This window comes from Onychostruthus taczanowskii, unplaced genomic scaffold (genome assembly GCF_017590055.1).
Source record: "Onychostruthus taczanowskii isolate IOZ18803 unplaced genomic scaffold, ASM1759005v1 scaffold3, whole genome shotgun sequence".
NCBI lineage: Eukaryota > Metazoa > Chordata > Aves > Passeriformes > Passeridae > Onychostruthus > Onychostruthus taczanowskii.
This window is the reverse complement of record NW_024500349.1, coordinates 22,067,658-22,343,285: the sequence shown is the minus strand read 5'-3', so window position 1 is coordinate 22,343,285 and position 275,628 is coordinate 22,067,658. Positions and strand designations below refer to the sequence as shown.

Below are 275,628 nucleotides of genomic sequence, written 5' to 3'. Positions count from 1 at the left end.
CCTTTTGGATGCTGCCAGCTGCCTTTGCTGCCAGGATACATCATCCTTATACATGCTAAGACCTCCATGTCCTTTCCCACAGACTATTCCCAGTCACCACCATTTCCTTCATGCAGAAATCTGTACTGGGAGGACTCATTTCATCATTTCCCCACAAACTGAAGGGAAGCTGAGCAGTTTGTGTGTCCTTGGGTAGAAGTTTTGGCCTCTTTTTGAAGCAGCTGAAACATTTATCCTTCATCAGTGGCTGAGGACCTCCCTGGATGCCCACAACTGTTCAAAGATCGTGGACAGCAGCCTTGCCATGACCCCAGTTGTGGGTGTGAGAGAAGCAGCACTTCTCTGAGCCCTTAAAAGCTTCTACAAACATGTCCTGGCTTTTCTGACACCATCTCCACGTGCCTTGGCAGCGTTTCTAAATTCCTCTGTTGCACCCTGCAATCTGTCACAGAGCTCCAGTCATTCAGGCCCCTTGTGTTGATGTTCTCATGGTGTTCCTTGACCCATGTGAGGGAGCATCAAGTACCCAAGGGCTGGGTGAGCTTGGCAGCTTCTCCTCTGCATCCCTGATCCAAGGCCAGGGGAAGCAGCAATTCTCCCTGGACAGGGAGGTGTTCTTTGTCCTCTGGCTCTGGTTCCAGACCCTAAGGCAGGAGCTCTGAAATGATTTACACCACTAATGTGGGCAGGTAAGTGGTTTGATTCCTGGCCAGCTTCTGAAATGTCTTTGGAAAGGGGATGAAACTGCCCTTTGAGGCCTCATGAGAGAAGCTGGAACAGATTGCTCAGACAGCCCAGACAGAAATGGATGCCCCATCCCTGGAAACATTCAAGATCAACCTGATCTGGTTGAAGATGTCCCTGACCATGACAAGAGGGTTGGACTAAATGAGTTGTAAAGGTCCCTTCTAACCCAAACCATTCCATGATTCTATGAAGCCTATGTTCCCTGGCATTGGGACTGACCTTCCTTTGTCTCATTGTCACAGAGGTGGGTTCTCCTGTGGAATTTGGAAGTGTCTGTGTCCTTGTGTGTGTTCTTTGTGTGTGTTCGGGGTCATTTGAGGTCTTTGGAAGGAAGCATTGGGAGCTGACTCCCGTAGTCTTTGTGGATCCCTTCCAACTCAGGGGATTTGCTGGGGTCTCTGAGGTCAAGATGACCCCACGGCGTTAGAAAGTCTTTTTCTCCCAGCACCTAGACTGAAGAAGAAGCCAAGACTCTTCTGTTCTCATTCTCAAGGTTGTTTATTTTCTCTTATCTATTACATTCTTTCCCTGACCTGCAGAGCTCTGTCTGGCAGGTCAGTTCGTGACACACTGCCTGCCCTTAGGGTGGTGTTAACTTTTTATACTAAAACCTGCGTGTACTTTATTTACAATGATTTACCAATACCTATCACCTATGTTAGACAGTCTGTCTCTACTCTAAACCAACAGCAGAAGATGGAGGACAAGAAAGAAGGATAAAGACAGGACACACCCAGATTCCTCCATCTTGCCTCTTGAACCCCCATTCTAAACCCCCAAAATTACACTTTTTCACCCTGTGACAAATTCACTATCATTCTGCTTAAACTCTTGTGGCTTGTAAATCATCACACAGAGCTGGTATTTTTTTCCATGGGCTAAAATCGAAGGCACAGGTGTTTTTGACTCTGTGCCAAGGTCTCTGAGCCCCCTACCAGGGTCTCAAGTCCTCCAGGGCAGTCAGAGGAATGTCCTGGGTTTCGACAGGGATTCTGTGGTTCTCAGTGTATTGACAGAAAAGATGCACCCGAGTGGATTTACAGAGGTTTTCTGGATGGCTTGGTAGCGCCTTGACTGATTGGACCAGAATCTATGGTGAACCACATTCTTTGCTGCTTAAAAAAAATAAATAAATTACTGTATGTAACTATAGTTTCACCCTCAATTTAAATTTCCTTCGTGTCACCTCATATAAAGGATTGATCTTTGCATGTCTGCATTTTATAGATACAATTTTCCCTCCTCTGTGATTCATGTTCTTTATTCACATGAAGAATTTTCTCCCTGTTCTTTATTATTTAATGCAACAGTACTTGAAATGCTCCATTTCAAGCCTCAAATTAACCTTGGATGTGAGACATAGATTGGCAATATTGTACTAGGGAAGGATCTCTGTTAAATAAATGACAGAGTCTTTGAAAGTGGTGCTTAAGCTCCTGAAGGCTGTGACACCCCCTTCAATTTACAGAATTTGGGTTTGAGCAAAATGATGCATTTAGCTTGAACTCAGCTCATTAGTGCAGGTATTGATTGGAAAAAATTCCATTTCAGTTTTGCAATTGTACATTTTATTTAAAAATGTACAATAGTTTGTGCTGACTGTGAACAGGAATACAGGAAATTACTGCTGATACACTGAAAAAAAAAAGAATTAAAAGAGGGAAGGTGTTTTTGGGTGGGTGACCTGCCCTTGCCAGCAGCTTGACAGGTTCACATTGCAGAGAATGAGAATCAGTTCTGGGGCTTTATTGACAGCTTTGGTTTGCTCCAATATTTTTAATTCACTACAAAGTATGTCAGAGATGTGGGAATCTCCCCAAGGTCTGTGTCACAAGAGCCCAGTACCACTGAGTGTTTTTGCTGCATTTTCTCCATCAAATATTCCTGGTGATTCCTTAGCTGGCCTCCTGCTTTAATGCTTTTCAAGAACTTCTTACCGTGCAGTTGAGTGTCCACTGTAAGGGGCTGTTCAAATTAATTTCCATCCTCTTCATTTCTTGTTTAGCTTTGATCTGACTGTTTCATGCTTTTCTGCTCTCTGCATGTGGGCAAGTTTTCAACTTCTTTAAAATTCTGACCTTTTTCCTTCAGCCTCTTGAACTCCCTGTTGAGCCAAGCAAAAATTAATTGGATTTTCTTTCTTCTTTTTTTCCCTTTGGTCCATGTTTTATCTGGCCTTCTAACACAATATTCTGTGTAGTCTTTAGCAGGTTTGTAGGTGTGACAGTTCCTGCTTCAGGAGCTGTTCTTCTCATCATTTTCTTGTCTAATTGCCTTGTTTCTGCATTGTTACATTTCTTCACGTTTTTTTTATCTTGTGCTTTTTTTCATCTCTTTTCTACAGCAACCCAGTTTTGTTGTGAGCACCACTAGAAAACAGCTTTTCCAGTGAATTCCACTTGAACTGTTTTCCAAGCACCACTTGAGTCTAAATCCAAAGCAGCATCTTTCCTGTGGATTCCTGTATAGGTTCTTTGAGAAGTGTTGGGTTTGCATCTCATCCTGAGCAGCTGATGACCCATTTTGGGTGTAGGTGATTTGACTGCTCTCAGTCCAAAATTTTCCCTTTCTGTACTCAGCATTTCCTGGTCACTGTCATTGCCCTGGTGGGAATCCAGTTCCAGTGTTAAACTGGGATTAGATTATGGGATTCCTTGTCACAACGGTTCTTCCATGCTTTTCTTTTCTTGTAAAATTTTCATGCTGTTACACTGCAAACATATATAATTCTCCAGGGATTCAAGCAGAGCACAATTTTCCTGTTTGAGGCTGCTGCAGCCCCAGCCCTGGGAGCTTGCTCTGGCACCTCCCTCCAGAGAATCTGCCATTTCATTTCCAAGATTTTCCAAGCATCATCTTGTTGCCTGTGTTTATCAGAGGCAACAAGATGATATCATTTAACTGTTGGAAATCAAAGGTAGAAATTACTGGAAGGGTAAAACAAATATGGCAGGAAATTTCATAAAGCTTTTCAAGGATGAGATGTTAAGCTGATGCTTGAAAGCTGTTAACACTGCTTTCTTGCTCAGGAATGCAGCTGTGAATCAGTGCTGCAAAAATTAACCTGTCACAATGAGATGTGAAGAGTGCACTCTTAAGGAAAAAAAAAATACTAAAATACCTGCCACTCTCTTAACACTTCAGTATCAAGGTAATTTTCTGCTGCTGTGCTGAGTGAAACCAGCAGGATCTGCCTGGGCCACACGTGGATTCAGTTTATCTTGTTGTGTATAGTTTAGTCAGTGTTGAATCATAGAGCCACGCAATGGGTGGGGTTGGAAGGGACCTTAAAGCCCATCCAGGGCCATCAGGGCCATGGCAGGGACACCTTCCACTGTCCAGCCTGGCCTTGGACACTTCCAGGGATCCAGGGTCAGTCCCAGCTAAGCAGGACCCCTGGTGAAGGCTCACTGTCTGAGTGGCTGGAATTCCATTGCCCTGCTCTTCAGGCACTCCCCTGCTGATTGTAATCCCTCTGCAGACACTGAGCATCTTCTGTTGGATGTGAGGAATGGGATGGATTGAGGTTCCCCTCTCCCAGCAACTTTAGTTTAAAGCCATTATTATTATTGTTATTATAGCCTCTGTTAATAGACCCTATTATTAAAACAAATCAAAAGACCTGATAAGTGTCATGTTTGATAAGTGTCATGTTGGTTTGGATTCCTCCAGTCTTCTTTGATTAATATTTCCTTAAGAACTATTTTGATGAAAAACCTGATTCATTCTCTAAAAAAGAAAGGCATGGCACCAGCCTTTTTTTTCCCCCCACCATTCTTCCTTCCCCGTCAGTTTAGGAGGATTGGGAACAAAGGACAGGCCTTCAAAAACCCTTCATTTTTACACTGCCTGGTGGTAGCCATGGCTGCATCTTTATGCAGTTCTGAGTATTTCAAAATAACAAACAGCAAGGAAGTAATCGCAGAAGTGCCAGCCACAGTTTGAAATACAGCATCACCATCCTTTGTATAACTCATAAACTGTGAGCTGTGGCATTGTTTCAATCTGGAGTTTCATCCATCTTTTTGTCTCGCTCCTCTGGTGAAGGAGGACTGGTTTAATGGGAATCTCAGCTTTCTATTATGGAAAAGTTATGGAACACAGGTAAAAAATTAAATTTCTTAGAAGAAATGAAAGCCAACAATATGTACTTGACCACCACTGTGTTTTATAATTGCATCCAAGCCCTTGAGAGGAAGGAGCTGTGTAATTTATAATATTGTTGTAGTATTTCAGGTAGGAATATGATGGATGTCTTGTTCTTCCTGAGCCCTGTTGTTAAGGAACTGCTGGAATCCTAAATCACTGTTAACTATAGCCTGTGTGTAATGACATGTGTGTCTTTTGGGTACAAGCTGTTATTATTTCCTAATATCAGGTTGTCTTATCCCTGGGAACATTGAATTTTAAATAGTTAAAACCTAATTTAGTCAAAATCTCTAGGATTTTGGATTTCAATTTGCTAATGCAAGGTGTTGGGGAGCAGGAGGCAGAGACCATTGACTCACCTTAATGCTTGGAAAATAGTTTTGGACAAATGTTGGCCATGATCCTGTTGGAAATATGGAATCAATGCAGCTGCACAGCGGGGCTGTGCTTGGAGCATCCCCACAGCATCTGCTAGCAGCAGGATTTGCTGCTCTTTCTTTGTGCAGCCTTTCCATGGTAGCTGACAGCCTGCTTCTCTTGTATTTTCCCTGTTTTTATTCCATCCTCTCTTATGGGTGACTGTCCTTGTGTCTGCTGAGGCTCTCAGGGAAATCCAGCCATCCCTCACCATGCTATTTCTCTACTTTTCCACTGTTATTTTTATTCAGCAGTTTATAATGTTGTATCCAATAATTTTTCATGGTCTGTTCATCTGACTAAACGTCATCCCAGTGCCCCAACTTCTTACAGACCTCAGCAGAAGCACTCTGAGTTTGGTGGCTCAAATGATTTTCTTTTCTTATAACCTTCTGCCCCTCAAAGCCCCACAGAAACTTTGTGGGGAGTTTTCACTGCTCCTGAATTATCTCCACTACCAGCCAATGTGTCTGTGTGGAAAATCAAGAATGTATGTTGGTATTTAAATAGGAGCTGGTGCTCTTGTCAGGAAAATAATTAACTCCAATCCAGCAGTGAACAATAACATCTTTTGGCACATAGATTGAGAAATAAACAAAATGCAGAATAAATTAGAGGGACAGAACACCCGCTCTGGCTGTCAAATCAGATTTCAAATGTCCTTTTTCTCTTTTAAGGTTTTTTCCCTCAAGATACAAGCTATGTCTAATACAAGAATGTGAATCAGAAGAATACAGGAGATGTTTTCTTTTTCTGTGCATATCACTGTCAGCAGAATAAGATGTTTCCATGTCCCCATCATGCTTTTGCTGGCTTGGATGGGATCTGTCAGGCCCCCACTGTGGACTAGCCTTGCTCTTATATCTCTTCTGTAAATCTTTATTCTTCTTACAGGCCCAGTTGTTCTGACTGAGATAGAAATAAGAGATTTTGTTCTGGCATTTAGATTTGATTGTTTTTTCCTTTCTGAAGGGTTTTTAAGAAGGAATTAAGATGGAGCAACCACCTACCTTAGTCACAGGTTATGCATTAATTGAGACTTTCTTATAAATCCCACATGAAATGCTTCAGACTTTCAGCTGTTGCTTTTCTTCCCCTTTCTTTCTTCTCTCTTGTGTCTTAAACTACAGCATAAAATCCTCATTAAAATTTTGCTAAGGATTGTCCATGATAAATGCTGCTGTCCTTGGAGCCTGCAAAATAAACTGTAATTTACTGATTTGATGTTAATTAATTGACACCAAAATGTGCATCAAAACACTATTAAGAATGAACCAAAGGCCTTTACTTCCCAAAGTTTTGGCCCTCAAATTTCTGAGCCCATCTCAAGCTTTTCCACCTCCTGTGGGTTTTGAAGTCAGGGATGAATTTTTATCACCTTATGCCAAGTTGTTGTTGTTCAGTTTGGTTTATACACAGTAACACTGAGGCACTGGCACACTGAGGGTTTTTCTTCCTGGTGCCATCCTCTTGTCCCTTTTTTAAGGGAAAGAACAAATTTCCTGTATCTTTGGAGCAGTTTTGTTTCACGTAAATGCTAATGTTCCCCCACCATCTCTGCAGGGTGGCTGTTCAGTGCTCTGCGTGCTGCAAGAATTCTTTTCTTCCCCTAAAATAGTCCAACCACTTTCTGACTATTAAGGAATTCAACTCCTGTGGTGAATTGCCTGCTTTTTTTTTTTTTTCTCAGCAGAAGATTTTACATCTGTCCCTAAAATGTTGTAGTTTTTAAATGCTTGACTTTCCATCTTTTCCTTTTCTCTCAAAATTTGCAGCCCAGTGGACACTTCTCTTGGAATTGAAGCGTTTGCTGTCCTACTCCTGCTGGTACTTTCTGTCTTCTTCCTGAAGAAGGTCACTTTGCCAATTTACAGGGGACAGGCTGCGTAAAAATCATGGCTTTTTTTTTTTTTTCCTGTAGGCTGGTCTGTGTGATCATGGAATCCCAGAATGACAGAATGGGTTGGTTTGGGTTGGCTTGGCTTGGCTTGGGTTGGCTTGGGATTGGTTGGATTGGAGTGGATTCAGTTGGGTTGGGTTGGGTTGGATTGGGTTGGGTTGGATTGGGATGAGTTTGGTTGCGTTTGATTGGGTTTGGTTTGGTTTGGTTGAGTGGGGTTGGGTAGGGTTGGATTGGGTTGGTTGGGTTGGGTTGGATTAGATTGGATTGAGTTGGGTTGGGTTGGGTTGGATTGCGTTGGTTGGGTAGGGTTCGGTTGAGTTGAGTTGTGCTGTGTTGGGGTGGGTTTGGTTTGGCTTGGGTTGGTTTGGTTTGGTTTGGTTGGATTGGGTTGGATTGCGTTGGTTGGGTAGGGTTCGGTTGAGTTGAGTTGTGCTGTGTTGGGTTGGGTTTGGTTTGGCTTGGTTTGGTTTGGTTTGGTTGGGTTGCATTGAGTTAGGCTGGGTTGGATTGGATTGGATTGAATTGGGTTGGATTGCGTTGATTGGGTTGGGATGAGTTGGCTTGGCTTGGCTTGGCAAAACTTTAAAGAGCATCCAGTGCCACCCCTGCCATGAGTTGGGACACCTCCCACTATCCCAGGCTGCTCCAAGCCCTGTCCAAGCTGGCCTTGGGCACTTCCAAGGATCCAGGGGCATTCCCAGCTTCTCTGTCCATCCTCTGCCAGGGCCTCGGTGCTCTCACAGGGAAGAATTTCTCCCTAATATCCTATCTGACCCTGCCCTCTTTCAGCTTACATTCATTCCTCCTTTTTTAGTCCCTACATGCCCTGGCATTGACCTGTCTGCCTAAAATATGTTATTTTATTGGGAATTAAAATTTAAAAGGCACAAAGAGGAAGAAAAATTAGAAAGACAGCTGCATGTAGACTGTATTTATGTAAATGGACTCATTTCTAAAAACCAGGTCATGAATTAATTGAGAATTTTGTATAAATTCCACATGAAATGCTTCAGATTTTTAGCTGTTGCTTTTCCCTCTCTCCTTTCTTCAGTTTTCTGTCTTAGAGTAAAATCCTCACGATTTGCTAAGTATTGCCCATGGTAAATTCTGCTGTCCTTGGAGCCTGCAAAATAAACTGTAATTTACTGATTTGATGTTAATTAATTGACACCAAAATGTGCATCAAAACACTGGAGTATGTCCATTTTGTTCTAAAATGGGACAGCCAGATGAGGAAGCTTTTGTTAAATACTAATGGAAAGAAATCAGAGCTTAGGCAAGGAAATTTTTGGCTTTTATACAGACAAGGTGCACAGCTAAAATGATTTATGAAAACACCAAGTAAAATATGAAGGATTTTTTTAGCTCCTCACTGCAGTCTGATATTGAAACACTAGGGAGAGCTCCTGATTCATGGTTTCGTTTTTCCAGAGGCTTTTTTGAAGAGCTGAGCTTCCTCATGTTCTCCTAACTATAAATAAAAGAGAAACTTACAACAGAATTTTGCTTTTTACTCCATATCACAGCAAATTTGTGGCTAGTTAAAGTTTAATTGCAATTTAATACAAGAATTAGACCATTTTCTCAGTAGTGAATTAACAAAATGCTGATTTTACAGATCTTCATCTACTGCTTATCCAATTATTTTTTTCTTTCCATTAACAGTTGCAGGTGTTGGGAACCCACTTAACACAACTTTTATTTTATTTATTCCACTCTGAGAATGGCACAGTGTTTTTCTGCAATATTACAATTTTGATCATGCATTTTTGGAATATCTTCCCTGTCACAGTGGTCCCAACTATTCTAAATTTCCTTTGTGGCATTTGGGAACATTTGGGTAAATGAACCACAAGCAGTAGCAGCATTTCCGTTCCTTGATTGGATGAGCAGCTCTGGCATGAATTACATTCTTGTGTGTGTACAGATCCTCTCTGGAGCCTCAAATATGCACCCCTGAGAACTCCAAACTAATTTCTTATGAGTACTTCTGCTAAAAAAAGGAATGCCTGGATGTTTGCTGAGAGCCAAAGTCTGTCTGTCCCAGGCTCCTGCAGGAATCTCAGCCTGTTGTTACACAGTAACTTGAATGATTTCCAGCCCAGCAGCTTACAAACAAATTTACAACAAGTTTGCAAACTCGTTTGGGTTTGGTACCCAGGCTGTGTAAAAAAGTCAGTTTATTGAGAGCTGCAGAACTACAAAATAATTGACAATGGTTAATGTTTGGATTGAAAAATAAGGCTGAAGTCAGACATAAATGTGCAGGCCTTGTGTATGTGATCACTTGTATGTAGATGTTTTTAAGAAAAAACATGTTGTGGTTGCTGTCCTGGCCACTTTTTCAGCCCTCAGCATTGCTGCCATCAAAAGCAAGGCAATTTTACTCTGCATTTGCACTACAAACCTGGAGAATGGCAAGTTCCCACATGATCTTCTAAAATATGTTTGACTTAGAATTAGATTAACTGACCCAGACCTTATTGTAGGTTTGAAGTTCAGCTTTTGGACTTAAATCCATGTTTTGGAGTACCAAGAGGATAAAATCTTGGGGTTTAGACCAGATCTACCCATGTCTGGTAAAGTGGAAGGTATTCCTGCCCTTGACAGTGGAATTGGAACCAGGTAATTTTAATGTCCCTTCCAACCCAAACCATTCTGTGATTCTATGTTTCTATGGTACTGGATATTTCAAAAGAAGGAGCAAGAAAATCTGCAGTGCCCAGGCCTGGCTAAACCTTGCTTTTCTTCTCAAATATTAATGACACCCAGCAGACCTCATTTCCATTGTATTCTCTATTCTTAACAACAGTTCTGGTGGTGAGGACCTCCATCCGTGCCTTAAAAACAAAGATTCAGAGAATTTGAGTAAGGAGTGAGTTTAATGAGACCCGTGAAGGGCACATTATTTGAGCTGGAGTAAAATTTTATAGCTCATCCCCATCTCTCCTGCACCAGCCTGGGTCAGGCACGTTTTGCTGCACAGGTGAGCCTCAAGAAGAGGTGCCTGGTTTGGATGTTGCCATGTCACCTGTCACTTTCCCCACGTTTTAAGTGGGACAAATCCTCATGGAGCTGAAGCTCCCAGTGACAGAGGCTCCCAGGAGCAGGCTGCAAGCACAGAGCTGGAGAACAACGCTGCTCACGTGCTTCCAAAGAGGTGCCTGTGGCCTCTTTGTCTTCTCCTATTGTTTGTGGGTGTTGTCAAAGTTTAATCCTTTATTTATTGAGGCACGTTTCCCTCCTAATGTTTATGCATGAGCAAATCTCTATTTACTCCAGCATGACTGGAAGGTCACAGTTGTTGCTAACATGAGTGTCACTTCTTTTGATTGCTCTGTTTCCCGGGGTGTTTATTCCCCTCTAACAATGCTCTTCCTTTTTTTGAACAACTGCTCTCATTAGTGTGATGTTGTTTAATGATAATGTCTAATTGTTAGAGCCTCTGCTTCCCCCTTCCAGATGTGTGGGGAGGTTTTGTTTGTGGTACAGGATTGTTCAGTGAAAACATTCACAGGAGTGGTTTTGGATTGGGAAATGGAGCAGGGATTGATTGCAACAGGAACATTCAGCTGAAATTAGGTACAGTGAAATTGCAAGGGAAAGTAAAAATTGTTTTTAATGGAGATTCTGGAGAAGAAGCAAGGCCAAATGTTTCCCCTGCAGTTAACCTATAATTAAAATGTTAATTGGCTGATAAGAGCATTCATCCTCTATGATATCAAACTTGTGTTGTCTCCAATGTCAGTTTTGTTCTTCCTTTCTGTAACAGACTGTCCCTGGACCTTGAATCTCTTTCAAAATTCAGATGTATTTAAAATTTGGATTTAAAATGTGTTGTGCCTGAAGGCTGTTCCTACTTCACATGTTCATCTCATTTGAATGAAGACCTTAAGGTCTGCCCAGCCATCAAAGGTATTGGAATTTGCCCTTCTGGAGAAACATTAAAAATTTTTCACTGGGGGGAATGGAAAGGTAAAATTCCAATGGAAATTGTGTCCTGTCTTTCCAGCAGCCCTAGCAAGCATATCTCATCCTGTTTCCCTTCCTACTGAAGGCATGCTTTCCATATTAGAAGCCTGTATTAAATTACAAACGTCCAGAAGAAAGCTTTGAAACATTTGTGGCTCTACAATATTCCTGTGCTGTCTTTAGGATCATCACTCAAGCTTTATCAAAAATATCTACGGTCTTATGTTCATGTTTTTTTGAGGGAAGATAATTATAGATACTAAATCTAACTGAAGTGGAGGAGGTTGGGGGTTTTTTTTCCCCCTTTTTTTTTCTTTCTTTTTTTTTCTTTTTGGTGGAGGCACCAAGCCAAGCTCCTCATACAAGGCTGCACAGTTTGTTGCCTGTGTAGGCCCGGGGAGCAGATGGAGGGAGGTATAGGGACTCTCTCAAGTAGAGCTGGCTGGGAATCTGTGCATCTGCTTTGTGAAAAATAGGGATGCTTTGGAGTACGTGTGGCTGCCAGTGTGGAGCTGTAGGGCTGGTGCTGCCCTGATGGATGGGGAGAAGGCAGCTTCCTGCAGCAGCAGCATCTTCGCTGTCAAAGACAAGCTCTCAATGATGTCAGATGCTGGTTTTGCAGCAAGATTTGAGCCCAGGAGTTGTTGACTGAACACCCCACAGAGGGGGGAATAAGGTGAAGGGTGTCTGAGTGTGCACCTTGCTCTAAAATGTTTGTAGTTATTTTTTCCTCTTTTTTTTTTCCCAATTATTTGAAAGCATGGTAGTAAAGCCTAAAATTTCATAGGGGCATGTAGGGACAGGACAAGGAGGAATGGCTTTAAGCTGAAGGAGTGAAGGGTTAGATGAGGATATTATGAAGAAATATTAGAAAGATATTAGGAGGAACTATTAGGAAGAAATTGTTCCCTGTCAGGGTGGGGAGGCCCTGGCACAGGTGGCCCAGAGAAGCTGTGGCTGCCCCTGGATCCCTGGACATGTCCAAGACCAGGTTGGAGCACCTGGGATGGTGGGATGTGTCCCTGCTCATGGCAGGGGGTGGAACAAGATGATCTTTCAGGCCCCTTCCAACCCAAACCATTCTGTGATTCTCTGCAAATGTCACTGAAGACCTGCTCTACCCATGGCCTTGATAAATTCTGGTTCAATGTCAACTTCAGATGCTGAAGGAGTTCCACAGCCCCAGCAGGAGAGATCCTGTTCCTGGGGTTTCAGCTTGACACGGTGAAGGGTCTTGCTTGGATCACAAGGCTGTATGTATAGAATTACAGAATTAATGACAGAATTACAGAGCTGTGTCTCTGCTTGTTAGAATGACAAAGCCATTTAGGTTGGAAGGGATCTTTGGAGCTCCCTGGTCCAACCTTGGTTTCCAGCAGGATACACTTCCCAGTCAGATCAGTTGGCCTGAGGATTTTATTAGCTGAGTGCTGAAAATCCTCAAAGACAGGGATTCCACAGACATTCCAGGCACCTGTCCCAGTGCTGCACCAGCCTCACATTGAGAAAAGCTTTTGCTTATTCCTCCCCAAATTCCCCTTGGTGCAGTTAATGTCCATTGCCTCTTGTCCTTTCAGTCTGGTTTTGTCTTCCCCATAACCTTTGTCTAGACAGCTGAAGGCAGGAATTTGATTCCTTGCAATAATCTTTCTAATTTGGTGCAATTGGGACAGGAAAGGAGGGTGACTGCAGCCAAAGGATCACTCATTTCAAGTTGGCCATATATTCATGGATATTTCCCTGCTGACCCAAGTCACCCCATGGAACAGATTTCATCAGCACGTCCCTGTCTCCCAGGTTAATTCCTCTAAGCAGCACATCCCAGAGAGCAGAATTTTCCTGCCTTTTTTATTTTAACTGCTCTAAATTAGATAATTACTTAGAGCCCTGACAGATTTACAAGAGTAATTGCCTGATTTTATGATGCAACACTACCAAAAACAAAGATTTCTTGATTTAATCAGGTCTTGAAAAGGAAAGTCTCGCTGGAAGTGTTTGAATAATGTCTGAAAAATACAGTTCAGCTGGACTAGAGTTCCCTGAAGTTCAGCTGGGCACTGGGGAAGAATCAGTTTAGATTCTGGCCCAGCCAGCTCCAGGGAAGCAGCACAGGGAACTGGAGATGCTTGGAACATAAAACCACTCAGTACACAGAGAAGTGTAGGACAAGTGGAAGGACACAAGTAAGGAGATCCACAATAGTGATTTAATGACCTCGATGAGTCCTTTATCAGCAAACTGAGTTGAATTTCCAACCAACTTCTCGGGGTTTTTTCTATTTTTCTTTCCACTTCTAGTCATTCAAAACAGCTACTTGTTCCAGCAGTATCGACCCTGCATTGAATTTGATCCACTCTGTCCTCTTTCATTTTGACTGGCAGCATTTTTGGACTCTAAACAGTAGGATACTCTAGAATAAGTGCATTTATTGGAAAACAAAATTGTAAAATACAAAATTATAGGAAATTTGTCTCTTGCCATTGTTACATTTTGCTCAAGCATTTTTCTGACTCTCCTCACAACTGTAAAATGTCAAAATGGCTGTTGTAAATCAACCAGCAGGGTTTTGGCTTCTCTGTCCCTTCCTGATGTGCAGGTGAGGGGTCCCAGTTACTCCCTACACGTGGCATTTTGTTCCCCTTGCAATAAAATCAGCCCCCAGCTAAATTTCTTACTGTTTTTAGTACTGCTTTGAACTCATCAAAAGGGATCCTGGAGCCCAGGTGGGTTTAACAGTGTCATAATTTTATTGTGTTCAATCACTTCAGAATCCCTTTTCCATGGGCATGCTGGGAGAACTAATAATGGGCTTTTCTGCATGTCCATGAGATCTGTACCAAAACCAGATCAAGAGGGCTTTTATTCCAAGAGACCCTGAAGATCTAAGAACTGTGCAGGTGCTGCATTCTCCCTGCAAAGTGAGTCCAGTAGGTTGAGGAGACCTCAAATTCCTCAGGTGACTTTGGGAGCTGGGTGGGTTTCTTCCTGCAATAGGAATCATCTGGCTTGGAACAAGGTGCTGAATTTCTGGGTGGCTGAGCTAGGTTTGCCTTGCCAGTGCAGGAGGATGGTGGGATCTGGTGAGGGATTTGTGCCATCTCTTCCAGGGTAGGACCTCAAAAATTTGGGATGAAGCACCTCCTGGAGGTGCCAGTGTCCCCATTTCCTGGAAATGGAAGCCTGGAAGAATAGTTGGGATCCAATGAGATGGACTGTGCTAACTGAGCAGCTGAAGCTTACTGTCCAGCTTAAGAGGAGTGAAAATCAATGAAACTGAACCTTCTTGGCTCACATTTGAGTTTTCTTACCCATCTTTAGTCAGACCAAGCAATTAAACAACTAAACAGGATATTCCACTGAAAGCTAAAGGGATGATTTGGGTTGGAAGGACCATGAAGAGCATATCCTTCCTCCCCTGCCACACCTTTCACTAGACCACACCTGGATGGATGGATCTAGTCTAAAAAAAATCAGTATTTTTTTTCCTCTTGGCACTCCAAATCATGGATGTACCTCCAAAAGTTGAACTCCAAATGGCTTTTTCTGCTTTTTGAGCATAAAGGCCCAGATGCAAATATTTCCACAGCAAGTTAAATAAATTATAGAATCCTGGAATGGTTTCAGTTGCAAGGGACTGGAAAGATCATAATTCCAACCCCATGCCATGGGCAGGGACACCTTCCACTGTCTCAGGTTGCTCCAAGCCCTGTCCAGCCTGATCTTGCACACTTCCAGGGATTAGGCAGTCACAGTTTCTTTGGAGAACCTAATGGAAGACCCTGAGCTTGTTGCAGAAGTAAGAATCACAGAATGACAGAATCAGCTGAGTTGGGATCCATCAGGATCACCGAGCCCAGCTCCTGTCCCTGCACAGACACCCCAACAATCCCAGCCTGTGCGTGAGAGCATTTTCCAAACACTCCTTGACCTCCGTCAGGCTGTGACCACTTTGATACAAGGTGCTGCTATGTTTTTACTTTTAGATACTGACATTGCAGCTCTTTTATTGCTATTTCCTATGGTGGCTCCTCTGCTGAGCCAGTGTTTTTTTCAGTAGCAGCCATCCCACTGCAAATTGCTATGGCAATGGAAATCAAGCACAAAAACAGTCCTGCCCAAACATGTAAAGATTTATTTACCCACATTATTGGACTGCATACTTTCTCAGGAATATTTTTGGGGTATCAGACTCAGAACAGAACAAACTGAAAAATTGTGTTTAGTATGAAATATATGGACGGCAAAATGACAGGTCCTAGATGCCCAGTTATCCCAGGAGGACTGACTTGCAGAAAATAGGTATTGTACATATTTCAAAAAACAAGAATCCTTCCTGTTACAACAGGGCCACTCAGTCAGTCCCTGATGGTCTTATTTACTTTTGTGGGAAAAATCACTCCAGAGTCTGCCATACTAATGAGGGGCACGTCTGCCCTGTTAACCAGCTTGGCTCCCTGCTTTCTCTGATCTGTTATTGACCATGCTGGTTAATTCCCAGGCCCTCCAGCAGAGGCAAAAATTAGCTCCTTTGGGAGTGAAGGCTGGGTTTGGTTCATTCCAGGATTTCTGTGATCAGTAGGCACAGGTCCCTGTATCATGTGTCCTCCAATTTACATCTCAAACTGATTCCAGGAGAAAAGCTACTCTGGCCATATGTGCCAAGGGCTGTCAAGTGCTTGAGAGAATTATGATTCTTTTAGTGGAAAAGTAACAATTTCTTGTGGAAAGCTGTGCCAGGGGAGGCTTAGATGGAACGGGAGGAAGCATTTCTCTACTGAGAGGGTTTTCAGCTGCCCATTCACCAGGGGCTTCTCTGGGAGCCTGGGGCTGCTCCCTGGTGTGCCTGCATTTAGCACAGAATGAGGATTAGAATTAAAGGGAAAAATCCAATAAAAACCCACCAAAAATGCCTCTTGGTGTTTGCAGACTTCCTAAAGCCCAAATGTTTGAACAGAAGAGTTGCCTTTTGGAAATTCTGTGTCTTTGCTAAAGTGAGAATCCTTCAGAACAGGCTGCTGTATTTTAGATGTGCTTCCCCAGCCCCACTTTAAATCCCGTAAATCACCCCATATTGTCTGAATGCCACTACTGAGCCACAGACTGAGACTTCTCCTTCCTTAAATCATACCAGAGTTAGCCTTAAAATGCTTTCAGTGCATACATTTGTGTGAAAATAAATAGAGCTGAATTAAGTGTGGCAGAGCGCTTTCTTTCCAATTAAATCAGCCATGTAATTTATCACTGAATTTTATTCACAAACTCATATTTCAACAAGTGATTTTTCATATCATCTTTTAATTAAAGTTGATTTACGTCCCTGTGGAGGCTCTTAAAATGAACTTCCATTATCATAAGTCCATAATCAATCACTTGTAGAGTGTTAACAGACCAGTAACTGCAGATATTTTTTCCCCCAACTATTTATTAAGAAACGTTTGTTAAATTTCCTTATTTACAAGCATCTCTCTGTTTTGGCAATCAATCTCAGAATCAAACCGAGTCTAAACATTTGTGGTTTACATCAGTGATGGTGCCCTCTGTGTTTACTGGGAAGTGAATTTATACCATACTGAAGCACACTTTGGAACCAAGAGTGGAATAATTTTGTGATTCAATTTTCTGCTGTGAATATATCTTCTGGGAGGAGCAGAGGAAGCTTTCCATGAAGACTTAAGAGGATGTGGAAAGTGGGAGAAGCAGCTGGTTTTGGTGTAAAATATAAAATGAGAGGGCCTGCACTCACCTGGTTGAATATGTAAAGAGAGGAAAAGGTGGAACTGCTGAACAACCAAAATGGTGGAGAGGTGTAAAAACTATTACAGAAAGTGTGGGCTCTTTTAAAATTCTTGTTTCCTAGATCACAAATTAGGTGTCAGCTGGGGTTGCTCCCCAAAACATGAAAATATGTAATTTTGATATTTTTGGTATTTGTAATATCACCAAGCTGGTGAAAGGTTCAGCCATAGAATCCTAATGTGTTGCCAAATTCTGGTTGTATCTCCTCTAACTTCACCACTGCCAGGGCTCTTGGTAAGATTATTGTATCTTCTTTGTAGGCAAGATGCAGCCAGGTGCCACCTTCTCCTTCACTGTGCTCCCGTGAAACTAAAATATCTCTGTCTCAGACTGTTTTTGGATGCTTTATGTATCGCACTGGCATCGACTGAATTTCTTTCCATTGCCTTTTTTTTATCACCACAATAAATTGACAGCAAAGTGAAGATGGAGGAATGAGTGATTCCAGGAGAAAAGCTGATCTGGCCTTATGTGCCAGGGACTGTCAAGTGCTTGAGAGAATTATGAATCCTTTAGTGAAAAAGTAACAATTTCACATGGAAAGCTGTGCCAGGGGAGACTTAGATGGAACAGGAGGAAGAATTTCTTTACTGGGAGGGTTGTCAAACAGTGGAACAGACTTCCTAGAGAGGTGGTTGGTGCTCCAAGACTGTCAGGGTTTAAGAGGCATTTGGACAATGACCTTAATATGTGTTTTGGTCAGCTCTGGATTGGTCAGGCAGTTGGATTAGATGATCATTGTAAATCACCTTCAGCTGAAATTATTCTATTCTATTCTATTCTATTCTATTCTATTCCATTCCATTCTATTCTACAATTTATACAACAATATTTTAATATAATTTGGGAAAGGTAATGTTTTCTTAATCACAGAATGATTTGGGTTGGAAGAGACCTCAAATTCACCCAGTCCACTCCCCTGCCATGGGCAGGGACACCTTCTGCTATCCCAGAGTGCTCCAAGCCCTGTCCAGCCTGGCCTTGGACACTTCCAGGGACTGGGCAGCCACAACTTCTCTGTGCCAGGGCCTGCCCACCCTGACAAGGAAGAATTTCTTCCCAAAATCTAAACCTGCCCACTTCAGTTTAAAGCCATTTTCCCATGCCCTTGTTAAAAGTCCTTCTTCATCTGTCTTGTTAGTGTTTTTTGTGGGGTTGCTTTTTTTTTTTTTTTCCATTTCCTATCTGTTAATCATTAATATCCTTTTTAGGATTGATGATTTAGAAGATGATGCAGGAAAGAGACCTGAAATCTTTAGCATTCCTCCAAGTTATGTGAAAATCTGTGAGAAGTGCTGTCCCCAGTGTGGGTGCAGAAGACCAACTCCACTTCCAGCCTCAGGAGATCCTGTGGGGGAGTGGAACCCCACAGAGCTCCTGACAGCAGAGCTCTGCCAGAGCTGAGAGAGGCTCGAAACTGAGCCTTGCTTGGAGCAGGACAACATGGATGGAAGATGTAAAAATCACAATTTATTTATTTTTTAAATAACCTTGCAAACTACTTCTGTTTCTGCTTTGGGATGAAGTCAGCACAGCATGTTGAGAGTGGGCAGGAACCTCTTCTTCCCATCTCAAAACACCAAGAAAAACACCCCATAGAAATGAAGAAAGCATCTCCCCAGGGAATGATACTTGCATTTTCTCAGCTGTAGCAGAAGCATGCCAAAAAGATGCTGTGTAGCCTAATTGAGGTCAATTCATTTAAAATGAGTAAAGAGTCCTGCCCCTCCAGTCAGCTGGGTGTACTTGGAAACTAGAAACCATAGCCTGTGTTTGCAGCTTTCCTTGGCTGCTTTCATCATTTAATGAATGAAATAATGCACTCAGAGGCTGTGATTGTGAGCTGCTGAGTGATGCCTTGCCAAGCATACTGTAATAGTGATTAGGACACAAAAGGTGGTAAAAATGTGTATAATTACATCATGTGCAACATGGCGTAATTGTTCTCTGCAAGAGCCAGAGGAAATTCCCCCTGTGAAGTGTTATTTCCTTGGACTGGAGATCCACTCTGGTTGCCTTCTTGGTAGCCTATTCTGATCCCTTCAAGAAAAGATGTCAGAGAACAGTGACACATCCTGGGAAAATCAGATTATCGAGATGCACTTCTGTGCCCTGATACACCCAGAAAACAATCAGTGGGATCTCTCCTGAAACCCGTGGGATGAAACATCCATTTTCCAATATTTTAATAAGGTCAGTCATTAGCGAGTCTTGCTTGGCTTGAGGGTGAAAATACCACAATATTGTTTTCCCTCCTGAACTGTGTCCTTCCGTGATTTATTTCCTGTCACTGCCGTTCTGCCTTTTGTTGATCTTGGCAGCTTTGTTTTGCTGCTGCAAGTCCTGTAGTTGCTCTTGTCACTAAAAGACAGTGAGTAGCTGGTTTATTACCCACATAACACAATAAAAGAATTGCTAATAGAGACTCCCAGGAGTTAAGAACTTATGGCCATGGGCAGGAAGCAGAGGAAGGTGCTTTCTGACTTCTAGCTGCTTCCTGAGCTGCTGTGCAGAACATGGATATCTGATTCCTGGGTGAGATCTGATCCTGTGGATTCTTTTTTTTCTTTTTTGTTAAGGTTGGGATTAAATGTGTGAGATGGTTTTTCTTGTTTGGATTTAGATGCTTATTAGTTTTTGTTTATACTACAGTCTCACAAACTGTGAGTTCCACTCTAATAAATTGAAAAAGGAGTTGTATTTCTTTCTTTACAAAGCTTTTTAAGGATAAACTGTTTAATTAAGAAATTACACCTAAATTATTTTTACTTTTAACTCAATAATCAACTACTTGTGGCTCGTAATGTGTTTTTTTTTTTTTTTTATTTAATTACACAATACTACTTAAACTCATGGAGAAGAAGGTGAAGAAGAAGGACTAGCTTCTGCTCTGAAACTTTTAACTTGTTTTTTATATATTACTCTATTTTAAAACTTCAGGATTTCTACTATGAGATATTACACACTTCCATTCAAACTACAGACTCAATTTCAGTTCTATCATTCCATTTTGGAAGCTTCTCCACACCCCCAGGTCAAATGCAGTGTTCTCTTGGGGGTCAGTGCCTGTCAGCACAGAAAGTCTGAAATTCTCAGCAGCCAGGGCTCCAGCATGATCCTACTGAATGCAGGGAAGAGGAATTGTTGGCTTTTGAAGCCCTTTGCAGAGCAGCGCTCGTTTACAGATGGGATGATGCGATTCGTGTGAAGCTGTGTGCGAAATGCAGCAGCAGTTTCTGGAGTGCTGCTTCTCCCAGGCAATCTGACCTCAGCTGGGGGCACAGGGGGAGCAAAAGGATGCTCAGGATTGTAATTCCATCTTTCTTTGCTCCAGCCCATGTGCCAGCAGGCTGCCAGCTCAGGGTGCTCTGGTTTAACCCTGGCTGCATCAGGAGCAGACCTTGCCGTTTCCCTCGGAGTGTTTGATTTGATGGTCGCTGTTACAGCAGGATTTAACTGGAACTTGGAACCACAAGTGATCAACTCAGATGAGAGAATTGTTTTTAATTAGCTGTAATTGAATTTGGGAAGGATTACATCAGTGGTCTGAGATGATGAATCACTCAGAGCAGCTAATTTTTCTGCTCTCCTGGCTCCCTTATCAGAATTTGCCTTCTCTCCACTACTTTTTTATAATAATTGAGACTGGGACAATGGAGAATTTCCAATCTGTGCCCTGGTGAGAAGCTGCAGGAGCTGCCTGACACAAAAAACAGTGTGAGCCTCAGGAACTGTGTTCTCATTCTTGATGTGTGGTTATTTGGTGTGAAAACTGCCCAGACTGGGATTGCCTGCCCCATGCAGCTGGCAGATGAGCACAGAGAGCACAAGGGGAGCTGGATGAGGTGGAAAGTGAGTCAATTGAAAAGATAAAAATAAGGATAAACCAGTGTCAGATGCACTAACTGAAACAAAAAATCTCTCTCCTTGAGATCTGCACTTCTTTATCACCCTCTCAAACTGTGGCATGGCACAGTGAACTAGAAATTGTGAGATTGGGGTTCCCTGGTGGAACAGTTCTCAAGGCTGCATGAGAACACCATTCTGTGGACAACCCTCCCTTACCCTTGTGATAACTTCTCAGTGAGAACAAAGAGAGAAAGGCAGATGCAGAAAGAGAAATCTATTAAATTAAGTTTCTGCAGCTTGCTGGAGCAGAATGGAATGGACACTGCACCCTTTCATTCCCTGGAGCTTGGGCAGGATGCAGGAAGATCAGCCCTGCTGAGGAGCTGCAGGGATCACAGGCTACCACAGCACAGCCTGTTGGCCTCTTTCTCCCTCTGTTTGCTATCCTGCCCTAGCATGGGGATTTTTTGACCTCTTCCACCCTGCTCTGCTCTCAGCCAGGCACCACCTGGGAAAGGAAATGTGGGTTTCTCCATTTCCCAAACCCATCAGTTTTTGCACTCTCCTGTGCTTGTTTCTGGGTCCCCAGGATGAAGGAGGAAAATTATGAATCCAACTCCATGTTCCTAGAAGGCTAATTTATTATTTTATGATATTATATTAAAGAATACTATACTAAACTATACTAAAGAATAGAGAAAGGATACAGACAGAAGGCTACAAAGAATGATTATGAAAACTCAGACCCTCTCTTCCAGCATCCTGACACAGCTGGATGTGATTGGTCATTAAGTTAAAACAATTCACAGCAGAAACCAATGAAATAACCACCTGTGGGTAAACAATCTCCAAACACATTCCAAATCAGCAAAGCAGGAGAAGCAATCAGATAATTATTGTTTTCATTTTTCTCTGAGGCTTCTCAGCTTCCCAGGAGAAGAAATCCTGGTGAAAGGGTTTTTCAGAAAACATGACAGTGACACTCTCCAGTCTCTAGGAGCCTGGGCAGGCTGCACAAAAGAGGCGTTCCCCTCCAGTGGAAGCACGAGGTTGTTTTCCACACTAAGAGGAGTGTGAATGCACCTATGTGCAAGTGTGGGAGAAGAAGCAGCCACCTGAGCTGGCCTCTGTGTGCTTAAAATAATCCATTACCATGCTGCCCTTGTCACTGGTGGCCATGGGGTCTGGAGCATTTGTCCCTCTGGGTTATGCCCTTTGGGATGTGCCTGCCAGGAGGGAATTCTTGGGTGGCTGTGACATGCTGAACATGGTGCCAAGACTGAGCTGCAGCCTTGGGGAGGGCGGGAGGGCTCTGGGGTGGGTGGCTGTGCCCCACAGTGCCCTGGCAGAGGAGTTTGGGGGGCTGTGATGCCTTGGGGTGGCTACCTGAAACAGAGGCCAGACAAGATTAGGAGAATAAAAGCAGGTATTTATTGAAAGCCTTCAATAGGTTCACCTTGGGCAGTCCCAACAGGGGCTTCACCCAGGATAGATGATGGTCACAAATCTTTCACACAATTATAAGTTTGGTCCCTTTACATACCAGGGGTTAATCCTCCAATTACAGCTTCAGGTAATGAAGTAATTTACTGTTGGAATCCCAAATGCAGGGAACTCTCAGAACGTTGGGCCTGTAAGCCAAATCTTAGAATTAAACCCAGGATTTGATCTGAGACCTTGGAAAAGGCTTCCAAACTGAGGTGCTAGAAGGGATAATGTGGATTTAGAGTTTAAGCCAGAGACATGTTAAGCAAAGTAAAGGAACCTTTAGAGTTTTAGAGTTTAAGATATAAAAATAAAACTAGTTGCAAAGGTAAACAAGAAGTTTAGAATGCAATACTCTAAGTTTTTGTGTCATCAGATGATTGGCTAAGAAAGCTTACACTGTAGCAGAAGTCCATAAGGCAAAATATTTAAGGATTGGGTCAATAACACAAATATCCTTGTTGGCAGTGTTTTATTGGTGAATAAATCCTTAAAAGGTCTTGTAATTGAGTCTTGTGCCCTTCTGAAACATGGGGTAAAGATGTGAGCTGAATTCACCCTTCCTGCCCATGTAGAAGAGAAAAATAAACTGCATCATCAAAGAGAATTCAGAGATCCCATCTCTAACTCACTCAAAACTCCTTCAAAAATCCCCATAATTTACTCCAAGTTTTCTCCCCCCAGTTTCACTGCTGTTTACATCTCTCAGGGCCTGAGATAGTCCTTGAGTTTCAGTCCCAGAGAGGAAGTTTTTGTCTGAATAAAATGGGAGAACAACAGCTGACAGGCTATGGAGTTTTAGAGCTATATCCTAAAGCAGTACAGGATCTGAAAAATAAAAAAAAAAAAAAAATTCCTAAGTCATCAGCTGTAGTGCCCTCCTGCTTTTCCCCCTGCAAAAAACCCAAAAAACCCATTGTGCATCCCAGCCTCCCAGCAAAGAGAACAGCAGCACCTCAACCCACGCACAGGGAAAGGGCCTGGCAGTGGGAATGCTGCTGTGGAGTGTGGAAAGCCTCACTCAGAATGTCATGTTTTCATTCCATTATTGGCACTGGAGTTTTTAACAGCAAGCAGCCACTTGGATGCTCTTCCATCACCGTGTAATAATTCTGCTGCTTTGTCTCGTTTTGTTTTCAAGCACTACACTGAAAGCCGCCACTTGGAGTGGAACCATTTCATCCTCTCAATTATTTCTTTTGTGTGAGGCATGACTGCCATCAGTTTTGTCATAAATGTGAAAAGCTTGTACCTGGGAACTTAGGAATTAGGGAAATCATGTTTTTTTCATGTTTTGAAACATCAGGCTTCATCACCCTTGCTGCAATTTTCTTTGGCTGTAATGTTTTTCTTTCAATGCTATTTATGCACAACGTTGTTTTGAGAGGGAGGAATGAGTTTTTTTAAAAAATTGAGCATTTATTGGGGTTAGCCTCTGTGAAAAATGCATATTATATGATTGGCTCTTGGCAAGTATTAAAATGAATACTATATGTGTTATTTTAGAAAGTTATGCTGTATTAATCTCTTTTAAGTAGTGCGGTAAATATAGTTTTTAGGCTATAGCCTAATATTAAAATAGAAATTATGTGATATAAGATACTTTTTGTAACTAGCTCAAGGAATGGATAAGAAAATCAAGAAATTCTTCACATAGAGATAACAGCAACAAAACACCAAGATCCCAAGAGAATTATTGCCTCCTTATTGGGAAAACCCAGACTTTGTGAGGACCAAGGCGATTGATTTAAAAGATGAGGGGGGAAAGTTGACAAGAAACAGAAAAATCCCTGGTTTGAAAGGAATGTTTGCATCTTGCATGAGATATATGAATACGCAACAGGCTGTTGCTTTTAAGGGTTAATCCTTTGTTAGCAAAATGTGTTTCTGTGTAATTCTTTGCTTTTTATTGTCCTTTATTGTCCTAACTCTGATTGTCCAAATTCTTATTGCTCTAATTTTTATTCCTTTTTTAATAACTACTTTATTACTATTAAACTTTTAAAAATTTAAAACAAGTGATTGGTGTTTTTCACAGGCTCCTTAACGTGTCTCATTTCTTCAATTCCTTCAACTGTTTCGTCCCCAAGTCTGACATTTCTGTTTGAGAAATGTGTGTGAATATTTTATATCTCGGTTTGAGTGTTATCATGCCCACATAATAAATAGGAACTACTTGTGGTATCACTTTCAAACAATCCTGTTTGTGGTGGGATGTGGTCAAGTGAGATGTTAATTTGGCCAAACAGACTTTTCTTGGTGCCACAAGAGCCCTCATTCTGCTCTAGGGCTGCTGTGTCACTTTTGAGTAGATGCAGAAAATGAGTGCCTGGGTTTGCATTGAGGGACACATTAGGTATTTTTCTGAATATAGTTGCTCAAACCATTCTGGTGAAGGAGAAATAATCAAATTTTTAGTACAGTTCTGAGGAAATTGGTTGTTATAACTCACATTTCAGTCCAATTTTGCTGCTGTGAGGTGAGATAGCTCTCAGGTTTCATTAAAAGAAAAAAAAAAAGGAGGAGGGGGGAACACAGTAGTTTTTGCATGTATGAATTGGTGGCCAATTTCTGATTGAATTTGGAAGGTCAAATTCCAGGCTGCGTGGAGAACAATGGCTACAAAGAAGAGAGGAAATCGCCAGCACTAATTCAATTGAAGCTCACATTTAAGGGTGGGATTAGCACCAAATCGGCTACAAACCCTTCCTCTGCTCTTCCAGACCTCTTAAAAGCCCAGAGGGTCACAGGGTGGGTGCAAAGCTGATTTTTCCTGCAGAGGCCTTTGAGATGAGGCTGTGGCTGGTGTGTGAAGCAGCACTGGGGTGATGATGGGGAGCAGTCTGTGTGTTGTGGCTGCTGTCAGACACTTCCACCTATTATATGGAGGCTTCAGGCTGTAAAAGAGGGAATTTTCTGTCTGACTTGAGCAAAAATAGAGTAAAAAAAGCTTTGCCAGATTGGTACCAAGGACAAACAGCCTGTAGCTGTGCTCTGAAGAGACCAAAGTCGTCTGGACTCTGTTCTCAGCCTGAAAGATTTTTTTGTGATCCTTTGCAGAAGCCTTTTAATCATTTTGCCCCTTGAGTCTCCCAGTATAAAACAAGAATAACTGTCCCTGTCTCACTCTCATTCACTCTTTTCTTTTGGTACCACCTCCAAAGGATGCTACAGCAACCTGAGCAACAAAGCCCCATCTCAGCAGGACCCCTGATGCTGACATAATTAAGAGAATTATTGGATATTTTCATCCTTCCCTGGAAGTGTTTAATTTTGCACCACACTTTGGAAGGGAGCTTCAGCCAGCATTGTTTGGCTTGTTTTTTTGGGGTTTTTTTTGTATCTTTTTAATTATATCAGTTGTTACCAACTTTTTTGCTTCAAAAGAGGTTTTGTCAAGTAACTCAGGGCGCCAGTGCATTACCAACTTTTTTGCTTCAAAAGAGGTTTTGCCAGGTAACTCAGGGCACCCAGTGCTGGGTGTAGAACTGACCAGCATGGGTGGAAAACCTTCAGGTTGAATGAGCATGGAAATGATGAGGCTGTTGCTTTCAGGGAAAATGTGCTATTTATTGCACAGAAATTTCTAAGTAGCTCTAAGAGCAGCTGTTGAAGCACTTATTGAAGGCCTGGTGTTACCTCAGTGCTCTTGGTGCTGAAAAATCAGTCCCACCACAAACTGTACTGGACAGACACAGAAATGATGCAAATTCCAGGTATCATCCTCACAGCAAGGAGGGTTAAATAGCTGCTAAATACCTAGAAAATGGAAAAAGAATCAATGCAGTGGCTTGGTCTTCAGCAGATGTGTATAATTCTGCCTTACTGTCAAGATACTTGTGATAATGAGCTTCTCTGAATTTAATTTCTATTCTCTCCTAAGTAGCTACCTAAATATGTCTTTTTAAAATTGCTTATTCTTGGGGAGTGAGTGCATTGAGGGCTCTAACAACGTGTGGAGTCAGTATAATTTCTTGTCCTTGTTTTAAAAGAACTCTGAAAAAATGGAATATTAGCCCCACCTTTCTACAAGGACAGGCTGAGAGAGTTGGAGTGGTTCAGCCTGAGAAACAGAAGGCTCCAGGGAGACCTTGGAGCTCTTTTCAGTTCCTAAAGGGGTTCCAGAAGAGCCGGAGAGGAACTTGGGACAAGGACATGGAGTGATGGGACAAGAGGGAATGGCTTCAAACTGAAAGAGGAGAGGTTTAGATGAGGCATTGGGAGGAAATTCCTAAGTGTGAGGGGGATAAGGCCCTGGCACAGGGTGCCCAGGGAAGTTGTGGCTGCCCCTGGATCTGTGGCAGTGTCCAAGGCCAGGTTGGGAAGGGCTTGGAGCAGCCTGGGACAGTGCAAGGTGTCCCTGCCATGACAGAGGGTGGAACAAGTGAGTCTTTAACCTTCCAACCCAGGGAAGTTGGGTTGTTCTTCAACAACTAACTTGGAGTTAGTTCAAGTTAGTGTGAACTAACTTCAAGTTCAGTGTTTCCAGGGAAATGCCCTGGTACTGACACAAACAAGACAGCTGTGGGCCACCTGGGCCACTCCTCCAAGAGCAGCTGGCAGCAGGGACAAAAATAAGAGCTTTTAAGTAGCAGTTAAGCTTTTTCACGGTTAAGACTCACCATAATCTTTCCCATCAATCCCATTTTACAGTGGTTTTGGGTCATGGTGAGTCCGAATCCAGATGTTCACCCAGCCTTACCCTGGTTCCGTGCACAAATTTAAGGTTGTGCTCCCCTCCAGGTGGTTCCTCACAGTGGGACGCACGTCAGATGCAGGACCCCAGCTGTCTGCTCTGCATTATTCTTTTACTTTGCACATGTTTCTCATCCATTTCTGGTTTTTAAAAAATAATAATATGCACTTATGGCTGAAAGGCACATGGGAAGTTGGAGTTCATGAACTTGAGCTGATAGAAAAAGTAGGATGGAAAGTTGAGATTCAAGGTGATGATGGGGAAGTTGCTGGAGTGAAATTTGGGAAACTGAGCTAATTCTTGATCTGTTGCTGCCAGGAATGAGTGTAGAGGAACCCCCTAACTCTGCATTCTGTGGTTTTTCATAGCAATAAAAACAGCCTTATTTTATTTTAGCTGGAGTCTGTCTTATCTAATGGATTTTTGAATTCATAAAGCTGGAGCCTTGACACATCTGTGGTCATCATTTGGAAAATTATGAAACTCTTTGGGTTGGAAGTGACCCTTAGAGTGTATGTTCCCAAAATCTTGCCCAGAGCAGTGCTGGCTTCTGTCCCAGACCAGGCTGCTCAAGGTTTTAGTGCAGTTCTGAAAATCTCCAGTAATGGACTGTCGGTTGAACATTGTGGTTGAACATTGGAACACATTGGCTCAAGAGGTTGTGAAGCCTCTGTCTTTGGAAATATTCAAAACCCGTCTGGACATGGTCCTGGGCAACCTTTTGTCACTGCTTTGAAAAAAAAAAAAAAGGGGTTGGGCTAGAAGGTCTTGAGAAATCCCTGCTAATCCAAATCAGTCCATGATTCTGTGGGGTTTCACAGCCTCTCAGTGGCTCTGTTCCCATGCTCCACCACTGTCATGGCAAAACCAGTTTTCATTTTTCAGCTGGGAGTTTGCCTCCCTTCACCCTGTAGCTGCTGTTTCGTGTCCATCTGCTGTGCCCTGCTCTGCAGTCTGGCTCCTCATCTCTATTTTCCCCAACTTGAGAGTTAAAGGAATTCATTTAGGCCCCCCTTGGCCTTCTCCAGGCTGAAAAAACTCTTCCAGGCTCTCCTCAGGCATCACATCCCCCAGGCTGGTAGACTCCAAACCACCTTCATGTCCCTCACTCAAATTTCTCAACATCTTCCTTGTGCAGGACACACACAACATTCCAGAAGTTGTGTGCCACGTGGAAAGGAATAATAACTTTGCACAGCCTTCCCAAACCAGGCAGCATTTTACCTGAGCATCATTTGCTGTCACTGTGCCTGCCAAATCCTGAGCTGTGAGTTCAAAGGTGGCTGAAGCGAGGTGAAATCAATCTCCAGCTCCATCTCCAAAGGAATAACTGATGCTGGGCTGGGTCCAGTTTCTCCTCCATCACTCTGACATCTCTCTGGGCATGCAGGGTTTACCTAACACACATGTGCAGCCCAAGGCAAAATCCTGATGCTGTCCTGTGACAGCTGGTAGAAAATCCAATATATCCGGAAAATCTGGATGCAATGTTGGCATGAGGAATCAGAGATAGAGGGAAATTGCTTCCAGCTACAGGCAAGCTCGTTTGTAAAACATCTGCAGGAGAAGGAAGAGTAATTTATTGAGTTATTTCATTATTGTTATTATTTATCATTTGTTATTATTATTTGTTATTATTATTATTGTTGTTGTTTATTTGGCTGTATCACAATGCTCATTTCTACTGTGCACACCTGAACCACTCATCATTTTTTACCTACACCTCCCAGTTGCTCCCACAGCCCACTTTGCCTGGGGTGAATCTGCTTTCTGGGTTAAGCTTTCTTGTCCTGTGAGAGAGAGGGAAGACCTGCAGAAGGGAAATGGATAGATTTGAGAAAGCCAAGCTTGCCCAGCAAAGTAAACGTTTTCTATTGCTTCTGGTATTGCAGGAAGGAAAACGTTTGGAAACAATTCAGATTTTTCCAGCTGGAAACAATATCTGCTGAGCTCATGGAAGAGTGGGTTGATAAGCACAGGCTTCCTCTGCCCAGTGCCTTGACTGAACATGGAATTTGTGGAGTGATCAAATCAACCTGGAGGATAAATCAGGATGCTAAAACCCAGTGGATCATGGTACCCTTTCATTAGTCAGGGTGGATCTGGTTCCAACCCCCATATCATGGGCTTTAATGCCATTAATCATAAATCAAAGCACTGAGGAGAAGACTGACAATTTCAAAATTCATTGAATTTGTTGAATTTTGAAATGTGAATAATTCCTGCAATATTGCATAATTTGCTACGTGCAGGGGAAATGGGGACCTCATGAAAATCACATTTTTAAGCCTATTTTCTGCCTGTGTCCCCTCAGGACCGTGCTTCCTTCAGGGTGTCCACATAGGAGAAGTTAGGTCAGCCCTCTGGGCCAATATACCAGAATAAAATTGCAAAAATAACACAGAAAACACCCCCCTGAATTATGGACAGTCTGCAGCTGTGGGCAAGCAGGTTCTGACAGGGCTGCCTGTGTGGTTCAGGCTCTTGGGGTCACACAAGGATTTTCTGACACCTAAGGACCTGCTGGGGTCAGTGGCTCTTTTCCAACATTAATGTGGAGCCCAGGATTAACAAGGTATCTGAGGGACTGAAGATCATTTATTCTCCCCCCACATCTCCACAGCATACTGACACAAGTCCCTGCCATCTGTCCCAGGCTCTGCCGCTTCCACACCAGAGTTTAAGACCTAGAACTTGTGGGGGAAAGATCATAAAGATACCTGCTGGAAGGTAGGCCTTAACTCCCAAGTGACTTCAATATTCTGGACTTTTCACCTCTTTCTTCTTCTTATGAGTTAAAAAAAAAAAACCCAAAAAAAAAAAACCCCCAAAAAAAAAAAAAAAAAACACACCCCCACCCCATATTCCAGTGGGATTTCATTCCTGCTGAATGCTGAGATGAAAACAGGCTGCCATGGATTTGGCTGGAGCTGGGTTTGTCTGTCATTAAGTCTAAATCTGCCCAGAGGCATCTGTGGCACTTAGATGGCAGAGCTCACTCCTGTCACAGTCTCCTTATTCAGAGATTGGCCCTCAAAGTAAAGCTAACTGATTAGGAACAGCTTTAAATACTTATCCATTAGAAAGAGGAATTAAAACTGAGTGTTTTGGTGTTCTCAGATGTCTGAGAAATTATACAAAGCCAGAAAATTCTTCAGTCCTTGACGCAGAAATAATAAAAGATTAAGAAACACTTAGAACAGACATGGTGAATTGCAGGGATACATTAACATGAAATATAGAGGAGCTGATCTTCATCTGGCAAACCTAGATATGGCTCCACTGGGTTTTGGGGAGCTGCTTCCATCAGCTAAGATCCAGATCAGGTTTGATAGAGGCTGGGGTACAGGTTTTGTAGCAGGAGGTGTCTGAGGGGCCACATTGGGTGATGGTTAAAGCAATAAATTCAACCCCACGGTCACCCTTTGTGTTTGTGGCTCTTCCAGGAGCAAGTGGGAGATGCTGCACAAATCAATGGTGCTGCAGTTTCTGATCTGTGTAAATCAAAAGACAGTGCCCTTTGCTTGAGGGCTGTCTTTGAGGTCTCCTGATAAAAAGACAGCTTATAAAAATTAAATGACATTATTATTTCTTTCTCATATTTTGTGAACACCTACAAAACTTCAACATGTGACTGTTGCATGTGTACTTTAAATACTTGCTGTGTTTCTAAAATTTATACAAGAGACAGGAAAACACTGATCAACTCTGGGGACTAGAACTCTTGGAATTAAAAAACTCCAAATGATTTAAAATCCCTGACTATGTCAGACTCTCTTCTTACATCAGACTTGTGTATTTTGTGCAGTACTCTACTTCCAGTGAAAATGTGAGATGACATTGAAGAGATCAGATTGTTTCATTGTTGTCCGGGGTTTTTTTAACTCTTTAAGGAGCCCATAGTTGCTCTGACCATAATCAAAACCCACCACGACATTTCTAAATGCACTTCAGCAAAATAATCCTGAAAACAATATGTTTCTGGTGCTGATTAAAGCCAAGCTCAGGTAATCCCAATTAACCCCACTAGCAGAACCTGCAGAGCACTGCCTTGTGGCAACCAGGTCCCATTTTTTAGTTTCCAGCAACCTCAGTAAAGCTGCCAGGAGTAACCTCAGTTCCCATCTATCAGAGGTGAAACAACAGCCCTCTGCCCTTGGCTTTTTGGCTCCTCAGCTGAGCGTGGCATCGAGCCAAACCTAACAAAGGGAAAGATTTGAGCCAGGAAATAAACACAAAATAGACCCTGCTGTTGCTACAGGGGGAAGAGATGCTCAGCCATCCCAGCCACGTGTGACACAGTGGCACTGCTGGGGACAGTCCCCGAGCTGGTTTGGACAGGGGTGGTGTCTGCCTGCAGGAGCAGGTTTGGGGGAGTGGACAGTTGTGGAAACCCAGGGCACTGGGAATATTTCTGTGTCTGCTCTGGGGTGCCCTGACCCCCAGGGGACCACTGACTCTGACCCTCATTCATGGAGAAAGTTTCCTGGATTTCAAGATAGACCAGAATCCACAAAAGTGTGAAATAGATTATGGAGAGCAGTGTAGGTGTGTCACTTGGTGAGAAATTTAGGCTTTGGGTTTTTAGTATGTTGTGGATGGAAGCAAGATGGAGGGCACAAGGTGTTGTCCTGGGTTTCTTCTTCATGCTTCTTCTTCCTTCTTCTGCATGGGTTTGGGTGGCATTTTGTACTTGGGCAGAAAAGTCCACATTGGGGGCTCTTTGGGATCAGTTTTTGGGTTAACAGGGAAAATAATCTAGGTGTCAGTTCTTAATTGGATAGTTTAGTCTTAAAAGACCTTGGAACAAGAGGTTGTTGGCGATTTTTGCTTTTCCAGTGCGCTGAGCCTGGGGTGGACAGCGTGCAAAACTTTAGATAAGATAATAATGAACAAGAACCTGAAGTCTGAAAAAATCCAGTGCATCTCTCTTTCCTGACACGCTCCAGGAGGATCTTCCCTGACAGGGCAGCCCCAGAGAGGGCCCAGCCTGAGACCCAGAAGTCGAGGAATCAGCAACAGGTACCTGACAGACAGTGGCTGTCAGCTTTGAAGAACATCCACCAAGTGCCTCCTGTGCCAAGCTGCTCACATCACCATCAAATGTGTTATTTTGGGATGGAGAGCTGCTCTGATGGAACCACCTGTCCCGAAGGAGCCAGAGGGGACATCAGCCTGTGGCAGGTGGCAGTGGGAATGACCACTGGCAGAGGAAGCTGGCAGTCTCTGGGTGGAAAACTCTTGTACTTGCAGGGTTCCCAGACGAAGGAAGGAATGATGCATCTGACTTCATGTTCTCAGAAGGCTAATTTATTATTTTATGATCTATATAGTATTAAAGAACACAGAAAGGATACAGACAGAAGGCTAAAAAGATAATAATAATAAAAATAGAAAATACAATAAAAATAAAAAAGATAATCATAATAAAAACTTGTGGCTCTCTCCAGAGCCTCGACACAGCTTGACCCTGACTGGCCATTAAGTCAAAACAACTCACATGAAACCAATTAAATAATCAGCTGTTGGATAAACAATCTCCAACCACATTCCAAAGCAGCAAAACACAGGAGAAGCAAATGACATAAAATTGTTTTCCTTTTTCTCTGAGGCTTCTCAGCTTCCCAGGAGAAAAACCCTGGGCAAGGGGATTTTTCCAGAGAATATGACTGCCACAGAAAACAGCGTTAGGAGGAGGGTGTCAGTGCTGGCATGGAAATGTGCCCGCAGTGAAATCAGCTCTCACTCAGCTGGGCCACAGCCAGGGGGGCAGGTGGCTCTGTCCATGGTGGTGCTACATGGAACTAATTAAGCAGAAGGGTTTGGCTGTTATAGACAGAAACACTGACAGGAAAAGTGCCCTGCTGATGGGAATGAGCAAGTCAGAAGCCAGGAGATGCCCTTTGGTGTTTGTTCTACAAAGTGGTTGTTAATGCTGACACATGTCAGCAGTCGGACTTGTGCCAGGGCCTCAGCTGGTCCCCTCCCCAGAGCAGCTCTGACCTCCTGTCCTCACCTTATCCCTCTGCTTTCTGTGCATATCTCATCTGGAACTCTTCTTGCAAGCCCTCTTCTCTAATAGCCATATTTTTAATCCTTCATTCCCTAAACTTCTCTTATTTTCCCATTATTTCCCTTTGTAGTGTAGAACAGTTGTAACAACAAAGGATTATAAATGTTGTTGAGGGAAAAATATGCTGGAAAAAATGGGGTCACAATACGGCAGGTGTAGAACTCTCTTTCCAAGCTGAGGAATAAAGACCTGAAGTAACTTTCCTGAGCAAATGATGGCACATGGTGGTGGATGTCTCATTTTGGCCATAGTTACAGTGCTCAGAACTCTAAGCCATGTTTACAGTTGTTCAAAACCTAAAAAACAATGTTAGGGTCACATTTTCAGTTGGGGGGTTGGAATGAGATCACCTTTAAGGTCATCCCCAACCCAAACCATCCTGTGATTCTATGAACCAAGCTTTAAGCCAGCTGTCAATCTGGATTTCTGAACTGCACAAAGATCTGCCCTTTTCCAAGACCTGCTGTTTCCTGGACCACAACTGAGAGGAGGTCACTGGCCTGGGCTGGGTTGGAGAACCAGCAGTTTGCCCAAAAATCAAAATCCAGACCAGGGCACAGCGTGTTCTTACCCACAGGGACTGGCACAAAGGGTAAGATTACAACTTCTGAAGGCCACTTCTTTCAGTTTAATATTTCACTGCACTCAATACAGCTAATACAAATTATTTAAAGTGTCTGTTCTGAGGGCTTTTGTGCCTTCTTCCTGCTCTGTACAATTTTGCAGTCATGCAGCCTGACATGTATTTAAACGACTGCTAGCTGTAGAGGTACAGAAAGCAGGACCAAAGGCTATGTACAGTGAGCTCTGGAGCAAGGGCATGGTGTCTGCAGGGCATGGCTCAGAGCTTGCCTAATCCTCACAGCTTTGGCACACAGTGTGTGAGGCCCTTTATCCAGATTTTACAGACTTCAGAGACTGAAATTCTACCACGAAATACCTTGGCTGAGAAGTCTTGGTGCAGTGTTTGGGCTTAGCTGAGGATTTGTCTTCTCCTCCTGGTGGATGTGGCTGTGCCAGCTCTGTCTAGACTGGGGAGAGATGAGAGGATGGCTTTCAGTTCTGCCTCTTTATGCAGGATCAAATGCATTTCTTAATGTTTGATAGAGTGTAGGGCCCAAATGAGCCTTCCCACCCGGGTTGTGACCCCAGCAATGTGTGTGCTGTCTGCCTCCCTTTAGAGTCACTGAAAGGTTATCTGCTGATTTTTGCACTCTCCTCTTAAATTAGCCAGAGGCCACATTAAAAACTGCAGTTTGAATTAAGAGGTTTAGAAATAATATGTTCAAAATTTTTTTTCCCTCTTTCCTTTTTCCTGAGCCTTGACTTTTAGCCGCTCTTGGTTTTCATCTGGGTTTTGGGGGGTAGTGGCTTCTGAGGAGGCTCAGTCCTTGTGATGCTCTCAGAGCTGGAGCACTGAGAGGCTCAGAGAGTTGAGGTGGTTCTGCCTGGAGAAGAGAAGGATCCTGGGAGAGATTATTGTAGCCTTCCAGTACCTAAAAAGGGCTCATAAAAAAGCAGAAGAGCAGCTTTTTACAGAGGCAGATAATGATGGGATGAGGGGGAACAGTTTTAAACTAAAAGTGGAGAGATTTATGTTGGACTTTAGGAAGAAGAAATTCTTTGCCCAGAGGATGGTGATGCCCTGGACAGGTTTCCCAAAGAAGCTGTGGCTGCCCCTGGATCCCTGGAAATGTCCAAGGTCAGGTTGGACAGGGCTTGGAGCCACCTGGGATAGTGAACCAACCCCTACAGAAGAAAGGGTTTTGGAACTGGATGATTTTTCAGGTCCTTTTCAACCCAAATTATTCTGTGACAATCTTGGCAATAATGGCCATGAAATAGCAGAGTCCAGGACCCTAATACATTAGAAAGCCTGGATTTAAGGATAGTGGAATTCAATCATAGTAGAATTAGTCTTTTTTTGTACTGTCTCTAGCTCTGGACTTTATCTGCAGAGATGAAATTTCTCTGTTAAAAAAAAAAAAAAACACACACACACACAAAAAAAAAAAAGAAAACCCACCAAAAACCAATCAAGAAAGGAGGTCACAAACACTTTTAATTTCCCACGACGTGTTTCTGCTCTCATGAGAGGGAGTGTGTAAATCCTGGTCTGTGAGCAGAGCTCCCTAAAGCTGTGAGACAAAACTGTTCACAGTGAGAGAAGCGGGCTAACTCATCCATAAATTCAAGTGGTAAGCATCAGATATTTCCTGAAACCTCTTCTGTGGCTGTGAGTTCACACATTTGTGCTTCCTTGAGCTTGCAGTGTTAGTGTGAGGTGAGTGGCCGTGGGGATTAATGCAAAGCTAAGCAGGGACATTTCTAGAGGAAAGATTCCTTCCAAATGCAGTTACCTGTGGTATTCTGAGGGTATCCTCTTCTGGTTGCCATGGTGATGAGCAGAATATAGAATTATATAGGTAGATAAACAAAGTTAGGTTTGTGTTAAGGTGTTTAAGTGGCTGAGGAGCTGGGAACATCTTTTATTCAATTATTCATTATTTATTCCATCCCAGCAGCTCCACTGCAACTCAGTTGGACAGAGCCCCTGTGTCAGAGCATCTCTGAGAGTGGATTAAGCCCAAACAATTGGAAATGTCACATTTTTGGGGGATTCAATGGGATGTGTCACAGGATTTTTTTGAGAACTCAGCAAGGACCTAATTTTAGAAGTTTAAGTATCAAATAATCTGGTTAACTACACACCAGTTTATTGGATTTCCAGCCCTGGGCAGAATTATGGAAAAGCTGATACAGGATTTGATTAATGAAGGCACAATGCAATTATCCCATGTGCCAGCATGGCTTTATTGAACATGGGTCTGTTGGACACTTGATCAAGGGAAATTGGAAAGATTTGTGTCTAAATACTCCAAAGCATCTTTCAAATGCTTTTAATTAATATTGAGCAATATTTTGGGCAATAATGAGCAATAGATCATGTGAATAGATATTCTTATCCATAGAAACACTTTCAAATGATTAAGAACGAGGGCAACAGCATTCCTGTAGCTAATGAAATTACTTTTTTGAGATACTTTACTGGCACTTTACAAGATTGGCTCTGAGCCCAGCACTATCAACAGGGTCATTAATGATCCCAAAGTAAATATGCAATCACAGTCTATAAAATTTCTGGGTGTCAAAATGATGAAGCACCTATAAATAATAATGAAGACAAGACATTTAGAGAGGGGCAATTCTGCCTGCTTGTCAGGGAGGCTTGTGCAAATGGTCTTTTTATTGCAGACAAATGCAATCTGCTGCCTCTAAGAATGCAGGTAATTCTTGGAGAATAGAAAGTGTTTTGAAAACAATGACTCTGAAGACAATCTTTTGGGTATAAATCCGAGCAGCTCAGTCTGCCCTGGTAGTCACAGGCTGGGAGTTGTTTGTGTGCTTTGGAGGGGGGTGTCTGATTGATTTTTTAGGTGTTTGGGGAGAGGAGCAGTTGGGTAAAAAAAGCCCTTAACTGGGAGCACTGGTCAGACCCACATGATATCTTTTGGTGTCAGCATATTGATAAACTAATCAGGGAAGAGAAGCAATACACAGGATTGTTAGAGGCTGGGGAAAGCACTTTTGGTAAGTGATTTAATGAGCTCAATCTCTTCAGTTTGTCAGAAAGATGATTGAGAGGTGACCTGATTGCAACCCAGAACGACAAGTCCCAAAAGAAAGAGCAAAGTCTTTAAGAGGTTATTTAAACTAACACAAAATAGCAAGATCAAGTGTTGGATGGAAGAGAAAAACTCAGGCAGCAAGGCCCCTGGTTTTTTACCTCAGAACAAAAAAAAAAAATCATCATTGCAGCCAAGGAGCTGAGGGGTTGACCTCCTGAAGTCTCAAAACAAACTCCAGACACTCTGTGTGAGAGATGCTGCTCCCAGGAGCTGCTGGGCTGTGACCCAGGGCAGCAGTGAAGTGACAGATGCTCGGCAGTGACGGGTGATGGCTGATGGGTGACAAGCCCTGTCTGCTGTTCACACTTCCAGAGCCTCTGCACTTGAAGCCCTGGCCCAGGATCCTAGAGAAAATGAATGGTTTTGGGCAATGTCACCAGTGCTGGAGCTGGGTCTTGTACAAAGAGTTTCCACAGGTCATTAAATTGCTGAGAGGAGTGCAGTAGACAGTTACAGGGTCACAGTTCATCCTGAAACATCTTCCAGACCCACACAGGGGGAAAGCCACGTGTGAAGCACCTGCCCCCAAAGAGCAAGCCAGACCTGGGACCCCTCTTGGCCAGATAAACCCCCAAGGAGCCTGAGTGCACCCTCTGCAGGGCTGTTTTGGGGCACAGCACTGCAGCCCTGGCCTCTGGACATCTTTCTTCTGCACATGTCCAATCCAGGTGCTCCCTCCCCAGCTTGGTGCTCGTGTGCTGCTGCTTCATCTTCTCTCCAAAAGCAGAGAGGCTTTCAGATGCTATTTCATTTTATATATCTGTGTAAAAGGCTTCTTTTTATAGCCGAAGCTGCTCAGCTTCACAGCAGTGCCAAGCTCCATCCTCCTATGTCATTGCTCCTTCCCCGGAGCCTGGATGTAAAAGCTGCCTGTGAGCTGCTTTTAATGTAGTCACAGTCTGTTGCACTGTGTTAACTTGTGAATGCATTGTCTGGCAGGCTCGTTTTTATCCTGAAAGAAGAGAGGAAGGTGTGGGGAAAGGAGGATAGGAAATAGTGTTAATGGAAGCAGCAAGATGGGAATGGCAGAAATCAGCATAAGCCAACTTTATTTGCTGCACAACTCTGGCTTTTGGCAAAACTCCCCCCAGCTGTGGTTCAGGTCAGACTTTCCAGTGGCTCTGGTGACCTTTGGATGAGACTGTGCTGAGGCTGAGTCCTACATTCCTGCAGGTTAATCAGGTATTTGAAGCATCCACTCAAGTGCACCTCTGCTCCCCTGAAGGCCACTGGGAACAGCTCCACCAGCAAACATAACCTGCTCCAGGTCATGGAGGGTGAAGGCTGTGCTCTTTTGTGCTGGAGATAGCACAGAATCGTGGAATCCTGAGCTGGAAGGGGGCCAGAAGGTCAAGCCCAGCTCCTGGCCCTGCCCAGGACACTCCAATAATCCTGCCATGTGCATCCCTTGGGAGTGCTGTCCAAACGCTCCTGGAGCTCTGGCAGCCTTGGGGCTGGGACCACTCCCTGGGGAGCCTGTTCAGTGCCCTCTGGAGGAAGAGCCTTTTCCTGAAATCCAGCCCAAAACTCCCCTGACACAGCTCCAGTCCATTGCCTTGGGTCCTGTCATTGTCACCAGAAAGAAGAGATCAGTGCCTGCCCCTCCTCCTCCTCCTCCTCAGGAGGAAATGACAGACAGGGCTGAGTCAAGGTCTTAAACATGGGTTTGGAGAGAATTGCAAGAGGACAGTGAGCAGGACATCCTTGATGGTGTCTGCTGCTCCTCACAGGCATCCAGGGAGCAAGTTGATGCCATCCTGTCATCACCTCCATCCTCCTCATCTGCTCTCCTCCTCTTGGTGCTTAGAGGACGAATTTGCCAGGGTTGGGAAGAAGTCAGTGAGGCAATATCACAGCTCTGGGTGGAGAGGGGAGGGAAGCAGCAGCGCCAGGATCAGAAGTTCAGGGAGAAGCCAGGGAGAAGAACCACAACTGGGAACATCCAAGGTTTTAGCCTGGAGCAGAAACAACCTTAGCCAGCAGCTGAACCCTCTGTCACAGGCACCTCCAAGTGTGGAGGTGAGAGGACAGTAACAGTTCAGAAGGGATCAAACCCTTCCCTCCAACCCCCAGGGAGACACTGGGCCATGTGTTTACAGCTTAAAAAAGAGGATGGAGGAAATGGAAAAAGCCCTGAGTGATTTCAGTGGATCAGTCCCAGAGACAGTTTTAGAGACACATCATCTGCAAAGACTTCAAAGAGTGGCGTTCAGGAGGAGCTCACTGCACACAGCTTTGGCCCCAAGCTCTCTGCAGGCTGACCCAGCAGCTTTATTGCCCCTACAGCTCACAGGCAAGGCTGGGGCATTGTCACAACCCAGCCCAGGGTGGACTTTTATATGCACCTCGTTGGGAAGGGGCCAGTTCTCCCAGCACAGCTCCAAAACAACGAGTCCCCCGGCAAAAATTTGGCTCTTACCACTCTGTTATTTTTATTAGTTTCCTAAAATACTGAGCACTTCAGAGGAGAAACAGATGGGCAAAGATACCCGGCGCTACCAGCTCTCATTTTAATGTTAAATATAATGCATATTTTGGAGAATGAGCAGAAAAGACAGCTTGGAGGGTGCAAAGGACAGTCTTTGCAGGAACATAACAACATCTGTGTGCCGTTGCTGCTCTGTCATTTTATCCACTTAACTACCTGCTTTGTGTTTTTCTAATTCACTTTAGGCCAAAAACTACAGGATTTTACATTGAAGGCTTAAGGTCAGAGAGCTACTAACAGACAGAGCTAATTTATACCCTCTAAATATGACCTTAACGTGGGAGCTCTGAGACAGGATATAGTTTAGCCTTTAGGCACTTAATTTTCCCCAGAAATCTTTCTAAAGCTGGGATGGTTATAAAGGTATTACCAAGGTTCGTGACCTTTCCTGAGAAAGCTGCATGCAATTTGAAGCACACCTGGGCTGTTCAACAGGTTTGCAAGAAACTGGAGTTCAACAGAAATTTCATGATTCTTATTAACATTACTTTTTGGAAACCTATCTCTAAAGGAAATCCTAGTAAATTTTTTTTGTTCTAAAAATCAAAGAAAGTGGTAACACCAAAGCAGGTGAGAGTAACTACAACTTACATAGTCCAGACTTCCTGCTTTTAACTTTGGGATCCAAAGCTTTTAGTGGTTTGACTATTTCATAATATTATTTATGAATCCACTACAGTAACATGTGTTTAACTGTTCAAGGAAATTATATTCTGGGCAATACAGAGGGCTGACAACTATTTCCATATGGTTCAAGGCACCAGAGGTGGCATTTCCTTTGTTGGGATAGAGGGCACACAGAGATGAAGTGAAGCCTCCCAGGGTCTCAGACAAAAATCTGTGTCAGGTCTGGGAGTTAATTCTGAGTCTGGTGTGTTAAATCCTCTGGGTTGGTGTCAGCTGGAGTGTTTGTGGCAGGCCAACATGTAATGTGGGAAGTCTGACATTTTCAGGAGGGATTTGGTTTAATTCTCACCTGTTGTAGACAGAGCCAACATTTCTGGTTGCACTCAGCATCAACAAATCCTCAGCTGGGACAAAGCCTCACATTCCATTCGGCCAAAAAGCCCAGGAAGAAACTCAGGGCATCTCCAGTGAAACCTGGGCTTGATCAGGGCCCCATCAAACCCTGAGGGTCCTTGTTTGCTAAAGAAAGATGTTGCAGGGGGTCACTGGTGGGCAATAACAGCTACATCCAGCATCTCATCTGTGTTCCCTGCTGCTCCTCCTGCCACTGCCAGTGGATGCTGCAATTCAGAGTACTTGAAGCTATCAGAGCACTCAGTGCTGAGGTACTTCAAGGACTGATCAGCTGGGACTCTTCTCTTTAATTGGTTTTGTGCTGTGTTTTTAAACAGCTCTTTGCCAGGCCCTGGCTGTTCTCCCTCCGAGGTGGAAGCTCAGCTCTCAGAGACAAAGACAGCAGCCTTGTCCTCTCGCTCACAGCCCTCTCTCCTTGTCTCCAGGCAGTGCTGGAGACTGGCAGGCAGAAAAGTGCTGGGCTTGACCTCACACCAGCAATCCAGCAGCCTCTGGAGGTTTTGCTCTGTCCCTGGCCCTTCCAGGAGTGCTGCAGGGGGATCTCAGCAGCCTCAAGGCTGCAATAGAGCCTTTTTCCATCACAGCAACTCCAGGTTCAGCACAAGCCCCACGGTCCATACTAACTCTGGGAAGGATGTCAGAGAATCAGAGGACTGTGGAATGTTTCGGGTCAGAAAGTACCTTAAAGATCATCCAGTTCCACCCCACCCACCATGGTTTGGCAGTTCAGCTGATCAGATTTAAAGATCTGGTTTGGGGTGAGCTGAACAGGGCTGCAGGTTCAGTGAGATCAATTCCATTACAGTCAGCACAATCCGAGCTCAAACACAAGTTAGGGCAACCTGAGTGGCACTGAAAAATCTTTAGGAGTGGAAATAAAGAGGAAATGGATCAAACACCTCTCTCTAATCTACATGCCTGATGCCTTTTAATCCTGAAGAAAACCTCTCTAAGGGATTTCAGAGGACTGCATAAGGACTACTTGAGGGTCAGGGATGCCTTTTAGCAGTCCAACACATCCCTTTTAGCAGGTCAACACCTGCTAAATTCAAGTCTGGACTCACTGGTGCCTCTGGTCCAGCTCTCATACAGGTGTCCATTTGCATGGCACCACCTTCCACTCGTGGGGATAAGGGAGGATGAGGATGAGGCAGCTCTGTACTTATCCAAGTGACAACTGAAAGATCTGAGCAGTGACAGGGAGCTGAACTGCTGAACTGCCTCGATTCTTGCACTGGTTTTTCCTCCTCTCAGTACTGCCACTCCTAAATTCCCTGAGCTCTCACTGCACACAGAGACTCTGCCCTTCCTTACCTGCTGTGTGCCAAAACTCTGGGGGAAAGCACTGGCTGTGGAAGGGAGCTGAGCAGTGCCCTGTAACACCCTTCAGGAAGGATGTTGCGATGCTTGAGTGCACCCAGAGGAGGCAACGAGGCTGGAGAGGGGCTGGAACACAAACCCTGAGAGGAACCCCTGAGGGAGCTGGGGGTGCTCCCCTGGAGAAAAGGAGACTCAGGGGTGCCCTCCTCACTCTGCACAGCTCCTGAAAGGTGCCTGTGCTCAGCTGGGGCTGGGCTCTTTCTCCAGCAGCACTGACACAACCAGAGCACACAGCCTCCAGCTGCACCAAGGGAATACAGGTTGGATAGCAGGAAAAAGTTTTTCCCAGAAAGAGTGATAAAGTTGTGGAATGGCTGCCCGGGGAGGTGGTGCAGTCACCATCCCTGGGTGTGTTTAACAAAGCCTGGATGTGGCACTGGGGGCCAGGGTTCAGTTGAGCTGTTGGGGCTGGCTTGGACTCCATGGTCTTGAAGGTCTCTTCCAACCTGGTCATTCTGGGAATTCTGTGAATTCACAGTGCTGTTTTATGGTCACCTGTCCTAATGCTGGGTTTGCCTCTTTGATGTGGCCGTGATGGGGCTGGGCAGTGTTTTGTTTGTGCTTTAAAAGCTGTTCCTCTCCCAGATTCTCTTTCTTTTGCACTGTTGAGTTGGTTTCTTGTTATTCCAGCAGCAATAATTATGTGGCAGATATTAAGGAATCTCAGGATAACACATCTTTGGGACAGGAAGGAATAAGAAAACACAACTCAAGCTGGAGCAGTGGTACCTCCACAAGAACCACTCCTTTTTAATGGGGTTAACTAATTAACTAATTAACTCTTCATTTTCACAAGAGATTTCTGATGCTGGCATGTCTTGACAAGAAAAGAAAATTCCAGAAGAACTTCAGCTGTGGCTCTTGATGATAAATCTATGAGTACAAATGTTATTTTCCTGCAGGACACACTTGGGAGGAAAAAGGCAGGTTATTTTCAGGGAGCCGATGGTAAGTGAATTTCCCATCTGGGTAAGTACAATGTAACTGTGTGATGGATGCCAGAGAAGGAAGGGCTTTTTATTTAAAATTAAAGGTGTTGTCTTGAGGGGTTAGAGCACCCAAACACTCTGATCCTCCCACTGTGGCTTTCTGAAATTAACACCCAAAGGGACGAATGGTGACTTGATCCTGTTTGCTGTTTTTCTTATTATTATTCCACTGACTTGACCAAGAGATAATTTAGTCCAACACCCATTATGCCTGAAATCTGTGCTCTGTAGAGGCATAAAAAGATGCCATATGGGTCCTTTCTCACTTTCTGACCTCTCTGAAGTTCTGTGCTTTGCACATGCATCTTCCAGTCAATTTATTACAGTCAGATTTTATAGATGTGAAACCCAGCACAAGACCAAAGAGCTTGAACAAAATGGCTTGTGATGATTCTCATAAAAACTCCACAAATGTGGGTAACTTCCACCTCAAAGTGCTTGCAATGAGCAAATCACTCAACAAATGCATAATGATGGAGCTTCGATAGAATTGTAAAGTCTATCAAAACTGAAATTGCTATTGTTAATATTAGAGTTGGGATATATTTGCAAATATGAGTGAAGCTGACTCCCCTTCTCCCCGTCTAGAATATCACCTGGCTGAGGAACAAATTGATTCTTTTGCCACTTTTCTCTGCCAGGGTCAGGATTAAATGTGTGAGATGGTATTTCTTGTTGGGACTCAGATGTTTATCAGTTCTTATCTCTGTCACAGTCTCACAAACCCTGAGTTCTGCAGCACTGCACTCTGACAAACGAAAACTGGATCCCCATCTCTCTCTACAAGGCCTTTTAAGGATCAACTGTCCAATTAAGAAATGACACCTAAATTATTTTTACTTTTAACCCAATAACCAACCACTCATGGCTGCAATGAGGACTTTTTTTATCCAATTACACAAAACCGCTCAAACCCATGGAGAAGAAGGTAAAGAAGAAGGACCAGCCTCCACCCCAAAACCTCCATCTTGCTTTATCTATATTACTCTATTCTAACCCCTTAAACTCTGAGTTCCCCAGCCTGTGATATCACACACTTCTATTCAAACTCCACACCCACAATCCCAGTTCTGTCATTCCATTTTGGAAGCTTCTCCACGGCCTCAGGTCAGTGCAGTGTTCTCTTGGGGGGTCAGTGCCTGGCAGCACAGAAAGTCTGGAATTCTCAGCAGCCAGGGTTCCAACAGGAACACAAATGTCTTTAGAGTCGGAAAGAAGGGAAAGAAATCAAAATCTGTTTCTCTTGGAATTATGTATTGACCCTGGATACTGATAAAAACTCCAAAATTCTGAGTTCTTTGGACATCCTGTTGTGCTTGTCACAGAGGCCTTGCATGGCCTGTGCTGGCAGTGCTCCGAGGTGCTCCAGGGCTGACTCAAACCAAACCAGGGGAGGTCAAGGCAATCTCCACATTTTGCTGTGTCCATGGATCCAAACAGCTTCATCCACCTGCACAAGAGGAAGGTGGTGATGGGCAGACAACTCCTGGAGCCCAACTTCTGATGATGAGCATCACTCTGTTAAGAGCCATTGTGTCTATTTCATGTGGCACTGGTTGTTTGTCCAACAGAATCTGGCCCTGGCACAGGAGATCTCTGCACCCTGTCACCTGCACCCTTCTGTGGCCTTTCCAGAGATGTTCAGCCTCTCTCTAATAAGGTTTTTATAAGGGAGACCCCCTGGTTTGTCCTAAAGGAGGTATGAACCCACACTGCATGTGGGCCCATCCCAGTGCCATGCTGTGCATATTTGGTTTTGGCTCCCCTTAGAAAAAAAAATCAGAATTTCACCTATCTCAGGTAGAAATGTTTACTGCCAGGACCAAATGTGGATGCAAGGTAAAGTGACAACAAAGAAAATGCCTGCTGTAATTTAAATCCCCATTTTAAATGCACCCCAACTGTTTGCAAGCCCACAGTTAATGGGCTGATGTCAAGAGGTGATGATGAGTGTGCCCAGTCTGCTGAAGATGCCTTGTTATTCATAATTTGTGTGTTTTAAACCTGAGACAATATCAGTTAAGTTAAACATGTTGCTGGTAGCCAGCAGAAATGTATCTCTTGGATGAAGCACTCAAAAAATAAATTAACAGCTTTTCTTTGACACTGACATTTCCTGCTGGCTAATAGCAAAATCCAAACAATAACATTGGGTTTTGTCAGAGTGAAATAGCTGGCACCAGTGCAACCTGAGAAGGAATTTAAAAATGTTTTCCTTAGGATGAAAAATCCTAATTTTCAGCGACCTCATTCATGCCTTTTAATGATAACTTGAATGAAAATTAGAATGCTGCAACAAGCCCTACATACAAGATCTCTATTTACCTGGTGAATATGAATGTCATGATGGAATAATCTGATTTTATTAGTCACTCTGGGGAGAGTATGACAAATGCTGAAGTCTAGCCAAGTTCTGTAAGTGCTGATAGGCTTATCTGGGCTTAGTCTGATCAGTGTCTTAAATGTGCCAGAGAGAAGCAGAGAATTCAAGGCTCTGACCTAATTTGGTCTATTCCACCTGGACTGCACTTGGATGTGTTTGAGCTCAGGGAAAGATTTAACAATTTATCAGTGTGCCAATTAGAGATAGCTTTGCAATGCCTGTTTCCATCACTTTGGACCAAAATGTTGTGAGATTTGCACAACTCTCAGCCTCGACTCAGCTCGGAGTGAAAATTCACAATCTGCTCCAGGGCCCAGATGCTTCCCTCTGCCTTTGGCACCGAGAATTCCTTCTCCTGCTTAAAATACTTCCCATGTTCCCACAGACTCTTGCAACTTGCTAAAAGTTTGTTGAGATCTGGGTGTCCCAGAATGCTCAGGCAGTCCTTAAATAATCCCCATTTAACTGAAGGAGCTGATTTCCATGAGCTCCAGGGCTGGACTCAGTTGCCTGAATGGAGAAATCTGGTGGCACATCAGGGACCTGTGGGTGGCCACCAGAGAGGTGACAGGATTTAGGAGCAGCACAGAGGCTCCTGAGGCTGGGCAGGACTCACCCCCAGTGCCTGAGATTACAGTAGGTGCTGAACTGGGAGCTGCACATTCCCACATCTTCCTATTAAAACCTTTCTGAAAAGGTTTTTTTCCCTCCCATCTCATCTTTTCTCTTTATTTGCTCTTGAAGAGCTCGTGCAGCCAAATTTTCCTTTCTTCATCCCCTAACAGTGAGATTTATTTTCAGAGCCTGTAACTGGATCTGGCTGGGAACAAAGATGTTTGGGAGCATATTTTAAATATCTCCAGTTTACACTGGAGAGTTTTTTCCAGGTTTGTTTTTGGGTCTGTCTTTTTAAAGATATCAGTAGGATCAAATCAAACCCCAGAATGAGGATATTTCATGGTTAAAACTTGACCAAATCTGGTTTTCACTCATAACTCTGTGTCTCATCTGTAATTCTCTGGAAGTGAAGAACAAGTGAGGTGGCAGCTCTGCCACCTGTTCTACCCAGCTTGTTTGTCTTGTTTCTTTTATTTGTTGTGAGTGTTAATTAGAGGCAGAGAGACTCTTCCAGTGGGTGATTAATTCTTCTCCCTCCCATTTTAGCATCAACTGAACCTCTGCTTGGAGAAAGCTGGCTCTTCCCATTGCCTGGGAAACTCCTTTAGGCCAAAGTCTAAACTTAGGGTAGATAAATATCTTCTAAGTGACTTGACCAAGGTTTTCCAGGGAGGCAGTGGCAGGGGAAGGAGTGAAACTCTTGCCTCCTGCAATCCAGTGCACTTTATTTCTGCTTGAAAATCAGAAATATACTTCTAAGTATATTATATATAAAATCAGAAAGATACTTCTAAGAGTTTTGATCATACTTGTACACAGACTCTTGCCTCCTGCAATCCAGTGCACTTTATTTCTGCTTGAAAATCAGCCTAACTTGTACACAGAGTGTGATCAAAACTCTTAGAAGTATCTTGGCCATGGCAATTTTAGTCTGGAGAGTGAAAATTAGAGAGTAGGTTGGGGGGTTTATTTCTCTATTAATGTATTGATTAAATTATTTATGTATTTTTTTAACATGCCAGGATCATGTAATGGAAACAAGTCAGTGGCAAAACAAAGGGGAAATTCCATTCAGGAATGGAGTCTGATTCTGTGTGGTATCAGCACCTGGGTAAAAGACAACTGATGGAATAGCAGCCAATTTCCGTTCATTAATAATGTATGTGCACTCTCCAAAACACACTGCCACGGGAAAATTAGCAAATATGTCAACAAACTCATCAGGAGTGCTGCTGTAATTGAGTAAAGGATCCATCTGAAACACAAAACTAATTCAGAGAGAAACGCCACAGCCAGGCACTGAGGATGGTGTGATTAGCACATTTCAATGTGCACTCAGACTCATTTCTGGGCTGACTCTTTCAATTTAAACACTCTCAGTTATCCCCTCATTCCTCAAAGGTGACATTCACACCTTCTTAATCGTGTCTGGTTAAGCAAGAGTCAATGTTAAGGTGATTTATCAAAGCTGTAAGGCAGGAAAATTATCAATTTTATTCCTTGCTGCAGTTCTCCCAGGCTGGCCCTGCAGCCAAGCTCAGCTCTAAGGGACATTGTCAGGCGCTGGATATTGTCACATGTTGGATACTGGGATACCAGAGTTGTCTCTTTTCACTTGCAGAATTCATGACTTAATTTTCAAAGTAAAATATTTACTTTAGAATGATAGAATCCCAGAATGATTTGGGTTGGAAAAGACCTTAAAGATCATTCAGTTCCACTCCCTGCCATGAGCAGGGACATCTTCCACTATCCCAGGTTGTTCCAAGCCCTGTCCAGCCTGGTCTTGGATTTCCAGGGATCCAGGGGCAGCCACAGCTTCCTTGGGCACCCTGTGCCAGGTTCCCATCCTCACAGGGAACAATTCCTTCCCAATATCTAAAGTAAACCTGTCCTTCCTCAGACCCATCACTCCACAGGAGTAAATTAAATTTCCCCAGACATGGCTCTGCAGTGGGACACCAGCCTCTAATACCCAGTGGGTTTTCCACTGATCAGCTCATTGCTCTTCGTTCCTCAGTGACCAGATTTGGGAATGGTACCTTGAGGTGAGCCAGTGTAAGAGCTACCCTGGAGGAAGAAGGGCTCTGCTTCGTGCTTAAATTACTAATTAAATTCCTGCTACTAGTTCAGGCTTAAGTATCTAGGCTCATAGGATAGAATCATAGAACCATAGGCTCATTAATTTTGGCAAAGGCCTCTGAGATCATCAAGTCCTTCCTTTTGGGATAAACTTCTCCCCAGTCCTGTGGAGAAAGTTGCAGCACTCTAAGAAGGCTGTGAGCTACTCTTGAAGTTGTTGCCCTGAACTTTTATTGATGCCTGGTGGGATTTTTGCAAACTGTCTTTGAAGCTCTGCAGAGGCTTTGCACAATCAGTAAGAAAGATTTCATCACGTCCAGTCCAAATTCTCACCACTTCTAAGCAAAAAAGACCTAATTGCAGCTCCTGGCCATCATGCAAAGAGTCCTGTCCACATGAGAAACAGCAAACAGTCCTAAAAATGCCTTGCTAAGGTCAACCCTTTGGCTGCTGGAAATTAGCACAGCTTGATTATTACTTACATGCTTGGAGTGTCAAACACCAGCTGAGACCCTGTAGCTGGAAGCTGCTTGTCCTTTTGGCTTTTTCTGGGCTGTTAGAAATGTGAGTGTCAAGCTGAGCAGAGCCAGCTAATGAAGGCATCTCTCTCTAGAGGGGGTGAGGCCTTTCTGGTGAAAGAAATCTGTTCCTGTGCTCAGAGAGAACCATCCTCATTGCTTCCTGATGTCAGGGTGAAATGGGTTCACCTGCCCCAGGGCTGGAGCTTCCCGAGCCACTCATTTGCATTTGCAAATGCTTCAGGTGGAGGGACAGCAATAAAATGCAGCCAGAAAGCTCAGGGTGAAGGAAATGAGCTGCCACCACCCCTGTGTGCTCTTCATGAAGGGGGACACCTGCACAGATCTGTGTCCCTCCGAGGGGATTTACAATCCAGCTACTGCTTCCCCTGGGAATTAATTTTTGGGGTTATTTTTGATGCCTCGTGAAGGCTGACTTAAAACAGAGACTAGATGGAGTTAAAGAATAAAGTAGGGATTTATTAAGAGGCTTTAACAGATTTATCTTGGGTAGTATAACTTAAAATGGTCCCAAAATGCAGGAGCGCTCACGGGTCTCTCCCTGGGATCAGCTCTGCTCCATGTGCACATTGCAGTTCATTGTCCAATTCCAGCTCAGCCCCTGCACTCCCATCCTGCTTGTTTTTCTCTCTCCAGCCCATGGGGTTTGTGCTCTTGGGCTGAGATTTGGATCATTTGTCCTTGGTGCCCAGCTGGAGCAGGAATTGTTTTGTCTCCCTGCTCTGTGCACAGAGCTCACCATCCCCTGATGTGAAGCCAGACCCACACACTAAAGCAGCACAGAACCTGAAAAATAGAAAAGCTGAAACCTGAGGCATCATTTTATGCTGGAATACACTGAATCAGAAATAACAGGGTTTTTTCCCACCCACAGCCTTTGACTTTGTGTTATCTTCCCATTAACCTTATTTTTTCATGATTCCGAATCATCCTGTGGAGAAAGACCCAGAATGTTCCCACTGCCAGTAACTGCAGCTCCAAACTGCTTCACCTCCTGCACACAGCAAATCTGAGCCCCTGGCTGCATCACCCATTGAATCTGAAATATGACTCAGTCTTCATTTTCCAGTTCATCTTATTGATTACATCTTAATTAATTAGACCAATAAATCATCCCATTGGATGCAAAAATGCCAACACATGCAACTGTGGTGGTTTTTCAGTATTTATCCACAGGGGCAGCTAAAACCCCCAAATAACAGCTCTGTGCACCTGGAATTGCCTCTCCCATCTTGCAACGACCTCTGTTCTCCTTCCCCCTGCTCTGGGCTGGCATGGTGCACAGTTTGTCACCTGCCCTTGCAGTGTATTTGGGAAGAAATCAAATGTTTCATGGCAAAGAACAATCTTGTAACCATATTTCCTATAGATTGGGAAATGCTGGAGTAATGTTCAATGGAAGGTGTCAGAAAGGAGTGTCCTGCTGGTGACCATCACAACTAATGCACCACTGGGACCACAGCAGTTGGGAGGTCCCATGAGACAACAGAGCTCTGTGACCCAAATGGCTTCTGCTTGAATCCCACAACTGCTCCCATTGTCACTTGAATGGAGTGGCTCAGAGAATTAGGAAGGGGCTTTTTAATTATCCCTTCATCTCTCTCATCCCTACTCCCTCTGCTTGTCATGCAAATTCAAAGTGGGCCAGAAGAAAATTACTGGAGCTCTAATTTTTTATTGGTTTATTTCACTTATTCCCACGGCTTAGCATCCAAGGCTCTTGCTGTATCATAGAAACATGATCCAGACTACTTTTTTGTCCAAGGATTGATTATTTTTTGTTGCATAGGACTGCTCTTCTGTGGGCCTTTGCCATCTTTGGTTTGTGATTAGATTTGTGATCCAATATTGCAGGTAACGAACCCCAGTGACACCATGGCTTGGCAGTGGCTGCAGTTTTGTTAAAAAGTCTTCAAATCCCTCTCAGTTTTCCTGAGATTACTTCCATCTTGGAAATCACTTCTTGTTTTCATGTCTTCCTTCTGGAAAAAGAAAGGACCAGGGCAAGCATAGAGCTGCCCACTCCAGTTTTCCAACCCCCTCCAGAGAAGTGCTTAGTTCCTTTTCACATATATTTTTATTATCCCGTGTTTTACATCTGGCTTGCAGTTTTGAGCTGCCCCACTGACAGGAACAAAGCCTAAAGAGAAGTGATCTGTTATTTGTGTTTGCACGATTTTTTTCTGGCTATTTTTTGACCTTGACTGTCTCCTGTAGCACTGCCTGATAATCAGCATCAGTGCTCAAACATCCCCAAGGCTCAGCTCTTGAGCCTGCAGAATTGCTGTTCAATTGCCTTAAAACAGTTGTGAAATGGGTTTTTGGTCTTTACAGCCTCAAAGAACCCTTTGGTCACCTGACAGAGCAGGTACATGAACAGCTTCCATTGGGTTTTTTCACTGTAAGGGGCTGCACACAGCAGGCTCCCCTTCACCCTGGAGTTTTTTGGGCTGCACAGGGGAAAAACTCAGGGAATTTGACTGGCTAAGGCATCTTTAAAATTTATAACTCATCAGTTACTTTATTTTCCATGATTTCTGCTAATCTTGAGCTCGCAGAGGCCACAGAGAGGCTCTGCTGGCCCCATCCTCTCATGGTCTTTGTGGTGCATTTTTATTTCAAAGCCTGGGGGGGAATAACAGCAGTAGGTCTGTGAGGAAGCTGTGAAAACTTCCCTCAGCTCAGCAGCTTCCCCAAAATTCTGCTTTCCAGCAGACATCTCCAATGAAGCAAGATTATTGTTGGTGACTCACTGTGAAGAGGCTCTCAAGAAGTCCCAGGAAATGGTCTTTGAAGGGCTGGGAGCATCCAACAGCTGCAAGGCAAAATGAGCACATTTAGCTCTGACGTGTTTTGATGCAGGACCAGTAATTTCATTTTTTTGGGCATTATTATGGAAGCAAAACATGTATTAACAGGGCGTAATTTATTTTTAAAAGGAGAGCAAGAATGTTTACTCTCTTCCTGGTAATGCAATTGGGCTGTCCCATGATCATCTATCAGGCATGACAGCATCTCCTAATTTTATTCAGATTTGTTATTTAAGCAAATTTTCTGTAGGTGAGGAACAGGAGGGGGTGTTCTTTCTTTTAGTGTACACCTATAATTTATTTAAATCAGAGCTCTCCTGTGGGGAAGTAAAAATAAAATCTTTTGTTTGTGCTGCGTGACAGGAGCAGAATTCGCAGAGACAGTCTCATTTTTTGTCTCCTGAGAGGCAGCATTGGCAGGGTGGGACCTCCTGTGCCCCTCTGAAATTGCCACACACTGAGGCTTTGATCAGTAGAGCTATAACCAGGGTTTGGAGGCTTTTTTCTCTGAACTTAAATATTAACAAAGCCTGTTGCACTTTCTGACATTCCTTTCTCTTGGGAGGGATGGTGAGGAGCAGGCACAGGCCTTGGGGACACTTTAGAATCACAGAGGCATGGAATCATTAGGGGTGGAAAAAACCTCCAAGATCCTCCAACCTTTAAACCAGCACCGCTGTGCTCGCCCCTAAACCCTGTCCCCAGGTGCCAAATCCATGTTTTTGAACACTTCCAGGGATAAAGACCCCACCACCCCCCTGGGCAGCCTGTGGCAATGCCAGCCCAGCCTTTCAGTGGAGAAATTCCTCCCTGTTTAAGAGCTGTCCTCACACCCTGCTCACTCAGGCTCAGTTACCAAGCTAAATTCCTATAAAGCCCAACAAAGACTTCACTAATTTTCTCTCCCTCTTTTCCCTTTCCCTGCATCTCTGCACAAATCCATGGAGTAAAATCCTTGTGCAATTAGTGGCAAAATTCCCATTGACTTCAGCAGGGCCAGGATTTCATCTTAGACCTAAAATCGCCTGTAAATTCCCTTCTAATTAAATTAGTGGGCTGAACTGTTTTCAGTGGTGCATTGAGAAAGAAAAGTTCTTTCCACTGCAGGAAATGGCAAGTTCAGTCCTACGTCCTGCACTATTTATAGGGGACCCACATCCTCCATCCAGCCTTTAATGCTGGTGAACTTCCATAACTTCTTACCGATGGGAATCTCTTTCCACCTCAAGCTGCTGGAAAGGATTAAATTTCTTCAGTGAAAGGCCATCTTCAGCATATAAAAAATCTGCCTTTTTAAGAACTGATCATTTCTCTCCTTGGTTACAGTGAACTATAGACACTAAATCAGAATAATTACACAGTGATATACATACTTCCAATTTTTTTTGCCAACACGGAGTGAATTAAAAGGTTTAATTTTATTTTGTGGCACCCAGTCTGGCTAATTGATGCTATCTGGGAAACTTGCCCAGAGGTAACATGTCAGACATTCTATTTCTGTCACACAAGAAATACCTACAAACAAACTCATCCCCCTCTGCTCTCTGTGTCTGAACTCACAAAGAGAACGGGGTCACAGTGAGTATCAGAAATCTGATGAAGAGCACCAAAAGCCTGGGCCTTAACCATCCCAAACAGGGGAATTCCACAGATTTCTTCCTACCTTTTTTTCCCCTCCAGCAGATGAAATATTTATTGCTCAGCAGAAAGAGAAAGTGTTTTGCATGTTTTACATCCCTAACATCTATTTCCCTTGGCAGAGACGACGAGGGCAGCAGAATTACCAGGCAGTTCTAACGAGCCAAGAGGTCATAATTTATCAATCTGCCTTAGAGACACAGGCCTTGCCATCTGTGCTGCACTTTGCTGGGTGTGAAACTCAGCCCAGGAAATGTGATTTCACACTGCTTCAAGGTAAGCAATCTCCTTCTGCTGCCTCGTGGCACCAAGTCAGCCTGGTTCTTCCCCTGCTGCTCCTGGGTGCTGCCCTCAGTGCACACCTGGAGGCTGCAGGTACAGAAACACCTCTTTAGTCTCTGGGATATTATGGGAATTTTCCATGTTCACTTGGCAGAATCCATTCTGTTCAACCTGGATGTGGTGAGAGACATAGAAAATCACAGACGCACAGGATATCCTGAGTTGGAAGGGACCCACAAGGATCATTGAGTCCAGCTCATGGCCCTGCACAGGACACCCCAACAATCTCATCCTGATAGCATTACCCAAACACTTGCTGAACTCTGGACACTGAGAGAAATTGCCCTGAGCTCACCTGAAAATGGAGTCAGCCTTGCTGCTTTCTGAGGAAAAAAAAAAAAAAAAAAAAAGGAAGGGGCAGCAAGAAAATGTTGCATTTTAGAAGGTTTAATTATGTCTTGGATATTGGTGGATAAAACACCTCTGCAGTGTCAGGGAGTCCAGGGTCTGTCCATGCCATCCATTGAAACTTTGCTCAGCAGAGATGTCATCCCAGCACCTGGGGTCAGAAGTCTCACAGCAAATTTTTCACAGATTTCGCAGATTTTTCAGAGTTGGAAGGATCCCAAAGGATCATCAAGTCCAACTCTTCATAGAATGGCCCATGTGGGGATGGAATCTGTGACCTTGGTGGCATCAGCACCATGTTCTGACCAACTGACTCTGCTGATATCACTGCAATTTATCTGTGTGACAGTGTGCTCCTGAGGTCCCAGCTGGGCTGGATCCGTGCCCCCAAAATCTCAGAATCATAAGAGTTGTTAGGGTTGGAGAAGACTCTAAAAATCATCCAGTCCAAGCATTACCCAAACACCACCATGTTCACCACTAAATCCTGTTCACAAGTGCCACAACCACACAGCTTTTGAGCATCTCCAGGGATGGTGACTCCACACTGCCCTGGGCAGCCTCTTTCAATGCCAGACCACCCTTTCAGGGAAGAGACTTTTCCTAAAATCCAACCTAAATCTCTCTCTTTTCAGGGAAGAAATTTCCCTAATATCCAACCTAAATCAACCTTTCCTAATATCCAAGCACAACTTGAGGCTACCTCCTCTCACCCTGTCACTTGTCCTCTCACCCTGTCACTTGTTATCTGGGAGTAGAGACCAATCCCCACCTGGCTATGCTTTGTAATCACTTTCCAAGGAAAATAACTGTTCTAATTCCCTCCTTAAGGAATATTAATACCACATCCAGCTTCTTCAGGGCTGTGGCCTTTGCTTATGGTGAATGTTTGAAGAGACAGTGGGATCCAATTCACCAAAGGGTGGAACAGGTTCCCAATGGAATTGCCAGCAGAAACACAACTGTGCCAAGAAATGAGCCCTCCAGGCTTCTGCTCTCTGGGGACTCCAGGGTATTTGTGCACTGGGAGACTTGCTGGTATCTGATCCTGCTGGGAAAAAAGCATGGAAAAAACAACAACCTCCATCCCAGGAGCTGTGTCCAGCCATACCATAACAAAAGTCCTTACTCTGAGGTAAGGATTCACTTTCCAGCAGGTGAATTGGTAGCTCTGAAAAGCCCAGATTGCTCTGGCTCAGCCATTCCCAGGCAGTCCATGGGCAGGTTTCCATGCCATAGGATGGAATCTGTCTTTTCCATTCCCACACATTGTCTGTGTGCAAGGGAAGGTTCTGCTGGGGTCATGGAAGTGATTTTTTCATCATTTATCCTGCAGCAATCACAGAGCAGAAACCCACAGTGTGCCATTCTGTGTTATCCCAATTAAAAGGTGGATGTTTGTTTGGGTTTTTTTTTCCCCAAAAGGAAATTCAAACCTCAAGCTGTGCTCTCTCTTTCTTTTAGCATTGGAGGGAGATTATGATTTATAACCAATCTGTTCATTTAAAAAAAAAAAAAAAAAAGTTTTCCATGGGCTCTGTGGGTTACTTGGCATGTTTTCTGTATTCTGTATTTATTTTTCACTCCTGCCTGCAGCTCCAGTTGGAGATAATTGTTCTTTCTTTGTCATCATACAAGGTGAGCTAGCTCCCCAGTGTGCTTGAGGATCTTCAAATGCTTTTCAGATAGTCCAGGAGCAAGACAGAATGCATTGTAAAATAGCTGCATTCTCCCCTCAGCAGAATTTGAGTACAGGAAATACAAGACGACAGATTATTCAACGCCTAGGTAGGCCAATTAAAGGGGAAAAAACCCCAGCTCAGCAGCAAAGGCCCTGCTGTTGTAGCTGGGAAAGGATTGCTTGCGAAAAGAGACTTCAGTGTCATCTAATTTTTGGAAATTGGTAGTTGCACTGGGACTGGCTTAGAACAATGCCCTTTTTTTTTAAAGGAAACTTTGGTGTCCCTAAAATTCCATGTTATGTACGAGTCTTGGTTTGAAAAGACAAGCAACTGCTAAGGAAGGCAGGAGCACCCCGTAAAAATGGAAAATGTAAATCCCTCCAAATTATTATAATTTTGAAATTAAAAGGCTCTCAGGCAAAGCTATGGAAATAGGAATAACAGTTCTAGGAAAATTAAACATACAAATGCAATAGTATAAACAAAAAAAAAAACCCCAAAACAAACCACTGCCAGAGTGAGAGCAGGAGCTGAGCCCTGTGTGTCAGGGTGGTGGCACAGTCCCATCCCATGGGGGCTCAGCCCTCCTGCAGTGCCAGCTGTGCTTCTGCTGGAGCAGGGATCCTGCACAAGGCTGGAGTTTTCCTCTGCAGCTCCAGGGCTGCTGGAGATGGGCCTGCTCTTCCTCTGGGAATGCAGGGCAGGAGAAAGCTGCTCCTCTGGGAATGCAGTGGGCAAAGGCTGCTGTGCTGTTCCAGGCTCAGATTGTATCCAGGTAGGAATGCTTGGCTCCTGCCCTGGGCGGAGCATCTCCCCATGGGATGCTGGAATTTGATCAGCCCTGCAGGGACACTCAGTGGCCATGGACAGCAGAGATCTCCTGGAGGGAGGATTGGCTGTGGGAGAGATAAAGAAAACTGCCCCATGAACAGAGGAGAACTGCCCCACCTCTGACAGATGGGAAATAGAACACACACAGATCTTACAACCCATGTGGATAAATGTGCCCCAGTAATGGGCTGAGTTAATTGGATTTTGGAAGCAGAGCCAAAATGCTGGTTTGAGAAGTTCGTGACCCAGGTGATGAAAGATGTGAGTAGGAACAGGAGCTGAAGCTCCTGGTTTGCCATCAGAGAGGTGAATATTGTACTGTCCCTTCACTGAAGGAGAGGTTAAGCTTTGGAGCAGGCTCTCCAGGGAAGTGGGGCAGTCACCATCTCTGGAAGCGTTGAAAAAACAAGTGGATGTGTCACTTTGTGGTTTGGATTATTGGGGACTGAGGAATTCAATGGAAGGTTGGACTTGATCATCTTGGAGGTGTTTCCCAACCTTAGTGTTCTGTGAGTGGCTCAGCCATTGCTCTGTGAGCTGCTTTGCAAACCTGAGCAGTAAAATGGGCCCTTATTTCCCATCTGAGAAGTGAAGTGCAGAGGTCAGTGATATGCTGACAGTTCTGCATATCCTGAAAAAGAGAAGGATTCCTCCAGGGGCTGGGGCTGCTCTGCATGGAGGGGCACAGCTGGGGCCCATCCCTGCACAAACACCACACCAGCAGTAGCAGGGGGCGTGCTGCTGTGCTCAATAAAGAATCCATCACTGCATTCCAGGCAGAGCATCCAATAAATGATAAAAACATTCTGCACCCATAAAACCCAGTGATAACTAAAACACAAAGCCACTGACGCTGCAGCAGCTCTACTCCAGCCCCATAAAATGAGGAATCACACAGAGATTTGGAAAAAGCTGGTTTTTCCCCAGCTTGGCAAGTTCTGTCTCAAGCAGTAAATCCCAAAGCCAGGAAGCCTGGGGGTGCTGCCTTGGGAGCTGTAAGTTTGACTGTGATAACACAGAAAAGGGCAAGGCTCTGGGTTAAAACAGCCAGGCTCCTGCATTACACACTGCCTCAGACAGTCAGGGGGCAGAGCTTCCAATCACATTTGCATTTGTCTTGCCACTCACCAGAGGTGTCAGTGCTCCAGCTGCTGACCTGATCCTTCCAGTGCCCATTGCATCACTGCCCTCTGGCTCCCAGCTGCTCCATAGAAAAGTCATTACGGGACTGCAGGGATACTCTGGCTTTTCCTTTTTAGGCAAAAACAAACAAACAAATAAAATATTCAGCTTTTCCTGCGTGGTCTCTGTGGTTTTGAAGAGGAAGGGGAGTGGCGGGGATTTTTTTTCCAGTCCCTGCCATGAAGTGTTTTACTCTCTTTTCCCAAAGTGCTTGTGATCTGAGGCAAGAGAAAAAAAAAAACAACAAACCCTATTAAAAAGTGCTAATCTTTCAGCCAGTCTATCTGATAAACACATGAAAGAGGGACATGTCTTTATTTGTAATTCAGCAGGGCCAAAATTGCAATCCCTAGTGTAGAATTTATCTGTTTTGCAAGTACTGGCAGTACAACAGAGAAACTTTTTAAAGCCTGTGGCTCAGTTTATAAGAATAAATGCAAAACATATAAGAAAGGTATGAAAAGAGATCTAGATTTTTTCCTGCTGTTTTCCAGAGAAAGGTCACAGCAGTGTTCTTGTGGTCTGACTCTGTTTTTGCCTCAGGGCTTTACAGCAAGGCCTTGGAGTGTCCCACATCTTGAACTTCCATGTTAATTCTTTTCAGAAATAACGCAAAGAATCCTCCAACCATATTCTTTAATGGATACTAGGGTTCTCAATGAAGACCTGAAATGCACCAGGTATTTGAGACCTCTGGAACAGCCCAGAGAAGCCCCTGGATCCCTGGAAGTGTCCAAGGCCAGGCTGGATGGGGCTTGGAGCAACCTGGGATAGTGGAAAGTGTCCCTGCCATGGCAGTGGAGGTGGAACTGGATGATCTTTAAGGTCCCTTCCAACCCAAACCATTCTAGGGTTTTATGATTCAAACAAGAATGGGAGGCCTTAAACTACCAGAGCTTTTCACATCTGCCCTAATTAAAGTCTCAATTTCGCCAGTATCTCCACTGAGGAGCATGAAAAATTACCTTGGTGAAGTCACCTGATGTCAACACATCCTCTTGACAGTCTGGCACTGCAGATGCAGCAACTTTGTCAAACTCTTGAGGAATTCCACCCACTAGCTTGGTTATTATGCACTATGGGACTTATTGACTCACATTAGCAGGAGCAACTTGTGGTTTTAAAATCCAAATTTTGCCCTCTAAGCAAGGAAAAGATGTTGAGGTTCCATCATGGGAGACATGGATCACAGAGGTGAATTCTCTAGTCCTTCCCAATTCACACAACTGCACCTCTAGACTCTCAAGCTGACCATAAATATTTGAAATAATTAACTTGTCTCCTCAAATGAGTCATGGTGTACATTTCTCACCTACATTTTTTTTAGAAGATGTGATTTAATTTAATCAAGCAGGCAAAAGAGAAACAATGGTGAAACAAGAGGGGATGCAGCAAAGTTTGCTGAGAAAGTTTTCTCAGTGTAAATTGCCACAGCACAGAAATTAGTCTGGCCCACAGTACACATCAACTATTTGTGAAATGTTTTAAAATCATTCCCACCAAATCAGTATGATAAATGCATTCAAACCTTGAATAAATAATTGTGAGGAATAGCAAGCATCTTGGTTTTAATTATGACACCGTCCCTTGGGAGCCTGAAGGCTCCCATGCAAATGCTCTTCCCCATCACCTGCTCCACACCTGTCTGAGAGCTTGTCTTTGCCTCCCAGGAGACACTGATAGCAAACAGGACGTGGTTTGAATTTCTCCTTTCCTGAGGGATAAACTGCCTTCTCTTTACCCCCCAGTGCTGTGCTCAGGGACATAAACACCCGGGCAGGGCAGGCAGTGTGCAGGATCTTGCTGCTGGGTGAAATCCTTGGAATATCAGTTAGTGCAGGACCCAGATCTTCAAAGGGACTCGACTCCTACTGATTGAATTAGATTTTGGGGACCAGGGACATTGTTGTAAATTGATGTTCCACTCCCACGCTCGTAAGCTGCAAGTGAAAATTTGATTTAAGGTCTTATAGCACGTAAGTCTTTTGAAAATGTAACAACTCAGAAACATGACTTATCTCGGTTAAACAGCCTTTAAAAATTATCACAGTCTGGCTCCATGCCTGGGACCAAAATGAAAGGCAATCTCTTGGCCTGGGAAGGACCAGACAAGCCTTGCAACGTTAATTTTCAGCCATTTTCATCTGCTGTGCAAAGAGAAGATAAGGGAAACACAAGAATCAGGACTAATAACAACCTGTACTTTCTTGAAGCTTCTAATCTCCCTGTTAAGTAAATTAATTTTTATATAGGGGGATTTATAAGGAAAGCATTAATGTTTAATTACACTTAGTGCTTTGCTGCTGAGGGTAAGTCAAAGCAGATGATTTCATTGATGTCTGTGGTTTTAATTGCATACATCTCAGACAGGAATATCTGAGGGATACACGCGAGAAAGAACAGCCCTGCTTTTAGAAAAAGGAGAAGAACTGGATTTCTGGGAGCACATCTGCAGTGCTTGACATCACCTGAGTTTGCTTGGACAGTGCTTTAGGAGCACCTGGAGCATTCGGGGTGTGACCTGCCCATGTGGTAGCAAATCCCAGTTAATTTTATTTTTATTTCGCCCATTCTGCAGCTGGCAGAGATGCCCAGTTATTCTGAGTGGTTAGACCTGAGTACTCCACTGCCAAAAATGGGTGAGAAGAAGCAGTGTGGACAGTGTTTTTTTCTGTTGCTGGGACTGGAAACCAAGGGAAGAGTGTTCCTGGAACAGCACCTACCTGACAGGAGAACTACAGTAAATAAAGAGTAATTTTGAGGGAGGAACTGGATAAAAAGGCATTAATGGATGGATTAGTCTGGGAAAGAGAGGCTGAAGGAGTTGGGGGGGCTCATCCTGGAGGAAAGGATGCTCAGGGGTGACCTTGTCATTCTCTACAAATCCCTGACAGGAGGATGCAGCCAGGTGAGGGTTGTCTCTTCTCCCAGGTTACCAGAGACAGGACAAGAGGACACAGTCTTAAACTGTGCCAGGGGAAGTTTAGGTTGGATGTCAGGAAGAGTTTCTTCACAGAAGGGGCCATTAGATATTGGAATGAGCTTCCTAGGGATGTGGTGGAGTCACCATCACTGGTGTGTTTAAGGAAAGACTGAATGTGGCACTCAGTGCCATGGTCTGGTTGACAAGGTGGGTTTAGGTCACAGGTTGGACTCAGCGATCCCAAAACCCTTTTCCAGTCTAGCTGGTTCTGTGATTCTATCTGCAGCAAGGCTGAGCAGGGCTTTGCAGGGCTTTGGGGCTCCTCCCCTTACCTGCAATTCCCAGATAAAGGCTGCTCATTCTGGGTTTATCCCACCACAGCTCTTGAGTAGGGAAAGGTTTTCTCAGGGGCAGGAGAGCAACACCAGAGAGCACAGTCACATCACTGGCATGTCTGGATTGGGACAGGAGTCCAGGGGAGCCCTTGTTTATCCTTCTTGGGCCAGGCCAGGAGCTGCCTCACTGAGGGACACCTGGGAATATTCCAGATCAGAGGCAACCAGAGTCCCTGGACACAGAGATCCATGAGCAGCCCCAAAACTCTGCTGTTTGGGGAGGCAGGAGGACAAACTCAGAGGCACCACTCCCTGAGAGATGCCTGTGTTCAGTCAGATGAATTCCTGTTTCAGAGCAGAGAGTTTTCACCAGCTGAGCTGGAAGCAAAGCAGATGCTCAGCCCAGCCAGGAGACCATTACTCTGTGATTATTATTTCCATGTGCTTCATTTCCAGCTCTCTGGTGCCTGTCAGTGATGGATGCTGTGGCAAAAAAGTCCTCAATCCTGCAGATAACTGAAAGCACACAGGGACATAATCCTCTCCCTTTATTCTAGTAAATCTCTATTGTTCAGGTAAACCATCTGGTCATTATCCCCTATCCACACTTAGGCCCTGGAGGAATAAGTCCAAGTCAGGATAATCCACTGCTGAGCTGACAATGAGGGTGACACGTGGTAAAATTAATTATTTTTTATAGTTAGGAGCATTAAAAAGCCATTCAGCAAAATGAAGTTGTTGTTATCACAAATAAATTACAGTTCAGCAGGAAAGAATTACATTGAAAACTGATTGGCTGTAAAATTAATAATGTTTTGGGCAATGTGCCTGCTCTTGGCACTTCCCTGAAGTGTCAGCCTGTGGCAGTGCTCACTCCAGCCCCAGATATCCACACCTCACCTTCTAGGAATGAAGTGCTAAGTCTTGCTGCAGGGTATCTGACACAAATTCCCAAATATTGTGGAAGAAATGTGGGATCTGGGCAGAGCTCCACAGGGGACATTTGCCCGTGTGGATGGCTGGTAAAACACCCACGTGCCTCTTCCACCCTCAAAGGAGGGAGAAGCAGACCTTGTGAAAGATATTTCCATGTCAGCTCTCTCAGTTTTGGTGCGTGGTCACACTGACAGGAGGAGAGGAGGGTTTTGTTTACCCAAAGGTGAATTTTAGTTTGAGAGTCTGGAGTGTCAGTGGAAGTGTATTGTATTTGGGTGGTGCCCCACGGCAGGGAGGAATGATGAATCTGACTCCATGTTCTCAGAAGGCTAATTTATTATTTTATGATCTATATTATATTAAAGAATACCATACTAAATAATACAGATACTATATCTGTATTACATACTGTATTATCTGTTTTATGATCTATACTATACTAAAGAATACAGAAAGGACACTTACAGAAGGCTAAAAAGATAATAATGAAAACTCGTGACTCTCTCCAGAGTCCCAACACAGCTTGGCACTGACTGGCCAAAGAGTCAAAACAATTCACATGAAGCCAATGAAACAATCACCTGTGGGTAAACAATCTCCAAACACATTCCAAAGCAGCAAAACACAGGAGAAGCAAATCAGATAATTATTGTTTTCCTTTTTCTCTGAGGCTTCTCAGCTTCCCAGGAAAAAAATCCTGGGCAAAGGGATTTTTCAGAGAATGTGAATGCCACAGAAGTGTTGTCTCTGAGGCAGCTGCCAGTAACTTGAGGAATAGTGGCCACATCTCCCAAGTGCCCTTATATAAACAATTCCAGCAGCAAAGAAGAGCCAGGACAACCTCCTTCACATGAAGAGCTGGAGGAAGCTATCTCAGAATCTTTCTGTTGGTACAGGATGTGTCTTCATGCAAGGAAAACCCAGATTTCTTATACAGACCCTGGAATCCTTGAGCTTCCGTGAGATGATCCAAGTGTGTTGTGTGTACTCAGGGTTTTTTCCTCTCCTGTTCCATCAGAATGTGCCCATTTAGGATAATATGAGGATGATTTTTGCATGAGGATTTATTTTAATGATGAATTCTCCTGTCTCAGCACTGGGAGGGTGGCTCTGGGGTCAGGACAGGATGGACACAACCAATATCCTGCCCCAGCTCCTACATCAGTAACTCCTCTCAAAAGTTTGGTTGCTTCCAGTCTCCCTCTCTGTCTCTGTCAGCTTTATCCTCCTGCCCATCACATCAAGCAGGACTGATTTCCACCAAAAACTCCCCAGAGGGGTCTTGCTGATGTCAGAAAATCCAGTTCCTGATCCAGATTGCATGGACACAGCAGTGAAATACCACAGTTATGGTGTCATTAAAATTGTGCAGGGAAGGGAATGTGTCCTAAAGAGGCTCTTTGGAATACATGTAACTGTGTCAGTTGACTCTCTTTCAGCAAATACCAAGCCATAAAAATGTCACTGAAGGTTTTATATATATATATATATATATATATATATATTCAAGGAAGAAACAGTAAGAATCATCTGAGTTCACAAATCCTCTGCTCCACAATAAAAGTCTCATCTGTAGTAATCATTCATTTCTAAAGTTGTTCAAATCTAAAATTGACTTAAAGTTATTTCTTGTTTCTTAGTTTCAGAACCAACTGCAAGAGATTTACCTACTTCCAAATTGTCTTTGCAAACTGTCAGTACCAAAAGGCAATTAAGCTGGAGCTTAGTGAGGTATGATGAAATAAAAATTAATTAGAAAAGGCACGTTCCAAAGAAAAAAAAAGTAGTTTTCTGGCAAAAATACATCTGTCTTTAAATTCAGACGTGCTGCAGGGATAGAGCTGAGCTGTTTGACTCCACTTGTGATATTCTCATCAAGCCCATGACACCACATGAGACAAAGCCAAGTCTGCAATTCTTATTTCAGTATTCCAGAGTATCCTGAAATTCCAGGGTATCCTGTAAGTTCAGGTCATAGCTCAGACTTGCAGCAACATCTGGAGCTGATGTGCATCCTCTCAGCTTCTAAAAGGCCACAGCCTCCTGTGGCTCCAGTTGTGTACAAGAAATCCAAAGCTGAGCACATTTTCCCAATGCTTTTTAAATAAATCTCCATCTCCTCGAGCTGCCATGGTGTGTGGTGGCTGCACGTGCTGCATGTGACTACACACACATTTTTAGCTGTTGCTGCCATTGCATAAATCCCAATCCAGACTATTTTAGGTGCTGACAACATGGGAAACGTGTTTTTCCCCTCAGCCTGACGATTTTGGTTCCAGTCTTTCCAGCTCTTGTCTCGAAAAGGTGAACAATGTGAAATTATGAGAGCACACACACAGGGCTGAGAGGGAAGGCAGCATGGTGCACAATTTTGCATGGGTTAGACTGGGTTCTATTCCTGAGGACACTGGTGTTTTCTCTGTGCCATTTGAGGCTCACCATAACTGCAGATCCAGGCAGCTCTGGAGGAGGCTGGAGCAAGGATCTGCCTTTGGATGTGTGTGCAATGGAAAATGACCTCAGCAAAATGAGTTGTCACAGAGCAGTGGGGTGCTGCTGTCAAACTGGAGCCAGCTGCTGTCCCAGCTCCCCCGTGCTCACCTCCCTCCTGGTGTTTTCCTTCTCCCTGTTCCAGTGCCAAGGCAGAGGGAGGAATCTTTCCAGCACATCCTTAGGGCTGCAGAGGGACCTGGAGTGACACACTCTGCTGATGCAGATGGAAAAGTGGCTGTCAGGGCTGACATCACACTCTGTTCTTGCATTGTTCCCAACAAACACAGCTCATTCATGTGAAACCCCCAGTGCTGATCTTCCCAAGAGGCTGCTGCTCCCGTGGGACTGGAGGGATTCATGCAAGGACAAATCCCTTGGGAACACTCAACAGCAGAGTGGTGAAAATGGCACTGGCTGCTCTCTCTGTCCCAGGGCTGACACAGCTAATTTTCCATGTGTTACCTGGTCCCCTGAGTTCTGCACATTCAGAGCCAGAGGCAAGGCAGGCTGTTGGCAGGGACAGGGACTGGAATTCCAGGGAGTGCTGGGCTTTCAGCAGAGTGCTTGGATTGCTCATTTGTAAAGGCTGGTGCTAATGCCAGGCAGCTCTGGGGCTATTTGTGTCCTTCCCTGAAGTGAGCAGCTGCTGTGGCATCCCTCACTCAACCCCTCATTCTGCACGAATCCCAGACAGACCCCACGTCCCAGTCAATCCTGTCTGCTCTGCTCACACTTTCTGGAGCTCCTGGCTCCTTTCCTTCTTGGATTTATTGACTCTGTGGTCTCTGAGATCTAAAACCCATGACCACTGTCTTGTGCTTCCCTCCAGACTCACATTTGCCTTTCAGTTTCTGTGTCCTCTGTGTGCTCCCATCCACACTCAGTGAATTTTGGGTTGTTTTTTTTTCTACTTTATCCTTTATATAAAAATCATTAGTGATTAATGCACCTCAACTCCAGCCCATAAAGAGATCAGACTGCTGGCTCTGAGTTTCTATTGGTTCAATTCCCCTTGAATGAAAATTTTTGGCATCTTTGTGAGAGGGATTGATCTGTGGATCTGCCTATATATATATTGTATATAAAGTGTATATTGTTCACCACACAGGAGCTGCTATGAGGGGAGAACAGGGAGGCTCCAGAGCTGCTGGATTATCGTGGACACAGTTGCTGGGACCCACACTCAAGTCCTCTAAAAACAGCAGAATTGAACAAAAATACTGAACTGCCCCGTTTATTCCCATATCCAGAAGTATGTTTATAGGGGAAAGGATCAAACAGCAGCAGCTACAGCCAGATGTGCCATCCCAGTTCCCTGATCTGTGCATGGCACACCTTGGGTTCAGTTGTCCTTGGTCTCCTCTGTCTCTGCAGACTGGCTGAAAGTCCTAAAGTGGGCAAGGAGTGCAGAATATTTGCTGTGACCAAAAGCAAAGCACATGGCAAGAGGAAACTGATAAAATTCTGCCCAGTGTTACAACCTGGATGGACACAACCATGATAAATGGATCCTGTCTGAGAACCCTATCAAATGGGTCTCTGTGCTGGAAATTTAGATAAAAAATCTATCAGTCCCTGCCTTAGACCTGTGCATCCTGTTGCTCTTGCATCTAAACTGCATCAACACAGGTCCCAGGTTATCATTGCTGGAAGTGCTTTATGTGAGCTGGGCCATTTTTCTTGGCATTCCATTAATCACAGAATCATGGAATCATTAAGGCTGGAAAAGACCTCTCAGATCACTGAGTCCAAATGTTAACCCAGCACTGCAAGTCCACCACTAAGCCACGTCCCCAAGAGCCACACAGCTTTGAACCCTCCTATGGATGGCAATTCCACCATTTTCCCAGGAAAAGTTCCAATGCCTGACTCCCCATTCAGTGAAGAATCTATTCCTTATATTCTAAACCTCCTCTGGTGCAGCTTGAGGCCATTTCCTCCTGTTGTGCCCTCTTATTTTTGTTGACTCTATAAAACCTGTTCCCTTCTCCCAGGGAATGTATATCAGATTATTTGTGTTCAGGATGCTGTCCTCGGGCTGGAGAGGCTTTGTGGAAACACTCCCTTCAGAGCAGGAATGCTGCAGAGCCTTTTCCATCTGTGCTGTGTTTGCTGAGCTCATATGGTACCCTGATTGAAAAGCAAGAGCCTCCCTGTAGCTGCAGCATCTCTGTCTCACTGCCACGGAGCAGGTGAGAGGCAAACACCCTGTGGGCAGCCTGTGGTCTGACAGAGACCATCTGTGGGACTGCTGACACAGAATTTAAGCACTTTTTGCACCATTCCCAAGTTTTGTTGCAGGAAGGAACGTGCAGGAGATGCTGAGGAGCTCTAATGCAGCACACTCAGGGGGTCTCTGCCAGCAGGGATTTGCTGCTCCTGTGCTGAGGGTTTGATATAAAAGTTACCTTTGTGGTTTCCTGGAATGCCCTGTGCCCTCCATGGACCAGATATTTTTAATGAACTGTCGGTATTTGGCACAGCAGGCCAATGAAGGATTAGTAAATCCTGGTGCACGAGCTGGTTTGCAGAACTCTGCTAGAGATCAAACACCAGGAATGGGCAATATGGAATAAATTCACTCCCAGGGTGGGCTGCTTTCAAGCACAAAGGCAAGCATGAAACACTGAGCTGTCTGCAGGTTCTGTGTTTGTTTAGAATCCAGCTTTTAAAACCTTTCTACTCAGAGGACATTTCCCCTCTGATGTCCCTCCTGGGATAAGGGATACATCAGATTCTTGAAACTCGGTGGCAGATGGAGCAGTGGAGGTGTTCCTGACACCCTTACAACCAACAGGTGCCTGCAGAATATATCCCAGCAGTACCTCCTGCCTCCTGTGCTCTTCTCCTTCCCTTTCCATGGAAGCAAGGGGAGGGCACAGTCCTGTTGCATAAGCAGAGCCTCTCCCTAGAGGACCAGGACATTTAAGGTCTCAAATTTAAGGACATTATATTTAAGGTCTCCATCCTGCAAGCTGCTCAGAGCCCTGCCAGCACGAGGAGTGAGAGGGGTTTGGCCCTGTTGTTTGTTTAGGACAGGCAGGAGGCTGGTGACAGATCAGGTGTCTCTACAGATTTTTCTTTGCTTTTCAGGCCCGTGTCAAGGAGATTCTCCCACCACCCCTGAGGAGTTCAGTGTGACATTGTAGTATCCAGATAAATGCCAAATATTCCCGTCCACCTTTCCAGAGCAATCACAGCCTTACTGCATGTCTTGGTTGGAAAAGACAGGTGTCTGCTGAGAAAGGCAGGAACACACCGTAAAATGGAAAATGTAAACCTCTTCCCTCTGAATTATTGCAATTTTGAAATTGAGGGACACTAAGGCAAAGATATTGGAGTAGGAATAACGGTTTTTATCAGGAAAATTTAAAAATACAAATGCAATAGTACAAAAAAAAAAAAAAAAACACTGCCAGAGTCAGAACATGCCCAGACCCCTGTGTGTCAGGGTGGTGGCACAGTCCCGTCCCATGGGGGCTCAGCCCTCCTGCAGTGCCAGCTGTGCTTCTGCTGGAGCAGGGATCCTGCACAAGGCTGGAGTTTTCCTCTGCAGCTCCAGGGCTGCTGGAGATGGGCCTGCTCTTCCTCTGGGAATGCAGGGCAGGAGAAAGCTGCTCCTCTGGGAATGCAGTGGGCAAAGGCTGCTGTGCTGTTCCAGGCTCAGATTGTATCCAGGTAGGAATGCTTGGCTCCTGCCCTGGGCGGAGCATCTCCCCATGGGATGCTGGAATTTGATCAGGCCTGCAGGGACACTCAGTGGCCATGGACAGCAGAGATCTCCTGGAGGGAGGATTGGCTGGGGGAGAGATAAAGAAAACTGCCCCGTGGACAGAGGAGAACTGCTCCACCTCTGACAGATGGCAAATAGAATCCCCCCAAACCATGTCTTACAAGCCAGGACACCCCAGCACCTCTCTAGGGATTAATACCTGTCTGATTTGCAAGACAGCAGAAAAATCCATGAGTTACTGATGGGACTCACACAAGGTTGCAGAAAGAGACTTCAGAACAAGGGAGGCAGCTCTGTCCCCACTGTGTCCAAAGCCAAGCCTAGCAGACATCCCAGCTGTGCAGCACATGTGGGGCAAGTGGCAGCACCTCTTCCAGGCTGAATTTGCCACCTCAAGCAGAAAGAACTTCCCTGGCTTAGGGTCCAGCTGTACCACCCAAGAGAGCTCAGCACATCAAGAGGTTAGCCAAAAACCGACCTGATTTTACACAACTCAGGATGTGGCAGCACCTACATCCCGCCATCAGCAGACGCCCAAGCAGGCTCTGTGTCCTTAGGAAAATTTGGTGACATGAACAAATAAAACCTTCTCAATTCTCCCATTCATCACAGCACAGCAAAAGCTGAGGTGGCAAAGAAAAGGTTGTGCATTCTGACACCTTTATGGATGTGCATTGCATCCATCTTTAGTAGGAATGGGGATAAAGTTCCTGTTCCCTGTTGTGAAAATTGCTGATCAGGACACTTTTCCATCAGTGTCTCAGAAGGGGAGGAGGTCCTAAGAAAAGACAAAGAAGCAGCTTTCAATTTTGGGAACATCTGGTACCAGTGTGATTTTATGGTCATAACAAGGCCAGGTTGGACAGGGCTTGGAGCAGCCTGGGATAGTGGAAGGTGTCCCTACCATGGCAGGGTTGGAACTGGATGAGCTTTAGGGGCCCTTCCAACACAAACCATCGTGGGAGTCTATGATAACAGTTCTTTAGTTGTACTTACATCAAGGTGACAGCAACAGGGTAAACTGGGATCCAGGGAGCAGCTCCTGGATAGACTTTGTGTCTGAGCACTGCCACTGGAGGAATTCACGTTTTGTGTGTGTGTTCTACTAACAAAACAAATCCATGAATATATATATATAGAGAGAGATATGTATATATAAATAAATATATATATATACACACACTTGTCTATTTTTATGTATATATTTCTGTTTGAACACATTATACAAACAGACTGCCATCCTGATTAGAATCACAGAATCATGGAATCACAGAGTATTCTGACTGGGAAGGGACACATAAGGATCACCCAGTCCAACTCCTGTCCCTGCACAGACACCCCAAGAATCCCACCCTGTGCATCCCTGGGAATGTTGTCCAAACACTCCTGGAGCTCTGGCAGCCTTGAGTGGGGCTGTGACCATTCCCTGAGAGCCTGGGCAAGAAGAAGTGATCTTCACCTGGTCTCCAGCCTGACTCTCCCCTGGAGCAGAGTTTGGTGAGAGGAGCACCAAGGTGAGCCCAAGCTGCTCTCAGTGAGTGAGGGCTGTGCTCTCTGTGTCCCCGTGTGAATTCCTGTGACATCCCTGTGTCTGGGTGTGCTCCCATGGGGAATGAGGCTCAGCCTCACTGCAGGCAGGATCTGCAGCTTTGGCAGCCTCACCTCTGCCAGGTGACTGGATTTGGTGTTTCATCACCCACATATGATCTGGTCTCTGCAGAATGGGTTTTTGTTTGTTTATGATATTTTCATTCATTTTGCTCTTCTCTTTCCTGCTTTCTTCCTGTGGTGTTTGCTTGGCAGTGTCGCTCTGTGCACAAGTGGTGGTGAGACACAGTTCCCTTCCTGCTCCCACAGACAAATCCCACTGGGCTGTTGTGCAGGAAAACTCAATTCACAGTTTTCTCCCCCATAGTATTTCAACAGTATTTCCATCCTACCAGAGTCAGAGGCAACAAAGTTCTCCCTGACAGCCACTATTTTGATATAAAGGCCCTCACTTGCACATGCTACTTAAACCAAACTGCATAAACTCAGCCCCAAAGTGACTTACAAGTTATGATGACAGCTTAACCATGAGAACAAATTGTGACTTTAAAACCCTGTAATTTAAATTGTCTGTAAGTAGGATTTGAATCTAACAGTCTACCATTTGAGGCTCAACAGTGCAGTAATTGCAGCTGTACACAGAATACAATCAAAGCACCGGGGGGGAAAAAAAAAAAGAAAGTAAATCCGTGACAACAACGCCAGAAAAATTAATTACCACATCAGCTCAGGCACTCTGAGGTGTTGGGCGCTTCTGCAGCAACATGAGCTGTTCCCAGCTGGGTGTGCTTAACAGAGGTAAAACAGGGAAGAACAAAATCCAAGCCAATGCAGGAATAAGAAGCACAAAACCCTTTGATCCCAGAGAAGTTGTGGGCTCCCCTTCCCTGGAAGTGTCCAAGGCCAGGTTGGAGGGGCTTGGGATAGTGGAATGTGTCCCTGCACATGCAGGAGTTAGAAATGGGTGATCTTTAGGGCCCTTCAAGACCAAACCTTACTAGGATTGTTTTTTGGTCACATTACAGTCATTTTAATTACACTCGAGATTTTATGTTACCAGAAACAACCCCTTGCTCAGGGCATAAGCTTAAACATGGCTTTCCACAGAACTAATGTCAAAAAATGTTTGAGACTTTTGCTTGAAAATGTTGAAGCTCCTGGTTTCCTTGATTGCTAGTAAAGATGGGTCATACAGGCTGATCTGCTCAATTCATGCTGTGTGTCCTCTAAGCCCAGCACCAAGGGTCAAACTGAACCTTTTAACTCTCCAGGAGATGTTACTTGTGCAGGATGTGGCAGGAGGGAAGCCTCCAGTGCAGCAGGTCTGAAAAGGAGAGTTTGAGTGGGTGCAGCAGAAGGGAAGGCTGAGATATCTTTTGATCATGCATGGAGAAAAACCCAATAAAAGAGATCTCTGTCTTATGGGGAAGAGCAGTGGATGTTCCCAGCACCAGGGTGCAGCAGAAGAGAGCATTAACGGATTAAGGATATGCAGCTGAGAAGCATGGAAATGAGGACAGGACATGGTTTTGATATCCAAGGATGGCTCAGATTCAACAGAGAAAAGAGGGAAGAGCTGATACAAACACAGGAGTGTGGAAAGGGAAACTGAGCAGCTCCATCTGAAACGTGGAGCTGGTGAAATGTGGGTGGCAGTGACCACCCTGTCCTGTGACCCCAGCCCTGCACACTGAGCTGGACCAAACTCACAGGAGCATTCCTGACATGTTTGCCCAGCTGTGAAAGGCCTCCCTTTCTCCTCAGTGCCATTTACCCTTGAAAGCTTTTATTTGAGTCCAATTTAAATGTTCACATGGCATTTTCCTTCCTTTTTCTTTTTTTTGGTTCAGTGGATTTGCCTTCCCTTCTGCTGCAGCCAAGTTTTCCAAACTGGCACATGGGTCAGGTAAAGGCCAAATTCCAAAGCCAAAATGGTTTTGAGACTGTTCAGTTTCAGGCAGACTTGTTCAAATGTGCTGCAATTTCAGACTTTGTCATCATCTAAATTCAACAGATTTTGGGTGAACAAAGAGAAAATGCTATTTCAGCTGAGTCATTAAGAAAACTCAGCTTCTTAAGGTTCTGTGTCCTCCTGTTCACTTCCATCCAAAAACTTTTGAAAAAAAAACCCAGAGAATTTCTTTCAAATATTACAAAAAACTGCACCTTGGAGAAACCCAAATCAATGGTCACTGAGGATAAAAAAAAGCAGGAAGTTCTCAGGTGAACAATTTATTTTCAGTGTCTGTGGCTTTCCAGCTGGCACGTGTGGCACTCTGGAGTCCCTGCAGCCTGGGGGCTGTGGGGGAGGACTGGGTGGGTTCTGGTGGGCTTTGGTGGGCTGATGGGAGAGAAACCAGCCTGCAGATCTGGAGGAACTTGGGCTTCTCAGATGCCACTTCTTGATTTTCCTTCGCAGGACATCTGCCCATCAAAGAGGCTGCCAGAGGAACAAAGCTGCCTCGAAAAGCAGAACAACTTTTGGAAATGATGCTGCTGATTTCAGGAGGCAGAAGCAGCTCCTGCACACCCTGGGGCTGCTCAGTTTCTTGAGAAGGCAGTGGGCAGAGGTTTGGCAGTGACCTGACATGCCCATCCTTGAGCAAGTGGTGCAGAGTGGAGGGCAAAGTGAAGATGAGGGGCAAAAGCACACAAAATTTGTCAAGTTGAAGGTCAGACCTGATATTTAGTTGAAAATAATCCCTTTTCAGGTCACTTCTGGTTTACGGTTTATCAGCATGGGTTCGTTTCAATTTCATTCTTCCAGTCTGTGGAATTGATGCTTCCAGCTCCCACTTAGCACTTTTCAGCATGAATTAAAAATCTGACAGCTTGTCTGGTGTCTGCTCTTCCCTCTGCATTGCCAGAGTGAGGTTAAAGAAGGCATTAAGGATATTTTAGAGGGCCAAGGACTGTTGTGCAGTGGGAGGAAATAATTTGCTGGTAATGCACACGACAAAGTGAAACATTAAATGCAAAGGTCATTTTGGGGGTTGGAAAGGAATTGGTGCATTTCTAAATCACTGCCTCATATGCCTCAAAATGACTGAATATCTCAGGAGACAAAAGGCATCTGGAATATTTTGTAAAAGTCTGCAGGAGAGCCTCTTGGGCTGAGCAGGAAAATGAAGAGCTCCTTCTCCAGTCATCCTGGCTTGTGCTGGAGACCAAAAACAACATTACAGTATAGGGGAAATGTTTGGCCAGAGTCCTCTGAGGTAAGCAAGGAAAAAAGGCTTCTTTTACTGGACTTTTTTATGGGGAAAATGGACAAGGATTCAAGTTTAAAGATGAAGACATTGATTCTGAAGAGATGCAGAGTCCCACGTGGTGTGACTGGAAAATGGTTTCATGTTAAGCGCTGTGAAAGCAGCTCTCAGGAACAAAGAGCACTGAAGATTTTAAGGAATTTTACAAGAGACAAGCTGGCAAAAGTCATAAAATTATGAAGAGCATTTAAATCACTAATTAAAAGTCAGTTCTACAATGCAAATAAAGTATAGATCACAAACTTCAGCTGGAAGGGGAGCTTTTAGAGCACAAACTGTGCAGAACCCCTGAAACAAAGCACAGTGACCCAATCTAGTCCTGAGGGATGAGACCAGAATGTTTAAAATGGAGCTCCAAGTGAGTAGAAATCCCAGGCAGGAGATTTTTGACTTGTCGGATGGAGAGGGGAAGAGCCAAGAGGTTATACTCAATTTGTGGGTTATTTTTTATCATCTTTGGGGACAGTTCTTAAAGAAGGAGACAGGCTGAACTACATCAGACATGCAGGAAGGCAGAATACAACATTTGGAGAAGTGAGGCCAAGATGTGGGCAACTTATCAGAGTAACTATTTTATCTGTTATTTTGAACCCTTTCAATTTATTTTTCTGTTTACCCAACACCTGCAATCCCTTTGTTTTTCCCTTATGTCCATGTCTTTTCCTCTCTGCTTATTCTCATCACTCAGGTCTGGAACATTTCCAATTGGGGTACATTTTTCTTGACTTCTTGCTAATCCTGTGGGGTTTTTTTCTTGACATTTTGCTGAGGGCTGTGGTTTGCTGTCTTGGGCTAAACAGGACTTTAAAACCAAGGTGCTCAATGGGTAGGATGGGCTGTGACTAAGAGTTTGTTATTGGCACCTGGGAATTGAACACTTGCCACTGCCCCCCTACACCTGCCTGCATAGTATTTTCTGTTAATTAAGATCGGGTATGACAGGAATATTAAAAAAAAATGATAAATTTAGAGATGTTAGATGAAAAATAATTAAGTTTTCACTTGGGTATTATTTTCTTTGCTTCATATCAACAGGGTTTTTTTGCATCTGTAGAGGTAAAGTTGAATTTCTCTATATTCTCCTTCTTCTGTTTCAATCTTTTTCGTCAAGGCTCCTCATTTCTGTGCTCTGGGGGTTGCTGTGTTTGATGCTTGCTCAGAGCAATACACCCACAGCCTTCCTTGTGACCTCATGTTCTTACAGACTGAGTCCACTGGCAGCACAAGGGGCTGTTGGCAATAAACAGGGAGTGTGGAATCATTAATTTCCATCTCAGGTAAAAAGATCTGAACTGCGTAGGCAGGCAGGGCTGGTGCTAAATTCATCAGGAATGGAGATTTATTCACACAGAGCAGCGTGGAGCTGCTGCTTATCCCAGCAAGCCCCAGCCCAGCCCCTGTGGGGCTCCCTCCCTCACCACCACCACTCCCAGAATTAAATATCACCTCTCTTCTGGGTTCACCAGGCTCTGAATCATCCTCTGTAACCTGCCTAGGGCTGGCTGCAAAGTTTGCTGGCAAAACGAGATGATTTTGGGACAACAGCGATAAAAACTTGGGCAGAAGATGCTGCTGAGCTGAGCTCACTCTGCTTTTGCTGTGCGCCAGGACTGAGACCCACACAGTCTCTGGGTGCTCTCTTATCTCAAATTTTAGTAAATTCTTCTTCTTCAAGCCCCATGCTTGTCCTGGAGCTTGTGTTGGCATTTCCTCTGGGGCTCTGTCCTGTTTGCTCAGGATATTTTTGGTGCAGGACAAGACCTGCTGTTCACTCACCCCCTAAGCATGGACTAGAAATAAATTATGATGACATCCTCCAGGTCACCTATATGATTTTTCTGAAGTCCCTTATACTGCCCTTCAGGGTCTGGTAGCAAAATTATATTTTTATTTCTAGTTTGGAGTGTTTCTGGCTATTTTCCTTCTTTCAAAGAAACTAAAATAGTAGTGCTTCAGATTGGTAAATATAAAGGATATCCCATGCAAGAAGCAGTTCATGATTATCTGCTGGTAGAGGTTCCAGGACATTATGAAAAGTACAATTTAAATACAGTACAGAAAAGTACAATTTAAATACAGAGTTAGCAGCTCTTTGTGGTAAGGCTTCCCTCAATGTTTTGAAATCACACACACACACGCACGTACACAAATTACATTATTCTTAAAGATTTTGTTCAGCACAGTGACAAGCATGACTGTAAAAAACCTAAACTATTATTAGCTCTAAAAAGAGATCTTTTATTTAAAAACCCTCAAAAGATGGCAATCTACGTGCTAATAAACAAGTATCCCGCCCCTCTCTCATAAAATACTCAACGAGTTAAAGAGGAAAAAAATCCAGCAAATTTAAACACTGAAATCCTCTTCAGAACTGTTCCAGCAAACTGGGTCAAGCTATTTTCAGGCTGAAGCAGTGACAGATTTCACCAGGAATATGAAACACTGATGTTGCTAGATTGGCAAACATCATTGATTTGGAGAGCTTGGAGGCCAGGAGCTGGAGATGGGTGTTGTCCTGGCTTGTAAAATATGTGTGCATTCTATCACCATCTGTCAGAGCTGGGGCAGTTCTCCTCTGTTCATGGGGCAGTTTTCTTTATCTCTCCCACAGCCAATCCTCCCTCCAGGAGATCTCTGCTGTCCATGGCCACTGAGTGTCCCTGCAGGGCTGATCAAATTCCAGCATCCCATGGGGAGATGCTCCGCCCAGGGCAGGAGCCAAGCATTCCTACCTGGATACAATCTGAGCCTGGAACAGCACAGCAGCCTTTGCCCACTGCATTCCCAGAGGAGCAGCTTTCTCCTGCCCTGCATTCCCAGAGGAAGAGCAGGCCCATCTCCAGCAGCCCTGGAGCTGCAGAGGAAAACTGCAGCCTTGTGCAGGATCCCTGCTCCAGCAGAAGCACAGCTGGCACTGCAGGAGGGCTGAGCCCCCATGGGATGGGACTGTGCCACCACCCTGACCACAGGGCTCAGCTCCTGCTCTCACTCTGGCTGTGGATTGTTCTCTGGTCTCTTTTTTACTATTGCATTTGTATTTTTTAAATTTTCCTAATATAGAAATGTTATTCCTACTCACATATCTTTGCCTGTGATCCACTTGTTTCAAAATTATAATAATTCGGAGGGAGGGGGTTTACATTTTCCATTTCAAGGGAGGCTCCTGCCTTCCTTAGCAGGCAGGCTTTTCAAACCAAGACAGGTGTAAAACTCTGTCCATGGCTCTCTTGTTTTCCTTTGAAGAAGCAGCTATTCAGGAAGCCTTTGCCTACTGAAAGAAGGATAGGTTGTGTTAGATGCCAGAATTTAACATCTTCCTATTTTAAAGGTCCTTTTAATAATTTTAGAAGGCTGATTAAAGGTGTTGGCTGGATGGAAAATCTGTGATATTGTAGGATTAGGGATTGGAGCAGGATGTGAGGATCCAGTACTGGAGGATCTGAGATTGGACTCACAGTGGAGGGCTGAGAGATGGGAGATGGGAAAAGGAGCATCACTTTTAAATATTTCTTTGCATTTTAATATTTAACTGTCTCACACTAGTAAAAATTTACTTAAATATGAAAGACTGGATGCCTCGAGCAACCATGAGCTCCAGAGGTGACTCAAATACTTAGTTTTAATTAATCCATTTAACTTTAGGAACTCAAATATCAAACATTTAGCCCCAAGTTTAGCCTAACAACTCAAGCTATGCATGGGACAAACATGAAATAGGTCTTTGAAGAAAACAGGCATCTCTTTACTAGGAAATGTGTGTATTTGAAATTAAATTGTGATTGACTGGGATTATGCTTTTTTTGGGCTTTATAGTTAAATATAATTGTAACACTGTTCTGCCTTAATTAATGTCCTCACCAAAAATTGTTAAAATGCATCACCTTTGCAGCTCTTGGTTGTTCCTCCACAGAAATTTGAAAGCTGCTGGCTTAAAGAGAAAAAAAAATTGCTGCCTTGCATCTCTCCTGTCAGACACTGTGATGTGACCAAGAATAGCTGAGATGTGTAACTAAGATTTAGCCCAGTGTGCCTTTTCCCTGGATATGATGCTTGGTGTTTCCCATTTGATTTTTCCCACAGCCTCTACAGACTGAACCATGTTCCCTTTTGTAGAAAGATTTCACACATTAGCACAGATAGAGAAAATCTAGAAAGGAAGGAAATCCCTTCCCATTGTGGTTTACTCCTATTCTGGCCATGTCACAGAATCAGAGTGGTTGGGGCTGTGAAGAACCTTACAGATTATCCAATCCCAATCCTCTTGTCCTTGCCCAAGATCTGGATCCTGTTGCTGAAGGAACATCCCCATTGTTCAGCCTCAGATGATTGCAGCCTCAAACCTCAGCCTGGCAGATCTTTAGAGAGAGGTCCTGACTGGGAACTGAGAGCTTAGATGTTTTGGTTTTTTTTTTTTTTTTTTTTTTTTTGGGTGTTTTTTGTGTGTCCAAGACACTGTGGAAGATGGAACGACCCCTCTCTCTGTTCTACAGATTGAAAATTGCTGTTTCATAAATGTCTAGACAGAGAGCAGTAGGGTTAAGAAATTATTCAGAAGTAGCATACATAGAAATCAAATTATTTGTCTGAGATTACAGATTATGGGGAAGAGTTTTGCTTTGACCTGACTCTGAAAACAAGAGGATAACTCGGAATCTCTCCATATTCTTTACTTCATTACCTTGTTTTTCAACCAGCTGTCAGTGAATACCACATCTCAGCTCCACTAAATGTGACACTTCATTCTCATGGACCTCTCATTTGTAAGTACACAACATTTATATTAAGAACAGGAATTGTGGAAAACACGAGGCCACTTCCATTGTGCAGGATTAGGCACTTCAGGTCCCCAAAAGGATTAGGAAGTAACTGAGTACCAAAGATGGTACCAAAAGCTTGCTTTATGGTGGTTTTTTTTGGAAATCCTCCCTTAAAGAAATTCTGTGATTTTGTGTGTGTGTGTCTGTGTGCTCTCCATTTTTACCAGGGAAAAAAGAGGCAAATTCTAAGGATGACAGATGATTGATGATTCTGGCTTCCTAAAATGAAACCTCCTCAGAGGTGAGCGACTTGTATTTCCTGAGCATGTTTCCTGATAAAGATCTTTCTGTTCTTTGACATTCACATACATTTTTCACTCTTGAATTTTATTCTTGGTGAGGACTGCCAGAATTCAGGGATTGCATTTTGCATTCCATAAATCCCAGAATGTACAAAAATGACAACAGCACACATGGATTTATGTGAGAGCACATGCACACATTATTCATGGCACTGGCTGGATAGAGAGCTTTGCTTTTCACTCCCAGCAATTCTTAGCTGAGGCAATCTCACAGCCATAAATTCACTACAGAAAACATGCTAAAACTTAGGCGAGAAATGAAAAGCCTTTAATTCTGTAAGTGTAAATGTATTCAAGCTAAGCTGTGTGAGCAAAATATGGCTTTTAAATCCTTTACCCTGCCCTATTTTACTGCAGTTGCTTCTCACTACAGATTTAATTGATACAAGAAGACAGTGCTGAGGTTTTCAGCTCTTACTAACCCACTTTGACCGAGGCTTGGCTGACCTACAGGACCCCATGGAGCCACCCTTGTGCCAGTCAAATAGTCTGGGAACAGGTTGTACAGAAAGGCTGTGGATTCCCCATCCCTGGAAGCCTTCAAGGACAAGTTCATGGGGCTCTGAGTGAGTGGTCACTGTGGTCCAGTGGAAGGTGTCCCTGCCCATGGCAGGGGATTGGAACTAGGTGATCTTTAAGGTCCTTTCCAACCCCAACTATTCTGTGACTCTGTGTCTCTGTGATTCTGTCCCCACCACTCCATTTCTCTGCTGTCACTCCACAGGCACTGCCACGGCTCCATGGCACTGGGGCTGTGGGACATGCCAGGTGATGTGGCAGTGACTCAGGGGGAAGAGCTCTTTGGAAGAGATTTCATTTCATTTCTCATCCTTGTCACTCTTTGGCTTAATTTCCTTCCCCAAGTGTATTCCCTTGATGGATCACTACAGGGAATGCACCCATTCCCTCTGGGTGCATCACTCTACACACCTGCTTTAAAATGGATAAGAAAGTCATTATCCTTATTTCCATAAAGGAGTTGCATTGTTCAGAGAGCACATGTCCATTTCCAACACTATGCCATTGTTTTAAAGAGTTTTCAGGGCTTTACCCAGGGCTGGCCTGCAAAGCAGGTTGCTCCTTTCACTGCCCCTCTCCCAGGGTTTGGTCTCACCACAGGTGAGCATGGGTTCACTTTGGGTAGCTACAAACGAGGGTTTGTAATCAATCACCATCTGTCAGATGGTGGGGCAGTTCTCCTCTGTTCATGGGGCAGTTTTCTTTATCTCTCCCACAGCCAATCCTCCCTCCAGGAGATCTCTGCTGTCCATGGCCACTGAGTGTCCCTGCAGGGCTGATCAAATTCCAGCATCCCATGGGGAGATGCTCCGCCCAGGGCAGGAGCCAAGCATTCCTACCTGGATACAATCTGAGCCTGGAACAGCACAGCAGCCTTTGCCCACTGCATTCCCAGAGGAGCAGCTTTCTCCTGCCCTGCATTCCCAGAGGAAGAGCAGGCCCATCTCCAGCAGCCCTGGAGCTGCAGAGGAAAACTACTCCAGCCTTGTGCAGGATCCCTGCTCCAGCAGAAGCACAGCTGGCACTGCAGGAGGGCTGAGCCCCCATGGGATGGGACTGTGCCACCACCCTGACACACAGGGCTCAGCTCCTGCTCTGACTCTGGCAGTGTTTTTTTGTACTATCACATTTGTATAAATCTATTAAAGAACTGTTATTCCTACTCCCATATCTTTGCCTGAGAGCACCTTAATTTCAAAATTATAAAAATTCAGAGGGAGGGCGTTTACATTTTCCATTTTAAGAGAGAAAAGACAGGTCTGTTTCCTTAGCAGACACCTGTCTTTTCAAACCAAGACAATAGCATTTGCATTGGAGCAGGGAATTTCAACACCGCTCCACCATTTCTGAGGCCAAACCATGTAGTTCCATTTGTCTGTGCTGCTCTCTGATGACACAGACAAGCTTCATTCCTCTCTCAGACAAGAAATCTTCAGAGGTTTAATTTAGAATCAGCTCCATATGACATGAGAAATAGGGAGGCAGGGTGCTCGAAAGGCAAAGGCACAGACCTCTCCCATGTGTTTGGAAGAGCCCTGTCTGCTCTTGGCTGGTCAGACCCCACACGAGGCAGTGTGAGACAGGTGCCTGAAGGTCTTTCTTGGAGCAAAGTAGGAAACAAGTGGTACTGAACAAAACAGAAAATAGAGAGAGATGCTCCTTTTTTTCATGAATAACGATCAGTGCAAATGTCACCGGGAACAATGTGATTTTACAGAGCACTTTTCCCAGTTAGGAAAAGCCATTACGATGTGACTTCAGGCAGCACTTTTAACTCCCCTATAGCTGTGGACTGATTTTTTATTTAGTGGTTGTAGCTGTCAGTTTTCACTTGCTGGCATCAGGAGAACAGTGATGGTAGAGAGTGCCATTCATGGGCAGGTATTGCCTTCAGAGCACTCTGTGAAGGGATGGATATCAGGAATCCAGACATCCCAGTGCCTTCTCCAGCCCCAAGCTTGAGACAGGTGCTCCTCTTTCTGTGAAAAGATTTGATTTCAGTGCGGGGAGGAATGACTCAAATCTCCTGGAGGCTGAAATCACCTGTGCATTGCTCAGCCCTGAGCAATCCCTTTGGCTTTCCGGACTCAGCAGCAATTACTGTGTGAGCGGATTCGGGACAAATCACTGGTATTAATTAGGATAACCTCCATGGGCAACTGTCTAATTTAGGCACCATTTCTATTTCCTTTTGAGCCTTTATGAAAACACTAGGACAGCTTTTTCCTTCTGCCTGCATTGGTGCTCATTAAAGCATTTCAGAAAGGAATTGAAATATATTTTCCCTCTCCATAATTGCTCTCATCAATAACAAGTCACTGCCTGGATTCCAGCACACCGCCCTGAGCCACAGAAATGCAAAAGCAGGAGAAGGAGCAGATGGAATTATGATATTTAAACCAAATTCTGTGGGGAGTTCTCAAGTGACAGCAACCTTTGCTACTGCCATTCATTATGGAGGCTTTTTGTTGAATGTGTAAAGAGAGCCGTAATTATTGATTGCTCAGCAGGCTGCAGCTGACAGCTTAGTAAGAAGTATTAATAACTGGGATAAAGAAGTGACTAAGAAATCTTTTTTTTTTTTTCAACAATTGGGTTTATTCCAGAGATAAATTGCAATTTTATAGCCCTCGAGAACACCAAGTGTAGGAGCAAAAAAGGTCTGCTCACACTTTCTGCCCGAGGAAACACAGAGGTGGAGCAGGTTGGTTGTGAGTTAGCATTCATCAGAGGATGCTGAGCGTTAACACTGAGCTGTTTTGGTGCTATTTCACTTTTCCCAAGCCACTGCATCCAGTGAATTTACAACTCATTTACGTATTCATAAACAAGTTCTAAGTGCTCTAGTAACGCTCTGTACGAGCTGTAATTATGTGAACGTTAGGAAAGAGAGAAGTGGCTTTAGGTCTTGCAAATATTGCAGTAAACTAGGCAGTGAATTTACTGGAAAATAAAGTTTAGAGAGACTAAAGCTATGTCTGGCTCTTGGCCAAATTTGGTAAATTACTTTGGACTGAAAAAATCTTGAAAAAGACCATGAGGAGCAAAGTGTTGCCCTCATATTTGCTAAACAAAATATTCTGCTATTTCATTTTGAGAGCAGTGCTTTAGATTGAAAAATGACCCCAAAAATAATTGGTTTAATCCCCTTACATTCATGGAACATTTAATTTCAGTTCAAATTAAATGATTTAAAATTAGCTCAAATTAATTTTGACTTCCTCTTCACTTCTTCATTTCAGATAGTTGGGGGAAAAATAAATTAAAATCCTGCATCAGTGCTTATCCCCTGAGCTGAACCATCCACACTGCCAGCTTTGCATTAGAGAATTCCAGATGTAACCAGCCAGGTTTTCCTGGGATGGAATGCGGAACACTGCAAGGTCTGGTCCAGAGCATCAGTGGAAGAGGTTGAGAAATTACAACAGCAGAAAAAAATATGAATTTACAGCAGGATATTGTGGGCTAACACCCTGTAATTCCAGGACTGGGGGCTGTTCTGCCCCTTCAGGCTCTCTGAGGCCAGCTTGAGAGAGAGAGGCACCTCCTGAAGGCATCTCCCATGGCTTAGCCCTGTCCTGGAATGAGTGGGTGGGTGAGGAGATGCAAAAAGTAGGTGATTAATGGCAGCTGGAGGTGGGAGATGATCCTTTATGGATGCTTCATGCTTGTGCACAGCCTCAGCTCCTGGATCTTACACTTAGAATATGTAGGTCCTTGCAAAACTATTGTTGGTGCTGCTTGGCTTTCATCTATCACTTGGTACCTGATTTATTCTTACTGAGCCAAATGAAGAGTAAAATTAAGGTAATTCAAGCTTTTACTTTGAAAATTTAATGATTTATCCTATTAAAAACAGCCTTCTGGAAGTGCGATTTATGGAGTATTTTATTGGCTGGCATTTTTGTTTCCCTCACCAGGGAGAAGTGAAATTTAACACATAAACACTTCAAATGTTTCCTTTTGGACTGAATGATGCATGACAAAGGTCAAAACACATTTACTGTACTTTTTCACTCTGGTACTTAGTTTAAATAATGCCACAATATTATTAGTTTGCTGTTTATGGATTCTTTGTACTCAATCTATGATTTTTTCTCTTTCCTGCTATGCTTGATGATTACTGTAATACTTGGATGTCAGTAATGGACTTGGATTTTTACAAAAAAAACATGAATTTGGACACATGCAGCCCAATTCTGTGCCATTTACATCACAGAAAATAATTCATCACTGCCTCTGTAACCACTGGGTCTTGCTGGGAATGCTCCCAGAGCAAGATACAACTCCAAGAATCTCAGTGGTGGAATTAATACCATAAAATATCACTTTAAACTTAAACATTAAAGTGTGCTGAAGTTAGTCTCATATCTCTTTGATATTCAGTGGAATTCAGGTCCATAAATGCCTGTCTGACTTTTAAAAAATAAGACTTACTCACAAGATTTCTGGAAAATAAGTACTCTGAAGCAATTTGCTGTGTAAAATAGATCATTCCAGGGAGGAAAAAAAGAAAGTAATTGGTGCTATCAAACAAGCTGGAAGGTCATGGGTTGTTCTTGTGCCACACACCAAACTCCAGTCCCTCTCCACCTCTCAACCTTGATGTAAAAAATGTAAAAAAATTTTAAACTTTCTCCTTTAGGTGCTTGAAAGTCAGCACAAGGCTTGAAAATGGATGGTCAGGATGAGAAATGTGGGCTTCCTTGCAGTGGTGAGAGAAAACCAAGCCCAGGGGCTGCTGTGAGCTTGGCCATGGGAAGCCCCAAGGACCAATTTCCACCTGACTGGAAGTGGGGGGCCCAGGCTAAGCAGAGCCAAGACTGTTCTTTCTCCTTGAAGACAAATAATGTGGCATTGTTTTTATCTTTAAACTGAACTCTGCCCTGCCCCTCATCTCCAAAACCTGGTGACTTCATCCAGTTGATTCTTGTTTTATCTAAAAGTGTGGAAAAGGCAGAGCCACCAGGGCCTGAAAAAGCAGCAGCTACATTAAGAAAGGAAACAACAAAAGATTAATTTAACACTGCTGACATTTTTAAAGTATTTGACTATTCTGTGCTTAAAAAATGAAAGGCTTTGTTGTACCAAAGAGAACAAAAGCCCTTTGTCAATCACCACGTGTCTTATGTCCCATTTTAGTGACTTTATACACTTATTTTCCACAGGTTTCTGCAGGAAGCCTCTTTTAGCCTTCTGCAAGGAGCCATGGTTAATTCTTGTTGTATTTTCTGTCTCCTTTAATTTGATAAAATAAGAATAGCTCAAATCAATCACCAGGAAGGATGTCAAATCACCAGAAAGGATGTCACACATAGCAGCTCAAAATGAGATGGTGGGGGAAACAGTGAAGGTGGAATATTAGGAGTGAGAGTTGCCTGGAAAAGCAGGAGGTGCTGGATGTCCTCTTTGCCTCTGCTTTGGCACAGGCTCTGCCTTGAGTTTCCAGCTTTATGTCCCTGTGACAATGGGCATTTCCCTCCCCCTGAGCCACCTGCTGCGACTGACAGCTGAATTTTGAACCTCAACGAGCCATTTCAGGTTCTGTGACCTCAGTGAGTCTGCTCAGCACCTCAGTGGCTCCTGAGGGTTCTGAGAGACACCACAGCAACCCTGGCAGAGGAGCCCCAGAATTGCAGTGGGGTCCCAAGAGCTCCTTGGATTTCTGGAGGAACTTCTGCCTTTGCTCAGCTCTTGGCACCACAAATGTGAGCATGGAAGGGATGGGGCAAGCTCTGCCTTGGGGACCCCAGGGTCACAGGTAGGGAATATTGAGTATTCTGGGCTGTGAGCTGGGATCCCAGCTACAGAATCCTCTTCCAAGCACCATCACCAGTTGTCTTCTGAGCAGGGCCCAGGGCTTGTCCTGGGATGTCAGATATTCCCACATCCTCATTATCCCAACCTCTAATTTGCTGTATCAGCTTAAAAAAAATATGCAATAGCTGTCATGTTTCAATATATCCCATATGCCTCCCTAAATCTCCCTTTATTCCTGGCCTGTTTCCCTGTTGCAACTGGTTTCCTGCACCTACATGTTCACCAAATGGAAAATTGGTCCTTTCTGTCACCCTCAGACGTGTCGTTTTGGTTATCTCATGTACAGTTCTTCTCTCACCCACAACAGGATACAAGACAGTTTTGTGCTGGCCAGTATTCAAGTTTTTCATTTGACAGTTCATGTCTGGCTATGGAGATCTACTGACATTACCAGGGATTTATCACAGGGATGGATCTTTTTGTGTGAAAATACCTTGTGCCCATTCCTGGGGCTGGAGCAAAGAGTCCTCCTGCCTTGAGAAACACCCAGGAAACAAAGGAAAACTTCTGCCTTCAAACTACAAGAGCAATCATTTAGAAGCATGGGGTCACAGAATCATTTAGGTTGGAAAAGCTGTCTGAGATCACTGAGTGCAACATTCCCTCAGCACTGCCAAGCCCTTCATTAAACCCTGTCCCCAAGTGCCACATCTACACAGCTTTTAAACCCCTCCAGGGATGGTGTCTCTACCACTGCCCTGGACAGCCTCTTCCAATGCCTGACCAGCCTTTCAGGAAGAAATTTTCCCTAATGTCCAACCTAAACCTCCCCTTGCACAACATGAGGCCATTCCCTCTCCTCCTGTCCCTGTTCCCTGGAGCAGAGCCCGACCCCCCTGGCTGTCCCCTCCTGTTGGGAGTTGTGCAGAGCCACAAGGTCCCTCCTCATCCCCCTTTTCTCCAGGCTGAGCCCCTTCCCAGCTCCCTCAGCCACTCCTGGTGTTCCAGAGCATTCCCAGCTCCATTCCCTTCTCTGGACCCGCTCAAGCAGATTTGGGATGTCCCAGGTGAATTTAATCCCTGTCCTCTGGTAAGCCCCAAAACTCGAGGAGGATCTTGTGGCTCTGCCTGGGTGGGACCATGCTGATCCTGGAAATCAGCTTTGTTTCTTGTGTGGGGTTTTTGTTCTGCCAAAGCAGATCACACAGCCCTCCTGTGAAGGCAGCAATGGGTGGGTGGAAGTTTGTAGGTCAGGAACAGAGAAAGGACCCATCCATGTGGGAGATGATGCTCCCCAGAAACTCCTCCACTCTCCCATTACATCCTGTATATTCTCTTTGTTATATGCTAAATAACCAAACCCAAATAACCAAATTCTTCAGCTCCATCTTCATAAGAAACCCTGGGGGAAAGACTGAGCTATTCCTCTGAGGAATAACAAAGGTGGGATCCAGTCTAGGACAACAAGGAGACCATCCTGGCTGACCTTTGAAGTTTTTCCAAGGTCATTCTGGAGTTTTCAAATTGGTATAATTAATTTCTTTTTTTTTTTTTCCCCTCCATAATTACTGGGAAACGATTTGTACTGTGGCCTCAGAGACAGGGAGCACTGGGAGAGCTTTACAACTTATTATTCAGTGTGAGAGGCTTTCAAAGGAATTTTGAATGTATAATGAACTGTGAACATGGAGAGGGATTTCTCCCCCCTCACCCTTTTTTCTGAATTCCCAGCACGATGTGGATAAAATGTGAAATATCAGGTCAAGGCAAATGTGGCTGCTAAACTGTGCAGGGAATAACTGTGTTCCCTTATAATAAGGCCTCATTTCCCAACTGTATCTGTTTAGCAAAAATTGCTTCTGCAGCAGGGTGTTCTTTCATGCAAGCTTTGGAATTCAGTATTTTCTTAAACTCCTTTTTTCCTTCCTTGTATTGCTTCTCAGGTTAACATGTGTCCTGAAAGGAAAAGGCAGGAGAACAGGCATGAAAAAAAAAAAAAAACAAAAAAACCAAAACCAACCCAAAACAAAGAGAAAACCCAAAAAACCAAACAAAAAAAAATAAACAACAACAACAACAACAAAACAAAAACACACCCACACACAAAAAACTTTTAAAAAATCAAAAATACCCCAAACCAAAACAAAAAGAAAACAGGAGCAAGAGAAAGTCTAAATATGAGGGAATTTCAGGGAAGTGGTGTGAGTGGTAACTCTGCACCAAGAGTGTGAGGCATATGCTGGCCTCACTCCACATCAGAGGCGGATTTGTTTCAAAAATTAAAAATTAATCTTTTTAGCCCCCTAATGTTAAGCTTCCATCCACAGTGAAAGAGAATTATTGGCTGTTGGAGAAGAAGAAAGGGAAGATTTACAATAAACCTCCTCAAGCCCAGCAGCTCTCTGCAGAAGGGAAGTTACAGATCTCTGGAAAAATGCTTTTTCTGAGGTCTGAACAGCTCACCTGGGTGCAGGATCAGGCCTCGTGTGCACCTGTGTGAAGGGGAAAGGGTTGGGTAATCTCAGTGCCAGCCCTAAAAAACAACCTCTGGACTAAAAATGATCAGCTCAGCTCAACCCTCGTTTTCTTAAGTTCAACGTTAAAACTTCACCGTTCACAGAATCAAAGACTTGTTTAGATTGGAGAAGCCCTCTAGGATCACCAATTCCAAAAATTAACCCAGCACTGCCAAGTCCACCACTGAACCATGTCCCCAAGTGCTAAACTTACACAAGTTTTCAACATTTCCAGGGCTGCTGATTCCATCACTTCCCTGTTCCAATCCCTGACCACTCTTTCAGTAAAGAAGATTTTTCCTAATATCCAATCTGGACCTCCCCTGGCACAACTTGAGGCCATTTCCTCTTGTCTTCTACTCCATTCCTTTAAAAAAAACACTGGAATGCAGCTAATTAGACAAACTTCAATACTGAGGCTAAAATCTGCTTTAAAAAACACATCTCCACTTAGAGGTTGGGATGATTTATTAAGTACAAGCAGCTTAGTGATTCACCAATGTTCTGTGATCTGGAAGTAAATTTCAATAAAAAAGATGTAAGACTGCAAGTAAACATGCAAATTAAGGAACGAGGAATGCACAGCTGATTTTAGTGCTTGCAAAGTGAAGCTGAAAAATAGGAGTCTCCCATAATAATATATATCTGTATGCACAGACATCTACTTAACACACAGCTATCCCATATATTTTAAACTTGAAGTGGTGAATGCAACTCAGAATAGTAAAGAAGATGCTAATTTGACTGTGTAACAGAGTGAGAAAGGCAAAATAAAGGAGTGTAAAATACAGGCTTTGTGTTTTAATGGAGAAAAGCAACTCACCTTAGGCTGGTGTCCATCTGCAGCTCAATGAAGCTGTAAGAATGTGCACACTTTGCCAACATCTGCAATATATCTGCAAAGATGTGTTATGATTTATCTGTGGTTTTGTTGCATCTACAGCAGAAAAAGCCCTGCTGTTTCCTAGATTGTTCCTTTCCCTGCTTCATGACTTCTCCCAGGCTTCATCCTCAGGTTTCGTGTGTCAGCAGTTGAAGGAGACAAACATCATAAATTATGGAGCTTTAAGACAGGTTTTAATTAAACTCAGTGGTCTAAGAAAAGTGAAAGGGGGCAGTGTTGTGGTGGGGGAGGTTGATGTGCTCCCTGTGGGTGGTGTCAGCTCTCACTGTCAAGCCAAGGTCTTTCAAACCTGGCTGAGACATTTCCCTAGAACCCACAAATTTAATAATACTGGGAATGTAATGAGTACACAGCTCATACAGACTCTCTTGGCAGTCTTAAACTCAGAGCATCTGTGGTCCCATGGAAAATGAACAGCACTCACATTTCCCTCTGAAGAAGTAGCAGCACAAATATCCCATTCAAACCCTCCTCTGTTGCAAGGAAAACCCAAAATTACTTTTTCTTCCTGACCTGTGTTACGTCATCCCCAAAGGAGATAAATGACCCAAGGGAAATGGTTTGAGTCATTCAAGCTGAGGAGAATACCTGCACCCTTAGGCCACCAGTCACCAGCTTTCACTGGTGTAAAAAACATATTTTGTGCCCTCCAAAAGTTTCTTCTCAGGGTCACAGTCCCATGTGGGGCTGAAATGCAGCGAGAGATGTCTCCCATCTCACAGGGCTCATGATCGTGGCCAGCAGCCCTGACAGGGGGAAGCTGATAAAGGAAAGCTGAGAGATCTGCCAAGCCCTCACAGAAAGTCAGCAGTGGAGGCACAGGCTGAGCCCAGATGGGTTTCAGAATTTATTCAGAAGGAATAAATTCCAACCACGTCTGCATTAGTCTGGCACGGGGTCGACAGCAGAGTGAAGAAGGAGAGAAGTGCAGACAGGAGGCAAATCAAAGGCAATGGGGATCTGTATGCTGCAAAATGAAAACACTAAATCCTGGCAATTTGTATCATCTGGAATTAGAGACATTTGGGGTTTGGTTGCATTTGATGGGCAATAAGTAGGAGCCAGGTGAAAAAAGGCTGGAAAGTTCAAGCAGATGCACCGTAAGTCCTACCAGTCAGTTCATTTTTATTTATTACTCCCCTTGATATAAACACAACCCAGGATTTACACTCAAGTTCATCTCTTAGGTAGCTGGTGGGACTGTGGGTAACCAGCAGGAGGAAAGGTTTTATATCAAATCCTCTCAAAACACTCCAAACCACCTGAGATGCCTTATTTCAATTATCAATTTAAAAATAGAATTGGTTTTTGTTCCCTGATCCACTCATTCCTGCTTGGGTGATGTTAGAATCTCATTGAGGCCCAGGGGCAGCAAGCATTTAATGAGGATTTAGTTAAATGGGTGATTATTTGGCTGTGTCTCTTTTCTTCTTGAAAGGCTACAAGTTATCCTGCACTGGTTGAACTTTTAAAATACATCACCAGGTTCTAGTATGCAGGTAAAAATTCGAAAAAATTTTAAAACCCGAAAGCTATAACAGGTAAAAGTACTTAAAACTTGGTTAGATGTTACTCTACCCAAAGCTAATGCTCAAATCCTGCTGGGGATTTTTTTCAAGATTTTTTTTTTTCCAAAGAAGAGATTTTTATTTTATTAGAAGAGCTACTACATTTCAGGAGGAAGGAGCCAAGGATTTCCTTGGACATTTGGCCTCAGTTGTGACTTAGGCCCCCTGTCACGGCCATCCCCAGCCACTTTTCTGCACATGGCCTCAGTCCCCCACTTTATTTGCTGGTTGCCACAGTCTGACTCCACCAGAGAGGATTGTGGGCAGCAACAACACCATCTTGATTTCTGTGTGAGATGTGGGATGTGAGATTAATCATACATTCCCCAGCTTCTTCCCACTGGCAGCAGCGTGTGCAAGAACAAGTGGGCATTTAGGGCCAAGGGGGATGAGAGTTTGGGGCTGCTGAAATCTAAAAAGGTTTCCTAAAAAGGAATCACTATGATGACAAGGAGGAGATGTCTGTTTCTCCAGGGAGAGACTGGGGGGGGGGGATTTCTGATGCATGAGAAAGGCAAGTCAATAAATAAGCATTTGCTGAAGAATAAAATAATTTATAGCCTCATCAGGAAAGCAGCTTTCCCTAAACATGGATGGCAACATGAAGGAATTGAACATCTGTGTGGTGCTTGTCTGCAGACCAAGGAGAATATATAAAAAATAATAATGTTTCTGAGAGCAGGAGGTCTGGGGTATTGGGTAGTTGGGTTTTTTAGGGGCATGGTTTTGGTTTTTGAAGCAGCTTGCAGGCAATTTGCCCAGAGAAGTCTGCAATACACATATCTCAAGGATCTAAGCCCTCATGTGAAATTGAACTGAGCTTAATGTGTGTTTCTCTGGCAGTCAATAAAATGGGAGGGAGAGACACAGAGAAATTTCATTGTTGGAAAAAACCCCACAGATCTGAAAAGCCAGGAGTGTCATTTGAAGTAGCTGAGGGCAGACAGGGACACAATCGATTTTAAGGAGACTTTTTAGGTCCTGTGGTTAAAGGCTTTTACCCTGCACACAGAGGAGCACAGAGAAACATTGTGGGGGGTGACAGACCTCAATACCTCCACAGAGGAGCAATCCCAGGAGCCTGGTGGTCCCAGGGCTCCCAGGAGAGCCTCAACTCAACGTGTCGGGTGAGAGAAGATGGAGACAAGAGGCTCCTTGCAGGATGTTAGGGGGAGCAGTTAGAGGGGAAAGGAGTATTTTGGCTGGTTTGGGGAGGAACAAGCATGGGAAAACAGTGGGATGAAGGGGCAGGTCAGAGAGGTAAGAGACCTGGAAGGCAGATGTTGGGATGGACAAAAGTCTGGGCTGGAAATGGGAGAGGCAAGACTGCTGAGTTGGCTGCTGGAGGACAAAGAACTCCAAAGGTCTGGGGGTCTACTGAGAGATTTCTTTGCTTCCTTTTGTGTCGATTCTTTATCTTCTTTGGCTGCCTTGGTCAGGGTCAGGATTGAAAGCACTCGAGACGGTATTTCTTCTTGGGACTCAGATGTTTATTAGTTCTTATCTATGTCACAGTCTCACAAACCCTGAGTTCTACAGCATTGCACTACAAAATGGCCCCATGTCTATCTCTGAAAGGCCTTTTAAGGATAAACTGTCCCATTATGACACCTAAATTATTTTTACTTTTAACCCAACAACCTGTGCCTGCAATGTGGCTTTTTTATCCAATTACACAAAACCACCCAAACTCATGGAGAAGAAGGTGAAGAAGAAGGACCAGTCTCTACCCCAAACCCTCCATCTTGCTTTATCTATATTACTGTATTCTAAACCCTTAAACTCTGAGTTTCCCACCCTGTGATATCACACACTTCTATTCAAACTCCACACCCACAATCCCAGCTCTGTCATTCCATTTTGGAAGCTTCTCCATGGCCTCAGGTCAGTGCAGCGTTCTCTTGGGGGGTCAGTGCCTGGCAGCACAGAAAGTCTGGAATTCACAGTATCCAGGGTTCCAACACTTATGGGCAGGGTCCAAGGCCACTTCCTGGAGGGATCTATATTTTATTTATTGCTGTAGGAATCATCTTGCTCTTGAAATTCCATTTCACTCACCAGAGTGATTGCCCTTTGTGGGAAATAGTAAAGGTAAGAAGATTTTTAGAAAGATTTTTAGATTTTTTTCCTGCTTTGCCTTTCCACTGTCACATTCTCCAATTTTCATCACCCAGTGTTGTCCTTTTGGATTAAAATCAACTTTCAGCTCCCTAGAACCATCTCAACAACACTACCTTGTCTCCAGCTGCTGGTCCCCACCCTGCAGGGAGAGCCCACTCAGAAATGTCACATGAGTGACCCAGGTATCTCTGGATTATTTCCTGATCCTCCAAAAACTGTTTGCCATAGCTTGTTTGATCCAGAGGAAGTTCTAAACAATAACCTGACACAACTCCCCAGCACCTGAGACAAAAATTACTTTTTCTGACCCCTGAAAATGCATCTGCAATTTTTCAGGGTCATTTTGAGATTTGGAGTCAGACATGGCTCAGGAAGGAATTATACAGGCAGATATTTATCTGGCTGTCTCTGCCTAATTTCATTCTTGAAAACTAATGCTCTTTGCTGGGAATGGGGCTTTTAAATGAAGAATTTATTATCACTATGGTTTGCTTTCTTTTCCACTATTTTTTTATGAAGCAAAACCATTTATAATTTCACACTGCATCACTGAGCTTTTCTGTCATATTTTTCATGTTCTTATCATAAAATAAGCTTAACTGACTGGTGGGTAAGTCCAAATTCCACACAATGAGGCAGGATCCATTTCTTTAATCTACCAGCGTGGGCAGACTATTTTATGTATTATTTCAGGTTACCATTTCTGATTAAACAAAGGTTTTAAGCTCTTCTTTAAGTGCCTTAATATATTGGATTTAGATCTGTTTTAGGTCTTTTATAAGGGAAATGCTGTCTGGAGATAGGGACAGCAAACCAAGAGTCAAAAATACTAAATGGGAATTCTGAGGTTATGAGCAACTTTTGGTAGATTAATTTTGTCTTCTGATTCCTGCTATGGAAACAGGGAAGGAAATGGAAATTCTTTCCAAGGAGAGCCATGTCTGGTTACACAGCAGTCTAAGAGTGGGTCCAAATTTTCCTTGAAAACTGAATGATAACTTTATTGCAGTGAATTTACAGAATTCACAGAATTCCCAGACTGACCAGATTGGAAGAGACCTTCAAGGCCATCGAGTCCAACCCAGCCCCAACAGCTCAACTGAACCCTGGCCCCCAGTGCCACATCCAGGCTTTGTTAAACACACCCAGGGATGGTGACTGCACCACCTCCCCAGGCAGCCATTCCAGAATTTTTTCTGGGAAAAACTTTTTCCTGCTATCCAGCCTGTATTTCCCTTGGTGCAGCTGGAGGCTGTGTGCTCTGGTTGTGTCAGTGCTGCTGGAGAAAGAGCCCAGCCCAGCTGAGCACAGGCACCTTTCAGGAGCTGTGCAGAGTGATGAGGGCCCCCCTGAGTCTCCTTTTCTCCAGGCTAAACAACCTGGAGAAATCTGTGTTTTATGTGCCTGCATATCAGTGGAGTGTTTGGAGACCTCTGGAGAAAAAAAAAAAGTAAGAGAAGCTCAATAACATTCAGGGGTGTGAACTGTTCCAGCTCTGAGACCAAGGCTTGACCACACGTGAGTGCCCCAAAGTTTCTGTTGCCTGGGTCAAACATGGCATTGATAAATCCCTGCCTTGGAAATCAGGAGTATCAGGCACCTGCTGGGAGGGAAAGGAGCCAGCTGGAAATGAAACAGGAAAATCACCATCCTTGAAATATTCAAGACTCAGCTGGGAAATGTTTTGGGCAGTCTCTCCTAAGTTTGAACCCAACCTGCTTTCAGTGGGTCATTGCACTGGAGGCATCAGAGGTTCATTTTCAGTCTGAATTATTATAAATCCTTATGAGTCCCTGGCCAATTTATATTCTATATTTTATTACATTTTATGACATTTCTGATCATTTTATGAAGGCTTATAATGAAATCTGGGAAATTTTATGACTTTATTAATCCATTAAACTGGAATACACACAATATTGATCTGTGTATGTGATGGCTAACTCCATCCCAGTCTGACCCAATACATTTGGAAATGGGGGACACATTTCCCTTAATTTATTTTATCTTCTCCTCCTCATTTTCTTGTCTTCCTTCATAAAGTACTGTTTTCTGAAGCTATTTAATTCACTGATTTAATGCACAAGGAAGTGTCAGTCACTGAGGAACATCCTGTCACTTCACACAGTTTTTCCTAGGTTTCTCAATGGAAATGTGGATGGGTGCTTTAAAATTATCCCTATAACTGGAATCTGGCAAAAAAAAAAAAAGTCATATATATATATATATATATATATATATATATATATATATATATAAAAAAAAAAAAACATATATATATATATATATATATATATATATATGTATATATATGTATATATATGCAAATGTAAATAATCACAAACCAAAACTAGCATAACATTTAATTTAAAAAAATGCTACAACAAGAGGTTTCCACAGTGTTAAAGCACCTTTTCTTCTCTGTAGTCTTCTGGGAAAAAAAACCCCAAAACAAAACCAAAAAATCACAATATTTTTGGTAAATCAGTCTAGCATCTTGGGATGTTTCAGGTTTTTTCTAACAGGGTATTTTCCTAGAACACTCATTCATTAAAAAAATATTTGCTCTACTGATGGTGCCTTTCTGAGCGTGACAGGCCCAGCTGTCTTCCAATAACAAACAGGGCAGATTCAGTTGCTCCTGTGCCTCAAACTTTTGTGATCTTGGCACCAGGAGGAAATTAATCTGCTCCTGCTCTCAGGGAGATGTAACCTGTGGCTGTTGCTCGACATCCCCAGCTACAAGCACAGCCTGTGCTGCTAAAATTCTATCAAAATGGGTGAGCAAGCACACACCTCTGCAGGGATGATTGCTTTTCTCTTCCCTCTACAAATATCTGCCTTTGCCTGAAGATAAACATGAAAACACTAAAAATGAGAAGAGGGCCATGGGTCCACGTGAAGTGGTGGTGCTGGAGGAAAACTGCAGAAAATCAAGAGACTCAGTCCCAAGTACAGGAGCAGAATAAAATCTCTCACTCACCTAAGAATGTTTCCTTACCCATTCCATGCCTGTTTTGGCTGTCTTGGGTCAGAGCTGCCTTTACAAAATCCCTGCAGTGCTCTTGAGAAAGGTTCCAGCGCCTCCTTAGAGCCCTTCAGCCCTCCTGGAGGAGGAACAGCAATGAGGGAAGGAATGCCAGACTCCAGGAAGAAAGTCTTGACTGTAATGCCCCTCTTTATCCTCAGGTTTTGTTTGTAATGCTGTGGATTTAAAGGTTTGAGGGGATTTTTTTAAAGACTACAGAGAGGTATTTAAGGGCTTGGGCCAGGTAATACTTAAGCAAACTTGTGACTGGGGAGCTCTGGGGTGGACTCCACCTTGTGACAGTGGTAGGGATGCAAGTTGTGTGTGCTGGTGATGCTTTTTTAAGAGTTAAAAATGGACCAGGTTTCCTGTCTCCTTGTATTACCTGCTAGAAGAAAACATCCATGAAGCCTCTGAAGCCCAGATGAAAAAAGCAACAACAGATTTGTATTTTTCCTTCTTCCCTACTATTCCTTTAATTGATACTAGTGCGTTTTTCAGTCACAAGCAAAGATCTGAGATTTTAAAGGCCTATTCTTCCTTCACTGAACTTCAGTGCTAAGTTTATTTTGCAGGTGGTCTCATTAGGCAGTAAAACCAAGAGTAAAAAGATTCTGCCTTCCTAATTTTTCCAGTCAGTGCTTCAGATGGGTGCTCAAGTGAGCTTTGCCCATCACCATCAAACTGCACATGAGACTGGAGGTGTTCAGCAACAAGAACCCTCCTGTTCTCCTGTGGGCAATGGCAAAAAAAACTTTTGCCCAGAGATCTTTTTGTTCTTAGAGAGGAAATTTTCCACCCAGCAGCATTTGTGTGACACAGACACCAGGAGCTCCCAGCTGACTCTCCTGTTGTCACCAGCATCTGTTCACTGCTCAGCTCCAGAGAACATTTGGCTCCTCTTGGTTATTCCTGGAACATCTGCTCAGAGCAGGGGCTTCCTGTCTAGCCCTGCATCACACCAGGGTGTTGTGCTATCAGTTTGCCCTGATTTGGGGGGATTCGGTGGATCTGAAATACTCTGGTGTGCATCAAGGGTGACTGGCCAGCTGGTTTTAGCAAGGTGTGGGAATCAGAACAGCAGGGAATGAACGGGACTTGACAAAGTTCTTCATTGAGAGACTGCCTGGTGCTCATGGAGAGTGAAGGTGAGTGACCTGGGAAAGGCTGGTGGAACAATCTACCAGAGGAGAAGAATTCTTTTGGGACAGCAACCTCAAGGAACATTGAACACATTTCATTTTGCTGTACAGACCGAGTGCTTAATTTTCTCCCCCTGCTCCCAAGCAGCAGTCCTTCCCTGAAGATGGTTAATTAGGACCAAACATCAATTTTTTCTTCACCCACACCCACTCCAGGCCCTGAGGTGGACAGGGAAGCTGGAGCCACACAGGCTGGTGTTGGCTGCAGGGCTCAGGTGAGTACAATGTGAATAACTCCAAGGAAACCCAGGCAACAGCTGTCTCTGGTCACCTTTCCCCACCTATGGGTCTTAGAAAACACATGGCTTATTCCTAAGCAGGGACATTGTCATTCTTGGCTTGCTGGAGCCAACTTTGCATGGGAATGTCTTTGTGGAAGTCTGCAGCTGAAAGAAGTTTATGGGAGTGGGTTCTGTTTCCCACTCCTGAGAGTGCTGTTGAAAAAATAATTGCTGCTGGGTTGAAAATCTGATTTCTCAGGAAAGTTTCCATGAGATCATATTGGTATAACAGGGTAAAAAAGAAAAACAAACCAACCAACAAAGAACTGACTCCAGAAAAGCCCATTATCGAGTGTCCGCATGGCTTTTAATTTTTGGTGGAAATTTCAGTCGGTAATTACTGAGTAAGCTGTCATATCAGCAGAGGGCATTCTGTGAATCTAATGGCATCTCACCTCCTTGTTCCTGGCAGGTGTGCCTGTCTTAAAAAGAAATTAAGTGTTAAGAAGCAGAGAGGGACATAAATCCTGCAAAGTAGAACAGCAGGGACTCCAGTGAAGTGGATGTGATCAGCACATGAAATCCCATTATCTTTGGACCCATTAGGCTTTAATAGAGTAAATCTGGAGAGGAGGATGCACAAGTGTAGGGAGATTCCATCAGGAGACTGAAAAATATTGTGGGAATGAGCCCAGGACTTGCAGACAGAGATCATTTGTTGTTGATGGGATGTAGAGTACATATGGTGCAACTCCAAGGAAATTTAAGTTGTAGCTGGGATATTCCTGCAAGAACAGAGTAGGATATGGATATTGAGTAACATCAGCTCTCACAATCTGAGGTGACTTTTGGTAAAGGTTACTTAAAATTGCAAGAATAAAGAGAGGATAGCACTGAAATAGATTTTTAAAGGTCTGGTATTTAAATTAATTAATAATTTTCTTCTCAAAACATTAAATTGAGAACTTCACCTGGTCTCTTGCTGAAGGGTTATTCCAGCTCCTGCACAGCAAGTCCAAGTCCTCCTCACAATGCACTTTCTTAGACCAACAAGGCTTTGTCCAGCTGACTGACAACTTAATTATTTTTAATTCTTTATAAATTTAAATTTCAACTTTTTTAATTTGTTATTTGTTAATAATCCACATTAGGTTTGCTGTTGGCACAGAATCACTCCCCTCATCAGTATCACATCCTCCAGCTATCCCTGGTGGAGGAGTGTGGAAGGAACTTGAGGTGCTGTGGATGGCAGCAAAAAAGAAATTAGGAAGAGAGCTCTGACACCAAAAATGAGATATAAGAGTCAAATTCTTCCCACCACTGGCAATGGAGATTACAAAGGGAAACAACCACAAGTTGCAGCTTGGGCAGCTCAGGCTGGACACGGAATGTGAGGATTCCATCAGCAGAGGAGGGAGCAGAGGAGTTGGTTGCTCAGAGTGTTTTAGTTTGAAAAGAGAGGTGTTTGCTAAGGAAGGCAGGTGCCCTCTTTGAAATGGAAAATGTAAACCTCCCTCTGAATGATTATAATTTTGAAATTAAGGGGCTCTCAGGCAAAGATCCCATGAACAGAGGAGAACTGCCCCACCTCTGACAGATGGGGATAGAATACACACCTTTATTTCTTACTTAAGACACAGAGAAGCTGTCAGATTTCCATCCTTGGCCCAGCATCCAAGACTCACCACACCTGAATCAATCTCATGTTTGTGGCTTTGCTTGCTTCAAGCAGGAGGTGAGGCTGGAGGCATACAGAGGCTCCTTCCAGGGAGGAGAGGATCAAAGCAGCAGAAGTTCACGATATTTTTTAAACTTTTCTCCCACTCAACAATCATTGCAAAATTCACTGAATCTTTCCTCCCCTTGTTTATTGCCTAAATTTTAGTTTGCACACTACACATGGTGAGATATTCTTAGGAAAATGGTGTTCAGCACCTCAAGATTCATACAAGAAATTCCTGGGAAACCTCACAAATGTATTTTCCTGACAGCCTGGAGGTCAGAACAGAATCATTACCTGATTCCTCACTGCCTCCTGTCCAACAAAAACCTTCTGTGAAGGAGCCCAGCTCTCAGCTCACACAGCACCTTTACAGCCCATGGAACTGTCACTATAACTGCTTTTTATCTCCAGTACACATTAACATATCTTCCTAGTCAGGATTTATCAGGAGAGGATGTTGTTATTTTCTGGAGAAAGGCCAAATATGTTTTTCACTTGGTGTGTGATTTGGGGCAAGGAATAACAGCTGCAAAAGTGTTCTTTTATCTTGCTGGCTGGCTGTACTTTTGTTCCCCTCAGCTCAGACAGCCTCGTTGAACAGAATACAGAACACAAGACCTTTTCTCACATACCCTTCTTATGACTGCCCTGAGGACTTAAAAATGCCATCAACTTGTTGAGGCTTAATAGGTTATCAGAGTCATCTGAGATGTCTGTGCATTTGTTCTTATCCCAGGGCAAATGGCAGGAGATACAAATTATTCCAGACTCCTTTCATTGGCAGCCACACACCAAAATAAATGAGGTCCTCCAGCCCAGGGGCTGTAAGCACACACTGTAACCACAGAGCTAAAATGGGCAAGGCTGTGGATAGCCACAGCTGAGAACATTACCTGGTGCTTCATGTGTCATTGCAGAGAAATGGGAGTTCTTAGGGCACAAGGCACCTGTCAGGTTTGAAAAGTCTATTTAGAGCAAGATGAATAATGCCCACCAAGAAGCTCTTCCTTCCCATTATCTCTGCAGAGAAACCAGGCAAAAAGCTCAAATGGCACTGTGGTCATCTGGCCTGATGAATCTCACCCACTGTCACTTTTTAAATCATCTTAATTGAGTGTCTGACATTTCAACTTGCAAACAAAGAGGAGAAAAAGAGGTGTCACACACTGTCTGTGCTAAGTTAATACACCAGCAAGGACTGGGTAGACAATCTCCATGGTTTCTCTATCAAGTTCCAGGTTTGGTTTATAAATACAGCCATGTGGTATAATCAACAGATTTCAGGGCCCTAAGTGGATTCTAAGTGACATTCTGATAGAAAAAAGTACCTAAGGGACATATATCAAAATGAAGAACAGGTTAAATGCCAGAATTTGGAAATGTCAGTAAGTAAAGGATTGTTATTATGTAGGATATTTGTGAAGTTTTTCAGGAATTTGTGTTGGTCCTGGTGCTGTAGAAGATTTCCTGCCACTTTTTGGGTATAGATAAAATTATGTGTGACAGTGAGGACAGATGAAGGCAGGACAGCTGTGCCCAGACTTTTCCTTTTGATGCTTGTAAGAGAAAATGATCTTCTTTTCCATGCCCATGCCTGTGGTCTACACATTGACCACATTCCACATCTGAGATGAGGACATGGAGAGGATATTTGGCTCATTTCCTTCATTTTTTCCCAAAAGTGGATGCCAGGAATGCAGTCCAAGCCCTTACCAGAGTGGCACAGAGTGCAGGCTGATTCTCTGATGGAAACAGCCAATATCTGTTTGAGCAGTGCTGGTTCTTTTGTAACAAGAGACAATTTTGCATCATGGACAGAAAATATCTTTGGGGCCTTCTCCTCCACTATTCCTCTCAAGGAAAGAACATGGTCAATTCAGTGTCCCATTAAACTGTTTCTTTGATAAATGTTAATTAAATTTTAGCTCCCAGACTGTATTGTCCTCTGAGGAGCCCTCTTACCTTGTCCGTCCTATTGCCTTGTGTCCACAAACCTTAGAAAACGATGACATTTAGGTCAGTTCTTCAAAATTTGTCTTTATGCCTCAAATACCCCCTTGGAAATTTGAAATCTTCCAAAGGATCTTGCTGGTCCTTCTGGAAATGAGTAGAGAAGTCTCCCAATGCCTGTGGGCAGGCAACTTTTGAAATTCAGTCCAGTCCTAGCTATTTTTGCCAGGTGAAGCTGATTTAAATATCCAATTTGCCGTAGTGGCAGTGCTGTACAGAGGGCAAGAGAAGCTGTGATTAAGCCTGGTTTGAAGTACAGAGTGCCTGGTGAGCAGGAGATCCAGCTTGAAGTTTGTGGCAATTTTTCTTTGTGAGATAAATTGCAATTTGATTGATCTGAACAGTCCGAATGACTAACCTGGAATATTTTTTTACAGTGTTTTCCATGTTCTGTAGTCTCTGTCTGTGTCAGATGCCATGTAATGAACCATTTCTTGTTTCTATAACTGTCTGCTGTGAGGAGGTGGTGAGGTAACATAGAGTAGCTGTGAAAAAGGAGGGGCTAATTGGACAGTCCAATGTCAAAGGGAAAAATAAAATCATCTGCTGCGCTTGTGGGAACAAAACAATTTGGGTTAGTGCTCAAGTGTGTTTGCAGAGAGCATATTTGAAATGTGTAAACAGAATTATTCCCTGAGGAAAAGACATGCTAAAAGCTCTGTTCCCTGTGCAAGGAACCGAAATGCAGAGCAGCTCCCAAAGACATCCTGAACTCTGATGCCCGTGTTCAAACCTATGGAAAAAAATGCCTGTACAGAAAGTGCAGACTTAGAATCTCTCACAGATGTGATCTGACAAATATATTCATTCTCTGGACTGTTTGCACAAAGCAAACATGGCAGGAATATCAGGATAAGCCAGGGTTTATTTAAAACCAGGAGTAAATATTTGCTGAACATCTCTTGCATTTTTGTAGATAAAAGGATCAAAAATAAAAACCATATGTACTCTATCTGCTCTGCTGTTTAAAGATTCTCCTTATTAATAAGTCTACTTATTTTTAGTATTGCTAAAAACCTGATTTCCATGTTCTCTGTACACCCTGAATTAAAATATTCTAACCTTTAGCTCATGCATCATTCCTGCAGGGGAATAAAGGTTTTTCTCAGCATAACAATCTCAACTTTTTTACCATTCCTGAAGCACTTCACAATTTAATCTTGTCAACTGTTGACACTGAGGCAGCAAAATGCTACTGTTGTGGGTGGGTGTGGAATCTGAGCCAGCTGTCTCCCACATCCACTTTTTAAAGTGAGGAACAGGGAGGAAAACAACCCTTTAGCACTGCAGTTCAGTGGCACAAGATTCCCCAGATTTCAGGGGAAGGCGATGTCCTCTCAGGCCACAGGCCATGGCTGCACACACAGAAGTTGCAAGAACTCCAACTTCTCCTTCATTAGATCTTTTTAGTATTTAGGTTTTTTAGTATTTAGATTTTATTTAGATTTTTTTTTTTTTTTTTTTTTTTTTAGTATGGACTCTGGTGTATTTTTGATTGGGTGAATAAATGCCTTTGGGTTTGTGGCAGGGATCACCCCACACACAGTGGGATGGTGCTGTCCCAGAAAGCATCAGCCTCATGATTTGTGGAGTCATTTGGGTGGAAAAGGCCTCTAACTTCACCAAGTCCAACCTTTAACCATGTTCAGCTCTAAACTATATCTTCACGTGCCACATCCACACCTCTTTTGACCACTTTCAGTGCTGGTGACTCCATCACTCCCCTGGGCAGTCTCTTCCAGTTCTTGACAATCCTTTTTGTGAAGAATTTTTTCCTTAGATCCAACGTAAACCTCTCATGGCACAACTTGAGGCTGTTTCCTCTCATCCTATTACTGATTATCTGGGAGAAGAGACCTCCTGTCAGGGAGTTTTAGACAACTACAAGGTCTCTCCTTAGCCTCCTTTTCTCTAGGATGAGCCCTCTCAGTTCCCTCAGCTGCTCCTCATCAGATTTGTGCTCCTTTGACCACTTTAAAAACTGTTTTATTTCACTATCTTCTGTCTGCATTCCATGGTGTCCCAGAAGTTTTGTTAACCTGTCAGAAGTTCAATGAGGAGAGAGTGATGAATTGCAAGTTATTACCTCTCAACTGCAGGAAAGAAGCCATTTCAGGTATATTTACATATCTATTTGCAGGGCTCTGGGTTGTGCTGCAGCTTTGATAATATTTATATACAAGAAATCATATCAGAACCCTTCTTATTTGGTAAATAACACCAGAAAATAAATTAGATTGAGAAATGGCCATGGAATTGATTGCTCTGAAAGAGACTAATGTTTGCTCTGAAAGAGACTAAGCAGGTTTGATAAAAAAAAAAATCCTGGCAATTTAATTTTCCCTTCAAAACTATCAGTGTTTTATGGAAATGAGCACAGCATTTCAACAGGGCTGTAATGTCTGGTCAAGTGAGGGTCTGACTGAAGGAGCAATAGTTCAGTGTTCATCCCAGGAGCTTTGGGACTGCAATTCAAATCACTCTCCTGTCAGATTTAGGCCAGGGACTTGTACTCACACTCCTGTGTCACCAAGGCATGCTGGTGCTGATTTATCCTTTAATCAGTAAACACCATCTAAGGACACTTTAGTAAAATAATTCTTTTTTCTGCCATCCACTCACTGTCCTACAGACTTTCTACTTATTTTCAGCCACACAGTTTTCATGTTAGCTGAATAACAATAATAAAACAATTATCACAGATAAAAGAACAGCTGTACCACTGCCCAGGAGAGAGGATTGTGTGGGGATGTGTGTGTCTGAACAGGCTGGCAAAGACAGAGAAATGACAGCTCTTCTCCCAGTCAGTCACAGCTCTTGGAAATATAAAGACTCAATACCCAGGAAACAAAATGCTGGTTTCATAAACACATTCACAACAGGGAAAAAGCTCTCTGGAAGGAGGCAGAATGAGGCTGCCATAGGCACTCACACACGGACAGGCTGCTGTTGTTGGTATTATCACTGCAGGACCCTGCCAGCACCCTGGGGGGAAATTTGTCAGGAGATCTGCTGCAATAATCCTGCACCAGGCTCAGGTTTGATTAGCAGCCACTCTGGCCTGTCCAACGAGGCCAAGAACTGCCAACTCTTTAAACTGGATGACATTCCTGCCTTTCTGAGAGCAGGGAAACCACAGCAGGATGGGAGCTGGGAGCTGCACCTCCTCTGGGATTGCTGTGAGCATGTACTCTCCACAAAAGAGTGTGGGGCAGGACAAGAAGTGGTTACAGCAGAGCAAAATCTCCTGTCTGGGGTTGGCTTGGGGTCACTGCTGGTCCAAATTCTTCATTCAGTGCTGGTCAGCAACCATGGAGCCCTCTGGATGCTACAGTGCCTTGGTTTGAAAAGACTCCCCCAGCCACATCTTGTGACCTAAGACACACAGCAAGTGTGGATGCCACCACAGACACATCATTCTGCTGATGGAACCCAGTGCTGCAGGGGATTATCTACAGGTATAGAACAGCGGATTATCTACAGGTGCCTGAGCAGGGCTATTTGCTTTCCCCCTCTGATGCCCAGAGCAGTGTCAATAACTAAAAAAGTGTTGGCCAGCTCATTTTTATGAATATTGCAAAACAGCCTTGACAAAAAAAGAACCGTCCTGGTGTTCCTGCCCATGGCAGAGGGGTTGGAACTCCCTGATCTTTTAGGTACCTTCCAACACGAAGCATTCTGTGATTCTGTGAATAGTAAGGACCAAGTAAACCCAGCACCTCTCACAATAAATGACAGAAAACATCACACACAAGAACACCTCCCTCTCCAGCAGGCTCTGGTGGCTTGGAGCAGAAAACAACTGATTGTTCCTCAATGAAGTCTGGTACTTAGGAGCATAAAAGCTCCTTATTCAGAAAAGTCTATTTACTGCTAATTGCTCCTTTCAGCTTGTAAACATGGCTCTTTGCAATCCAAGGATAACTCATCTGAGAGTCATTCTCTTCCAAGGGGGACACAGAAACCTGCCACAGCCTCTCAGAGCAGGCTGGTTCCTCCATGTCATACATTACATTCCGGCACAAACTGCTGGGGTGCAGGTCGAAGGCTGCGCATTACTTTCTGAAGTGTTTTGATAGGAATTTCGGGGAGGTGGAAAGGGGAGAAGAGAAATGAGAAATAACTGGGCAATTTACAAAGAGAAACTGGAAAATAAATCACTCATCTAAGGGTATTTGTTCACTGTTGATGAATGTGTTACAATTCCCTTCATGCTCTCTTTCCCCGTATTGCCCTGATCAAGTTATGCTTGACCTTCTTTGTCTTTTTCAACACGACATTGGCTGTTTCTATTTTTATTGATCCATATAATCCCTTCATGGACTTGGTGACATTAATATCCTCAGGGGTCTGTCTGGGTTCCAAGTCACTGAGCTGTTTTGCTTTCCCTTTCCCATCTGTGCAGGGCAATGGCATTGCTCCTGACAATTAATTCAATAATCCACTGGATTGAGGAACGCCTTTCCAAGAATCTTGTGTGAAGTGTCTTGTAAAAACATCAGGCTTGATTAGACTTTCAAACTGAGCATTCTGAGCTGACAGTGAGCTTTGTGGTTTAGCAAGTACAAACAAATATCCTGATTTAATCTGCCTAATTTAGAGCTGAAGAACCGTTATGAAACTATGAAAGAATCTAGAAAGATCTCACACATTTTTTAATCCATAGGATTGGGAAGATTGTTTAGTTTAAAAGATCAACCTACTGGTACAGGGCATAATTTAGTGATTAAGGGACAGATTCAAGGTTGGGAAAAGTGTTGGGACATTGAGATTATTCAAACCTGGCACCATTGTCTGACCAACAGGAAATGCTGAAGAGAAGAACACGGCAGAAACACTTTCTCTTCTTGATTGAGGCACTTTTGGCTCGTAGTTAAATATTGCCACAAAAATTGGGTTCAGAACCCAGAGGATCCCTGGGGGTGGATATCTGAATCTCATATGGCAAGGGGAGGCAGAGGAATATTCCGCTTGGATTGTTTCTACAATTTGCATTAAATATCCAGGAGGGGAAAAAAAATTTCCCCTGACTTCAAGGTCTATTAAGGTTTCCACTTCAAGCTTTGCACAGTGTTTGGCTTGTAAGGTAATTGGAGCAACATCTGGGGCACAGCTGTGTGCTTGAACCATCCTGGCTCCTCAGAGAGCTCATTTCTTGTGTGGGGGCTCTCTCCTGATGCTCAGCTGAAAACAGCCTGACTTTACTCCTGGTGAAACCAATGCAAAAGCAGTAATTTTGATATTGTCACTTTTATTTTGTCACCACAGTGGTGAAACATCCTCTGCACAAAATCAGCAGGAAAAGCAATATCTGACTCTGACTTGAGCTGGAAAGGAGCTGTGATGCCTGGACCTGCTGCTGCACACTCTCGTTTAGTGTCTTCAGCTTCCTTTGCTTCGCAGAATTTACCTCGAGCTGCTCCTGGGCAAAGGAGGACAAATTTAGCCTGTTTAAAGCTGCCTTTCTAAAAATAACCCGACTAAAGCACTCACCATGAGGGTCCTGCAGCTGCTGGGATTTCAAGGAAGAATTTGAAAGTTTGGCTCCACCTTCAGGGTCAAAGAGCCTCGTGCTGACACAATGGGAAACGCAATGGTGAGGGAGGATCCTGTGGCAGGGACAGGCAGGCAGTGTTCCCAAATACACACTGCTATTTTTAAAGGAGAGCTGTCTTATGAAACAGATGACTTAGTGCTGCAGTCTCAAACAGGAAGTGTGAATGCGTGTTCTGCTAGCTGGGCAAGCAGGAAGATTGTATTAATCATTATTTTTGAAATGGAGAGAGAGTAGGCACAGGACACCAAGCTGGAAAGGGTTGTCAGGATAGAAGAGCAGCATCAAGTCAAGGCACGAATATCCTGGATGTAAAAAAAACCAAAAAACAATCCCTAAATCTCCTCAAATTTTCATGGCTATTATATTTCCATTACAAACTCTGAAAACCTGATCAAATAAGCTTTCTGCTTCTCCCTGGCTGGGACATTGTAGGAAGCCATCGGTGGCTCATAATTTATTACAGAAACTCTGTGCTACCCACCCCTGGGGAAGAGGGGCATGAATTTCATGCCACACCACAATTCAGTGCTGTCAACTCACACCCTGCACTATGAGTACCCAACTAGTTGACCTGTTTCTCCTGATTCTGTAACAATACCACTGGAAAGAAAATTAGTGAAGAAGACCCTCAGAGCCCACCAATTTTAATTTTTTAAATTTTTTTTATTTTGTTTTGTTTTGTTTTGTTTTGTTTTGTTTTGTTTTTACTCTGATTGATTATGGAAAGAGTTCTGAACACTTGGTGCCAGAAAACCAGAAATTCTCTATAGATACACGGAGAAAGTTGTAAATAAGCATCTTCAAACCCTGCCATTTGGAAGACTTTTCATGATTTTAGAAAATTTAGCACTGGCAAGATCAATTTTTAAAATCCCTTCTGATCTTCTGGGTATTTACCAGAAACTGCCTAAGAAACAGAGAGTGTTAAAGCACAGGGCTGGTTTAGCTTGCTGTGCCCAATAACAATAACAATAATAATAATAGTTCTTGGATAACTTTTCATTAGATCTCAATAATTAGATTCAAGATTAGCTTAGCCTAATGAATAAGACTTGGCAGTGGAGTATATTTTTGGGGGGGCTTGGTTTAGGTTATTTTTAAAGTCTTTTAAAAAGGAATGCGAAGCCTGATTTATGATACACAGTGGAAGAAGGAAGAAAAAAACCCTAAAAACAATCTATCTTTTTTTTTTTTTCTTTTTTTTCTTTTTTTTTTTTTAATTGTTTCATTACCTGGTGGGTGCTCAGTAACCCTCATTGTGATCATTATTTCAGAGGTGTGATAGTTTTATCCGAGCAGAAGTCCTCACTTTTCACTTCCTCATATCAGTTCAGTTGCATTCTCATGGAGCTGTTACAACTCAACAAACTCAACAAACAAGATCCCTAAATCAACTGGGGTGGAGAAGAAAACAACCAACACAGGTAAACATTTTTCTGCCTGTTTCTGCCACTTCACGTGTCCAAAATATCACCTACAAGCTCCTCAGGTGCACTGCTTTCAAGAAGCTGATGTAAATGGATTTTTTGACCATAGACTTTAAATGTTCTGGGATTTAACCTGGAAAATACTACTTGCTGCCATGGTTCAGGCTGATTTGGCAAATATTCTTTGGCCTTATCATCAGCTTGGCATTTAAAGGAAAAAAAAAAAAAAACAAACAAAAAACAAACCAATTAGAGACCATAATCTCTTCTTCCAGTAAGTGCCAAGAAATTCAAGTTTCATTCATCCTATTACAGAACTAAACAGCTGTTTCTTGGAATAAAGGAATTATGGTCTCTTCTGAAACTGACTTCTTGCATTTGCTGCCTGTATAAGGATATCCAAGTGTGATCAGCCTGAGTTTATTCAGGTAATGTCTCCTGGCTGAAGAAAGAGAGGGAGGAAAATACCTGTTAATAACAGCAATTTATTATACTCCTAGTTTAACCTACTGGTAGAGTAACGCTTTGCTTAAAGATCAAAAGTTTATCAGTGAGATTTATAAAAGTACTTCAGAGGGGAATTTCTAATTAGTCACTGAATATATGCTCCTCGCGAACTGCTCCACAATTTTGTGACCACTGCTACCCAGTAGCACAAGATAGTTTTTATTTCCTTCATTTAAAAGAGCCTCTCTCTCCCCACTGATGAGGTTTTGGCTGGTGGGATTGCTCACCTCAGGGATTTGGAGAATATGTATCCCTGAAAAGAATAACAGGCATTATTTAGGAAGGTGGCATGAAGCCTTCTTGAATAGTTTGACTCCTAAGTCTTGGAAAAACCAGACTTTCTTATTGTGTCCTGCATCTTTTCTAATGATTGCTGTATTTTTCTCTTGCTAAACCTCAGGAATCCATGCATTTATCTCCTTCAGGGTGTGCTGTGGTGACTCTCTCACAGTCACCTGGACAGCAGCTGTAAAGAACATGACTATTTTTTTCCCCAGGGCTCTGTCAATTCAGTGTTTCCCAAACCAAGCTTGTATGTAAGATCCCAGGATAAATTTCTGTGTGCCACCCATCTTTTTCTGTGCGACAATCTGCTCAAGAAGTTCCAGCAGCTCCATTCCCTGGTTTTCTTTCTGAAAGATTCCAGCCCCTCCGTCTTGGAGGAGATCTCTTCCATTTTGAATTTCTCCCACACTTTCCCTCACCACCACAAAACAAAATAACTAAGCCAAAAAAGCAGCGTAGCCTTAAATACACTCTGAATCTGGGCAGGAGAAATGCCAGAGAATCTGTGGAATACTGCTGTTGCTCCTGATCCTATATGGAAAGCAATAACATATTTTTGTGATAGCTGACAGCAGATAGATTATGGATCTGTCTCCTGGGAAATAACTACGTTCTGCCAAGGCTGAGATATTCAGTCTAGTCTCAACTAAGCTAATTCTGGACATGGAAACAATATAGTTGTGTTAGTAGGCTGTTCCACTCAGATTAATTAGCCTTTCCTGCTGACCCATCCCTGCTCCCATGGAGAGGGATGTGGCCTGGGACACGATGAGTTTCCATGACTGTCATCCACAGAAAGGAGGGCTCATTCCAGGGGACAATGATGGGTAAAGCAAACCAGTCCCAGATGTAAAATATGAAATTGCACAAGGATTAAATCTTGTGTTCTTGCTTCATTGCTAAAATCAACCTGATTTTATGCTGGCTATTCCTCTGGAGTAGCTCTGGTAGCAGCCCATGTCTGATAACGTGAAGGTGTTCGTGTCCATGGAGATTTTTGTGCAGTCACCCAGAATCCCAAGGTCAGCTGGTATTTACATGTCTTTGTATCTTAAAACCTTTCACAATTTTTTTCTTCTAAGAATTTGCCCTTGCTAGTGCAATAGGTATTCTGATTTTCCTTATTAAATCTAAATATTTCTGTGTTTTCTACATTTTCCTTTCTCTTTCTGGAAGCACCTAATTATGGTGAAAAATACACATTTTTTTCTGTTGTTCCCAGTTTAACAGCAAAGGAGAATTTGAATCATCTTCCCCTTTTCTTAAATTAGGATATCTTGCCACAGCTACACAATGAGTCCTCAGCACCTCCCACCATGCACTTTAACCATTCCACTTCTGATTTGGGAAATGCATGTTTTAATTAAAACCTGAGAGGGAGATAGATTTTCTTTTTCACTTGAAATTCTGAATGGGGGGAAAAAAATTCAATTTTTCAATGAGTACTACAGAAAAAAAAAAGTCCCTATAAAATTAAATCAACAATTGCAATGGATGTCGTTTTTTGGGTGAGAATTAAAAATTTATAATTATGATTGCCCCATCCCTGGGAGTGTTCAAGGCCAGGCTGGATATAGCTCTGAGTAACCTGAGATAATGAAAGGGATCCTGCCTATCTTTAAGGTCCCTTCCAACCAAGCCATCCCAAAATTCCATGATCTATTCTATGATTCTATGATTTCTGCTTTTTTTTTTTTTTTTTTTTTTTTTTTTTTTTTTTTTTTTTTTTTTTTTTTCCCCATGGGAAATAAAGTAAAAATAAAAGAGGGTTTAAAATGGAAATCACACCCTGCTGCCCCTGAAAGACTGACAGGAGAATATTTCTATGGAAGTGTTCTATTCTGATTTTTCAACACAGTGTTTTATCAACTTGACATATTTCCATGATACAATTTTCTTTTGACAGGTTGACATTTCCTCATGGGAAATTCCATAGGAATGTTTCTGATGGGTGCTTTCAGATGATCTGCAGTTCTAAAAGTGAAGGCACCACTTGTGGGATGCTGAAAAGAGTTATAATAATTCTGGTGGGGGAGTTGGGAGCAGACTGATCACTGCATTTTGTGTCCTGCCTTAATGAATCCATAAATAAATTACAGGGCTTAAAGGAGCAGCTGACCTGGTGCCTCTTTATCATGAGAGCACAGATGCTGTACAAAATCCTTAATGCGACACTTAATGCCTTGGCTCTTGATGAGCGTTCCCTCATTAATTGCTTAGGTCTCCAGATTTAAGCTCAGACATTGAGAAGGCAGAATTTACTATCAGTGTAAAATACACAGACTGAGAGGCATTTATTCCTTGAAAACAAATGAGCAGGATTGGGACTCAGCTTTTAAGCAGAGCTTCCCCACTGAGGCTGATGAGAATTCCTGCCTTTTTTGCATGCAGTGAGGGCCAGATCTGGCTCAGTAGTTCGAGTATTTTAAAAGTCTGAAGCCATATTCTCACTGGCTATGAAAGCAGAATAATTCCAGCAAAGCTGGCTTGCTTCAGCAATAGCACATTATCTCTCTTCTGCTTTAGATGATGCTCACACAAAGGCCTGTTTTTTTCTCATTATTTTAAAAAATACCAAACCCAACCTGTGTGCTTTTATGTCCTCTACAAAATGACTGTTTGTGCTATTGCTTGTACTCACAACCACTCTTTAGCCATTGAACTTTTGACTCAGATGCATGAACCTGGCAGTCATTATGTCCTCAGTTCTGAGACAACCAGAATTATTGATCTTGGACCTTGAACTATCGGAGGACAGGACAGTCTGTTAGCCAGTGGACTAAAAAAAGGGCATGGCAAATACAAAACCAAGGGGATATTTGCTAGGTTACCCTGTTTTCGTTTCTCAGTTGTGTTCTGTGGCTTTAAAATGGACTATATTGCAAACATAGTGGTATCTGAAAGATTTAGAGTCTGAAGGATTTGGAGAAGATGGTCAGGGAATATTTTACTGTTTCTTGCCTTGAAGAACCAAGAATTGTAAAACAAAACTACCAAGGGTCACTGCCTTGAGCTCACACAGACCTGTCCAGGAATCAGTGACATCTGCATTTCGTGTTCACTGCAGACAATTTGGTTTCATAACCATTTATTTCTTCCAGCTGAGCAGCCAGGTACATAATTTCAGATTTCAGGGAGGATGTTTGCCGGGGGGGGTTGTGCTGCTGAGATGAGCAGAGCAGATCTGCTGAGAGGATGAATCTGAGATACAAACCTTTACTAAACACATCCACCCTGATCGATTTTCCACGGCTGTGTTTCCTCAAGCCCCTGGAAAGTTTATCAGCATGTTTGTCATTGAAGTTTCCACTAACTTAAACCACTACTGCCTGTTGCTACATGAAATTAATCCAGACCTATTCACCTGACTGCAGACCTATTAATAACATTCTTTGCATGCTTCAGTAATCACAGACAAGCCATACATCTAAAAAGTGCTTTGGAACTGCTGTCAAGCTCCTTTTTAAACCTCATTAAGATTGGATTACTTGGTTACATTAATCCTGGTGGCCTTATGCCAGTGGTCCTGACTCACAGGAGTTATTGTAACACATTGGCTGTAAGAATAGAGGAAACGGCAAATTCAAAGGTGGGACTGAAAGAAAAAGAATGACAGAATAGTTTGGGTTGGAAGTGACTTTTTAAAGATCATCTGGAACAACCCCCCTGCAATAAGCAGGAGCATGTTCAACCACATCAAACTGCTCAGTGTCCAGTCCAACCTGACACTGAATAATTTTATGGATGGATCATTTGTGCTACTGTTCTGCCACTCTCATACAACAGTTCTTTCTAATGTTTAATCCAAATCAACCCTTCTTCAGTTTGAAGCTGTTACCCCTTGCTCTGTCACTCCATACCATTGTAAGAAGTCCTCCTCCAGCCTTCTTACAGCCTTTTTAGGTACTGGAAAGTGCCCTCACATCTGCCTGGAGTTGTCTCTTCTCCATGCTGAAAGAAAAGCAAGAACTGCCCCCCACGGCCCTTTTAGTGTCACAGTGTTGTCCACAGGTCAGACGAAGTGAGGAGCCAGCATCCCGTGCTTTCAAGATTCAATTATTGTGTAGCTGAGGCACACAGAGCTGCCTTTAGTTCACCTCCAATAAATTCAGTACCTGGTGCACCCACCATGAAGTAGAAGGCAGCTTCTTGCCTGCCTTCCAAGCACAAAAATATTGTTTGTGGATGTAAACACCACAAATCCCATGCTTTGCAAACCGATGCTGAATTTCATGGTGACAACAGAAGCATTTTGGCTCTTCCCAACTTTATAAGCAGGGAAAGCAAAGAAGAGAGACTTAGCTTAAAACACAACATGTCAGCAGTGGAATGTGTGAGATTTGAATTCCTGGCTCTCGTGCCCTTGACATTAAAACAAGGTGGTCCTTCCTTCATTTTATGTTTTTGGTTTTTTTTTTTTTTTTTTTTTTTTTTTTTTTTGTTGTTGTTGTTTTTTTGTTTTTAATCCAAGAATTAAGATACCTGCTCCTTTTTTAGTTTATGATGATTATGGGACCTGCATGTTCTAGAAAGTCACCTAAGTCCTGTTTTTTGGGAAGAGAGAGGTGAGGGGAGGATGGCAGTCAACGAGCTTCCTGCACAGAGAAACTGACATTATGTGAGAATGCAGAGTATAATATCCTAATCTCTGGAAAATTTTATATAATCTACCATTTACATTTTGAAAATCACCTATCAGAATCATAGAATCATTTGAATAAGAAAAGACCTCTAAGAACATCGAGTCCAACCACTAATCCAGCACTGCAAAGTCATAGGCTTACGAACAAAGGGAGGAGAAATGGGCATTCCTACATATTTCTCTGAGTCCCCTTGGATATCAGTGAGGAGAAATTCTGTCAAAAACGAGCGCTTTTTGAAGGCAGCACCACAGGGGTAGAGGCACTGCTGGGAGGGCTCCTCTGCTGCACTCACCACCACAGTGGCTGATGCCAGGTGTATCTAAATTTGCCTTTTCTTGGCTTTAAGTTTTACTTGTGTACCCTGCAGTTCTGTTCTGTAAAGGCTTTCCCCACTGGATTCACAAGGATAAAGCCTGCTGCCTGTTTTAATCCTGATTGTTGCTTGAAGTAGGAGAACATGATTCCCCTGGACAGAGGGGTCAAGGGATCACTTGGTTTTCGTTTGTAGAAGTAATTAGAAGTCAGGTGCGGTTTCATGCCAGGAAAGGGGATGAATCCTCCAAAGCAGGCAGTGTCATCTGGAAACTCAGCTCTGGGAAAGCCCCTGTGTCATAAATACCTTTTCCTGTCTTTCAGTACAAGTAGTTTTGTCTGTGTTTCACTCTGTAGCTCTGTTTGTCTTCTCCTTAATTTTAATCTGGTAAAATTTGGAAAGCCCCTGTGTCATAAATACCTTTTCCTGTCTTTCAGTACAAGTGGTTTTGTCTGTGTTTCACTCTGTGGCTCTGTCTTCTCCCTAATTTTAATCAGGTAAAATTTAAAAAATACACTCTGCTTTCTCTGGCTCCATTTCATTGACACCATCCTTGGGAGGGAGGTGTGTGGAAAGCAAATCCAGGTGTTTGAGGAAGCAGGATATCAAGCCCATCTATGCTACACCTGGCTCCTGGTGTAAATCACACAGGTAGAGCATGACCTGACAAGGACCACAATCTACTGATGATAATCACACTTCACTTTTTGCCCCATCAGGATTTCTACAATGACTTTTCCCAAAGGAAAACTGTAAAATAAATTGCAATGAAATACAAAATCATAGATAAACCTGGGCTGGAAGAAACCTCTGGAGATGTCAACTCTCCTTCTGCTCAAAGCAGGGCTGACCTCCCAGTCAGGCTCAGGGATTTTTCCAATGAGGTACAGAAAATCCCCAAACTTTTTAAATACATTAGTTCCCTGTGACACTGATAGGAACTTTTTGAATCTCTTTTCCTTAAATAATGTAGAATACATTGGAGCTCTTCCCAGTTTGGATCAGAAGAGATGTGCTAGCATGGTAAGAGACAACATTGGTTTAATTGATTATTGCTGGTTCTTTCTGCCTCCATGTAGGGGAATTTCAAGATTTATACCTTTTATAGAATACTGAAAGACTTGGAATTCTTGTGGAGCACCTGCACAAATTTTAATTCAAAAAATATCCAAATATCCAAATTTTAATTCAAGCCCTATAAGGATGATGTGGTTTTGCAGCCCAGCTGAATTTTGTGCTCACACCCATCAGAGATTCCCAGGCTGCTGTGCAGGAGCCACTGTTCTCAGGACAGGAGTTGTATCTGTACCTCTCAGCAGCATCCTGAATTTCTTCCTGTGGCTGGAAAGAAAGATCTGTGGGGTCTGTCTGCCATTCAGCCACTCATACTGACAGCTGCAGGTATTTGGGGAATATTATTCTGTCCATCCCTAAGTGCTTTACCCAGCAGTTTTAAAGATTTCAAATGACACTCAATAAAGCCTTTGTTAAGTCTGTCAAGCACCTTCTGTACCTGCTATTGGAGTCAAAAGGAAGTTAAACCATTTTAGACATAAAATTTCTAGTCTTATACAGACTAGAACTTGTTTTGTTGTGTGTTTGGGTTTTTTCTTGTGTTTTTGTTGGGTTTTTTTTTTGGTTTTGGTTTGTTTTTTTTGTTTTTTTTTTCTGAGATGAAACTCAAAATCAGTCAAGTGCTCCTGTCAACTTATCTGGAAAGAGAGTGTCTGGCTTACTTTCCACCTAAAAAAAGAACACAAGACAAAAATTACACACCCTGAAGCATTTCAACTGCAAGTGTCTTTAGCTTAATATCTCTACCTCTGTTTTCATTAGAGGGTAAATTGCCCCAGCACTGACAATAATCTCTTCCTTTCCTTTTCATGCCTCGGGATGTAAAGCAGCATTTATTGACAAACAAGCAGTACCCAGAAAACTCCATTTCGGAGCAAAAGGAAATTCTTTATTACCATATCTCTGATAAATAAACATGAAATGATTCATCCCCTTCCTGATACCACAACTCACAAAAATGCTGCTTGCAAAGGGTGCTGACACAGCAGCTCAGTACAGAGTGGACCAGAAAAACAGGAGAGTAGATGGATGAAAAGATGGTTTAGAAATGCAAAGTGGTGAGCAAACAGCATAAAAATCTTTTCCTTAAAGTGCTGGAAGGAAATTTCTCTAAGTGCTTGGGTAGCTTCAGCTCTGCTAAGATGAATAAGTGGTGGAATTTTAGAGGAGTGTCTTTATATTTTTATGAGATATTTTCCTGGTTAATCCACAGACTGAGTCCACCCATTTTGCCACCTTCTCTGCAGTGTCCATGGAAACACAGGGGTAAAGCTAAAAATTAATTTTGTGGGCCCAAATAACCAAATTGTTTTTATTGGCAGTGTGGGATCCCCTGCTAACTTCATCTGACCCTTCAGGTGAGACATTCCAATCCTTACACAGGATTCAGGTAAAATTCAGCCTGGAAAAGGCTGAGACATCCTAATCTAAGGCAGTGTGGACAAGGTCATTATTTCTGCCTAAAAGAAGTTGTGAGCTAAAGAAATCTGATGCAGAGAGCTGCTCTGGAAAGGGATTTTGACTGATAGTCAGCCAGACCAGAGGAAATAAGACAAACAATCCTGACTGAGCCACAGCAGGCCCACCGGCATGTGTTTTAATTAGGTAGTGCCTGAGTGAAGCATTATTCTGTAAAATTTCAGACCCTTTGAAACTGCTGAGGCTGATTGCTGCAATATTTAGAAGAGTATTAACATGAGTGACTAACAGGTCCTCCAGCTCTCCTGCCTGGAAGAGCTCTCACGTACAACAAGGCAGTACAAACAGCTTTGATTCACACTCTGGGAGCCAGATGTTCATCACAGGCAAGTGTTGCCAAAGGTGGCACTAATTAATTGCTGCGAACAAGACAGGCTTCAGAAATCAAACGCTCTCATGCCTAAAGCTGGTGCCTCTCAGTGAGGATTTAAAGGTGTGGGGCCAGAGCATCAGTCACTGTGAACTGTCCTAATCCTGTGGCAATGAGGAACAGCAAAGTGTACGGCAAGCTGTAACATTTGCAGGGTGATTTCTTCTGTAGCTAAAGGTTGGGTGGATTTGTGGGATTCACGTAATTTCAGTTATCTCCAATCCCCGTCTGAACTCACTGTTTTCAGCTTCTTTCACAGACAAGGGAAGAAACAGACAAAAGTGGGATGTGAGTGCTCAGATGGGCCACAGACACTGAGTTTGGGGTGTTGTGGAGGGAAGCTGGGCTGCCCTGACTGTATTGCCCAGATCTCCACTGACTGCAAAGGGGGAATGGAGAACACCCTATAAGACAACCTATAAATAATGTCTTTTTTAAGCCCAGTCCTACCTATGATGGTAATTGGTTAAGCCACAAGTTGTCTTGGGAACTGACATCTCATTTCCTACGTCCTTGTTAAAAGTCTAGGGTCCCATACTGGACATCTTGTGGATGTCTTATGTTGAGACTGAAATGCTAACAGGAACCTCTGCTTAGTATTCAATCTGTGTGCTTGCATTTATTTCTATTTATCAACATAATTTCCAGACCCACTGTTTAGCACATGGAGCTTTGTGCTGCTGCTGGCTCCAGTGACTGGCAACACTGAGACAGCTGAAGGGCAAGAAATAAAAGGAAAAAAAATAATGATGTGCAAGTCCCTTGTTTCTCCTTTCTACCAGAAGATAAATAAGTTATTTGTTTATTTATCAGTGTTGTGGCAGCAAGATTTTTGCAAGCAGTTTATATACCAGTGGAAAATTGCAAAAGCAAACTCTGTGGTTGCATTCAGGATGTTATATCTGTGTCCAACCTGAGAGTTCTAACTCAGAGGGATGCCTAATTCTCATATTTTTAGAACGTGTTGCACTGCCACAGGTTGTCCAGAGGAGCTGCTCCATCTCTGGAAGTGTCCAAAGCCAGGCTGGATGGACTGGTTTAGTGGAAGCTGTCCCTGCCCATGGCATGGGGTGGAATGAGATGAGCTTTAAGGTCCCTTCAAACTCAAACCATTCTGGGATTCTGTGATCTTTAGTTTTAAGTTTGAAGTAACACAAATGCATTTGCCTCCATGCTTTGAGTCACTCCAGCCACTCAGAATAGGAAAAAAAAAACCTGCAGCAAGCACGATCCAAAATAGAAGGCAGCTATTCCTGGGAAGAGTGATGCTTTTCTTCAGGGATGACACAGCTCCATTAGGCTAGAGATGAAGAGAGATAAATTATGTTGACAGCTAAATTCCAGACAAGTGGATGTAGAAAATCCCCATTTCACGCATTCTTCCACTCGCTAAGCCTGGTTCTTCTCCTGTGTGTACCTCCAGTGTGGATTCACTGAAACCTACATGGCTGCAGAGTGTAAAATTGGAGTATTATTGCTGTGGCTGACAAATGAATATTTGTAAAATTGCTTCTGATTCATTCACCTGCCAACTGCTGAGTCAAATTTCCAGTCCTATCCACTTACACTGACAATGTCAGGCAAAAATTACAAGAAATATCTTGAACTTTTTGGTTGTTTGCCATGCTGTGAGATTCCAGAGAGCCTGCAAACAGTTCTTGGGAGAAAAAAGAGAAAAATAAGTGATTTTCAAACCTTTCATTAGAAAAGGTAAGTGAACAACATTGCCTGATGATGGCAAGAAATAAAACAAACATTGCACTGGCAAAAAAAAAAAAAAAACTTTTTCCAAGGAAATTCCTGACATGCTGAGTGATAACCCCCCACAAGGAAATCCTAAAGTGACTTGGCAGATATGGAGACAGAAATTGCTGATAGCTCAGCTGGTAAAATAACTGAGACCTCAAGAAATTCAGAGCAGCCTGTCAAGGGAAGGATCCTCCCAAAACTTTGCCTGGTGAAGCTGCACTTCAGCAGGGAAGTTTCTCAGGCAATGATAAAGCTTTTCAGAAATAAGAGTGAGCCCCAAGAGACATTTTTATTTGGCAGAAAAGCATTTTTTTGTTTCATTGGGTTCCCTAGATCCCAGTGATTACAATATGAGCTCAGCATTAAAATATTGAGGCACCTACAGTTACTTATCTCAGTCCACAAGAAATCCTGACCATAGTTACATTTAAATTGCAGGACTAGATTGGATGTCTGAGCCTCAAGACAGAATGAATGCTACTCTAGCATGTAAGGGGACATGGCAAGCTGAAAATTAGAGCTCAATTAATTTTTGGGCTTATTTGAGCCCAAAAATCCAGACATAATATTGAACCAGAAAGATTCAGAGAGGAAGGGAAATGGAAGAGGACAGGAATAAGTTCTATGAATTTCTTTGCAAAGCAGTAAATCTTCCAGTTTTGCTTTACATTCCCAAAAGTATTGTAATAAAAGTTCTTTACATTGAGGCCTCAATGCTAGGCTATAAATTATTTCAAGCTAAAAGGACTGGGGGTTTAGCCCTTAAGTTGTGTCATTTATTTTAAAACTGCTGCTATAAAAAATCACCCCATGAAGAGTGAGCATTGCATGAAGACGTTGCCTGTCAAAGGGGAAAACAAATATAAAATTTAGGAAAGAATCCTAAAAACTGCATCCTGAAGAAAGAACTTCAGCAGAAAAATCATGAGTCAGATTTTAGTGTAATCACAGTGGATTAAAGCTGGATGCAGGAACTGTCTCAGTCTTCATTTGACTGTTTAGTGCCAGATCTCCTTCAGTGTGGTAAAATACAGGTGAACTCTGCAAACTAAATGCAAAATGCAGAAGACATTCTGATAAAAGAGTGAAAGAGAGAGGCTGAATCATGCATTTCTCTCTGCTATTTGGAAATCCAAGATTTATTTCCACAGAAGTGATTTGAATGTTATTTGGAAATAATCAAGTTGTATCAAGAATCCACCAAAATGTCATATCTATTTAGAGGTGTGGCTCTACTTACTCAGTGTGGCTTGAAATTCTGAATCCAAATTAGGTGATTCCTCTCATGACACATTTCCCTTCTCCCCCATTTTTAAGGTGAAACATCTTTTGATAATACTTTTCACCACATTTTTAAAATTTATCTCTGAAACTGCTTTGCCAGGGAACTTTGAACGGTGTCCAGGTTGCCAATTGCCCTTCCCAGCCTGGAACAAGGCACCTGAAAGCCCCAGTATGCAATTCAGCATCCCCAGATGTGGCAACTTTGCTGTCCCACAGCTGGCTGGCAAAGGGGAACACCTGGCAGGGCCTGCAGCCACCAGAAGAATTCTCCCAGCCCATTTGGACCCGGTGCTCCCTGAGGTTTGTGGTGCCCTTGGGAAGTGAAGAGCCAATTGCATCTCCTTGGCAATAGGATGTGCCAAACACAGAGCACCAGGAAAAGCCCTGTGTTATTCCATGAGAATACAGTGGCCACATGAGTTCCACAGTAAAGAAAGCCAGAAAATCTATTTTATGCTGAAGGGGTGATGCTTTCAGCTAATTTTCCTTCTTTCCCCCCACTCCCAAGGTTTATACTGCACCCCAGAGACTTCACTATTAGGGACCGTTTCAGACAATGGAACTTTCTTTAAATATCACCATTTTTTCCTCTTACATCCCTCCTTCCAGTGCCATTACAAGTACTGACCTACTGAAGAGGAAGAAGCTCTGTGCCTTTGCTTTGTGAGAGTTTTCCTGTTTTCCTGAGCCATGCTTGTTACCCCCTCTGACCCACCATTATTTCAGGAAACCATCACATTCATAATTAATAAGAACCCTCCAGCTAACTTGCCTCCCTTGCAGAAATTATTCTGGTTTCAAATGTCATTGTGGCATTCACTCATTCTGCAAAAATCAGGGGGATCTCCTCCCATTCCTTCTCCCAGCTTGGCCTTTTCCAGGTCTGGCACATCCAGATCAATTCCCCTGCCACTCTGAAACAGAGCTGAGATGCAGCCAGGAGGGAACAGGGCAGCACAACACTTCAGAGAATTGTAGCTGTTCTGAGCTGTCACATCTCTGAAAGGGCTCTAACTTTATTCAGTTAGGGGATGAATAAAACATCTGATATATAGTTAAAATTGGATTTAGTCACATCCTGCACAAGAGGCCTAAAACCTATTCAAGTTCCAAATGGGGACCCAATTTGTCCCCATGTGGGGACACATAGAAGAGGGATCTGGAACTCACCTGGAGGGATGTACTTGGTGTCTTATGATCTTTCCTTTTAACTGAAAGACATCTCATCCCCCTGAGAGGTCCTCCAGTGTTTGAGAGAGACAAAGCTGGCACCTGATTCAGCCCAATTTCACCCTTTGGTTACTGATGTCTTGTGTGATGCTTGTGGTTATTATTAAAACTCCTTTTCAAGTTATTTCATTACATTTTAGAAATTCTCAGAGTTATGGACACAGCAAGGACCTTGCTGTGTTAGATGTGACACCAAGAGCTGGCCATGCCTTTCCTCCAGTGAGGATTTGTTCTGTACAGCTTCACCACTGAGAGCAGTGGGGATACTGACACTTGAAGTTCTTTCAGGAGCTTTAAAGAGGAATAAAAATCACCACCAAACAAGCAAAAGGGGGTTATCCTTGTATGGGCATGACTGAAAGCTATGTCTGAAAGTCATCTGGGCAAGAACTGAGCAACTGGATCCTTGCCATGATCCCATGTGGAGACTCACTCCATCTCCGAGTATTGATCTCAGGGGTCTGGGTGTGATCCCTGGAAGAACAAGGCTTACATTTCTCATGCCATATCCACACATTGCTGTGTGGGTATCTATGTCTGTACATCTCTGTTTCCATGTTAACCTTGACCAATCTGTGTCTGTACATCTCTGTTTCCATGTTACCCTTGACCAACCTCACCCATAAATCCAGCCAGTGGGATTCATGATCCTAAGAAAATGACGTGACTGGGAGAAGAGTCCCCAGAATCCCCAGAATGAAGGAAAAGCTGCAACATGAGCTCTACCCTAAAACAGAATCCAAAGGGGAGTGACCTCATAAGCAACCCAGACAACAAAAATCTTTGGTAGGACTTTGCAACTCAGCTGCAAGGGGAAAAGCCTTGGGCACGAGACTGTGGGAATGATTTGTTTAGTCCTTAGATAGTCACAGTTTTGGGGTTGTTTTGCTCTGTTTCAATACAACTTTTAAGATTATGAGGCTCTGGACAGCACAATAAACACAGATAAATCAAAAAAGAAAGTCATGGAAAACCTTCCTGGTTCCAGGGCACTTGATGTGTGTGCACAGGCAGCTCCAGGCCTCTTTTACCCATTCCCATGAGTTCATGGAATCCTGTCGCATGTGAGTTTCCAGTCCCAGAGGTGGATGTTTAAATGCAATAAAAAATCGGGCTGGATTTATTCTTCCCTTTTGCATTTTCATGAACAAACTCATCTTAATTGGAAGCATGCAACTTTGGGATATGGCTTTGTTTTCTTTTAATAATGAAAGGAAACAAATGCTGGTGTGCAACAGAAAGAAAAGGGAAAACTAGGCAAGCTTAAATATTTACATGTATTCAAACTGTTGAATAACCAGAGGAAAAGGGAAAACAATGCTGATTTGTGAGAGCTTTTGTCAGTCTCTTAGAAGGATTCCAAATTTTCTAGTGTATATAAGTGCCCATCTCCTTGCTGTGATGTTCATGCTGTCCTAAATGGGATTCCTGGAGGAAATTAGGAATGTGAGTGTTGTTGTAGGTGTTTTAGAGAGGGTCAGAGGCTGTTTTATGCCTTTCTGAGCAAATGACAAAAAGCAAAATAATTCAGCAAGGCTTTAAAGGAAGATGTCCAGGTATTTCTGCATCTGAGTAAGGCTTGCTAAGATTTTGCAAACCCTGAGAATTTGCTGGAAGTCTTTCCTCTGTGCCACTGTGGCCTTTACGCCAATTGATTTTGATTTAAAAAACTCCTGCAAACGACAAGGAGGGTTGTAGAAAGGCACTGTCTTGGGGAAAAAAGAAGAAAAGTATCCATCTCCCTGAAGGAAACAGCTGGCAACAGGTGACTACACAGGCAGGGTATGGCACTGCTCCCTGAGGAAATCCAGCTGGGCTGGGAGGGAGCTGGTCCTGTCTGCTCCTGCCCCAGAACTGTGACTGAGAACTGTGTGCCTCAGGACACAGCTGGCCTTTTGGGGACAGTACCAGCTGCAGCTGGGGGAAGGTTCTGACTCTGATTCACACACAGATGGCTGTCCTCTGGGCAGATGGGGTGGAGCAGAGGGGAAAATCATCTTATTAGGCTCATTGCTGGCACAGGGAATCCCAGGGCTTGGCCTGATGCCCACACCTAACAATGCCACAGACACATCCATTATATGGAGAGGCCAAGTGGACATGGAGAGCAGGGAGTGATAACTCTGCTAGACACAGGAACTGGGCTCCAACAGGGCCAGGCATCCAAATCTGTAAGATTCCAGTTTCCTGATCATCAACATCCACCCCAGAACAACCAGAGGGCCAGAAGCTCTTTGGGCAAGTCAGAAGCAAGATGAGGGGTAACCTCACTCTGCACAGGGGTCTAGCCTGGTATAGACCTGGTCTAGACTGGTCTAGCACCAGAGGGCCAGAAGCTCTTTGGGCAAGTCAGAAGCAAGATGAGGGGTGACCTCGCTCTGCACAGGGGTCTAGCCTGACAAGTATCTGTAGATAAGAGCAGGACAAATGTCTTTTGTTTCAGAAACCAAGTGCACAAGGGCCAGCCAAACAGGCAGGTTTGGGGTTGCCTGGATAGAAGAGTGTACATGCATTGGGGAGTCCTAAAAGGCTTGGGGGGAAAAGGGCTTCTCATGGCAGCTGGGAATAGCAGAGGAGGTGCCCCAGAGACTTCGGGCAAGGTGTGCTGATGAATTTCGTGACCAATAAGCCAGAACCTTTTTGCCTTAGGGTACAGAGGGAGATGGGAGATTTGCTTCTCATTATCTTTGAGGTGGAGATCCTCATCACACTTGGTAATGTTGCATGTTGGTCTTGAGGGATGTCCTGTTAGTCTTGGAGGACAGGCAGGGGGTTCAGAGTGCACAATGTAAGGAAGGATTCTTCCTTTCTTCCCAAGCTTGTAGGCTGACACAGAATCATAGAAAGACTTGGGTTGGAAGACACCTTAAAGATCATCCTGCAACCATCCTGCCATGTGCAGGGACACCTTCCACTATCCCAGGTTGTTCCAAGCCCTGTCCAACCTGGCCTTGGACACATCCAGGGAGGGGGCAGGCACAGCTTCTCTGGGCAACCTGTGCCAGGGCCTCATCACCCTCACAGGGAAGGATTTCTTCCCAGTATCTGATCTAAACTTTTAGTTTAAAAAGCATCCTATTGCTATGTGCTCAAGCAAAGAGTTGCTCTCCCTCCTTTTATAAAACACCTCTGCACAGTGTGCACACAATGTACCTGGGCAGTGGGGGAAGCCTGTTGCTCCTTAAAGGTTTCAGGCAGTGGAGTTAACATTTTTCCTAATTCCTGGCAGAATTGAGTGGTAGTGAAGGGATTATTAATGTTCCTGGGGGGCTGTAGGGGGTGTATCCATCGCAAACTAATTTTGGAAAATGATCCCCACTGCACCCAGAGCCTGGGCAGGGAGAATCCTCTTGCTCCTGGACACTTTGGAGGCAGTGGAATTTCCAGCGTACGGGAGGGCGGAGGAGGATCCCCGTTATTTCAGGAAGCTGGTGTGGAAGGCGTCCCCATCGCTGGGGGAAGAGGGCTCTCCATCACTCAGCGCTCGGGGAGGGGGCTCCCCACGGCTGCTGCCCGGGTGCGGGCGGTGCGGCCCCGCTCCCGGCCAGCGCCCGCTGGAGGGGGGAGCCCCTCTGCCGCTCGGAGCCGGGGCACAGCACGGTCCCCCTCGCTGCTGGAGCCTGTGAGGGTCGCGCTCCCCCGGGGGCCCCCCGCCGCCTCCATCCCCGAGGAATCCTGGGCGGAGGGCGGGCTCGGCTCCCCCTTCTCCCTCCCTCCCTTGCCGGGGGTTTGCTCTGGGACGCGGCGGCAGCGCCGTGCTCGGCTCCGGGACGGCGGGCAGGGGTCAAGGGCAGCAGGCGGGGGGCGATGCCGGCGCCGGGGCAGCGCCGAGGGTCCGGCTGAGCCCCGGGCACCCCCCGAGCCCTCATGGCGGGGCCAGCGCCTCAGCGCAGCCTCCCCGCGGCAGCGGCCGCCGCGCTCCTGCTCCTGCCCGTAAGTGCCGGGGACGGGAACGGGGCGGGGGGTGCGGGACAGGGCAGGGACCGAGACCGGGACAGGGACAGGGAGGGAGCGGGGGGGGACGGCCCACGGCCGCGGGGAACGCAGCGGGGCAGCCCCGGGCGCTCGGGGCTCCGTGCGGGGACCGTGCCCCGCGCCCTCGCAGGTGCGTCCCCGGCTCTGGGGCACCTCGGGCGGGCACTGCTCCCTGCCAGGTGCTGCTGAGGGATCCGGCCGTCCCCGTGGCCCTTTCCTGCTCCATCACAGGTGCTATGAGACACTCTCTGCCCGCTCACCTCTGGAGCGAGTTCTGCGCCCTTTCTAGTGCCCCCTGCCCTGTGAGGCAGCCACCTTGGCTCGCCAGAAGAGGTCCCAGCACAGGGACCCACTGGGGTGGCGGCTCCTTGCCCCAGCGGGAAGGGGTTTTCCCGGCCATCTCCTCGCTCCCTGGCGGTGCCCGCTGTCCCCGGCCTCTGTCCCGGTGTCTCTCTTGGCACCATGTGCTCCAGCAGCGATCGCAGTCAGGGCTGGCGATGGGCAGGGCTCAGCCCACGCACACAGCCTGGCACTTGCTCCGAGTTTCTCCGAGTGAAACCTGCTGGAAGCTTTTCCGCGTGGTCCTTCTCCATCACCAGCATCCCCCTGGGAGACGCTGGGATGAGGTGGAAATCAGGTTGGCCTTTATCGGACTGGACTTCAAAAGCTTTCCCGGTGCTTTTTGGTGGTTTGCTTGTTTTGAGAGAAGGTTTCAAGTGTGGTTAAGCCAGACTTGAAAAGAAAACGTGAGAGGTTAAGCAGCTTTGAACCTGTGCAGAATTTGTAAAGGCTGTTCCCACAGCTTTAAAAAAGTGGCAGTGACCCTTCTGAACCGCAGTGTAATTGGTCTATCTTTAACTTTTCCTTAGATAAAGAAAGAAAATCTGTTCTTTTTCCCTAAGTTCTGTCTATTTTGGTTTGGTTTGGGTTTTGTTTGTTTGTGGGGTTTTGTTTGTTTATATTGGGGGTTTGTTTGGTTTTTTCTCCCCTCTCTAATATAGAAAGAAAAAGAAAAGCCAGGTCAACAAGAGGCTTCAGAGACAAGCAACAATTTAATTTCTTTTTTATTTTCCACAGTAGCTTTCTTAGAAGTGAGAGAATACTTTCTCACCTCTGTCAGTGTCAGAGGTTTTTTTTATCCTCAAAAGAAGGAAGAGATCAGTGCACATGGGATCACAGTGGCATGGGTCTACACACTTGCTGTTTTCAACCCCAAACCAGTTCTTCCTGATCTTTGTTTCTTAGTCTCTTTTTTTCTCCCAGTCTGTGTTTTCTCTTACTGATTTATTTTGGTCCATAGAAATATCTCAGTTTGTCTTTAGAGTGTGTGACTTGTCAGTGAGGTTATCAGAAGTACTCAGGTACTGAGTATTTAGCCAGAGTAATCCATTCTCAGTGAATCAAGAAATGTTATGTGTTTCCTCATTTTCCAGGTTTCCAGTTCTGCTGCAACTTTGCATTTGAATTATTTCTGCAAATTTCGGTAGTTGCACTGCAGCTTTAAAAACAAAACTGCCTCAAAAGAAAGGAAGGAGAAAAGGTAGATTAAGGATCAAAAAGTGAAGTTTCCATAAAATATGTTTAGTCCAAGAAACGTGAACTCTGAGTGTATTCTGTGTGTTTTTATGGAGGAGCTTGTTTGGGTGGAACATGCTGGTGACTGACAGGGGCTCCTGTATACCTGTGTGGGAAATAATATTTTGAATCTTCAGAACAGCTCTGGTTGCTCCAGCTGTAGCAGAAGCTTTTGCTGCTCCTTTGGGGAGTGTTTTAATCCCTGAATGTTGTCAATAAATCTGGATCTCTGCTTTCCAGCTGGAGGGAACTTTGCACCAAGAAGCTTAAGAGCAGTGTTTTAAAACTTGGGCTCAAAGCCAAAGCTCTTAAGTTCTTGTTTAACTTGAAGACACTCGAAAGTGGACTCAAAGTCAGTGACTTTATCCACGTTTGTGGATTTGAGGAAAATAGCTGCTTGTGGGAGCAGGCCCTTACCCAGTTAAGGAAGTTTAAGTTTTCACAGCAGCCGTGCAATTGTGTTTTATGGGAGCTGCAGGTTTGCAACGCCCACAAGATGAGGCAACTTTCTGGTACAGAATTAGATCTGCCACATGAAAATGCTGGTGCAAATGACCTGACAGATTTCACAGGGCTGGTCAGCAAAAGGGTGAAGACTTGAACTGTGATTTATGTTCTCTTAAAGGAGTTCTGGATGTATGATGCACTTGAAAACACATTTAACTGAATGTGGGGAACAAAAAACAAACCATAAAACGAAGGCAAATGAGTCTTATGACATTTTTATATAAAGTCCTTGCTAAGTTCACGTAATTTGGAAAGGGGGGGATTATTCATCAAAACCAAAAGCAAAGGTTGCTATCATTTATTTGTTCTCCTGGAGCTGTTAAAAGAGCCGGGGCAGTGTGAGTGTATCAGCCAGTGATGACAAGTTAAATAGTATTCCTGGTCTGAGGCTGCCAAAATTCAGCCCTATTGTGAATTAATGCAGCATAAACATCTCATCAGGAGAAGCCTTTCCTGGGGCAGCACTTTGTCAGGGTTTAGTTTGTAACCATCCCATGGCAATTATTGGATGTTGGAGGGAGGTGGCTGTGTCCTGGTGTTGGCTGGCTGTAGTTTTGCCGTAAAACATTTCAGTGATGATGTTCATCCCTGCCCTTAGCCAGAAAGAAAGCAGCTTTAGCTTTTGTGCATATAAGGCATCTGCTTACATATTATTATCCTGTCAAGAGCAGAGGAAAAGCTATGATCAAGTCTTCTAAACTCTGTGACCTTCATATTCCAAACCAGAGTGTGGTTGTGCAGGAAGAGAGAGCTGGGATCTCTTTGCAGCCTGTGCTGTATCAGGTGCAGAATTTTAATTTCAGCCTCACAGGTTCTAACTCCACTGCTACATCAGTATCTCCAGGAAAGCTCTCCAGCCTTCAGAAAAAAATGCCAGGGAGTGACTTGTGCTCATGTGACTGAGCTCCTTCAGCATCTAAACCAGGGACGTGCTGTGCAGACTGTGCATGGAGCTGGTCCATGGTGCTCCCTAGCTCCCACATCATTCCCAGGAACTGTGTGAGATCCCACCAGGTTGCTTGGGACAGCAGTGTGCCAGGAGCCATTCTAAAAATTGAACAGTCGAAGTGATTAAGGACTTAGAACAGACCTTTGCACTGCTTGATTTATTGGCTTAGATGGAAAGTGTTGTGCTGCCATGGCTCTGGGCTCACCCCAGGGAGGGGTCTTCCTCTAAGGCCAACTCTTCATTGCTTTGAATTTGGTGATCAGTTCTCTTTGTGTCAGGGATTCCTGCGAGTTCCTGCTGCTGATGTGCTGAACTGAGAGATCCACCACGAGAAAAACGGGGTAGCGGATGATATGTACTTATTAAGGATGCGTTTTCCTGTTTTCTTTTTATTTTCATTTTGCCCTATATATTAGTAAACCAAATATTTTAAAAATATTGTATTAGAACAAACATTTGCACATTTCTAGATTCTTTTAATAGTTCTGCAGATCTTATTTTTTGGGGAGAGGGGGAGGTGAGGAAATGTGGGTGGTAACAACAAGCTGCACATGCTGCTGAATCTGTTCCTTTGTAGTTTATATCACTTTCAGGTTTTGCAGCACTGCAAACCCAAAAAGGAGATTTAGGGGAAAGCTGATTTACTCTAGATTAAAAGTTTATCCAGCAGATAACTTTTTTGCAGGAATTGTCTTTTCCACACCATGTCTATAAATTGCAACAGATCATGCCCATGTCCTTATTTCTTGTAATTTACACCACTTTTAATCCCAAATGTAGTCTGCTCTTCCTTAAAGTGCAAACATTAATTGTTGGATGTAAAGCTGGAGCTGTCCAGCGAGCCCCTCTCACCTCCCTGCCTCATGTGGATATTCAGTGGCCTGTGTTAAAGCATTTGTATAAACATTGTCTTTGACTCCTTATCATTCTGTCCATGACAACTAAATTCTTTGTGTTGCTTTGCTTTATCAAAATATTTCTTTATACAGAAATGCTTTCTTTTACCGCTAATAATGCTTTTAATCTTAACACCTTTGAAGGTAGCTGTATTTGATTTAAGTTGGCAAGTGTTGGGCAATGTATTTTAATTTTCTTCTCTGAGAAGTTGTATAAATTTGGCTTTGGTCCTTGCTACAAGAGAAGACAAATAGAAAGTAGATGAGTCAACAGACAGAGCGGTCCTTAGGTGACTGTCTGCTTGAATCTCATCAGTCACATCCAAATACATGAAAATTTCATTTCCAGTTCATGGTGGCAGCGTGGGGATGTTTATGGGATGCTCCCTGCAATGCTCTTTGACAAGGAGCATGTTCTGAGGTAAGCACTGCTCAGCTCCCTGGCCCTGGGCTCATCTGCTTTGGCTTTCACGAGCGGATGTTCTGCTGGATCTTCTCAAAGGCTGGTCCATCTGGCTGTGGAAGGGAGAGAAAAGCACCTCACAGAGATGAATTCCAATGTGCTGTTCTGACCTCTGACTCCTAAATCCCTCCTTGCTGTGCAGAGGAGGGAATGTTGAGAGCCAGATGCTGGGAGTGTGCTGCTCCTTCCCCAGCTCTGGTGTGGAGAACTTGGAATCTGCCTCTCCAAACATCCCTTAAGCCTCATGTGCCCGCACAGAAACTCAGCATGTTTGCACTAAATAAGAAGGAAAATCCATTGGATAATTCAAGAGCTGAAAAGTACTTCTTCCACAGAGCTATAAAGAAATGAAGCTAATTAAACGAAGCCAATTAAAGCTCTATAAACTTTTGCATAATGCTGGCTGAGTAATTGTCCACTCTGACTTGTGTATGCCAGGAGAGTAAATAGTGAGTAATGCAGATGGAGATTAAAATACATTAGCTGTCCTCACTGCAATGCTAAACCCTTGCCCTGGTAATAGTAGCTGAAGTGCCAGAGGGCTGGAGAGGAGCTGCTGCTTCCGAGGGCTGGGGGATAATCCCTGTTGCTGTTCCCCACGTCCCTGGGATGTGGGAGAGCTGCTCGGTGCTGTTATCTCCACACTGCCATGGTTTGGGAGGTGCTGTGCTCTGGCTTTTCCAGCTCAAAGGAAGGAGGAAAGGAGGCAAAAAGGAAGGGAAGGAAGTGTGGTGACGGGCCTGAACAGGTTTCCTGTGGGGCTGCCAGCCAGGCTCTGCTCGCTGAGGTATCGATTCCCTTTGAGTGGCAGGAGCAGATCCCAGGCCAGGGCATGGCTTGGGTTTCAGGGGGCTCACGGCAGCAGAGGCTCCTGAGCCACGCCAGGGCTGTGCTGGGCACTGTGGCCATCGCAGCTCTTCCCTTGCTGCTTCCTTGCTTTGTGAGCAGACATCCCTGCCAGGGACCAGGCTGCTCCTTCTGCCATCAGTTGGCTCTTTCAAAGCAGAGAGGGAGCTGGGGTGTTCCTCTGGCTGCTGAGAATGATGTCTCAAAGCTCAGGGAAGCATTTTGACCAGGTGTGCTTCCAGTCAGATGCACTGAGGATCTTTCCTCATCGTGCCTCAAAACTCACCTGCTGGGAGATCAGCTGTTCAGTCTATCTTGAACTTGAGACACCTTCCAAAGTGTAAGAATCCCCTAATTTATCAAAAGAAGTATCTTCATGAGGATTTTGAAGTCTTGTCAGACTTGGGGTATTTCTTTCCTTCACCAAAAAAAAAAAACAAACCCAAAAAAAAAGGATTAAAAGAAATATAAGAAAATTTTATCTTTAAATACAGTAATAATTTAAAAATGTCTTTTCATAGTATTTGGCATAATATTTCAATTATAATTATGTGAACACAGTAAAAAATCTTAGAAACATGAGTGAGAGAAACCTCAAAGCCTCTGGATTGCTGATTATTGTTCAAGATATGGTCTGTAAGCTGTTTACTGCATTGCCCATTGAAAGGTTTGGGGAACAATTGTTATCTGTGATTCTTTTTATCATAGGGGCTATAGATCATATAGAATCAAAGAATGAAAAAATAATTTGTGCTGGAAGGGATTGCCAGAAGGCAGGGTTAATTCCAAAACCAAAACATTCTCATCCAGTTCAGCTGTGAAAATCTGCAAAGATGGAGCTCTCACAACATCTCTGGAATATCTTTTTATAACATCTCTTTTCTGATGCTCAGTCGTTGTCATGGTGCAAAATTTTTTCTTTATGTTCTATGAGATTTTCCCTCACTTCAGTTTGTGAATGATGCCTGTCTTGATGCTCTGCTGTCAGCTCCTGAGCGGAATCTGACTCCTCAGAGAAGAGCCTGTGATTCCCCTTCAGGTAGTGAAAGATAATTCCAGACTTGGAGTTAAATTTCACTGTGATATTTGGTTTTCAAATCTAGAAGTGGGCTCCAGCCCAAGAATTAGCAGTTTAAGGAAGGATAAAGAGAAAGTTATTGCTGGTACCCAGTGCCACCTCACTGGTTCATTTTTGAATCCCTGTCAGGAAATCTTGGGTCTGAGGAGCATTTTGTGGAGGATACAGAGTTGACATTCCAGGGGAAACTGAGCAGATATCTTCAGCTGATAAAGTCTTGATCCAGATGGATTTTTTTTATCTTTTTCAGGTGGCAGAGACCTGAAAAACAAAGATTATGAGCTCAGATTTGTTGAGCTGAAGCTGGGAGAGCTTGTGAGGGGTGGCTTTGGAAGTGTAGTGGCAGTGGTGACAATGCATGGGTGAATGATCCTTGCAGAGGCTCTGCATGTAGATAAAGGTTAGTTGAGGGGGTATTGGCATTCACTTGGGTAAATATGACTTTTAAACTTGAGCTGCTCTGGATTCCCTGAGTGTTTTGTCTCCAGTGCATGATTATCTCACCCTGGAGTCCATGTTTTAAGCACAGGTGATGGATTGTTCCTTGACAGGGGTTCCTTCTTCCACTGAGCAAAGGCTGCTGGAATAGGGGGGTGAGGTGAATCACACTGGAGCTGCTGAGAGGATTCACAGGAATGGGAATTGGGTGGGAAAAAAATAACTCACAGACCTAAGGAGAGGGCAGACATGAAGGAAGAAGTGCCCTGAGAGGCTTGCTCCCCTTCCAGGCTATGAATCTGATACCTACAGGTGTGGGGAATGACCAACAAAAATCTTCAAGGATGTGAAATTGAAAGGTCCTTCCATTAAACAATTTTATTTCAGGAGAGCTTGCGGTTCAAATGCAGTTGTGCTCATTTTTAACATCTCAGGTTGCTTTGGAAGGGCTTGGAGACCTGGTTGGACAAGTCCAGCCCATGGGTGGCCTGAGCCAGGTTTGGTTTGTATCTCATGACTCAGAAAATCCCTCAGCACCTGCATGCTTTCAGTTTTCCCCTCTAAAAGCTGATTCAGCAGAGCATGTAGGCAGTGCTCGCTGAAGGCAGATCTCCAAGTTTCAAACACAACAGTGAAGTTCAGTAGTGGGTTCAGTGTAGCAGGTGCTTAAGGGTTTTTTGGTTTTTTTAATTTATTTTTGCATAAAGATTGATTTAATTTCATGCCTTAAAACTGAGCATGTGTTCAATTGCTTTATTGAACTGGGGACGTAATTCCCATTCCATGCAGACTTTTAGTCTCTTTTTCCAGACTTCCTGGAAGAGCTGCGGAATACATCTGGCCTCTAAGATCATGGAGCAGTGTCTCCTGGAGCATTCAGTGTTCTCTAGAAAGTAGCAATGTTTTATGTGGCCACTTGGACTAACTCAGGGGGAGTTTAAAGAGCTGAAGGATGACTTGAAAAGGAGCCTATTTTTCTTGAACTGTGCTCAGAGTCTTTCCCTTTACTGTAACCTTAGCTGGCTCAGGTTTCAGATTGCAGGCTCCTGTGAAAACTTGTATTTAGACTTTCTATCCCAAATGGAAATTATTTTTCTGGTGAAGCCAAGCCAAACAATTGTACACTGCCAAGTGCTGCTGCACGAGCAATTTTAAGTTACTGTTGAGAAAGGCCAAAAGCATCCTGATGCAGAGGGCTGACCTTTTTGCTTCTCCAAAAAAACAAATTATTTCCAACACACTGGCCCTCTGACTACTGTTCTTTAATAAGCATCTCTTTCAGATGCATGTTGAGGATGAAGTAACCACATGGCAGTGGATATAAATCCATCCTGGCCACTTGTGAGGATGACTTTCCCCTCCTCTCCTGTGCTAATCTCTGTTTTTGTTCTGGAAGTAGCAGCTTTCACTCTTCTGATTGTACATATTACTTCAGGTGATTAGTAGTCAGCAAATATTCCAGCTCTCCTCATTCTCTCCCATGTGTTGCCCTCTCTTAGAAGGAAAGAGCTTCTCAGATTAACACTGGCATTTTTGGTAAGAGCATTCCAAGGAACATCTGGTGTTTTTTCCCCCAAAACTTCTGTTTCCCCACACTAGTGATGTAGAACTTGCCAGATGCCCACCTGCCCTGGAAACTGTTCAATCAGAGGATGGATTTTTTCAAGGAAATGTGAGATTCACTTTGATTTTGCTGAGTTGAGCTCTTTAACTAATTACATTTTCATTGTGAAGTTAGATGCCTGTGTTTCCCTAAAATGAGCTTCTCTGCACACAGACTAAAAATTTTTGCTTTTAATTGGGCCACTGTTCTACTCTGTTCTACAAGAAGCATGTCCATTCCAGAAGCTGGGGTGAGAACTCAGTCTCAGTGTGGAGATGGAGTGAATTTATTTGCATTGCCTAATTGAAGAACTAAAAATTAAATGCAGGTTTCCCTTTTCTCTCGCACTCTCTTTTTTTTTCTTTTTTTCCCCTGAGTTCTGAGGCAAAGCTGCTAAGCAGCAGCTTTTCTGTGTGCTGAAGAAAGTTTTGCTGCAGTTTTGATGTTGAAACGAGGTAGCACTTTCAGCCTCAGATATTTTAAAGAAACACATGGGAAAAGCTGGAGTCTTAAGAGCAGTGGAGGCTCCCAGATATGAAGGGTAGGAAGAAGCATCCTCCTGACCTGATCCATGCCACTGCCAGAGGTGGTTCCCCAGGAGTGGAAAATGCTCTGGCTTTAAGAGAGCACAGTGGATAGTGCAGGGTGAGACTTTGTGTGGCAAAGAAGACATGAGATGGACCCTTCTCCTGTCAGCCGTGGACTGAGCACATTTTGTGTTAATAACTCCACATTTTCCCACGTAGGAAGGTCACTTCATCTTGCTCAATAAAAGAAGGGGCTCAGATGATTAAATAAGATGTTGATGTGCTCGTGACTTCTGCAGCCATCATCTCTAGGAATGTTTTGACCTCTCCTTTTGTATGTAGTGTAAAGAAAATTTAGGAAGGATGCATCTAAGTGACACTGTCCTTATAGTGCAGAAGACCCAGTCAGTCGAGGTCGTTCCAATTAAAGGATGTAAAATACCGCAGATGAACTGCATCTGGAAAATTCCTGTTCTCTTCCTGAATTCCAAAGGAATCCCTGTGTGATCAGCTCAGCTGCTGCTCTCTGTTTTGAAGTCTAAGCTATTCAGTACAAATCCCACTGCTTTTCTGGGAGTGGCTTTCTGCTGAGCTGCTGTTGCACTTCCATGGGATGGGTTTCTCTGGGACCTTGGGAGTACTCGAAACTACTTTTTTTTTAAAAGAGTTTTTGCTCTGTTGCTTTGAGGCTGTGTCAGATGTCAGCACCTCTCAGCATGCCACCAGCAGATGTTTGACAGGGAGGCCTAACAACTGGTTTTTTATTAGAGCTCTGCAGAATGGCGTCTGGGAATTCTTGTGTGAGGATGGGAAAGGGGAGTGTGTGCATCTGTCCATGTGTGGCAGCACCCACTGCCTCCAAACTCACCTCCACCTTGGCAAGGGGTGTTCCACTGTTGTGGGTCATCCTTTCCTCTTCAGTCCTTCTCTTCAGCTTGCATTCCTGCTGACTTCACCTACTCTGAGGTATTTAAATTTACCTACCTACTACCTACTGTGAGGTTATTTGCTGCTACCTTCTGTGAGGTATTTAAATTTACCAGATGCTCCATTGTGTCTCTGTGGTAGCCCCATGCTTGTGTTGACATTTTTTCATCCTATCCATAGTTTGGGGGCTGGTTTCTATTCCAAAGCCATTCCTTTGTATTTCTGTAGCCACTTCTTCTATGTTTGAGAGGAGAAAACAACTTCTCCCATGCAGGTGAATTTTACAGCACTGGTATTCATTTGGTTTTACATTTCTATATTGCTCCATAGTGGAACTCAGTACTTCAAACTAGGACTCTTTGTTAATTCTTCTTAAAATGAAGTTTAAAATCCTCTCTAAGCTGGATGAAATAACCACAAATGCTGGTGGGAACTGTGAGTAGGCAACTCTTGTGTCTCATAGTTATGTCCTCTGACAGAGATAAAGATCTTTCATGAATTAATGAAGAGCAGTGACTGTGTCCAAGGGGAAATGCCCAGTAAAATGTCCATTAGAGAGCCACACTAGAGCAACTCATCCTTTTCCCAAAGTCCTCTCAGATGTGAATGGGAAGTTGGCCAAAGGCTGTGTAATTTTTTTTTTTTTTTTTTTAAGGCTCAGTGCTGGCCTGCTCTTGGTTGGTGTCCCTGCTTTGGAAAGTAAAAGATTCAGTTCCACCTCAATCTTTGTTTCAGCACATAAGTTTTATTTGTTCATGAATGTTCACAGTGGCTCAGAGGAATTAAGTTGGACATTTCTGTGCACAACTTAGGTAAATTTTCAGGACAAAAAAGAACTGATTTGATGGGCAGAGGTTATGAAATAGCTGTTTTAAGAGAAATGCAGTTTGAGTAAAGTCATGCATTAGTGACCCAAAGCAATTATTTCAGTTCTTCAAATATAATTTCTGTGCAGTCATGGGCCCAATTATTTATCTTTGCAATTCTATATTACTGAAATATTTCTCTTTCTTTGTTTTGCTGGTTTTTATCATTGTAAGAGGGGCTTTTCAAGGCTGAACTAGAACAGAGACTGGACAGAGCTAAAGAATAAAGCAGAGATTTATTGAAAGGCCTCCATGGATCCACCTTGGGCAGCACAAGAGCCCAGCCAGGGCTGCACCCAAGATGAACCCAAATGGTCCCAAAATGCACGAGCGCTCACGGGGTCTCTCACATTGATCAGTTCTGCTCCTTTTGCATATTGGAGTTCATTGTCCAATTCCGGCTTTAGCCCATGCAGTTCCATCCTGCTTGTTTTTCTCTCTTCATTCCACGTTGTTTATTCTCTTGGATTTGAGATTTGGATCATTTGTCCTTGGTGCCCAGCTGGAGCAGGAATTGTTTTGTCTCCCTGCTCTGTGCAGACAGCTCACCATCCCATATTATGAAGCCCAGACCTACACACTAAAGCAAAAACCTGAGGCATCATTTGGGTTTGTCTGCTTTAAATACAATTAAAAAAAAAAAAAAAAGTTTCGCTCACAGCAAGGCAGTTGACTGTGGTTAGCGGAGAGAAAATGAAACCAAAAGTAACATAATATGTGGAAGGCACTTTTCCCTCCAGCCAAATTAACCTGAGCTGACCCTAAGGCAAATGTGACATTTAACCTTTCCTATTCCTGCCCAAGCTGTGCTGAGCTTGACCTCTGTCTGTTCTTTCCCATCGTCCTGGGGAGGGCACAGCTGAACACGCGGCGTATTTACAGTACAGGGTGATGGCTTGAGTTTCTTCTTTGAAGTGAGGCAGTGCTTTGGCCTGGGAATGGCACAGGGGTGAGGGATGGAGGGGAAGAAATGCCTCTGCTGTGTCAACTCACGTGCCTGGGGCTGACATGAGACAGAGTCTGAGTTTTGGGAGCTCTGTGCCTCGGGAGGTGGAATCTGTACCTGGCTTTATCTCCGTGACCTGACCATGCATGGAGGGTTTGCTATGGAAGGCAGGAGTTTTGAGCCTCCTTGGATGTTGGAATTTGAAATGCAGGGAACTCTCAGAATTTTGGGCCTGTAAGCCAAATTTTAGGATTAAACACAAGATTTAGACTTTAGAAAAGACTTCCAAACTTAGGTGCTAGAAGTGAAAATGTAGATTTGTAGTTTAAAGCAGAGATCTGTTAAGTAGAAGAAAGATTAAAGTTTTAGAGTACAGTGCTGTGAGTTTGTGTGTGTTATAAGATTATGAATTTTAAAAAGCTTACACTATAGTATGACTCTATAAAACAAAATATTTAAGAATTGGGTCAAAACTATAAATATCTTTGTTACTAATGTTATATTAATAATCTTTAAAAGGTCATGTAACTAGAAGTCTTGGGACTTTTTGAGTTGTGTGGTGAAGATGTTATCTGAGCTCACCTTTCCTACCTATGTAAAAGATAAGAAAAAGAAATCATATTATCTGAAACAACTTAGAAGTCCCGTCTCTAACTCATTCAAAATTCTTCACAAATCCTCACACCTGGAGGAGAAAACAGCCCCTTAATGGAATTTGTATGGAAAGAATGAAGTCTGGGAAAGGCTTTCTGTTTGTACTTCAATGCTTCCTATTTTATAAAATAACAGCAAAGTGAGAAATTGGTAGAAAAAGGTGCTGTACAAAGAGCAGTTGTTCTTTAGACACCAACATAACATTGCTGATGGATTCTATTGTCATGAGCATTTACCCTCCTTTTTATTAGGTGACCGAGAATTCAGTGACATAAAATGGGTTCCTCAATCACTTAACACACCTTAGAGCACTGAAATATAATATCAACCTTCAAGGAGTAGGGTTGTTTCCCTGAGTAAAAGCTGCTGAATTGTGTTGGAGTCATTCTGTGTAAAGAGAAAAGGAAAGGCATTTTGTGTGTTACCATGGCTTTATATCCCCCTCAGAAAGACTTTCAGTCAGAAAGATTTTGTTTCATAGATTGAAAATGGAATTTTCTGTCATTGATTTGTCACTTCTGAATCTTCCTGCCATGTTCCGTTCTGCATTTCTTAAAGGACTTTCCAAGAGCTTCTCTTGCTCCAAGCAGAATCCCAACTTGGCTCTATATTTTGGTGTGGGCTTCTCTCCTCTGTCTACACTGGTTGCTTTATTTTGAGTGTGAAAATTAAAATATCCCCATCGATTTTCAACTCTATTCCCTAAATTTTACTTGGGAGTGTACTGTTACCTTGTACTGAACCTGCAGCTTTCTCAAAGTGCCCGTGTTGGCATTACTGCTCTTTCTCACTGTTACTTGCCCTCAGTAGAAGGCTCAGCCCTGAATGCTGAGGGTCAGAAACTTGTGGGTCTTCCATTGGCTAAAAAGAGCCACAGGACACCTTACAGGGATGCCCAATTATCCTATATATTCCATGGAAACACCTTATTCAAGCCCTCTGAACCGCCCTTTGCCAGTTGCTGTATCTCTGGAATGTGCAAGGATCTTTGGCACCCACATAGCAATTAAAAGTTCACTGAAAAAAGTCAACACGTGATCTTTAATGGGATGTGATTCAGCTCTGCTAATTCAGACATCTACTTTCAGGTGAGACAGAGTGGATCCTGAGCTTTGTTAAAGGCATTGAGCAGCTCCCACAAGGGGAGATCCAGAATAGGTGGTTAATTTTCAGCTTCCTGCATTAGTCAGGTGAATTCCATGTCATGCCCTGGAGCCAAGCAAGTACAACCACAAACCTTCTATGTCAGGGGGTGTCTGTACCTGAGTAAATCATGAATGGGAGCTGCTCTGAGACTTCAGGGGCTTGTTGTACTCATGAATGAAGAAATCTGTTCTAGGTTGCTGCTTTACCTGCTTGGTTTCTTTCTGTTTATCCAGATAGTTCTCCACTGTGAATCCTCTGTGAACCTGCCCTTGTCTGTGCTGCTGGAAAAGTACTGCGAAGCTTTGTCAGCCCGCACCAATGTCACAGGTATTTATTCCTCCACTTCTTGGTGGCTTCTTGTTACTGGAGGATCCATTTTCAAAGTGTCCTTGCTCCAGGAACATCTTTTCCTGCTGAGGTAAACATACTGTCTCTAGCCTTGGCTTTTCCTTGGTGGCAATGTGCAGTGGTGTGACAAGGAAGGGGAACTTGGAATTCTATTCAGCTGGAGAATTCCACACACCTGGAGTAGTTCCCTTCAGGGGAACTACTGACAGCTCCTTCTCACAGTTTAATCTGTTGAATTAGCTGTACTTACTGACTGATGTGATAGTTGAAGATTAATATAGTTGAAGTGTCTTCTCCATCTGTCCAGACCAGTTTTTAGAAGCAGGGCAAAGCACTTGTCTCTTGGCTAAAATACACCAGCACAAAAATGATGCTGTAAGAGATGTGAAACTGGATCCAGCTTTGTTTCAGAAGTGGGAGAAGCATGCTCAGAGCCACTGCTCTGCAGCATGACTTGGGTGTAATGCAATGAATGGTGCTTCTGGGGGAAAAAACTACATTTCTTCCCTTCCTCTTCACTTTCTTTCTCCCCCTGCTGAATATTCGTGGAGGGAGGAGCTTAAAATATAATGTAACTATTATCATTCAGCCAGTTCTCCATCCCTGGGAAACAGCAAAGGAAATGAGGCTCAGGGAATTAAAGATCTTTCTGTAAAATATGTTGGATCAATGATGTTTTATTCTGACTTAATTCCTTAAGGACAATAAACAGATCTAGATATCAGACTGAAGTGTGAAAGTTGTGGTGCCTGAACTGCCTCTCAATTTGCATATAAATGGGTGTGTTGACCTGTATTATGAACCTGCCCCAAGCTCTGCCCCTTGGTGCCGTTGTGTTCCAGGGAGCAGCTCTGCCTCCTGTAGCAGATTTGTTTATATCAGTTTAATGACCATCTATTCCATTCCTTGGCTTGAAACAAAGGGAAGATAAATGAGGTTCTGTATTTGGACCTTTCTTTTAGGTGTTCTTTGCCTTTTGAATGTGTTTGTAAATATTATCGTAAAACTTGCCACTTATTCGTGAAGTGCTTCTATTTTAGAAAAAAAAATATTTTAGAAAAAAAACCACAAATTTCATGCCAGGCTGTCTTAGAAGTCAGCAAACAATTTATTTTTCAGTTGTTGACAAAACATAATTTTCTGGGCTGTTTATGTGATGCATGAACACACGGCATATTCTCCAGTGGAGTGTGGCTACTGGAACAGAATTTTAATGGGAAAAGGGAAGAGTGAAGCTACAGAAGCCTCTCTTCTATTCCAGTATCTTTGTGAGGTATCACTGATCAGAGGTAAACCAGTGCTCTGAAATTAATGGAAGTTGATTTTGATAATCAGTCTAACACGCAGCTTTTGTAGAACAAACTTTCTATGATGCTTTAAAATCCTGTGAACCTGTACTGTGCTTTGAGAGTGGCTTTTTACAGGTAATAAACCCCAAATGTAGTAAAATATAGTAAACCCCAAATCTGCTCCATGGTCAGCCTCAGGTACAAGCATGAGGTGAACTTTGGGACACCCTAGGGACAAAAATTCACTTTTTTGCTTAGCATGGACCAATGTTCTTTTCTCAGTGTGGTGGGTCATCAACAGGAGCATGGTGGTTCCCATGACCTGTTGTTTTTGTGCTCCATGAAAAGCAGATCTTCCAAACAGTCTGGACTATTCAGCTATGAGCCTTCTCATTATAAATGGAGGTCTGCAATATAATCACCACCTCTTCATGGTCAGTAGAGCTCTATTGGTACAGTTAAAGACCAAAGCATGATTTAATCCTAAATTAAAATATAAAATGGAGCAGAAAATGCTTTTTCTTTATTGGGGTCCAAGCATAATGAGCTTCTGTAACTAAGTCTGCTCTAATATTTCAATGTCCAAAATTAGGTGAGTTGTGTTGGAGCCCTCATTTTGAACCTGATAATGACAAGGATGTGTCACATGGGAACACTGGTGAGCTCCATTTAGCAGCATGGATGGAGAGAACCAGACCACAGAGCCTGCAGTGTGTGAGTCTTTTCTCTGGCTCCTGTTCTTTGACACAGTGCAGATATCATATTTTAGAAGGGGAGAAAAAAACCAAGAAAAGAAACCCAAGGAGAGCCATACTGAACAATCTTTATTTAGCTGGGAGAACAGTAAACGTTAAGCTTTGTAATTCGTTATCTTCCCTGTTTCTTTTCCAGAAGATGCTGTTAATTAGTCCAATATGTTAATTTCCTCCTCTCATAATTACTAATTTCACCCCCAAATATGTTCACACTAAGTATCCCAAACAGATGGCATAAAATGCTTTTGAGAATGTAATGCATGGGTAGTTTCACAGGATGGCTGAGAGAATGACATTGTAAATTCATTCTGAAACAATTTAAACCAAGAAATACTTTTTCAGAGTTGGAAAGCAACATGACTCATTTTCTCTTTTGGGCATTTTTTCCTTGAAAAATCCCTAGATGGCACCTTCAGGATTGCTTGGATTCAGTTCCCGAGCGTGATGGTGTTGTCAATGAGTGGTTTAGGTCATTACAAAATCACCATCAAAGCCATTAGCAGAAGTATGTTTAGCATGAATTTCTAAAATTGTGAGTTAGCAAAGTTCAGTGTCAAGGTCCGCTCTATCACTTTTTACATGGATGAATCACACAGAGGAAAATCAAGTTAGAATTGAGATAGACTGATTAACACAGAGATGAAAAATGCACAAGGATTAAAGGGGCCCTTCTGCTGAGTCATGAGGGTCAGAGCAGACTTCTCTTGCTTGTTAAACTCGCTACAGAGCTTAGGCGCAGCTCAGTCCAATCTTAGTCCCAGACCTGGTGAATGGTTTATATCTAAAGGATTACACATGTAATTAATCAGCGTCACCTAAAGCACCACCATCAAATGTATCCCAGGTGATCTTAATAGGATGTTGTAAAAACACCAATTTACCACAGATGGAATTTTTACACGGCTTCTGAACCAGCAGCAGTCTGAGGTTTGTTCACAGTTTGTAGGTGGATTGTTGGAACTCTGGATGCTGAGAATTTCAGACTTTCTGTGCTGACATACTCTGACCCCCAAGAGAACACTGCATTGACCTGAGGCCATGGAGAACGCTTCCAAAATGGAATGACAGAACTGGGATTGTGGGTGTGGAGTTTGAATAGAAGTGTGTGATATCACAGGGTGGAAAACTTAAAGCTTAAAGTTTTAGAAAATAGTAATATATGTGAAGCAAAATAGAAGTTTTAAGGCAGTAGTTGGTCCTTCTACTTCACTTTCTTCTTCATGGGTTTGGATGGTATTTTTTAATGAGACAGAAAAGTCCACATTGCAGGACACAAGTGGTTAGTTATTAGGTTAAAAGTAAAAAAATTTAAGTGTCATTTCTTAATTAGATAGTTTATCCTTAAAAGACCTTGTGAAGAAAATTAGTTAGCCATTTTGTACTTTATTAGTGAAATATTGCAAAACTCACGCCTTGTAAGACTGTAATATAGATAAGGAATAATAAACATCTAAGTCTAAACACGAAATATCGTCTCGAGAGTTTCAATCCGAACATTAACAGAGGCAGAAAAGAAACCAAACACCAACAGTGGATTACAAGATTTTTTTAGCAGTTCCTAATCACTGACTAATTTAGCATTTACAGAGGCTGTCAGTAGAATTTATTACAACTACAATAGTCAATCACAGAGATAAGATGGCAACATTCATACTACACTTTCAGTAGGTATCTAAATTTCCATCCTGGCCACAATCTGGGTAAGTAATTACTGGAATTTTAAAAATTCCAGTAACAGTGGAAGGTAAGGAATGTTCCAAGGCTGTCAGGGAATGACTGAATATTCCCACTGTTGCTCCCCACCCAACATGGTCTCTGCTCCCACCCTGGACACACAAAAGGCTTTGGTATGGGGTCAAGGGACACTTCACCATCAAACTCATTTCACAAAGGCCATGGCCTAGCAGGAATTCCTGGGATCATAGAACAATCCAGAAGAGATCTGGGTCATGGGGGAAATGCACTACACCAAATGGGAAGTGTTTTTGTGTTTGTGAACCTGAAGAAAAAAATTGTATTTAATTATTATTTCGCTTTCATATATAAGAAATGGCAGATTTTATTTTTTTTTTAGAGGACTCAGCTTAAGATGTTTCTGATGTTGTAATTTCCTGGTCTGGTTTGACTATAATTAGTGATTTCCAGGGTGAGCAGGTGGCTATAATTCTATATATCTGTGTGATACAGGCACTGAGTTACAGCTTGAATTTTTATAGGAACTTAGAGGACAGAGTTCCTCAGTTCACACTGATATTCCATGCATTGTAGAATGTTTTTGCATTATTCCCCTCACATCCCTTGAGTTTCCCATCTAATGTGTTTCCAAAGGAGACTGCAAGTCTTGGCTTGCATCTGATCCTATTTAATTTTGATCTGCATGGAAATCTTTTGATCCCCCTATTTGTTCCATTGACACATTTGACCGCACAGTCTTTAAGACCTTGTCAAAATACAGTTCATCTGAAAACAGGAATTTTGTCCAAAAAAAATAAACCAACAAATGGACGGCCAATGCTACTGTGCCTTGGACACATTTGACCGCACAGTCTTTAAGACCTTGTCAAAATACAGTTCATGTGAAAACAGGAATTTGTCCAAAAAAAATAAACCAACATGTGGATGGCCAATGCTACTGTGCCTTATCAGTATACAAATTATATTCTCTGTTTTTCTTCTCTTTCTTCCCTTTCAGTCTGTTTGAAGGTTGCAGTTTGCATTTATGGTGTTTAAGTGTATTCAGTCAACCCAGTAAAGGAGAGGCAGTAAATCAGATGTCATGCATTTCATTTCAAGAAATCCTGGGATTTACTGAACGGAAAAATTATTTGTTCCTCCTTGTGACTGGATCCTCGAGCTGGGAGCTGGTTCCTTGCCCTCACTCTGGTCACTTTGTAGTGAAAGTTGTCTCCCAGAAATGGTGGAAACATCCCAATTCTGAGTGGTGCAGGATTCCACCTGTACAAATCCAGGCTTACACTACTCCTGCGGTGTTTCCTGTGTTTTCCAAGTCTCTGGGGAAGCTGTGGTTTAATGAAAGTGTTGGTGGATGTGGGAGGAATGTATCCAGGGATGGATCCACAACTCATCAAAGATGCTCATCAAGTCTCCAGCCAACCTGACATCATCACTTGGAGTTTGCCATCATTTTCCCAGTTGCTGGAACAGTGTTTTATTCTAGAGGCTCCTCACAGAACTGGGAATATCTGAATAGTGTTGTTCTTGGCTGGCTTGTTAGTTTTAAATAATCAATTCCAATAATTCTTGAATCAATGATCCTTTCAGTGGATGAAAGTTTTATGACACACAGGCTTATTTGGTATTTTACTTTCCATCCCAAACTGTGAAGGTGAGCCCCTCTCTTGCTCCAGGGGTTATTTATTTCTGTACATCACACTATTCTGTTTCCTGGAAACAGAAGATTTGGCATCATTACGTCCCTAAATATCCCTCCAGAGTAATGGTATGGCAGTAATTCTTGCTGCTTCCCTCCTGATTTTCCCAGCAGGCCACATCAATGAGCAGTTCCATTCAGAATGAGCCTTGGGTGGGCGATTTATTTTCACAGATGCTTTCACTCCCTTGGCGTCAGCCTGCTGGCTGCAGCTCCCCACGCTGCTCCTGCAGCTGCCTGGGGGACAGGGTCACATCCACAGCACCCAGTCACTGCTCCCAGGCAGAAAGATAACCTCACACATCAATATTTGCACCATCACCTCTCCAGCTGGGCACCAGCTACCTTCCCAGCACTTCCTATTTTCAGATGTTGCAACAGCACTATTTAAATAGAGGTGATGATGTTGGTTTACTTTCCCACTGCCCCAAATGACATACCAGGCAGTCTAGCTCTGCTTGCTTGTGCTTCCCAAAATAAAGTTGACAGTGCTGGGTGTTGTTGAACAATTTGTATTACTGCCCTTATAATTTAAAAAAAGTTGCAAAGTTGACAGTGCTGGGTGTTGTTGAACAATTTGTATTACTGCCCTTATAATTTTAAAAAAGTTGCCTTTTTTTTTTCCTTCTTTTTCTTTTTGAGTCTGGTGCAGTTCCAAAATTTTAAAAAAGTTGCCTTTTTTTTTTCTTCTTTTTCTTTTTGTGTCTGGTGCAGTTCCAAGCTGAGGGTATGGAAATCCTTTGTGTATTGGGAAACTGTAGACAGTCCAGCAAGTTTTGTGGTCCACTAGAGAGGATTAATTACTAGAGTAATAGAAAAATTTAATAGTGCCAGGGTTGTGGGTTTGATCCCTGTATGGCCCATTCATTTAAGAGTTGGACTTGATAATTCTTGTAAGTCCCTTCCACATCAAATTATTCTGTGATTTAGGTTGGAAAAAGCCCTTAGGATCATCCAGTCCAACCACTAATACAGCCCTACCCAATCCACCACCAAACCATGTCCCTAAGCACCACATCTAATTTCTAAATTTGCTGTAGAAACAAAATATTTATGAGGGGTTTTGGGGTTTTATTTTTTGGGTAAATGTTTTATGGTTGAGATAGGTAAACACATCTAAAAGTTCCCACTTTTATCCCAGGTGTCCAGAGGCTGATGAGTTCTTCCAAATCTACAACAAATCTCTAATCTGTGTAAAAAAGGCTGTAAAATGCACAGCATGAAACATGTTTCAGTAAGAAGTTGTCCCAGTGTCTTGACCCCATGGAAAAGTTTTTGCAGAACCTCAATAAAGAACCAAAGGAAGTAATCTGCCCTCTGATTTTACATTACACAGAAATGTGAAGAGCCTGGGAACAGACACTGAGGTTTTTTTCATATTTCAGAAGAGTGGCACACCTCAGTCATGGCTCTGTCACTTCTGTCTGGTGTATTCTCAGCAGCCCCTCAGTACTGACTGTTACAATGCCCCACTCCATCAAATATACCAAATGTTTGAATTTATACAGTTGCTACAATAAACATCGTATGTTGAAAGTGGTTCCTCAATTAGACGGCATTTTTTGCACACCTGATAAATAATAATACACGCTGTAGAACCTTTCATTTTGTCAAGGTCCACAGAACAGATGGAGTGCCTTTTCTGTTCACACAGAATCATCTCAGTGTCTGCTCCTAAATGAAAACACCCCCTCTCCTTTAAATCAGCATTTCTCTCTGGTTTTGGGGGATGATGAGCCCTTCAAGGGTTGAAATAACACCATGGCCAATCTAAGAGTAAACCCACCAGAGTGGTACTAGAGGACACTGTTCTGAAGGATGGGTGGTTCAGAGGATGTCCAACATCTGCTGAGCTGCAAGATCCCTATTATTAAGAAATGGGAGAGATTGTGTGGAATAGGCAATTTTTTGTTATTGTTTCTGATGTCAGTTTAGTGCCCAAATGTGGAAAATGGATTTATAGAAAATTCTCAAATTTAAGCCTGACAGAAGGCTTACACAGTGTATGCATCTGTATGCAAACCTTGAGATGAGAAATGCTGACCTAGAAATGCCATGGAATAGGACAAAAATTAAGATAAATTGAACTAGAAACAAGCTTCAAAGGGTGGCCTTACAAATAGGACTAGATACTTTGGAGAAATAAAACTATGAAAGGTGCATTTTAATAGGACCCACGAGGGGTAATTTTAGATGATTGGGTTTAAAGCATTTACAGCACGATGTGGCAAAAGCTAATAAGCCAAGAAACACTTATAGTGTATTGTAATTAGGAAATAGTTGGCTTCTGATGGGATTGTGATGTTCTGGGTCAGAAAAGAGCTTAGTCCAACACCCATGAACTGAGTTGACTCTCCAGGTTAGCAGTGAGCCTCTAGACGTGCTCTTGTTGACATGCAGTTGTGGTCTCACCTTTGTCTCCCTGCTTTGGACAAAGCCAATGTTTCCATGCTTCTTTTGGGGGGGTGTCCTGACCACACTCAGAGCCAGATTCACCACAAAGCCAGACCAAGGTGAGGCTGAGCTCCATCTATTTCCCTGTGAGGATAAACTTTGTGTGTCTTGTGCCTCTGTGTATAAAATCGTGCCTGCCAGTGCTGCCTTCCTTCACTACCAACTACTGACAGCAAAAAAAAAGAGTGACCTTCCACCCTCTGTTCTTGGTGTCCTCAAGATGTGCCCAAAGCTGTTTGAGAACCCAGTGGCTGCTTTGAGGAAGAGGAAGGGAAAGGATTCTTCCTACTTGCAGGTGCTGTTCTGGCTTACCCTGGACTAGAATTTGAACACAGAAAATGCATCAGGGATTCAGCTTGAAGAAATCACCTGCTGTAAAGTTGTAGCTGGCAGCTCCTTGTTTAACTCTTCATTGCATCACTTGGTTGAACTTTGACGAATAAACTCTTTTATGCAGGGAATTAATTTGCTCTGAGATACGAACATCTTATAATCATAGAACCATAAAACAACAAAATTGCCTAAGACCTTTAAAATCACTGAGTCCAGTCCTTAACCCAGCAGTGCCCAGTCCATCACTAAACCCTGCCCAAGTGCCACATCTACAACTTTTAAATAGTGACTCAGCCACTTCCCTGGGCAGCCCAGCGTCCCACACACACAAAAATAATAGTTAAGCACTAAAGCTTGTCAAAGTGCAAAGCAACCTGTAAAGCTCCAGCTCTACATTGCTCGGCTTTCTTGTTCCATTACCAAATAAGAACTAGAAGGGTTATTTTTCTCCCTCCAGGCATTCATCTTACTCGTTAAACTGTCAGAGGGTGGACACTGGCTGTATAAGAAAGAGATAATGGAAAATGTTAGCATGGTTTATGTAAGCCACTTGGACTTGAACTGTTCAACACTTCACGCCCTGTGCATCTTTTTTTGTAGCAGATTCATTCTCTTTGTCGTGCTACTGCTGTGCATAAATGGTCAGACAAAAGGGTTGTTTATGGATGCAGGTATTTCAAGTTGCACATACCATTAGCTAAGAGGTGACACAAATGAGAAACAGATTGCTAAGGGTATAAAATGTTGGGTGGTCTCAGCTCCACTGATGTAGAACAGCAGTCTGATTTCAAGGCTCCCTCCTCACCCTCTGGACTCTCCACCTTGTGCAGATATCCCTGGTAGATCAGACCAAGCATTTAGAAGCTGATCTCTTGCCTGCTGTCACTGTGAAATACACAGGGAGTTATTACCATGCCAGAGAAACCTGGTCCTGTATCAGGAAATCCTCTGGGATGAACATGGGAGCTGGGAGAGTGTTCATTTATCTCCTGTCTCCGTGTTGTTCCCTAAATATCCACTGCTGGAGACTGGAAGATGTAGTAGGTAGAGCCTCAGGCAGAACCAAAAGGGCTGCCCTGGTATTTTTGAACAAGCCTGGGGTTTTTTTATTTATTGAGTTTAAAGGCAGCCTAAGGCCTGCTCAGCTGTAGGTGCCTACTTTGCAATATCCAGAGTTACAGGAAATTAATAATTCCCCTAAGAACCTGCTCTTTCTTTGAGAGTATCCTGGAGGTAATTGCACAGCAGGTGGGAGAATATTACTCACTGCCTCCTGTGTAAATAAAGGGGAAAGAGTTAATATCAGAAGTGAGATGTCTTTGCAATTTTGCTGTTAATCTGTTCAAGGAGAGTGCTGGTGAGTTCATCCCTGTGGATGTGGGTGTGAAATCTTTAAATGAATCCTCAGTGTGGAGCCATGCCTCAGTGGGCATCAGCTCTTTGAAATTTGTATCAGTTAAACACAAGACTTCTGACTAAGATGAGCAGCTTCTTATCTGAGCAAATTGTGGGTTGTTAAATATACATATACCTTTATATGTATAAAAATATACACATATAAGTATGTATCAATATCTGATTATTTTAGAAATCAAAAGTATCGTTATGCTGAAACTGTCCTTCCAGTAACTCAGTAACTGGGTAAACTCAGTTTTAGGATTTAGGAGTATGATCAGTATTTTTTGCTGTCTTCTCTCTACAAAAATGTATCTATTCTCTTGAGTTAATTTTAAACTTTGCACAGATCTCCATTTTCTTCATGGATAAATAAACTCAGTTTACACATTTATTTATGCAGGATGCTCACCAATTTTTTTCCCCCTCTTACTCTTTGAGGTTTTAAAAGTTCTTGATTTTCAGAGGAGGGAAATGCTATTTCAATGCCACTCTTGCCACCTAAAGTGCTTGTCACTTCTGCTTGGGTGCGTGCCCAGTTCACTCAGATGTGGCTGCTGTTCTCTCACATTGTTTTGATGGATTGCTGGTCTTCTTTTATTAAATTTCTTATGAAACCTTCTCAAATCCAAATATAAAATTCTTACTAGCAGAAAAAATACAGGATTTTTTAGGTTGCTGTAAAATAGCTTGTTGTGCTACAAATCTCTGATATAAGTAATACAGAAATTCACCCTGTAGATCTACTTTTTTAAAAAGGAATTATTTTTTACACTATGACAGTGAAAATTAATGTAGCCATACATGTTATGAAATTTTTGGCTATTATTTCCCCTACCTGAAGGATAAGATTTTTATTAGCATTTTCTACAGGGAGACAGAGAGCTCAGGGGCAGCACTTGAAACATGCACAGTAAAAATTGTTATGTCTTCTATTTTTCTGTTAAAATCATCATAATTTTATCAACATCCACAAGACAATGAAATAAACGTGTCTGTTTGATTGGGGAAAACACACAGTAAAGGAAAAACCTATGCAGCATTATGTGGTATCTATAACCTTGTTTTTCTGCAGTCCCACAGTCCACAGATTGAACAAGCAAAGAATACTTGATTTTTGATCTGCATTGCAGATTTCAGGGCACTTTGTCACTCTTTATGTCATTCCAGGAGGCCTGACTGTGGTGTGTTATGCGAAGTCCACAATTTTGCAGTTCCTGCCTCCAGTGTTATAATAAACAGGAATACCTTGTGCTGGTTAACTTTGTGTAGATTAAAACTTTAAAAACTCATAGTAAAAGCAGAATCCGTGGAAGCTGAGAGGTAGATATTTTTACCTCTATTCTATGTATGGTGAAAGATGAAAAATCAAATTATTTGCCAAGAGTTCAAAGGCAGTCAGCAGAGGAATATCAGAACTTGAGGCATTCTCGCTCTGCAGGCTGACTGCAGTACTTGGTTGGGCCTGAACCCAGAGCAATTAAAAGCAAGCAGCTGACATTTTTGCATTGCAAAAGTTTTAAATATTCCGTGGTAGCCTGGCAAGCCTACACACAACCTGAGAGCTTTCTAACTTATTGGTGCAACTGCTCTTGCTTTTAGCTGAGTCTCTCAAGTGTTGGTATGTTCATTTGATCTTCCTCAGAGGTGAAGCTCTTCGTTACAATCCACGCTAAAAGAATGGATTCCATTTGAATTTTTGGTGGCTGTTGGGAAGTTCCAGGGAACAGAAGTAATGACTCTGGGAAGTTCCAGGGAACAGAAGTAATGACTCTGGAGAAGGGAGTGCAGAGGTGTTCACAATGAATAATGCAGTGACTGCTAAAAGCTCAAGTAAGGGCGGTGGAGATGACTTGTCCAACATCCCAGCATTAGCTGGAACTGGGTTTGAAATTCCTGTCTCTGCCCAGTGCTCTAACAGCCACTCTCTTCCTGTATGAAATGTGCCACTTAACATATTTTGATGTGCAGAAAACAGGATATAAATGTTAAGACACTGACAGTGGTCGGTGTGTTTTGTGCTGCAGAAACACCTTTATGCCCTACAAAACATGGTATTTAAAAGGTTTTATGGAGCATGGGGAAGGTGATCAGCATTAGAAAAACATCTGTCCTCTTTATCTGTGATATGGATGCAGCTGGTTATTGATAGGGAAACGTTAATGGGGGATGCTGTGGTTGTGTTTATATTAATTAATTAATAGGCAAATGGGCAAGGCTGTCGTGGGAGAGGATAAGGATGTGGGCAAGGCAAAAGTCTTACCTGATCACGTCCAGCCTTTGTGTGATCTGAGCAGGAGCTGGAAAGTCTCAAACACGTGGTCAAACCTGACAAGGAAACTGAAGCACAGTCCAAGTGAGTTAAAGCAAGCTCTTGAGTCACGTTGGTCCTGGCAGACCTCTCTGAATATTGCAGAATATTCTGGCACAAGGCCTAGGAGGGGTCAGCTGTGGGATTTACCTCAAAGAGAATTTGCCCAAACACCTCAGCACACGCAGTTACAGGGTTTAAGGTGTGACAGAAGTGCTGCTGACCTTGTTACCATGACAGCCTTTGGTCTATCCAGCACTTCTCTACCTGGAATCTCTCAGACTGCCCATGAATAAGCAGCAGAAGTGCTTCATGCCAAAACTCTTCTTTTATTTCTCTTCATGTCAGTGCTGTCTGAGTCAGTGTTTTCCTTCGCCTTCTATACCCTGTTCCTGAGACAGTAAAGATTCAGTGCCCATTTGGGAATTTCACTGGCTGGGGAGGGGCTGAGCAGCTGGGGCACAGCTGAGTGTGTCCTTCCCCTCTTCTCCAGACTTTTCCTGTGCTCTCCTTCCTCTTCCTTCCTGCTCCTCCACAAATTCCTGAGATGTAAGACATCCATCTCTCACTCCTTCTTCCTCTTTGGACCTTCATGTCCTCCTCTACATCTTGTTGCAGATTTTTAGGTGTCCCCACCAGTCCTTATTCATCTTACAGACGCTGCTGGGCTGTTGGGAAGATGGGGATGGTGGAGATGAGGTGGAGCAGGATCTAGAGCTGGACTTGCTCTGAAAATCAGGGTAACTGGGACTTTTTAGGGTTTTCTTCTCCTGCTGCCATTTCTGCACAAGCTCAGGGGTTTAAGCCTGAATGGAGGAGCAGCTGCCGCAGGATATTAAAAAAAAAAAAAAAATCAGCTCCCCTGATGTACTGAGGTATTCCCAAGGAGAAAATACAATTGCAGCCAGAGTGATTGCTGTTCCTTTCTGGTTAGGAATTTCCAACACAATGGCAATGACAATATAAAATTTCCCATAGGTAAAAAAAAAAATAAAAAACTTTTAAAAATCTGCTTTAAAGCTTAATATCTCTGGTTGCTAGTCATTGCCTAAGTGAGAGTAAATCAAATTTTACCTTTAGGAAACTCCAAATCATGCAGATTTAGGAATGTGTTTCATTTTCAATAATTACTGCTAGAGATTAAAAAAAAAATATATATATATATATAAATTCTGATTTCTTGAGAGTAAATCAAATTTTACCTTTAGGAAACTCCAAATCATGCAGATCTAGGAATGTGTTTCGTTTTCAACAATTCCTCCTAGAGATTAAAAAAAAAAATATATATAAAAAATTCTGTTTTCCGTAAGTGCAAATGTTTTCCTTTAACAAGGGAAAAATTTTTACAAGCTTGGAAAATCTATTTATTAAAAAAAAAAATCATACTAAATCCATAAAGGAAAAAATGTCCTTAAAATCAATTTCTTCCCATTATGTCTAATCAGAAAATGATTAGAAAATTATTAGAAAGTTAGAGGCTTGTATGAGTAAATGCAGAGATTTCCACACTTTAAAATAATGAAGATAAAACTCACTCTCCACTGTGGATGCCTAAAATTAGGAGAGAATAATTCTGCCCCTCATTTTTATCCTCCTGTTTTCTGCTTACATTCATTTTAGTGCCATTAAGGTATCATCAACATTTTTCAGCCCTCGGCTTGCATTTTTTATGTGTTTCTCCAATAAACTGAATAGTAAATATCCAAGGAAATTGCTTTTCTGAACAACAGGGGTTCAATTAGGGAAAGCAGCAAGTTCATTTTGAAGAATGATCCTAGAATCATTGGAATCATTTGTGTGGAAAAGTCCTTTACAGTCATCAAGTCTAGCTATAAATCCTGCATTGCCAAGACCAGCACTCATCAATGTCCCCAAGTGCCACATCTACAGAGTGACTCCACCCTTCCCTGGGCAGCCTGGCTCAGTGCTTGCAGCTCTTTTGATGAGGAATTTTTTTCCTAATATCCAATCTAAACCTCCCCTGGTGCAGCTGGAGGCCGTTTCCTCTTGTCCTATCACTTGCTGTTTGCCATATAACATTTCTTTTCCATTGCTGTGGGCTTCTGCTTCCACAATTTGTGTGCCACTGAAGAGCATTTTTGGTGATTCATAATGAAGGGATCTACTTTAATGCTGAAATAACACCATTTTTTGTGTCATCAGCACATTTGTGTGTAGATTATGTAGTTCAGTAAAGGAAGGGGCTATTCAGACTTTGGCTCCTTAGAACTGGAGTGGTTGTTAAAGGGCAGGCAGAATTATTTAAAAACTTTTCAAAAAATTTTTTGTCAGTAGCAAGAGGGACAATTTGAGCCAGGTGATAAAGCCAAGAGGAGGACACATCATGTCCAAAGGCAAGGGAACAAGGATAAAAAAGATGCAGAGTCTGTTCATGCTTCAACCTCAATATTTTGTCTTTCTGAGAGGGCCAGGTCACCCAAGTGTCTGCCTGCCTCTGAACCAGACGCAGGTCTTTGCTGATTTACAGTCAGTGTGCAGAAAGAGGCATCTCCAGAGGGATGGCTCCTGCTAGGAGCAAATCACAGGATAAAATAAATTGATTCATGAAGGCATTTGTATTCCTTGCTGGAAGGCTACCAGCTCTTCTTGGAAAACTTAATTTTCTATACCTGGTTCTTTGCAAATCCATGTAAAGTCTGCATTCATGGATTCCCAGCTGCTTTCTATTTTAATAGTTTTTCCTTTGTTTTTACTGTTTCAGCCCATTAATTAAAGCTTTTAGGAGACCAATGAGTTCTCATTTTCTGGGGCACTTCTAATCTCAGAGATGGAAATTCCAAATCTGTCTTGTGGTTATAAATCATACTTTTATTGTTAGGATTCATTTTCTCATTAGGATAGGATCTAGAAGCTAAACCAGATCAGCATGTCTCTTGGGATAAACACTGCAGATCTCAACATAATCAGAGTGGAGGAGAATTTTATCCTTTAAACAGTAAAAGTTTATAGTTGCTTGTTTGTCTCCTTCCTTCCCTTTGTATTTATTCTGGAAATCATGTGCTTCAGTGAGATTTTTCTTCTCTTAACTGCTGCTCTTAAAATTACATCAGTCCCAAACTGATGGGCTGTATTAAAAGTACAAGCGTAAATGCTGACAAATTAAAATCTCTCTGTTATGCAAATGGAAGATACTCAGCAGAAAATCCCCCAAATCAGCACTTTGCAGTAGCTGGGTAATTTTTTAGTGCTTTGTAGGGACCTGGCCATGTTGAGTTCTTGGTCCTGAGCAGCTCAACTCCTACTGGGTCCAGAAAATGGGGCAAAATGAGTTGGTTTAGTTCTGTAGCTTAGCTGGTTGTGTGTTACATCCTCCCCCATGCTTCAATACATACCATGGATTTGTCAAGTCAGCAGGTGCAGTTACAGGATACAGCTCATTACTTCTAATTATTTCTTCACTTTCCTCTTAGTTGGCGCTATTGGTTGGTAAAAACAAATTGTAGAGTCATAGAATGGTTTGGGTTGGAAGGGATCTTAAAGACAGTTTAGTTCTGCCCCTGCCATGGGCAGGGACATCTTCCGCTATTCCAGGCTGCTCCAAGCCCTGTCCAGGCTGGCCTTGGACACTTCCAGAGATCCAGGGGCAGCTGCAGCTTCTCTGATCACCCTGTGCCAGGTTCCCACCCTCACAGGGAAGATTTTTTTCCTAATATCCAATCTAAAACTTCTCTCTGGCAGTGGGAAGCCATTCCCCCTTGTCCTGCCACTCCATCCCTTGTAAAGAGTCTCTCTCCATCTTTCTTGTTGGCTCCTTCAGGCATTTGAAGGCCATAATTGGGTCACACCAAAGCTTCTCTTTTCCAGGCTGAACAAACACAATTCTCCCAGCCTTTCCTCCCAGCAGAGCTGCTCCATCCCTCTGATCATCCTGGTGCCTCCTCTGCACTCACTCCAACACTCCATGTCCTTCCTGTGCTGGGGAACCCAAGCTGGGCACAGGACATCGTGGTTAGGAGCAGGATTCCTACGTAGCCAAAATGAAATCATCATGGAAAATTGTACAAGAAAACAAAAGCCAAAGCAAAGCCTCAGTGGAAGCATTCAGCTCTGCACAAAGTGAGGCTGTTTCTACAGGAAAGATCTTCCAGGCCTGATTTCAGTTCTATTTTCCCTGCAGATGGAATTCCTGTCCCTCAGTCTGGACATTTACAGCACACACATTTCCCAGGGAGCAGGTCAGCCCAGGTTGTTTTGTTTTTATTGTTAATGGTGAGAAAGAGGCACACTTTTAGAAGACAATTTATCTTCTAAAGATAATTTAAGTGTCTCCTTTATGGTGACAGAAATCATCCCAGAGAATCCACTGACTTCACAGAGTGGATCCCTCTTGAGTTTTAAGGGAACCTGGAGACTTCTCTGCCCCCGCAGCTCCTCTGCAGACCATAAACTGAGACAAATGATCCCAGCCACATCAGCTGCAGCTCACAGGAATGCTGGCATGAGCAGTGCCCATCCATCAATTTTTTATGGGCTGCTTAGTTTATATTTTCTGCAGGTTTTGCCTCCAGCAAAGACTTTTAGGGAACATAATCCATAAAAACCAGTATAATTCTGCTGAAGAGGGGTGGTGTTTTCTTCTAAAAACCATAAATTGCTTATTCTTACATAAGAAGTTTTTTACAAGGAGATGATGCGTTTTGTTTTTTTTTTAAATTTGAAGAGGGTAAATTGGGCTGTTCTTTTGTGTCCATAAAGCAATAAAATAATTTAAATGAAACCATGGCTTTCTTGGTGTGGGGGAACACTCAGCTATTGATTTCTGTGGAGAGTGGAATTTTAATGTTAAACTCACAGGACTGTGTTGGAGAAATAACTTGCTTATAATCATAGAATGGATTGCAAGGGACTTTAAAGTTAATTTAGTTCCAATGTGATAATAATAATAACAATAATAAATCAAATATATAAATAAAAATATCAAAAATAAAAAATAGAGGTGGAGAAAGCTTGAAAAAGTTTAATATATGTAATGTAGAAAAAGTTTAATATACATAATGTAGACAACCACAGTTAAGTCAGACACCTCAGACTCCACTTCTAGGAAATTGCACGTGTTGGAACAGGTCTCCAACAGGACCAACCTGGCCTTGAACGCTTATCAGCATCTAAAATTTAAGGATCCCAACCATTTCTTTCATTTGGGAAGATGCAGATTTCAGAAAGTCTAGGAAACTGATGTAAATTCCTGCTCAAAATTTTACACCTTTGTTCTTCTGTCTACATTTTCTGTCACCTGGCAAGCTAAAACTCCAGTACAATTCAGACTAAATAATTAAGGTGCAATTTAAATGACCCCTAGGATGTTTCAGCCCAACTCTAGCTAATTTTATATTCAAAGACAGAAGCAAAGGCCAAGAAAATCCATTTGTCCATTATCACTGGCATTTTTTTCTATCTGTGTTAGACTGTCTCAGAGGATTTAGGATAAAATGACCACAGCTCTTTATTCAAAGCTACTTCTAATTCATGGAAAATAAAGTATTTTCTGCCATGCCTGATGTGCTGGCTGGCTTGTGTCTCAGTTAGAATTAAAAATACTCAAGGTAAATCAGAGAAGTCATACCAGGATAATGTTAAAATCCACATCCCTCCCTGGCTGGTGGGGACAAAGCTGATTTTGATTCAGCTTATACCCAAGAGTTTGGGTGAGCAGTGTGTGACAGAGATGTAAAGTTCATCCCAAATTATTATTCTGGGGTGATCAAAGCTACTTGTCTTTTATTCTGGTACTCAATGTGGCCTTAAGAAAAGACAGAAAAAATTGTTCTGTTTCCACAAAACAATTTAGGTTTAACTAACTCAGCTCTTTTGTTCCAAAAGAAGCAGGAGAAAAAGAAACAATCAGAAATTTTCATTTGGCAATGGTCTGATGTTTGATGATTGATCCATCAAGAGCAAATTGAACCAGCCTGGGAAATTGGTATTGGGGTAGGAAATAAGTTCGAAATGAGCTGGCAGAAGGCTGAAATCACACTTAGCTGGAAAAGGAATTGAGTTGTGATTTCAGAGTGAAGCGATGCAGCGTGGGGAGGAATGGGTGATGAAGGCAAGCACTGCTGGCCATCTTAAACCAATAATCTCTTGTCCAGTTCATAAACTTGTGTGGAAAAGGAAGTTTTCTCTTCAGGGAAATTCATCTCTTACTGTAACAATGCTTTTTGCTGCCAAAGGCAGGACAGTAAAACGCATCTTTTTCCACATGCGGATCTCTGGATGAAACAGTGAACTCTTCCTGTTTTGATAGCTGCTGATTTTTGCATTCAGGTAACTGCAAGCAGGTTTTCTTTTGCAGTGTTTCTGTCCTCAATCAGACGTTTCCTTTGCAGTAATAAAGAATTAGGAGAGCCCTCCAGTGGCCGAGGGAAAGGGATGAGCTCTGGCAGGGAGCCAGACCAGCCTGGAAACCAGGGGCAGAAATAACTGCAGCGTATTTCAGAGGTAAGAACTTCCAGCCCTGTTAGGGATGGTTTATACCCTGCTTACATTAGTCCTTTGATCCAGAGGAATCCCACAGCACCTGAAAAACTCTGTGAGTGAAATAATATACGGGAATTCCTTTGTTATTTCTGTCTAAAAAAGGGCTGTTTGTGTGAAGGGGATAAACTTTAGGGATAAACTGATAGCTTTTATACTTAATACCTTTACAGGAATTGAAGATGAAAACGAACTTGGTCCTCACAAAGGTAATTCTTAATATTCAGAATGCAATAATTGCCAAAAAAAATCTCTTCAAAAGAAAATTAGTAATTATTATTCCTTCATTTTGTAGTCCCCAAAGGTAAAGCCGTGATGAGCAGGTTCTTGTTGCCTAAAATATTGTAGTAAAGGATGATACTGATGATCTTATTAATTGAGAAAGGGAAGAAATGTTGAAAAATAATTTTTTCCAGGCATCAATCACAGATTTTGACATCTGCTTATAACTGGCAGTTAGCAACATCATGGATGGGCACTCTGGGAAGTGGTGGGAGATTTTGGAAAGTTAACAAGGAGATTTGGTGAGTTCAGAAGAGAAGAATCACTTGCTTAGCAATAAGATATTGTTGTCTTGCCTTTGCAATTGAGTGTGAGAGCATGTGAGTGACAAAATGTTTAATCAGAATGTTACGTGTTTTCCCCAAACTCATTCTTTAATATTCATTGGGCTGAGACGTGCAGTTTTCCAAATAAAAACCACATTTACACATCCTGGGGAAAGAAACCCAGCTGTGCTGTGAAGCAGATTGGGAGTGCCACACTTCCCAGGATTAATTTGTTGTTGCACCTGTTATTAAAATTTCTATCCCACTGTCAGCTACTTGATTACATTGACCCATGTTTTATATCTATGCTGAAATAAATGTCTTTCAGTCTTGGTGCTTATTTCAGTTTTCAGCTGTTTTGCTTTGAATTCTTGTGGATTGATCCATGACTTTTGTAAAAATCCACTATAACTAATGCTGGTGGAACCAGTTACAGATTGATATCTGCATATCCAATGTCTTGATAAGAACAGAAGAAACTTGGGTTTTGAGGCTTTAAACTATTTTCCAAGGTTTATTCTTATTCTGAAAGTTCTTAGCCACAAAATGGATGCATACAATTTACAGGTGGCTCAAACTGTATGATTTAAAATAACAGGATTCTATAAGTTTTACACAAGATCATTAAAATTCAAATAAAAGCACTGTATTTAAATAAATATGTGTGCATTTCAAAGCAGCATGAAGTCCTAGCTTTTCATTTCCGTCGGACATGTAAGTAAAACTCCAATGCCCACCTCAGATATGTGATGTGTTGGCAGGTGACAGCTCTTGCCAAAGTACAAATATATCTTGGGGTGAATAACATCCTACTAAGCAGAATATCTAAGAGTTGTAAATTTGAAGAAGGTATCTGTCTCCAAATTAAATTAATCATTTCATTCTCTGAAAGTGTCTATTTCCCTGGAGACTGTTAGAGAACCTGATTTAGTCGCGACGTCCAAATTTTAGGTGGCTGGAATTAGGTGAGATGAATCCTTCTGCCTCTATGAGCCTCTCAAATACCCTAAACCATGCAAGACCTGAAGTACCCTGAGCTGCAGAATCAGAAATACTGGCCCTGAGGGTGAAAATATCAAGGGGTAGTGAGCCAGGCTAGGGAGGAGATCTGGAGAGAGATTTTTTATCCAAGAAGGTATCAAAATTATGTGATATCACTGATTCCAGACACAGGCACAAGCTATTGCAACAGAATTCACGTTCTGACATCCTCCCTGTTCTTCTGGGGCTGCAAACGTGTGCAGCAGCGGTTTAAAAATCACAGATCAGGCAATTATTACATTCTTTTTCCTCAGTTATCATGGCCATAATAATATGATAATCCATTTTCACACCTGATCATTCCAGCTGGTGTCTGGTGTGACTGGATCCTCCTCACTGTCTGGTGAAGATGATGTGTTTGAGAACCACTGTCTCAATTCTCAAAGTCAGTATTCTGCTCATGATTCCTGCCACTTAATTCCAGGCATTTTCTCTGGTGTTTGCTGAGTGGTGGCTGGCAGGGAGATGCAAATCTATTACACAGTGTTTGTGTTGTATTGATTTCCTCTGGTAAATAATTCCATTAAATCTAAGACATGGAATCTGTAGATATAATGCTGCTGGCATTGTGATAGTCCTGTCCTAACAGGACATTTTTCTTCTCATATTTACTCCTGATGTGTTTAATTTCATATAGTTTTGCTTGCTCTCCCATGAAGTGATAGGACAAAAGTTACAGGATTACAGCTGCCAAACCCTCCAGGGAGACAAGGTGGCCCAGTGGGGAAAAACTCAGCAAACAATTTGATCTTTGTTCAGGGCATCTGGAATGGGATTAATCTGATCAATGCAGACATTTACATCAATCCAAGCTGGTTCCTCTTATAGACACCAAAGATCTACTCAGGGTAATAGAGCTGAGGACAAAATCAATCTCATCAGGTGAATCTCATTGCAAAAGTTCTTTCTTTTTTTCTGCTGGTTGCACACCTCAGTGAATTGGCATCTCTGGAAACATTTGCACTGGGGACACCATAAGAGATGTGTCCAAACTTTGTTTCTTCTCTGAGATGTGTTGTAAACGTAACAGTTCAACCAAGGGGAGAAACTTGTCAGGAAAACTTTAGTTGCTCTACAAGGCTTGTGCTACTCTTTGTGCTTTCGGAGGTTTCCCACATTTATGAATTATTTAAATTAAAGAATAAATACATAAAGGCTATGTAATAATAGTGAAAGCCTCCCTGTGACATGCTGCTGATGGGATTCTTCCCTTGTATGACAGGCTCAGGTTTTGCCCAGTCTGATATCCCCAGGTGTCCCAGAACACTGGAGACGCCTGAGGACAAAATGTTTGCCCTGTGGTGGCTGCTTCAGAAGGGATGGATCTTCCCAAAGTCCTGAGTTTCTCTGCCAGCCTCATTGGCTGTTCCAGACATGCTGGAGTGCCTCAGATCTTGCAGGTCACACACTTTTGGGCAGTGGATTCAGAGTCAAGATCCTTCTTGCCTATAAATGGCATCTTCGATAACTCATGGAAGGCAGAACATCAGAGCAGTCTCGAGAGATGGCAAATCTGCTGTGTTTCAATCTTACAAGTCCTCAACTTTCCACTTGGTTTGGGCCCAAAGGAGTACAGAAGCCACTAGCCCAGGGTCCCAATTCCAGATTGATGGTGCTCCTCAAAGAAAACCCAAGCAAATATAAGTTGGATGGTTTAAAACTGGGAGTCACGACATTGTAACTACCATGTGTGCTAGGCCATGAAGGCAGGGCCCACACCCGAAAGGGTTAACGGTCTTACTTCTGTTAAAGTTGCTTAGGAAGCCCTGTTGATTAGATCATGGCAATTTGGAACAGGCTGGTTTTGTTTGTGTGTCTTGGTTTGAAAACACAGGCGTCTGCTAAGGAAGGCAGGAGCTTCTCATGAAATGGAAAATGTAAACCCCCTCAATCCAAATTATTGCAGTTTTGAAATTAAGGGGCTCTCAGGCAAATATATGGGAATAGGAATAACAGTTCTTTTATTAGAAAAAAAATAAATGGACAGAGGAGAACTGCCCCACCTCTGACAGATGGAAATAAAATACACACCGCCAGCCACATCTTGAATTTGCAACCTAAGACATGGTGGCATCTGATTTGGGTCATTTTTAGAGCTGGGATATTGAGCAGCATGATCATGTGTTATTTGTCTCTCTTTGTGCTTTCTGAGCTACCTGATGTTTCAAAATCAGGCACCGTGCAGTGCCTGTGAGTTTCCAGAGGAAATGAGGGATTGACTTCGGAACATTTTGGTGTCTTTTATTGCTGTACATCCTCTCAGCTTATGATGCATGGGAAGACTATTCAGATCTTCCCAGCATGCACTGAAAGGCAGCACAACAAAGCAGAGTGGGAGGCAGGGAGAGCAAAAGTTTGGCATATCCTGAATTAAGCTACAAGGATTTTTGTGGCTGATGTGTGCTGAGGAGGAGAACAGGACAAGACCCCTGAATCTTTACATCCTTTCTGGCAGTGGTCCCATTGTACATAACAGAAAGAGTGGGACTAATGACACACATCCTCATGGTCATCATTTGTTCAGATGGGACTTAACCCTCTTTATTTTTGCTATCTTTTGTGCTTATGCTGTAAACAGGGCACCAGGCCATTGCCAGGCATAGATAAATATATCAAATGGGCTCCTTTGTGTTTTTGTGTGTGTCTGTGAAGCGCTGACTCTGAATTTGACCCTGTATAAATTCAAAGTTATTCTGGAATGCTGTTGTGCTCTTATGCAGTAGGTGATGTTCTGTACATTCATCTAAAACAGCTCACTTCAAGAAAAATAGCTCTGGCAGTTTATTACTGTGTCAAGGTTGGTTCTTTTGTGTGTTTTGTGTTCTTGTAATCTCCCTGCAGTGTCTCATCGTTTGCCTCATGTAACATGATTCACTCACACAGGTTTTATAGCTGTAGAGAATGACAACTGTATTAATATACCAAAAGAAATATATTGATATTGTATTGAAATATATTGATTTGACAGCATAAATAATAAATGGCTACAAGCCATTTATTATTTACACTGTTGGGTCTTTTTACACCCCCAGTAAATATTTTCTACCATCAATGAAGCTGTGAAGATTCATCACCACAGACCTGCATTTATTAATTTTATCTTTGCTCAGTGGAGTCATACTTCATTTCTAGCAATAAAGGATGTCCCCTGTTTCTAACAAATGAGTCTATCAGCTGAAACAAAGATCTCTATGTATCTATGTCTTATCTTCCTCTCCACATACAATTTTAAACTCTCAACTTTCAGTATAGGTCGCAAGTAGATCCAGAAAGAACCAGATTTTGATTAAAAGTGTAGCTCTCAGTTTGAGAAGGGGTTTTCTTTAGCAGTCTCCTCGTGCAGCAGAATGGAATTCGTTGTGAGGAGCCAGGGTGTGGTGTGGCAGAGAAGTCAGCCACATGTGACACATCCATGGCAGTTCTAGAGCTGTCTGTGGAGAGCTCTAAGTGCTCCTCAATCTCTTGCTGCTAGAATTCCCTTGCTCCCTGTGGTCTGAATGTGCTCCCACTCTGAAAATTGCATTTATCCACCTGGAATGGGAAGATAAATGTTCTGCCAGCTCAGGGCCATGTTGTCACTGCATTTGAGTTGTGCAGTCAGAGCAGTTTTACAGTGAAGCTTGAGAAGGAGGGCCCTGAGTGTTGTGGCCCAGAAGCCACTTGGGTAAATTTGTACCTTCCTCAAAGTTCTGCATTCCTTACCAAGCTGAAAAGTCCCTGTAATGTGAAAGTTTGATGCTGGAAGGTCATTGCAATAACACAGGATTACTGAAGGACACTTTTCAGAGAGGAAAAGGAGATGAGCAAAAAAAGTATTGTGCCATTTGAAACCCTCCAGCCTCATATTTAGAAGTGACAGCTCCATGAGTGAGTTAACAGAGCAGTTTATACATGAGATGAAGGGTCTGGATGTGGATATACACACCTGGGTTAGGGGAGGAGAGCTGAGGAGCCAACACTGGCACCGTGACTCGGTGTGATACTTCCACACTGATAGGTAAAATTCCTGAAAGCCAAATGGCACTGAGGTACAGAGGACATTGGTGTCACCAGATGGACAGATGATGTGCATTTCCTGCCCTGAGCCTTGTTACAAAGCAGAGCACAGGGTGACTGCTGTGCCTGGAGAGCAGGAGCTCTTCATATTGACAGACAGAGAACATGAGTGATGAAACTGTCACTGTGGTGGGAGGCTGAATACAGTGGCTTTTCTTTCTCTGAAGAAGGGAAAGGAGGAGAGAACTTGTGTTCTGAGGTCTTTTTCCCCCTCCTTGTTTTGTTTTTCCCTCCTCTCAATAATCATCCTGGGTCTTGAAATACCCAGGAATTTCTTGGTTTTATGTAGATTGAGTGCCTGAGGAGACATCAGGTGGTTCTGGAGCTCCTTCCACCCTCTCTAAGCACTTCCAGTGACTGCCTGAGTCTGCATAGAGCTGAGTTTTGATGTTGCTGGGTAATCACAGCTCATCCTTGCTACTCACTGTTAGTGGGGCAAACTAAAAGCAGTGCTCTGGCTAATTCCATCAGCTGTGGCTTGGAGTGGGTTGTAGATGAAGAAAGCAGCTGTGTAGCAGTGGTGTGAGGGCTGACATACAGAGGTTTCCATTGCCATTTATGAGCAGAGCTCGTTCCTTTCCCAGAAGAACTGCAGGTGACCTTTTAAGAAGTCCTCTTTAAAGGGTCTTACTGAGCTCTGTGTGTGTGCACAGGTTTATTTGTCTGTCCTGTTCTCTTCCAGAACCTTGCACATGCACCCAAACCAACCAGTGAACAGCAGCACACAGGAACGAGCCTGCTTGGAAGCTGGCAAAGTTTTTCTGCCTGCCAAGAACCAAATCCCAGCTTTCTTGGGATGCTGAGGAATTTCTAAGGCAGATCTCTGCTGCCTGGCGAGGTCTGATTTGTGTCACATGCACCATGGCATCGGCAGAGAAGCAGAAGTGTCAGCAGCTGCAGGATTTCTGTCAATCTTTCATCTAATTGAATTTGCTTCTTGCATAAAGAACAACATTTTCACATCAAATGAGTCCAACTGACAGAGTCAGGATTTCACTAGATCCAGTCAGAGAGAAACTTTTGTGGTTAATTGTACCCAGGGATAACTGCAAAAGTAGCTTTTCATCAAGAGGTTACAATAGAACTGGGATTATTAAGGAATGGTGCTGATTTGTGGATGGAGGAACAATAAATTATTTTCTTAATTCGGACTTAATCCTCAGCATTCATCCCCTCTATATTTATTTTTGGAGTGGGTTTTTTAAATTATTATTAAGTATATGGAACACAACAGGATTGTACCATACATAATGCTTTTAAGATTTTCTAAAATTTGAACTGAAAAGATGAAAATCAGTTTAGATCGAAGATTTTCTAGCTCTTCTCACTTAAATGAAGAAATCATTCTCCTGATCCTGAAAAAATATTTAATTTAATTCAGGGCTGTTGTTTCAGGTGTTAACCACTGTATAAAGAACAGAATTGAAATGAAATCCAGCTTAGTGTTCGACTCTGTAATATCCAAACCATTTGAAAAATCTTCCAAGAGTTTATTCTGGAAAACATAGGGCAGAATTAGGAACATAAAACATTTACCAAATTTAAAAGTAGTTACTTTTTTTTTTTAAACTGTCATTCTTTTTTTGTAATTTATTGAGTGATGCATTCCTCAAAATATTCAGGAAACTCCAGTGCCCAAAGCCCTCGAGCAGCATTTTGATTCCAGTGTGCTGAATAAACAGCATGAAAAAATAGAAAGGGCAGACAGTAGGTGAGAAATGAAGACTTTTGGCCAGGCTGTGTGAGTTTTCTCCTGCAGAGAGGCAGCAGAAGCAGAAAAAAAAATAATCTTACAACATCCTGGACCAGTGTCCTGCTGACTGCTCAGTCCTGTCTATGTGGGAGCGGCCACTGGGCACATTCGGGTGCTGTCCTGTGAGAAGGTCTCAAAGCCACCCCTGAGAGGCTCAGCTTGAGGAACAAAAAGGAATTTTATGAGCTCGACTGAGCTGTCAGGAAGGAGAAGATGAAGGTTTAGAGCACCCTTTATCCCTCACTCTTGAAAGTTGAAGAAAAAGGGTTTTCTCCTCAAAGCACTGCTCAAAGCCAGCCAGTAGGTTGGTCGTGGTCATGTTACGTGTCTGATGCTAAAAAAATTTTCTCGCCTCCTTTTTGGGGTTAGAGGTGCATGAGACAAAGAGGTATGTTGATGTTGAGAAGAGTTAATTTGTTGCAATTGAGATTTCTCCAGAAGGGCTGCAGTTTTGGGAACTTCACTTGGGAAGGAGATCAAGGCTCCGGAGAGAGAAGCAGATTCACTTGCCTCAGAATATCACAGTGTCTAGAGAGTTAGTACACTTGTTATTCTCGTGGGTTTTCACATATTTCAAATAAAAATACTTATCCCAAAACCACAGTGGCACTCCTCCCTTCTCTGCCATTGCAATCTGAAAATGTTAAAAAATCTCCAGATTCCCAGATGGCAGAATAACATCCTGGCTAGTTCTCTCCTCAGTGTATGTTGTTAATTTATTTGTTGCTCTAACCCAGTTATTTTTTCTTTTCCTCTCCCTGGATGCCACAATTCTTTTTGGTTCTTCAAAAGTGAAGAATAAAGCCCTTCAGTCTTAAATATGAATAAAAAGAAAGCCCAGGCCTTTGCAGGGTGGGTGATAAATGTTATAGGAAGTTCTGTACCACTGCTTTGAGCTCAGTGTAAGCACCTTGTCCGATCTATAGCTGTGAACAGACTGGAAATGTTTCATTTTGCTGTCTTTGCTTTCTGTTTCTGCATTCCTCTCTGCCACTTCCATATCTCCTGATCTTGGTATACTCCCTTTCGAGTCAGTTTTTTGTTTGTTTCCCAAAATCCTTCTGAGTCTGTGATCATAAATGATCCTCAGCAACACTTTTTTTTTTTAGGGATTTCCTCATAGCTTGGTATAGCAAGTCAGAAAGGCTGGTCAGGTCTGAGCTGCTCTCCAGCATGTCCCAGAGTGCAGCCCTTCACCCAGTTCCCACTCTGCTGAGTTTTGATTTCCCAAAGATAATCAGTCTTCTGGGCAGCTCCTTCCAAACTTCTCCTCCTTCCCCTTCACCAGACCCTTCTCCTGCTGTCCCACATTGACCTCAGTTTGTCAAGCCTTTTGTTCTTCCCTCTCTCCCCACACCAGGATTTTCTGGTTTAGAGGCTCCTCCTCTTGCTCCTGGTCAGTCTGGGTGCTCATCCTTTCTGAAAACCTTGCTCTCTCCTACAAGTGGAAGATGAGAGGGGCATTTCTTTTCTTCCTCTTCTCCTGAATGATCCATCCTTTGCTTCAGAGCTCTCTGTGCCCTGCCCTGCTCTGCTGTCCACCCCATCCCCTCAGTGTGAGGGGCTGAAAGACGTGTTCCCTTGGTGCCTAGGCCCTACTCTCCCCACTCTGCCTCTTCTGTGGGTCATTATTCCAGATTTCTTTATTCCAGACCAGGCTGGACGGGGCTTGAAGCAGCCTGGTCTATGGGAAGGTGACCCTGCCCCATGGCAGGGTGTTGGAATGAGATGACCTTTAACATCTCTTCCAACCCCAACCTTTTGTGATTCTATGATTACTCCAGATTCCTTTGTTCCAACACCTCTTTTCTATCAGATCATCTCCTTCATCCCTGTTTTTATTATTTCTCTTCTTTCTCAAGGCCTGCACAGCAGCTCCTGGACCGGGTCCCTCCTTCCCCCCCTGCCCCAGCATCCCTGCTCATCCTCAGTTCCACCAGCAAAGGCAGGAATTGCTTCGCTCCACAAAAAAACCCAGGAGTTCTCCTCCTCTGATGGCTTTTCCTGTTCTCCCTGGCTTTAATTTGCAGCGAGTATTTTTTTTTTTTTTTTGCAAAAGCCTCTCATCCCTGGAGCTAACAATAAAACCGTGCCTCTGTGTGTCAGAGGGAGGGAGGAGAGGCAGGAGGAGAGGGAGGGAGGGGGATGCAGCAGCACAGCGGTCTGGCACGGTGAGGCGGCATCTGCGAGCCCGGGGACACCGGCGAGACGAGAGCCCCTCACTCCGGGCTCAGCCCGATGCCATTGGCTCCCGAGCCGCTGGATTTAAAGGGAAGAGCAGCTCGGAGGGCTGAGCTGCACAGGCAGACGCGGACTCCGCCAAGTTGTCAGCGCGCTGCGAGCAGCAGAGGCTCGAGCACACGAGACTGCGGGCTGCCCGCGCCTTGATGCTCGTTTGGCTCCAGAAAGGGAAAAAAAAAGAAGAGAGGAGGGGAAAAAAAAAAAAAAAGTCAAGCAGAAAGGGGTGAAGGAGCCTGTTCCAGTCCAGCAGTCCCAGAGGGAATAATGGATGTGACCATCTCTCAGTTCATCTTAGAAGAATTTGATGTGAACTGCAGCCTCCTGGATCGTTTGCACGAGACTTTTTTAGAGAGTTCCTCTCTCCCTTTCCTGGGCTTTGATGGTAGGAATTGTTACCTGGTGCTGAGCTCGGGAAAAGCTTTAGAAGTGCTGACATTCGGTTCGTTTTGTGATGCAAAGTGCGTGGCTTTTGTGCTTTCTCAACTGCTTCTTTTTGCCTTTCTGTCCCGTTTTTCCAACCCCAGGTCCGTACTGCAATGCCACCACGGACCAGATCGGGACCTGCTGGCCCAGAACCTCTGCGGGGGAACTCGTGGAGAGACCCTGCCCCGAGTTCTTCAATGGGATCAAGTACAACACCACGAGTAAGTACAAACTCCTTTCCTCTCCCGCAGATCTCGCGTTCGGAAGGTGCCTGGGGACACCCAAAATCTATTTGCATTAAAGAAAAAGAATAACGATAAAAGAAAAAAAAAAATTAGTTTGCTCGGGAATCAACATTTCCTCCACATTCCAGCCTGTATATTCAAAATTTTTGCCTGGAATGATGCAGATTTCTCAAAAGCGCAGACTTGTGGACACTGTTTCCTCTTTGCTTGAAGTACATTTAGGGAAATCCAGGCAGAAAAAAAAAAATCCTCTGCGGTCTGAGGAGGGTTTGTTGTGCTTTGTGTGTTTGTGCATGTGTAGCTGCCTACAGCTCAGTGTGTTTGTAGCAGTGCTTCACCCACCTGGATAATTAGACAACCTTTGGCTCATGGAATACTTAGTCCTACCACCTAAACACTGTACTTTGAAAGGACAGTCCCTTTTCCAGGCTGGCTGTGTGAGCAGGGCTTCAGACCCTGCTGGAAGTTGGATGTAACAGACAGAAAGAAGGCTGAGGGCTGCAATCTGTTTTAGCAACTTCATCAGGGACTGGCTGCTGAGGCTGGAGCTGCATCAGCTCCAGGAGAGGAAATTAGGAGGCAAATAATATTCAAAGCAAGAGAGCATGGGGGCTCCTTAGAAATCTCCTGGATGCTTTATTCTTCGAGGTAAACAATCATGATGACTCACTACAAATTTATTATTCAGGCTGTGGGACCCAGCCACTCATTTCCTTTTGCTTATCTGTCAATACCCTTTGGACCTTTGATTAAGAATTTTTAAAAATATTAATTCCAAATATGTGCACCGACTTGTTTGTCACTCATTTTTTCAGTGCGGTTTTGACTGTAAGGATAATTTCACTCTAAACTTTTGCTTGGGTGTTGGTGATCTCATTTGCAGGTAGTGTTAATTTTGTGGGGCCAGCATCCTGTAAAAGAGTGACCCTGATCTTATTTTTAAACTTGTAGAAAGTGACTTTATTCCTTCCCCAGCTCTAGGTATCATGGTCAGGTAACTGGCCAAAAGTTTGGTGCGTTGGCTCTGTGAAACAAAGTCCCCTGCCAGGTTTGTTCTTAGGGACAGACTTTGACAGTAAAAGGTTGCCTCAGAGAACTGCAAAATCATCCTAAAGCCCTGTAATCTCAGACCTGGGTCTTTGCAATAAAACAGCAGGGAACCTGGAATGGGCTGAGTGTTGCTGGCTTTGATTACAGCAGGTACTTCACTACTTGGACAAGTCTCAGTTGAGACCAGAAGAAAAATTCTGAGAATTAAGGGCAGTGCAGAGCACATTGGAAAGAATTTAAATGTTTTTTCCTGTATATGAAATAAAAAAAAAAATTGAATACCCAAGTTTGGTTTTCTATAAACTCTGTTGATGCTTTCACTAGTTCATCAATGACCTGATTTAAAGTTCTTCCCTGCTCCTCTCCTCCTCAGTGGTGGCTGATGTTTGTATTGCAGTGCTAATAAGTTTGCTTAAATTCTTTGCTCTTAAAACAATGGCATGTTATTTAAATTAAAGACTAATGGAAATATGTTACTGAAATGTTGAAGTGTTATTTTCTGAGGAAATGGGTATTTTTCTCCTTTCAACAAAAATTGTGAGTAGTTACCTCTAGTTGATCTTCCAGACTTCCATGTGTGTAGTTCCTCCAAGCTGTAGTGCAGAAAACAGAGGGAAGGATTATATCAAAATTTGGTCAAATTTTGGAATCAGTAGCTCCTTGGGAAATAGCAGTTAAGTGATTAAAGCTTGGGGAAGCAGTAGGAGAGCAGGTGAAGGTTTGAATACACAGGTGCAAATCTTTTTTGGCATTTGAAAAATATAATTACTGCATGCAGAACACGTTCAGAATTTAGGAAAACCAAATACTAACACATTGTGACCACTTGCATGATTTCACCAAGTTGGTTTGTGGGCTGCCTCGTCTGTGATGAGGCTGATTGTGCTGAAAACCTCAGCTGTGTTCCCCATGCAGATGATAAAATGAGACAACTGATTAAAGAATGGGAAATGGATCTTGCAAATCTCAGAGGTGAATAATACAGCTCAAAATGAAGGTCTGATAGGAAATGGCTTGAATCAACATAAGATTTCTGCCTAGGACATGTAGTTTTGTTCTATTTTGTTTTGCATTTTGATGAGGCAGAGGGAGAAATGATGGTTTGTTATATTATACTGATTTTTTTTTTTTTTTACATGATGAGCAAAATCAAACCAATTTAGAAAAACCACCTTGCACTGCCTTTCTTCTGCTAAGAGCTTATCCAGCTCTAGGTTGTAATTCAGCATTTATTATACTCTCAGGTATCCCATGTTCATGAGCTGCCACCTTTTAGGAACTAGAGCTTTTTTGGCACTGATTTTGTGTATCTGTGAGTATATTTTGTGTATCTGTCAGCATATTTTTCATTTGAAAGCCTGTAAAAAATTTTGGATCATTTTCGGTGATTTATTTTTCAGTTTTAGAAATCAGGCTCTCAAAGATTCCAATTTCCCACCAATTTCCTAAAAGCAGCTTATCAGCTGCAGGGAATGAGCCCAGCAGCATTCCCTGTCCCTTTTGCATTGTAGACACTGGCAGATGCAGATTGGGAAGTGCCCAAACTGTGTGAAAAGCTTTTGAAAAACTCTGAGAAGCACAAGACACTGATCCATGGCCAAGTTTTGGTACTCATGGGGCTATTTCTGCACTTCACTGTAGTCTCTGTGCGTGTAGGGGATGGAATTCAAGACAAAAACTGACAGGTAGGTTCTTCCACAGATCAGCTCATCAGAGGCTTTGGATGCACCTCCCCTGCTTTGTGTCCATGCTGTCACCTCTCAGCTTTGGTGTTCAGTCTTGAATCAGATGGGGAATGCTATCAAACCCTGCCAGTGCCAGCAAATTCAATCAAAAAGCATTTTTAAAACCCCTTAAGAAAAGGAACTTGTGCTTAAAAAACTCCCCTCCTGTTTGCCACACTAGAATAAACTGTTTGTGTAAAATATTTCCATCCTAACTGCAAGAAATTCCCGTGGTGATTCTGTGCCTGGGTCTGTGTTTCTCTGTGTCTCCTGGGAGCTGCTGAGTGACTCAGATAAGTTTCAGCTGCATTCGTAAAACAAAGTCTGTCAGTCTGTGAGGATTTTTTATCCCTGACATTTTGTTATTTTGGTGATGTTTTGGGGATTTTTTTTCCTCCCTCTTTATTTGGGAAGTAAAGTCATGTTGACAGATCACGCTCTGGTTACCCTGCAGTGTGAATATGGGCAAAATGCTCTTTGACCAAGGATCTGAAAATTATGCCATCCGCTTACAACTTTGCAATTTTTATGTACTATTCTCAAAGGGGAAAAAAATTAAAAGAAACAGAAAAAAAAAAAGTCTGTGTTGGTGCAGTGTGTGACTGTGCACTTGTCTCTGCTCAGGTTCTATATTTAGTGGAAAATGACAATATCATTGCTGCCCTCTAGATGTGTTTGTGCTTTGACAGTGTGAAGCTTTTAGTCTTGTTTTAGGAAACAGATTAATTCACTTATTAGGATATCCTGAAGCTTGATTAATTCAGCAAATGGCCCGTAATGAGTCTGGTTTTGCTTCTTGCTAAAAAAGCAGCTGTTCAAGCATGTAGTTAGAGCGTGTTACAGGCTAAAGTATGCCTACTTTAACACTTCCCCTACAGATTTCCCTGTGCAAGGGAAAAAAACCAGGATTGAATGTTCATCTAGTGGACAAAAAGTGTTGGATTTTGTACCCTCAACTGAACTGAGTTTGTCTCAAGCACCTGGTGTGGCAGGGGGTGTTCTGCAGTGACACCCATCCATCACAGGCTGCTCACTTTGCTCTGGGCTGCAGGCAGGAGCTTCTGGCATTCAGAAGGTGTTTCAGATTAAAACCCACAAAGCTGGGTATTTCCAAGTAGTATCAACAGCTAATTTAAGTATTTAAGCTCTAATACAAGTCAGAGCTCTAACTGACAGAAGGAGTGAAGCCTAGGGAGTTACTGAGCTCAGCCTAAATGAGCAGCTCAGCTCAGCAGCCCCTGCAGAAAGGATAGTGCTGTTTGATATGCCATGGGGTATTTTGTTGCTGTTTCAGCCTTGTTGTAGGTTTGTGTTTCATCTCCCAGGCCACACAGGTGTTGCAGATGCTCGGTGACAAATGATCCAATGCCCGTGTTCAGGCAGCTGAATTCATCCCTGGGCGTGTGTTGTGCTGAAGTGATCCCACACCTGGGGATTGAGATCAAACTGCTTTTGTGATCAAGTGGAACAAAAGGTCTCTGTAGCTCCAGCTCCCTGCCTGCAAATCCCCCTCTCTCTCTCAGTTAGGGAAGCTCTTTGACTGAAATAGCCACTTCACAGGAGTGTTTTGGATATCACACAAAGCATCCTCCTCACCTTCTCCGGGGACTGCAGCTGAGAACAGGCACATAATCACTGCTAACCTTGCCCTCATGGGGACTTGTTTCCTCCTTGTTCTGAGGGGGTGTGCACCACCTTTTCCTTGGCCCTACAACCAGCTGCCTGCTGAGAAAGCTTTGGAGAGGGTTGGTGACTTAGCAACTGCTGTTCACGTGGATGGGCATGATAGGGGAAGGAGCCCCTGGCACAGGGATCACACCCGTACCTGTTAGCAGGGCTTGCTCCACACTGAGAGAAGAATTCCTGCAGTTCTTGGTTGTCTCATCTTGAAGACAGAGAAATAATCTTTTGTGTGCTGAGGGAAGGGTGAAGAAGTGAATTAATAGCTCTTCTAGTTTGCATTTCCTCTCTTTTGAAGGGATTTAAAGGGATGATTCAATTTTTAAAAAGAGCTAATTTTCGTAGGTTAAAACCCTGTTCTTTTATGGAGATCTAACCTTTGCTGCTTTTCCTTCTGATTAATTATTGTTCAGAGTTGGAGATGTGGCTCCAGCCTGCATATAAAACATGAGCCTTGCTAGGACATCGTTGGTCTCAGAGTCTTGTTCGTATTTTGTGGGCAAGCCCTGTCCTGATAATTACAGAAATTTGCACTTTTAGAAGTGACTGGCCCAGAGGCTCAATTAACATTTTCATTTATGTTTTATGTCATGTATTTTAGTGTCTTGACCACTTCTGTTGATCATATTCACATGACATACTTGTTCCCCAGAGGTTTTTCTGGCTTGATTTCTAAAGGCCGTGTTTTTGAAAGCAAAGTCCTGCTGTAAATGACAGAGAGCCCTGAAGTTCTGATGGCTTTTCATCATTATTGGAGAGAAATAAAATGCCCATCATGGGCATGCATGTGTGTTTCCACATTGAAAAAAATTACTATGAAACCCAACAACTACTCTCACCTCATCTGTCTTCTGCAACCTTGTTAGATGTCCAGAAGGCTTTTATCCCACTGTTTAATGACAGGGGATTTGGGATAAAAATAAATGTTTTGTAGTCAATTTTAGTTATGGAGTCACTAGAAAAAGATTTTTTTTGTTAAAAAAGTCTGCAGCCTTGCAGTAGCTATGTATCAGCCATCCTGGGGGGTAAAACACAGTATTTTCAGCTAGGAAGTCAAGAGTACATGAAAGTTAAAGGAAGGAGACTGATGAGAAATGCAACAAAATCGAAGTGGAAAAAAAAAGAAGTCCAGAATTGGAATTCTGGGGGAGGAAATAAAACATCATTTTTAAGCTCGTAAAGGTTCTCTCTAAGGAGATCAAATCTGCAGCTGATTAGGTCAGCTTGTCTCCAATAGCTCTGTGTCCAGATTAAGATTCAACCATTTTTGTTCATTTTCTCTTGCTGCTTTTGCAGAGAAACACAAATACACACGTCTTCCACAAATACATTGGGAGGCTCTGGATTTCAGTCATGCACAGATGGGAGAGGCTTCACTTGTTCCCCCCCCCCCAGGTTTTTATTTTTTTTCCTTTCCTTTGTGAAGCATAATTTGTGGTATGAGATGGCTCTGATTTTGCAGTCTAGAAGAAAAGTGTTGGAAAAAATATTTACAAGGAGGAATGAAAAGAATCCATTTTTCTTGCTCCCACTACTATCATCATGTAAAGCATGTGATTTCTTCATTGAGCCCAGGACACAAGTTAATTGCATGTAGTAAAATAAGGAGATTGTTAATGTTACTTGAGTCAATATTCAAGGACCTTTTCTCCAGCCAATTAAACATGGATTTGTACTTTTGTTCTTTGCTGATAACTTGAGATGGCTTTGCTGTGGTCCTGTTGCACCTGATTTATATTCTCTTCAGTTTTGGCTTAGCTTTGGGGCAAAACTCACCCAGACTTCACCAAAACTGGAACAGTAGCTGCCATTCTGCACCAAAGTCAGTCAGACCTGAGCAGTGGCACATCTTGGAGAGGACTTTTAACTCTGGGACATCAGGAGGGTCAGCAAACAAAGGGTTGCCCACATTATTTTGGAGGCTTCTTTGTGATTCTTTCTTTCCCTAAGGCAGCTGCCCCATCCATCTCTCTGGAACTTGCTGTTGTCTAAGCTGGCAGTGATTTCCAGCTGGCAAACAGATGGACTGAAGTCCATTTCTTTCCACAAATTTGGAATTAGATGATACTTGCAAAAATGTGTGCTTCTAGAGCACGGGGAGGAAGAGGGAATGGCTCAGGAGCAGACGGGGAAGGGAAAGAATTAAATATATCACAAATCCTCATCACACCATATCAGAATGAAAGGAAAAATCCTGCCAGCTGCATGCAGTGTGGACAGTCCCTTGTGGGTTTGGATTTCTTGTTTTCTGGTGCCTTATGACCCATTTTCCACCCAGACAAGCAGTGGGAGGCTGAGGTGAAACCACGAAGATGGAACTGGGCTGTTCTCACCAGGTGCTGAACACCTGAGACTCTGTGGGACTCACCTGAGACTCTGTGTGACCCGGCGGGTTCCAGCCTGTGTTTGCTGTCACAAAAGCTGGGGGACAGTGTCACTGAGGCCATGGTGACCCGCCATTCCGCCTGCCAGCCACAGGGTGTCACTTAGAGTGCAGGTAAAGCCAGTGTCCCCTGCAGGGTGGATGGCTGCAGGGTGGCCCCCGTCCTGCTGCACGGCTAAAGAGCCTCACTGAGGTGGAGCAGGGACAAGGACACCGTGGGGAAGGACGTTCTGGGAGGGATCCTGTCCCCTCTTCTATGGGGTGCTGCCTGTTCCAGCAGGGTTGCTCCGAAAAGCTGCGGGAAGGGCAGTGCTAAGCTTTGTTCCCAGGTGTGTGTTGGGATGTGGAGCTGTGCAAAGCCCAGTGCAGCCGTTCAGAGGTGAAACAAAGCTATCAGAGGATCCTGAGCAGGCAGCAAGAATTTGCCCTTGGAAGATGCAGGGATTGCTCGTGGCTGGACATGCTGTGTTCATCACTGCACTGCTGCCCTTTGCATCCATCTGATGTCTCAATGCTGTCCCCTGGCAGCAGCTGTTGGATTTTCCCTCGGTACCTGGCAGATGCTCGGGGTGCTCCCACTGGACAGCAATAACTCACAGGTGTGTTTCCAGTGGGGCAGTACCACCTCAGCTCTGACCTGCCTGCTGCTGTGTTCTGCAGAACAATTAAATCAATAAATTAGGCAGATTTAGGTTCTTTAGGTTTGCCTCTGTGCTCTGCTGTGACATAGAATTATCTTTGCTGTTGGTATAATGGTGAATCTTTGCAATTTCTGTGGCTTGGAAGAACAGACCTTGAAGCTGCATCCTTGTCCAAATAAAATTCTCGGGCTCTGACAGTCGTTCAAGGCTTTGCCCAAGGTTTGCTGGTCTGGGAAAGGGAAGCTCCTACTCAGTTTTGGACCCCAACATCCAGACTTGACATCCAGATTAGAACAGCCATTCTTAGCAGCTTGAGAAGTTGATGAGAAATAAGGTTTCCCATGGAAATTGAAGGGGAATGGATTTTTAGTAGATTTTTTTTTTTTTTTTTTTTTTTTTTTAGTGCGGTTTTCATTCCCCTCAGATGTTATTCTTAGAGTTCATAATTGGTAGCTCTTGGGACAAATTCATAAAATCAATAAAACTAGGATTGCTTTATGCTGACTTCTTTCTCTGCAATGCTGGGAATAACAGAGGAGCAGATACTGCTCCGTATAAGACTTGTGCTGGGAGAAGCAATACTTTGAAACAAATTATAGGAATAGAAACTCAGTATTTTTTTAAAGAAAGAAAATACTCTGAAGTCTCATGAAAAGTTTTCCCTGGGAAAACAGAAGAACCTTTCCCAGTTTGGTTTTATTGTCCCAAACCCCGGTGGTTGGAATGCCCTGACCATGCTGTGACAGAAGAATTAATGCAGAGGAGCTGCATCCTCCTCAGTCAGCCAGGGAGTAAACAGAGCTTTGGAAAACAGAAAATGTGTTATGGAAATGAGACAAACACAGAAAATAGGAAATTAGTTTGCTAGTGCATCATCACCATTTTAACTAAACTAAGATGGGACTTCCTAGGGATTCTTTTTCTCATTTTAAGAACTTTTATCTAATTTAGGAATTGCTGAATTATGCCAGTAATCCCTGAAACATCAGCACTTGTGTATTTCAAAGTACATCATGAGCAGTCAGGACTTGCTGCAGGATCTCCAGGCTCCACGGTGATTCCTGCTCTGCAGCTGGAGCAGCTGATGCAGAGTTTGGAAGCAGAAAAATTTCAAAGATTGTTGGCTTTTGGGCTGATCTTAACACACTTGAACAACTGAAAACTCTGATAAAATTTCAAAGATTGTTGGTTTTGGGCTGATCTTAACACACTTGAACTGAAAACTCTGTGTGGAAGCCAGTGTGGAAAATGGGAGTTTGGGTGCTGGAAATGGATTTCTAGGATTCATAAGGAGGGGACACCCTATTCCTTTGCAGGACAGCAGAGTAAAAAGCTGGGGATGAAGGGAAAAGGGAGAAGCAGGGAGATTTCTCAGTGTTGGCCTTGCACAGAGAAAGCTCCTCACAGGTTCCTTCCTAGGGGAATTTTTCCTGTTCCAGGAGCTCTGGGGGGGAGAGCGAGACCCCTGACTTGGAAAGCCCTTTTGGGAAGTCCTTTCCATCAGGGGCTTATTTTTCTTTTCAGGATGTGGATGGTGGTGTCTTGTGTGGGACTGCAGGGATTTGGACAGGGCTGCACCCTAACAAGGCCTTAGGAGAGAGAACCCCTTTCATTCTTCATGGGGAACACTTTGTATTAAAGAAACACAGGATCCCATAGGTTCACATTTTGGTTCATTTTGGCCATCTAATCCAAACTTCTGAATTTCCCACTTTACATAACTATCCTGGGTAAACTCACCCACTTTGCCCCTATGTCATTAATTACCAAATTAATGTCTGAAAATGCACATTTCCCTAGAGCTGCCTGTGACTCAGGAAGTCTCCTTAGCAGGCCAAAAATTAGAAGGCTTTTGTTGGGTGTGAAAGTGAGGGAACAAATTCCCACTTGGATCTGCTTTCTGTTTCCAAGCCTATCTCAAAAGGGACAGGGATAAATCCAAGTGCAGTTGTGGTGGTTCACTGCATCACCCAGTTCCAGGGAGTGGCTGTAGCAGTGGGAATTCTGGGTTTTGCTGCTTCTTACTCCTTTTTGGGGAGAACTAAAGGATCTCCACAAAAATCTTTTCACACAGTTAAGTCATCCTTGTCCACGTACAAACCCATCCTCAGTCTGGATTTTTTTTTTTTTGCCTTAATCTGTTTTTAATCCCTTAATCTCTCCTGTGTTTACAGCATGTTTCTCCTAGGAAAAAAAATCCAGCAAAAGTAATAAAATAACAGCAGTTTTATTCACCATGAGCACTTTGCTTTATTCCTTCAATGAAGGCTGAGGGGGACAGAAGGATCTCTGAGCTGACCCAGTGAGGTGAGCATGTCAGAAGAGCACAGACATCAGGGCAGTGTGATTCAGTTTATCCTGGAAATATGTAAAAAGCTCTCCTGAAACTAGATATTCTAGATAGAAATAAAATATGCTAATCAATAGTTGGATTTTTCAGCAAACAGGAGCAAAGTCTTTCCTAGGGATTCCTATTTTACTGATTCTCTGTTAGATCTCAGCTGCAAATCTGTGGCTGAGTTCCTGAGATTACAGATGACCACACTCACCGCAGTTACAGGGCTTTGAGAGAATCTGTGGGTTATTTTTTCATCACTTCTTTGAGTGGTCAGATACCTGCCTGTCTCCTGGCTGACTTCAGTGCATTATCCCTCCTAGGCTCTTTGTCCAACCCCATTCTCATTTCCCCAGGCCGTGAGCAGGCACAGAGAGAGGCATGAATGGGGTAGATGTGAATGAGTCACTGATGCTCTGGGATCTGCTGAAAAAAGCTGTGTGTGCACTCAGCTGCTGGTGCACCTGAGCTAAAATTCACTTCCTGAAACCTCTGGGAAAGAAATTGATTTCTCAGTGGTAGGTAAGTTATGTGTGTGTGAGTCTTTAGGCTCCTGAGTAGCTTTGAAAACTTCACTGGGATTTTATTTCATTTCCTTCATGAAATGAAGCACTTCTGTGAATTTTGAGCATGGAGCTGAAGAAGCTCTGGCTTTGCTAGGTGAAAATAAATCTGGTGTGGCAACAGGACATTGGAAGTTGGATCAGATGAACTCTGCAGGCATTTCTGTGGTTCTGTGATGTCCCTGCAGATCTCAGATAGATCATTAGTGGCCTCTATCACCAATTGTTTGTTTTTCATGGACACCTGTGACTTAGTGATGGTGTTTTTTGCCTATGAAGAACTTGTGTTACCAGGTGTGCATCAGAATGAGAGTGGTCTCAGGCTCTTGCTTTGATTCCATTTACTTATTGATGCGTAATATGTGATTTTTCCTGCACCATTAAATGGTTTAGTTCATCCTTTGCTTGCTTTTAGGGGAATTGAGTGATACTCATGGGGCACTGACCTTTGTCTAGTTGCCATGTTACCTCAGTGAAAATCAGCTGGAAAAGGCAGGGCTAATTGCTTTGATTTAATCCTGAAATGTCAATGACTCAGTGATGGCTCATTCATGGAAGTTATCTGCTCGAGGTGGAAGCACTGGATAAAAATAGCTTCCTTGGGATGAACTTTTAAGTGCTGGAAGTTTCAAATCATAGTGTCAGAGAATGGTTTGAGTTGAAAGGAGACTTTAAGATGACCTAGATCTGACACCTCTACCATGAGAAGGGACAAAGGGATGGGACAAACCTATGGGAAGCATGCAGAAAGCATTTCTGGGGAAGAACTGCAGTGCCTCACTGCCAGCTGTGGCACAGCAGGCAAAAATCTGAGTTGCCCTTCCAAAAAACAGCAGGTGAGAGAAGGGAATTGAGGGTTCAATACCAGAAGTAAAGAGTAAGGGTGATACTGTCCCACATCCAAGGCATAACAGACACAATTCCTGACTGCAGGGCCACCAGAGCCTCTGAGGAAACTAAAATTCAGAAGAAAATGTCAAACCCAAAGTATTTGTCTTGTAAATTAAAAGGGGACATACAGCTTGATTTTTAGTGTGTTTGGCCTAAGTACCTTCTCTCTTCCCTTGTCTCAGCAGGAAAGAGATGCCCTCAAACTGGTTTTCTTCATTATTTTTCTTTCTGTCTCTCAGAGGATGTTCTTGTCCCCTGATTTGGTGTGCAGGCACATGACAGGACCACAGCTTCCCATTAGAACCATTCTGGTTCTGGCTGTGTTGCCTTCAGAGTGAATTCCAGGATTTCCCTGGCCCCAGCTGGCACAGATCCATCGGGGTGGGGTTGTCCTGGAGCCCTGCTGCAGCCAAGAGGCAGCAGTTGTGGCTGTGCCACTGGGAAGGAAGGGATGGAGGCAGGTTCCAGCTTGTTTCTGTCAGAACAGGCAGCAAATGGGACCTGTTCATACCCTGCAGCTGGTCCCTGCTCAGGTTCCCTTCAATCCTGCCCTTTGTAAATTAACTCCAATATTTCAGGCACTCTGAAGCTTTCCAACTCTGGAAAGACTTCTCCTTCTTGTTTTGGTTTAGAGTGCAAAAAGTTCCTTGCTAACATGTCACCTTTATTCCTCAGTGTCATTAATTTATTTGGGGCTAAGCCAGGAGAGTTTTGAGGAGACAATCTGTGTTTTGCAGTGGTTTTTAAGAGTTTTCATAGAAAGACTTTTGGATGTACAAAGTGCCAAGCAGGCAGCTGTATTTCAGTGTCTTAATAGTGTTCTCTCCAGGTCTCTTATTCAGTAGTGGAAATCTTCTCCATATGTAGATGTGAACTGAATGCATGTCCCCTTTTCATTTACAAGACAAATACTTCGGGTTTGACATTTTCTTCTGCTGAACCTTTGTGTGGTCTGGGAAAATCAGAGATACTTTCATTAATACCTTCAGGACTATCCACGAGCTTGGATATTTAATTTGTGTAAGTGCTGGGTACAATCACCAATATATTTGTGAGTTTAACAGTAAGATTTCACAGCTCTGTATTTGTTTTCATACCTTGCTGTCTTGATGCAGACCTGCTGATCTGTAGCACCTGCAGGTTTTCTGTGTGCCAGATGAAGTGCTCAGTTATCACAATCACATTTATGCAGCTATTTGCTGCTCTTCTCTGCAATGCAGAGTTGTTTCCTAGGCTACATTTCCTAGTATAATACATATCCTGTTGTCAGATCCCTTCCAGTGGATTTGGCTTCATTCCTTGATCCAATGAAGATAAATTAGTGAACTGTCCTGCTTTATCAGTGGAGTTGGGCTTTGTTTTCCATAAGCTGAGTTTTATTTTTTTCCATTGCTTTCTTTTTTTTCTTTTTTTTTTCTTTTTTTTTTTTTCTGAAAACACACTTCAAATACATCAGGCAACTTTGTAGCGCAGATGAAGAGGAATTTCAAACTCTCAGGCAAAATGATGTGAGACAAGGAGAGGAGGAAGCAGCCTTTGATCAGGCTCTGCATTGCCTTTTTCTAAAGTGCTGAAACCGAAATAAAATGCAAAAACCTAAATAATATTGTACTGATTCCCTGAATCATTGTATTGATTCCTTGGTGTCACCCCTCGCTAAAGTGCTGAAACCGAAATAAAATGCAAAAACCTAAATAATATTGTATTGATTCCCTGAAGGTTTCTTGGTGTCACCCCTCAGGTGCAGGGGACACTTTGGGTGTGATGAGCAGTGCAGGGTGTGACAGGGTCAGCAGCCCACAAGCGCAAGAAATGGAGCAATAGTGAAACCAGCAGCTTAATTCTGGGTCCAAAAAGTGGGAAATGGATTTGCAGAGAATTCTCAAAGCCTGATAGAAGGCTCACACAGTGTGTGCGCTTGAGATGAGAAATGCTGACTTAGAAATGCCATGGAATGGACAGACATTGCTGAGAGAGAAATTGAACCAGCACCAAGTTTCAAAAGATAACCTTACAAATAAGACTGGGTACTTTGGAGGAATAGAACTATGAAAAATACATTGTAATTAGACCCATGAGGGATAATTTTAGATAATTAGCTTTGAGGCATTTACAGCATGGTATGGCAAAAGCTGATAGACCAAGAAATGCTTAGAGTGTATTGTAATTAAGGAATCGTTGGCTTCTGATTGTGATAGGGTAAATTATAACATCTGTATTGTCTTACCCTTCTCATGAGACTGAAAATGGAATAAAAGTCTCTAAACACCTCTCAGTTGCCCCAGCTCTGGGTCAGAAAAGGGCTTAATCTGACACAAAAAGTGCAGAATCAGGGTTTGTACTTAACAAGTAGTGGAAGGAGAAAAAAGCTACTGTCAGGAAAAGGAAGGAAAGAAGAAGAAAACAGACTAGAAAAGGAGAGGGATCAGCTTTTGCTGTGCATTGTGGGGTTTGATGCGCAGCGAGTCTGACAGGCTGAGCCTTCTGTGTCTGCTCAGCCCAGCTCTCACACACCCACCTGCACAATAAATCAGCATCTTTTGAGTGCCCCAGGCAGTGCTGATCCCAGCTGTGCTCTGGGGCAGGCAGAAGGCTGGAGGCAGGCAGCTTTCCAGGTGCAATCCTTATTCCTGAATGGGTGTCATCAGCTCTCCCCTCTGCCCAACCTTCACAGCTGCTTTCGCTGCCAGCACTCGCTGAGATGGGCTAATTACACAGATTATGCAATTTTGCTGCACATAATACATGTAATTTTGTAATGAAGGAGTGGTGCTGTGTAATAACAGTTCACACAAACCTGCCTTTGACAAGAGGCTCTGGCAGGAGAAACTTTGCATAAAGGAGTTAAATAAGACCATCAGATCATTGATAGGGTAAAAGATCTCCAGACATTTCTGTGTTCTTTTGGAATTGCTAATATATCCACAGAGATTTATTTTTTAATAAGTGGATTTCAGCTGTGGTAGTAGCAGTGTCCTGAATGCTCAGATGAATTTCATGAATACAAGCAAATAAATTATTCACAGAAGACTTGATTTCATCTTTTATTTGCATGATCAAGCAAAAGATTCTTTTTGCTTGCTGCAACACTGTGGCTTGTTCCTATGATGATGTTTGTTGCAGTCTTCTCTTCATAAGATAATAGAATAGTTAAGGTTGAAAAAGACCTCTAAGGTCATCAAGTCCAACCATTAAACCAGCACTTCCTGTTTGCTTCTTTCTATGTGGACAAGATTATTGATTATTGATGGTAAAATGAGCTTCATTTTGCTGGCACTGCTGTGGGGCTTAAGGACCAGATTTTTTTTTTTTTTTTTTAGTAAGCTCTAAACAAACTCTGGAAAATATTTTCCCCAGGCTGGGTTAACGTGGCAAAGGTTTGGTAGCAGAGGAATGCAGGAGTGGTTATTCTGAGGAGAGGTGGTCAGGGTTTGTCCCCACATTTGACAGAGACAAATTTATTAGCTAAACTGTTAATTACTCAGTAAACTGTCTTTTTCTCATTCCACAAGTTTTCCATCTTACTTTATCCCCCTATCCTGATGAGGAGAGGTGGGGAACAAGAGGTGTGGTGGGCACCTAGCAGTCAGCCAGGGTCATCCCACACCAGTGGAATATCAAATTAATGCAGGAAAATTCATCCTGACATATTTTTTTCAAAAGTTTTCAAGCTTGGGAATACAGTTAGGAGGGCTGAATGTTGCAGAGCACAGGCTGCTGACCCAGGGAGAGGCTTCCAGAAGGCAAACTGGGGCATTTGATTGGAATTTTAAATTGGAATATTTATTCAGTCTCATCTCTGACTGTATTTTACACCAGGTGGAAATGTTTTAAATCCAGCCTGTGGTTTATAGCTAAATGCACTCCCTGGTTTTCAGTCTCAGAGCACAGTCAGGATTCAGAGTGCTGACTCATTTTTGTCTCTCAGTGAAGTCATGAAGAAATTCTCTCTGCCTTTAACAGATATCCTTTCCCAAAACAGACATACCAGACTAAAGTGATGCTATTTTTACATGAAATTCCAGCTCAGTTGTCTCACTTCAAAGAATATCAAAATTAGTCGTTTTTCATTGAAACAAAGGCCCTGATTTGTGGCATCATCATTCCCTGGAAACATTTTTAAACTTCCCTGAAGTTTCTGATGTCATTTGGCATGGTCCTTAAATTCCCACAGTAATGAGAGATTCTGCCTTCTCTATCGTGGCTGCAGAGCTGAGGATCTCAGGTTCCAGTCTGGTGCCATCAGCTGATTGTTGAGGAGCTGTACCATGACACCTCCAAGCTCTCCTCCACTAAATGCTCTCCATTCAGCTTCAGGAACTTGAATTTCTGCCATTTCAGCAGCATTTTTACATCAAATTCCCTCTCAGTTATCACAAGGAGGGTTGTCTGTTAAACTGCTGCTCTCTGGCTCCCCAAACCCTCCTACAAATGTGTTCTGTGGTGTAACTCAGTGCTTCATTCAGTTCTGGGGCCAGTCACTTCAACAGATCATAAACAACACTAGTTCAGGGTGGGAGAAAGTGTAAGTGGAAAGAAAATGGTAAAAAAAAAAATTAAAAAAAAGGAGAAAACAGATGTAAAGGAGAGTTTGTGAACTGGCTGTGGTCACTTGTAATCAAGCAGCATTTCCTGCAGTCTGAAGCATCCTGTGAGTGGTTTTTATAAATTATTTCAGTACAAAGGTAACAGAGGCCCTTGGAGTCATTGGCAAATGCATTTTGCACTGTAAATCTGTTCAGAGGGATAATGAGCTGTATTGTTGTCTCAGACTGAACTATATCCTAAGTACTTCTCTGAAGTTAAATGTTTCTTCCTGACATATTTGTGATGTGCAGTCATGTAACAGCTAATTACAGTGATTAACTGCATTTCACAGATGATGTCCAGAAGAAACTGTTACATGAGGTATATTGCATCTCCTTTGGGTTTCAAAATTAACAAGAGCAAATTTTAATTACCTTTGTACTGTCATTAGAATAATCTGCTAACCTCCTTCTATTGATTAATCCAAAGATAAATTCTTGTGCACAGGAAAGGAAGAGACATTTTCTGCTAAACACTTCATGTGTAATTACTTAAAGAATCTTCTATCTATAGAAAGATTGAGATTCTATTTTAAGAGGAGAAGAGTTTGAGGGTGGTGCATCAAATGATCTCATTTCATATGATATAATTAAGATCAGACAGCTGAGAAGGAAAAAAAAAATCCTGTTAATCATTTAATTTTAAAAGCCATTATTGGGAACTACTCCAGGATGTTGTAGCTGCGTAACAGTAAAGTCATCTTTTACTCACTAACATTTCATTTGGGAACTGTTCTGAGGGAAGTCTCTCTTTATAAGGCACAGCAGAGGAAATGAAGGCTCATCACAGAATCACACAATGGTTTGGGTTGGAAGGAACCTTAAAGATCATCCAGTTCCAGCCCCTCTGCCATGGGCAGGGACACCTTCCACTAGACCAGGTTGGTGAGAGCCCCATCCAGCCTGGCCTGAAACACTCCCAGGGATGGGGAATCTCTGGTTTTGTTATGGACAGGATTTACAGAATCACAGAATCAGAGAATATCCTGGGCTGCAAGGGACCCACAAGGATCATCAAGTCCAACTCCTGGCCCTGCACCCCAACAACCCCACCCCGTGCATCCCTGGGAACGTTGTCCAAACACTCCTGGAGCTCTGGCAGCCTTGGGGCTGTGCCCATTCCCTGGGGAGCCTGGGCAGTGCCCAACCACCCTCTGGGGAAGAACCTTTTCCTGATCTCCAACCTAAACCTCTTCTGACTCAGCTTCAAGCCATTCCCTCAGGGCTTATCACCATAGAGAAGAGATCCTGTCTGCCTCTCCACTGCCTCTCAGGAGGGTGTTGAAGTCCACAGTGAGGTCTCCCTTCAGTATCCTCTTCTCCACCAGAGCAAGCCAAGTGCCCTCAGCCTCTCCTCATTTGGTTTCTCCTCCAGACCCTTCATGATCTTCATTGCCCTCCTTTATATGAGTCAGGACATGTTGAATCTTAACTTATTGCCAGGGTCAGGATTAAATGTGTGAGATGGTATTTCATCTCCAGACTCAGATGTTTATCCATGTCACAGTCTCACAAACCCTGAGTTCTGCAGCACTGCACTCTGACAAACTAAAAATGGAGCCCATCTCTCCCTACAAGGCCTTTGAAGGATCAACCGTCCAATTAAGAAATGACACCTAAATTATTTTTACTTTTAACCCAATAACCAACCACCCATTCCCTGCAATGTGGACTTTTTTATCTTATTACACAAAACCACTCAAATGGAGAAGAAGGTGAAGAAGAAGGACCAGCCTCCATCCCAAAACATCCATCTTGCTTTATGTATATTACTGTATTCTAAAACCTTAAACTCTTAAGTTTCCCACCCTGTGATATCACACACTTCTATTCAAACTCCACACCCACAATCCCAGTTCTGTCATTCCATTTTGGAAGCTTCTCCACGGCCTCAGGTCAGTGCAGTGTTCTCTTGGGGGTCAGTGCCTGGCAGCACAGAAAGTCTGGAATTCTCAGCAGCCAGGGTTCCAACAAGGAGCACTTAGGTAGAAGCCATCCTTGCTGTGGCCATCACTCTTTCAGGCTGTGATCTGTGGCTGGGTGTTTTTGTTGTGCACTTCAAAGTCTCCTCACTGCCTGGCTTCAATCCTGCACCCATCCTCCAGTTTCTTGTTGTTACACTGTTCTTTCGTAGCTTTAGCTCACAGGAATTTTGGAAAGGTGCTGTTTTCAATCACAGCACCACAAGGGTCTGGGTCTCTGCCTGAGGTTCTGCTGCTGCAAGTGAAGCCAGTGCTGTACAGAACCTCCAGATGCCACTGGCAATTAGAGTAGAAAGACTCTAATTCCTAAGACTCAAAATGTTCTTTTGTGAGTAATTAATCCATCACTACGCCTGCTAAAATCATGGAGGGATCAAAGTCCAGACTTGGGAAGTGTTAACATTTCTTCAGGCTGTAGCTTTCTGCATGGTGTGCACCCCAGGTAACCCTGCCACACCAACCCATCCTGAGAGAATGTACAATTTCATTCAGATTTTATTACTGTAGAATTCTTCTAAGCCAAAATTCATCTAAGCCTAGTGCTAGAAAACTGTAGCACTGAACCTGAAGATCCAAAATAAGGGTGGTTTTGTCCGTATGAGGTGGGGTTTATCTCACTGAACTTGAGCCATCTCTGATGAGATGACTCCTCACAGCCTTCTCAACTCCACTTCTGGTCAACAGAGAAAGGTGAAGGGACCAAGTCACCCTCTGAACCTGTCCATCTTTAGCAATAATCCCAGAGGTTTCCACATCTGAACTGTTTCTGTGACTAAAAACAAGTGAGGAAAGCCTTTTATCTCATCTTGAAGATGGAAGGGGTTCTTGGATGGGCTTGGAGAGGGACCACTGCAGTACAAGTAAACGGGGAAGATTACAGAATTATTTAGGCGTATTTTGTGAACAGATAATTAGAATATAGCACTATGGACTTTTGTATCATCATTTTTAAAAAGCTTTGTTCCCCCTTTTCTTTATTCTTCTTCTCCTATCTTGTCTAGGGATAAAGTCTGACCCACCTCTGGAATTTCATTCCTTCAGGGGTGGCAAATGCATTCCTGAAGGAAGAACTGCAGGCGTTCCAGAAGGTCTTTGCCACTTGGCTTTGCTCTGGGAATGGGAGGTGACAGAGCAGTTGGACACAGGCTGGGTTTCCCTATTTCACTGCTTTAAAATAAAATTCATGGGGTAAAAAAGGGAACAAACAGAGCTTAACAGAACAGCACTTACTTCATCCCTCGAGGCACTAGTCCAAAATGAGCATTTCGAGTGGAACTGTTAAGTAATTGCTTATTTTTCTTAGAGAGGAGGCTTGAGGATTTGGATGCACATTTGTCCAGAGGTTTTATGTTGCACTGCAGATTTTTTCATGTTCACACTAAATCGAAAATAGGTCTAAACTTTCAAACTAGCATATTTTTCAAAAATAATATGCCGTACCCAATTCATCATGTGCCCAGGAGGCTTTTCTTGTCATAAAACATAATTCACTGCCCTTCAGATGCAATCAATATTTTACTCTACCTTTTAAAAAACATGAAGTTACCTTTTAATTTGTCTATCAAAGAAAACAGCTCTAGTGTCACCATATCACCTTTCCCACGTTTGATATACAAGCCAGTAGCTCGTTATTACTTGGCAGAGGAAGTCTAAAGCTGAATTAATTTGAAAAGTGTTAACATTTCAGACACCTTTTCATGCACTTTGGGTTCTTTGAAGTCCAAAGCAGTTCATCTGCCCATTCAAGCATCTTTTTTTTCCCTGTTATTTGTAGGTTTGTTTTTTTTTTTTTTTTTTTTTTTTTTTTTTTTTTGTATTCTACACCACAGTTGTTCGTGGCAAGCTTGGGATTTAAGGTTTTATGTTTTGGTACCAAGGAGAATATCAATTAAGCAGTCCTCACTTGACTACCCAGTGGTTAAATATTGCTCACTCAATTTGCTCTTGGGGAGCTCGTTTTGTAGTTGAAAAGGAAATGGCACTGAGGATAAATCTGCCTCAGTGTAAGAGATGTAATGTATGAGTTTTCAGTAGTTTTTCTTGTCATAAGAGAAGATCTGAGAAAATCTGTTACCAAAGTCAGTAAATGTCTAAATGGCAGAGTCTCAGCTAAGTGAAGGTGAATTATGAGCACTAAACATTTCTCTGAGGTGAATGAGCACTTCGAAACATATTTGCCCTGATCTAATTGCTCTCTTTGTTGAAGGAGATGGTAAATCTTTTTTAAGACCTTTTTTCTGTCTAATTTCTAAAACTCTTCCTGCATTGTCACTGTAAACAACCAATCTTAGTGCCCATCTTCCACATCAGCATGACAAGAAGCCAGCAGGTATTTAAGGAGCAAGGAAATCCAGCTCTAAATGACAGGAGCTTTCTGCAGCATCCTCCCTTGCAGCCCTTCCTGCATTTACCTGTATTAAAATAAATCTGGGAAGCGCTGAAGCATCACCAACTCTTTTATCCTCCTTGGAACACTTGGAACATTTCCTGCACCTCCAGTTCTTGCCTTATGTCCTTGCTGGATGCAGCATTTCTTTAGGGATGGTGTTGGCATAAGAAGACTGCCCTGCTTTCCTCTTTTATTGTTTAATTTCAGTCCAGATCAAATTTATTGTGCCGTTTCCAGATCCCTGGAGGCAGTGTTTATGTCAGGACAATGTCCCAGGAAGGTGGTGCATAAATCTGTGGCATGGTTAAACCAGCAAATTTGGGGTTTGGAAACTTCTGTTCTGGATATGAAGAGAAGATCTTCATATCAGCTTTAGTGAAAAAAAGGGAAAAAATGAAGAATAGGGAAAGAATGTTGAGGAAAACACTGAGTTGAGCTGAAACAGTGGCAGGTGTGATTTTAGTGCTCTGAGAGGGGTCTGGAATATTTGGGCGGTGAGGAGAGGGTTGTTCTGTCCTTTCTTGTACTGTGAGGAGATTTCTATGACGAGCCTGAGGTTAATGTCCTGCATGTAAAGCTGTGCAAGGTGTGCAGTGTTCATTGCCAGCATGAGATGATTTATCCTTTCCATCCACATCCTTACCATCATGGAACTGCATGGAGAATGAATCCCCCTGTTTCCTGCAGTTCCCAGAGCTGTTTGAGTGGTACAGGCAGCACTGAGATCACAGGTGTGTGGGTCTCTAAAAGATGTGTGTGGTGATGTTGGAGCTGCCACACCATGTTTGCCAGCCTGCAGGGAACCCAAAACCACATGGGATGGCTCAGAGGTGGCCCACTTATCATTCCTGCTTGAAATAAATTTGCTCAGGATCTTAAGATTCGTCAGGGAGTTTAGCCAAGAAATGAAGCTGGTGAAATGCTTTTCTTAGACTGTCACAGCATGTGCTGACAGCATTTTATGTGCTATAAAATTAGAAGAGATTTTAAAGTTCCCTTTCTCCCTCCCATGTCATTTCAAACCCCCAAAGAGACAATAATTACCAGGTGATAAGAAAGCACCTTCCCACATAACAGCAGGCTTCCCAAATGAGAGATGCATTGTGTTAATCAGGTTATGGCAGGGGAACAGCCTCTTCACCTCTTTTCCAGCTGCCTTTTGCAGAAGATTATTCAAAGTCTTCCTGGCCAACAAGTGATCACTCAGCTCCTTGTGCATGGGGGAATCTCTTGTGGAGGATCATTTGTGGGGGCTGGGAGATGTCTTGGGAAGCTGGGCTGGAGCAGAGAGCCCAGGAGCAGTGCAGACAGTCCCATCTCACCCTCAGAGAGCCAAAGGCATATCTCTGATCTGCATTTTCTGCTTGATAAGGTGCTGTGGGCATAAAAACAGCCCTTACAGAACAATCCGGTCCTTCAGAGTTCTCTCTCAAAATTAATCTTGTACTTCTTCACTTCCTTTTTGATATCACTTGCAAACCAAATTTCCTGGTGTCTGTATAACACTAGCAAACATTATATGAAATATTATTTCTCTCAGGTTTCTGATCTCACTTAAAGTTTCAACAAATGCTGTCCTGGAGGGAAGGACTGGCACGTGATTCATAGTCCATGCTGTATTTTGGGAAAGTCTAGAAATGTACCAATGGAAGCAGCAATAGAAAGTATGGAAAGGGGAGCCTGGGGCGGGGGGGGGTAAGAAGTTGATGAACTTTTAAATCCAAGTATCATCATCAGCCTAGCAATTTCTTTTCTAGAAACTCAGCTGTCTCCTGCTGCCCTTCTTACCACATAAAGCATCTCTGGACACTGAGTTCCCCATAGCAGTGCTGTGCTGGGTGATTAATTCAATAAACTTTTTGGCACTGTTTTCAAGGATGGGAAGAGAAGAACTGAGAGGGAGGGAAAACTGGAGCTCAAAAGCCCAGTGCTCCTTATTGTAATTTATTTAATGAAAGTTTCCTGTTCCTTGTTGTGGCTGTGTAAGAAAGAAGATGTGAGGTAGGTGTTGCTTTTCTCCTGGCAAGAGCTGATTTTAAACTTAATTCTTCACCCAGTAGGAAAAGGAATTTATGTGGAGGGACAGCCCACAGAAAATGTAACACTATTAGTGTCTGTAAAAAGTTTTTGAGAATTGGAATTACTGTATTTCCCTGTCTCTGCAGGGACTTTACTTTCTCATCTCAAACAAACCTAATCTGTGATGGCCTAAAGAAGCTATTTAGAACTTCCACATCTGCAATCTCCACACTCAAAATTCATCCTCTTGATGTTGCTGAATATTTTGCTCATCCTGTAAAATTGTTTGGTTATGGAAGGGGTTGTATTCAGACACCTTAGATTCACTTCACAGAAATTTGGAGAACTTGCCCATTCTCATCCTCTTTTTTAAACTTATATTATTAGAAGGGGAAATGTGGTTCAGCAAAATGGGCTCATATCTGCCAAGAAACATCTGGAATTTTTTATGTTCCTATATTGGGCTTTGCTATGAAAGCTGGCAGGGGCTGCTTTGGCAAGTGGTCACTGGTCTGATGTTTGCAGGGCTTTTTTTTGTCTTGCAGACAGTCTGTTTCTTGCCTGCCTTCTCCTGATGAATATTTAGGCTTGGGGAAGACACAGGAGCTTCCTGGCAGCCACACACAGCACGAGCTGACAGCAGCGGATGTTGTGTTTTTGTCCTGACGTCCCAAGACGTGCAAGTGTGACAGGCCCTGTCTGAATCATCCTGTAGGGCTGGGATTTTTAAAAGGCAAGGATTCTTATAAAATGCTGGTTGTATGATCTGGACAACGGTTTGAAAAGGGGAAAAAAAAAAATAAACCAACCCAAAACCAACTAACAAAGAAAATCTCTGTAAGGCCAAGCAACTGTTGTGGTTCCTGTGGTGTAGGCAAAACCCCCCATGCTGACTCAGGGATAATAATCAGGTTTTTCAGATCCTCCTGGGTTTTAGCCTGAATCATTCCCTGTTTTGTGTGTGATATTTTCTCTCTCCTCTTATTTTTTGTCTCTCCTGTGTGCTGCTTTCCTCTCACGGCCTCTGCTCCTGGACCAGAGGCTTCATACGAATTCCTTGTCAAAAGGTATTTGAGCCTTACCACGCAAATACCACATGAATGGGTGCATTTTGGAACCTGCTCTCATCCCTCCATTTCTCAGCCACCTTTCTCATTATTTTTGCAGAGTTCTAAGAGCGGGTCAGGATTATTCCCAGTGAACACTGACTCTCTGCTCCATCACGAGCCATTCCTGCAGCTGCTCTGCTTTGCTTTTGTGACTGCAGCTTGCAAATTCCTGAATAAATTCCGGGCAGTGAAAGCTCTGTGAGAAGAGTATTGCTTCCCACATTCCCACTTTGCTAAGGCAAGGGCTGAAGTAGAGGGAGGCTGCACGCACCCTTTTCTTTCAAGGGGTTGTGCAAATTGTCTTCTCCAGTCATCTGTCCTAAACTTCACCCTCCAGCTGCTTTCCTCTCCCTCTCTCTCCTGTGTTAATCAGATCTCAGTGCTTCTCAGTTCCACAGTGCTTTACTACAGGTAATAAAGTACAGTTACACCTCTCATTATCATTGCCATCTCTCTGTGCATTCAGTAATTATGCCAGGTGACTAATTGAATTTTGAATTTCAGCTAAGAAGCAATTACCATAAAGATGAAACATCATTACCAGGCTGTGCCCTGCCAGCCTTCCTGGAGGGGGAGGGAGTTTCATGGCTCTGTGCTCTCCTGCTCTGTCAAACTCAGAAACAAATGGTGCTGCAGCCCTGGGTGATGCCTTTCCTCCTCCTGGTGCTCTGCAGGAATTCCCTGCCAGTACACAACAAAGGGAGAATTAATGACCTCTTGGATTAACCAGCAGGAGGAACATTTCCTTAGACTACACCTTTCTGTTTTTTAGGGAGCTGTGTAGGTGGAAGCTCCCTCTCCATACAGATGGAAGTGTTCTAGGCTGGGGAATCTTTCCTTGTAGTTTGTGCGTGATCCGTGCAAACACAACTTGGATGATAGCTTGTCCTTAAAAGAAAAATTGCATTACCCGGAGTGAAACGAGGGAAGTCTTTAAAATAAACAGAGAGTGATTGTTCCACATCAAATACAGGCCCATCCAGACCAGTGTTTTGTTTACCCCAAGCACCTAAATTTAGGAGAGAAGATGCTGCTATTTGCTGTAGGTGATTAAATCCCTCCTGTTATCAGTGTGGGGTCAATGGAAGAACAGCTCTGCTCCATAAAGTAAATGGCCATGGATCAGCTGAATCTGTCTCAGCTGTGCTGGCTGCAATCTTGGGATCAATTAATTAGCTTAAATTTGGGGATTTAGTACAGTTTAATGGCTTGGGTTGAGTAGATGCCATGAAGTGACCTCAAATAGTGCTGGATGTCTCTGTGGCAGCATGGACATTGGAACCTTCACTCACACATCAGCATCTGCATCACAACATCAGAGTTTAAATGTCTTTAATCTTGAGCTCCTCTGTACAGAGCAATATAAGACTAGGACAAGTAGGACCATCACAACCAAAACCCAACTATTTCTTAATTACAATACATTTTAAACGTTTCTTAACCTATCAACTTTTACCACACCACATTGTAAATACTTTAAAACAAATCATCTAAAAATACCCCTCATAAGTCCTACTACAATACATCTTTCATAGTTCTATTTCTCCAAAATCTCATCTTATTTACAAAACCATCCTTTAAAACTTATTTCTAATTCCAGTTCACTCAATAATATCTATCCTATTCCATAACACTTCTAATTGAACATTTCTTATCCCAAAGTTTACATACAAATTCATGCTATGTAAACTTTCAGTTAAACTTTGAAAATTCTCTACAAATCCATTTCCCAGAGACTCCCCTGGGTGTTCTCGTATTTTCCAGCAATCCAAGTGTCAGTGACTTGGTGAAGTACAAGTGATGTCTGTGCATCTTCTTTTGTGTGTGACGCCTGGCCTGTCAGGAGAGATTAATTTAAATAACTGGGTGTGGAAATAAGCCCAGCCTGAATGCCAGAATTTTATTTTGCAACAGGGTTTTGGGGACCATACAATTTCTGATTTCTGTTCAGCTACAAGTGAAGACGTTTGGGTTAGGAGTTTGGTTTGACTTTTATGTTTTGTTGGGGTTTTTTTTTTTTTTTTTTTTTGTGCTGAAAACCAGGTGATTTTTTTTTTGGGTTTTTTTTTTTTTTTTTTTTTTTTTTTTTGTGGTGCTGAAAACCAGGTGAAGGGAAAAGATGCTAACCTGAGGAATAAGCTGTGCTTTGTAATCTCCCTCTTTTATCTTTCTTCTAAAAGATACATGGAGGTCTGAGCTGGAAACCTTTGGGTTCTGTGTGTGCTCACACCTGGGGTTGTGCTGTCTCAGGGATTTACCTGCAGACTGCACAAAGCCTTGGGAGGCTGCAGGCAGAATTAACCAAGCATTTGTCGATTGCTGCTGAGCCTCTTCACTGGGTTTTCTCTCCCTGTCTTCTGGGTGTTCCTCATCTGTTTCTGTAACAGCCCAGCCCTGACATTTCAGAGCAAGAGTTTCCTCAATCACAAATCAGGAAATAATTTCTTAAGGATATTAATGTTATATAGGGATAATAATTATATAATTGAATAATAACTCCTTTATTATTCAGTTATTAAGAGGAGGGTTATCACAGGAGCTATAAGCAATTTGGGATGAGGAAGGCAGCTTCCAGGATGATTCCCAAATCATCCTTCTGGGGAGTGATTGTCGGGAAAGGGCAAGTTTGGGATGTGCCTGTTAGTGCCCACACCTCAATCCTGAAGCAATTCAAAATGAAGCTGTGAAGAAACAGAGTATTTACTAAAAAAGACTTGTATTTTATGGAACAGTTTTTGCTAACCCTGGAGGCACAAGGAGTGAAAAATATTGCAAAGAAATTGTGTTTCCTGAGGTGAACCATGTGGGAATCAGAAAGTCAAACAGAGTGTGTGGGATTTTTTGTGAGAAGCTTTAAATTAGCAGGTATTTCACTGAACAAGGTTGAAAAGAGCCACTTTTCTGCCAGTTCTGTACAGTTTAGTCTATGGGATCTTTCTAATGCCACTGCTTGCTGCCAGGAGCCCCAGCCTGGGCCAAGGAGAGTTCAAGGCCAGGTTGGACAGGGTTTGGAGCATCCTGGTCTGGTGGAAGGTGTCCTTGCCATGGCAGGGAGTGGAAGTGGATCATTTTAAAGTCTTTTCCAACCCAGAGTATTCTGTGATCCTCTGTACAAACAGAACTGAGTACCTCAGTACTCAGTACCTGAGTACCTCAGGTGCCCTCAATCTCTATAGGTCCAACAGAGGGTGCCTTGGGCTAGAAACCCAGAGAATGTTTTTCTAAACTCTGAAGGAGCCTGGAGCACTTCTAAATTTCTGAAAAGTTCTGTTCCTGCCTTTGCTTTTGACCTGTTCTGTGACCTGGGTGAGCCACTTGAGCTCTTCAGCTGATGGGAAATCAATGTAGCAAGTGAGCATAATTAGGCTGCTCAAGCTTCTTGCAAACCTTTTTAGGATTTCTTGGCAAAGGAAAACAATAGAAAACTCATCAACATTTCTAATGTTCTTGAAAGCCTGAGGACACATCAAGCTGAGCCAGACAGAGATGAGTTTAGAAATTTTTCTAGGGGAACATTTCTTGCCTAAATGATGATTTATCTGCCTTCCAAGACTCTCCTATAAGTGCATTACATTTCTGTACAAATTCCAAAAAATAAAATCCAGCTGTGACATCCAGAGAAAAACTCTTGGCTTTCAAGTTGATGTTGGCTGATGTACAAAGCAAAGAGCATCAGTTGGATAACTGTTCTTGCCTCTCCTTATTTTTGTCAGAATAGCCCTCATTCACAAATAAAATATGTGGAGAGAGATTATTTTTATTTTTGTTTTCCAGTCTCCTGGATGCTGCTGTCACTTACAATTTCTAGAAATAGTAAGCAATTGTCCTGATGCTTTGTGAATCTTACCTGGCTCAAGTTGTCACTGCAACAATCAGAAAAAATTAAAGCACCAAAGAGGGAGGGTGGCACATGAATAAATAATTTATAGTCCCATGATTCAGCCCCTATTTTTGAAGATTTCTGTTTTTCTGAGACTTTGAAAAGGGGCTAAGAATAGTCTATACATGAAGTGATGTGTGCCTTATGCAACACAGGTTTTTTTCTGTCTCATTTGATCAGACTCCTGTGAAATCTGGGCAGTCAATCTGAGGAATTTGTATCATGCAGTTCCTGTTGGATTTACTGGGGATCATGGTGGATAAGTACACAAGAGAAAAAAATTTTGCCTAATACCAAGCAAAATGTCTTGAACATTAAATGAATAAAAATTGTTTGGAGGAGACACTGGGAGAATCTTGCAATGTCCCAGTGATTAGAAACCCCTGAAAAAAGGGAATCCCTTAAACTGGGTTTGAATTCTTCATGAAATCCAACAGTGGAAGAGACCAAAGTTGAACTCCACGTTATGAGCAACTCCTGGGCTACAACATTCAGCGCTGGGACGTTTTGGGTTGTTTTACTCCTGTATTCTTCGAATGTATTTAAAATTTTTCTTCAAGGGGTAAAACCTTGGTCAAACTTACATTTACCAAACCTGTCAAGTGATTTTTGCTGCCCCAAAACTGTGCATTTCCAAATCCATTTGTTCAGCTCAGAAGATGGCATCCAGCTTTAATCATGGCACTGAGACAAAGCAGGGGTTCTCCACTGTCTCTTCAGCTTTTACAGAGAAGCACATCACAGAAACTATTATAATTTATATCTAAGGTAAAAATCTCACTTGGGCTTATTTTCCATTGGAAAATTTGGCATAAACACCTTCATGCTGGGGGCACCATGGGCTGCTGGGCTGTGCCCTGAAGGCAGAGTAGGAAGGATTGGTGAGATGTGGACAAGACTGGCTGCACATTGATATTCTAAAATTACAAAGTTGAAATCCACCTGTGGCAAATACACTGAAATAACCTAGCCTGAAAAGGATGGCGAATTGCTCAGCTAGATCAGAGGCAAAACTGGTTCAATAGTTGTCTTAAAAGTGAGGAAAAAAATGTGGATATAGGATATCAGTGAAAAAGAATCACAGTGGGGAGATTTACCAGTCTGTCTGTAATAGTTTTACAAAATAATTACTGAAAATTCCTGGAGTTTCCACTTTCTGATCTGGACTGAACAAGTCCTGTGGGTAGGGAGGTGGATGACATGACCCACTGTGCTCTTGCCAGGTGTTCATTGCATCTGTGAGTCTGTGCCACAGTCACCCCTAACCCCACTTCCCAAAACCCTGTGTGTTGTAGGGCATGTGTTCAGTGGGGTTCTGGTTTTCTGATGGATAGACCCTTCATTTCAGCTCAGCTGACAGCTACCATGGATCAGCAAGCTGCCAAAGCAGCCACGTACCCTCAGCTCAGGGATTAACAGGCTGTCTTATTTATTTATTCATTTTCCTGTTTACTCCCTTTGCTCCACTAGCTGGTGAACTTTGCTCAAGATTCCATGGCCACTCTATAGAATTCAAGAGATGAAAGGCATAAATAGCCAGGGAAGTCAAATTTCCATTTTAATGATAACTGGAAATGTAAATCTTGTCAAAAAGTCATCTACATGAAACATGGCAAGACAAGTAAAATCTCTTTCAAAAGCAGCTTAGTTCCAGTTGTCAGGGACAAGATCCATTACGGCAGTGCTTGCATGCAGTGTCTGGAATTGTCTTTCACTCATGACTGGGAGGAAGTGGTGAACTTCCTGCTGAGAATGACATCCACTTACCTTCACCCAGTGCTCCTGTCTCCTGTTTGTGTCGTGCTTTTAATGGACTTTTACTGACTAAACACAGGGCTGCCACCAGGCCAATCCATACATATTGAGTTACCACTACCTGAAAGGCTTTGTGTTCTTCAACAGGGTCAATAAAAAAAGAAAAACACAAAAGTACCACTCATCAAACATTTCCCTTTGCATACCCCATTCGGAAATGCAACATCATCTGCAGTCAGAAATGAAATTAAGGGCTAGGTTTTACCTCATAAACTGATGTAGAACACTGTACCTGAGCTGCATTTTAAAGCTGTTCCAGAGGATAATTTTATGCAGTTAATCACAGAACCACAGGATGGCTGAGATCCACCTGCAGCCAATTGCCATGGGCCATGTCTTAAAAAGTTTTTAACTATCTTCAAAAAGGAAGACTCCACAACCTCCCTGGGCAGCCTGTTCCAGTGTTCTGTCACCCTCACAGCAAAAATATGTCAGTGGATTCTAAGGAGTAGCCAAATCACAGCTGGGATGACAAATACTGGATGTTGCTGCTCCATTTTCTGTTTAGACATGCACTGAGGGCTCCTCAGAAGAGTCTCTGGCACTGTTGTTAATAAAGTGTAATAAATCGAGGTGGGTTTCATTTTACATGAGTTCAGATGTGTAAAAGGCACATTTCTTTTCGAGATAAAGGTCCTTGAGCTGATTTGTGAAAAACTGCTCTCATCCCATGCAAGTTTTCCCAGAATTAATCTGGTAGTAGTGGTGCTGAGTGGCAGGGATGATGAGCAGAGTTATGGGAAAACTGGAAACAGAATTTGGATGTCTCCCCCCTTTACCAAACACCAGAGTGTGAGGAGTCCTTCAAGTGAATAAATAAGTTTGTGAGTTTCTCTCATGTTCTTCCATGTCAGATGAAAATCACTTTCCATTATTATTTATATATGGGCTCAAATCTGGGTTGATCAGCTTTTTCTTTTTTTTTATTTTTATTGATACAACAAATATGCCGGAGCTCCTTAAAAGTCCTGTTTGCCCTGAAAACAGAGTTGTGATTATAACAGTCTGGGTTTTTTTGATAAATGCAATGTTTCTATTTGGGTTTCTAACATAAAACTTTATTCATGTGGTAAGAGTTTTTCTCTATTTTACTTTTTATAGTATGTATTATGAATCTGTTAAAATTTTGTTGTAGTCATAAGGTACTAGATAATTGTAGAAACTGTTCTTTAATAGCTGTTTGAAGTATGGAGAGTTTAAGTTACTCTCTTTTATTGTTTGTTTTAAGATTTTTATTATGTTGTGTGTCAGCAGTATTTTTTTGGGATTTGTATTTTGTGTGTTATAAAATAACAGACAATAAAATACTATAAAACAACTTATAAAACTATAATATAAATAAGAAATAATAAACATCTAAATCTAAACACAAAATATCATCTCAAACACTTCAATCCAACCTTAACAGAACAAAAAAAAACCCCAGAAACCAACAATGCAACACTAATTTTCTTCTGCATTAAAGGAACTTTTGCTCTCCACCTTGAATTTCTCACTTGCTCTTAAACGGTTCTACTAAGAATATTTATTCCACTAAGAATAAAGTTCAGGCTCTCTGTAGTGTGGGTGTGTGGGCATGTGTGTATAAACACATAAAAGTGAGACATTCCTGTGGGTGTTAGATTGTTTATCTGGATATATTCTGTGAAGAGCCATAAAATAATAGACTGAGCTGGACTTTCCCAAGAGCTGGAGTCAGGGAGAGTTGGGGATCCCAGCTGAATTCCTGCCAAGGCTTTGCTATAGCCATGCTCAGATTTTTTAACCTACCTTTTTGTGATGTGGAATGAGGTTTTTTGGGGTGGAGACCCCTTTTGCATCACCTCAGAGTCCAGGAGAGCTGTGAATGTTGGTGCTGCTGCTGCTGTGTGTGTGGGCTCTGCCTGCTGTCCTTGGCTTTCCTGTGGAATATGACTCTGATCAGCACCCCTGAGTCAGCCCTTGGGGAAAGGGGATGATGCATTTGCAGCCTGGAGGGGCTGAAATCCGTTCTGTGAAAGCTGGAAACCTTGAGCACTCCTGGATTTTCCTTTCTGTTCAGGCAGTTCCCTTTTACCTCCCTGCCTGTCTCCTTCACTGGTGATGAAGCAGAAGAAACCAAGAGCCACAAATCTACAACAAAAGGAAATCAGCATTTTTAAAGTGGAAGAAGACACCATAGACTGAGGCCCAGGAGTGAATATTGGATGATGTGTCAAGAGCTCTGTGCATAAAGGCTGAGTGCTGCCTCTGCCATCCTGACTCATCTACTGCTCATTATTCATTTGCATGAACATCAAGTCTCCTTGTGTTTTACAATAACAATGTATTATTGCATTATACAATAACAATAATATATTATTATGTTATACAATAATAATGTATTATTATATAATAAACAAGTGCAAGTGCACACAGAGCAGGAATAACCACCTGTTGTAATCACCAAATCTCTATTTGATGTATTCCTTCTTGAGAGTAAAGTCAGGAAGGGGAAATTATAAGAGAAAGTATGCTGTGTTCTTCAGTATGTCATTTGTCTAGGAAAATGACATACTTATTTTACACAATTGATTTTCAACTAGGAAAAATTAGTGCTAATAGCTATATTTTTTTATTATTAGCTCTTGTTATCCTAGTAAGGTCATGTAAGTATTCTTTTCTTCTTGGGTGTTTATTGTTTGTTTCTACAGTGGAGTTCTCCATTATGAGTCTATTTTTTTTTTTTTTTTTTTTTTTTTTGTGGAAATCGTGAAGAAAAACTGAATTTTATCCACTGTGTTTCTGCACACAGTGCATGAACAAGAGCTGCTCCCTCCAGGTGCCTACTGTGAGGCTCTTACCTCTCTCAATAAATGAGATGTTTCTCCTTTAAAGCACTGGCTAAAAGAGCATCATTTTGTCATTAAAAAAGAGAGAAGGAGGGGAAAAAGGAAAGGGAAAAAAGGGAGAGAAAGGGAAAAGGGAAACCGTTAATGTGGTGTACAAATTAGCAATGACAACTGGAGTTTGGAATGAGAGGTTCCCAGAAGCCAGATCTGCTTGCTGCTGGTGTTGAGAAGTGACTGATACTGGAGGACATCCTGGACAAGAGAAATTCAGAGTTTGATTTTCCCCCCTCCTGTTCATGCCCTCACCATGTGGGAGATGTGCTGTGACAGCTCAGAGAGCTGCACTGATGTGGGTTGGACATCCCCAGTGCCTCACAGGGTGGATTGTGTTTGTGCTCTCCACGGCTGAGCTGGAGGGATACAACCAGGGAAAACGAAGAGTGAGAATGAGTAAAACAGGGGTTTGAATGAATAAAATAAGGGCTTCATATGAGCAGTACCCTGGAAGTGGGACTCAACATCCGACTAAGCATCAGCTCATCTGGAGAGTCAGGAGTTTGCTACAGAGGCTCAAAGTCAGCAACAACTCTGCACAGGGAGCTTCAGCACTGGCCAAAGGAGGGGACAAATGCAAGGGCTTTTAGGGATGTAAAACAGATTCTACCACCTAAACCCCACTCTGACTGTTTTGTTTTGTTTGGCTTATCACTTCAAAAAGGAACAGTGGAAAAGTGCAACTAGACACCACCAATATGAAATTCAGTCATCTCTGTGGGTACAGTGTCATCTGGAGCATCTGCAGGGACTGTTATTTGTTGACTTCCCTTCTCAGTAAGAAAAAGGACCTTTTCAAAAGTCTTTTTACCTTTTTCAAAATCACCTTTTCAAAAGTCTCTTGACCTTTTTCAAAGGCTGGTGTCAGCAGCACGTTTAGGACCATTTGATTTTTCTGCACTAAATGACCATGGCAAAGGCCCAAAAAGAAATTGGGTAAAGGGCAGCAACAACATCATGAAGAGTCCATCAGGAAGTTGCCTGTATTGGTCCTTTGGGGATCTTTCTGGATTTCCTGTTTTATTTTATTTCCCTTGTTTCTAAGAAACAGTTCAAAATAAGAATGGAAAAAAACCAAGAACCTCTTGCTTGGAATTGGATGTGCCTTTGAGGAGTGGAGGAAGGTTTGTACAGGAGAACTGCAGTGTTCTCTTGGAATTCCTTGGGATGAAGGGAGTGCTTGCCAGAAATTGAACTCCTTTCTTTACCCTAGTATTGCCACATGTAGTTTCCAGAGCCCTGCAGGGTGATGTTGAATTTGGACATTAAATCTCTGCTTCAGTAATTTGTGATTTTCACTTTCTGTGAGAACTGGTAGCTTGGGAGGACACCGGGAATGATTTCAGTTGCAGTGTTCTCATACCTTTGCTGTCTACTGAATTCATATTCTATAAGAAAAAACTATTAATAAATACCTTTAAATACTCATTGTCTGTAGGTGTGTTTGTTATTTATTTCTCCTCTTCTGAGTGGGTTGCTGCAGTCGTCAGAGAGGTGGGATAATTTGATTTGCCTTGTAAATAATCTGTTCTGTCAGTCTTGTCTTGAACCTATGAAATGTCTAGGCTGTTTCAAGTCCAGCACAGAGTGTTCATCTCTCTTTTATTTTGGTCTGTACCAGGAAATGCCTACAGAGAATGCCTGGGCAATGGGACATGGGCTTCCAAGATAAACTACTCTCAGTGCGAGCCTATTCTGGATGACAAGGTCTGTATTTTTCCCTTCATTCTTCTCAATGACATTTCTCAGCATAAATGAATGCAGAACTAAACTTAAGGTTAACGTGCTAATTTGGGACCTCTGAGAGAGATTCCATTTCTGTCTCTGCAACAAAACCTCCCTGTGAATTGAGGCAATTCACTTATCCTCTCTCCATATCCCCTACTCACATGTTTTTTTTAAAAAGGATGCTTTATCTCGCTCTGTCCCTGATGATGTGTGTTTATGCAGATTTTTCCTAGCTTTGTTCAGAGCCTACAGCTGCTACAGTAAATGTTAGCAATAATAACAATAATACCTAAAGCCTCTTTGGCACTAAAAAATAAGTTCTACCAGCTGATTCCACCCCATATCTGCCCATTCTGAGGTCTCATCAACAACTGACCTTTACAGATCTCAATGTCATTTCTCCTTAAGCAAATATGTTAAGGGGCAGCAACAGAAAAAAATACATAAAAAGTAGACTCAGGACCCAGCTGTCTTTAAGAAATTGAACCAGTCTTGCATGGTATAAGTGTTATCAGATTTAAATTAGCATATGGGATTAAGTTCCTTCAGAAGGGCTGTGAGGAATTATGCAAAGCCCTTTTCAGATATCTCAGAGGCATCATAGACATTCACCCTCACACAGTTTAAGACTTCAAGCCCTTCATACTCTTCCTCTTCCTGCTGTGTTGAGTGTTGTGGTGGGACACAACCCCACAAAGACTTTGTGCTGTCTCTGCCAGGAGTGGCTTTTCCTTCTAGGAGCCAGGGTGGAGCCCAGCAGCTCAGACTGGTTTGTTTTGGTGATGCCTTGAGAAAGCTAACCTGGAACAGAGGCTGGACAGAGCTAAAGAAGAAAAGTAAAGATTTATTAGGAGGTCTCAATGGATCCACCTTGGGCAGCACAAGAGCCCAGCCAGGGCTGCACCCAAGATGAACCCAAATGGTCCCGAAATGCACGAGCGCTCACGGGGTCTCTCACATTGATCAGTTCTGCTCCATTTGCATCACTGTCCAATTCCAGCTTTAGCCCATGAAGTCCCATCCTTGTTGTTTTTCTCTCTTCATTCCACATTGTTTATGCTCTTGGACTTGAGATTTGGATCATTTGTCCTTGGTGCCCAGCTAGAGAAGCTAGAGCAGGAATTGTTTTGTCTCCCTGCTCTGTGCAGAGAGCTCACCATCCCGTGATGTGAAGCTCAGACCCACACACTAAAGCAGCACAGAATATGAAAAATATAAAAGCTAAACCCTGAGGCATCATTGGGATTCATTCAACTCATTCTGTCCTTGCAGCTGTGCCATGCCAGGGACAGAGAGGAGAAAGATGAGATCCCACATTTAGTACTCAGGGCTCTCTGTGCTGGTGCTGCACCCCAGAGCCAGGATGAGCTTTGGCTGTGCTGCAGCATCCATCCTGTAAGATCCAGTGTGGTCAGTCTGGGTTTTCTCCAGTTAATCACAAAACAAATAATGACACACCAGCTGCTGAGGAGGAACCTGTTCTTACTCCCTGGCTAATTTAATCCTCCCTCTTTTTCCTAGAAGCTTCTAGGAATTAACAAAAGTTGTGCCAGTACCTGACTGCCACCCAGAGGGACATTCAAGGTGTTCTAGCACAGTGGAGAGGCTCCCAAGACAATTTAGGCCAACCTAAGCTGGGACCACCCCAGTGCAGCCCCTCATTCCCATTTAAAATGGAAAGCTAACTTTCTGCTGGGTCATTTTTTTTGATGAATCAGGTCCCTACAGCATCTCAGTGCATTGTTGCAGGAGTGCTGGCACCAGCACAAGCTGGGGCACTGGAGGGACAGACTGACCATGTCTTAAAAGTGAGCAAGAGAGGGGATGTGGAGCAGCCAGTGCTGATGTGGAGATTGGGGAGCAGAGCTGGGCCAAGACTGGATATCTGTGGTGTGGTTTTGAGCTGGGAGCAGTGAGCTGCAGCCACTCAGGAAAAGGCTGCTGCATTTTAATAACACTGGTTACGTGTTTGCACGGCTCCCAACAGTGGCTGTCTGTGCACGAGCAAATACAGAGGGGTTTTATTTTAAGAGGATGGAGAAGTGTTGTGACTAGAGGACAGGATTATTCCCTTTACTCTGTTTTTGCTTTTAAAAACTTTGCAGCTATGGTGATAGCTTAAAACTCCTTAAATAGCATGTTTCTTAAAGAGATGAAAGTGCAGATGTTCCCCCACCCTTGCTTACAGAGGCTTAAAAACTCATTTATTAGATCTTTAAAGATTTGTGACAAGCTTTGCAAATATTAATATTTGTGAATATTTTTGAAATCTCTCATAATGCTCAGTGTTACAGATGAATACTTTGTGATCTCAAAAAAAGAGATAGAAACAAGGAACAATCCCCACAGATTTGCTCCATTTTGATTAAAGGTGAGATTCAGGCACACAAGTGGGTCTATTGTTGTTACTGAGTTTAGCTGATGCTAAACATCAGCCTGGGGGTAATGCCCTATGACTTGTGTTTATTTTTAATCCAAAAAAAACCCCACTGCTTTTAAGCTTGACCACTCACAGGCAGAGTGCTAAAGAATCACATGATTTTAATTCAGTGATTGATAACAGGGGACAGGAACAGGACTTTTCAACATCCATCCCATGTTTTATGACAGTTTTAGCAATGTAGCAATAGAAATTTTAGGTTTTTTCAACTGTGGGTCAGTCTTAGGAGGCCATCAGCTCAGTAACACCCATTCACTGGGTTATATTAATGCATCATTGCTCTGCTTGTGGTTGGCCCCTGTGGCAGTAGCTGCTAAAACTCTGTTCTGGGACTGATTTGCTGCTAGATTCCCACTCTGACTGAGACCTAGATTTTTAAATGTAGTTGTGTGTGTAGTTTAAAATGTCCCAGTGTCTCCAGACTGTCCTTTGCCTGTGTCCATCATGTCCATCCATCATGTCCAGAGAAGGGAACAGAGCTGGGGAAGGCTGTGGAGCACCTGGGGAGGCCGAGGGAGATGGGAAGGGGCTCAGCCTGGAGAAAAGGGGGATCAGGGGGGACCTTGTGGCTCTGCACAGCTCCTGACAGGAGGGGACAGCTGGGGGGGGGCGGGCTGTGCTCCAGGGAACAGGGACAGGACCAGAGGAAATTGCCTCCAGTTGTGTCACGGGAGGTTTAGACTGGGTATTAGTGAAAGTTTCTTCTCTGAAAGGGTTTTCAGACATTGCAACAGCCTGCCCAGGACAGTGGTAGAGTCACCATCCCTGAAAGTGTTCAGAAAACTTGTGGATGTGGCACCTGGGGACAGGGTTTAGTGGTGAACTGGGTGGTGCTGAGGGAATGGTTGGAGTCAATTATCTTAGCGGTCTTTTCCAACCTTAAAAATTCTGATTCAGCAGCAGCCATGGAGGTCCCATCAGGACCAGCTGGGAATCACAAATGTCCCCAGGGCACCTCAGGGGACAGAAGGTGTCTGTGTGTGCACAACTGCTCGTAACCCTTGCCTTGGGTGGGTACCCAAGTGCTGATGTCCTCCTGTCAGACTGATGTCACCCTCTGAACAAATAGTTGGCTCCTCCTCCAGGCACAGGAACAAGACACAGAAATAATTTTGATCCAGCTGGCTGTTTGGTGGCACGGTGTGTGACAAATGGAAAGATTCTCCTCAGCCTACAAGCTCCTGTGTTGGAAGGGCCTTCACTGCATCCGACACAAATCTCTGCTCTTCTTAGAGAAAAGTGAGCGTCTCAGGCAGCACAAGAGACATCTTAGCCTCCAAAAAGAGCTATAAACCAGGAACTTTGGTGTTGTGGTCTGTGGCAGCTGTATGTGAATTTGCTTCTGATGATGTTTTGAGGTGGCTTCAAGCTGAGTAGCTGAGTTAGCACCACGCTGGGCTCAGACTAATGTATCCCGCATAGGAGCCACAGCAGCTCCCAGCTGGCTCAGGACGGGAAAGCAGTGAGCTCAGAGTCATCTGGCATGACAAAGATACTTCCCAGTTGCTTCTGCAAGTCTTTGGAGAGGTGTCCTTAAGCTGTGCTGGTGCTGAGATCATCCTGGCACCGGGAGGAAATTGGAAGTGACTGACTGGCAATGGCGTGTGGAGCCTCCCAGGGAGACATGAGCTGTAAACGCTGGCAGGACCTGTCAGTAAGTTCTGTAAGAGGAAGCAAGATCCTTGTCAGATGGTCTGAGAGTGCTGTTATTAGGTGGTTATTGATTCAAAACACTCCCTGAATTGTTTAGGACAGGTTAAGCAGTCACATCCCAGCTGAAGCAAGGGGAAAAGTGCCCTAGACAGAATGAGTCTGCCATTAGCCTGGAGGCGCCTGTGGGGAGCCCAGCATGCCTCAGATGTGCAAAGCCAGTGCAGATAAAGTCGTGCTGCTGTCACTCCTCAGTTTAGAAGCTCTGGAGACACCTCATGCCCAGTCATGGTGTAACATGATTGTCATGTCCAATGTCATGGAATGGCATTGCAGTGGTGTGACCTGCTGTGGCCAGGGGGTAAAACCATCTCTGGATTCCCCATCCCTGGATTCCCCATCCCTGGATTCCCCATCCATGGAAGTGTTCCAGGTCAGGTTGGACCAGGTCAGGGGCTCTGAATAACCTGGTCTAATAGTTGGCACTCCTGGCCGCAGCAGGAATCATCATTAAGGCCCCTTCTGACCCAATCCTTTCCAGGATTCTATGATCTCCTTCTCTAGCTCATTTCCAATCTAGCAACCCCCCTCCTAATCCTGAATATAATTTAAATCTTTGTTTTAGTGGAGTGAATCTTCCTGAAAGCAGAAGGTTATTGGGTAACAGGAGAAGGTTGTTGACATTTTGAATGTATTTGTGGCCAAGAGGGCTAGCCAGAAAAGAGCTGTGCAAGTCTTTTACATGAGCTGAGCTTTGGGGAACAAACACATGATTTTCTGGGCACGTGCTTTTCAGCCCTGAAGATGTTGCCTTCCATTCCAGGAGAGATGTAGATTGCACGTAGGCTGGTGGAAAGTGGTCTTGCCACCCTGTCAGCGTAGTTTTCCTAAGCACCAAGGCAGTTCTTGTTTCTGTGATGTTTGAATTTGCCTTCAGGAAACCTTGTGAGCATCAGAAGCAGAAAATATGAAAATTGTGCTTGTTTCTCCTTCAGCATCACTGCATTAAACAGGAGCTTCATAATTTTATTTTTACAATTAATTTTCTCATCTTTTGAACCACACCTTCTTAAAATTTGAGTGAAGTTGAAATGGTGGTCAGGAGCCAAAGGAGGGTCAGACTTAAAGAGCAGGAACCTTGTGCTGGGAAAACACAAAGTTTGCCATCTTCCAGGAGATTTCTAGCCCTAAATGAGCAATTCTGAAAACAGTTCTTAGTCACATGGTTTGAGTTTTGATAGTGCTGTGAGAAGCAGTGGATTCAATGATCCTTTTGGATCTCTTGAGATGTTCTGTGATCCTCTGGCTCTGTCAATTAAGCAGGAGAGTCAGTGAGCCCTGCAGTTTGCCAGGGCATTGTTGAATAAAACCACATTGCACAGGTAGGCCCAGCAGGTCAAGTGAGTTTCCTTTCTCTTCAGGTGCCCCCTCCACTGAAGGATCAATAAAACACAGTGTGGAATTTGCATTCTGTAGCTTCGTTTTTTTGCTTTTTTTCTTTCACCTCCAGGCAATTCAGAAAATGGGCCCGTGGATGGGGAAGTTTATTTTAGGGGATTTTATAATAGACTTAAAAATACTCTGCGTGGTTGAGCTGTGTCCAGAAACAGCACATTACTCTGTGAGCTGAAGATGCAGGCAGGTTTCATCACAAAAATGATTCCAAGAGAGCTCCCTGGCTCTCTGGCAACGTGCTGGAAGATGCTTATCTTCACAGAACAATGGAACAGATGAGCTACAGCTGCTGGTTGTAGTTTCAGCCAAACATTCATTCACTGACAAATTCCTTTCACTGGAGTAAAATGTTAAGGGAAATTGTTAGGGTAAAAAAAAATTTAAAAAAAGAAATTTAACCCAATTTTTTTTTAAATTATGCCATTTGTAGGATTTTACTTTCATATTTTTATCACAAGAGAGGAAATGTAGGTGGTTGGTTTTTAAGAGTCAATGTTCTTCTGAAGGAGGGCAACATCCCAATATGGGCAAAGATCTGCTTAACTTGAAAAGAAATAAATGTCAAAACTAATAATAAATATATTTTTCAGGGGCATTTAGTCTTCCAGTAGCAAACCTCTTTTTAGCCATCTCCAGTATTTATCTGAATAGTGTCTTTCTACTTCTTCCTAGCCAGGCAAAGAAAGAGATGCTTCTCCTTTCTCCAAAGCCAACAGCAGCCCATCAATAAAGATGTTTCTGCAAGGCCAAATTTTGATCACCAAATCCCTAAATTCACTGATTTAGATGGGAGCACTTCTGTACTTAATTTTTTGTGTACAGGATCAAGAACTTGCCAACAATCTCCCCCACACGCAAGGAAATAGACACTAATACAGAAAATTTCACCACATATTTGGGTTGCTGCTAAAAACAACAGGATTCCTGGTTTATCAGAACTGAAGGGACACCACTGGGTTCCAGCTCTTTTAGTCTGCTTTTGTTTGAAGGATAAAGATCACAGCCTGCAAGGAATGTCCCTCAGAGGAAAATCTGCCTGTATGGGAAAGGCTTGTTATTTATTCTTACTGACATTTTTGTGTGAAAACCAAGCCATTTGAGTAGGAAAATGGCATAACCTGGCTCATTAAGACCATGCTGTTTCCTAAGAAAATAACGTTGTATAACTTTTGAAGCTCTGAGAAGATGGGTCTTTGGTAGGTTTGTCGCCTAAAATGACAGAGGTTTAAAATAAAGAAGTCTGAGGAAATGGAAAAAAAAATAATTTAAAAAAGGAAAAAGTGGGGAGAAAATAACTTTTTTTGCAGATATTTGTAAGAAACTATGGACAAATCCCAAACTGAAATGACACCAAGCCTGTACTTGTGTGCCCGGGCAATATATTTGCCTTACACAGAGGCATCAGCCCTGGTACTCTTATGTCATTATAAAGTTGAGAAAAGCAAAAGTAATGACTGTTTTCTGAAGTGCTAAACTGTTCCTGAATGCCAGTGCTTGGAGACTGGTGCTGATTTAATCCTGTTGTCTCTTTACCTGCAGAGGAAGTATGCGCTCCATTACAAGATTGCTCTCATCATAAACTACCTGGGCCACTGCATTTCAGTAGGGGCCCTCATCGTTGCCTTTATGCTTTTCCTGTGCTTGAGGTGAGTAATGTGTTTGCATGTTTCTAACTCCGTTGGGTGATGTTTTCTGGGTTGCTCCAGCCCTCTCCTGACTCTGTCCAGTTGTGGATGGTCCTGAAAGTGATCATGGCTTTTGTATTCCTGAGCACATCCGTGGTTTTGCTGACTAATGTGCTGGATGAGCTCCTCCTGAGTGTAGGAGCTGGAGCCTTTTTGGGTCAGAGGAAGAACTGAACATGATTTATTGATGCAGCAAAAAAAATTCAGTGAGCACACTGTTCTTCGTTAAGGGAGACCAAGATCTGAGTGTGTCAAGTTGCAAGTTTGAGGGCAAATTTTGTTTTCTCAAAAGGCAGAACATGGTAATGTCTTGCATTCCCTGACAGCTAAAACACAGATCTAAACCAAAGGAGACAGAACAAAATCTTTCCATTTTGCTTTGGGTTAATTTTGGTTTTTCTTTCATTAAAGGGCTTAGAAGTTTTCTTAAATAAAAAGAGGAACATCATTAGTGGAGCTTAATCCCCAGCAGTGCTCATGAAATGATGAATGCAAATCAAGGAGACTGCATAGAAACCCTGTCCTGATCTGGTCCAGGGTGCTGAAGGGAGTTTGGCAAATGGAGATGTCAGAGAAAGCAGAGTTAGAGCTACAGGGAAGAGAAGGGACAGGAGGAAAGGTAAATTAGTGGAAAACAAGTAGATGTGGATCAGTCATCACATGTATGTCCACAGCCTGAATCACAGGAATATATTTTCATAGGAGTGGACTGATGGGTTAATTCTGTATTATTTCTTGGATTCCATGCCTGGTATTTCTGCATAATTTGTGCTGTCCAGGAGAGTTCAACCTCACCTTAAAACCAGCTCCACTGAGTTCTGTGCAGTGATAATCCTTAAAAAAAACCCTGTTCTAATAGCAGAGGATAAACTGTGGGTGGAGGACATCCTCCCCCTGGCCAGGAGTGCAACAGGATGATTGACAGTGATCTCAGTGCAAGAATTACTGTTTTCCTGGAGCAGACCATCCCCAAAGTCTTAGCTAAGTCTTCTGAGCATTCCTAACAAGGCCTTTGCTAATAATAATAAGAATCTTCTCTCACTCCAGCATCTATAAACAGAATAATCTATGCTAATGGAAACAAAAAAAAAGCACCTTAAAACATTAAATGGGAACTTTTATGATGCATCAGTTTAAACTTCCATTTCAAGCTCTCTGCAGTGCATATAAAGCTAATTCCCACAGTGCTTGAGACCTGAATTAATTTGCACTGAATAAAGAATGCAAATTATTCATTGCAGGAGCTATATTCCCTGCTTTTATGCTCAGTCTTTTATAAATGCTTGAGTAAATAACACACAAACAATTAGGTAGGATGATATAAATGTTATCCAGCTTCAAACACAAAGGTGGCTCACCTGCATTCTTCCAAATTGTTCTTCTGTTATTTAAACTTTAAGGTTTAAATTTTGCAGTCAGCTTCAACATTAGAAACAACAACTGAGTAGTGGCAGTTAAGAATTTCCCTGTACATGCTGTGAATTAAGATAGTCCATCTCTTCAAATTCACATTGTGTCATGCAAAATGTGTCCAGTGTGCAGCCAGAGTTAACCAGCATGAGATTCCTCAGGGTCTGTCAATATACATCCATTTTCCAAAGTTCTAGAGATGTTTCAGTGAAGGCAACCCAAATTCACGTTTCCTTACAGGTTGTCCCTACACAAATTTTGGGTTATGGATGCCTTCATCACATTTACCTCTGTAAAGTGTCCCAAGAACAAATCCGTTTTGATAATCAATTTCTATTATTTGGGGCTTTTTTAAATGCTGTTTTATTTTGAATTGAAGAAGGTATGATGGAATTGGGTGAAAGGAGAGAATTTAGGTAATTCCTGGCCAAAAAATGCAATCTAATAGATCCTCATCTTGACCTAAAGTAGAAATCTTCCAGTTCTTTATTCCTGCCCCACTCCATCCATCTACCTCATTCCATGAGTCCCTGCTGAGTATGACAATAGAGGAGACCTCCAGGAAGATTCAAGTTTTACATCTGTTCCAAATTTTTGTGCTTCTCCCCCAGAACCTTCTCAATTTTCCCTTGCTCTGTCAGTGCAGGTGGATCCCAAAGGCAGCCCATTTCTCAAGGGGGAGGCTGGATCTCTGTTGGAGCAGAACTGCTGGCAAGGCTTTGGGATCTCACTCTGGGGGTTTTAGGAGCAGGTGAAATATTTGGCTGGCATGGCAAAAGGTGTTACTGTGGTGTTCAGCTGGTCAGGAGGGTGTTCTGCTCTTGGAAATGTGCTTCACCATTACTGGTGCTGCTCCAGCCCAGTGGGGCTTAGTCCTCACTTGTGTTGAAGTGGGAAGGGGGAAGGAACTGGATCTCAACCCTATTTTTCCAAATTTATCCTGTCACCTTGTACCCAGCTTCATTCTTCCTCCATTCCTTAAGCAATTTCATCCTTCATTCACAACCCACCCTCCATTTAGCAGAAAAGTCCTGCTGCCCTAAACACTGAGGAGTCACACCTGTTTTAAGGGTCAGGAATTTCAGATGTAGCAGCAGGTGATGAAATAATCTGCCATTTGTGTCCATGAGACCCCAACACACCTGGGAGGGGATGAGAGCTCAGCCAGGGCCCCCTTTTCCTGTGAAGACCCATTTTAGCCTTGTTTTCTCCAGTTCTGTTGCGTCTGAACCTGTGCAGTGACAACCAAGCCAATAAACATTTCATTTAGCAGCTAAATAATAAAAAGTGAAGGAGAGGCTTGATTGTTGCTGGCACAGTTGAATGTTGAATGCCAGTGAGTCACTGTGGCAGCAAGTCAGTATCAGTTTCTCAAGGTCTAAATTCTGGTGGTCTTAAAATTTTGGGAGCTGTTCTGTCTGTACCATGCAAAACCAAACAAACTCACCAAGAGAAAGGAATTCAGCAAGAAGGAAAAACAAAGGATTTGTGCACAAAGTGTGCTGTAGAAGTAGACTGATCTCCAGAACAGGCCTTGGAGAGATTTGGTCAGGGCACTTCACTTGGCATTGTTGAATGGATCTGCACTGCTGGGATTCCCAGGCTGTTTGTTCTCATTAATAGTCAAGGTTTGCTCCCTCCTTCCACTGACTCAGCCTCATCGTCCCACTGAATCACAGTCTTGCACTGCTGAAGCAGAAATTTTCCATAGGAGGAATTCTCTATCAGTAATACCAATCAAGCTGAAGAAAAAGAAAATAATTTTAAAAGAATCCAAAGGATTGAAATACTTATTTTGAATCACATTTTTCCTTTGCTGTTGCTGATAATGCAGAAACCCAAATTGCTTTGTCCTGGATTTTCCCTTGTCACTGTGCTGTTAGGGCATCCTCTGAGGTAGAATAAGAGTCCTTTGTAAAACTCCTGACTTGTTATTAAACAATGTGCTGGCAGTGGCCAGCAGTGACCTGAGAGGATTCCATCAGAAGAAGTTTTATTTGTGGAGTGGTTATCAGAGAAGAAGTAGGAGAAGAAAGGTATTTGTTCTGGGAGGCATCCACGTCCCTGCTGAGTTTCAAATCCAATAAAGGACAGTGCTGACAGGAAGACAGGCTGGAGATTAAAGATGATATGTCCTTGCTGGATAAAGGCAGCTCTAAAAACAACCAAACCCACAAACATTGTCATAACATCTTTTGTCACTACTGTAGTGGCAGTGAAAGCAAATTGAGGTTTTGAGGGAAATTCTGCTCCCCTGTAGCCCTTAAATTTAGCTCTTTCTATTTCCCCAGTAAAGCATCTGATACTTTATTTTTTCCTCATAGGCCTAGGGCAGTGTCCCCATTCTTTTTTATGATTACACACAGATTTCCTAAATCCCACATATTATTTCTCCCCAAAAGACTGGAACATTTTTTTTTTTCCTCAAACAATATAGTCACTCATTTTATTCTTTTTCTCACCCTAACTGTCTCCTTTCTATTTTCCTTTATCCTCTCTTCTTCCAAGCTCCTTTGAACTCCCTGTTGCTCTTCAGTCTGCTGCAGAATTGGCAGGAATGCTGCTGCAGGCCTCTGTTTGTAAGAGTGGAAGAGTTTGATGAAATGGTTTGTAGAAACCTGTCAGAAGAAATGCAGAGCATCAGTACAGAGCAGGTTTCATAGAGCAAAGTGAAGTGACACCTCTCAGAACCTGCAGACTGAGGATATCTCAAGTGGGGAGGAGATCTGCATCATTAATTCTGGTTTGCATTTAAAAGGATGAGGTTTCTGATTTGATTAAAGCAGAGCACAAGGCACAATCCTTTATTCTTGTGGAGCAAGAGGAAGGAGCAAGTCCCAGGTCAGGACATCACCTGACAGAGTTCCTGTCAGTGCTCCACGTCCCCCCTCACCTCCTGCCTTCCCACCCTAGCTCAGTCTGTTCCATCTGCCACTTTGACAGCAGAGCCTTCACTCATGATTCAGGCACGTGGCAATTTTAAACTTCCCCATGAATCCTGGGCTGGGGTGGGTTCAATGAGGGTTTGAGCACAGCACTGTCCCATCCTGTAACAGTCCACAGTGAAGGCCACAGAGAAAGGCAGGTATCACTGCTAAAAATGAAGGGATGGGAGTATTTTTGGGTTAGGAAGGATTTATTGCTTAGATAAGCATCAGTCTCAGAGGCTGGGAGATTTTGGAGGAGCAAGTAGTCAGCCACAGCTCAAAGTAGTCACAAGTTTCTTCGTTACAAGATAATACAGAACTTTCTAACTTAATAGACAGTTGCTATAGGGTTTATTTTTCTTTTCTAACCTATCACTTTTATTTACTTCTGCTGCACTGCAGATACTTTTGTTCATTAGGCTTCTGTCTCACATGCACATAGATGCTTATATTATAACTTCTAAACACTTAACTTATTCTATACAGCTACACTCTTACATTATAAACCTTTCACTATCATATTAATACAATTTTTCACTTATTTGAGGCATATTCTTACTTACAACTGTAGAAACATAAGTGTATGATTTTTCTGCTTAATCTCTGTGTACTGTATTTTTACATCAGTCTAAGCTTCTTCTAAGGTTGCGGATCAAATCTTTCAGTGTCTGTGGAAGTTTTTGTTTTTCCAAACAAAATTAGGGAGCTCTGTAAATAAGAACAAACCCAGTGAGGGGGGCATCTTTAAATACAAAAGATCTGAAGTGCTTGTACTGCCTGAATCTCTGTGAAGAGTCTCTCCAGTGAACTCAGATGAAGGCCAGGAACACTTTTCCTATTGATTAACCCCAGGCCACTGCCTTTGCTTCCCACTGCCTTTACTTGTCTCCTCTTCATCTCACATCTGTAGGGCTTGTTCTTTACACTCATTGTGTAGAGCCTACCCTACACAAAATAAAATTCAGCAGGGCCCTCATGAGCTCCTGGAACAATACCAATAATTAAAAGTGTGCCCAGAGAGCTCTGTTCTTAAAATGTGAAAGGTTTCACAAGCTGCATCTGAAATCGTGGTATTGTAACCTAGCACAATGAAAGCCACTGAGGAGTGTTGTTGCTGCCTATAAATACATCACCATGGGATAAACACTGGAAGCTGAAGAGCTGCTCATGATCAAGGACAGTGTCAGTGCAAGGAAAAATGGGTACAGGTGCTCTACAGACAGATTTGTGAGTGGGTATGAAAGGATGATTCCCAGCCCATAGAGCAGAGGGGTCCCAGAGCAGTGTGGTAAAGGAAAAAAATTGAGTCAAACTAGAGTATCAGGAATTTTTGAAATGCTTTTGCTCAGTTCCTTTCTTGACCTGAGGTTTGGAGGCTACTTTCTATCCTGTGCTAGAAGTATATTACTGCTGGTATGTTTCTGTCGCTGCCAAGATTTTGGCTGGGAGTTTTTGGAGATGGACATGAACTTGTCTGAATTCTGATTACAGAACTGCTCTTACAAGGTCTGTGTTGACTGACAGGCTAAAACTTTTCTGTGTTCTACTCCTGATGATGATGGAATGGTTTTGGGAACAGTGCAGAAAACAATGCAACTTTTCCAAGATTTCAGAAAAGGGAGGAAAACAAAGTTGGGTCTTTGCAGTTTATATATGAATCATGCTCAGGAGTGCAATTTTATTTAAAAAAAAAAAAAAAAAAAAAAAAACACCACATCCTGAGTCATCCCTGGGAAGGAAAGAAGGAAAACCAGACAATAAGTTTTCAAGATGATATTTAGAGTTACAAACTGCAGATGCACCTGCAGCTGTTCAAGTGCTAAATGGTTCAATTTCAGTTTTCACCCATGGAATTGCACATGTAGGTCCCTCACTAACTCCACTGTAGTTGTTCAGCACTCAGGAATCTTCTCTTCTGCCTAAACTAAATAATAATTTTGGTGCTGGAGTGTGTCCAGAGACAGGGACAGGGCTGGGGAAGGCTCTGGAGCACCTGGAGAGGCTGAGGGAGCTGGGAAAGGGGCTCAGCCTGGAGAAAAGGGGGATCAGGGGGGACCTTGTGGCTCTGCACAGCTCCTGACAGGAGGGGACAGCCGGGGGGGTTGGGCTGTGCTCCAGGGAACAGGGACAGGAGGAGAGGGAACGGCCTCAAGTTGTGCCAGGAGAAGTTTAGGTTGGATATTTGGGAAAATTTCTTCATTGAAAGACTGGCCAGGCATTGGAACAGCCTACCCAGGGCAGTGATGGAGTCACCATCCCTGTAAATTCCCAAAAGAACTTGTGGATGTGGCACCTGGGGACAGAGTTTAGGGATGTCGGGTCAGTGGCTGGATTTTATGATCTTGGAGGTCTTTTCCAACCTAAACAATTGCATGGTTCTCTGAATTCTGCTGCTTCACATTGCTCTGTCAGCTAAAGCATGTGAGGGGGGAGAGGTGGACATTTCTGTCACCCCTAAAAGGGCCATGGACACCCCTGGCAGCTCTGGATTGCCTCTGCCTGTTATGGGAACAGCAGCTTTCCCTGGGGATGTGATGTGCCAGGCTGAGCCCCTGGACACATTTCCTAATGCCCAGTGAGCACCATGAGAATGAGGAATTTAGACCAAGCTCAGGAATTATTATTTGGGAGATTTCCAATCTTTCTTGAGTTCCTGGCCAAGTGCTCCAAAATAATTAAATATTTCATACCACGTCTTGTTGTAGATGATGCCAAGGAGAGTGTGAACAGCAGCATCAGCAGTTCAGACTTTCCTCCTTGGTTTATCACCACAGTATCTGCAAATGTAGATAATGTAATAAACTTTGCTAATTGTGTAATTGTATTAAAAGTTAAAAAAAAAAAAAAGATAACTTTTGAATTCTCTAGCTGGTCATTTAAATTAATTTTGTTTCAGATTTTTTTTGTTTTCTTTGTATAATCCCATAAGGGGATTATGAATGAGGACATGCTGTGCACTGTATTTCCCAAACAGCAGCTGTAAGCCAGATCAACCACTCTGAGCTCTCACTGGCTTCTGAAGTCCTGTCTCTGATTTGTGCAATCCCACTGCAGTGGCCACTCTCCATGGAAATCATTTACCTTTCCCCAGTGTGGACTGGTAACTGTAACCTGTGTCGGAAAACCTGAGCTGCAAGGTGTTTTCTGCTCAAAGAGATACTTTGCAGCCCTGTTTTCTCTTTGTTCAAAAATTACTGGCGTCTGACTACCATTATCAGAGCAAATTACAGCAGAGTTCTAAATATTTTTCTTCAGCCACAATCCCTAGCTGCACTAAATAAAGTCATCTGTATTTTTATCATTCTTGTGAAAATAGGGAATTCTCTCCAGTGGATGTCTTGATGGCACAGTCAAGGTTGGAGTTGTGTTTGTGGAGTTTGCAGGGCTGGGTTTCAGTTCTCCCTTATTTAAGCAGTGAGCACAGCCATCTGGGGGTGCCCTGCCTGCTGTGTGTTGTGTTGGCTGCATCCTTCCCACCCCAGGAACATCAGTGCTGGAAGCCCTTGTATCTAAAGCATGCAGGATGACCCATGTCCTGCAATTAAAAACTGGCTTGAAGGCAGGAGAGCGAAGCTTTGGAAAAGACAAACACACAGATGCTTCCACAGTGGGTTTATTTTTAGGGTCTCTGCACATCCTAAATACTCATGGAAGCTGCTGCTTCTCCCCTTCACCTGAGCATTTCACTCCTGTCCTCCTGATAACGCTGTCACCTCCTTCCAGGCTTCCACTCTTCCCTTGCTTTTCCTGTGGGAATATTTACATTCCCCCAGGCCACTGCCACCAAGAAGCTGATTTTCCCTGCCAGCCTTTCCAGCTGCTGTTCCCATCTGGAAGCATTAGCAGTTCCAGAATATGTGCACTGATGGAGCACACAAGGGAAAGAAACCATGGGGACCTCAGGGGATGCTTCCATGTGGGTGAAAGCAAATAGGCCCTGACAGGCACAGAGCCTGGGAAATAACTTGCTGTGAGGTATTCTTCCCACTCTGTGCCATTTATGGGTTGTGCATGTGCTTTGCCTGCCCTAGAAAAGGCTAAAGAGGGGAAATAATTTTTTTAAGTATTGTCCATGATTCTCCTGGCGTGTTCCAGCAATCGTGGGATGGGAAGGGCTCCAGCAAAGTGCACTCCTATTTCTCCTATCAGCTGTTTCCAGAGAGACTTTGGGACAGCAGTCTTAATTGAACATCATTATTAATGGAATACTACATGAATTAATAGAAGGTTTCCAAGCTTCCTTAATAAAGTTTTCATTTGCAATTTTTTCTATGCAGATGATTCAACTGATTCAGCAAGCTTTCAACCACTCTGGCACATTATTATGATTGTTAATGTTAATTGTTTGTCTCATGCTTTGAATCAGAAAATAGTGGCTCTGTGTATCCCAGAGGAAAAATACCATGTATGGATAGAGTGAGAAAAAAACCCAGTAAATCAACAGAAAGCTTCTTTCAGTTTTACCAGGGCTATTTATAGATGTCCATTTCTGAATCAGTGAGGCCACCTTTACAGAAAGGATTGATGTGATTTTCTTTCTGCCTTTCCAGATCTCACAATTTTGCAGGCAAAAGGAATGGGGTTTCTATTTCTCTGCTTTCTCTATCAAATCACACAATTAAGGTCATTTGGTGGAACTAATAAGCAGGACATCCTCTCTCTACCAATAATCAGAAGCTCTTCCTGCCCACCTCTGACCCAGGCTGCAGTCAGCTGCTGGAGAATTTTGCTTTTTTCCCCCCTTTGCTGCTGTTTTCCTTCTGGAAGCCCAGCTCTGACACCTGCATGTGAGGTAGTTCAGGATGCCGGTGGTAGGAAACTGAGTCAGGGAACAACATGGTCTGTTCTCAGGTCAAATAAAGGGGTTCTTGTGGGCAATTTCTCACAATACACATGGCCCTTGATTTATTAATTAGGAAGGCCAAGGAGAAGCGTGTTGGCTTTCACCTTAATTGCTTCTTCATGTCCAACCTGCTGCAGAGCTGAGCTGAGTGCTCTGTGTGTGTGTGGTGAGAGGGGGGCTCATCCCAGATCCCAGATAATCTCATCTGGTTTGGCCAGCACAGCCAGAGACAGGCTCTGGCACTCTGGATTCACTGGAATACACACATCTTCCTACAGAACATGGAGATTCACTGAGGTTGGAGTAGGCCCCTAAGATCACTGACTCCAACCATTACCCCAGCACTGCCAGGTCCACCACTAAACCCTGTCCCCAAGTGCCACATCTGCATGTTTTTTGAACAATTCCAGGGATAGTGACTCCACCACTGCTCTGGGCAGCCTGTTCCAATGCCTGACCACTCTTTCAGCAAATACTTTTTTCATAATACTCAATCTAAACCTTTCCTGATACAACTTGAGGCTGTTCCCTCTGGTCCTGTCCCTGTCCCCCGGGAGCAGAGCCTGACCCCCACTCAGCTGCACCCTCCTGTCAGGGAGTTCTAGAGAGTGAGAAGGTCTCCCCTGAGCCTCCTTTTCTGCAGACTAAACACCTCCAGCTCCTCAGTTGCTCCTCATCAGAATTGTGCTCCAGATTCTTCACCAGCTTTGTTTCCCTTCTCTGCACAATCTCCACTACTGCTGTCCCCAGATTTCTGCAAAGGCAGAAAAATTATATGCAGAAAAATTCTGCATATAAAACAAGGCACTTCATAACTCAGTCTCCCATGAGAGTGTGCTGTCACTTGCTGCACTTCTCTACCCAGAGCCTCACATCATCAGCCTTTGAAACAGATTTGGTGTCATGTAGACCAACCCATGATGAAAAAAACCCAAAATTCTCCTGGTGACACCATGCTCGGAGCCAGGTATTGATGATCTGCTGGTTCTTCCTCTTCCTTCCTTCATCATTCCCTCCAAGTGGAAGGATAGAGAATGGTATTTGTGCTTTTTATCTCTTAACCAGTTGTCTGGGTCATGAAGACATGAAAACATGAAGATGTGAAGACATGAAAACATGAGGATATTAAGACATGAAAACATGAGGAGATGAGGACATGAAAACATGAGGAGGTGAGGACACCTCTGCTAAACCCACAGCAGGACTCCTGTTCATCAGGCCCTCGTCAGAACCTCCTGCCCTTTCAGGAGGAAGTCCCTGGATACCCTTCAGCAGGGAAAAACTGGTTCTTAAGAAACCACCCTTCCTTTACAAAGCCAAGATGCCTCCAGTGGCGATATCTTTTCTCTCCATGTCAGACACTGTCTGTCCTTTTCTCAAGGAAATCCTTTTCCTTCTGCCTGCTCCTTCACTCAGGGTGACACACACCCCTTGCTTGTGCCTGTCTGACCCTGCTGTATTTCAGGGGGATATTTCCTGCCCAAAATCTGCTCTCAGGCACAGCCAGGAGTGAGATTGCTGCATGAACTGTGTGACTGCAGGGTGCAGCACCAAGCACTCCTCCCAGCTTGCTCCCACAGCCCATGGACGAGCAGTTTCTTGCTGTCCAGATCCAGGCTTTTTCTGTTCCTTCACCTTGCAGCTCCCACAGGACAGGAAGGGGTGCATTTATGAGGAAATGCCTCCTGATCCAGCCTTGGGAGTGGGCAGACAAGCAGAGAAGAGGAACCCACACAGACAAAGGTGTTCCACTGTGCTTAACCAGTTATGAGCTCTTCAGTCCATCATGTTAGTGGAGTAATCCATGGTCTGACCCCAGTGAACCTAAACCACAAAAGGAGTCCAGTGACTCCTGGGAGGAGCTGGGGCCATCACTGAGGTCATTTAATGCATTTAAATGCAGCCTCTGAATCAGGAATATCTTCTGACTGCCAGGAGCAAGGAGGTAAAAAAAATAGGACCAATTTGCTGCTCAGCTCCCCTGTTTCCAGCGCTCTTTCCCAAATTAACTTTTACTGATCCCCACAGGGACTGAGTCCCAGACTAAATGACACATTGGTCTGGGTGAACATGGAAGTTCTTATGTCTTTATGTTCTGACTTCAATCTTTAAGTTTGTGGTCAGTGAATTGCTGCAACTTCTTTCTTTATTCCACCCATCCTCAGACCCATGCATCTTGTGCAGGGAAGAGCCAGCACAGGAGTCCAGCCAAAGCTTTGACCAGTGATTTTTGTCTGAAAAGGGTTAGAATAGGAAGGAAATCATTAATTCCTCCTCAGTGGAAGCCCGTAGCCTCAGTCTGTGGTGTCTTGTGATTTGCCAGCCTTCAGGATCTCTGGGGTGGTGATTTGTGCTGCTGTTCTTGCTCCATTCTGCACACATCAAGCCTTGTAAAACAAGTGGAAATGGCATAAGTGATGTTACCTGACATGAAGAGGAATAGGAAACCTTCCATCATTGGATCCTTTGGGCTGGGGAACTCTGAATGGCTTTGTAAGTCACAATTCCTTGCCAGCAGTGCTGTAACTGTGTGTGAAGCAGCAGTTCAGCACCCAGACCCCTCAGCTCCCATTTCTCCCCTCTCTCACATGATTCTTTCCCTCTTGAGAGACAGCTCTCTGCTCTCTGTGCTCTCATTTTCTTCATGTTGCCACTGCCACCACCCCCAGACTGTGACATCCCCTCCTGAGATAAGAACAGCTCCGAATTTCTTAGCTTCTGGATTTTGGGGGAATTCATTCATGCCAACCCCCCCTGTGCCTGCAGAAAAGCTCAGTTCACCAACTTCTATCACAGCTTAATGTGTTTTAAATTCCACCTCCTGCCAGTTGCAGAGTGATGGGAATATTCTTCTCCTGTGTTGCCTGTGAGGGCGCTTATTGCTGCTCCTGGAGCCCAGGTTTGGTTACTTTTCCACTCCACAGAGCAAAGCCAATAATTAATCAAGGAGAAAGGAACTGTGGGGCTCATTTTCATAGAAGACTGATATGAGTGTTTAAGTTTTCAAAATGGGACAGGTAATTTTCATGAATAACAGGGGTATTTACATTTAAATTAAGGCTCATAAATTTCAGCTACCTCCTATCTACAAAGAGCCAGGAAAAGACCTGTGGAGGATAAATGACTCCTGTGAGTATTCTGAGGTTTTTCTTTTTTCCCTCAGGCTTTGAGATGAATGAGTGTGACAAGGTCAGCTTTGTCCTTTCAGCGAACATCAGCTGTGCTGCAGGTCTCCTGGTGTTCAGCACTTTTGTTGCCCAGTTTGGGAAATGTCCTTCATTCAGTGCCCACCTCAGACTCCAGCCTGGCTGCAGAGTTGAATTCTGTGCACAGGGTGAGCTCCTGAGCCCAGCAGAGCTGTCTCACGTGAATAAAGCCTGGAATGAGGACACCGTTTCCTCAGCACCCCACCAGATGCTTTACACCTGCTAAATTACAATAACTGCACCCACAGCAGTGCCTGAAAATGAGAGCAGCTTTCTCAGGGGCCTGCCAAGAGATTGTTCCCCTGTTCTGTGGACTGCAGCCCTGCTGTGCCCTGCAGCCTCCACACACTTGATTATCCTGCAGATTCTCCCTCCCCACTGCAGACCTAACACAGTTATTTCTCAAGCTTTCCCTGCCCTTGGCTGTGAATTGCATTATTGCCACTGATTTCTGTGCTGGTGGTAGTTAGGAGACAGAACCGTGAGCTCTGGGCTCATTGTGAACAATAACAAACTTTCCATGGCCAGTTGGGACTCTTATTAAAAGAAAATGAGAGGAAAAAAAAAAAAAAAAAAAAAAAAAAAACAAAAAAAAAAAAAAAAAAAGGAAAAGGTTAAAACTATTCTGTGCCTGGGGTCACATCACTGCCTGAGTTATTTGAGAAAGTCTGTGACACTTTCAGACATTTCTCAGATTATCTTTCATGGCTCTGTTAGCCCCAAAGAGAGGAAGTTTTTTAGAAGGTGAAAGCACCTATTTACCATCCAAGCCACACACCCAGTGTCTCCAGAAGGGAATGGGGCAGTGGTGTGAGATTACTCATACCCAAAATATGGCTTTTGCTCAAGGCAGTGGGACAGGACAGCCAGCTGTCCCTGTTCCAGGTCTAAAGCCAAAGATTCAGGCTTCATTTTGGTCAATTCCAGCTGCTGGCCACATTTATAATTTACTTAATTATTGTATTTGTGGAGTGCCCTCATGGCGGGAAGGAATGATAAATCTGACTCCATGTTCTCAGAAGGTTAATCTGTTATTTTATGATACTATATTATATTAAAGAATACTAAACTGTACTATAGTAAAGAATACAGAAAGGATACTTACAGAAGGCTAAAAAGATAAAAATAGTAACAACTCGTGACTCTTTCCAGAGTCCTGACACAGCTTGGCATTGATTGGGCAATGAGACAAAACAATTCACATGAAACCAATGAAACAATCACCTATGGGTAAACAATCTCCAAACACATTCCAAAGCAGCAAAACACAGGAGAAGCAAATGAGATAAAATTGTTTTCCTTTTTCTCTGGGGCTTCTCAGCTTCCCAGGAGAAAAGTTTTGGTATTTTTCAGAAAATATGAATGTGACACTTAATTTTACACCAGGAGCACACTTTCTCTCAACAAATGGGGCTTTTTGAAAAGAAGGAGTGTTTTGATAATTATCTGTTAAGGTTGGGGGTCTCCAACACAGAGCAGACCCTCTTGCTCTGGGTCCTGTACAGACATCACTAAAAGTCTGAAGGATGCAGAGTGATGGGCAAAGAATAAAAACCAATAGGAACCAAGAAGCAGTAAGTTGGGCAAAGATCATCTAGGCACTAGATAAAAACAGAGAATCGTAGAATTGCTAAGGTTGGAAAAGAAGAGATCATCAAGTCCACTGAGTTTGTCAAAGAACACAGTGTGGTTTTGATGACTGGGATCTTCCTGGGGGGAAATATTTTTTATGATCCAAAAATCTACAATTCTTTATTTGATCCTGTTTGCCTGTGTGTCCAGTCCAATGTCCTGCTGTAAATCTTGTGGCAATAAGATTTCCCCTAGCCAGATTTAGTGATGTTCCAGCTTATGGGATGATTAAACTAAAAAATATCTAAATATATCTCTATCTAAATGGATGCCTGGAGCAAGGATTTTTTTTTTTTTTTTACCCCACTTCTTTATCTTACCTTTGCCAAGAAATACATTCAGGTGGCAAGTGTGCCAGATCTGTTTTGTTGCTAAAGCTCTCAAAAGCAATTAATTTCATCTCAATAACTCACAGTTTGACCTGAATTTCCTTAGTTTTAGCCCCCTGCCTCCTTCTCTCCCTAGAAGCAATGTTTCAGACTCATCCTTTCATTTGCTATTCCTTGACCTGGAGGGAGTGAATGGAACACGTAGGTGAAGGAGAGCTGCAGGATGATGCACAGAAGACAGCCCTGAGCAGGATGTTTCAGAGCCTGGTACTCTCCTGAGGCTCAGCATGGGCAGCTTGGCTGCCCCATTTCTTTGAAATCCAAACCCTGAACCTCAGCCTTTTGTTAAAAGTGAAATTCTCAGAGTGAGACGGGTCTGACATGTCTGAGAGCAGCGTTTTGGAGTTTGTAGCTTAAATAAAAGAGAAGGGGTCTGAGCAGCTGGAGATTTGTTCTCCAGATTAACTCATCATGAGTCACGGAGGCTCTCAAACCAAATACCAATTTCATTCTGGCAGCCTGACTTGTTAATCTCAGAGGTGATTTTAACATTGGCTTAGCAGGGTTATACCTCTGAGTGTCTCTCTGTAAGTATCTCACATGTGGGAGGTCTTCTGTTTGTTTTTTTGCTGAATTGGTTCAAATCTCTGAGAGATTTGTGAGGCTGAAGGACATCACAGAATTGCTTCTGGCCCTGTGACTGACTCATTCAGTCCTAAGAACAGTACAGCGAGTGTTTTATGGTAGGAAAACAGTGTTTGTTGTTAAGAAGAGTGGCTTGTTTGCCTTGCAGAAGACCTGAGGCAACAAAAAGTTGGCTTCTGGATTGTGCCTCTCTTTTTGTTGTCCCTGGAGTGAGATCAGTCCCTTCCAGCTGAGCAGCTTTGAGCCACTTTCTGTGTTTGTCCCACATTATCTGACAGCTTCCCTGGCAAGCAGGGAGCCTGATAGGGCCACTGCCAAATCCCAGGAAGTGCTCTGGCTGTTTGAACCCCTGTGGAAGTGGTTTTCATAAATGGAGGGGTTTGCTTTGAGCTGAGAAAAGATCATTAAATTGAAGATTCTGTAACTGCAATGCTGCAACTTGGCACTTGCCATCCTTTACCAGTTCAGAAAGAATTAGAAGATAAATGTTCTGGTCTTAAATGACTGAACCTGTCACGAGTAACTCTGTCTTGCTTCAGGGATGCTTTGTTTTCTGGCAGTAGCATCATGCCCTGGCTGCCTCCTGGAGCCATTTCCAGCAGCAAGTATATTTCAGGTTGCCCTCTTTTGTTTTATGGCACTGTGTCTCAGCTTACTGAAGCTCATATTTTACATTGTGCTCATAATTTACATTGCACTTGAATGGGTGCTGGGGAGGGACTAAAACCAGACACAAATATTTCCTGATGAAGGAGGATGTGCAGCTCTGCCTCGTTTTAGGTAAAAGTTTAAGCCAGCTAAGCCCAGGATTGAAAAGCAGGCAGTTTATGCTCTCCTGTTGCATTAATTCAAACTCACACAGGTGAGCCTGTTCAAGAACTACCCAAATGTAAACTATTCCAGCTTTGCCACTCCAGCACAAATATTTGTCACTAAATCCCCTCCTGTGAACCACTCAGCAGCTTCCAGAGCAGCCTGGTTGCTCAGAGGCTTTTCTATAAATTCCAGTTGTTCTAGAGATGGAGGGAAGGGGAGCAGAACTAATAACCAAGGATCAAATCACAGTATGAATGCTTGATTTTTTTTTTTCCAGTAGATCCAAGCAGTTTCATTTGCTTGACTTGATTCAATTGTCTTGTCAAGACAAATTGTTGTACGTGGCTTTGCAAAAACACAAACCTCCTGTTTCACATAATAACAGAGGGATTGCAAGGGGATAAACTGTGCAATGAACAGCATTTACTCATTCGTTCTGTGTGGTTATTGATGTGTGTGTGGATATATTCATTATATATGTTCACTTCAGTGTGTTTCCCTACTCAGGAGTATCAGATGCCTGCGGAATATTATCCACTGGAACTTGATCACCACGTTCATCCTGAGGAATGTGATGTGGTTTCTGCTTCAAATGATAGATCACAACATCCACGAGAGCAATGAGGTGAGTGCAGGGAGTGGCAGGGCCCTGCCCTGGAGCTCAGGATGCTGAGTTTCTTTGTGTGGATAGTTCAAGGGACACTTATTGACATGCTCAGAGAGATTTCCATGCTTCCTTTCATTCCAGTGTCAGCTGGGCACTCATCATCCTTGATTAGCTCTTCAAATGTAAGATTTGACATCTGAACTTCAGTCCCATGCTTCGGGAAAACAAATAGAGAAATCATTAGTGCCCACATAAAGAAGGTGTCCATGCATAAATCTCTGTTATTACTCATCAGATGCCCCTTTGAGATAATGTAAACTCTGTTAATTCAGTGTTTGCTCTGTCTGTGCTTCTGGCAGTCTCACCCTCCAGAAGATGGAGTTTAGGAGCTTTATGGTCAACAGTTCCATGCTGTGTGACTTGCCCTCATGATTATGCTGCAAATCTTTATTGAGATTTTTACAGTTATTTAGGGAAAAAATCTGTTGGAGACAGGACTCCAATACCTCTTAAAATGTGAGCACCAAGTGACAATGAAAATGCAAACCAAATATAAGGATGGATCATCACATGCCCCAGTTTTCATTAACTCATCTTTTCTCTGCAGCCTTTTTGGGAAAGGTGCTTCATACAAGCTTGGTGATAACTTTGTTATGTGATTGTGGGATAAGTCAGTCAAAATAACACCAGCAGAATGAAAGGGAACATCATTTATTGTAGCTATTGATGTGATCTCTTCTGTGCTGATCAGTGGAGATTAAATAACAGATACAGAACATCAGTGTGGAAATATTTTGCATTAAGTTTATAATGTTGGCAAAAAAAATCAAGAAGTTATCTGGAGCCTAATGGTGGATACATGTGGGGATCAAGAATCCTCATCAAATAAACAGAAAGGTGTGAACTAATGAGCTCTGCAATTCTTTTCGATTCTATTCAATTTTAATAAATCCACAAAAGACTTGCTCAAAATTCGTCAGAATCTTCCCAATCCACCGTCCTGTTCCTCTTAGTTCTGACACAGGAAAAATTGACTTGGATGTAATTCTTTTTGTACAGTGGAAAGGGAAAAGGAAGGGAAGGGAAGGGAAGGGAAGGGAAGGGAATGTGGTTTAAACAAACATTTGAAAACAAAATGTTTAAGCTTCTGGGTTGTTTTGGGCTTTAATCCTATTTTAAGGGTGAAGCCAAACTAAATTTCGAATGTTAATGAAATAATACAGAAATAAAGGCGTTAACACATCCAAAATATTTCTTCTTTTTATTTCCATTCAATACACAGTAGTGATCACAACTTGTGGATGGGCTGTCATTTTGTGACTGTGCTTCTTGCCCAGTAAATTCTTAAACCTCAGAATTTTACTGGGCTTGGTGGTGCATCTGCTGCTCTGCTGGCTGCCTGCAGACCATCAGTATCTCCTGCATATGAAGGCTAAAAGAAAATTACTGAGGGTAAAAGTTGGAAATACTTCACTAGAGTTAGTTAAAAAGCTGGAGAATGGTGAGACCAAAATGACCAAAATCAGTGATAGCAGAGAACCCAGGTAATGAGAATTGTGCTTCAGGGAATGCACTCGATGTGTGCTTGGTAAGAAGGAAGTTTTCCCAGACCTGGGTGAGCAGTACTGTGGAAATTACCCTCAGTTCCTTGTGATTTATTGCTGGGATGTTCCCATCTGGAGCTAATTGTGCCTCCCACAGTTGTGCTCTCACTGCACAGCCATTGTGGAGAGAAAAACATATTTTCTAACATTTTACAAAAAATTCCTGTTGAGGTTGTGGCAAAATTCAGAGGTGACTGGTGGCATGGGGTGATTTACAGAATAAATCACCATTGTCAGCAACAGAGGGGATAAACTGGCTGATAAAAACGTGCCTTTAAGTATTTTTTTTCTTTAAATATCAGTTGTGCTCCTTCCCCTCAGTGGAAACCAAGCAAGACCATGACATTGACACAGCTCACCTGTGGTGACATGACCTGCTGCTCTTGGAGGCTTGTTCTGGAACCTGAAATTTCCAGACAGGTTTGAATACAGCAGATCCTGCATGTTATGGTCAAAGCCAGCCTCAGCAGGTCACAGATGGATCTGTGAGTTCCTGTCAGCACCTAAAATACTGTGACTCCAAGCCACAGGATAAATCTGCATCCCATGAATGAATTCTACCATCGATTTTTTTTAAGGGAATAACAACATACAGAATCTTTGAAATATTCTCACCATGATTTTAAAAATTTTTTTTCTGTTCCCTTTCCAGCCCTGGTGTCGATGTATTACCACTGTCTACAATTACTTTGTGGTGACCAACTTCTTCTGGATGTTTGTGGAAGGCTGCTACTTACACACTGCTATAGTGATGACCTACTCCACTGATAAGCTGAGGAAATGGGTCTTTCTCTTCATAGGATGGTGTAAGTGACCTTTGTGGTTAAAATGGTGTTCTGTGGTATCTGGAACTAAAGTGTTAAAGACAAAGAGAGGCAAGAATAAATGTTATAAATCCCCCTGGGGTGAAATCTGGACCACTCAGTCTGAGCAGACACTTCTAAGCAAGGAGCTGATTTGGAAAAGAGCCTCATTATCTGCCAGTCCAGCTCCACAGCTGCTGAGGGATTTGTTCCTAGAAAACAGCCTTTAGCAAAGAGTCACACGTCATCTTTGGACTGTCCTTGGGGCTACTCAAAGACTCAGCTGTGGCAAAGCTGCCTTTGGGATGCTGTGGTCAGTTATGGTTCCTGAGGTCAGAAAGGGATGTGGAAAAAACTGGAGAGATTCTGAAAATGTGATCAGGGATCTAAAGGACACGAGCTGTGATGTGAGGCTGAAGGAGCTGAGCTGCTTTAATCTGGCACAGAGGAAGATGAGGAGGGATCTGTTTGGTACCAGCAGTGATCTGAAAGATAATTACAAAGATGATGGAGCCAAATTCTGCTTGGTAACAGCAGATGTTAAAAAAAAGGGACAACACCCATAACCTGCAGGCTGGGAGGTTCCAGTTGGATGTCAAGGAAACAGAAAATGTACCAACAGATGGTGGAACACTGAAACATGTGACTTAAAAGCTGTGAAACCTCTGACCTTGGGGTTATTAAAAATTCAGCCAGGCTAAGCCCTGGCTGAGGTGGGTGAGTATTGGTGGCTCTGCTCAGAGCAGGAAATTGGAGCAAACACCTTCAGAGGTCCTTCCCAACCAACATCTCCATGTTTTGAACTCTGCCAGGAGATGTTTGGCAGGACAAACCCCATGTGGAGAGTTTGTTCACTTGAATGAAAGTCTAAGGTCAAACAGAACTAGTGAATCTAGCAGTTCTTTTCTGTTGAAGGAAGAAAGGTGGGAAAAAGTCACCAATATTTTCTTTTGTGAAAGCAGAATGACATTTTGTTCAGAAGTGCCTCTCCCTCTCTGCAGAAGTAATTGGATTGCAGTTCTGAAGGCAGAAACAGCCTTTGAAACAAAATATGTCATTCAATCCAAAATCAAATGGGAGGAAAGAGGAGTTGTAGTAGAAAGAAAATGTTTATTTGGGGAGTTGATTCAATTTTTTCCCCAATAGTTTTCAATTCTCTCGGCAAACTGGAAAATCAGCTGCTTACACAGCTCTCACACACCCACAGACTGGTTTGATCGCTGGTGTTTTCACTCCCTACCTCTGTCAGAATCCTCTGGGTCTCTCATTACTCATGTAGGAGTGCTGTGAGCTGAATAAACATTTCCAGCCACTTTGTGGGTGCATTCTGGCTCTGCTCTGCCTCCTCGTGCACATTTTTTTACCAGTCTTATTCTCAAATCCCTATCCTTCACTTAACAAGGAAAAGTAAAATGTTTTTCTTCAGGAGAGAGGGCATGGCTCCATTTTCTCTGTCCATTCCTCCCAACAACACGGGGAAATGAGTGCACCAGACCCTTTGAGTGTGTGGTAACAGGATGAAACAAAACACAATTTTCTGAAGGGCACAGAAAGCCACCAGGGATGATGGGGCAGGAGATCAGAGCTGCTCTACTCCTTGCTGAAGTTAAAGATGACCCCTCAGCAACTCAGCCCCATCCCCTCTGTGTCGTGGTTCTCTTTCCATCTCTTCAAAGCCCCCATTTCCCACGGAATGGAAAGTGGGAAGGTTAAAAGAGACAAATTTGTGTCAGAGACAAATGCACCTCTGCTCCTCCATGGGGGTTTTTTAAGTCCTGTTACTCTCACTGCAGATACTTGTGAGAGTCACTGAGGAGTGTGCATGCACTCACCTCAGTGATTTCAGTGGTTTCAGAGACATGAACCAGCACTTTGGAATGGGGGATGGAGCTGATGAGGCTGGACTTGTTTGGGGTTTCCTGAGGTGAGAAGTTAAAGGGGGAATGGAGAAGGAAAAATCTCCTCTTTGAATTTTGACATCCCCTTGCCTGAGTGTGAATCAGGAGGCCACTTCCATTTACTCTGTCTCCCTTCCAGGTGCCTCCTCCAGCAAATCCCCTTTAAACCAGCTGGTTTGGAAGGCCTAACCCAAACCCACTCCCTTTTTAGGGAGTGCACTGATGTCTGCAAAGTTAAAAGTAGCTGGATCCTTCAGAAAGAGAAAAAAAACAAGAATTCTGATACTTCGAGATCTCAAGCTATTCTTTCTCACAATCATGTTTCATAAGGAACAATGAACTCAAAAAAATTGTTGAAAGTTTTGAAACTGTACTTCATCTAGAGATCCCAGTATATTTACAAGCTTCTTGGAGCCTGGGAAATAAAAACCTAAACACCAAGTACTGTCTTTTAAGATTCTGCTGTAACAGCTGCAGGAAAATGAAAAGGGACCAAAACTGGCTTTAAGTCAGCCAAAATACTTCTGGTCACTTCTATGGAAGGTGTTTATTTGTGCTTGTTAATATTTTTACTAACTTTCCTTACTGGTACTAAAGTTTTGTTGAGATGATCTTTTTTCATTTATAAATTAAAAGGTCTTAGCAGTTGTGATGTCTCAAGCACACCAAGATAGGACCACTATTATTTAGAGTCTCCCATTCATCAACTCAGACTCTCCTCACACAAATCTGAATTTACTTTGGTACCATGGACACATCCATCCATCCATGACTAACTCCTAATTTTTTTGCTCCTACAGGTATTCCCTGCCCAATCATCATTGCCTGGGCCATTGGCAAGCTGTATTATGAAAATGAGCAGTAAGTGATGTTAATATTTGTGTTTGTGTGACTCTCTAAACAAATTAGGAAATGAGTACCCATCCAAGCCATATCCCAGGTCACATATTCCTGCTTCCCCTGGCTGTGCATATCCTTTTTCCTCAGTTTGAGCTGCTCCTTGTTCAGCCATTCCCAGTCCCTGCCTGTCCTGCCTGATTTCTTACACATGGCATTGGAGAGCTCTTGTTCCCCCAAGAAAAATGTCCCTAAAGAGCTGCCAGGTCTGACCAGTTCCTATGTCCCTAAGGACAGGTTCCCAGGGGGATCTCATCCCCTGATTCTTCAAACAACTGGAAGTTCCTCTGCTAAAATGCAGGGTCCTGACTTTGCTCCTTGCCAGAGCTTTTGTCCATTTGTCCTGAGCCCTGGGGGAGCCATGTGCTGCTCCCAGGAGGTCACACCAAGCCAGATGGACACAGGCAGCAAACATGGACTTGCCTGCAGCTTCCAAGACTCTTTGGGACTGCCCACAATTCAGGAAAAATGGGAATTTCCTCTTTCTCTGTCTGAGTATCCATGTAAGTTGTGTGGAAGTTGAGCTGGGGTTCAGGTTGTGTAGCTCGTCGTAGATTAAAAGCTCAGAATAGAAAGAATGTTAAGAAAATGCTTCAAGCAACTTCTTGACTTTTTAATCTTTGTATTTAATATAGATCTTTAATATTAGAGATCTTTAATATAAACTAATATGAATTTAATAGAGATCTTTGTGTTTAATAGAGATAATTTGCTGTACAGTGAGGCAACTATAATTGGTACTGTGGCAAATATCCTGCCTGGGGTTTATCACTTCTTTAGCAAAATACGGCAACTCCAGGAAAAAAAGTGCTGTTAAACCTCAGTTTAAAAAATCACACACAAATTATTAAGGGCTATTGCAGTAATTTCATTGATGGGCATTTGTTAAGGGGAAGAGTATTAGTGAGATCTAATTAACAATAGTGATAAAACCAGTGGTGGGTTTGGTTATATAAAGAACTATCGGAGAACTCCGAAGAATATTAAGTAGTGCTATTCAACAGAAATGTGTTTTACATATCTGAATCTTATCACAACTGTTTTCCTGAATTCTCCTCTTCAATATTCAGGGGGTGTTTATTTTATCTTTACAGAGGTAAAAAAAAAAAAAAAAAAGTGGTTAAATGGCTTTTATTTCACACAGATCCGCCAAATAATTATCAGAGATGTACCAAATAATTGTCAGTGATTTAAGTTTCTCTTTTTCCTTTCAAAGAAATTATTTTATTGCAGGAATAATGCCTTGTGTTGGATTTAAAGTAAGAGTTCAGATGATTGGCAGAACAGTTTTCAATACCTTAGCTAAAAGTTCTAGTTGGAACAGTTAAGACTCTAAATATGAAATATTGCTAATCAATTGCAGACATTTATAATGTTTCTGGTAGATAACTGTCTCCTCTCGGCGTTACTCACCTGATTTAATTAGAAATATTGAGATTACAGTGTAACAGATCTGGTTTACAACCTAAGGAGATGAACACAGACCTAAAGAAGCTGTTGGGGATTTTTTTCTCCACTACCTACAAAAGGAGCCTTGGAGCACCAACCCCCCTGGAGAGTTGTGTGTTGCAGAGTCTGTCCTTGGCCACAACCTTGTTTTTTCAGTGTGGAAATAAATCCACATTAGTTGTTCACTCAGCACAACCTTGGTCTGACACTGGACTTCAGATAATAAATTTCAGCATTTTGGTCTTCGAGCCAAGCAACACTTAAATTCCAAAGAGCAACAAGAGCAGCCTTTGCCCTGGAACCTCATTTGTGCTCTACCAGCTCAGTTCCAAATTCTTTGCTGACTTTTTCTAGCCCACTAAGTTCTGCCACATGCTTCAGTCTGCTTCGTATTAGTCCCTCTGCTAGGGCAGCCAGCTTCCCAGGAACTCTTTGCTTCTCTTAGTTCTCTGAGTTTCAGGCAATAAAAAATAGTTCTCCCAAAATACCCTTCAAAATCTGCTCTCAAATGTAGATCTTGCAAGTTCTGGAGAAATTTGTTTCCTGCCCTGGCATATCTTGTAATTTTTTTTTCATGTCTTTCCAGCTACATTAAGAAAAAATAAAATTCAAAAACACAGATTCATTCATTTAAGGCTGCCCTGGGGATTCTTCTTGGATGGTAACTTGGCTGGAGGAAGTACCTTATTCCAAGTCTTGCTCTCATGCCCGAATTTTAGAAGATGAGTTGCAAAATTATCAATTCACACTTAGTGCACCAGGGAATAACAGACATCTTTCACATTTCTCAAACATTCAAAGCTCCCTCATTCATTTGGAACTTAAAGGATGTGAGAATTAAGCCAAGAAAAGGCAAATAATTGTGAGGTACTGAACTGTTCCTGATTCCAGCTGCGTACCTCAACACAACTGTGCAGTCAGAGCATCTTGCAATGGGCAAGCAGCTCCTCCTGTTTTAGCAACCACCACGTTTTGGAGAGTGGCTTTGAGGGTGTGGTGTGATCCACAAGGATCCCATCTGAACCAGAGCTTTCCTGATCCCTGTTCATTTCCCCTGGACTCGTGCGGTCGTGTTTTACAGACTCCAACCTCTTTGAGGCAACCTATTACATCTTGCTGCTTGTAAAAGTGAAAATATGGCTCTGTGGTCTCCCTGGCTCAGGAATTATCCCTGTTTCCATGGCTCCAGTGGCACTAAATTATCTGTTTCACAAAGCAAACATGGGGAAGGCATAACTTTTGCTATATAGATTTGTTATGGGGTATCCATGACAGGGAAGAAAACTCTCAGACCCTTGAACTCCAAAATCTACTTCCTGAGGGATCTGGAGCTCCAATGATCTCAACCTTAAGGAATTATGAATGCAAAGCTGTCTTAGCTTGGTGGAATCCTGGATGCAGACCCTGTGGCTGTATCTGTAATACTGAATTAGCTGGGCCTGGATTAATTCCAAGGCTCGACTTCCAAATAGCATAGAGTAATTCACACCCCTATTATTAAATACTCTTGGCCTCCAAAATCAGGGGAGCTGCAGTCTGTGGACTACTGGGAACGTCCTCTGGCTCCTGCTAGCTCCAGATTTGTTCCCCAGGAATAGTTTTGGCCTTGGTTAGTTTTTGGCCTGGACCAAAACTACCCCAAGGAAAAGGGAATGGTGTGAGTTCAGAGCTGAGCCCTGTCTCTAATTCATCTACCAACATAAACAGAGCAGAGTTATTATCCTCAGGGAGGAGGATGGAGTGAGTGTCAGTGTGGGTTGCTGTGAAATCACGGGGTTCTTTTGTTGTGTAACACAGCAGGGAGAAAAACACTTGGAATTAGTGGAAGTCAGGCCAGAGCTCAGTCACATGTGACACATCCAGGCTCTCCTCTGCTCTGGGGCCACTCACCTCACCTGTGATTTCTCTTCCCCTGAGTCCATTTCAGAGCCTGTTTTGGCTTGTCCCAGACAGTTTGGAAAGGAATGTTGGAGCAGGAATTTGGTGGCTTCAGATGATGGCTCTGCTCTGTCTGCTGGCTTTAGTGGCCATGGAATCACTAGGGTTGGAAAAGGCCTCTCAGATCAGGGAGCCCAGCCACTGACCAACGCTGCCAGGTCCCCCACTAAACCCTGTCCCCAATGCCACATCTGCCTGGTTTCTGAGCACTTCCAGAGTCCCCAGATTCGTTCAAGCCAATGAGATGACTCCTTATCCATTCAGTGCTTTATTTAGACAGCATTTCCATGCAAATTGAGACACTGCTTTAATTAACAGCCCTTACTTTATGCAACGTGTTTCTGGACACTGCAATGGATAACAGGGGTTTTTTCTCTTACACAAAATACTTCTTTAATCCCTTTCTCAGACATTTCCTGCATCCTTCTTACAGCAGGTTCTCATATTTCTTATAAATATTTACATAGGCAATAGCCAAAACCATAGAAGGAACATGAATGTTTTAATGGAAGGGGAAAGTGGGGCTCAAATCTGTGTCCAACCACAGGTGATGTGCAGCAGAAAATGCCAGTACTTGCTGATTATTTATATATAAACAGTGCAGTGAGCAAAGGAACACCTCTCTATAGTGTCCTTCATATTGCAGTCTAAAATAAGTGAATTTACCGTTACAAATTGTTTTCTTATGTGTTTTGTTTTTCACAGGTGCTGGTTTGGAAAAGAACCAGGGAAATATATTGACTACATCTACCAAGGGCCAGTGATTCTTGTTCTCCTGGTAAGTGTTTACGTGGGTGGGAGGACACTGCCATCTCCCACTGAGAGAAAATTTGATCTGTCATGTCCCACATCTGTGTTTATGAAAAATAAGACATAAACAAGGCCAAACATCTTCAGGTGTTCTCTGAAGTGGCCACAGCAGATAACACTGCAAGAATTGAAGTGATTTGGTTTTGGCTGTTCCTTTGGGTTTGGGCAATTCTTTCCTCCTCCCTCTGCAGTGCTGTTTGCCTTTGTAGAAGGTTTTGAGAGGTAGAAAGGAAAAAATGTTCAAAGCCAGGGGGTGCAATACAATATCTGCTCATCCACTTGGGGCTCATGGTGACAACTACAGCAATTCTGTCACACACGTTATTTAGAAAAAAGTAATAATCATGGTCAGGAATTGCATCTTGCACTGTCAGCTCCATTTCCTCCATCACCAGCACTGCTGTGTGTTTGTTTCTAGATTTCCTGTTGTGAAGTTTCCTTCCCAGTGCTGCCCACGCTTACCAGGCTGTTTATCTGTTTACCCAACACTGTCTCTTGTGCCAACCAAGATTAGGCAGAGGGAGAAGGAAGCTCATTCATAACCCATTTTGAGCCTTCACCTGAAGCACAGTGGTGCTTTCCCAGAAAAAAAAAAAAAAAAAAAAAAAATCCTGAGTGTGGATGGAAAGTATTAGTTAGCTATTAGGGAGGACAAAGCTGAAAAAAGGATTCTGCTCTTCCACGCAGATAAGCAAGAGTGAATTCCCAGGGCTCAGTGCGTTCCCCCTCTTAGGGAACCAAGGTGTCTTGGTTTGAAAAGCCAGGTGTCTGCTTAGGAAGGCAGGAGCCTCCCTTGAAATGGAAAATGTAAACCCCCTCCCTCTGAATTATTGTAATTTTGAAATGAAGCGGCTCTCAGGCAAAGATATGGGAATAGCAATAACAGTTCTTTACTAGGGAAATTAAAATACAGATGCAATGGTACAAAAAATAAAACAAAAACAAGCCACTGCCAGTTTCAGAACATGCCGTGACCCCCTGTGGGTCAGCGTGGTGGCACAGTCCCATCCCATGGGGGCTCAGCCCTCCTGCAGTGCCAGCTGTGCTTCTGCTGGAGCAGGGATCCTGCACAAGGCTGCAGTTTTCCTCTGCAGCTCCAGGGCTGCTGGAGATGGGCCTGCTCTTCCTCTGGGAATGCAGTGGGCAAAGGCTGCTGTGCTGTTCCAGGCTCAGATTGTATCCAGGTAGGAATGCTTGGCTCCTCCCCTGGGCGGAGCATCTCCCCATGGGATGCTGGAATTTGATCAGCCCTGCAGGGACACTCAGTGGCCATGGACAGCAGAGATCTCCTGGAGGGAGGATTGGCTGTGGGAGAGATAAAGAAAACTGCCCCATGAACAGAGGAGAACTGCCCCACCTCTGACAGATGGTGACAGAATACACACTTATCTTACAAGCCAGGACAAGGTTTGCTGGAGCTGTCCCTTATATGACTCCAGCCCCCACAGGGAAGGTGCAAATGCTCCTGAACAGGCACTGGCAGTTTCCTCAAGGCTAAGGAGCCTCATGTTCTCACCTTGTCAGTGCCCTATTCATCGGATTCAGCATGAAAAAAAGTTTCTGTTCTGCCCAGCTGCTGATCTGAGTGCGTCTCCTCACAACAGGAGAGCTCATTTCTGTTTAATTGTTAAGATACAGCAAAAAGATCACCTGAAAAGAGGAGAAAAAACCCATTATAGAGTATATTTGTATGTAAAAATTCTTCTCTTTATGTTCTAAGGAGAGAAATAGCAATGGGTGTGATATACAGAATATCATTTGTGTTGCTGAGGGAGCCATCAGAAAACCGGAAGGAGCCTCGCAGTAAATTGACCTCACTGATACAGAAATTCTCTCACAAATAAATCCTGTGTAGACAACACAAGGTGGGAGATTTGTGATGCTTGGAGCACTTGGGTTTCACATCATTGCCTGGAAATCTGTGACTCTGAATTTACCACAACCCCTTTAGTCCACAGGATCTGTGAAATCATTGGGTAGCGTCTCTGACGTATAGATACCATAGAGTCATGAAAATGGCTTTTTTTCTCCCCAGAACAGCACTGTAAATATTTAAAGACCCCAAAGACACACAGAAGATCGAGGTATAGTTGGGAGCTTCCACTTTCTATTCACATCATTGTATCTGCCTCTAATTTGGAACAGCCTTGAGACCCCTCTAAACTGGGCCAGTGACTGAAGAGCCCAGAGCTGACACTGAACTGAGCCTTCCTACCTTGGCCTGCCTGCACTTGAGCCCTAATTAAAACACTAATGAGGTAGCAGCAGTAATTGCACTGTGGGGTGGAAAGGAGCTGATACAATTTGAGGGCAAGCCCTTCCTCTCCTCACTTCAGGGTTCTTCCCCTCAGAGAGCACTGCTGGGGGAGGAAAGCATCCCTCTGCAAACAAAATCTAAACTGCAAATCTAAAACCTCCAGTTACAGCACGCTCCTGATTCCTAAAATCTGATCCCCTGCTTTTTTTATTTTTTATTTGAACTGTCAGTTCACTTTTGGAGTGTTTCTAATTAAAATCCACAGCCCCACGGTGTGTTAAAGCCACTTGACATGCTCACTTGTTTGATCCTTATGTGAATAAATTCCAACTGGAGATAATGACTGAAGCATCACTTGCTGTTATTGGAGTCAGTGACCCTTTCAAGGGCGCTGTGAAAAGTGCTGGATTAAAAGCACTGAAATTTGACATGTGCCATGTAGCCAGGGCAGCACAGTGTGCCCTAAATGGGATTATGACTCTGCCTTAGCACAGACAAAGTGCTGCCTTCCTCTTCCCTCCAGTGAACAGTGGCCACCACAAGTGGAAAACACAGGGATTTCAAAAAGAGCACAGCTCTGTGACATCTTCAGTCACTGCTCATGAGTTGGATTGGAACTCATGGGGAATTGAAGTGGAGCTGCAGCTGTGTTTTGTGAAAGAAAAAACAGGACAGGGCCCAGACCTGATGGGACAAGGGGGGAGGCTTGGAGATGATGGAGAGTAGATTAAGATGGGATATTAGGAGGAAATTGTTCCCTGTGAGGTAATGAGGTCCTGGCACAGGGTGCCCAGAGAAGCTGTGGTTGCCCCTGGATCCCTGGAAGTGTCCCAGGCCAGGCTGGATGGGGCTTGGATCACGCTGGGATGGTGGAAGGTGTCCCTGCCATGGCAGGGAGTGGAACTGGATGGTCTTTAAGGTCCTTTCCAACCCAAACCATTCTATGATAACTCTTGTGAGACAACTATCCCAGGCCTCTGCTGGAAAAATAAAGAGACACAAATGTTACAAGAAGAAATGAGTGTTATTTCCAAAAGAGAACTAACACTATAAGCTGACATTCTAAATACTCCATGAAATTACAGTTCCTGTGCACCTGGGAAAGTTACAATTGGCTTCACCCACCTGAGTGGAGAGCCAAGAGCTCAGTGTCCAGCTCAGGTGAGCTTTGGTTACCCCTCGGACACATCTTGGTGTATTCCAGAAGCATCATTGCACCAAGCAGTGGCAACATGATTGGAGTGCTGAATATTCCTAGAGGGATAAAACTTGCTTCGAAAGATGCAATTCTATTTAAATATTATTTTTAGGAATTTTTTCTGTCAAAAATTATTTCCACCGGTTTAGATTTCTCATTTTCTCACCTCTGAGCATTGAGCTGTTGCAGCATGGGATGGTGTAACACAAGGAACAGGTCATGCAGGAGCTCTAAGCCTCACTGGGAAATAAAGACTGGCCTAAAAAAGGCCTTTGATCATGGCAGCAGCCCTCAAATCCATCTCCAGATCACATTATTGTGTCATATCTCAGGTACAAAACCTTGAATGAGGCAGTGGAGTTGTTGGATTGATTGACTGATTGATTGATTGATTGATTTTCTACTTGTCTGTGTAGAAGGAGCTCAGAGATTGACTTGGGCTGAAAACAGGGAAACTATTTTAGAGACAGTTGCAGAAAAAAAAGGAAACTGAATATAAGTGCTGATTCTATATATTGGGCAAGAAACCTGTATTTTTATTGACAAATCATCTGAGGGAGAAAATTTAGGTAATAATCTTTTTTTTTTTTTGTTTCATTCCTAAATGGATTTTGACTTGCACATATCCCACAAGAGAACTGGCAATTAAGCACACTGCATGCTTTGAAATTTAACCTCTGATAGCACTGGAAAAACACACTCTAGTAGGTATTTTCTCTTCAACTGAGCACATTGGGGTTTTTAAATTATTTTCTCAGAGTCACATAACCGAGTTTTAATCACACACCCCTCTCTGAAGCTAAAGAAGGGGGCAATGGGTTGGGAAAAAAGCCAGGGAAGTGAATTCCTTAATAAAATCAGTGAACCCTTCTGATTTTGTTAAGGAAAATACATTTTTTGAGTTCAGTTTGAGATGTAAAACTGCCAAGAACTGGTGAACCACCAAAACAGAGCAGGGTCAGAGGACAGGTCTCAGAGAAGAGGCACCAGAGGCAGTTACCTGAGCTGCTTTTTCCCTCAGTAACTTCTGCTGTGAGCTGCCCCCAGCTATGAACTGCTCTGCAATATTTCTCAGAGTTAAAACTGTATAAATCTGTAATTTTTCAAAAACAGGCAGATCAATTTTTTTCCCCCAAAACCTTTCATTCTGCTTTAATAGATTTTTTTGTCCCTCTTGTGCTTGAGAACTGAACAGTTTTTGAGAACTGAACATTTTGCAGCCCCTGATGTTTTTTTGTGCCTGGTTGAAAATAATTCCCTACAAGCAGTTAGCTGCTGGAGTGAGTGGGTGTAGGAGGTGGGGGAGGCCCTGGAGTTCACTTCTGCCTCTGCCCTCATAATTTATTTAATTTTGAATAAGTTAGATTGCTGCTCAAAGCTCAGCTTCCCCAGCTATGAAACCACTTTAATGATTATCTATTTTTAAATTATTTATTTAAAAATTATCCTCCCTTGCTTTGAGATTCCTGGATGACAAGCAGAGGAGTTAAGGGTCCTTATATGCTCAGGAGAGAAGAGCACAGGATAGCCAAGAGGTCTTTATGATGTGCTGCTCATTAAAACGCAGCATTTTTGTGGTGGCAAGTTCAAAGCTGGCCCCAGTAATCAAGGTGTGACCACACAAATGGATTTTTACATCTGCATCCTCTTGCCTGGTTTTTTCTTCATCAGTAATTCTAGGTGGGTTTTTTTATTTCCTTTCTTCTGCTGGGAACTGGGATGAGGTTTTCAGGAAGCCAGTGAGTGTAATTCCAGCATTTCTTTTGTGAATGAAAAGTCCCAAAGCTCATAACTCTCCGTGTGAAGCTGAGATTGTTTTGTCTGCCCCGTGGTGTTACCTTCCCATCAGGTGATTTCTGTGCCAGATTATTGCCTGATCACTCAGTCCCTGGACAGCTCTTTGCAATCAGCCTTGATCTTTGCTGCTCTGAGCAGTTTGATGCCACTTAAAATCTGTCAGCCTGTTCTTCAATCCCTTTTACAGATCACTGAGATTGGTGTGAAACAGCACAGATCTGCTGCTAGCCTCTTTCCACTGGGAAATCAGAATAATCTATATGTATATATACATATATATGTGTTCCTGACCTTCTTTCCTTGGGTTCTTATGCATAGTGCTCTTCCCTTCAAGCCTGCAACAGCCAAATTTCTCTGGGAACCTCTGGAGTTTGGAATTTGAATTCCTTTCAGAGGATTGTCCACTGGATCTCCCTTGTTCTCTAACTGACTCTTTCAGAGGACTTCACAAACCACATCACTCTTCCCCTCACATCTTGTTTCCCTTCTTCACAAAGAATTTGTCCAGATCAGCTTCAGGTTATGGGAAACATCAGTATCTCTATGCAGCAACCACTGGCTGATGCTCTGGAAGGCCTTGACAGGAAAAAAATTTCAGTAAACACCTGAGTTAGTTCAGTTTTTCAAAACCAAGGCTGTGGAAAGACAGGGTGTTTTTAAAGTTTGTCACGTCAGAGAGTGGAGGTGCTTAAGCTTTTCAACAAAATCAGCTGGTTTATTGACAAAAAGGAATTTTTCATAAGTGAGAGTTATCCTTCCACTGTCCCAGGCTGCTCCAAGCCCTGTCCAACCTGGCCTTGGGCACTTCCAGGGATCCAGGGGCAGCCACAGCTTCTCTGGGCTTCTCTGTTCCATGGTGGGGAACCATTCTCACAGGGAACAATTCCTCCTCATATCCAGTCTAAACCAACTCTATTTCAGTTTGAAGCCCTTCCCCCTTGCCCTGTCACTGACTTCACTTCTTTTGATCTGCTCCATTTCAAACACCACAGTCCACATTGCTGAAGTTCTTCTGATCTTCTAAAAGAATTCAAAGTTTTCTCACTCACTGTTTTATGTAAAGTATCCCACCTGTGCATGTAGCTGTATGCATTTCATTTCTGTGGGGTTTTTGCTGAAAAGCTTTCCCTAGTCCTGTATAAGTATCTTCCTTGCTGATACAATTGCTTCTCTGAATATTTTCTTGTTTTCTACTGACTCTCTTCACACTTCTGCTTCCACTTCTGCATTGTTCTGTTCAGAGACTGAGATTTTTTTTATTATTATTGATGTCTTTTTTTCATTTCCCCTTCTCCTTCCTATCTGAATGGCTTATGTTTTTTCTCAAACACTGATCAAATTAGTTTTCCTATTGATTTTTTAAAATTTCTTTTCTCTAAAGATGAGCAGTTCCTCCACTTCTGCAGCTTTGCAGTTCATGACCTGCTGACATCCCTGAGTTCTTCTTGCAGGACTTTTATCATCATTTCTGCTGTTCTGCATGCAGGTTGTGCTAGCTGCACAGAGCACAAAGATAATGTGCTGCTCTGATCACAGCCCATCCAGAATTTATCTCCAGTTTTGCCACCATTGCTATTATTGACTTTTTGCTATTCATATTTTGTAGTTGTGGAGTCAGTAAGTGCTCACCAAGGTGTCCAGTACCACACACACTCTACAAATTTTCTGAAATTTCTACTTCTGTTTGTGTAATGTTCATTCTTCTTAATCACATAAGGATTTCTTAACGAAATAAGGATTTCAGGAATCCTTATTCCTGCACGTACATAAAAGTGTTTTCCAGCCCTTTGCCCAAAGGTGCCTGTGACCTTTGAAAAGGAAACTTTTGTGATAAAAATCTCTGTCTGAGGATCAGGTCAGGCCAGCATGGTAGGACAATTAAAACAAAGCATTAATTAACTGGCAGAGTGCTCATCTGAGGTCAGGGTGGCAGCATCCAGAGCTCCCACTCGAAGGACTGCTCTGATCCCAATTTGGGTTACTTAACCCTGAGATGATTTTACGGCACTGCATAAAAATATGAAATCTAAATAGAATAATTTTTATGGTTCCTGGGAATGAAGAGGAACAAACATTCTAGGAAGCAGAGGAGCACAGGCTTTCTGTGAAGCATGAAATACAAATCCCAGCAGAAAATGAGCAAAATAAAAGCCAGTTGTCCATTAAATTCTCAAAAGAAAGAGCAGAGCTTAATGACCTCCTTTTTAAACTCCTGGGCTTGGGGAAAACTGCAAAGAAGCCCTCAGAGTCAGCATTGCCTCTTCTGTGCACTTTGGCTATTTCATCTTGATAAGGGAGATAAATTCCCTCTCAAGTGGAGTTTGCTTTTTATGAGAGAAAAATCTCACCACCAAAATAATTTACTGAAAAGTTTCTTTTGATTCAGAAGAGTTTCTGGGCTCGTTTGTTCAGGTTCTGATAGAACAGTGCCAAAACAGATGGTTCAGATACTTTCTGGATCACTGGCTTGTAACTCCATTTTGGGGGTCTGAATTTTCATCCCAATTTAGAAATGGAAAGACTAAACTGCTGGCAAGAAATGAAAACTTTTTCTTTCCCATCTGCACTTGGAAAGGGTCTTATTCCAGCGATAATGATATTCTTAGCATGGCATAAATAAAGGAGAAGAAGAAATAAGCCATTTTATTCTATCTCCAAGACTTTGCCTTTGGATTCATTTTATCTACCAGAAAATGTCAAGGTAAAAATCCTTAGTTATGTTTTCCATTAGGAAGCAGAAAACATGGATAAACAGAAATGAATGAAAATAGAAAATGAGCCTAAAGAGAAATAAAAAGGATGCACTGCCTTTCATCATTACCTCTCTTAAATGATCTTTCCTGGGTCTCCACTGATGGAACTGATGTGTGGGTTTTGTTAGAGCTGCCCAGCCCTGAGGAATTAATCTGTTGACACAGAGCTCCCATAATAACAAAGAAGTCCTTGACAAATAATTGTGTACTTTGGTCAATGCAGCACTTAGGCTCTTTTCTAGGAAAACTCACTTTGCAGTGGAGTGAGATCCTTCTCCCTCTGAAACACTGCAGTCTAGCTGAGGAACAAAGAGCAGAGGCTTCATCTGCTCTGCCTGTAAATCAGGCTCAGTCTGCTAGCCACTAGAGCTGGATGGATTCTCTCCAGATGAGGAAACAGCTCCATTTTCATCTCCAAGCCTTCAGCTGTGTGCAACAGCCTGTTCCCTGCTTGATTCCCAGCTCGTGTCCCCTCTCCTGAGCCAACTGCCCCCATCATCCCCATGAGCTTGGTCTCAGGCCCAGCAAGGACAAGCTGACAATTAAACCCCCATCTGATTATGCACTAAAAATTGATCTTCAGAGCAATTCAGAAATAGTTAAAATAGTTTCTTCAGACCTCTCTGGGTGCTGCTAAAAGACCCTACTGAGCCAAGTGTCTTTCTGAAATGGAGTTCAGAGTGCCTTTCTGAAAAGGCATCAGAGTGGGGAGTTTTTTTAGAGAAATCATTAAAAGTGAACACACTGAAACATACTTCTAGAAGGCAAAACCAAAAATAAGTATTTTGCTGTGACCACATTTTCATCTTTTCCCTTGGATTTTTTGCTTGCTGAGATCTGCATTGTAGGGGTGACCCTATCCAAGTCTTAAAGATCTCTCAGAGAAACTTTAATAGAGACAAAATGTTGGTGTCTCAAACATTTTGAAGCTTCCACAAACTGTAATGTCACAGAATCTCATTGACACAGCCCCATTCACTTCATTGAAGCTCCTGTGGGATGTCCTGAGGATCAGTGGAAGATGTGTGTGGTTCAAGTCCAAGCCCTGTTAGTCCAAAAACACTAATTTAAAATACGTCAAATGAACCACTGTTTAAAAGATTCCATTTCTTTGCAATGAATATAAATAGATCTTGGGATAACCAACTGCTTAATCTGACAAGAAATGATGTCAGCCCAACTCAGTTCCTTATGCTCTTGCTCTTCTAATCCTCACTCTGGGGTGGAATTGATTTATAGCCAAGGCCAAGTCACTTAGCTTTTTTCTCTTAAATACTAAATCTAGAATGGGGAAGAATCAGTTATTCCTTTTCCTGGAGAAACTGGGATGAAGCCAGCAGCAGGAGCTGTGTGTGTAACAGGGCTGCACTCATGTCCTGATCTGCTGCTGCAACAGCTGGGCAGAGAAAGTCAGGAGAAAATGGAAAACCGAGCCTTGAAGGAGCTTCACACAGTCTAAAGGAGATTCTAAAGGCAGAAGGAGCTGTGAATTATTTTTCTAACCTCCCTTTATGCACTGAAAAAGCCAGAGGATTCTCCTGATTTGATGGTCCCCTGCATCCAAGCAATCACCTCCTGGGCACACACACCAGATCCATTTTTCCAGCACCTTCCCTCCAGCTCAGGATCCTCTCCTTCTACCTGTCCCATTCACCAGCCTTTAAAAAAAAAAAAAAAAAAAAAAAAAAAAAAAGAAAAAGAAAAAAACCACCCCAACCAATTATCTGGTTTGCAGGTAAAGGCAGAGTGGTGAAAGAAGGCTACAACAATGATAGAAGAAGCAGAGTGAAAATCACTCTGAAGTTCAGACTGAGATTCCTCAAGAGGAGAATTCAGTTTGAGTGGCCAATGCTGCTGTTACCTTCTCCTAGAAAATGTCCTGGCAGGGTTTCTCAGGCACCTGGGGAGTTTTTTAAAAGTCAGCACTGAGGAATCTGCCTTCCTGGTGCTCCTGAAGAGAGGTGAGGTCTCTTACCAGCTTTGTGCCACATGAGCCAGTGCCACTCACAGGCTCCAGGGAGGCAGGGGTGCCTCAGGTGCTGCTCTGCTCTGGGCTTGGGCAGCTGAGCTGGGAGAATTAAAACCACACTTTTATGGAATGAAAGTGTTTCTGGTGAAAGAACTCCCAGAATTTTCAGCTAGCAGTTCTTCTGGACTGATGAATCACACCTCTGCAAATGAATTTCACAAAAGGCCAGAATCCCTGATTTTCTGATGCAGGCTGTGGCAATTTGAATTTCCATCTCAGATGGCAGGATGCTGTCACATTGAGGCAGGACTCATGAAACTTGAAATGCCTTCTTCAGCCCAGTTCATCACTATAATGCCATGTGATCAGTCCCACTGATACTTGGAATTTGCTCTTACCTTGCAGTCTATAATTCAGTCTGGCACTTTTCATTACAGTTGCAAAACTGGCAAATTTTTGATTTTTTGCATCCTTGGTAGAAATGACGCAAGCATGGCCCTGAGCTGATAGAGAACCTCAAGATTCAGCAGCAGAATTGTAGAGAGGGAAGTTTTCTTTCTGTGGGTGAAGGTCACCTCCAGCTGAGCAGAGACTACCTGAACATCCTTCTTTGTGTTAATGATCAGTCACCAGTGTGAGGAGTTTAAGATTCAACTCAAACCACAGATATGGAGCTGCTTTTGTCTCTGATAAATAAAGCATGAACCAGTATCAAGCTCTTAATATGACAAAAATCTGAGAAGAACAAACACACAGGCTGCAGTGCTTTGTTTACTTCTTGTACTCCCCAGGGCCCTGCTCTGCTGAGGAAATAATTTCCAAAAACGCCGTGTTAACTCCTAGAACAGCATTTTTGTGTCTCACATAGGGTGTTTACACAATTCCCACTGCTGCCAGTCTCCCAGAGTCTGCTCAGGTGTTTTATTGCTCCATTTGTTCTGAGCCATGGAACAGGAGCCACAGGGAAGGCTCTGATGGATGCCAAGATCTATAAACATTGAAATATACCCTATAGCACGGGGGGAAAAGGAGCATATTTTGAGAACACCTTTCACTTGGCAGCTCTGCTGGGGTGTTTGTAAATTTTCAGATGTCAATCACAGAATAGTTCCATCCAGGGGCTGAAAAATGCCAGGAGCCCCTGGGGTTGTGTGTGAGGTAAATATTTTCTCCCAAGCTGTGCTGGGACCTCAGCAGTTGTGTTGTTCTGACAACTTTGGGACAGACCCATGTCTTGGAAGCTGCCCTGCTTTATGCTCTGAAAGCAACTCCAAACCTGCTCCTAAGAGCCAAATCCTTCCACTGATCATAGCCTAAAAATCAATCTTCTCTTCAGTTTGTTGGGGTTTTTTAATCTGTTTGCTCTATGCAAGAAAGTTGCCAGCAGATGCTACAACAGTAATTAGAGCAAATATCAATTCTCAGTGGGGAGGCTGCTGCACAAATAATAATTACCCAGCTCAGCAAATTGAACAGGGGAGTGGCAAATCCATCAATCCCACCTTCAGTTCCTTATTGTACCCAGAAAAGGTGAAAAAGGAGTAAAAATAAGCTCCTTGTCAGGGCAATAATGATGTACTCCATTTTCACTGCTGTTTTGGAAACACTAAGAGCTATTGGATGTTTGCTGTATAATCTGATGTTTCTAGTAAACTTCTGAGTCTGTTGCAATCAGTGGTAAAGCCAAAAGGCTGTTTTCAGTCAGATTGAAACTGTAAAATGTGCTTTTTAAGGTGTGTCACATTCTGTAAGCCATTGTTTTACTGACTGGTTGCATTTTTTTTCTTCTCTCTCCCTTCTTTTCCAGATAAATTTTGTATTTCTATTTAATATAGTTAGGATTTTAATGACAAAGCTGAGAGCTTCAACCACTTCAGAAACAATCCAGTACAGGTAAGTCAGCTTGTGATTTCTGGTGCTAACAAAGCCCTGCCTTGATTGTCCTGCCCTTGTCCCATCTTTGTCTTTGCAGGTGCCACTGTTGGTGCAGCTCATAAATCAGGCCCACAGTATTTGTTTATCTGTGCAGGCTCTCCAGAAAAGCCTGCCTGCATTTTTTCTGTCCACAGCATTTCACTTCAGGCCTACACATGCCCCAACACACATAGAATCCCCTCCTTTCCATGAAATCTGAAGGGTTTGGTCTCATGTGAGGAGAGATTTCTCCATTTCTTTATGTACACAGGTGTTTGTAGAGTAAGTGCTGCATCCAGCTCTGGGCTCCCCAGCACAGGAAGGACCTGGAGCTGCTGGAGCCAGTCCAGAGGAGGCACCAGGATGGTCCCAGGGATGGAGCAGCTCTGCTCTGGGGAGGGGATGGGAGAATTGGGATTGCTCAGCCTGGAAAAGGCTTTGGGGTGACCGAATTTTGGCCTGAAGGGAGCCTGCAAGAGGGTGGAGAGAGACCATTGACAATGGTCTGCAGTGACAGGACAAGGGGGAATGGCTTCAAACTGACAGAGAGCAGGTTTGGATGGATATTAGGAAAAATCTCTATCCTGTGAGGGTGGGCAGGCCCTGGCACAGGGTGCCCAGAGAAGCTGTGGCTGCCCCTGGATCCCTGGAAGTGTCCAAGGCCAGGTTGGATGGGGCTTGGAGCAGCCTGGGACAGTGGAAGGTGTCCCTTCCATGGCAGGGGCTGGATGATCTTTAACCTTCTAACCCAAACCATCCTGGGATTCTGTGATTAATGTGTGCATACAGGTGTTTAATGCTCCATTTGAAATGTGGGGAGGGGAATGAGGGGTGATTGTGTCCCTTCCTTCCTGCTGGTGCCAGAATTAGTGTAACCACTCAGTGGCTTGCATCACAGAGCTGATCCTCAGTTAATCAGTGCCTTTATGTGGGTTTGGCTTCTCAGGTAAATCAGTTCCCATACCCAGTAGAACCCCACAAACACTGGCATGGCAGGAAGGAAAAGTCAGGAGGGAAGGTGGCCTGGCCCTTTCAGACACCAGTGTGGGCTTAGATCAGCCTTTACAGCCTAAAAGCAAATTCTCACACACCAGGAGATGCTGAGTGCCCTCTTCTCATCATTTGCAGCATCCTGGAGATATTTGAAGGACTTAGGGACCAACAGGTCCTTGCAGTAGGAAATGGCCCAGGTTTTGTGGAGGGAGATCAGTCACTCTAACTCATTTCTGGATAAAATCTTAGCATATCAAGCTGAGTTGCACCTTGATGTCCTCAAATCAGGTTGCACTTTGGAAGCAGTTTTGCTGCAGTAATGGGCTTTGTTGTTTTGCCTGATTCCTTCCTTTTGCTCCTGTCAGGGTTTTGTTAGTGAGCTTAGTGCAGTGGTCTGAAGTTCAGACCCTTCTCTGCACATTTCCTGAGAAATGAAGGGAAAAACACCCCTTTTGCTTGCTCAAACCTCATGCCATAACACTAAAACTGGCCTGAAAAAGTCTTGATTCAAACCTCAAGACATTTTTATCCGTTCTGCAGCTTGCAGGGAGGCATTAGAGACATCAGACTGAATCAATCTGCACCAACTGCCATTGTTCTTGAACAGATGACAATGATCTTATCCTTGCAGGCTCTCTGAGGGAATTGTCTTTTCCACAGCCTGAATGGAAACCTTTAGAATTCCAGCAAAGCCTGGGGCAGGCCTTGATGCTCTAAAGCAGAGCAGTGCAATCCTTTGCTAAGCAGATATTAAATTGTGTGGCAGTGGTTCCTTAAGGCTGTCACTTCATCCTGACACTGGTTTTGTGCTCCCCTGCCTGTCTTTATCTACGTGTTCTGGCATTATTCAGAGATTTATACAGACTTAGCCAAATTTCAGCCTTTGTGTTCATACAATGACATGCTGCTCTCAGGTGACATTGTTACAGCACCAGTAATAAGGATTAGCCCCTAATAATTCTGTTAATCACTGACGATTATTGATGATCACTCTTTCACCACCTGCTCTGTGATTTGTGGTTCCCAAGACAGCCCTGAGCAGTCGAGCTGGGTGTTGCAGGACGTGTTCACGCTGCAGACAACATCAAATGATGGGCACAGAGCAGGTCTCAGCTGAGCTGGGCACTGATCACATCTCCCTGAGGTGGCAGAAATCACTCAGCAAACCTGCAGAGAATCCCAAGGTTTAAGCCTCACTGGTAGGGGAGAAAAGGAGGAAGAAAGAGAGGGATATAAATAAGGTTCCTACTCACCCCGTGGAGTTCAGAGTGTGGGGGGAAGCAGCAGATCCAAAGGCTGTCCTGGGACACTTCCCCAGGTGGACAGGGCTGCTCAGGCAGGGAGGGTTTCACTCCTTCCATGCTCCTCCTTGCCTGTGTTCACTTGTTTTCTGTTCCCTGCCCACAGGAAGGCAGTCAAGGCCACCTTGGTTCTCCTGCCCCTGCTTGGCATCACCTACATGCTTTTCTTTGTCAACCCTGGAGAGGATGACATTTCCCAGATTGTTTTCATCTATTTCAATTCCTTCCTTCAGTCTTTTCAGGTAAGAGAGCAGGTTTGCAGCTCTATCAGCTGAAAGCTTATCCTCTGTACAGCTCCACTCTTTTCAGCCGTGGGACTTCAGGCAGTGAAGTCTGTGATAGAAATTATAGTTGCAAATAGCTCAGCTTAGTTCACACGTGAATAATACATGTACAAATGTGTCATGTGGAGAGAGAAATCCTCTCAGGTGTGGACTGGAGGGATTCATCTCCCTTAACTCAGCACTGACTTCAGCTCCTCACATAAAATGAATAGAGAGAAGATGTTTCATTCCCCCTGCCTGAGAGGGGATGAGGGGTTCCTCTCCTGAGGTGCCTCTCTCTTCCCAGGGCACACACTGGGCTCACACTTGGACTCAGTGTTGCTAAACCAAAGGGAAACAGCTCTTGCCTCTTGGACTTGCTGCTCTGTTTGGGTTGTAAGAGTCTCCAGACACATTTATGTTTATTTAATCCATCAGTCTCACCTCTAGTTCCTCATTGCACCCAGAAAAGAAGAAAAGGGAGTAAAAATAAGCTCCTTGTTAGGGAAATAATTGATGTGCTGTTCTGTGCAGGCAGCAGCCCAACTTTTAATTAATATTAGAAGTTAGTCAAGGTGGTGATTTTTTTTAAGGGATGTTAGGATTTTATTTTAACTATTTTCTCTGATTCATAAAAAAAAGACATGGTGAGTATAAGTTTAGAACCAATTGGTTAAAAAGAAAGGAAGACAACAAAACATTAACCAGCTGCTTTCAGAGAAATTCCTGATATTTTCTAATATTCAAAGATCATTCGTGTTTCAAGGGATGGATCACTGAACAAACTTCTGGTAGTAATTTAACAGGGAGGAAAGGGACAGTGTTTCAGACACACTTGAGCTGTGTTGCCCAGCCTGCTCTGGTGCCCTCCCTGAGCCATCAGCCCCATCTTCTCCCTCCTCTGGATTAACTGGAGCTCTGGCAGGGTGAAAAAGGCAGTGGAATGTGAGAAATTGCCCCAACTCTGTGAATCTGACACAAGCCCAAAAGCAACTGAAGGCCCTGAAGGCTCTTTAGCCACTCTTTTCTGCCAGGTGTGTCCTACAGCTTTACCTCCTGAACTAGGGTGAGAATTGGTTTGACATTGATGTTTTTTATCTCCTGTGTGCAGGAACAAGTGCTGTGATACCCAGGATATCAATACAAACATGCAGCTGGCAAGCCAAATCTAGGGGTACTGTTCTTACTGATTGCATCCCACCAGAAATCACAGCCTAATATCCAAAATAAAAAAATGTCCCTTTTAACCTGTCAAGGAAGCAGGTTTAGCCTTTACCTGTAAAGTAATTCCATGCATTTCATTCCCTAAAATTGATTGTATTTTTTATCTGCTGTTGTTCAGTGTCTCAAAAACAAAAATAAAGCTTTAGTTCTATGAAGATGTGTGTAAGAAAGAAAGCACAGGGAGTCTCTGGTGACTGGTTAATGTCTCTGGTGGTTAATGGTGATAATAATTCCAGCCCTAAAACCCAGATGGGCAGAATTCCGCTCTCAGGAATTCCAGATAATTCCAGCCCTAAAACCCAGATGGGCAGAATTCCATCTTTGCAGGTGCCACTGTTGGTGCAGCTCATAAATCAGGCACACAGTATTTGTTTATCTGTGCAGACTCCAACCTTTGCAGTCACTGCTGTCAGCAGATTGCACAGAGTCTTTGAGCTCAGGTGAATTTTAGCAATCTAATGATGCACTTGCCCTCGTGGGACCATCTAAAGCCATTTAACACCCCCTGTGAGTGCCTGGGCTGTCCCCCCAGAGCTGTCAGCCATGGGGCAGCTCCTCTGAGGGGGACTGGATGCTGCAGAGATGTTTTAGCCCAGCTGCAGGGACAATCCCCTCTGTCAGTGACAGTGTTGAAATGTTTCCCTAATAATTGCCTGCTTTCTCTTCTTTCCAGGGTTTCTTTGTGTCAGTATTCTACTGCTTCTTGAATGGTGAGGTAAGTAATTCACCCTTGGGAGGTGGAATTTGTTTGGGTGCCTGATTACAGAGACCTGAGATGTTTTTACAGGGGGTCACAGTCCCATCAGTCTCTTGCAGAAGGCTCTTAATGTGCACCTGAATTTCCCAGCCCTTGTCCTCAAAACTTTATCAACTTCAGACTGCAACCTGTGAGATCAGGGCAGAGGGAAAGAAGTTTTGTCAGATTATAAATTTTCTGTTCTTCATCTTGAGACTTCTTTGAAGTTACTCATTAATTAAAAATATCATTTCTGGGCATAGCTAATTACTTCTGAGCTAGACTCTTGTTAAGGATATGCTGCAGGTGACCCATTTTTACAGTGCCATGCTGAGCTTAGTGAGTTTGTCCATGTGGGTCACTCTCTGTGAGTGATCAGTGCCTGTTACATTCAGAAGAGAGGGCTGAAAACAGATGAAATCAGAATTAATATGAGGTACTGCTATTCAAGCAAGAAATGCTTCACTGATATCCCTCAGTGATAGGGAATGGGAAGTTTGACTTCCACCCCAAAGTCTGAGAGACTTAAATCTTTCCCCTGCTTACATTGTCAGGATCTTATTTACTTGCATTAAAATGTGTCATCTTTGTCCAGCTAAAATGTTAGACTCTGCAGAAATCAATTCCATATTTCATTATTCCTGCTGTATTGGTATAAACTTTGTTTGGTCTGCTTCTTAATTTCATTGTGGGCTGTGAGAAAGAATGGGCATGGCATTAAAGCAGCAGTATGTTATTTTAAATATTTTAATTTTACATATTTATTGTATTTTTAATGTATTTCTTTTGTTTTATTTTACATTGGTATCTTCCCCTCTTCCTCTTTAATTCTGAGGTGATGCTAACAAGAAGCAGCTCAGTTTTCTGAGTTAAGCACATGCCACTTTTATATCCTGGCATCAGATTTCTCTGTTCTCTTTCCAACTTTACTTCTATAAATTGTGACCATTCCATTTGCCTCTTAAAAAACAGGGAGTTTAAATCGTCCTCCAAAATACAGGTGCCTGTAGAGCTGCATTTACCTCAGGCTGTGTCAGGACTGGATGATTCTTGCGGGTCCCTTCCTACTCAGGATATTCTGTGATCTACTTGTCATATTCATCAGGTCTGCACTGTTCAAGCAGAAGGAGAATTTCCTGTAGACAGCAGGACTTTTTAAAGTCTTTTTTCCTTTTTCCACTGACCCTCAGGGGCTGGAACCCAGGCCATGTGATCTCACAGCCAGTCAGGATTTTCTGTCACCCCACTTCCATTTTGTGGCACTCGGAGCTGTTGGCTGTTCATAGCAAGTTTTCACTCTTCTGGCTGTTCTGGCATTCTTTCAGCTCTTTTTACTGGGAGAAATATCCAAACTTCCCCCTCCCTACACCAATCTGAAGCTGTCTGTCCAAAGCCATGAGCCAACATCCCATCTCCTGCAGCTTTGATGAGTTCAGACATAATCGAGCCTGTCTAAGGAGGGTGATTCACCTCATGCACTTCTAGGCCTTGAGAACAATCTACTGGGAAATCTGGACTGATTCCAAAACTGGTTTTCCACTGTATCACACTGGGAACAGGGATTTCTGAGGGAGTCAGTCCAAGGTTGAGACGCCCAGCTTGGGATGTTGATTCATTTCCCTCAATTCAGATATCTGGTGCTGCTGGGGAGGTTGTAGAGGATCTGAGGCATCCCCGTGGCTCTTACCAGCTGATCCAGGATCTGGAGAAGATTCTCATCAGACTGGAAAGTGGGAAAGCCAGGTGGGATCCAATGGGGCTCCTCAGTTGCCTCTGTGTCAGTAATTCAAGCCAGCCAATACAACCTTTTTGCTTTTTAAGCTTTTCATCAGCTTGGTTTGCAACAGGCACCTCCAGCTGCTCACCTGAGCAGCTCCAGTGTGGGCTGGCTCTCCACTGCATGCCCAGACACCCTGCTGCCATGTGGGCACCCACAAAAGCTGAATTTGGGAGGGAAATCTTCCCTGTAGCATTTTTTGACACCCAATTTGCAACTTACACTTGACTGACTAAACCATGGCAACTCTCTGACTGCTTCTTTGAGGTGAGTTGTAAGTCCAAACACCCAAATATTAAATATTGTCTATTTCAAAATGTTGGGCTTGTCTTAATGTACTGTGAGAATGTATTTTTTGGAATATCATAAAGCTTTTACAGGATAGAATTTCCTGTTCTGTTCTCAATTTTGTATAGCATCAAAGAAGATGGCAAACTCAGTGAATTTTCAGAGATTTCTGGGTGTGTAATCACACTGTCCAGAGCACAGATTTGCATTTTGCAGTACGCTATTTTAAAAGCTGCTCCCAGCCAGGCATCCCTACTAAAAGTGGTGATGAAGGCAATGCCACTCAATCCCCATGTACCAGATGGACCAGAGGTACCAGATTTTGTTGAAAAAAGGGAAACTTATGAGGAACAGCCTTTCAGTAGCCTGAAAGCTTCATAAAAATGACTGAAGCCTTGTTAGTATCTCTTCAGTGAGCCTGATGTTCCTGGCTCTGTGGTGGATGGGTTGATAACTTGCTGTCTCAGAAGGTTTTAAATACTTCAGGTTTTCCAGTTATAGCAGAGCTGGGTTCTTTAAATACATGTAAAGGTCTTTATCAGCTTACTCATACCCCACAGTGCCAGGCTTGCTCTGAATGATGACACAAGCAAAAAGCCTGGAAAATCCATCCATTTAAGCTTTAATAATGCTGTGATCTCAGCTCCATCCATCCCAGCCTGTGTTTGATACACATCCTGCTGGGTACTTACAAACTGCCAGTAACTGTCTGTAGTAGAGCTCAAAAATTATGGATTGTCCTCAAAAAAAACCCCAAAAGTCCCTTCATAATATCTTCAAAGAGTGCTTCATGTCTGGGGGACTTGTCCCTTCACAATTTAAGTGTTTCTTTTTGCTATTGGACTAAAAGCTGCTGCATTTAGCGGAACAGAGAGGAAACACCATTGCAGGTTCCTCAGGTGTGAAAGAATGGCTGTAGGGATGTTCTACTCTCCAGGAAACCACATTAAAAACCCTGATTTGGGTTTTTTCCTGAGGCTCAGTGTGTGATTTCACTGAGTTTTCTCATCAGGAAGTATTTCTGAGGAAGAAGTAGAATAATAAGAAATAAAGGAACAGAGGTGATGTTGTTTTCAGCATCCACTGAGGAACCCATGCAAAATTCCTTCCCTGTCAGGGCTGGAATTGGATGCAGCCTTTGCAAAGTTGTGCTGGATTTTAATATTCTCAGAATAAGGAGAGGCTACAATTAACTCCAGTCCCTTATGAGGAAAGGAAATTGTGCAATGAATTTACTGCCTGTGTTTTAAAGTGCATGTAGAGATTTTGTAGTGAGATTTAGTGAATTTTGAGAGTATTTCTCAATCTGATGTGAAAATCACTTGGTTTGGGTACAGGGAAAGCATTAATAGCAGTTACTGGAATCTGAGCAAATGGCAGAAATATTACTTAAGGCTGCATTTTGATAGAGCCACAGGAAATGGAACCATGTGTCCTGACAAACCTGCATGAACTGAAAAATAAAGAGGAAAATTCTACTGGCTCTGGTAACTTTATGCTGTACCCTTCAGCCCAGTTCCCACAGTATCTGAGCATCACAGTCTGTGGAGCTTCAAAACCTCTGCACAACTAAAACTGGGTTCAAAAATCAAAATCAGCATCTTAGACACACTCAGGATGTGAGAGGCTGTTCCAAAGGAGAGTTTGCCTACAGAGTTGTCAAGGGTTGGACTCGATGATCCTTATGGATCCCTTCCAAGCTGAGATATTTTGGGATTCAGGGATTCTATTCTGTGAAGTTTCTGTCCCTTTGTCAGAGTTCTGTCTGTGAAGTTTGGAAAATGAAACAGCTGAGAGTTGTTCCTCTGTAACTTCCATTGATTTAAACAAAAATACCTCGAGATCTAACCAAAAATGACACCTTGGTAACACCTGATACCACCATAAAATGTCCTGATTTTCAGTGATTTTCTCTCACAAATGTGGTATCACCAGAGGGAAAAAGTGAAGCTTTAAAATTCAGTCCATGCAAAGAATTTCAAACGAGATGAGTTTATTTCCTTCATTTTTGAGTGGACATTTGACCTGGGCATGCAGCCACCTCTCCTGCCCTCATTTCCACAGAACACAGCTCCTGGACTGGCTTTGTTGGCTGCATGGGAGAGGCTGTCAGGCCCTCAGCTGAAGACAAAACAAATCAGTAAATCAGAGAACCAATCTGAGACAATTAAGTTCAACCATCCACCACACACTGCCAAGCCTCCCACCAAGCCATGACTCCATCCACAGCTTTTCAACACTTCCAGGGATGGGGATTCCACCATTTTGTCTGTCAGCCAGTTTCAATGCCTGACCACCCTTTCAGTGAAGAAAATTTTCCAAATATCCAATCTAAACCTCCCCTGCTGCAATTTGAGGCCATTTCCTCTTGTCCTGTCACTTCTGACGTGGGAGCAGAGCCCAATCCCCCCGGCTGTCCCCTCCTCTCAGGAGTTGTGCCCCCTGAGCCTCCTTTTCTCCAGGCTGAGCCCCTTTCCAGCTCCCTCTGTTGCTCCACATCAGAATTGTGCTCCAGACCCTTCCCTAGCTCTGTTCCCTTCCCTGTTTCCAAGCCAACACCTTATACACCAATTATTGCAGTGAATCCACGGAGGAGAAGCAGTTTAGATCAAAAGTTTGCAGCTTTTTATGTTCTTTTGTTTCTGAAAAGTTCAGAAGATGTTTTGAATGAAGTGTCTGTGCCATGGGTGGGCACAAGGGGCCGTTGGCACTTGACTCACTAATTTGTTTGGAGACTTTATGGAAAAAAGTTACATTTTTTTGGACATAGAGAAACACTGGAGGGCAAAAATATGCAAATTGCATTTAATCCAAGTGGAAAAGAGCATCTCTGGACTTCCAAGAAAATTGACAATGAGAGGTTTCTGAGAAATTGAGGTGTTATGAAAACTGGCATAATGAAAAATCTGTATGCATTTGTGTTGAATGCCACTTCAGAAGACTGAATGCAGCTTGTGAACTTCTGTTTCAATGACTGCAAAAAAACAAGATACTCCTCAAACTTTTTTCAGTCAACTCAAAGATCACAAGACTGAATTTAATTTCAGATAACACTGGATTTTTAAAAAAGGGTTTAGGATGGATATTTTTGGAACAAGGATAGATGGAGTTAACTAGAAGAGCATGTAGTGACAGGACAAGGGGGAATGGCTTCAAACTGAAAGAAGGCAGGTTTAGATTGGATATTAGGAGGAAATTGTTCCCTGTGAGGGTGCTGAGGCCCTGGCACAGGGTGCCCAGAGCAGCTGTGGCTGCCCCTGGATCCCTGGAAGTGTCCAAGGCCAGGCTGGATGGGGCTTGGAGCACCTGGGACAGTGCAAGTTGTCCCTGCCATGACAGGGGTGGGACTGGATGAGGTTTGATATTCCTTCCAAGCCAGGCCATGCAGTGATTCTGTGAATGGTGTGAAACTGGGCTGGAGGGATGAATTCCCACACAACTCCTGCTGGACCCTTTCCACTGCAGGTCAGTTTTTCCTTTCTTTGGTGAGCACCTTCTGCTCAGGGAGATGTCACCGTTGAGTCAGGAAGGGGAAGAAAGGTGACACTTGACTCCGTACATTCTCAGAGGCAAAAAGCTCCTTTTTTACAATCTTACTGTATTTCTAACCAACATCATTCACCCAGAACCTGAGTGGTTCTAATCAGCACCCCTCACATGATGACTAATTAAGGAAACACCCTTTGGTGAACGTCTTAGGAGAAAACAACTGCTCAAAACACCAGCTGTAAGATTGTTTTAATTCTTTCCCTCAGCCTTCTCAAAACTCCCCAGAACAGTTCCTGGGAAGGTTTATCTCTTTCTGTCTCTGACCAAACTGTCAGTATCCACAGGGGAAGATGGATTTCTCTTCTGCCTCCCAACATTTCTCTTCTACCTTTCACTCATTCCAGAAAAAGTTTCTTTAAAGGAAGATGGATCTTCCATCCAGTTCCCTTACTGGTGTCGTGTCTACCTTTTAGCTAGACTTCAACAGTGATGGTTTTCTCCTGAGACAAACTAAAGCATTTCAGAGAGGCAAAGAATGCATTTAAAGTGTTACATCTTCCAAAGAGGGCTGGCTGCACTCCTGCTACCTCAGCAGTGATGATGGAAACCAGAGGATAACAGAGGAGTAAGAATCCCTGCTCCACAGATCACTTATCCTAAGTGCTTTATGCAATTTCCAGTTACCACCAGATCCCTCAGAGAGTTCAGTGATCCTTGCAAAGCTTTCCAGGCATGATGGGAGAGCCCAGCACAGCCATCCCAGAGCAGGACCTTGGGAATGGAGGTGACAGTGTTTGAGAAGAACCTACATCTACAAAGGGATGATGCTTGATGAGGGTCTGCTCGGGGAAGAGCAAGTTCCACTCCGAAGCTGAATGAAGGGAGCAAGGCAAAATTAAACAGGGAAGTAAAAATATAATAGTGAGGATGATTAAGCACTGGAAGAGAGGCTCAAAGGTGTTTTGAGATCTCTGTCCTTGTTTGTGCTCAAAATGACTTGATAAGACCCTGACATAATGTCAAATCTGGATAAGACCACTGTGCTGGATGTGCTCTGATCATGGCATGGGACCAGAGGCCTTCTGATGTCCCTTCCCACCTTAATCATTCTATAATTCATGAGTATTGTATTTGCAGGGTCCCTTGTGGCAGGAAGGAATGATGAATCTGACTCCATGTTCTCAGAAGGCTAATTTATTATTTTATGATACTATATTAGATTAAAAAATACTAAACTAAACTATACTAAAGAATACAGAAAGGATACTTACTCAATGCTAAAAAGACAATAATGAAAACTTGTGACTCTTTCCAGAGTCCCAACACAACTTGGCCCTGATTGGCCATTGAGTCAAAATAATTCACAGCAGAAACCAGTTAAACAACCTGTGGATAAACAATGTCCAAATATTCCACATGAGCAAAACACTGGAGAAACAAATCAAATAGTTATTGTTTTCCTTTTTCTCTGAGTCTTCTCAGCTTCCCAGGAGAAAAATCCTGGGTGAAGGGATTTTTCCAGAAAATGTGAATGCCACACATGAGTTCTGTGTCCATAATAAGGTGCTTTTCCTTCATTTCTATCCATATCTGGGATGCATACATAACCAGCTAGACCTGAGTCTGAAAACATCCTTTGAGAGCCTGAATTCTTAGCTCAGGACTCAGATTCAGTATTATCTGACCAATATCAATAATTATCCATGAATTGACATTTAAAATGCAATTAGCTGGCTTGGAGAGAAAACATCATGAGAGAGGAATAGATCAGATGCCACTGTAAATTATTCTCACAACAAGGTGCGAGACAAAGATGAATATGTTTAATTTTTTTTCTGCTGACCCTTTAGCCAGGTATCATCTGTCTCTCAAAATCTGTTAAGCTCAAAGTGGCTTCCTTTGATCTGATCATCTTGGGAGGCTGTTCATTAGAAGTGCCAGCTCTGAGTCACCCCTGAAATGGTTACTCATGCCCTGCCCATCAGCCCAGGCAGGCTTCACATTATTCATCCTGAGCCCAAAGGATGTGTATTAAGCATTCCTTAAAATCTCTGAATAAATACGAATATGGAGGTGGACTAGAGGGCTAAAGTTTAATTCCCTTTGCCCTAAGGGTCCTTCCCCATCCCATTTTCCTCCTCATTACTCCACTGCTGGTGTGAGGGTGACTCCAGAGCACCCCACAACAAAACCCAGGGGCTTGGGGTGGGCTGGGTGCACCCCTGGCCTCCCTCTGCTGTGGGAAGTTCTGGTCCTTTGTGGCCCAGAAGAAAGGAGCAGCATTTGTCTCCACACAAAAATGTGTGGCAAATCTTTATGACTAGTCAGAATTGTTGCAGCCTCTTGAACTGTTATTTATGATAACAAAATTGCACTGCTGTGGCCTTACAAATAAACTTTGACATCCCAGGCTTGCAGGTGCTGTGAAAATATCCCCAGATTGTAAAGAATTGCTGCCAAAGACCCTGGGAAAAAACAAACAAAAACAAAAAACAAAACAAAACAAAACAAAACAAAACAAAAAAAAAAAAAAAAAAAAAAAGGATTGCAGACCAATTAAGCAGGATAATTTTTTTTTAGGCAGAAATACATAAATAGTGGTGTGATGTAGGGTACCTCTTGAAACAAAAGCCAACATTCTGCCCAAGCTTTGTCTTTGAGCTTTGAGCCTTGCAGGTTGTTTTGACTACATCCCTTCCTGACCTCAGGAGGATTAAATACAGATAATGGCATCTTTCTGGGGATGTTCAGTGCAATATTTTTGTGATGGTAACATGAGCACCCTTGGCCTGCGGGGCTGGCTCTGTGGGAGCCTTGCACAGTTGCTCAGTGATGCAGTTAATTTACAAAACAGGGATAAAGACACTCCTGTCTCTCTGGGAGCATCAGAACTCCTCACTTGGAGATGATCCAAGGTCTGCCAGCCCAGGGGTCTCCGTGCTGAGGCCACTCTGTTTCTTTGCTTCAAATAATTCTGTGCTTAATCCTTCCAAGGGCCTGGAGAGGTTTGACCAACACAACATTTGCTGTTAAATACAGCCATTTGCTATTAAATACAGCATTTGCCATCCCTCCTTCCTGAGGAACACACTGAACCTTTGGAAAACTTTCAAAGTACCATTTAAGGCATCACCTTACATTTATTTAGGTTAAGTGTTGGATGGGATTTTCCCCACCCCTCAAATCTTAAACACTTAATACATGCACATAACCAGCTGAGCTTCTCACCTCCAGCTTCATTTCTGGGCAGTGATTTACACAAATGAGACCTATTTTAGTTGAAGACCTATTTTTAATGAAGTGTTGCCAATACCTTACTAAGTCTCTGCTGGATGCAGGGAGAGGCCAGGGCTTCCAAAATCTCATGAAAATCAATTTCACTGCAGAGTCAGGCACAGTGAGAGCAGTGCTTTGAAATTTAAAAATCCATTTTGCTGGTCTGGACATTGCTTGAAAGTCCCTCTAGTTCATCTGTAGCTTGCAAAAAGATCCATTTAAAATTCATCAAACTTCCACAATTTGCAAAATTAAAGTCCAAAGTTATTCTCCAGTCACCTCCAACTGCAGCACAAGGATCTGAAACACAGCAAAAAAAGATCCTTAGATCTAGGTGGAAGTTGTTGAATTCACCACTGCAACCTGTTTTCAGGGAAAAAATCAAGTTTTTTTAAAGCCCATCGAGATCTATGTAAGCCTTACTCATTTAATTAATTTGCCTTCTTATCAGGATTTCTGGGTATAAAAAGTGGCATTTGAGCAAAAAACTGAATCAGCCAGAGACCACTGAACATCATGAATATACAGATGACACGTGAGGAAGGAATTGTTCCCTGTCAGGGTGGGCAGGCCCTGGCACAGGGTGCCCAGGGAAGCTGTGGCTGCCCCTGGATCCCTGGAAGTGCCCAAGGCCAGGCTGGATGGGGCTTGGAGCAGCCTGGGACAGTGGAAGGTGTCCCTGCCCATGGCAGGGGCTGGAATGAGATTATTTTAAGTTTTAAGGTCCCTTCCATCCCAAACCGTTCTGGTATGCTGTGATTATTCTACAGACAGAGAGTGTTGATTTTTTAAAATTTTTTTATTGTGTTAAGGTTGGGATTAAATGTTTAAGATGGTATTTTTTGTTTGGATTTATTAGTTTATATTATAGTTTTATAAGTTCTGAGTTCTATAGTACTTTAATAAATTAAACATGGAGCTGTATCATTTTTTTAATAAGTTTTTTTTTAAGGATAAATGGTTTCATTAAGAAATTATATTTAATTTTTTTTTTATTTTTAACTTAATAATTAATTACTTGTGGTTTATCATGTGGATATCTTTATTTAATTATATAATACTACTTAAACTCATAAAGAAGAAGATGAAGAAGAAGGATTCATTTCTGTTTTAAAACTTTTGTTTTATACATCTATATTATCATATTTTAAACTTTTAAACTTTTTATTTGATATTATATACTTCTATTTAAACTACACACAATTTTAATTTTATCATGCAATTTTGGAAAATTTCTCTTTTTTAGGTTAATTGTAGTGTTCTTTGTGGGGTTTGTTAGTACAGAAAGGTTACAATTTTTAGCAGTTAGGGATTCTAACAAGGGAGGACCTGCTGTCCTTCTGGCCCTCACTTGTGAACACTTCCAGGTGAGGGATGTCACCTGGGGACAGAGGATGGTGACATCCCAGTAGCCTTAATTCCAGCTTCCAATGCTGTGGCAGCTCATTTATTCCTACTCTACCAGACACATACATAACTGTTATATCTTAGTGTATATATATATATATATATTTATTTATTTATTTATTTAAATTAATTTATTAATTAATATTTTAAATATGTATTATTTAATATCTATTATATAATGAGTAATATAATTATAATTATATATATAATGAATAATATATATTATATTTAGTGTCTTTATATATATAAAATACTCTATTTTAGTATATTTTAGTATTATTATGTCCAAAAGCCCCAGGTGAATTGGCCCCTTTGTTCTGTGTAAGTGGGTCAAAACTTCTTCCTCTCTACTAATGACACATGACATTTCTTCCAAAATCTGATTTTTAGTGTTACTCAAGGCTCTTTTCTCAGCTCATTTCCAGTTGAAATGCAGTTTCTTGCATTTTCTTGCAAATGAAATTTTTTGCAGTTGATGGCTGCAAGAAATTAGCCAGCAGCCAGTGTCTAGCACAGGTAATAGCAGCACCAAGTTGATGTCCATTTTGTCAACAGAAAACCCTCTCTAAATGTTTTCATCCTGCTCTCCACCTCTTTCATTGGTTTTGTGGAGGAGGAGGAGGAAGAAGGTTTTTAACAATATTTTTTATTTAATATGATCTAAAAGTTTGACAATTCCCCCTGGTTAGGTGATCCAGTTGGAAGAGAAAAAGTCACCCACTGATTTCCTTTCATCCCATTATCCAAATCCTTTTCCTTGTCTGTTCCAAAGCAGTGCCCACACTCTGCAGGCACAAATAATGTTGGCAAACCTGATTTGACCACAGCTCAGAAACTCTGATTATTCACTGTACACAAAGCAGAAAGAGCTGAAAAGGATAATTCTGAAAAAGGACCTATTTGTAACAAAAAGACAGACCAAGGGTCAACACAGGCACCCACTGTGTGCTCAGAGCAGGGGAAATTTTGTTCCTCTCAAGCAAATAAAGTTGCACAGAGGTGAAGCTGATAATTTGTGTTCCCAGGAGTCCTTGTGGAGCTCTAACCACTGATGACAGCCTGGAGCATCCTTGGGCAGTTTCAGGTCATAAATGTGCTAATGCTGACTCTGGGACATGGTTTTGACTCTAGAAATGCTTGATAAATAGAGGAGGCTGCTCTTACAGAGATTAACAACAATGTTTGATAGTTGATTTTTGCATTCTCTTTTTCTTTTACTCTTCCACTGTGCTACAGCTTTTTTTTGATGCCTTTTAGCCACTGCCAGTTTTTTCTTTTCTTCCCTAAAGTTAACCTAGCATCTTGTTTCTGAGTTCAAGTACAAGACAAAAATTTGACCTTAACCTTCTCTGCTTGCACTCTGGTCACATACTAATTGCAGTTAATTATTCTGTCATTAAAAAATGCTTTGCCCTCACCCTCGAAAGTGCAGAGCCCATTTCCATGTGCCCAGTCCATTAGGAATGGCTCCAGCTGTACAAGAAGACAGCATTTTTGTTTGTTTTTTTTTTTCAATCCTGCCTCAAACCATACCACAAAAGCCAACTGCTTGTTCAGACTCACATCTTTATCTCCAGGTGTCTCTTTTTGACTTGGTTGGCTTGAAGCACAAATGATAAATCTAATCTGGCTTCACTGGCTGCGTAAGGTTCGACAGCATTTTTGTTTGTAGAGAAAAAAAAAAAAAAAAAAAAAAAAACCCCAAAAAAAAAAAAAAAAAAAACCCACAACGACAACAACAAAAAATCACACAAAAAAACAACAAAAAAAAACCACCCCCAAACAATGGAAAAAAAAACAACCTACAAAATTTCACTGCAGAAGAAAGGAGGAAAATTTTCTCTAACAGTATAACTTATTTGGTGGCATCTGGGGAGAAAGGAGCATTCGAGAAGCAACATCCCTCTGCATCTCAGGTCTTCATGGGACATTTTCCCATTACAGTGGTCTGACACTTAGTAAACCTTGTTCTGAGGTGCCCAGCATTCAGTTAGGCTGGGTTTGTACCCAGAAGAGCAAGGACTTTTTCATTCCACATGTCTGAGTGTCATCCTCAAGGGAATTGTCTCTCTTTCTCCACTGTCTGTACTGGAAGCATTAATAATGGGACCAGTTATTGGATGGGGCTTGGAACAACCTGGTCCTGTGGAAGGTGTCCCTGTCCATGACAGGGGGCTGGAATAAAATTAACTTTAAGGTCTTTTCCAGCCCAAATTATTCAGTGATTCTGTGATAATTGGCCAAGATTAGGCGTGAATCTGCCAGGGGAGGTGCCCCCCTTGCATGGACTGTGGCACATGGATTTGCCTCTGGGTGTGTTTTATATCCTCCCTCCCATCCAGAATCAGGGGCAAGGATCCCTCTGCCACTGCAGGTGGAACCATGGTAGGTTTGCAAATAGTGAATTCCCAGAAAAGTACCACACCATGGCATGGCTTTCCAGTGTTCCTCCTGTTTTCCCAGTGAGCCAGGATGGTCAGTTTGGGGAGAAGGGGATTGATGGTCAGCAGTCCAAGCTGCTGCAGGTTGTGATTGAGTCCATCCATCTTGACTCTGTTGTTTCATATAACTGTGCCATTCAATTAATTTTATGACCTGGCCAAACCCCATCATGAAACTGGTGGAGAGGTGTTGTAGCTACTGCTCCATAATGAGAGGCTCTTCCAGAAATCCTCTGCACTGTTGTTTAATCACATTGTTCTCATTCTCATCTCCAAATCATTCATAATGATCATGTTCTTCCTGGCAGTGTTGTCTTTAATTCCCCTTTTATTGCGTGTTTTCTCTTTCTCCAGTTCTATTCCCTCATATTCTTTGTTTCATTAGGTTCTGTCGGACCCCTACTAAGTGTAAAAAACATTATTACTTATATTGAAACAAATAATTGATTCAAAATTAGAAGAAACCCAGAGTAGCTTTCTCCTCACCTTACCTTAGAAATCTGCAGCTGCTTGTCATAAATCACAGAATCACAGCATCAGTTAGGTTGGAAAAGACCTCTGAGATCCCTGAATCCAAGCTATGACCTAAAACCACCATGTCAACCATGGCAGTAGCACAGATCACAGCTAGCTGAGAGCACAACCAAAGAAATAATTCCTCTGCTCTGATTTGCCCAATCTCTGCCTCTAGAAGGGCTCTGATGGAAAAGTCACCTTTCCAGGTTCAGGATTCCTCCGAAAAGGCACAAAGAGGCAATTGCAAAACTGTTTTCCAGGCTGGTACTCGTAAAGCTGCAGTATTCCATGGACAAAGCTGTGCTGGGAGGGGATTGTTTGCTCACAGTTTCTCACAGGCAGTGCTACAGCCCAGGGCTCTGAAAGCCCACCCAGAAATGGGGAAATTTAAACCAGCCAAGAGAAGGAGAGCAGTTTCCCCTTTTCTGTGTCCTCCTTGTGAACTCTTCTGTGTTTTCACCATCAGGCCTTCACCCTGTTCATCTGGGGCACCTAGGACTGACAGGGTGTGTTTTGGGTTGGAAACACCTCCAATCCTGGAGCTCTTCAACTTATCTGAGCGCCCTTAGAAAGAATATCTGAGCTGCTCCGAAGTGGGGCTGGAGACTGTGTGTGTTCCTTTTTTGTTTTGAGTAGACCTCACAGAGCCCCTGCAGACAATCCCCAAGCTTTCAAAGAAATGAAGAAAAGCAGTGATTCTTCATCTCTGGGCAATTTTTTTTCGACTCCACCTTGCCTGCAGCCCCAGTGGTGGTGACAGACAGGCCCAGGGTGGCTTTGATTGACCTCACCCAGGTGCTGAGAGCTGAGAACCTGTGCCAGCGTGGGCTTCCCAGGCTCTGAAAGCTCCTCCCAGGCCTTGTGCAGTTGCCATGGCAGCTGGTGCCCTTGAGGTTTCCTCCACAACAGCATCGCTGCTGATAATACCCAGAGTTCCCCTTGTCCGTGGTAATATGGGGCTTAAAACAATCCTTTACTTCTGGGGAGATGCAGTGAAAATAAGTGCATTATAAAGACTAAAAAATATCTGTGGTTAGATGTCAATATTGTGTGAACTTACCTAAATTTATAATCCAGACATCTTAAATAGAGCTTGTTGTCTAGACTCATTTTATAACCAATTAAAGGAAATAGGTATTTTTCATCTGACCACAAATATCTGGCTTATTTTGGGCACCTGCTTTAGAAGGAGATGAATCATCCCCTTTGACCATACTGACTGGTTCCCTCTTGGTCAGAAGGAGGTCTATAGGTCAGTAGTTGAGGTGTAATGTCTATATTACATTATTTGTAACCCCTCTTTGTAAAAAAAAAAAAAAATGGTTTTGGTAAAGGAGGCCCTGGCTTGATATAGAAGTTTTATGTAACAATGCTTCTTTCAAAGTTCACCAGATTCCAGGTTGGCAGCAGAATATCAGCATCCTTTCCAAGTGTCATGAACAGTCCAGGCTTTGGACTCTCCAGGAAGCTGGGCCCAGATTCCTCTCACCTAATTTTGTAGGCTTATTTATCTCCCTGGGTTAGGGGTTTGAATTGGTTTCCTCTCTACAGTAAGCAGATATCAACAAGAATATCCAGAAATTGGTCCAAGTGCTTCATGCCAGGTTCTGACTTTGAGTCTTCCCTGCCAGGGATTTTGCAGGGATTTGGTCTATTTTAGGAGTATTTCAAGCCTTCCCTCCCACTGTGTTTGAGGTTTAGGGTTCCTTTCTTCTGTTTTTCTCTTGCTTGTTTATGTATATATTTGAGCCAGAGTTCCTGGGCTCTTTCTGTGCTCCATGGAAAAAAAACCAAAAAAAAAAAAAAAATAAAAAAAACACTAAAATTCAAGGTTCATCTGACCTATTGGTCAGCACCTGCTTGAGGTTGACCTTCTGCTGATGTGGAGCAACTTCCACTGCCTGCTGGAGGTGCTCACAGGGCTGGCTCAGGTGTGCCAGAGCTTGGTTAGATCCCCTGTGCTTCTTCACATACAAGGGCAGCAGGGGCCCCTGGGATGGGACTCTCCAAGAATTCCATCAGGTCTTGGACAAACCTTGAATGCACCATCCATTGGGTCCACCCATCCTGAGGGCTCAATTCAGTTGTGAATGTTTAGGCCTGTTTGAAATGCTGTGGAGTATTTAAGGTACTGGATATGAGACATGAGGTGTGTAAAATGTTTTTCCTTGAGTCAAGCACTCAAGAGAATATCCATGAATTAAAAGCTCCCATTCAGGCATCTCAGTCAGTCCCTGTGATGCCTTGAGAGGCTGACCTGGAACAGAGGCTAGACAGAGTTGAAGGAATAAAGTAGGGATTTATTAAAAAGGCTGTCAAAGGATACACCTTGGTCAGCACAAGAGCCTGGCCATGACTCCACCCAGGATGGACCCAAGATGGATGCTAGGTCATGAGTTTTTACACTTTTATAAGTTTTGGTCCATTTCCATATTGGGGTTAATTGTCCAATTACAGTTTGAGGTTATGCAGTCCCATCCTCCCAGATTACTCTCCTCAATTCACTGTTGTTTATATCTTTTGGGCCTGAAGCTGCAGTGGTGTCCTTGGTTCTAGGGCTGGAAAAGGATTTTTTTATCTGACTAAACTGTGAAGAGGACTTGCTAGCACTTTATATGAAGTTCAGAGTTATATATCAATGCAGTACAGAATCTGGGAAATATTAAAGCTAAAATTTAAGGCATCATTCCCCCCCTTTAGAGGCTTAAGGCATCACCTGTGACAGTATTGTCCCAGCACTGTCCAGCATCCCTTTACACCTGAAATTGTGCCTTCACCTTGTCCCCTGTGCTTCTCCCCAGGTCCGTTCTGCTGCCAGGAAGAGGTGGCACCGCTGGCAGGACCACCACTCCCTGCGGGTGCGTGTGGCACGGGCCATGTCCATCCCCACGTCCCCCACGCGGATCAGCTTCCACAGCATCAAACAGACCGCGGCCGTGTGACCGCCCCACGGACACCACCACCACGCCGTGGCCTTCGGAGCCCTCCTGTCTTCACTCCCACCCCACAGCCCCTTCCTGCAAACTCTCCTCCTTTGGCCTCGCTGATCTCTTTCCAGTGAAGGGCCCCATCCTGTTTCTCATCTCCCACGTCCGTGATGCTGCTTGGAGGCAACCAGGAAAAAGCCTCTTGGAGCTGGTGGTGGTAAAACAAAGAAAGAACAGGTTCAACCCTGACTGCATCCTGTGGAAGGTCACAGTGCAAAGTCTAAAACAGCACACTGGCAGGAATAATTAAATTTTTGTTTTCTCCTTCCTTTCATTTTTTTTTTGTTTTTATTCCCCTTTTTGTATTGTGGTGAACGAAGACTATTTTGAACACGCTGCCCATCTCACCTTGTACATTGATTCCCAATTATTTCAACAGTTTTGGTGTATAATAGCCCATCCTTTTCTTGTTTTCTTTGTAAAAAAGTTTCTTCTGTGCAAAACTGTCATTTGAGAACTTGTGGCAGCAAGAAAAAGAGCACCTGAAAGGTGGTGTGAAAAGCCTGAAATTATCTGCCTTCCCCATTTCCCTCTTGGACAGACTGGGAATTGTCACGGCATCACTGGACTGTTCCACCGGGGCACTTTGCCTGGTGAGTGCCATGCCCTGCTCTTACGCAGATTTTCAAAGGACAGGAGTAGCTCGAGGTAGCTCTACAAAATACTCTCATTCCTCTTAGCCCCACGCTTCCAGCACAGCATAAATGGAAAGCCTTTGGAAAGTGATTTGTTTTCAGCTCAGAGCATCAGGGTGGGGAAGGACAGCTCTTCTGGGTTTAAAAAACACAAAAGGGAAGCACTGTAAAGATAATAAGGATGACAAGAGGATGTTTGTGTTCCAAGGATAATGCTGCCTGCTGCACAAAGGTATCTATTGAGCATTTTGAAATAGAGCAGTTGTATCTACCAGGCTTTTTATGTGATGTTGAAGAATACTGTATATTTTCAATAATAAACACTACTCTGGGTTGGTTTCAATAAAACCAGGCATCTTTTTTTTAACTCTGGAAAGGAAGAGGACACCTGTCTTGAGAGTGGTTTTGCAGCTAAGATCAGGGAAGGAAATCCTGTTTGATAATGAGCAAAGAAGAAGAACAACCTCATGATAAAATCCTAACAAGGGGGCATTTAAATGCAGGAAGAATTGCCTCCCTTCTCAGCTCGTGGTTTTATACTGGATCCCTGTCCCTCTGCACTCTCTCCACTGGGCTTTGTCACGGCAGTAAGAAAAATGTTGTGTTATGTATTCTCCATTACCTGCATCTCAACAGAGCTGGAGTAATTGCTCTTTCCACTTTCATCAAGCTTACTCTGAATTTTCTTCAGATGTTTTATAGGACTTCTCAGCGCGAGCTTGATTTAAACCTCCAGATTTATGTTGCTCTAGTTTTCAGGGGCTGGAAAATCTCTTGGAAAACACTGTTATAAATCCCCTGCTTATGGGGGGTGGGGAGGGATGTCTGTCCTAACAGTTCAGTCATATTCAACTTTGAGCTTGCTGGCAATGAACAGCAAATTTAAATAAACAGCATTTTGTAACTTTTCCCTCTCCTAACTCATTTGGATTCATGTGCCTCAAAGAGATAACAGAGGGAGGGAGGAGATTTGAGTGCCTGATGTGAGAGGAGCAGGTCAGTGCTTTTATTCATCCCAGTAGCAATGCACAGCCCCTGGCATCCTGTGTTTGAAGGGAGGGACACACCTACAGGTTAGAAACATGTACAGTGAGTATCTCTGTGTTTGCTCTGACTCTGGGCTGTGCTGGGATGAAAAAGGGATTTGCAAAGTAGCAGATTCTGTCCGAAATTGCAGGTTATTGGTGCTGCCAGGAGTGTAGCAGGCATCCAGACATGGAGCAGGTCTGAGCAGAGAAGAAACTTGGCAGCTGAAGCAGTGAACTAATGGTTAATTTTGGGGTCCTTTGGAGGTTAGAGTTTACCTCAGTGAACCACTGGAATGTATCAGTGCCAGGGCACCCACTTTGTGCCAGTGTTTTGGGCTATTGCTGCAATGCCCCTAGTTTCACGTACAATCATATTCCCTGAACATTTAAGACAATAAATAGGTGAAGACAGTTAAATTTGATTTTTGACTTAATAAGTCCCACTGCACTTGGTACCTACCCAAGGAAATTGTGCAGCTTGAAGAAAATGAAAATAACCTTTTAGACTCCGCAAACTCTCACCCCCAGGACTTCGGAAGAAGTTCACAGTTCACTTTCCTGACAGCAATTGTGCTGCTCCTGTCTCTTCTGCACTGTCTGGTCCCAGAGGTGAACAGGTAACATCTGTCACCAACAGCATTTGGCACATCCAAGCTGGATGACACAATGCTCACCTTTCCTGGGAACAGCAGCCAAAGTAGCTGCTGATGACATCCCAAGGCATGGGGCTGCTCAGAAATGGATTAATTTGAGTTTAGCTCTTTGGAAATCAGCCCAGGAGAAAAACACCTGGGAGCAAAACAGATAAGCAAGAACTTAGATTTTCCCTGGGTAGCCCTTGGTAAAAATGCTGGAGGTGAGCCACACACCTTCATGTCAAGAAAACAAATAAATATTTCTGAATTTGCACTGAGTGATGTTGATGTTGCCTTTTAACAGTGAATCAGTGGTTTGATGATTATCCAGGATACCTGTGAGCAGATCTGCTGAGATGTTCCCCAAATCAAAGGGGAGTTCCTTGGCCACGTGTGGCCTCTCCTGAAGGTGAGGACTTGGCTGAGGAGCAGCAGTGTGGAAAAGCATCCAGGGAGCTCATGGATGCTGAAATCAACCCAAACCAGGCATGTGACCTGGCAGCAAAGCTCTGGGATGTTTTGAAGGAAATGATTATTCCCTTCTACTTTGCACTCCTTAGACCACAGCCAGTTGCTGTGCCCAGACTGGTGACCCCAGTACAGGAGATATTAATAAACTAAAGCAAAATCAGCCACAGGGACACCAAGATGCTCAGGTCTGGAGCACTCTCCATGTGCAGAAATGCAAAAGGACCTGATTCAAAATGAGGGAAGGATTTTGGATGGAGCTAACAACAGCCTGCCAGTACCTCAAGGTTGCTGACATACCCAAGACCTTCACAATGGTTTGAGACAGGAGGAACAAGCAAACTGTAACAAAAAAGGGCCAGGTAAGATGGAGAAAGGAGGAAGTTTTTCCTCATAAAGACAGTTAAGCAGTGGGAGAGGTTTCCCAGTGAGGGTGGGAGATTCTTTGAGGATTTTTCAAGACCCAAATGGATAAAGCCCTGAGCAACATTCTGAGTCTGCTGTGAGTAGGGGGTTTGGACTGGAGACCTCCTGAGTGCCCTACAACCTGGATTATACCGTCCTCCTAGTACTGGTATTGTCAGTCATGCCTCTAAGACAAGAGAAGAATGAACGTGATCAAAGATTGGCCTTTTTTCCATGTGCACCTCAGAGGTTTTGGAAACAGGCTCATGTCTCCTCTCTTCAAAAGAAGCTTCTTCCTTTGCTGTCTCCTGGCAGGAAGGCAAAGATGAATAAAGTCACACTCTGTAGGGAAAACTCTCCTCTTTACTTTGTGATGCCTTTTAAAGCCATCCCTCTTGTGTCCCTTTCAACAAAATAATAATTTATGGCACGAGTCTGGGATGATTCAGATGCAGCTTTTGGATCAGCAGGAACAGTCTCGGCTCATCAGTGCCAGGAAAATGGTGGTGGATCTGTTGGAATGACAGCATCTGTGCACGTGTGTGTCTGTGTGTGTGTGTTCATGCACACGTGTGTCCATGGCCCCCTGTGCATTTGAAGAAAGTGGATCAAATTACTCTGGATTTATAGCTTCTTGTGCAGGAGGAAAACAAAGCTGCTCGTGTTCAGTGAGTCATTATGGAAATGAACGACTATGAGCACTCAAGTGCTTGAAACAAGACTCTCCAAGGCTCTTCCAGGAAAATGTTTGCAGTGCTGAGCACTGCAGATCATGTGTGTGCCAAGTGGAGTGGGGCACAAGTGTAAGCTGACTTTGGATCTGGCCTAATTGCTTCCCTCTGACACTATTTAAATACTTTTTTCCCCCTTCTCCTTTGCAATAAATGCCCAGTTCCAGCTTGCAGTGGAGCCAGCTGTGCTGCAGTTACTGGGATGCAGTGGTTTAGGATTGGGTTTGGATTCCATCACTGAACATGTGCAGGACAGCCAGAGGACTGGGGCCTGAGCACGGGGTGTGGAATCCACAGCTCCAGCTTCCAGCACAGCATCACACCCCTGGGGATGTGCTCTGCAGTGAGAGAACGTCGTGTTTCCACCCCCAATGGCTCTGGGGTGGAAAATGTGGTTTGAGTGCTGAGATGGAGTCACTCAGGACAGTGTGGGGCAGGGGGCTGGGCTGAGAGGGGTTGTGGAGGGACAGGCCATGCTCTGGCCACCCTGGTCTCTGGTCAGACTCATGGTTTCATTGCTACCTACTCCTGCAGACAGCCAACACAAGGCTCTTCTCTTAGTCCATGGGGAGAAAAAATAGCAATTTTGGGATTACAATCCTCTGGATACTGGAAAAGGAAAGGATATTGTAGGTTCATGAGTGTGAAGGTTTCACATAAATCCTTCAAATTTTCATAGAATAATTCACTTCATTCTTTTGCTCATGTACGTCTTCCACAGAGCTGGAAGCATCTCAGGAGAAACTTTTAGAAAAGAGATGATATCTATAAATTTACTGATGGTAAAATATGTAATTAAAACAAAAACCTGGATCACCTGGACAATCCTGTTGGGTTCTACACTGGTTTCTTAAGTTTCTCCACTTGCTAATTAGTGCAGGAGAAAGCAAATCCTTCTGGTTGGTTTAATTACCAAAGAGCAGTTCTATAGTGACCTTGTGCTCTGAGGGGCCAAAGCTTTAAAGAAGAACTCTGTCGCTATAGGACACAAAATAAAATTATGTGGACACTGGAATCTTTAAGGTAAAAAGAAGGGAGGTTTAATTTCTCACTCCAACATTTATAGATTTCCAAAAGTGACAGTGGATTGGAGGGTGACAGTGCCACCTCTCCAATGACACTGGACAAACCAACAGTCCATCAAATTTCTCCTCCTCCAGAAAATAAAAGGCAAAACAATTCATTATTTACATAAAGTGCGTGAAAAAGTTCGTTACAAGAATGTAAACATCAGAAGGCTTAGAAGAACTCAGAAGAACAGGGTGACAGAACTCCTCCAGCTTCAATGAGTTTCCCACATGCTAAGGAGCCTGCCAGGCTCCAGGAGGGCTGTGTGTGCTCAGCACTGTCCAGGGGCAGTGAAATGACCCTCCTGACTCATCTCCCCTCTGCTGCAAGGGCTCCTGTCAGAGGCTGAGCCAATTAATTGCACTCTGCTGATTGGCACGTGTCAAACCAGTGGTTCAGCCTGCCGAGGTGGCAGAAGGACAAATTGCATTGTGGGGGCACAGGGAGCAGCACCAGCACCCTGCAGGGGTGCCCTCAGGGTCCAGCGGGGCTCTGTTCATCACTGGCACGGTGCTAATGAGCTGGAATAGTGGTTAACCCGGCTCATCCCAGCCCTGGCCAGCCACAGCCAGCCTAGAAGTGCACTTCCACAGTAGAAATCCTGCATGGCTTGCCTGGGATTTGGTGGTTGACTCATTCTGACCTTTGCTGGTTGCTGACTTTCAGCCCAGCAGTTCAGCCAGGGGCCAATGGATCAGCAGTGGCAGCCCAGGGATCCTGGCTCAGCAGGGATCCCCTGCACGTGGGAAGCAGGGATTGCTGTGCCTAGCAGGACAGGAACGCTGGCTCTGAGTGCAGCAAAGCAGAGCAGCCCAGCCCCAGCTGCTGCTGGGGGACATCTGAGGTTGGGTTTATGTCACCCTCCAACCTCTGCTCCTGTGCAGCAGCCAGGCAGGGATTGGCCTCAGTTGTGTGAATCACAGGATAATTTGGGTTGGAAGGGACCTTTAAAGGTGATCTGGTCCAGCAGGGACATCTTCAACCACGTCAGGTTGGTCAGAGCCCTGAGCAGGTCCCTGTGCTCAGGCACTTCAGAAAGGTCAAGTCTAAGGATTAAAGAATCCTTCTCTGCAACAAAAGCGTCATGTTTGGGATACAGAAAGATGGGGTCGACTGATGAGGCATTTAAAAGATAGTTTACTGCAAAATCACTCTCAAGGGAGGGTGAGCCTATAGGTTGTTACATCCAAAGCCATCACATCAGAGCCCTCATAATTCTAGTTACAATGTCTTGTATAAATTTCTTGTCCAATCAGCTGCTTCCACAAAGCTCACTATTATCTTCACAACCAACTGCTAATTGCTACATTTCACACAATTTGCTGCAATGTGTCTTTTTCTATACAGTCATAACTCTACAGAAACTTATTGCTGTATCTTCTACTTTTTAACAACTCTACAAGTCCTATTGTTAGACTTTAATTGTCTAATAATAGAACTATATGGTTCTAGAGTTCTATAGAAGTATAATTACGTTTTAATTAATTAATTATTCATTTATAGTTCTATACATGAATAATTAAATACTACCTTGCTTGACCTATTTATTTTCTCATATGAGGCATATTTCTACTTGCCAATCTTTATTCTTATTTTGTTTGTTTCGCTAGTCTATTCTAAAGCTCCAAGCCTTCCCTAAGGTCTTAGGTCAAAGACTGTATCTCTATCCATCTCTATCTCCATCTCCATCTCTGAGCTTGTATGCTCAAGGCCTTGGGAGCTCTCTGTGCTTGCATTTCCCACAGGATTGGATAAGCTTTTGGAGAAAAAAACCCAAACACAAATCACAGAATTGCCCCTTAGGGTGCACACGTCCCTCAGTGCCTGTCCACAGAGCAGCTCACACAGCGTGGGCTCTTTTTGCAACGTGAAACACCAAAATGCATAAAAACCCCATGACAAACTGACAGGTTTGCACAACTCAATCCACATCTGAAACCTGCTGTACCCGTGGATTTCTGCTGAAAACATGTCAGACTCAACTGACTTTATAAACACCCTCACACGTGCTTGTGTGTTTTTCAGTGTATATGAACTTTGACGTATTTCTGACAGATCTTCTGCAAATATCACAGATCCGCTGAAGCACAGAATGGTGTGGGTTGGAAGGAACCTTATAGATCATCCCATTCCAGCCCCTGCCATGGGCAGGGACACCTTCCACCAGAAGGAAAATGCTCAGTCCCGGGTTTGGAGTAGGAGAGCGATTATTTCACTGGTCCTGAGCTACGTCCTGTGCATGAAGGTGCATTGTCTGCACAAAGTAGCTCAACACAAGCATCCATTAAGTTTGCTTGAAGGTTTTGTTTCAGCTTTGCTGATGGGCATTTTCTCCTTTTAATAAAATTACTCATTTTGCATGTTTTACACACTCACTGAGAAATATCTGTGTCCAGCAATGTTCCTCCACATTTGTGCTGTGCTCCAGGCTCACCTTCACCTGCTTACAGCAGCTGCCTCTCTCATCCTCATGGTTTTCCCCTTCTTGGTGTTCACAGGCACATACTTGCTTTGCTCAGCACTGACAAGCATTGGGAAGTTGCTTGCAAAGCAAAAAAAAAAGAGAAAAAGTTGCATAAAAACATTTTCTCAAAGCTGCCAACATCATAAATCTCCAGGAGCCACACAGTTCTCTCTCCTGCTGAACTCATAAAGGCAGGGATGTAAAACCAAACAGCTCCAATCTGCAGCCTCTCCAACTCTCTGTGCTCCCAGGGATTGGGAGGAAAGCCTTGAGCCTGTGCAGCCCCACAGCTCCTTCCATAAATCACTTTCTCACACGTTCTGCAGTGACAGCAGCTCCCAGCCACGAGATGTTTGTGGTTCACGTGGGACAGGCTCCTTGGGAAGTGATTGCAGCAGCCCCATCTGCCCCACAGAGCTGAAATGCTGGGCAGTCAGAGCCAATTAAAAACCAAACTCATCAGACTTCCTGGTCCCTAGTTCAGCAACTGAGATCACATGCTTTTCGCTGTCACTCACACATTAGCATCTTTTTGGGGGGTGTTATTCATCGGTTGTTGAGAAATGAATCAACAACCTGAACAATCAAACTGTCTCAGCTCTGTTATTTTGCTGCTCACAGACAGTTTTATTGGCACAACAGTGTGTGTACCACTGGAGCAGGCACATACATCCCAGCTGTGTCACTGCTGAAATGGGGATATTTTGTTTGCCAGGACCAGATTAACATCTGCATCCAGAATCAGGTGGAAGACTTTTTTTTTAGGTTGAAAGATGTTAGTGGGGATGTGTATTCCATTGCCATCTGTCAGAGGTGGGGCAGTTCTCCTCTGTTCATGGGCAGTTTTCTTTATCTCTCCCACAGCCAATCCTCCCTCCAGGAGATCTCTGCTGTCCATGGCCACTGAGTGTCCCTGCAGGGCTGATCAAATTCCAGCATCCCATGGGGAGATGCTCCGCCCAGGGGAGGAGCCAAGCATTCCTACCTGGATACAATCTGAGCCTGGAACAGCACAGCAGCCTTTGCCCACTGCATTCCCAGAGGAGCAGCTTTCTCCTGCCCTGCATTCCCAGAGGAAGAGCAGGCCCATCTCCAGCAGCCCTGGAGCTGCAGAGGAAAACTGCAGCCTTGTGCAGGATCCCTGCTCCAGCAGAAGCACAGCTGGCACTGCAGGAGGGCTGAGCCCCCATGGGATGGGACTGTGCCACCACCCTGACCCACAGGGCTCAGCTCCTGCTCTCACTCTGGCAGTTGTTTTCTTTTTTGTACTATTGCATCTGTATTTTAATTTTCCTAGTAAAGAGCTGTTATTCCTATCCCCATATCTTTGCCTGAGTGTCCCTCAATTTCAAAATTATAATAATTCAGAGGGAGGGGGTTTACATTTTCCATTTCAAGGGAGGCTCCTGCCTTCCTTAACAGACACCTGGCTTTTCAAACCAGGACAAAGACTCACCTCAAACTCTGCAGAGATGATGCCAAATATGTAGCTGTTTCCACACAGGGAGCATTGGTTGTGTGGGATACAAAACAGGCTTTCAAAAGGTGGGGGTTTCCCAAATATCTTTTTGCTTTATGACACCTCCACAGGATTCCTGGACCTCTGTCCCTAAGGAGAAATCTCAAATCTGCTGCAGGAGACGGTACCAACACCTCAATTCCTACCTCTCTCCAAGGGCAGGTGAAGATCCCACCTCTCCATCAGGATCCACCTCACTGAGTAGGACAGCCAGGATGAGGAATCCCCATGTGTGTTTTCTATATCCCCTGTTTTCTAGTAGGATTAAGCCGAGAGGGGTGAAAAAAAAAAAATAGAGACAGCAAAAGCTATAAAATAATTGTAACTCACACAAGAGCCAAGGAAAACATTCCCAAGTCACAGAGGAGTTTTTCACAGCAGAACTGCAGGTCTTGGCTGCAGAGCTGAAGGAAGAAAAATCCATCAAAAGTAGCTCTGAGGCTTTCCTGACTCAGCTTTGGGACTGGGATGTGCCATAAGCCCTGGGGCAGGCACGTGGCTGGTGGGCAGCTGGAAGGAATTCCTTGCTGTGGAGATGGAGATGGGAGCAGGCAGTGCTGCCATCCTGAGCTGTGCTGGGGGAGCTCAGTCCTGTGAGCAATCTGGGGGTGGGGAATGGCTCCTGGCTGCCCAGCCAGAGCTTGCACACAGGGAAAACCTCTCCTGTGAGGAAAAGGTGGCAGAATTGTTCAGCCTGGAGAAGAGAAGTCTCTGGAGAGACCTCACTGCAGCCTTTCATCACCTAAAGGGGTTACAAGAATCCCAGAGAGGGACTTCTAACAGGGCAGGTAGTGACAGGAGGGGGAATGGCTTCAAACTGGCAGAGGGCAGGGTTAGATGGGATATTGGGAAGAAATTCTTCCCTCTCAGGGTGGGGAGAACGTGGCACAGGATGCCCAGAGAAGCTGTGGCTGCCCCTGGATCCCTGGAAGTGTCCCAGGCCAGGCTGGATGGGGCTTGGAGCAGCCTGGGATGGTGGAAGGTGTCCCTGCCCATGGCTGGCAGTGTTTTGAATATTCTTTTTTAATACCCTTTAATAATGCCTTTTACATATGAGATCCCCTGGCTCACCAGAGAATTTTTGCCATTTTTCCAGATGCTGCAGAAGAGATCTTGCAGTTTTCAGTGAATTTAATTGCCTCCTTAATGAACAAGAAGGTAAACAAAGCAGAGTTTCACGTGGTGCCAAACATGATTTATCTCCAGTCTTCTGTTGTGGTTTATTAGCTAATTCATACACAGCTTGGATCAAGAGCCATTATGAGCTCATATTTTTCCAGCACAAATTCACTGTAAGTAAAGAAAAATTAGCTGCTCACATTAGTGCTCAGCATAAAATTAAAAGGGAATTATTCAAGGTTTGACATGAATTAGTAAATGCACAGGCAGTGGCATTTTAGAGTCAGACATGGGAAAGTTAAAAACCTCTCTTCTGCCTTTTTCACAGATGCATGTTTTATTTGTAGTGTTTTGGAGAAATCAGTGAGTGTAACTGACTCATGGCCATTTCATACTTCTCGAACTTCACAACAACAATCAGGAGCTTTCAGCAGGTGCCCAAGTCTGAGATGGAAAAGACCTAGGATCCTCACATCCCAGCTTTTTCTGGAATTTTTTTCCTTTCTCTACTGATCAGGAATATATGTTTAAATATCTATATAATGGATCCATCAACAGGTTTTTCAGACTCTAATAAACACAGAAGCTCAAGTCCAGGCTGGTCAGGGTTTGGAGCACCCTGGGATAGTGGGAGGTGTCCCTGCCAATGGCAGGGGTGGAACTGGATGAGCTTTGAGGTCCCTCTCAACCCAAACCATTCCAGGATTCTGTGACAGTGATGGAAGAGGCATTAATTGAAATAACATTTTCCACTCTTGTTTTCTCTGTGCTGTTCCTGGCAAAGGGGGTGTGCAGGTAGCAGTGGTTGATTTTTAAGCAGCCTCAAAGCTCTTCCATA

The 275,628-nt window shown here is 43.2% G+C and overlaps 1 protein-coding gene across 2 annotated transcripts; it reads left to right on the top strand.

Moving 5' to 3' along the window:
- The first annotated feature begins 122,704 nt into the window (after positions 1-122,704).
- On the top strand, positions 122,705-266,257 carry CRHR2 (corticotropin releasing hormone receptor 2). Of its 2 annotated transcripts, XM_041408874.1 has the most exons (13): positions 122,705-122,908; positions 136,605-136,698; positions 165,306-165,425; positions 198,982-199,067; positions 206,173-206,279; positions 222,634-222,751; positions 224,990-225,143; positions 227,839-227,899; positions 232,028-232,100; positions 243,914-243,999; positions 246,421-246,556; positions 248,475-248,516; positions 264,533-266,257. In XM_041408874.1, the coding sequence occupies exons 1-13, from the start codon at positions 122,843-122,845 to the stop codon at positions 264,671-264,673; spliced, it is 1,284 nt and encodes a 427-aa protein (XP_041264808.1). In that variant the 5' UTR covers positions 122,705-122,842; the 3' UTR covers positions 264,674-266,257. The 2 variants fall into 2 exon arrangements, with proteins under 2 accessions (XP_041264808.1, XP_041264809.1); XM_041408875.1 differs by lacking the exons at positions 122,705-122,908; positions 136,605-136,698 and adding an exon at positions 165,005-165,163.
- Positions 266,258-275,628: the final 9,371 nt, after the last annotated feature.

What these genes read in the sequence shown, in the direction of transcription:
- CRHR2 (XM_041408874.1), top strand. Translation starts at nt 122,843, where the DNA reads ATGGCGGGGCCAGCGCCTCAGCGCAGCCTCCCCGCGGCAGCGGCCGCC. An exon ending in CCGCGCTCCTGCTCCTGCCC is followed by an intron (nt 122,909 to 136,604) that starts GTAAGTGCCGGG and finishes CTGTTTATCCAG; the next exon opens with ATAGTTCTCCACTGTGAATC. An exon ending in CAGTGATTCTTGTTCTCCTG is followed by an intron (nt 232,101 to 243,913) that starts GTAAGTGTTTAC and finishes CTTCTTTTCCAG; the next exon opens with ATAAATTTTGTATTTCTATT.